The sequence below is a fragment of the Melanerpes formicivorus genome, unplaced genomic scaffold (assembly GCF_026170545.1).
Source record: "Melanerpes formicivorus ecotype bairdi unplaced genomic scaffold, bMelFor1.0.p_v2 SCAF_13, whole genome shotgun sequence".
NCBI lineage: Eukaryota > Metazoa > Chordata > Aves > Piciformes > Picidae > Melanerpes > Melanerpes formicivorus.
In genome coordinates this window covers 16722678-17011035 of record NW_027142365.1, presented here as the reverse complement: position 1 = coordinate 17011035, position 288358 = coordinate 16722678, and the positions used below count along the sequence as shown (strand labels likewise).

At 46.3% G+C, this 288358-nt stretch overlaps 3 protein-coding genes across 4 annotated transcripts in view; 2 read left to right on the top strand and 1 right to left on the bottom strand.

Annotated features, from left to right (window-relative positions):
- The window catches only part of SPAG6 (sperm associated antigen 6), a 32085-nt gene extending 24635 nt beyond the window's left edge, over positions 1-7450 (top strand). For both annotated transcript variants that reach the window (XM_068146444.1, XM_068146442.1), the window contains 3 exons: positions 641-757; positions 4308-4453; positions 6812-7450. In XM_068146444.1, the coding sequence (XP_068002545.1) occupies positions 641-757; positions 4308-4453; positions 6812-6884 (336 nt within the window). In that variant the 3' untranslated portion in view covers positions 6885-7450. The remainder of the gene's footprint in view (positions 1-640; positions 758-4307; positions 4454-6811) is intronic.
- A 73746-nt stretch (positions 7451-81196) lies between these two features.
- On the bottom strand, positions 81197-216406 carry PIP4K2A (phosphatidylinositol-5-phosphate 4-kinase type 2 alpha). The gene is made up of 10 exons (XM_068146331.1): positions 216093-216406; positions 138571-138668; positions 137394-137490; positions 121056-121208; positions 108170-108316; positions 104846-104884; positions 94104-94217; positions 90283-90526; positions 89227-89330; positions 81197-85422 (listed from the first exon to the last, which is right to left on the bottom strand). Exons 1-10 carry the CDS (start codon positions 216231-216233, stop codon positions 85342-85344), a joined length of 1218 nt encoding a protein of 405 aa, XP_068002432.1. The 5' UTR covers positions 216234-216406; the 3' UTR covers positions 81197-85341.
- Positions 216407-275388: 58982 nt separating this feature from the next.
- Positions 275389-288358, top strand: part of ARMC3 (armadillo repeat containing 3) — an 83669-nt gene continuing 70699 nt past the window's right edge. The window contains exons 1-3 of the mRNA XM_068146441.1: positions 275389-275453; positions 276585-276706; positions 285974-286022. Of these exons, the coding sequence (XP_068002542.1) occupies positions 285975-286022 (48 nt within the window). The 5' untranslated portion in view covers positions 275389-275453; positions 276585-276706; position 285974. The remainder of the gene's footprint in view (positions 275454-276584; positions 276707-285973; positions 286023-288358) is intronic.

The window sequence follows — 288358 nt, the reverse complement described above, 5'->3', positions numbered from 1 at the left end:
CAATTGTGTAACTTTCCCAATCTGTAAAGTAACTTTTGTGAAGTCATTTTGAGTGGTCACTAAAATGCCAAGGCTGAGTTAGCTGTACCCAAGAGGGTCATTACTGCTTGGAGCAGTGAACGTTGAGTCTGTTTGCTGATACTCAGCACTGATGTACAGCTCTCCCACTCCCTCTCTCCCTCCCTGCCTGGACAACAGTGCACTTTGCTATCCCAGAGCAGCAGACTGTCCTAGTAAAGCCAATTCTACAACACACAATCTTTTAAAATGTGTTTTGATTTAGTGTTCTTATTTTATTACAGTGCTTCAATTTACTTAAAGGATCCTCTCCTGCTCCCGTTGTAGTCACAGGAAAATTGCATGACTCTGAAGATAACATCATAAAAAAAATAATCTGATGCACTGTAGGTTTTGAGGTTTAATAAAGCTAAGTAGAAAATTGATTCTTCATTAAGTGACCAGATAGATACCATAGTTTTTTATTCAGAAAATGCTCTTTGAGAACTCTGATCAATTTGCCTTTTTCTTTTTGTCTTGTTTTGTTTTGTTTGGATCAGACTTCAGTGACACAGAACCCGAATTCCTCTTTTTTGTTTTCATTGATTTCTTACTGGGGACATTTTATTTTGCATTTCCATAGGCTAAAAAAGCCTTAAAGGACATCCTTAAGAAATGCACTGATCTCTCAGCACTGCAGCCCCTGCTGCATGATGCCCCTCCCAGGATTCTGAAGTACATTATTGAGCAGTTTAGTAAGGTAAGAAAAGGCTCTGCTTGACGAGTAATGTATTAATTGTTCTCCATTTAGCAATGGGAAATTTAGCTCTCATTCCAAAGATGAAGTCTCTCTGAAGGTCTTAGTTGTTTTCTAAGGATCCTCAAACATCCCCTGCAGCAGCAGTTTGGAGCATCCCATTCTTTTGTCTGATAAAGTTGGAGAATGTTTCATCTGGATCCTGCCATAATTCATCCTCAGACTGGAAAACCAGTTGCTTGTAGCAAGGTGTTTTGTAATTCCTTGTCTCCTGAGAATAAGTGGGATATTAACTCATGTGCAAATATTTTCACTGAGCCCATGTGTCACATCAGTCCCAGCCACATCTGGTTTAGATAAAGCCCAAGCTGTATGTACAGGAATGCCTTAAGTCAGGCATCTGGGTTGGGGCAATCCCAAGCACTGCTATAGGCTGGGCAGGGACTGGCTTGAGAGCAACCCTGAAGAAAGCCAATCAGATCCTGGGCTGCATCAGGAGAAGCATAGCCAGCAGGTCAAGGGAGGTGATTCTCCCCTTCTACTCTGCTCTGGAGAGACCCTACCTGGAACACTGTATCCAGTTCTGGAGCCCCTATTACAGGAAGGATCTGGAGGTGTTGGAAGGTGTCCAGAGAAGGGCCATGAGGATGAGCAGAGGGCTGGAGCTGCTCTGCTATGAGGACAGACTGAGGGAGTTGGGGTTGTTTAGTCTGGAGAGGAGAAGGCTCCAAGGAGACCTTATCATAGCCTTCCAGTATCTTAAGTGGGCTACAAGAAAGCTGGGGAGGGACTTTTTAAGGTGGCAGATAGTGATAGGACTGGGGGGAATGAAGCTAAACTAGAAGTAGGTAGATTCAGATTGGATGTTAGGAAAAGTTCTTCCCCATGAGGGTGGTGAGAGACTGGCACAGGTTGCCCAGAGAGGTGGTGGCAGCCTCATCCCTGGAGGTTTTGAAGGCCAGGCTGGATGTGGCTGTGGGCAACCTGATGTAGCGTGAAGTGTCCCTGGCAGGGGGGCTGGAACTGGCTGATCCTTGAGGTCCCTTCCAACCCTAACAATTCTATGTTGCAATCTAGAGTATGAAGGCTTCATCACTTTCATCCTCAGTAATTTTCCAAGTCTCAGTTAAGTCATTATAAAACTTTTCTCATCCCTCTCAAGATCTGAAGCTGTTTGTTGCTAATTGCATTGTTGGTTTGAGAGCAGCTTGTGGAGAGTCATACAATGTAATCAAAATATTTCAGATTGTTTAAGTAATTGCTAGCTAACCAGGAGATTCCCAGCATCTGCAACTGGAAATCCTGCTATCGACTCTCTCTGCAGTGCAGTCTGCTAGCAGGGGTTGCCAGGCTCTCTGGAAACAGCCACGTGAAACACCCTTGGCAATCAGCTGTGATTATCAGGGCTCTGGAAGCAGCGCTGGTTGCAGTGCAGGTTCCTGATTACATTGTCACACTTGGGTCTTTCCTGCCTTCTTGCTACGTCTGCACAAAGGCTGCAGATTTGCACAGCATCCCCTGCTTCTTCCTTCTCTGCGCTGACTGGAGCTATTGATGAGCTGAGTGCATTGTAATTGATTACCCAGCATATGGGTTGGAGCATTGTTTGCTGCTAAAGTGGTTTTGTACCTTTCGTGGCAGCTGATTTTTTGTTCGTTTGCTTTGGTTTTCTTCTCTTCTGTTGTGTAAAACTAACTACACTTTTCTGGTATTTGCTTCTCTGGAAGTATCCATTGAAAATTAAGTTCTCTGCAGTAAAAGCAATTTTCTCTCCGGGTCCATAGCTTGGGATTTTCCTGTTCTTGGAGCTGTGGCGTGGTCTTTCTGTGAGCTTATTTATAGTCCAGTAAAAGGCTTATTTCCCAGCTGTGCTCAGAGAGGGATGCTCTCTGTACTTGATGCTGGACTGTGTTGTGTTAGCATCATCATTTTTAGGGGTTGTGCAGTTCTGTGTTGTCTCAGTCTGGGCTGGGGGAAGGGACTGTGTCTCAGAGGTGCTGTCTATCTTTAGGGCTTCTTCCAAGAGAGTTTTCTGCCGTCTTACCAGGCTAGGAGGCACAGTGTGGAGGAGGAAGGCAGGGAAAAGGAGCCATATCCTGTCTCCTTGCTAGTTCCTCCTTGGAAGTTCTTGTGAGAGATACATGCAAACAGCCATCTTCTCAATTCCCTCAACCAAGCCATCACACTTGGTCCTGACATATCTGTGGAGCATGTAACAGGGAGAAATCTCTCTGCTCCCCTGTTTTTGCTTTACCTGTCTGTTCATTTTGTACAGCCTGAAGGGACCAGAGAAACAAAGGCTGTTTGCCTGTATGCATAGCAGAAATCTCATCCTTCTTTTCTTCCACCCTTTTAGGCAATCCCTTCCTCCTCTGAGGCTCTTGGTTTGCCCTGAGAGGCAGACAAATTTGTGGCTTGATATGTCTGGCCACTGTGACGCTTACAAAATGGTTTTGCTCCCACAGTATGTAGCTCTCAGGGCTGGGTTTAAACCTCTCTGATTTCGTTGTAGGTGCAGCTGACATCTTGCATTATCTGTCTTGGTTGTTTTGTTGTTTATCTTTTGGTTTGTGGTTTCTTTCCTTTTTTTTAAAAAGAATCTTTCTTTTTCCCTCCTTTTTGATTATTTTTCCTCTTTTAAAAAAAATTATTAAAAAAGAATAAATTATTGCAGCTCTGTGGGTCTGTGAACTACAGGCTGTCATTTTCCTTTGCCCAGCCCCCACTTCCCTCCCTTCCTCCCCCCCTCCCTCCCCTCCCTCCCTCCCTTCCTCCCCATCCTCTGGACAGAGCTGCATATTGGCATCACTCAGGGAGCACAGAATGCATTGTCTGATCATTTCTGCTTCTCATCCCCTTTGGCTGCAGAAACTTCACATTTTTTTTTTGCTTTCTGTGTGTGTGTGTGTTTGTGAAAGGCTTCCATGGCTACACAGTGTGCTGTAGGATTTTAATATCTAGGAATTTAATAGCAGCGCGCGATGCTTCCAGGCTGCATTGTTCACTTGCAACCATTCTCAGCATTGTTTTCCCCTGCACTAATCTATACTCTTGTCGTTATAATGATATAAAAGTCTGCTCCACAATTAAACTGTGGGAATTGACATAAAAGACCCCAATAACTTGGTGTAAGTGGAACAGATGCTGCTGTTATTCCACGCTAGCGTTCTGCTTTTATTATCCATTTAATCTCTGCGATCTTATTGTCTCCGCAGGAGCAGTGCGAGAAATATTATTTATGTAAATATAAATATTCAATTCATTACTTTTATCTGTGTCACCTATTAAAGTGCAGGTCCAATTATGTTGTTCTACCCATAAAGGGCTGGGTTGTGATCTCTTCCCCCCCCACCCCCCCTTTCCACCTGGTACAACTGGGTGTTAAAATACAGTAGTCATTACAGATGTTGTTGCTCTGCTCTTCCATTTTATCTGTCCTCTGAATTCAAGCCAGATAAGCAATATTTGAGCCTGGTAGTGTAGAGATTCCTTTAAAATAATATATATATCTATCTCTTTTTTTTTAATCTATGTTTTTTTTCCCTGTGTGTAGGTGTTACCACATGACAGAAAAGCACGCCGGCTCTTTGTGACCAGCGGCGCGCTTAAAAAGGTGCAAGAAATAAAAGCAGAGCCTGGGTCGCCTCTTCAGGAATATATCAATGCTGTTAACAATTGCTTCCCAGAGGACATAGTAAGGTAGGGGAAAAAAAAAACCCAAAACAAATCAAAATTTAGATATTAATTCTTCAGTGGTTTTACTTTTTTCCTCCCCACAGAAAGAAAAGGGGGAAAAGGCACAAGGCAAGGATTTAAAGCATTAATTTCACTTCTGCGTTAAAGCTGGCTTTAATCACACAGCCTAACGCTGGGCTAACTGCCCCACTGGTGACACAACTGCTAGACACTGACTTTTGAACACTTTCTCGATTGTTTTGGAATCAATTTTCTTTGTCTGTAAACAAAGAGCAAATCATCAGGCTCTGGTGGGAAGCTGGGATGAAGAGTCAGTCCTGCACTGCCCAGCCGGGCTCTGAGGCTTCAGCACAACCACTCGCACATGCATGGATGTCTGTGGGAAGCTTGGTTTATCTTGGTGACTTATTTATGGATTCCTCAGGCTCCAGAATACTGATGGTGGTGCATCTTTGGTTGCATCCTTGACTTCCCTAGAGCCTGTCTTCTGAACTAGCGTGTTCAGAGGCTCCTTTGAAACTTCCTCTGATGTACGGAGGGTCCAGAGTCTCTCCTACACAGTTGCTCTGCCCACAGCTGCCCTTCCTCCCCCAGCCTCATCATGAGGTTTAAGTGTTATATAAAAGGACCATACACCAGCTGTCTGCACTAAGTTGAACTTTGCCCTTAATGAATACAGAAACACTATTAAATAGCTTACAGTCAAAATGTCACCATCCTAAATTGTAATAATGAGAGAAATGCCCTCCTAGATTCTAGATACCCATTTACCAGTCCTTCACTCCATCAACACATCAAAAGGATGCTCTACTCATGCACTCCCTCTGCAGGCTCTGCAAATCTGCATCATCAATTTTAATTACAGCCACCAAGTTGCTGCTAATAGCAGCTAGGAACTAAGTCAGGCAAAATGAAGCCCTGTTTGCCCCCATAAGGAAAAGTGGTGGCTGTCACATGGCTAACAGCAAAATCATAAAGAAACTTCATTCTGCAGCTAATGCTTCAGAGGGAAAGAGGATATTTGCTTATGCTTTTCTGGAGACAATGTTGTTTTTGTTTAAGGCAATTTGTTTCCACCCCCCCTGTAAATGAAACTGGGTTACTGGTGTAGGCTGGGATGTAATAAAGAAAAGGGCCCCTTCGAGCATCTCCTGCTTGCCTCTTTGTGCTACTGCCCCATGTTGGTTGTGCTGCCTGAGGCACTGCTGTTATAATAGACTCCAGCTCTGGGTTTGTCCTGGAGACCTGTTATTTTAGGCTGTTTGCAGGCTGAATATAATAACGCAGGGAGAAATTAGCTTTACAATCAGAGAACTAATATGAGCTCTAAAAAGAATCACATTATGCAGAAAGCATCCAGAAAATGAAAGCCAACAAAGTAAAGGGATCTTCCTTGAGTGTGAAACGTTGGGGATTTCTACCTGAATACATTTTTAGGCACGCATTACATGGAAGTCTGTTCCTCTTTCTTTACAATCAAAGCTCCCAGGACTCAGAGATGCAAAGCCAGAGGTGTACTGAGGATGTGCCTTTTTGGAATGACACAGTAATAAACTTCAGATACTTGTAGCCTGGAAAAGAACCAAATGCAGCTCTGGTGATGCTTGCGTATTGGAAGCCTGTAGCTGGTCCATTGTGGAAACGCAACTGAATGACAGCAGGACAATAATGGCCACAGAGAGCCTCACTCTAATGAAAACCTATGGGATAATCTCTGTCCTTGAGTTGGCAGTAGGGAGAGGAGGTCATTGTGATATGTTTTTTGTTGGTTGTTTGTCCAGAATCAATGTCTCCTGCATTGATGTAGACTTCACATTAGCTTTGGGTGTGTGCTTGTGTTTGAACAGCGGTGGACTATTGTTGTCTGGCAGCCTATGGCTTTGTGTAAACTCATGCTATTTATTTATTTTTTTGGTATTAGAGGCCATGATTTCAAAAGAAGTTAATAGCTACACCTCCCAGGAAAGACCTGTGGCTGCTGGACCTTTCTCAAACCCAGCCACTTAGCTACACGGCTTCCAAGAAGCTAAAGATAGTTCTGAAAACCTGCCTCCCAAGTGTCAGCTGCAAACATCCTCAAACATTGTGGAGGAATGACTGTAGAATTCCTTGCCCAGTGCTTCACACCAGGCTTTGCCCCTGATCAATAGACATAGACTGTAGAATTCCTTGCCCAGTGCTTCACACCAGGCTTTGCCCCTGATCAATAGACATAGACTGTAGAATTCCTTGCCCAGTGCTTCACACCAGGCTTTGCCCCTGATCAATAGACATATGAATGGTGTTTCATTACTTAGCACAGAACACACCTTGTGGTCTAATGCACAACCAAAATGCTTCTTTTTTTCCTCCCCCCCCCAGGTATTATTCCCCTGGATATCCTGAGACAGTTCTGGAAAGAGTGGAAAATTACCAACCAGCTTCACAGACTTAGTTTTTTGCTGATTTGTTTTTATTTTTTTTTAATTTTAATTGTTTTTAATACCTTTTTTTTTTTGTTGTTGTTCTTTTTTTTTTGGCTGTTCTTCTAAACATTTGGTTAGAGCTGTATCTCACCTTTCTGTCTTTATGACTGCGACACAAATACAGCTGCCGACGCTCTTGAGTCTGAAGTCGCCTTCTACCATTCAAACCACGGACTGAGCTCAGCAATTCCAGCAAGCTGCACTTTTCCTCTTTATAAACTCGTTCATGGCAAGGCTTTTGCTCCTCTTGGGCTGTTGGTAGCATTGCTAGCAGCTATTGCAGCGTCTATGAATGGAATTTCATGCAGGAGGGGATGATTTATCGCAGAAGCTTTTTCAGAGGCAGTCATTTCCTTTTCCTTCCACAATAAAGGTTTGTTATGATCTCATTCAAATTTTAGCCTTCTCAGTTCTGTAACCGTTTTCCCCTTTTTGCCTTTGCATATTGTTCAGAGCTTCCCAAGCCTCATGAGGAGGGAAAAAATGGCCCCTCTGCTTTTTTCTAATTATGGAATCTATTCTGTACTGGGCTGTCTCCTACCGCTAGCTTTCAGAAATTAAAGTGATGTGATTTCACATCTCCCACTGCATTAATAGCCGCCATATAATGAAATAATCAGACCTGATGGTGATAAAAGGGCTGAATTTGGCATGATATGATAGTGTGGTGGTCCTGGCATGGTAGATAATCCATCTGCAAAAGGCCTCCTAATCGAGGCAGGATTCACTGTGGAGGGAGGGAGCTGTTTGCTATATGCATCGTTGCTCCTCTGGGAAAGGATGGAGAGAACTCAGAACTTCCATGAGCACAAGAAGGACCCTGGGAAGCTCAGTTTCTGCTGCTCAGGAGAGAGGAGAATTGCTTGGCTGCAGGGACACTTAGCAAAGTTCTGAGCACATTCAGAGGAAGCTGGAGGGTGCTTGAGTCCTGCTGATTTGAGTGGTGGGGCTCAGGCTGCTCACTGCTTAGTCTTCAGGAGCTAAAATTGCTGCAAAATTGAGCTGCTTAGTCTTGAAGTTGCAGATCACATCAGAGTAGAAGTTACTGGAGGTATGAGTTCTTGCTTGTCTGGAGAACATCCTGGCAATATTTTTGCCTTCTTATGTGGAATGAAAAGGCTTTTACATTCTGCTTACCCCTCTGCTGTACTGTAGCAGGAGGTAGAGGCATACAACCTTTTAGGGTTCCCTAATATCTAATAGTCATTTATCATTTTTTGTTCTCTTAACCATTTTTCTATCCCTCATATGCAGCAGGTATGGGAGGGGGGAGGGGCTGGAGGTGGGGAGGTGGTTGGTTATTTGGGGTTTTGTTGGTTTTATTTGTTTGTTTGTTGCTTTTTGTTATTCTCCCTCCCACCCCTCGAGTAATAAACAGTGTTTCTGGAACGGGTTGTTGAAATCCTGGCAGCCACCAGGAAAGACAATATTTGAAAACCTCTGCAGGAGACAAACTTGTCTGCATTCTTAAACATATTAGCTGAATGAGTTTATAAAACAGGGATGGTCTCTCCTATTACTTGTAAAACAGGAGCAAAGACTGAGTGCAGTTGGAAATGATTTGCAGTGGCTTTTCTCTGCCAAATGCCAAATCACTATTTTGTTTTATTCTTGTCAGCATATTTTTTTCAGCAGCTCACAGCAGCCCTGATCCGCTATCTCATGTTAAGGTCTCATTCTACAGAGGGCTGTGCTCCTGCTGGGAGGTCCTTGGCACTCTCAGATTCTTCAGGAGGAGCAGGGGGTGCTGTATGGAGCCTGACTGAGACAGGAATTGTTGGTGTCGTGAATGCTGGTATGGAAACCACACCAGCTGGGTTCTTTCTCTTTGCCCACATCAGAGTGAAAAGCCTTGGAACTGACTGGCTTCTACCAAGTGCCTTTTAGTTTTTTGATGTTTATATTCTGACATTATTAATGCTAGGACACAAAAATGTGAGCTCTGTGTAAAATATTGTTGCAATAATGATTTTTCTCCCATGCATTATGGATGTTTACAAACCAAACCTTGCACAGTCTCTAAAAGCAAATGGAATCAAAAGGCTCCCCGGCAGTCTTGAAGGATCCGAAGCCTTTCTCTTCCCTGCTGGAACAGAACTGGTGCAGAGGGCTGAATGCAGTTGCAGTGCAGATGGGAGGCAGGGTGTGCACGGCGCTGCGTACCCGGAGCTGCATCATGTGCTTGGGAGCACACCCACCCCACACAATGCTCCTGTCGATGTTTTGTGCCGCCAGAGCACAGAGGCTTCAGTCCCCTGACAAATGTGCTCCTGCTGTGTCGCACTGTGCTACACTGTAAGGATTCCACAGGGTTAAATTTCAATGCCTAAACAATTTGTTCACAGCCTTTTCACAGTCTTTTTCTGATTCCTGACAAAGGAAATGATTGCACGAGGCAAACCTTCAAAGCGATCTGATTGTGTGCAGCACAATCTAAATCAGACCTGCAGAAATACATCTTTACAGCAGCCAGGCACTTCTCTCCTAGCCCTCTGCCTGTGGCAGGGAGTGACAGAATGGCCTCTTGTAGCAGGGCTCTCCTGGATGATGCCACATCCTGTGAGACTGGCAGTGCAAAGTCCTCTCCTGCGTGCTTTGAGGCTCCTCAGCTCTCCTTTGCTGGCAGGCTGCTTCCCTGCACTGTCCATGCACCTTGTGGCTGGAGGTGCCCTGCCAGCAGGCATCTGCACAAGGCAGGTGTAGCCCTTCACAGCAGAATGATCCCTAAGTTGTAGCTGAGCCTTAATGTTATTAGGGCAAGAGTTGCTTTCCTCCTGGAGTGCTTCACAAGCTCTAATGTACAGCGTTTCTGTTCTTTCATTTGGCTCAAGTCCTCATCTAAAACCATATTAATGTTTGCAATTGCTGCTCTGCCAAGCTTCAAGTGCATGCCATTTGTCTAAATTTCATAGAACAAAACGTAGATTGGCTTTTTAATTCCTTGTGCAAGTGCTGTTTTGTGCTAGTTTGTGGCTGTGATGCTGGACAAGATGATGAACAAGGCTCATGTTGCAGCTTGAGCCTGACACCAGCTCTGGCTGTTTGTCTCAGCACTACCTACTTGTGAGCACAGGACATACAAGCATTTCAAGTCCCTCTCACAGAGGTGGCTTATTACGGCACACAAAGAAAACTAAGCCAGTGCTTTGGCAGAAATAACTGTAAGTGGAGACAGCCTTTAAATCATTTTGCCAGTTCCTTTGACTGCAGCATTGGGACTTTTCAACCCAAGTCTTTAAAGATCTTCTCTGGGGGCCCGAGCCATGATTTTTGTCTACGTCACTACAGCTTTTATTACATCTGCAGATGTAAACCAGGCCCTTGAAAGTCCATTTGGATGTGTAAAACTTGACCATATTTCGTTCAGTGGATGGATTAACTGGCCTACAAAAGCTCCATTCTTTATCTGAATGACTGGAAACCAAGAGGAGCTGAAAAGGGGAAATTCAAGGAGTTCAACCCTTGTGCATATAATACGTTCTGCATTTCCAGAGGGATTTACCAAGGGATTGCTTTGTCTCATCTGAAGTGATCAATCTGCTGGAGATCTGCATCTTAACAAACAAACGAGCAAAACGTAGAAGGAGCTGAATGGAAGCGATGAAGGAAGAAATTAATCTCATTTGGTGAAGTAAAGCATAAAGTTACTGTAATTAGGATGTGGCTGGAGTGTTCCTGGTTTGGTCCAGGGGCTTGTGAGTTTAGCTTGACCAAAAGGAAGTTTTAGGCATGGAGGCTGCTATGGGATAGCCTTCAGCTTCTGGTGTAAGTTTGAGTCCTCTGATTTAGAAGAACCCAGGCGGGGATGGCTTTCAGATGGAAGAGGGGAGATTTAGACTGGAGATTAGGAATAAATTCTTTCCAGTGAGGGTGGTGAGTCACTGGAACAGGTTGCCCAGGGAGGCTGTGGATGCCCCATCCCTGGAGGTGGTCAAGGCCAGGCTGGATGAATCCTTGAGCAATGTGATTTAATGGAAGGTGTCCCTGTCTATGGCAAAGGAGTTGGAACTGTATGATGTTTAAGGTTCCTTCCAACCCAATCCACTCTATAATTCTATGATTTCTGAGCATGTACAGGTAGCTGACTATTGTCCCTTCAGGTGAGGAATCTGTGAAAGCATGTGTGTCTCAATATTTTCCTCAATGGCTGCTTGGTGTCCTGTAGCTTGGTTGTTACAGGTTTAGACCTCGTTCTATGACCAGGGTAGAAAGGAAATATGGAGTAGCACTAGACTCTGTCATTCCACTTCTTGCCTTGAAGTCTGTTTACACTCCTTTGTTAACTTGCAGAGGTCCATGCAGCAGAACTTAAGTTCTTTACAACTGATTCACAAAGAAATGTTGGTCACAAACCTGTCAGCATTCAGCTGAGAGACCTCTGGGATGTGGGGTTTTGGAATTTAAGTTGAAGTAAAAAGCTGGACAAAAGGCTGCCCATGAGCCAGCAATGTGCCCTGCTAGCCAGGAAGGCCAATGGCATCCTGGGGTGCATTAAGAGTGTGGCCAGAAGGTTGAGGAGGGGTTCTCCTCCTCTGCTCTGCCCTGGTGAGGACACGTCTGGAAGCCTGTGTCCAGTGTTGGGCTCCTCAGTTCAAGTAGGACAGAGACTTGCTTGACAGGGTACAGAGAAGGGCTACAAAGATGATTAAGGAACTGGAACATCTCTCTTATGAGGAAAGACAGAGAATTGGGGCTGTTTAGTCTGGAGAGAAGACGTGTGTGTGTGTGTGTGTTGGAATCTCATCAATGCTGACCAATACTTAAAGGGTATACTTAAAGGTGTCAGGAGGATGGGACCAGTCCTGTTTTAGTGGTGCCCAGTGACAGGACAAGAGGTAAGAGGCACAAATTTGAACAGAAGAAGTTCCTTCTTAACATGAGGAGAAACTTAAGTGTGACAGAGCACTGGAGCACGGCTTCCCAGAGAGGTGAGGGAGTCTCCATCTCTGGAGTCATTCAAGATGCCTGGATGTGTTCCTGTGTGACCTTCTGTAGGTGAACCTGCCTTGGCCTCTGGTTGAACTCAGTGATCTCCAGAGGTCCCTTGCAACCCCTACCATCCTGTGATGCTGTGATTTGTGAGTTTCCTCCTCTGACAGAATTTGCAGGGATCTTAGAGAAGGAGGAAATTACCCTGTCTGCCATGACTATGCTAAAACTATTGATGTCACTTTTTGTATAACACTGAGCTGCTAATATTGATGCTGCTGTGCTGTATTCTGCAGTCAGCTCTATAATTTAGCTACTGAAAATGCTAATTACGTTATTACCACTGTGCTGTGTCTCGAGATCCTGCACAAAAGATTGAATTAGAAAATACAGATAAGCAATAGCAAAGCATATTGCCATGATGAGAATGCCTCTGACACCAGGAAATGCCAGTGTGCTGCCTTGAACAAGAAGTTCCTCTGACCTTGCTTACAGAATACAGAATTAACCACGTTGGAAAAGACCTTTGAGATCATTGAGTCCAACCTATCACCCAACACCATCTGATCAACTAAACCATGGCACCAAGTGCCTCATCCAGACTCTTCCTAAACACCTCCAGTGAGGGTGACTCCACCACCTCCCTAGGCAGCCCATTCCAATGGGCAATCTCTCTTTCTAAGAAGAACTTCTTCCTAACATGCAGCCTAAACCTCCCCTGGCACAGCCTGAGACTGTGTCCTCTTGTTCTGGTGCTGGTTGCCTGGCAGAAGAGACCAACCCCCAACTGGCTACAACCTCCCTTCAGGTAGTTGTAGATGGCCATGAGGTCTCCTCTGAGCCTCCACTTCTCCAGGCTAAGCAACCCCAGCTCCCTCAGCCTCTCCTCACAGGGCTGTGTTCCAAACCCCTCCCCAGCTTTGTTGCCCTTCTCTGGACACCTTCCATCAACTCAACATCTTTCCTAAACTGAGGAGCCCAGAACTGGACACAGGACTCAAGGTGTGGCCTAACCAGTGCTGAGTACAGGGCAGAATGACCTCCCTGCTCCTGCTGGCCACACTATTCCTGATGCAGGCCAGGATGCCATTGGCCTTCTTGGCCATCTGGGCACACTGCTGGCTTGTGTTCATCCTACCATCAACCACTACCCCCAGGTCCCTCTCTGCCTGGCTGCTCTCAGCCACTCTGACCCCAGCCTGTAGCTCTGCATGGGGTTGTTGTGGCCAATGTGTAGAACCTGGCACTCAGATGTGTTAAATCTCATGCCATTGGACTCTGCCCATTTGTCCAGCCTGTCTGGGTCCTAGCCTCTAACAGATCAACACCTGCTATGGATTAAACCCATTTCATAGCTGCTCTGTGTTCCCTCCAAGCCAAGAGGTCCAGTCAGGAGACTTGCTGAGCACTCAGTGAAGTGCTGAGGACCATGACTGAGTGTTTGCAGAGAAGCTGGTTGTGTTTGCTACCATGCATCAGCAAGCTATGGAGAGGAACAATGCTGAGCATGCTAATGGCATCTTCATTTCCACAGAGAATTTGAGGGCTTGCTTTTTCTTTGTCAAAAGCTGCTTGTTCCTACTTGTTATTACTTCCAAACCAACTTAAAGAAGAGGTAGCCAGATTAACTTTAGCTAGTCTATGTTTCATTCCTTTTATAACAAAAATTACATTTTGAGAGGGAGGAAAGCATGGCCAGCAGGTGGAGAGAGGTGATTCTGCCACTGTGTTCTGCTCTGGTGAGACCTCACCCGGAGTACTGTGCCCAGCTGTGGGGCTCCCAACAGAAGAGAGATGTGGACCTGGTGGAACAGGTCCAGAGAAGGGCCACACAGATGATCAGAGGAGTAGAGCATTTGTCCTACTTGGACAGGCTGAGAGAGTTGGGGCTGTTCAGCCTGGAGAGGAGAAGGCTCCAGGGAGACCTTAGAGCTACATTTCAGTTTCTGAAAGGGCCCTACAGGAAGGCTGGGAAAGGACTGTCCTGAAGGGCCTGTGTGGACAGAACAAGGGGCAATGGTTTGAAACTGGGGCAGGGGAGATTTAAGTCGGACATCAGGAGGAAGTTCTTCACATGAGGGTGGTGAGACACTGGCACAAGTTGCCCAGGGATGTGGCTGAGACCTTGCCCCTGCAGACATTCAAGATCAGACTCACTGTGGCCCTGACCAACCTGATCTAGTTGGAGGTGTCCCTGCTGACTGCAGGGGGGTTGGACAAGATGAGGATCCTTTCCAAACCAATGCAATCTGTGAATCAGTGGAAAGTGAGTGAGTGATTTTCCTGAAAACAAAGTTCTTGACTATTTTCTTTTTGTGTCAAAAATCACAAAACTCTTCATAATCTTATCACAAGTTCAGTGCCCTTTGCCCTCAAGGGAAGTTTTGTCTTTGCTGCTACAGAGGAGTATTGTGTTTCATCCCTCTTGTCCTATTTATAATGAGATCTGATGGCCTCTCCACAACTTCCCTCTTGAATATTAGGTCGGTGTTTAAAGCCATTATCCCCCAAGACTCAGCCTTTGTTGCCCCCACAGTGCCATAAATTATATTACCATCTATTGTTAAAAATTAATAATATGCAACATAGAGGTCTGGTGGAATCCTGTTAATGAGAACACTGAAGCTTCATTGACTTGCAATATCATTATTGCTCCCCGACAGGTTTATAGCCTTGTGCAAAGTCTATTGGTGGTGGTTCAGAGGCAGTATTTATTTGGTCACACCCAGCCAAATGTTTCCTTACTAAATTAAAATAAGTGCTGGTTAGTTCAACGAGCTACAAAGATATATGGAGCAATTTCAGGTGCTCAATCACAGCAAATAAGCCCCAGCAGTGGAAATGGGTAAGAGGGTCAGCAGTGATGCCTATACCAGAGTGAACAGGAGCAAAGAGGGAGGGGAGTTTTCTGAGCTAGGCAAAGTTAAATTTTATGACTCAAGCAATGTATGAAATTTGGAGAGAACAGCTCCTGCTTGTAGCCTGCTCTGGTCTGTATGGAACCCCTCCCTGTATACACATTCCCACACACTCGTGAGCATGGACAGCCACCAGGGAATGGTAATGGTTCCTGTCTTTGCTTGCTGTAAAGCATTTTTGGTGGCTGGAGTCCGCTGCAGGTCGTTGGCAGGTGTCCTTTGCTCTCTAACAGAGTTCATGGAACTGCCCTCTATTAAAGTGAGCAGCACCCACCTGAATCACAGAGCCACTGAATGCCAGGTTGGAAAGGACCCCAAGGATCATCTGCTCCAACCTTTCTAGGTAATAGCAGAGCTGAAACGAGCTGGCCCAGAACCCTGCCAAAGTGAGTCTTGCAGATTTCCAGTGTAAGGGACTCCACCACTTCCCTTGGGAGATGATTCCAATGTCTCTCTGTTCTCATGGAGAAACATTTTCTTCTGGAGTCCAATGGGAATCTCCCCAGCAGTAGCCTGCCTCCATCAGCCCTTATCTCTTCCATGGGACTCCCTGTAAAAAGGGAGGCTCATCTGCCCCTGTACACTGCACTGGTTAGGCCACACCTTGAGTCATGTGTCCAGTTCTGGGCCCTTCAGTTTAGGAAGGAGGTTGACTTGCTGGAAGGTGTCCAGAGAAGGGCAATGAAGTTGGTGAGGGGTTTGGAACACAAGCCCTATGAGGAGAGACTGAGGGAGCTGGGGTTGCTTAGCCTGGAGAGGAGGAGACTCAGAGGTGACCTTATTGCTCTCTACAACTACCTGAAGGGAGGCTGCAGACAGGCAGAGGTTGGTCTCTTCTCCCAGGCAGCCAGTACCAGAACAAGAGGACACAGTCTCAGGCTGCACCAGGGGAGGTTTAGGCTGGATGTTAGGAAGAAGTTCTATACAGAGAGAGTGATTGCCCATTGGAATGGGCTGCCTGGGGAGGTGGTGGAGTCACCATCACTGAAGGTGTTCAGGAGGAGACTTGATAAGGTGCTTGGTGCCATGGATTAGTTGTTTAGATGGGTTGGATTTATTTAGAATGAACTTTATTTAGAATAAAGCAAACCAGGTTGGAAGAGACCTTCAGGATCATCATGTCCAACCCATCAACCAATCCAACCAATCTAAAGTGATTTGTTGATGGGTTGGACACGATGATCTTGAAGGTCTCTTCCAACCTGGTCTATTCTATTCTATTCTATTCTATTCTATTCTATTCTATTCTATTCTATTCTATTCTATTCTATTCTATTCTATTCTATTCTATTCTATTCTATTCTATTCTATTCTACTCTACTCTACTCTACTCTACTCTACTCTACTCTACTCTACTCTACACTCCATTCTATTCTATTCTATTCTATTCTATTCTATTCTATTCTATTCTATTCTATTCTATTCTATTCTATCCTCCTGGCAGCCACCCTTTATGTACTGGTCATGGTAATAAGGTCTCCCCTAAGCCTTCTCTTCTCCAGGCTGAACAGCCCCAGCCCTCTCAGCCTTTCCTCACATGGCAGAGCTTCCAGTCCTCTGATCATTCTTGTGGCCCTTCTCTGGACACTTTCCAGCCTGTCTGCATCTCTTTTTTTTGTATAGTGGGGACCAAAACTGAAAGCAGTAAAGAATCTGGCACTGGACCAGGCACTGGATCTGTACTCCTGAGCCCTGGCTTGGGCCATCCCCCCATAGTTATGTCTTTTTATATCAGACATGACCTACTAGTAACAATACCTGGTACCATTTTTGCCACTGACTTGAATGATCACAAGGTTGTGAATCATCATTTTAGGTCCAGCCTTTCCCACTCCAAGCATTCTTTAAATCCTGACTTTGTGTTGATAGCAGTGCAATGGATTTGGTAGAATTGCTGTTTAATTTGCACTAGAAGCATGCTTTAGCAGCTGTTTTATAGCAGTTTGTTCTGACCTAAAAGACTGTTCTTAAGAGATCATGAAGTAGATGAAAAGGTGAAAAAGTCTGAGACTGTCCTCACTTTTTTTTTGGGGTGGGAGCATTTTGTGTGTTTCTTTTTAAAAAGAACTTTAAGAAAGCTCTATAAACAATTTGAGTTCCTCTGCAGACTGCAGATGAGATAGAATGCCACTTTCCTGAGACGTGTGCTCTGAGAAAAAAAAATGAGTTTTTCATCCTCTTGATTATCTGGAGTTCTAATAAATCGTGCTGTCAGCTGGATTCCTCCTGTGTGAAAGCAGATGGAGCTACATCGTCACACACCTAAAGGAAGAGCACACGACTATGTGTGGGCAGGGACTGGCTGGAAAGCAGCCCAGAGGAGAGAGACCTGGGGGTGCTGGTGGACAAGAAGCTCAACAGGAGCTCTCAGTGTGCACTTGCAGCTCGCAAAGCCAATCAGATCCTGGGCTGCAGCAGGAGAAGTGTGGCCAGCAGGGCAAGGGAGGTGATTCTCCCCCTCTGCTCAGCGCTGGTGAGACCCCACCTGGAGTACTGCCTCCAGTTCTGGAGCCCCTATTACAAGAGGAATCTGGAGGTGCTGGAAGGTGTCCAGAGAAGGGCCACGAGGATGATCAGAGGGCTGGAGCACCTCTCCTGTGAGGACAGACTGAAGGAGTTGGGGCTGTTCAGTCTGAAGAAAGCTCCCAGGTGACCTCATTGTGGCCTTCCAGTATCTGAAGGGGGCCTACAGGAAGGCTGGGGAGGGACTGCTCAGGATCTCAGGTAGTGATAGGACTAGGGGGAATGGAATGAAGCTGGAGGTGGGGAGATTCAGGCTGGAGGTGAGGAGGAAGTTCTTCACCATGAGAGTGGTGAAGCCCTGGAATGGGTTGTCCAGGGAGGTGGCTGGGGCCCTGTCCCTGGAGGTGTTTAAGCCCAGGGTGGATCTGGATGAGGCTGTGGCCAGGCTGATGTAGTGTGGGGTGTCCCTGCCCATGGCAGGGGGGTTGGAACTAGATGATCCTTGTGGTCCCTTCCAACCCTGACTGATACTATGATACTATGACACAATGACTACAAAAGCAATCTGAAATGTGGATTTTTCTCCTGCTCCTCAGAGACCACAAATAATTTTCTGTACTCTTAATGAAAGTTATCTGAGTCCTGTAGGAGGGCTCCACCTCAACCTGGGCAGTACAAAGGAGCAGAGCTCGAGACCCTTTTGTACAGAACTTAGCCACCTGTCCAGGCTGTGGTGTGAACCCCTCCCCTAGCAACAGATATTGGAGGAATGGGGGGAAAAAAATCCACAAAACTAAAAGGTAATTTGGGAAAACCCACTGGTGAGCTAATGAAGCTTCAGCTGGCTGTTCAATCTGCTGCAGATGAAATGAAATGTGGTGGTGGTAGCGTGCTGGAATCCTGGGGGGTGACAGGCACGTGAAGAGTACACAGAAGATGGATGGTCGCTAGCTGGAGCTGCAGCCAGGCCAGCCTGCTCGTCTGCAGAGCTGCTCCTGAAAACCCGCAGCCAGGCAAAAGCTTTTGCTGATCTGAGGGTGACTGTGTGCTGAAGGAAGCATCCCCGTGCATATGGCAGTCAGATGATGGTGGTGCAGCTCCCGGGCTGTACTCTGGGCTGGTGGAATGGTTGGATGACTACAGGAGGACTTCATAGGAGCGCTGCTGTAATTTGAAGCCGTTCTGCAAGCAGACTGTAGGCAGCAAGTACCACTGCTAAGCCTGATATAAATTCCATCTTGCTCCACTGCCACCAGTTCTGCTGCTGCAGATCAGCAAACCAAGGCAAAGAACAAAACAATGCAGAGATCTGATCTGCCTTCATAAGGCACCTGAAACGCTCCTCCTCAGAAAAGCATTTTCCAGAGCCCCAAAAGCACAGCTCTGAGGTCTCCACTGGCTTCTGTTGCCACTTGAGCAGGCAGCTGGTCTGTTTGTTCCCTTCCTTTTCTCCTGCTGAATGCAACACTGGTTTAGTCACTTTCTTCTGGGTTTGTGATCCCATTATTTGGTTAAAATCAGATTCACTGACGGATGTATCTCCTACATTGTCTGTGGGAGCGATGCAAGAATTTCTCTCCTTTAGCTCCTTCTGATGCTTTTCTAGACCTCAGCTTCTGCCTCTGTTCCTTGATTCCAGGTTGTGATGCACCTAAAAAACGAGCCCTGTGTTTTTGTTTGTTTGGCTCATTACTTCTCACATCTCCATCACAGTTCACACTTCCTTTGTGTGATTTTGTTTTTTCCAAGGCTGGTCACTGAATCTTGGCAGAGCAGTTCCAGCATCTCACAAGCAGCTGGTTTTTGCTGTGACAGTGGGCTGATATATGCCTCCAAAGCCAACACAGAGGCCTGCATGGTGAATGCTTACAGTGTTGTGACAAGCACAGCCCATTTTGAGAAATCCTTAAAAAAAAAAAAGGTGGAGAGGAAAAACAGGAAATAATGGGGGGGGGGGGGGGAGGGAAATGTGTTCCCAAACTGAGAAGCAGACATATTTGAGAGGAGCCACACAGCATCAGCTGTGAAGAAAAGCTGAAAGAACATCTCTGGCAGTGAAAGATTCAAAGAGGAGAGGAAAACACCATGCCCCCCACGATGTCCTGCACAGAGGCAGTGTAGTGTCTGGGTACCTGCACCACTTCTGCTGGGCTGCATCCCAGTGAAGGGATGGTGGAGCAGAGGGATGACAGAGCAGCTCTGCTTACCCAGCAAGACAGGCTGTTCTCATTCTAGAGAATTCATTTATGGTCTGGTTTATCAGACAGCTACAGCAGGATGGTTCTAAGCATGCCTTTTAATGACTGCTTTGTTTTAAAGCCATGTGGAGCGTGCTACTGCCTTCATCCCCCTGTCTTCTCCCTGCATCTTTCCTCCACCTTCCTGCAACATTTCCCCATGAAGGCTTGGTGCATGCTCTAAGGAATGTCTGTCGGTGGGTATTACTTTCACCAGCTTTCCTTTGCAGTAGTGTGTCTATAAATGGCAGAGAGCATCATTCCTAATTACATGTTGCCCCCAGATGCTCCATGGGTGATGCTGATGGATTGCTGTGTGGGTGGTGTTGAAGGGGCTGGGGGAGGGGGAGCTGGGATGCAGCTCCTCTAAGTGGTAGCAGAGGTCTCTCGTTGGGCTGGGCTCATCAGTCCTCCCTCATTAAAGTCAGCTCAGGAACCTCCAAGGTTGTGCGTCTGGGCATTGGAAAAGAGGATGTAATGCAGGAAAGGCTTTGGGCTACAACTCAAACAAATGGTGACACAGGAGGAGCTGGGGGAGACAGAGAATTTACCCTTTGCCTGTTAGTACAGAAGCCACCCAGCACGGAGGGCTGCCAGCCTACATAAGCTGCTACATCATGCTGGCTTGATTTCAGTTCCCCCCAGCCCTCAGCTTGAGCCAGGTGGTGTCAGCCTCCCGTCTCAGAGCCTTAAGGCAGTGGGAGGTGGCACTTGCAGGGCATCTGCCCAGCTGGCTGCAGTGGCAGTGGTACCACTGACAGCCACCTTCTGTGTGGATTAAGATAGCCCTGCTGTGGTTCAAGGCAGACCCTGCTGCGGGACTGACTCAGGCCAGATTTGGCTACCAAAAGCACGGCTGTGGAACTGGCAGACAGAAACACTGACTTCTACCAGACCCTGCTGGGTCTACAGGCCTGGAGAGGAAATGGGTAGAGGAAAGGCAGGAGAAGCAGCAGCAGACCCTGCCTTGAAAAGCAGCTCAGGGCTGGACATGCTTGCACAAGCAGGCTGAAGAGGAAGAACAGAAAGCTGAGTGATGCTGGACCTTGAAAGAATGCTCTGCAAACCCCAGAGAAATCCAGGGGAAGGTGAGGAGGTGAAAGCAGGGATTTTCCAGTCAAGTGTTTGTTGGTTTTGCACAGACCTTTACTCTTCAAGGGCTGCTAAGGGAGGAGGAAGTGAGAGAGTGCACGTGTGCGAGAGCACATCTGCAAAGGCTGTTTCCTCCTCTAGCTGTCCCGTGGTCCTTGAAAGGCTTTATATTTAGTGTGCCCAGCAGGTCAGCTGCTGGGAAGACATGGAGGCAGGCAGACAGGACTGGCTTTGGGGACTGTAGCAATGGGACTCCATGGAGCAATGGATCACAGGATGTTAGGGGTTGGAAGGGACCTCCAAAGATGATCATTGATTCCAACCCCCCTGCCAGAGCAGGACCATAGAATCCAGCACAGGTCACACAGGAACACATCCAGACAGGGCTGCAAAGTCTCCAGAGAAGGAGACTCCACAACCTCTCAGGACAGCCTGCTCCAGTGCTCTGTAACCCTCACAGTGAAGAAGTTCCTTCTCATGCTGAGGTGAAACCTCCTGTGCTGTAGTTTATACCCATTCCCCTTCTCCTATCCCAGGGTGCAGCTGAGCAGAGCCTGTCCCCTCCCTCTTGACCCCCAGCCCTCACATATTTCTAAACATTTATTAAATGCCCTCTCAGTCTTCTCTTCTGCAGACTCAACACCCCCAGGGCTCTCAGCCTCTCCTCTTAGGCCAGTGCTCCAGTCCCTTCATCATCCTGGTAGCTCTCTGTTGGACTCTCTCCAGGGATCAAAGGGACTCCATGGGTTTTACATCCCGAGCTTAGTGTTAGGCTAGGAATTTGCCCCATCAGAGCATGCACTGAAACCATGAAGTGGCTTGGAATGACGTGCAGAGGAACATTTAAGAACAAAAGACCTTAACAGCTGCATCAGACCAATGGTCCATACAGCCCTAAGTCTGTCTCCAAAAGTGGCAGCAGGCAGTGCTACCTACCAGGTGCAGGAAAGCCTGGTCATATCCTGTGGCCCGTCCTCTCTGCACTGCCCCAGCACCCCCAGCTGTTGGATTTGGCTGTTAGAGGTCCATCAGTGCCTAACCTTTCTAGCATCTGCTTATGGATCCACTGGCCACTTGCTGAATTTTATAAAGTCCTTCTAGAGTTACTTGACTGAAAGACCTTAGTGTCACATACAAACCTGAGGACTCCACTGTGTGCTCCCCTCTTCAGCTACCCACTGCAAATGGTGATTAAAAGCCATCCCACCATCAGTCCCACAGTGCTGATGCCTCTGCTCCACCCTGAGACGTAACTATTAAACTTCATCTTTTGCTTTGTGTCCTGCCTCCACTCTTTCCTGTGAACCTTTCCTCCCATCCCGTGCCAGGTTGGTTTCTCTGATACCCTCTGGTGTGGAGCTGGTACCCTCTGGTGTGGAGCTGATACCCTCTGGTGTGGAGCTGATACCCTCTGGTGTGGAGCTGACACCCTCTGGTGTGGAGGCTATCAGAAGCTTTTTCAAACCTGGACTGTTCTGTGCCTGCTGAACCCACTCTGTATTTCCTGCTGCACTCTGAGGGCTGCTGGGTTGGTCTGGCAGGATTTCTCCCTGCAGAAGCCACACTGCCTGGGTCCCAACAGACCACATTCACCCCTGTCTACAGGAACTTTAATTTTTAGCCCCATTTTTAGACTGCCATTAGCAAGGATGGGCAGCAACTTCCTGGTCAGCAATTCCCAGGAGCACTTCCAGGGCTTCTGGCTGGGGCTGGGAGTTGCAGTGGCAACTGGCCAGCTATCTGTCACCTGGGTGTGGCCCTCCTGGTCCCCAAGGCTGAGGGGTGAGGGTGACCAGTAGTCAGGAACAGATGGAGCTCCACTCAGGAGTGGAAACCCCCATCCTGAGGAATGGCAGTAACTCATTTTTTCAATGTCAAACCAGATTTGCTGAATTTCTGAAGTGAGTCCTTAGGTCACTCTTTCCCAGTCTTCCCTCCACAGGGTCAAGACATTTCACATGGCTTCTCCTACAGTGGTCTGCAGAACACAGAGCAAGATGCACAGACATTAGGTGATGATAAAATCTCTCTGGAGACATTCAAAACCCACCTGGATGTGTTCCTGTGTGACCTTCTTGAGGTTCCCCTGCTTTAGCAGGGGGGTTGACTCAATCTCCACCATTCTGTGATTCTGTCTGTCCTAGGTCTCATATCTGCTATTGATAGACAATTGGTAGTTAGTGGGGTGTCCCCTGTGGTGTGAAGGGAATACCAGCATTGGCAGTTACTGGAGTAAAGGGGGAGAGAGAGAGACCACAACTTCACATTGAGATCCTATAGACTGGGATTTAACAGAAGAGATGAGGACAGAACTGAAGAACAGAGCTAAATACTGACCCCTTGGGCTAGAAAAACACTACATGAAAAGGTTTTGACCCAACTATTCAATACAGATACTCCTTAAATGACATCTGAAGAGGGACAAATGCTGCTTAAAGAGACTCTGAATGGAAGCTGCTCAGGAAAGAGGCTGGAAGCCAGCAAAGCCTCTTCTTGTGTCCTCTCACCGGCAATGTGGTTTTGCAGGTAGTGCCCTTCCCTGATTATCACCAAGATAGGCAGAAATGAAGATACAAAAGCAGAAGAGAAACAGTGGGCAGTAAATAAAAACACAAGAGGCTGCAGTAAGAAATGTAAGGATATTTTTGGGCTCAAAGCAACGGCTGAGGAGCTTTGTTCTGGGAAGAGAAAGTGCCACAGCAGGATGGGAATGCTTGGCTTGGGCAGGCTGTCATATCTGTCATCATTATAAGCATGGACAGATGATGATGATGATCTCTCCATTCTGCTTCTGCTTTCTCTCAGTCTCCAGAGATGCTCTTCCAGCTGTTTTCACCACAGAATTTATTCAGCTAATTTGTCCACCTTCCCTTCTCATTTTCTTACAGCGCTTCTTAACTTCATCAAGCTGGTGGCATCTCCTCTATGCCCACTGCTACTTTAAGCTTTCCCCTGTTCCTGGAGATGCTGACCATTTTCCTGTGCCAGTGATGTGTTACTGCCTTCCTCCTGCACTGCTTTTCAGCTCATCTTCCCTGCACAACACAACATTCCAAGCCATGTGAAGCAAGGAGGGAAAAGCAGGCAGCAGCTGGGAGCTCTTGAGTGGGTCATTTCTCATAGCTGCAAGCTCCATCTTCTCCTTCTTGTGGCCAACCAGAATCTTAAGGGGGCCCACAAGAAAGCTGGTGAGAGACTTTTGAGGGTGTCAGGGAGTGATAGGACTGGGGGGAATGGAGCAAAACTAGAAATGAGTAGATTCAGATTGGATGTTAGGAAGAAGTTCTTCCCCATGAGGGTGGTGAGAGCCTGGCACAGGTTGCCCAGGGAGGTGGTGGAAGCCTCATCCCTGGAGGTTTTTAAGGCCAAGCTGGATGTGGCTGTGAGCAACCTGCTGTAGTGTGAGAGGTCCCTGCCCATGGCATGGGGTTGGAACTGGCTGATCCTTGAGGTCCCTTCCAGCCCTGACAATTCTCTCATGGCTACCTCTCTGCACCCATTCCTCGGGGACTGACCCCATGTTTATTTTCTAGTCTGCAGCAGCAGCATATCTAGAACCAGGCAGCTGACATCACAGCTCCTTCAACTGCTGCTGTAAGATTTTGAGGACAGGGGGTTTTCACAAGGTTGCAGCTGAAGGGAAGTTCTAGAAGCTGGTTCCTCTCCAGAGCTTTTGGAGATCTGTATGAACACTCCTGCTTTCTAGTCTTTTTTAGTGAGTAAGATGAAGAAAGTTACCCAAAGTCCCTGTTTTTCTTGTTTTCAATTGATAAAGAGGATATAGCAATTGCATTGGGTTATGTAGCTCCCTGCACCTCAGCCTGTGTCTGAGGAGAAACCATTTTGATGGTTGGACTCAGTCATCATAAAGGTCTTTTCCAACTGAAATGATTCTATGATTTGATGACTCTATGAGTGAGATTTATGTGTGGGCACTTGGTATAGTGTGAAACAGACTGAAGCTCTGTGTCAGAGCATTTCATGGCATGCAGAGCCTCAAGACTGTGATAGAACTTCATCTGTCTGCACTGACAGTGTACAGCCCTTCTTACCAGAGCTGGTCCTTGGACTCGACGATCTTTGAGGTCTCTTCCAACCTTGGTGATACTGTGATACCATGATACCTGCTCACCACGGCCTGCCAGGCAAACAGCCACCCATGCAATCACCACTGTGATGGATGATGTCCAGGTGTGACCCTTCACCTCTCACAGTAGCCAAAAATCTTTGTGGGAAGAGTGCATGATGGAAGGTTATGGGATAATAGGGAAAAGAAAAGAAAAGATGATCAATCAGGTGAAGGATTCTGTTGTTAAAGTATTAACTGCTTTAAACATACACAACCATCTGACAGGCCAGGCCACACCTCAGAGGGCTAATGATAAAGCCACAGCTGGTTGGAATGGCTCAGTCCAAAGGGCAGGCTGGCTTGGAGGTGGATGCAGGGCATACCTTCAGTGAGCTGCTGCAGTGGGTGCAAGAAGCTGAGCACACAGCCTGGTCCCAAAGACACGGTGGAAACTTGACACTTCAGATGCAATACACTTGTTTGTCCTCTGGCCTGAGACTAATCTACTCCTGTTCTGTGCTTGACGTTGTGTCACGCACATCAGAACAAAATGAGTGGGGAAGAAGATGATTTTGGTGTCTATTCTTGGCACTGCTAATTTTAGTGCCCCTAAGGAGAGAAATTTTTTTCCCTTTAAAAAAAGTAATAATCTAACAAAGCACAGAAGTCTGAGCAGAAAACTGTGAATCACTGAGTCACAGATTGTTAGGGGCTGGAGGGGACCTCTGAAGACTGCTTCCAACTCCCCTGCCAGGGCAGGATCACCTAAAGCAGATCACACAGGAACACATCCAGACAGACATTGAAAATATTCAGAGTCTCCACCTCTCTGGGCAGCCTGGTCCAGTGCTCTGCCACCTTCCAAGTAAAGCAGTTCCTTCTCTTGTTTAGGTGGAACTTCCTGTGTTGAAGTTTATGCACATTTGCTCTTGTTCTGTCACTGGGGACCACTGAGAAGATTGTGAAGGGCATCATTGCTGCTGTTTCTCTGATACTGGCACTTTGATGTACATCCCTTATGTTGCCTGGAATGAAAGCCATCCATCAAACCCTGACCCAGTGGAGTTACAAAATCTTTCCAGCTACTCTGAACCCCCAATGCAAACCAGGATTTGTGTAGCTGATATAAATAGAGCCTGACCAGGAATGAAAGCATCATCACAGGACAAGAGGAAATGGCCTCAAGTTGCACTGGTGGAAACTTAGGTTGGATATTAGGAAGAATTTCTTCACTGCAAGTGTCCTCAGGCATTAGAACAGGCTGCTCAGGGAGGTGGTGGAGTCCCCATCACTGGAGGTATTTAAAAGTTGTGTAGACTTGGTGCCTAGGGATGTGTTTTAGTCAAGGACTTGTAGGTGTTAGGCTAATGGTTGGACTCAAGGATCCTAAAGGTGATTTCCAGCCTAGGCAATTCTGTGATCCTGTGACTCATGCTTCATCCCCAGCAGCACAAGAGATTACTCCTATAGTCCAGTTGCTGTGTTGTGTGCAGGAGGTTTTGAATCCCAGTTTTGGAATCAGTTACCTGTTTTCCTTTGCTGACCTCCTCCTACTGCTGTGCTAACTCCTAACATATGGATCTCATGTAGGAGAAAAAGGGTAGAGAAAATGTTGTGCTTGTGATGGTTTTTTGCTTGCAGCTCTACCATCTCTGAAATGCATGCAGACATTTCTTTCCCCTCAGATACAGCTTCTATCATGTGCTTTGCACCTTTAAATGTGTGAAGCATCCTGCCTGCCTGGCAGGACTCTGAGATTCAAGATGGAAGGGACAAGGCTTTGTTTTCTCTCTCATGGAAATTTTGCATTCAGTCCTCCTTTGCATCGGCTTGCAGGGGGGGTCCTAAACAACCTCATCCTGTTTCCCAGTTCCTTTATGTTTTCCGTAGGCAAAGAGCAAAAGGCAGATTCTCCCCCTGCACGGGGAAATGCCAGGAGAGGAAAACCTGCAAACCCTCAGGGCGGGAAGCAGCCTCCTCTCTGCAGAGCCTTCTGGCAGCAGGCAGGCAGGCAGGCTGAACGCTCGCTCGCATCTGAAACTGCAAAACAAAGCAAATAAACTAGCAGGCACGCATTCCTGAGTGCATAAGGACTGCTTCTGCTCCTCACCAACCTGCTCCCAGCCTGCACAACAACCAAGGCATGCTGCTGCCTGGGCAGCCCATAGGTATGGCTGCACTTTGCAGATCAGGCATTTGCCATGGCATTCTCACAGCTTATCCACGTTCTAGAGTACAAAAAAGGAAGAATATTGAGAAGGTCATTCTTCACCTGGGGTAGGTTACTGGTTAAATTGGTGAAGCAATGATCTGATTTTGTAACTTGTTCTGCATGAGCAAGCAAAGGGATTGCAGCCAGCAGGGAGCAAGGCTTGGCTGTGTCTCATTGGGGGTGGCTTTCCTACAGGGTGACCAGTTTGGTGCCCTGAGTTTTCCAAGGATAAGTTTTCTTTTCCCCACTCTCACATGGGCTTCAGATGCTGTATGATAGCTGCTTTCTGAGAGGAGGCAAGTCTAAGGCCAGCCAGCCTGAATGAGGCCACACTAGTGCTCAGGTTTGTTTGTATGGTCAGAGGCTTACCCACACTGTTGGTCCTGATGAGTTCAAGAAGTTATGGCAATTTGTGGGGAGGCCTGCAGGCTTTCAAATGAGGTGTGGGCTGACTGTGGTTGGAGCTGTGTTCTTTTTTCCCTCACACGAGTGACCTCCTTGGGAAAAAACCCGAACCAGGACTCATGTCAGAGAGTACTCTGCATTCACTAAGCAGAGATGCAGCTGCTGCATGTGTAGATGTGTGTGTAGATGGAATAGCAGTGCTCATACAAACATCCTCCCTCAAGAATCCTGTTGCAGGAGGACAGTTATAAATAACTCTTTGACCACTATAATTGTTCTGCCAGTACAAGCTGACAGAGAAATACATTGACTCAGCACATGCCTGAACAAGATCCTTTCCCAGGCAGCACCTCCCACCACATAAACATCCCCACAAAGTCATGTAGGTGCCTGGTGGGACAGCAACTCCCATCTGGTTGCTCCTGCAAGCTGGCATAAGCCAGGGCTGAACCAAAATGAATGTTTCTAAGATCTACTGAAGATAAAAAAAGCACTGCTTAGGTACTAGGTAATATTTTTTTCCCCAGTACCCACAAATATAATTCACAGTCTCACAGAATCACCAAGGCTGGAAGAGACCTCAAAGATCATCAAGTCCAACCTGTCACCACAGACCTCATGACTGCTAAACCATGGCACCAAGTGCCACATCCAATCCCCTCTTGAACACCTCCAGGGATGGGGACTCCACCACCTCCCTGGGCAGCACATTCCAATGGCAAATTACTCTTTCTGGGAAGAACTTTCTCCTCACCTCCAGCCTAAACTTCCCCTGGTGCAGCTTGAGACTGTGTCCTCTTGTTCTGGTGCTGCTTGCCTGGGAGAAGAGACCAACCCCCACCTGGCTACAACCTCCTTTCAGGAAGTTGTAGACAGCAAGAAGGTCTCCCCTGAGCCTCCTCTTCTCCAGGCTAAGCAACCCCAGCTCCCTCAGCCTCTCCTCGTAGGGCTTGTGCTCAAGGCCTCTCATCAGCTTGAACCTTAAATCCCCCTGGGATTGATGGTGGTAGAGAGAAATTGTAATTTTGGAATCACAGAATGGTTTGTGTTGGAAGGGACCTTAAACATCCTCTAGTTCCAATGCCCCTGCCATGGGCAGGGACACCTTCCACTAGATCAGGTTGCTCAAGGCCTCATCCAACCTAATGCTGAACACCTCCAGGGAGGGGACATCCACAACCTCCCTGGGCAACCTGTTCCAGTGTCTCCAGTCTGAATCTCCCCTTTTCCAGCTTCAATCCATTCCCTCTTGTCCTATCACTACAAGCCCTTGTAAAAAGTCCCTCCCTAGCTCTCCTGTAGCCCCCTTCAGGTACTTGAATGCTGCTATAAGGTCTCCCTGGAACCGTCTCTTCTCCAGGCTGAACATCACCAACTCTCTCAGCCTGTCCCCATAAGTGAGGTTCTTCATGGCCTCCCCTGGACCCACTCCAACAGTTTGATGTCCTCCTTGTGTTGGGAGCACCAAATATTCTAGTATGTTTTCTACTCTTATTAAATCCTGCAAGTCATTGTAAAAATCTTTTATCTTCAGAACATCACTCCCTATCTTTCCAAGAACCTGAGCAAACATTCACAGCAGGTCATCTTAGCTGTGTGGCTTCATTTAAACCATTGAAAATGGCTTCATTTAAAATGCTGTGTTAGATATGCAGGGACATGAGTGTGCTGGCCTTGTGTTGCTGTCTCTCTTTCCTGCAATGGTGAGGAGAGAACACACACTGGTGCATCGTGCTTCTGTGTGAGTAAAATTGCACATGCAGGAAGTGTTTCACCTACATAACTACTCTATTAAAACAAAATGATACCCTGCCTAATTATAATGGAAGAAAATCAGGGAGTAGACCAAGAGTCACTGGCTCACTCTTTATTACACTCTGTTTCCAGCTGCCATGGAATTTCAATATCACATTTTCCCCTGTGAGTTATTCTCTCTCTCATTTTTTTCCCCTCCTCAGTTTTTTCCCCATAATGTCATAGATTTATTATTTCCAAATGCAATGATGACATCAGTTACAGTGGGGACAGTTTTGTCTTTGCCCTGTGTTCCATAGAGACACGGGGTTGTTTAGCCTGGAGAAGAGGAGGCTCAGGGGAGACCTTATTGCTGTCTACCACTACCTGAAGGGAGGTTGAGACAGGTGGGGGTTGGTCTCTTCTCCCAGGCAACCAGCACCAGAACAAGAGGACACAGTCTCAAGCTGTGCCAGGGGAGATTTAGGCTGGAGATGAGGAGAAAGTTTTTCCCAGAAAGAGTAATTTGCCATTGGGATGTGCTGCCCAGGGAGGTGGTGGAGTCACCGTCCCTGGAGGTGTTCAAAAAGGGATTGGATGTGGCACTTGGAGCCATGGTTTAGTTGTCAGGAGGTGTTAGGTATGAGGCAATAGGTTGGACCTGATGATCTCTGAGGTCTTTTCCAACCTCGTTGACTCTGTGATTCTCTGACAAGCCTCTAGAAGTCAAACACCAGGCTGACCTCTGAGGTTAAGCAAGGTGTGGCAACCATGATCTCAGCCTCCTGCGCTGAGAAACTGTCCTTTTGCCAGCCCCTAGCAGCGCTCCTTGTCCTGTAAAGGTTTTAGAGCTGTGTGTTTAGGTATTTTTAGTGCTGTCATACACTTTGTTTTCAATGGAGATGTTATATTTAGAAGGTTCTCAAAATGTGGAGCATGTGTTACATTTCTTTTGCGTAATCCATCAAGACTAATTTGATTTGAGACCAGTGCCTTTTTTTTTCCCCTTCCCCCCCATCTGTTTGGGAAAGTGCAGTTGTAGAGACATCAGTCATGTAACACTTTCTGTGAAACAGCTTTACTGACAGTTGGGAGTTGTCAGTAACCATGTGGATTTCAAGCTCTCAGTCTGGCTACAAAGAGAAAAACCCTCTGACACATAATTTCCACGGAGCCACAGAATTTTAAGGCTGGAAAGACCCAGCACAATCATCTAGCTGACCTCAGGCCTAACTAGCCCAGGAATAAGTCATGTTTCAAGCCGCATAGCAGCAAACCCCAGCAGCTTGTGGGACAACCATACACTCAGTTTAATACCATTCACTTGCCTTTCACCAGTAATTTGTTTAAGGACTATTGTTTAGTTCATATACATGTTGGATACAGAGCTGGGGCTTGTTTCCCCAGAGAACTCCCCAGCTCCCCAGAGAGCTTGTGGAGTTTCCTTCTCTAGAGACTTTCAAGACCCCCTCTGGATGCATTCCTGTGTGACCTGTGCTGGATTCTATGGTCCTGCTCTGGCAGGGGGGGTTGGACTCAATGATCTTCGGAGGTCTATTCCAACCCCTAACATCCTGTGATCTAGTCCAACACCCCAGCCAAAGCAGGGTCACCCAGAGTAAATCACACAGGAACACATCCAAGCTAACAAACCAAGCCCCTGTTGGGTGAAGAGAGAACAGGCAAATAACCCAGGCAGCAAACTGTTGGAAGCAGCAAAACAGATCTGATCAGGAAATATTATGTCCCTGCTATCCATGCCCACAGCCCCACTTCGAGTTTGCTCCCCCAGTGCTAGGGCAGATGCAAAGGCACAGGCATGCAAGGCTTGGCATGGGCTTCCAGGGCTTGGCACAGGCTTGCAAGGCTTGGTACGGGCTTGTAGGGCTTTGTATGGCTTGCAGGACTTGGTATTGGCTTGCATGGGTTGGTATGGGCTTGCAGAGCTTGGCACAGTCTTTCAAGGCTTGGTATTGGCTTGCAGGGCTTTGTAGGGCTTGCAGGACTTGGTATGGGCTTGCAGAGCTTGGCACAGGCTTTCAAGGCTTGGTATTGGCTTGCAGGGCTTTGTAGGGCTTGTAGAACTTGGTATTGGCTTGCAGGACTTGGTATTGGCTTGCAGGACTTGGTATGGGCTTAAGAGCCTGCTGTCTATGCCTGTGGGCAGGAGGTGAAGGAAAACACATAGTGTAGAAACTAAAATACTCACAAGAACACTCTTCAGCAAGGAAGCAGCAAAACTCAGCTTTGCCCCTGTGCTGCTGAGAAACCTGGCATGGTCTCTTTTCAAACCAGTGCAGATATTTCCATCACAGTCACCTCTGAAAAGCTCCCACACTGAAATGTTTCAGTCTCTCTCTGTAAGATGTTTTGCTCCTTCTAGGACTCTCTCTTCATTTGTATTCTGCTCAGGAGGTGGCCAGTGGAACAGCCCATGAAGGCCAGTGTCAGAGGTGATGTAACCTACTGTGCCATACTCGGTGTTTCCTCTTACCCATGCGGGTGCACACCGGACTCTTTCTGTGTTAACTCCTTGTGTGACAGCAATATGCTCTGCAAATCCAAATTCATTTACTGTGCTCTGCAAGTCTCTTTCCTAACCTCTGCTGATCAGCACTGCATCTCTTCTGATGTAAATATTTCAGCTTTATAAATGCCTGAGCTTGCTTTTTGCTGCCTCAGAAAGCTTCTGGTTTCATGGTGCCCATGCAGGGGATGAAGTTGACTCTTTGCATTATAATCCTTCCTCCTTGTTATTTACTGTTCCTTTGATCCCAGAGGTTTTCAAAATATTACTCAGGAATCACTGTAGAGTTCTTTTTTCCTAGTGCAGTGTAAAGGTGTGAAATGGTGAATATTCAGCTACCTTCTTGCAAACTGGAAACAAGTCCACTAAATCTTATTTATAATCACCTCTTCTTTCCATCATATTTGGCAATCACATTTGGCAATTGTTACTTCAGTTAGTTCATTGTAGAATCAAGGGACCTCCAGAGTTCATCTAGTCCAACAGCTCCTTAAAGATGGGCTCTCACCCATACTGGATGAGTTCCAGTTAAATCTCAAAACAGCTCAAGGAGAAGAAGTTCCACAACTTCTCTAGGCAATGTGCTTCAGGGTTACACTGGCCCCCTGGTGAACATGTCTTCTCATATCTAGACCTGAGCTTGTGCCTGCTGGCCCTTTTTACAGCCTCTAGCACTACAAAGATAAATTTGGCTCTTGGCTACGTAACTATCCTTCAAAGAGCTGTTCCAGCAGCCCTTGGCTTCCCCTAGATCAAACTAAACAAGCACAGCTCCCTCAGCCCCTCACCCATCACTTCAGGCCTCTGATCATCTCAGTGACCCTCCACTGGAACCTTTCCAGTTTCTTCTCACCCATCTTGGACTGCTGGACCCAAAAATCAGATGCAAAGTCAAACAGAGGGGAGATAATAACTTCTCTCAGCTTCCTGGCCACTGTCCTCCTAATGTAGCCCCAGATGTGACATACCCTGTTCAGATGACAGTGTGCTGGTGACTCACATTTGGCCTCATGCCCTCTGTAATCCCTAGCTCCATTTCAGCAGTATGACTTTTCAGCAAGGTGCTCCCTAGCCTACAACGAATCATGTTTCCTTGTTGAACCTCATGAGGTGTCTGTTGACCTAGTTCTCAAGTTTACAAAGGAGCCTCTGTGTTGAAGCTTTGCCATTTGCCAGTCTAGACATCCTAAGTCACCAACAAAGCTGAGTGTGTCACCATTGAGGTTGCTGACGAAGATACTGAACCCTTGGGTGCTCCTCTGGTTGCTTGTGACTTGCCAGATAGGACCTGCCAGTTTTCAGCCTGTCTTTCTAGCCCACACCCTTTGAGCTTCCAAATGATGGTGTTGTGTGAGGTGGTGTCAAATCCTTACTGATCTCAGGGTAGATTACATCCAGTGCTTTCATCTTCTTCAGTGATTTCATCTTAGAAATCAGATTAATTGGTCAACTTCCTCTTGCCATCAGTAAATTCTTACTGTGTCCTTTATGGCTTTGGAATTTGATCCCAAGAAGGACGCACTCCCTGATCTTCTAGTGACCGAGATGCTGCTGATCAGCAGATAGTTCCCCAGTTTCCTTTCTCACTTTTTAAAAGATAGATGAAGTGTTAAGACTTTTTCTGGCCATTGGGGACTTCCCAAGTCACCACACCTGTCACAGGCAGCAGACAGCAGTCTCACAATCACATTGGCTCTTTCAGGAAATGGGTGCTGTCTCTCACATCCATCTCTTATATGCTCCCTTTTTGCATCTGTCTTCACCAAGAAAGTGTTTCTGTAGCCAATCAGGTCTTCTGCTGAAGTTCCACTTCCCTGCACAGCAAGACTGAAGAAAAAGACTTGGGGGTGCTGGTGGATGAGAAGCTCAACATGAGCCAGCAGTGTGCACTTGCAGCCCAGAGAGCCAAGCAGAGCCTGGGCTGCATCAAGAGAAGCATAGCCAGCAGGTCGAGGGAGGTGATTCTCCCCCTCTACTCTGCTCTGGTGAGACCCCAACTGGAGTACTGAGTCCGGTTCTGGAGCCTCTGTTACAGGAAGGATCTGGAGGTGCTGGAAGGTGTCCAGAGAAGGACCACAAGGATGATCAGAAGGCTGAAGTACCTCTCCTGTGAGGACAGACTGAGAGAGTTGGGGCTGTTCAGTCTGGAGAAGAGAAACCTCTGAGGAGACCTTCTTGTGGCCTTCCAGTATCTGAAGTGGGCTACAAAAAAGCTGGGGAGGGACTTTTGAGGGTGTCAGGGAGTGATAGGACTAGGGGGAATGGGGCAAAATTAGAAGTGGGTAGATTCAGATTGGATGTTAGGAAGAAGTTCTTCACTACAAGGGTGGTGAGACACAGGAAGAGTTGCTCAGGGAGGTCGTGGCAGCCTCAACCCTGGAGGCTTTTAAGGCCAGGCTGGATGTGGCTGAGAGCAACCTGATGTACTGTGAGCCCATGGCAGTGTGGTGGGGGGGAGGAAGTTGAAACTGGCTGATCCTTGAGGTCTCTTCCAACCCTGACAATTCTATGATTCTGTGACTGTTCATTGCTGAGCTCTCAGTAAGATCTCTTCAAAAACCAGTCACATCTGGGTACGCTCTCACTTTATGTTTGCATCCCAGGGGATTTAGTTAGCAACTCCCTGAGTAAACTGAAGTTTCTTCTTCCAAAATCCAGAATCCTAAGTCTGTATCTTATCTTTTCAGCCTTCTTCTAAATCCTGAATTCAATTATGGTGATAGAAGATAAGTCCAGGCTGATGCTGTGACCATGTTCACCACAAACATCAAAGTCAAGTTGAGTGTAAACCTGTCTGGCCTCTCCAGCATTCTTATGATGAAATTATCAGTGTGTAAGAAGCTCCTGGATTGCCTGCTCAATGCTGCATTGCCCTTCCAGGAGATACCTGGATGCTTGAAATCTGTAAGAATCAGGGCTGATAAGAAGAACATTTCTGCCAGTTGTCTGTAGAAAGACCTCCTCATCAGGTATGCTGTGAGAAGCTGCCCTGCCTCCAGCAGGCCTGTCCCCTCCTCACCTAGGGCCATCCTGGTCTTGGCTTTCCTTATTGGAGCTTGTGGTAGTCATGGAACTCCTTAACACAGAGCACCGCTCATGCCAGTCATGTTTGATTTGCTCTGATTCACATAATCTCGATTCATTTTGATTCTCTTGATTCATATCATTCTTATTTCCTAATCAAGATTCCACCAAGCTCCAACTGCAGTCAAATGCAGTCCAAGATAAGAAATCTCATTCCTCCTCTTATTATCTGGGCTTGGCATAGAGCTGTAATCATCATCATAATAACAACATTTTTATGTTTTTAATCAGCAAGCTCTTTGAACCTGACCTGCAGACAGCTTAGTGTTCTCCAAGTCAAGACATTTGCACCACGATGACAGCAGAAGATGAAGCTCTATTCGCCACAGAGCGCTGCATGCTGTGGCTGTGAAGGTGGAAGGTGTTCGACGGGGGTGTGAGCAAACCTTTGCAGTAATGGAAGCCCCACACCAACATTAACATCAGGCTGAACAAGCAGAATTGGGGTGGTTTTTTTTCTTTATTGGTTAATCCTCCAAAGCCCCCCACATTCCTTCAAAGAACAGACTCTTCTGAATGAAAGTCACATATTAACTTTATGTTTATATTTTGCTTCCTCTACAGCTGAGTGGATTGCCCCCCCCACCCCCCATTCATTTGTTTGACCACAATTTTGTGTAAAAGAGGAACAGAAATGAGCATTTTATATTATACATATATATAATTTTTAATTCCACCCCCCCCCCCCCAGCAGAAATCTTGATGCAGAAGTTGTGCTGCTCCTGTTACGAGAAGGTGCAGCAGCCTGGCTGCACGGTGACTCATGGCCCTGCGCCACATTGCAAATAATGCTCTTATTAATCTCCCCAGGCTTTGTTCTGCCCCCCTCCCAGCGGTGTCTGATTTCATGGTGTGGTGTAGCCAAAGGTCAGATAAACTACATGATGGCCACAGTTGCTACTGAAGAAGGGAATCGGAAATGCCTCTCCCAGCAGCTTCAGCAACGAGAATGGAGGGGCGGGGGGGGGGGGAAAGGAGTTTCTCTGACTATTAACCTACTTGCTGCGTCACCTTGTGTTGCTGCTTCAGCAGAGGAAGGCTGTGGTACAGCAGTAAGCCAGGGAAGCAGCCAAGCCCAGATCTGCTGCAAACTCACTACATTTTTCAACAGAAGTGTTCTTTCTTTAGGTGCTTGATTGTTTGCAACAAATGATAGTCCCAAGATGGAAAAGATGCTGAGCTGTGTCTCTAACTGAGCTGGTGTCATTGACTGATTCATTAATTACCCACTTTAGCCCACATTTGATTCAACACACTGTTCACAAAGAGATAACCAGCCACAAATTAGTCAAGCTGAAGTTTGATGTGCTTGGCTACAGGGCCAGATTCTTGTTTCCAGTTTCAGATGAGTGATTACTCCTGTGAAACTAAGTGCCTCTTGCCAGTTGTTTCTTTTCCTCCATGGCTACCCAAAGTGTTTTTATTCAAATGAAATGGAGCCTGTTGGCTGGAGAGCTTTGTGAGCAGCTAGCATGGCCAGACCAAAAGTGTATGCTTACTGTAAACGCTGTGTGGTTTTCCTCCTGTCCTTTGAACCAAGCTCTCTGTGGTTTCTGGTGGCTGCTGCCATTATGCTACAGGCTCTGGGTAACGCTGACACATATAGGACTCATGTGGGAAAAGAGAGAGGAGCAGAAGACAACATCACTTCCTGCGCACATGACCCTGTCCATGTCTATCAAAGGTTGAGACCTAGTCAAAGCTCTTCTCAAGAGAAGCTCCCTGGGTTGTATTTGAATGATTTTGAGGGTGAGGGATCTTGCCTTTAGCCACACAGATGCAGTAAGAGAGAGCAGCAAGATCGTTCATCTAAAGCTTCATAATTTCTTGGACAGGCATTGCAATTCCAGTCTCATATTATGACCTTCAAGACATGGGCAAGTCTGCAGCATGTGGGGCTGCATTTTTATTCTACCACACAGAGACACACCAGCCCTGCTCTCCATCACTGTAAGAGGTCTTTCCCTTGCAGCAGGATTCTTCCTGTCCACATGGGCACTGAGTTGCTGTTGGCTGGATCCACTAGTGGTTTCTTTACACCTTGAGCAAGTGCCATTAATTGCACAAAGCACACAAGAGAGAAGAGGCTGATCCAAGTGGTCTACTCTACACCTGGCCTCTGCACAGATGGAGCAGATCTGGGGCTTGTCAGTCTGCTGACAGCTTTTGAGAAGAATGGTCCCCAGCTCAACACCACATTTTCCAGCTTGCCAGCAGCTGAGATCTTGTGGGACCCTCACCCTGAAGCTCACCCAGTTTCTGCACATCAGTTCACTTCCTACTCTTCCATGGGCCATGACAGGAACCAGGGAGCTGACAACCAGGGCCAGTCTCCAGTGTCTCTTCAGTCAGTACCTGTTCCTAGTTGGTTTCCTCCTGACCTGGTGGCTGGCTGGTGGTAAATTGTGCAGGAGCCCTGTGCTCTCTGGTGCAGTTACCCAGCAGGCCTGACTTTGCAGAGAGTGGTTACTGCTGGTCTGCTTTTGTTCTTTGCCTTTTTATGTGGATTAGCTGTTAATAATAACGTGGAGTGTTTAGCTTTGGCAAACCAGCTGAGCTCTGCACAAGCCCAAGGACAAGGTGGACATGCCAAGTGCTCAATTTGGTGGCTGGTATGGTCAGCTGCTTCCTACTGAGGCGAGAGGGGAGGTGGGGAGGGCACTCCACCATACAGAATCATAGAATTGTTAGGGTTGGAAGGGACCTCAAGGATCATCCAGTTCCAACCCCCCTGCCATAGGCAGGGACACCTCACACTACAGCAGGTTGCTCAGAGCCACATCCAGCCTGGCCTTAAAAACCTCCAGGGATGAGGCTTCTACCACTTCCCTGGGCAACCTGTGCCAGTGTCTCACCACCCTCAAGGGGAAGAACTTCCTAACATCCAATCTGAATCTACCCACTTCTAGTTTTCATAGAATCATAGAATCACCGAGGTTGGAAAAGACCTCAAAGATCATCAAGTCCAACCTGTCACCACAGACCTCATGACTACTAGACCATGGCACCTAGTGCCACGTCCAGTCCCCTCTTGAACACCTCCAGGGATGGTGACTCCACCACCTCCCTGGGCAGCACATTCCAACGGCTAACAACTCTCTCTGGGAAGAACTTTCTCCTCACCTCTAGCCTAAACTTCCCCTGGTGCAGCTTGAGACTGTGTCCTCTTGTTCTGGTGCTGCTTGCCTGGGAGAAGAGACCAACCTCCTCCTGGCTACAACCTCCCTTCAGGTAGTTGTAGAGAGCAATAAGGTCTCCCCTGAGCCTCCTCTTCTCCAGGCTAAACAACCCCAGCTCCTTCAGCCTCTCCTCATAAGGCTTGTGCTCGAGACCTCTCCCCAGCCTCACTGCCCTTCTCTGGACACATTTTTTCTTCCACCCCCCCTAGTCCTGTCACTATCTGACACCCTAAAAAAGTCCCTCCCCAGCTTTCTTGTAACCCTCTTCAGATACTGGAAGGCCACAGTAAGGTCTCCTCGGAGCCTTCTCTTCTCCAGACTGAACAGCCCCAACTCCCTCGGTCTGTCCTCATAGGAGAGGAGCTCCACCCCTCTAATCATCCTTGTGTGCCTGGCACAGGGGTCAGCACTGGCCCAGCTCCTCTTCAGACAGGGCTTCTTGCAGCACTGCCCTTCAAGGCTCCTTCCCACTCTACTCTGCTCCTCCTCATGCCTCAGGAAGGTGGCAGGAAGAGCAGAGGGATAAGAGCTGACTTTATTCATAGATGCTGCTGCTACTGGGGAGAGAGGCACTCGGATGGGAATGCAGACAGACAGGCAGAGGTGATTCATAGTGATACATCTTATTTTAATGGAGTCATGTTTGGCCTCTTGCTTTTCTCAGTCCTCAAACACTTCTTTTTCTAGTGTTATGGTTTGAATTTGGAGTTAATGTAAAGTATAATAAGAATCCCTTAGTTGGCAAACACAGGCAAGACTGCAAATTAAAATGCTATGTAAATCTCACAAGATTAGGGCATAAACTGCAGCAGGCAGTGGAATGGCTGAAGCTTGGAAATGCTGGAAAAGCCTCTCTGCACATGATTGCTGATAATACAAAATCAATTTGCATTGGATGCATCCCCCCCCCCCCAACCAACCATCCACCCACCACATGCTATTTGATATTGATAATGAATGAAGAAATTGGATGTTAATGCATTCCAGGAAAATATTCTGCAGAGGTTTTATTAGCTCTAAAAATACTTTGTGTCATCACAGTACTTCGCCATGAGTATGGCCAGGTTTTGTGAGGCAGGTATCATGGAACTGTAATTAAAATGCTGCGGCGCTGTCAGTGGCAACATTTGGGTTTTGAAACTCCAAGTCCTCTCCGGGGGGTTTTGAATCCCTGTTTATGAGATCCCACCACTGCCCCCCCAGCCTTCACCACTGCTGTAGCAGGCAGCAGCTCACTGCAGGGCAAGACGGTCATGGAGCAGAGCTGCAAGGGCTTGTGGACAGCAGTGACGGCAAGGCTCTTTCTCAGGGCTGTCTTGTCCTTCTCCGGTGCTCCTGAAGAAAAGGCAACCACGAGCACTAAAAGAGTTTCTCCCACCTGGGATGCAGACCAGATTCAGGGCTGTGGACACCACCGCGTCCCACACGTGGCAGAAGCCATTCAGCTCATGCTTTGGAAGGCTGCTGGGGCAGCAGGCGCTGTCGGGGCTGCTTCTCCCCGCGGTCGCAGCAAAGCCCTGCGGTCGCAGCAAAGCCCCGCGGCGTGAGGGCGTCTAGCATGTGGAGGGGGAGAATGCCCACAGGGTCTGGTGAGGAGAGACCACCCCAAGCACCGCAGCACAACCTCGGCTCACCGCCCCTCTGACAACCTGGATGGCTGCTGAGGGTAAAAGGTGCCAGCCCGGATTGCGATGAGGCTGGGGGAAACGCTACAGAGCCCTCTGCTTGTCGGTCACTGCCTGAAATCCGCCTCCGGTCGTGAGGCGGTGGAAGTCCCCGCGCTTTTGGCAGTTGCTTGGAGCTCCATCTGCAGCACTGCTGGGGAAAATATCGTTTCTCTGCGCCGACGCCGGCCCCGAGCCATTAACTCCTGGCTGCGGGAGAGCGATCGGCACGGTCAGGATCCCACCCGCCGCGCAGCGAGGGACTGCTGCCGGCTACGGGCGGCCAGGAGCCGCGGCCGGGGCTGGCAGCCAGGCCGGGCCTAGTCCTGCCCTGCCGAGCGCGGCTGCTGGGCGCTGCGGGCGAGAGGCAGCCTGGGCGCAGGGCTGCCCTGGAAGTAGGCCTCTCTGCGCTGTCCTGGGCAGCTGGGCTGGGCAGCCCCCTCCCCTCCCGTGACTCAGCTTCCTCATCTCGGGAATTAGGATAATAATATCTGCCCCTGGGAGCCGCAGCGGCTACAGCCAGCGGCTGCAATTGTCCAGCCACGGGGGAGAGGAGGGCTGTGCAGGCATTGGTGGCTTTCCTACCAGGATCTGTGGGGGGTTTTCTTTCTGCTGTCTTGTTATTATTTTATTTTATTTTATTTTATTTTATTTTATTTTATTTTATTTTATTTTATTTTATTTTATTTTATTTTACTTTACTTTATTTTATTTCATTTTATTTTACTTTATTTTATTTTATTTCATTTTAATTTACTTTTTATTTTATTTTATTTCATTTAATTTAATTTCATTTTACTTTATTTTATTTCATTTTATTTAATTTTACTTTTTATTTTATTTTATTTTTTTAATTTAATTTAATTTTATTTTAAATTATTTTGTTTAGTTTTATTTTATTATTTTTATTTTTAAATTAAATTGCATTTAATTTTATTTTTAAATTTAATTGAATTTTTCTTTTATTTTCAACTTTGATTTTATTTTCTTATTTGTTTGGTTTTGGTTGTTCATTTGTTTGCTTTTTTGTTTGTTTCTGTTTTGTGTTTTTGGGGTGGGGTTTTTTTTGTGTGTGTGTGTGTGTCTCTTTCCCCTTTCCCCCCCTAATTTCTATCAATAAAATCTAAGTGAACTAAAAATGAGACATCTGGATGAAGGCAAAAAAAACCCCAACCAACCAAACAACCTTCAGGAGCTGAATAAGACTTTGTGAAGCTTCCCCACTGTCTTTACCTGTTTTGTTGTGCAGGCAACCCCTCTCTGCCTCTGATAGCCTTCATTTTGTGGGGGGGGTCTTCACTTTCTTCTGGGCCAAAGTGAAGAGATGGGTTTAATATACAATTTTTTCCCCTCCCAGTCCTATTCAGCCGTGGTTACAGCTCCCATTTATTCTGCCACTGATTAATTTGATCAAACATTGTGAACAAATAATTTGTATTAAAAATCGTGCAAGTTCCTCCCTTCATGTAGTTGGCTCCAGGCAGGTATTTATTGGATAACATAGTCTCAGACTAGTGAATGTTGACATTTAATTAATATGGAAGCTTAGCATTGTGAATATGAAGAATAGAAAAAAGGCCCAAGAAAATCCTGTGATAATGAAAGGAGATGACAACTGGGTTCTGGTAGTCAGACATTTCTGGTGACATTGAAGGGTCAAATGTAGATATCTGGTGGAGGGCTGCAAATAACACACTGCAGGTCAGGGTTTGCATGTACAAATAGCTCTGCACCATGCCTGTCTTATACCTGCTTGAGCTGCTTGCACTTATATTGGCAGTGCTGCGGGGAGATATTTTTGTCCTGCCTATACTAGGAAGATGCTGCCAAAATAGGGAGAGTGGTATAACATACCAGTAAAGTGCTACAGCTGTGAATGCAAACCATACAGCTATGGAATTGCTTTCCACAGACTATACTGGCTGAAAACAAACAAACAAAACCCCAAAAAGCAAAATTAGGCTGGTAAAACTGCCTCTGTATTAGGAGATTAGCCACCATGACATACATACCTATGCCAGCAGAACCCTGTGGTAGCTCAAAAGCACTTGTGTCCTGTCTAACTTGTGATGGGTAACATCCACCCCCCTCGAAAAGCAAACAAACTGCTAAGAACAACTTGATTGTAATAGAAGAAAAGCATCTTATCATAGAAATCTGCTGGAACTGTTTCTCTTGTTGTGCATAAATCAGGAGCATGAGAGTGCCTGAATTTTCCATTCCATTAACTCTGTAGTTCTTGAGGTGAGATGAGAACAGTTCTGGAGGAAGGAAAGAGCTGCTCTGCGCTGTACCACCGAGGATATCACACAAGACATGCCAAATTGCCCAGTCACTTTGTTGGACATAAACCTACCACTAACTTCTGGTGATTCTGTGGTTTACCTTCCAGAAGTAATTGTCTTCAGAGTCTAGTTTATTGCAATTTGCAAGAAGGATACTAATTTTTCCCTGACGTTGTTGGGCTTTATAGCTAAATTCCTATGCTTTCATCTACTTCATGCTGAAATCTGACACATACAAAAAGAAAGAAGTGAGTTCCACGGTGAGATTCAACAGAGGAGTTTCTACTGAGTGGAAACAGATATTCCATTAAAAGTCCACTGCTGCTGTATAATTTAAATGCTTTTTCAACACCACAAACTACCTCAAGCCAAACAGCTGGTGTTGACTAAGAACAGTATTTCAGCCTGTTACATGCTGTGATTATTACTTCCCAAACAAGAGTCTATACTTCATTTTCAGTGAAGATTAAATTAATTAGGGTGGCAATGTGATATGGGGATAGGGAGGCAAGTGAAATGAACAGTTTTCACCTACTCTGAGGTTTCTTTAATTAACTATTTCCATTTGGAAGCATTCTTCTGGGACTGTATTTTAGTGGTAATGCTTCTCTTTTGGGGCAAATATTCTACTTTGTGGGTCCCTCACTAAAAAAAAACCAAGCTTAATGGAAGGAGTTTCTTCCATTTTGACCATGCAGGACATACTAAAGGGAAAGAAAAAATGAAATTGAATTGGACAGACTTAAACCCTGTCTTTTCATAGCACACATTGAAAACCAGCAATATCCTCCCAATAAGTAGGAAGAATTACAGTGGGGGAAGAAATTATATTCTGCTCCTTTAATATATTTGAAGAAATCCCTTCCTCATGTTGCAGGAAAATTGTCACACTAGAGCAATCTACTAAGTCCTCTTTTCTGCCTTAAAATGTGGTGAGCGTTTTCTCTCTCCACAGATCAGGGACTATTCCTCCATCAGCAATAATGAAGTTTAGTGTTTAAAAGCTTAGCTTTGCATCCATAATTCATAATTGATATGAAAAATCTTCACTATTGATACCAAAAAACCCCAACCCAAACCAAAGCAAACCCCCCAATCACTCTACTTACAGTTGTCTCAGTGTTTCATAAGTCATTTAAAAGAGAAATAAAAATGAAAAACATCTGCTTTAGAGACCAGCCCTTAAGCATCTGATTTGACAGAAACTGCTGGTTGCCCTCACATGCCCTTAATGACCGCTTATTGGCAGTAACATAACTTAGGGTTTTAATTGATGCTTTAGCCAGGCATTTGACTTCACAGTAGTGTTTGTAAAGGTCCTAATTATCATGATATAGTAGAAATTAGAAGGCAATTTGTAAATGTTTAGATCAGCCTGATTAGTACAGTAAAACTAGAGCAGGCTCAACGTGTATGTAGCTCTACTGATGGGAGCAGTCCACACTTGAACCAGCTGTCTAAAAATAACTGCAGATTTGGGTCTTGAGAGATAAAACCCCCCTCAGCCTGACCAGGTTTTCATTGCCACAGAGATGTGATATGTGGTACATCTTGTATCCCATCAATCCTGTAAGTATAATTGGCATTCCCTCAATTCTGTGAGTGAAGTGAATTTCTTTTCCTGTTTGAACATGAGCTGTGAATACACTTGGAGAGACCTGAACATGTTTGTTGTTGTTTTACAATAGAGAAGCAAGTAAATCTTAGCAGACAGTTTCTTCCCAAGACGTTTCTGATGAGCCTGGAGACGTCTGAGGTATTTTGACTGGACCCCAAGGAATGTTTCTTTCCCTGAAACATATCCCTGGAAACCTGAGTTTCCACCATGTACTGTGGGAAACCCCAGGTTCTCTTTATGTGAGTATTTTCTCACTTTTGGTTAAAAATGGCTGTAGCAGCAACGGTCTCACAAAAACTGGACAATATTTTGTCCCTCTGAAGCACATATGAAAACACTGGATACAAAAGGAATGCAAACAGAGCGAAAACAAATTAATTAAGCAGCAGAACCGTTTTGTAGTATCATTCTAAGGCATTCCCAGCCATCTGCCTTAACACTCAGCAATGAAAAAACCCCAGCGATTTAGAGGCTGCGTTTGGTATTCCAAACAACTTATAAAAGCTTTAATTGTGCATCTCTTCTAGCTGTGCAGTTCCTTAAAAACCAGTCACTTCACGTTTTCTGACCATAACATTTTTGCTCATCTGCCAAACCACGCTCTATGCAGGCAAAAAGCCAGCCATCGGTGATTAAACAGACCTTGGCCACACAATGGCTCTTAAAAATTAGTTTCCTTTCTTAATTTTGATACAACCTGAGGCACCTAAACTTTCACAGAGGCAAGGGAGGACAGAAGCATTTTGTTTCTGGGCGGCATGGAGTACCTGTTTTGAGTTAGCTTTTGCTTGTCTGACTCCCCTGAATGATTCTATTGATTTCAAGGGGTCCACTTGCATGAGAAAAGTGAGCAGCAGGGACTGGATGCTCGTTTTATTGTTTCATCCAACACGGATTCATTTTCTGGGATCGGTGACGAATGGGAAGTGCAGCTAAAAAAAATTGAGCCTAGAAACCTTAATGTTAGCAGAGAGCGTATGAAAGTCTGATTGTGAAATATGATCCAGAATGCTTTTACTAACAGACAAAACTGGGGACTCATTTCTCACACAGGCAAGACTGTTAAAGTCAGTAATACTTTGCTTTTCCATTACAGCCAACGGGATTGCTGCTGCACAAAGGCTGAGCCCAGCAAAGGCAGAAAGATCTGGTACATGGGGCAGCGATACTTCCATTTACTGAAGCCTTCTGCATGCAGAAGGTAGGATTAATTGAATTGCAAATAAATGTCAAGAAATAAATGAATGAAACAGCACTAAATTTTGCAACCAAAATATGTTGCGGGTAAGATATTCTTTTGTGTCAGTCTTCTTCAGGAGAGGCAGACAAAGGAAAATGGGCAGGGGGGAAAAAAAAAGGCTGCACTGAAAGCACATACAGAAATCAAACACAGGAAAACTGTTGGGGACTTAATAGTGCTAGAGGTAAATTGGCCACTATTCTTTCTACCAGAAAGAGACCAGAGTATTTGATTAAGTTAAACGGGAGCCATTTCTTTGTTCCTGAGAATAGAGAAAGCAGCGTTTCAACCAGACAACTGAGGGAGAGAACCCAGGGAAAAAAAAAATCTATTAAAGAGACAGCAAAAGAGAAAAGCACCGACACCGATTCTGTCCAAACTCACGAAGCATCCCAAGAGGTTTATAAAGGTGATATTCTTCCAAGGCTCATAGAGACCAGGCTATATTTGCGAGAGGTCCAAAGGACTGGTGATTTCTTGGCATTTTTACAAGTGAAAGGCCCAGTAATGCATGTGAAATAAGCTAAACAGCCAAATTTACAAGGGCCAATAAAACAGCACAGCTGGGTGGATTAAAAATTAAATGTGATAAAGACAGAAGCCCTCAAACCTCTGTCACACCGCAATGATTTCAGTTGGTGCTGTAGAAAGGCAGGTCCGTGGGTTTGATGAATGCTTTAGCTGTTTTAGCTAGAACAGGCAGCTCTCCCATGCTGGAGAAGGGGCTGGCACTAGCCCTGCTACAAATAAGAGGGCAAAAAGCTGAAATTGGTCACCTCAAATCTTAACCCTTTGATCTCCACCACAATTTAGAATATTTACCAGTCAGAGTCTAAGACCAAACAAAACCTTTGCCTGCACCTCTAGGCACTTAAATCACTGTTCACCTTCAAGCAAAAAAAGCAATTCTAACCATCTGCTGTGATTAATTCTTTAGGGTTTCAGGTATGAAGAAATAATCAGTTATCCTTAATAAAAGCTATCGTCTTCTATATCTGATAAATGCACACAGAATGAATTTTACAACCATTTGTTGTAGACTGATCACATTTGGTACAATTACCTTGGTCTTGCTGGGGCTAATTTAGAGTAGGTACTGATCTGAGAGCAGAATATGGCCCACCAGCTTCCATATTTAGGTTAATGCAAAGATTTATTAGTCCTCTAGGTAAACACTGACCTTGGCTTCACCTTGGTCAATATTTACTTCTCAAGTTAATAAATCTTTATATTAACTGTAATTGAAGCCACTCTCTGCTTAAGAGATAAAGACCAAACAGGACCTCATATGAAGACAGCATTCATGAGATAATCTCTGCAGCTTGATGTATCTTCTTGCCCACTTGTCTTAAAGAAATGGTCATCCATGAGAGGTGTTCCTCTCGGGAGGTGAAGGTTGGTAGGTGTTTTTTTTTTGGGGTTTTTTGTTTGGTTGGTTGGTTGTGGGTTGTTTTTTTTTTTGAACCTATAATTTTGTGCATTTCACTTGCATTTTAAAATACTGGCACAGCTTTTTGTCTCTTACACTTAGGAACAGTCAGAGTTTTCAGGATATTATTCTAAAGGACGTTGCGTCCTTACGTGGTCTATTTACTTACGGGCAAGCCTGGAGGCTCTTTTGCTCATTGAACAGCCCTCTTGGTCACAGAGTTGGCTGCTCTTTGGTTTGAGCAAGGGGATGGGTGTGAGCTTTTGGAATTCATAGTTATTCCAGAAAAAAAACCCAAACAAACCACAAAACAACCCAAAAGCTACTTGGGGGGATGATGAGAATGACACTGCCATCAAACACCAATAATATACAAATCAACTTAACGTGTGAGGACCTTGGAAAGCCAAGAAACACTGAACATATCCAAAGAGAAGAAACATGACAGACTTGACTTAACTACAAGGAATGAGAATCTCTGTTCCTGTAAAATAAATTAAACAGCATTTAGGGAAGTGGAAGGTGAAGTTACCAGTAGAGATGTCCCTGAAATTAATGTGAAAAAGGAAAACTGGACAAGAACAGATTTATGCACCTTCTCTCTCCATGGTTTCAAACACTATTCCACTGATTAAAATCTCTACATGCTGTTTTCTCCACATTTAACTTGTGCTTTTAGAAAGCAAACTAAACCACATATGTTTTGTCCATGGGTCTCTCCGAGTCCGGGCTGGATTGTGCCATATTTCACTTTGAAGAGGATTCTGAACAATATGGAGTCTTGAATGTGGTCCAAAAATTGAGGACTTGGTGAGAGATAACTCCTCAGATCACAGAGAAATTAAAAAGTGAACTTTCTGAGAGACAGAATCAAAGCAGCATTAACCTTAGAAACTAAATGGCAAATCTGTTTCATTTTTTTTAAACCGTGTTTGAAACCTCACTTAAATAAACATTGACCACTTCACTCGTGCAGGCATTCCCTCTGAAGTCAATGGGATTAGCCATGGATAAAATTAATCCTAAATTCTGTGTAGAAAGACAGGTACAGAGTCAGTGAATCATTTAAATCCCACAGATTCTCAGCCTTCGTCTTAAAAGCTGCAGAGGTCTCTTGTTAGTCCTTGGGACTGGAGGGCTTCATCACCTGGAAATCTGGCGTGGGGGCAGGATTTGTCCTCGCTGGAAGACTCTCCACCTACATCCTCCTCTTGCAGCTTCAGCATCCTATTGTTTTTCTCCAGGCAGCACTGCTGGCTTTACAATGATGCTGTGCTGCCTTTCTGCAGGCAGCGCAGGGAAATGTCAGGCAAACTCCATTAATAAATCATCTTGTTGGCATCAACTGTTTGGATGGCACAGCCAGCCCTGCTAGCAAGGCAATTTATTTGCGTGGGGGTTTGTGTGTCTGTGTGTACAGATATATATACATACATATATGTGTATATAAATACACTCATCTTTTACCCCCCTCCCCCCAACTGATCTGCATCTCTCTCTCGCCTTTTATTTCTTTTTTTCTTCTCCTCCCTCCCCCCCTTCCCCCCCCATTCTTCATTTATTTAGTAGATGCCAGAGCATGTAGAAGGGTACAAGCTGTAGTAAAGCCAGGGGTGACTGGTATAATACACCTCCGACTTGCATTGCAAATGATGTGACTCCTCATAGCTGTACTCCTCTCTTCACTGTCTTTCTTATTTCTAGATCATGAAAGTAAAACACGGGTAGGAAATCAGCAAGGATTTAAAGAGAATTTTTTTACAGGCTACACATGAATAGCTAAAGATGATTTGCTCAAATTTACTGACATTTACTGAACTAAGGGTTGAGGGTTTAACTGTTTGAAGGCTACGCTGTCGAGTAAGTGGAAGTCCTCCGAGAAGGAAAAGCAAACAAATTATAGCTGCTGACTCCCAGTATTTGACTTTCATGGGTAGGGGTTGTCTTAGAGAAAGATAGATAGCATCACAGAATCGTTTCTGTTGGAAAAGACCTTTAAGATCATCGAGCCCAATCATTCTCTAACTCTACCAAGGCTGGTGATGATGGTTTCGTGAATCTTTCTCCGTGGCACCACGATTATGACACAGGGAAATCCTGGGAAATGTAGGTGTGGAATTTTTACGTCGCCGCATCAAACGTTTGTGATGAGAGAAGGAGCCGGAGCCGGAGCCGGAGCGGAAGCAGAAGCAGAAGCAGGAGCAGGAGCAGGAGCAGGAGCAGGAGCAGGAGCAGGGCTGCCCACGCCGCGCATATTGAGTTGCTCTCCGCGGCTGTCGCGGCACGGACACGGGGGGAGACACGTTATCCCAGAGCTCACGGCGCAGGCTGCAGGACCACCCCGCGCCATCGCAGCTGTACCAGCACCCAGAGCCGCAATCCCGCCGGGGAAAGATTTCCTGGCACGGTCCCCATGGTTCCGCCGCTCCCAGCCGCTCCGAGCCCACCCGGCCGCTGCCTCCGCCCCGGGGCAGCTCGGCGGGGAGCCGGAGGTGGAGAGGTGGCGGCCGACGCGGCGGAGCTCGGCCTCCCGGTTGCCATGGGACCGGCGCGCCGCCGCCCCCGGGGCCGCCGCTCTGCCGCCGCCGCACAGCTCCGCGCCGGGCTGCGGCCGCTGGGCACCGGCTAGCCCGGGAGGGAGGGCGCTTCCCCGTGCTTCGCCTGCCCTCCCGGAGCCGCGGGCCTGCGGGAAGTGGGAAGGAGGTTTTCGGGAGGTGCGCGATGGATGTTAGAGCCTCTCTGCTCTTCTCTTCCCGAAACTGAGTGGCCCAAATCGCCGGAGCAGTGCCCCAGACCCCGGTGTTTTGCCTTTGTTGTACCGAGCGGAGGCATCGCTAATGGAGAGGAAATTGTCTTCGAAAAGGGCTGGCAGGTGATGCTCCATCCATGGTCAGATGACGGCAGGAGGTGACCGGCATTGGGACAGAAGGCGGAGCGCTGGGGAGGTTTTAAACTCGTTTCTTCTCCCGTGCAATCTATTTGCCACCCTAATGGGACTGATTCTCCGATACACTGCGTGCCCAGGGAGCCGGACACGCAGGCTAGTCGAGGGCGCATGTGTGTAATTAATAAAGTAAATTAAAGGGTTTTAAAAATTAATTCTCCTCATTTAGTCCCCAGTCTGTTAATGAGGCACAGAAAGCCTCCCGGGATCGATAGTCGGGGAGTGAAAAAACCGAAGTAGGTGAAGGAGGTGCCTGCTGAATGGTAAAAGGCTTATGGAGGAAGCATCCTTCTCTCAGGCGATGCAAATATATCCAAAGGGATGGGCAGGATCCTCTCCCTGCCTTCCCGGGGTCTGGATTCAATCACTTCTTATGGAGGCAGCCACGCTCTTCCTGCTTTATGGGGCTCCAAACTTTCCCTTCTTCAACCTTTGCACTGTCGCATCCTCTCTGCATCCACCCAGCACCCTCCCAACACCCTCCCAGTCCAAGAAGCCTCTGGCTCCTACCATAAATATTAATACTCTGCGCTGGTACGAGGCATAATTATCTTCCCTTAATTGCAAATTCAACCAAAAATTGAGCCTGCTGTCATTCAGGCACCTCTAAATTATTGTAATTAGGGCTTTTTTTTTCTTTTCTTTTTCCAATGTCAAGTGACTCCGTGCTGCAGAGGCTGGGGCGGGACCGGGAGGGGCGGAACGGCCCCTCCGGGGGGGCCGTTCCGCCCCTCCCGGTCCCGCCCCAGCCCACTGCCGCCTCCGGGGTTAGCCTTTGTTCTGGGCTGCCCCCCGAGTGATGAACTGGAGCCAGCTTCTAGCACCGGTGCAGCCCAAACTAGGGTCTGTTCCCATCACCGTTTAGGCGATCACAGAATTGGTTTGGTTGGAAAAGACGTCGAAGATCATCGAGTCAAACTAACAATGCCGTGGCTATTAAACCATGTCCCAAAGCACCAGGTGTACACATGTTTTGAACACTTCCATGGATGGTGAGTCCACCACCTCCCTGGGCAGCCTGTTCCAATGCCTGACCACTCTTTCAGTAAAGAATTCCACACACACACCTCCCTGCCTAATATCCAGCTTAAACCTCCCCTGGTGCAACTTAAGACCATTTCCTCTCATTCTATAACTTGATACTAGGGAGAAGAGATCTATTCCCACTTCCCTCCAATCTCTCTTCAGGTAGAGAATGAGAAGGTCTCCCCTTTAGCCTCCTCTTCTCCAGACAAAACAATTCCAATTTGCTCTTGTAAAATCATAGAATAATTTTTGGTTGGAAAAGACCTTTAAGAACACCAAGTCTCTAACTCTATCAAATCTGGTGCTGAGCCATGTCCCTCAGCACCAGATCCTACATAAATTCCCCTGAGTTGCCTGGCACTGTGTAGCTGGGCTATAGATGAGACCAGCAGAAAGATCAGCACAGCACCAGCATGCACAAAAGGAAGTGTTTCAGTCATGCCTCTTTCCTCAACATGTCATCTGAGAAGTGGGCAGAGTGTTACTCCCTCTGGCCTGGAGCCCTTGCCAGGGGACCAGCACCTGAGCTCTTGGTCCTTCTGCAGGCTCATTGGATAAGCACTGCCTTTCTCCCCAAGCTGGGGGCAGCTGAGGGCACTATTCCTGCTGAAGAATGTGTGTCCTCTTGGATGAAGCTGTTGTGCTGAGCAGAAGGGAATACCAGGCTTGTTGAACCAGCACAACAGCAAATCATAAAGGACCCCAAGGTCCATGCTGGGGACCTTCTTTTGGAACACAGGGAGTCTGAGACTGTCCCCTGTGAGATGTGCACCCTTCAGGCAGTGATTCTCGTGAAATTCATGAGCAGCCTTTGTGTCAGGTGCTGGAGCATGTCCAATTGCATATGGTCTGCTAGTGCTACTCTTTGTGAAGCCTTCAAACAACTGTGCTGCCCTCCAGCCCAAAAGGGTGAGAACTATCATTTTATGTGGAACAGCACTGAGCATTCAGAACCCTGCCTAAAGCACAGGTGAATAAAACAGTGCTCAGGAGTGATCTGGCACAGCATGAAGCACAAGAGCTGTGTGAGCATGTCTTGTCCTCCACAGAAAGGAGGTGTTGCTAGCTCTGGTTGTGCTCTCACATTTGGTGGGAGGGCTGGGTGAGGAGCTCTTCCCCTCTTATCTGCAGTTTATTCATTCCTGCCCTTGTGCTGCCTGCTGTGCTCTGCTTGCAGAGCTATCTGTGAGGCTGAGTGACACAGGCTGAAGAGCTGTTATGGCTGGTTTATACCCCCACCCCCCACACCTCCCCAAGTCCACTTACTCTGAATTCCACTGGGAAATTGTGCATGTCCCTTCCCTAGGCACACTTCTACACTCTAGTATCGTTAACTCAAGTCACACAGAACTCCTCTGCTGCTTCTGATGTCCCAAACCAGGCGATGGAGTGTGGGACAGACAGAATTATAATTGATTAAAAGCTTATTTTGTTCATGATGCTTAGTGTTCTCTGTGGGAAGTGTTTTCCTGAGTGGGAAATGCACACAAGAACATATCATCAAAAGATTGGGGGTATCAAATCAAATTGTTGCTCTGTGCTGGGAACTGTTTGCGAGATCCATCATTTCAGCTTTAAAATTTGCCTTTCGAGGTCTTGCATATACAGCTAAGAGAATAATGCCACCTTGCCTCGCAGTGATGTAGTGCAAATGGTGCAGTGTTACTAACAAAATGAGCTAGCGAGGTGGGAAGACCAGAGAGAGCCTCACATGGCAATTGCTGGCACAGTGAAGGGCTGGAGAGCACCCTCAGGAACATGGTAATAGCAGATCCCCTCTTAAAGCAACCATATGGGAGTGAGGAACTGGGGGAGCATCTTGCTGTTGCCTTGAGCAGCTAAAGTGCTTAAAAGGTCCTTCAAAAGTCACCAAGCATGGCAGTTATTCTTTAAAACTGAAAATGATGTTCCACTCTGTGATATTTCTCCGTGCAAAGCCTGTTACTCCCCTCTCAAAATTATATTTGCTGAAGGGGGATATGGAGGCAGAGGTGACCTTATTCTGGCCCTGTCGAAGCCACTGGGAATTTCCCCCTGACTCTATGAGAATCAGCATTTCACAGGGGGCAAATAAATTTGTACTCCTCTGCCTCCTTCAATTCAGCCAAGGTCAGTGTGGCTTTGGTGAGCCCTGAGTGTTACAGGAAGCTGTTTCCTTGCGCTTGCAGATACTGTCCCTGTTTTAGGTAAACTGAATCGTGTTTCAGATTCCAATTTCAGAAGCAAACACAGATGTGAGAATTGCCACCTATGAGCTGGAAACGAAGATTGTGTAAATGGGCCAACGTGCTGCCTGGGCTTGAGCCAGAGAAGTGTTTTGCTTTGTGTTACAGAAGCCACAGTTTGTGTGAAAGAGAGCTTTTAGATTAAACCTTAGGCTTGTAGGAGCAGCCAGCGGAGCTTCTGCTGTCACAAGCTCTCAGTTGTTCTGCAGAGGTCTCCTCTGTCCTGTGTTTTATTTGCTTTGTCCCTTATTTGCAATAGTGTTAATAACAGTGTTAATATTATGTGATTGCTACGAACTTAACTGTGGCTGTGAAAACGATTTGGGATGGTACCTACCCATCCAGGAATGTGCTAGCTGTGGGTTTGCATAACATGTTTTTTGTCAGGTTATGTTAGAAAGCTCTGCCAGGCAAGTAGAATTGCCCTTGTCCCCAATCTGAGCTGTGCCCTGGCAGCAGCATCCCACCCTGATCAGTGGGCAGCCCAGCAGGAGGGATCCTTGAGGAGCTCTGCTGGCTCTGCAGGATCTGGAGCTGGTCTGACAACATGGAAATGACAGAAGTATGGAATTGTTTTGATTGGAAAAGACCTCTAATATCATCAAGTACAAGCATCAAACTAACACCACCCTTGCCAGTAAACCATGTCTCAAAGTGCCATGTCTATGCATGTTTTGAACACCTCTAGGGATGGTGACTCCACTACCTCCTTAGGAAATCTGTTCCAATGCCTGACCACTATTTCAGGAAAGAAATATTTCCTCGTATCCAATCTAAACCTCCCATGGCACAAGGCCATTTGCTTTTGTTTGATCACTTGATACTAGGGAGAAGAGACCAACCCCCACCTCAGTTCAGCCTTCTTCCAGGGATTTTTAGAGAGCAATGAGGTCTCCCCTCAGCCTCCTCCAGACTAAACAACCTCATTTTCCTCAGCTGCTCCTCACTAGACCTGCTCTCCAGACCCTTCAGTTTTTTTTTGCCCTTCTCTGGACCCTTTCTAGCATGCAGGTGCTTGTGGCCTAATTAGTAGTGGGGGAAGGATTGAGAGGGAGCTTCCAGAAAGAAGATGACACTTCACCTGAAATTACATTTTGGCACTGACAGAGACTTTCTGCTGAGTGCCTTTAGAGCAGTGACCAGCAGGTAACGAGATGCTGAGCTCTTCTTTGCCCAGGCTTTCATATTGTGCTCCTTTCCAGAACCAGCCCCTGCTGGCTGTGCTTTCTTTGGGCTGAAAACCAGCGCTTTTGGTGAGCAAGCCTTATAACCGGTAGCTGAGGAGAGAAGGAGAGGACCGTATCCCCTGGAAACTGCAGGGGGCACAGTGTCATTGCTAGAGCACCACCACTGTTAGATGCTCTGAACTTGCCTTCCCTAACAGCAAACTAATGTGGGATGTTCAGTGGCAGGAAAAAAAAGCCCTGGCTTTGACTTTTTACCTGTATAAAGCTGCTGTGGTGTGACAATGGGTTGGTGCTCAGCTCAGTGCCAAGTAAGAAGTGATACCTGCTGGAGGCACTTTGGTAGCGGCACTGAGTGGCACAGGGAGCTTGGTGGCCCAGGTGATACTTTGGGCTCACAGTGTATAGCCCAATATGGGACAACTGCAGTGGGCCTTGAAGCACAGGACAGCCAGAGCAGACAACTGGCATGGCTCAGTCAGCACAGTGCCAAAGCTGGTGCTCAACTGAGAGGCATCTTTGCTGGCACTGACTCAAAGTGACAGCCAGGCCTGTCAAGGAGCCCCACGGCACACCAGGAACACAACCCCTGTCCTGTGACACAGCCCCTGTCCTGTTACACAGCATTTGCTTCTGTCCTGGTCAAAAGGGATGTGATGCAGAGGGGTTTGCCCAGCACCCAGCACTGGGGCTTCAAGGAGCATCTCTGCTACGAGGACAGGCTAAGGGACCTGGGGTTGTTCAGCCTAGAGAAGAGGAGGGTCCAGGGGAGTCTTAGAGCAGCCTTCCAGTACCTGAAGGGGCTACAACAAGGATGGAGAGACACTGTTTGCAAAGGCCTACAGGGACTGGATGTGGGGCAATGGCTTCATATTAGAGAAGGGCAGATTTAGATTGGATATTAGGAACAAGTTCTTTCCTATGAGGGTAGTGGAACACTGGAACAGGTTGCCCAGGGAGGTGGTTGAGGCCCCATCCCTGGAGATGTTCAAGGTGAGGCTTCACAGGGCTCTGGACAGCCTGATGTAGTTGGGGATGTCCCTGCTGACTGCAGGGAGGTTGGACTGGATGACTTTTGGAGGTCCCTTCCGGCCTGGACGATTCTATGGTTCGATGAATAAGTTTGCTTCACTTTTCCAGAATATTAAAACCCACTGAGTATAAAAGAACTATTGGTGACAGAATTCTTTCTGCTCTTCCACAGTATTTTGAAATACAGTAGTTTGCAAGCTGAATGTATTCAGTGTTACATTGGGTGCCTTTTCCCTAGCTGTAGAAGGCATTTACTTTCCATGTGAGGAGGTAGATTTGGCCACCTGAAAGGTGTCTTGTGGTTTGTCCTTGCAGGAATGCCTTGCACAGCTGACAGCACCACTGCAGCAGTCTACAGTGCTGAATAATCGTAAACATGCTTGTCCTACTTATTCCCCTGGATGATTTTTCCACTTAAAATATTTAAAGGAAGATGTACTTGCTGTGACATAGGTCTGCTTTAGAAATACTGCCAGATCATACTCATGCTACAGGTCAGAGACTGAGCTGTGATTTTCCCAAATCAAAGCCTTTTGCCTGTATAAAAAGAACCTTTACCAGCTGAAAATGTTAAAGTTATGAGTAGGACAGCGTCCTCTGACATGAAGTCCATACATGTCCAGCAGATTGAGGGAGGGAGTTTCTCCTCCCCCTCTACTCTGCCCTAGTGAGACCTCACCTGGAATATTGCATCCAGTTTTGGGATCCCCAGTTCAGGTGGGAGAGAGATCTACTTGAGAGAGTCCAATGGAGGGCTATGAAGATGATTAAGGGACTGGGAGCACTGAGAGCCTGTCAGACCTGGGAGTGTTTATTCTGGAGAAGAGAAGGATGAGAGGGGATTTAATAAATGTTTGTAAATATCTGAGGGCTGGGGGTCAAGAGGGAGGGGACAGGCTCTGCTCAGTTGCACCCTGGGATGGGAGAAGGGGCAATGGATATAAACTACAGCACAGGAGGTTCCACCTCAGCATGAGGAGGAACTTCTTGACTGTGAGGGTGACAGAGCACTGGAGCAGGCTGCCCAGAGAGGTTGTGGAGTCTCCTTCTCTGGAGACTTTCAAGACTTATCTGGATGCATTCCTGTGTTCCTGTGATGAATTCTATGGTCCTGCTCTGGCAGGGGAGTTGGACTCGATGATCTCTGGAGATCCCTTCCAACCCCTAACATCCTGTGATACATGTGAAGACACTGCTTTGTGGTCTTTAGTGGTCTTAAAATAAATTAACTCTAGAAACACTTGTTCCTCAGGTTTTTCATCTCTGTGAAGTACAGCTGGGAAAATAAAGAGTTTGCTACTGCTTGAGCATTTGCTTTTTCAGTATGAATCATAGAATAGAATAATAGAATCTATTCTATATGCTTGTAATAGAGTCTTGCACCTGGGAAAGAACAAACCCATGTAGCAGTATAGGCTGGGGACTGACCTGCTGGAAATCAGTGAAGGGGAAAAGGGCCTGGGGGATCCTAGTGGATGGAAGGTTGACCATGAGCCAGCAACCTGCTTTTGTGGCCAAGAAGGCCAATGACATTCTGAGGTGTATTAGGAGGTGTGTGGTTAGAAGGTTGAGAAAGGTTCTCTTCCCCCTCTACTCTACCCTGGTGAGGCTGCATCTGGAATATTGTGTCCAGTTCTGGGAGCCTCAGTTCAAGCAGGACTTTAGGGAACTGCTTGAAAGAGTCCAGCACAGAGCCACAAAAATGATGAAGGGAGTGGAACATCTTCCTCATAAAGAGAGCCTGAGGGAGCTGAGGGCTCTGTAGACTGGAGAGGAGGAGCCTGAGGGTGACCTCATTCATGTTGCTAAAGATGTGCAGGGTGAGTGCCAAGAGGATGGAGGGAGGCTCTGCTGAACTCAAGCAGCTATGCTCAGCAGGGCCCTGAGAGGCAGCTTGCTTCCCCTCCTTTCAGTTCTGGCCTGTCAGAACATTTCTGCAGCTTGGGCCAATCTTTCCTATTTCTGAGAAGAACCAAAACTGTTAATCTGCCTTCATCCCTTCCAGCATTTTCTACAGGTTTGGGTTTTGTGACTGATTCTGAGCTCTGAGTGAAGCTTCTCATGTGGTGTCTCATTTAGTGCCTGTTAATCTTGAGGGATCGTGCTAGCACTTTCCCTTGTGCAAGGTGCTTCTAGGTCCCCCTTTTCTACCCAAATTCCTGGTCCAATGGAAATGTGTAGAGACTTTGTAGCTCCAAACAGTCTGTACTCCTCTGTCAAGTTTGGTTAGAGCTGGATGGAGCATTTGGACAATAGCTGGGTACAGAGATGCATGGTGCCTGTGTGTCTCGGTGTCCTTAGGAAATGAAGTTAAAAATTACATTGGTGTCTTTTCCTAAGAGCAAGAAACCAAATGATTATGTTTGTGTGCACGGGGAAATCCTTCCTTCGTGACTTCTGTACTTAGTGGCAGAAAGCTTAAATGCAAAATTTAAGAAAAGAATAATAGCAGTCTTCATGGGATGCTTCAAATCTGATGGGCCTGGCCAGTGTCCAACTGGTTAAAACCCAGTTGCAGGGTGAGAAAGGATACTGGCTACCCAGACTAACCTAGCTGTGCAGCTTTTCCTTGGCTCACACTCATATGAGTTATCTTCCCAATTGTTAGCACTTTGAGCATAGAGTTGGGTCTGACAATTATCTAACACTACCTAGTCTGCAAGGAAGATGAGAGATCTGGAGAAGAGGGCATCAGGACTGCACATAGCCATGGTCTCAGGAGTGAATTATGCGGTAGCAAAATCAATTCTTTGCACTCAATACTTCCATTCGCACCTTGTGCCACAGACTTGTGTTGAGGTGCTTATTTGAATGGACTCTTCAGCTTCCCAATGAGAGATTGATTTTCAAAGTAGTCCTCTGTCCTTCCAGCATCACCTGCATTTCTGATTTCCATTTGAGCTTTCTGCAACATCCAGTAGGGCTGTCACCATTTAGCAGAGCTCATAACAATAACATTCCCTTCATTACTTTCTGTGGCCTTTGGTTTCAGTGCCATGTGCAAGCTCTACTGACCAAGGTCTTATGACATTGTGTAGACCATCAGTGAATAGATAAGAAGACTGGCAACCACTCCCAGAAGGTTCACCCAGGAGAGCATCCCATTCAGGTACTTGCTCATTAAACTACATCTGACCAGTGGGCAGCCCAGCAGGAGGGATCCTTGAGGAGCTCTGCTGGCTCTGCAGGATCTGGAGCTGGTCTGACAACATGGAAATCACAGAAGTATGGAATTGTTTTGATTGGAAAAGACCTCTAATATCATCAAGTACAAGCATCAAACTAACACCACCCCTGCCAGTAAACCATGTCTCAAAGTGCCATGTCTACGCATGTTTTGAACACCTCTAGGTGACTCCACTACCTCCTTAGGAAATCTGTTCCAATGCTTGACCACTCTCTCAGGACAGAAATATTTCTTAATACCCAATCTAAACATCAACTAGAAGCCATCTGCCTCTAGTTGAACATAGTCCCTTCATTACTTTCTGTGGCCTTTGATTTCAGTGCCATGTGCAAGCTCTACTGACCAAGGACTTATGACGTTGTGTAGACCATCAGTGAATAGATAAGAAGACTGGCAACCACTCCCAGAAGATTCACCCAGGAGAGCATCCCATTCAGGTATTTGCTCACTGAATTACATCTGACATTGTTGTTCTTCAGTAAGGTGGCTTTTAATCATATATCCCAAGGCCATGCTGGATGAGGCTTTGAGCAGCCTAATCTCATGGAAGGTGCCTCTGTCCTTTGCAGGGGATTGGAACCAGATACATAGAATACATAGAATACATAGAATAAACCAGGTTGGAAGAGACCTTCAAGATCATCGCGTCCAACCCATCACCCAATCCAACCCACCTAATCAACTAACCCATGGCACCAAGCACCCCATCAAGTCTTCTCCTGAGCACCTCCAATGATGGCGACTCCACCACCTCCCCAGGCAGTCCATTCCAATGGGCAATCACTCCCTCTGTGTAGAACTTCTTCCTAACATCCAGCCTAAACCTGCCCTGGCACAGCCTGAGACAGTGTCCTCTTGTTCTGGTACTGGCTGCCTGGGAGAAGAGACCAATGATCTTTCAGGTCTTTTCCAACCCGAACCATTCTATGATTATCTTGTGGCAGAACAACATGTAATCATGTAATCAGAGATCATACATGACAGTCTGATGAACAGGCATGCATCTGGAAGCAAATCAGAATCCAAAACCTCTTCACTTCTATCATTTTCCCAAATCCAGTATCAGCAATCCCCTAATGTTAAATATTTCATTCCAGGAAACTGCCTGAACAGTTATTTACCAGGAAAACACTAGGAAGAACACCAGGAGCTGTTGTGCATGGCCATCTCCTCATAGTCCCCCCCCTGCCTGTTGCCACATACGTGTCATAAATCCTCCACATTGTTGCTCTCTAAGGAGCTGTGCAACTGGTTCATTGTTCGTGTGGCAGTTTGCATATGCAAATGGCACGGCGCCACACATCTCAGCAGCAGCAAAAGCTGTTTCTATAATCAGGAAAACTAGCAATTAATGAGGTGGGAGTAAGAGCAGATACCACTGTAGGCAGGAACAGCAAGCTTTTGTGCTGCTTCTCCATGACTTTCTGTGTTTCCCCTTGGGTTTTAGAAGCGTTCCTTCTGTAGCTGTGATGGCCTCTGCTTGTTGTCTGTCTGCCTAACTCTGCCTTCTAGGGGCTCAGCACTGTGTGAACGTGCAACTGAAAACTTACTGACTCTGGAAATGAATTCCAAGGTGAGGAGGCTTGGTTTGAAAAAAACCCAACAAAACCAAAGAACCAAACAAAACCCAACCACAAAGTAACTGAATATCAAGCCTTTAGAAATCTTGTTTCCTCAGCAGATGTGCTGCTCTCCAGGCTGCCCTGCAGCTGAAGGTGGGAAAAGAGGAAATGACAACCGAGAAACTTTCACCAGGGGTGAGCCTGGGTAGGAGCTGGGAGATGTTGCCTGGAGGGGCTATGAGCAGGAGATACTGCCTGGGTGCACTGTGAAGAGGAGATGCTGTCTGGATGGACTGTGAACAGGAGGTGTTGCCTGGGTGGATTATGAATAAGAACTGCTGCCTTCTGGGCATTTGCTCTGCTGTACTCTCTGTATATACTTACACATGACCCCTGTATTTATCTACTAGCACTCCATCCTGGTATAAACTAACATCTTTTACAAATGCTTTTGGACCCTAGCATGGTGTTTAAAAGGAAACACAGATGTTCAAGAGCAATTCAGAGAGGAAATGAAAAGAGGAAGAGCATCTGGAGACTGGAGTCTGGGCTGGAGCTCTGGTTGTTGGTTGATTTAGTACTCCTGGGTCTTTGCAATCAGACCTGGCCTTTCTGCTTTTGAGTAGGTGCCCCAAAGTATTCCCCAGCATTCCTGGCTCTGCTCCTGGCATGGCACTACTTACCATGTGAGATGGAGGGTCTGGAGGAAGGACAGACAGCTGAATTGCTTTGGCACCAAATCCTATTGCAACATTCACAGCCAAGAGTTTTAGATTCCCTTCAGATCTTATCAGCCTCCAGGTAATGCTGGTGTCCAGAAACAGTTGTGAGGAAAAGTTTTGCAAAGGACAATCACCCAAAGAGAAGAGATGCTGGGGACTGTCTTTTGTGTTTCAGTCAGTGCTCTGAGTTCAGGTGAAGCTGGTGAACTTGCTCCTTTTGTAGATTTACTAGACAGGCTTGTGAGCATCTGCACAGCAAACTGTTGCACCACCTGTGGCAGTGATAAATCTCTCATGCTCTGCAGAACCAGTGTCTTAACAAAGCTCTTGCTTACAGCTAGGTGCCTGTTTCTGTTGAGCTTGTGCCTGCTGAGTTGGTGCAGACTGTATCCCTACAGCTGAACAGACCAGGCAGAAAATTCCTCTCTTATTGAGCTTCCCAGGCTGAGGAATACAGAGGTGGGGAGCAGCTTGATGTTGGGAGTGAAGCAGTGAACATTATCCTAATCCTGGATGTGGCTCTGAGCAACCTGATCCAGTGTGAGGTGTCCCTGCCCAAGGCAGGGGGGTGGGGTAGAACTGGATGATGCTTGAGATCCCTTCCAACCCCAACAATTCTGTGATTCTAATTCCCTGCTATTTGTTGGGAGGGGACTTTCCTTAACATCCTCGCAGCCCTGTGCCTGCTTTCCTTCTGTCCTCGGTGAAACATGAGCTCTGGTGAGTGCTGAGGCTTACAGGAATAGGCAGCCTCTCTTCTCAGTTACATTTTAGCATTTAAATGCACTTCAAAAATATTCTGCAGCCTTCCCTTGACTTTGCCAGCGCATAGCCCTGGGAATACTGAGTGAGTTTCTGCTATCAGGGATGTAGATTTTGTCTCCTAATAAAGTAATGCTGACGTTATCTGTGTTTAATGTAGCAGCTCCATCCTTTCCTTGAGCTTTGGTGCTGTATATTATACACTGTCTAGAGCTAGTCAAACTTAAAAGCAACAAGGGAAGACATTTGATGGAGAACAACCTTAAGGTCAGTTCTTTGTTATCTTTGGAGGTTGGAGGGAAAGGGGAGGAAAGTCAGGCAGGAAGGTGGAGGAATTTTTTCCCTTTTACTTCTTTTTACTTCAGATTTCCCTCCCCCCTCCCCCCCCAATTACATTTGGAGTGATCACAAAGCCTTGTTGATGTAGCTTGTGGAGACAGAAATTATACATGTGTAGATACATAAATATATCTATATATATATATAATATATGTGCATATACATATATGTGTATGCACATATATGTGTGTACATATATATGTGTGCATATATATGTGTATATATATGTATATATATGTGCATATATATGTATATATATGTGTATATGTATATATATACATACATACACATTTAATATACACACATCTAAACATATAAATACACATTATAAGTAAGGATAAATATGTATACTATAAATAATTAAATAAAATAGAAAAAGAAGAATAAATAAAAATTGAATAAATGAAATAAAATAAAGACATAAAAATAGATAATAAACTATATAATTATAATTGTATGATGATAGAAAATAGAATATAATAAAGCCATAGGATGAGAGAGAATATATTTTTCTCTCATTCTATAATCAAATATAGTAAAAATTAAAACAAATGGAAAAAGATAAAGATATAAAACATATTCATAGGAAAAGATATAAACCATATTTACATGAAAATGTACACAAGTATAGATATTATATAAATGTATATTTTAATATCTAAATAAATATATATCTTCCTCCTCAGTTCACAGAATCACCAAGGTTGGAAGAGACCTCAAAGATCACCTGGTTTATTCTATTCCATTCCATTCCATTCCATTCCATTCCATTCCATTCCATTCCATTCCATTCCATTCCATTCCATTCCATATTATTCTATTCTATATTCTATCTTAATATCTAAATAAAATCAAATAGAACATAAAATAGCATCTAAATGGATTGTAATGGATAAACAAAATCAAATAGAGCATCAAAGAAATAAAATAGTACCTAAATATATTTTAATACATAAATAAAATCAAGTATAGCATAAAATAAATAGTATACAAAGATATTTTAATCTATAAATAAACATAATCAAATAGACTGCAAAAGAATTACACCAAATAGTATACAAATATATTTTACTATGTAAATATAATGAGACATAAATATTTTTATATGAAACAAATGAGTATTTTAGATGTAAAAATACACATTTTATTCCTTCCTTCCCTTTATATCTTCTTTTTTTTTGTTAGAGAGACATTTTACCCTTCTCTGGGGTATTGACCACCCTAATCCTCCAAGCACACAATTCAAACCTCTTGGAGGGCTCCACCAATATAGCTCTTTCAGGCTCCTAGGACGGCAGTGAGAGGAAGGTATGAGAACAGGCAACACTTGTGGAGGCCAAAGGTATTCAAGGGTTCAGGAAGGGGTAGGTCCACTGAGGGCTATTAAAAGTAATGGTCCAGATGCAACTGTGGTGTTAGTGGAGATGTGGACTCCGAATGCAAACAGTTTGGTTCGATCAGGAGATTTGTCAGTATCCTGTACCTGAGTTTGGAGATGTTTTCATTTAGTGTGGGTCTGTTTGCTAGATAAGGAAATCATGGACGAGTGTTGCAAGGGTGTTGGGTTTTATGTTTCTCAGAGCCAGAAAAGAAAATGTACCCTTTGTGAAGCGTCCCTTAAATAACATAACACACAGGAGGGGATAACAGCCTCAGGTTGAGGCAAGCTAGACAATGCTGATTTTTGAGCTGCTTGTTCTGTTCTTTTGTTGGGTTTTTTATGGGAACCCAGTAGAATTTCACCAGCATGAACAGGATTGAGGCTGAAATGCCTGGAAATTAGCAGGGCTAAATAGATTCAGATTTGATAGCCTCAAAGTGCACACAGCAGCCCGGGTGAACTGAGGCTCATGAGCAGAACATTTCAAGGAGGGTACATATGGGTTATGAGGAGCTTCAGCACAGGCAGGGAAAAAATGAAGAAAAGCAAGAAGAAAAGCAAGCTGCTTATGGAAATAATTTCCCAGCTATCCTGGGTCATAAATAATTTGTGCCAAAACATGAAGCACTAAAAATATTTCCCCCTTGCAGGACTGGCTGCTCCAGTATCAGACAGGCAGCTGAGTCTGAACAACTGCTGTGTGCAGAAGTGGCACAAGCTTTTTAAATTGCTATTTTTTTTCCTTTCCAGGTGTAATGGAATATCTCTCAGCTGGGGAAGAGAGACAAGGTAGCAGCCTCGAACATTTTACAGAGAAAGAGAGAAACTGCATGTATAGAAGAAAAAAACACATTCTTAATTTCCTTGCAAACCCAAATGACACTGTTGGGGACTCCCAACATGGAGGGGTGTGTGTGTGTGTGTGTGTATTATTAGTCTCTGTTTTTAACCCCACATTGATTGCCTTTTAAAGATGATGCAAGTTTTGATGATGCCTTCATGTGCCATCGCCCCCTTCACAATGTGAAAAATGCTTTCATGTTTCTGATAGGGAAATGATAATTTGCAGTCTTGAAGAGACTGTCACATAAAGGAGATTGCATGCATCGAGCTGCATGTGCTGCACAGATGAGGTAATGTCTGTGGTGCACACTTGAGATTAACCTGCTTGAAGCCCAGAACATCATTCTAATGATGAATTAAAAAACAAAGGGGGTGGGGGTGGTGGGGAGGGGGTGGGGGTGTGAACATATTACCTTGGGCAAGAAAAAAAAAAAGGAGAAATCCTTCTTTAAGAAGGTTAAATGTGAGAGGAAAATGTTAAGCTGCAGAAATGAGCTGGGGAATTAATGCTTTGTCGGAGGGAGCTTGGAGAGAAAGAGTTTCTTCCCAACTTGACATATGACTTAATGAGGGGCTGAAGAAATGTAGCGGAGGTGTAGAGGGGAAATAGATAAAAATAATTCCAGTTTCCCTCTGCCATCAGACTTCCAGGTGTTACGTGTTTTCTTTGTCTCTTGAGCCTAATAAAAGGCTCGTGGGAGTCAATGGAAATATTTTTGTCTCTGCATTCTATTTCCCCCCAATAACAGAGCGAAAAAATGAAACACCGTGGTAGCCCAAAAGGTATTTCTTTGGAGGATGGAGGTTGCAAATGATTTCCTTTCAGGATAAGCAGTGTAGTCCCAGATCACAGCTCTGCTTTTAAACCAGTTTTGATCTATTTTCACAAAACAGAGGCTTGAAGAAGGGTAATTGCCAGAAGGTTTCACGAGCTGCTTGCTACTGCGTGTGCTAAGCTGTGCTGAAACACACTCTTTGGGAAACGAGTTAGATAGGGTCAGTTCCAGCACTACCTGAAATCAACTGCTTTCTCTACACAGGAGGAAGGGCTTGTTCCATAGGTGTCTGCACTGAAGCTTCAGAAATGTGGCACTGTCTTAAGTATCTACAGAATTTTTAGGGATTGCTGAGACTTTGTAGCCTAATGGTTGAGGTTTTCTACATTTTCCCAGGTGTTAGGAATTTCCTTCTCTGTTGTGTAAAGGAACTTTTTGCTTTAATTCTACCTATCTATCTATCTATCTATCTATCTATCTATCTATCTATCTATCTATCTATCTATCTATTTATCTACCTACCTACCTACCTACCTACCTACCTACCTACCTACCTACCTACCTACCTAATAACTTAGATTGGATGTAAGGAAGAGACTTTTCACAATGAGGGCGATGAAACACTGGCTCAGGTTGCCCAGAGAGGTGGTAAATGTGTCATCCCTGGACCCATTCCAGGACCACCTGCTCTAGTTGAAGATGTCCCTGCTTGCTGCAGGGGGGTGTGGGGGTTTGACTAGATACCTTTTGGATGTCCCTTCCAATCCAAACCATTCTATGACAAAAGGAGGCTGAGGGGAGGTCTTCTTGTGCTCTACAGCTCTCTGAAAGGAGTTTATAGTGAGGTGGGACTTGGTCTCTCCTCCCTAGGAACGAATGATGGGATAAGAAAAAATGACCTCAAGCTGTGCCAGGGAAGGTTTAGATTAGAGATTAGGAATAAATTCTTTGCTGCAGGAGTGGTCAGACATTGGAACAGGCTGCCCAGGGATGTGGTGGTGTCACCATCCCTGGAGGTGTTCAGGCAGTGTGTAAACATTCTGGGACATGGTTTAATGGCCACAGTGGTCTTAGGCTGGCATTTGAACTTGGTGATCTCAGGGGTCTTTTCCAACTGAAACAATTCTGTGATTCTATAGTCTCTTTTAAACTATAATCCTAAACAGCTTCATTTATTAAAACAGTCGTAAGAATGCACCTTCAGAACCAGGTTTTGTGTAGCTGCAGACAATGAAAGGAGAGCGGAGGTGGTTTTATTAATTGAAGGAGATTAATCATGTGTGGTGAACTTGTGCAGATGATCACGAACCTGAGCACCTCCTCAACTGCCTGCTGATGTTCCATTTCAAATGGTCACAGTGGAATACATTAGATTAACAGGATGAAGGATCATAGTAATAGAAAAGCTCTTAGATAAATGTTGGTGATGATAAATTAGAATTCATGATAAGCAAGAGGAAGAAGCAACTATAATTAAACAACTCTATGTAATGTCAACAGTTTTAGACCAGTCACTGAGAATCCTTTCATCTGGGGACACAGCTGGAGGACCAAGAGGAGCGTGACTGATGTCAGCGGCCTCTTACCTCAAGGACTGGTGCTTGAGGTCAAGCTGAACCCACCAGTGAAAAGTGATTTCAGTTAATGCATTTTCCTGCACAGAATCTGGAGAAGTCAGCAGAGGGAGGTATTACAGAATCAAAGAATCATTTAGGCTGGAAAAACCTTCACAGTTCCTGGGTTTGCTTCGTGTTACATTCCAGAATCACAGAACCACAGAACGCTGCGGGTTGGAAAGGACCTCTGGAGATCATTGAGTCCAAACCCCCTGGCAGAGCAGGATCTCCTAGGACAGGTTGCCCCTTCAGATCTAAAGATGTTCACTTTTCTGCACACGTGTATCTATGGTTTTAAACATTGCACCACCACTTACGTTCCTAGGAAATATTTGGATCCCATGCATACTCTTGATGCTCACACATTGATAGGAGGAGAGGAAATGGCCTCAGGTTGCATCAGAGGAGGTTTAGGTTGGAGATTAGAAAAAACTTCTTCCCTGAAAGTGTTCTCAGCCACTGGAACAGGCTGCTCAGAGAGGTAGTTGGAACCCCATCCCTGGGGGTGTTTCAAAGAGGCACAGATGTGGTGCTGAGGGACACGGCTTAGCTTTAGCCTTCGTGGAGTTAGAGAATGGTTGGGCTGGATGAGCTTCAAGGTCCTTTCCAACTGAAACAGTTCTATGATTCCCAGCATCTTATAGTACATATAGAAATACAGGTACTACATAAAGAGCATCTCAGAGAAGAAGCTAAGGGAAGCTGCCCAGCAGAGGACAGGAGAGGATTTGAGGATTGACTCCTCAGAAAACACCGAATCAGCAGTGCTCACAAGGCTAAAGCAAGAAGGCAGAAGGAATGTCACCACGTCAGGAAATATGCACTGACAGCCAATGCTGTTGCTGTGGATGGATGTTTTGGACACAATAGCTGGTGACTGTCCCAGGACCAGCACAATTGGTGTTTCTGCCCTGCAAACAGCTGATTGTGGGTGGTGAAATCGTTGCCTTAAAATCAAGTCAGGCCACTGCCATCCTTACTGTTGCTCTCTAGAGTGACTGTGACTTCCAGGGGCGTCTTTACTGGTGTCTCCTTGGCATATGCACCAAAGGTGTATCTAATTTTTTCACTTTGTTTCCAGAGCAGCTGCTTATTTCTTTCTGTTTCACCCTGAGGACATGGTAACAGGCTGTGAACTCCTGGAGTCCAGAATCTGCCTTAAAACGTACAAATCCCCATAATCAGTGTCTGAACTTTGGTGTATTGTTCTGATTGTTGTCAATGAGAGGAAAGGGACAGCTGACCTCTGTGACCTCTGCAGTTCCTTCCTGCACCTTCAGTGCAGTTCCTCTGACAGAATGGTAGGAATTGAAAGGGGCCTTGAAAAATCATCCAGTCCAACCCCGCTGCCAGAGCAGGATCACCTAGAGCAGGTCACACAGGAATGCATCCAGGTGAGTTTCGAATGCCTGCAGTGAAGGCAACTCCACATATTGTAGAGGTTTGATGTTTAATGTGTGTATCTATGATGAATAAGTGTTAGTCCTGTGCCAATCAAAAAAAATGAAGGTCTCATCAACTCTCAGGATCAGCACAGTTTCCAGGCTTTCCAGAAGGACCAACTTGGCCATAAGGACTGGGAGCACCCAGAGCACCACTGGGACCAAGGTTACCAGGAGCACCAGGCCCTCCCTGGGAACAGAAGAATGCAAATGATGAGAGAGTGTGCATGTGTGAATAAAGGGGTGTGCCATGGCTGCAGACAGGTTGTAGACAGGTGGGGGGTTGGTCTCTTCTCCCAGGCAACCAGTGCCAGAACAAGAGGACACAGTCTCAAGCTGTGCCAGGGGAGGTTTAGGCTGGAGGTTAGGAAGAAATTCTTCACAGAAGGAGAGATTGGCCATTGGAATGTGCTGCCCAGGGAGGTGTTGGAGTCACCATCACTGGAGGTGTTTAGGAGGAGACTGGATGGGGTGCCTGGTGCCATGGGTTAGTTGATTAGATGGTGCTGGGTGATAGGTTGGACTTGATGATCTCAAAGGTCTTTTCCAACCTGGTTGATTCTGTGTTTCTGTTTCAGAGCAATCCAAGCTGAGGTTCTTCATCTTACCACTTCACTTCAGTCAATTCAAAGTTGGAATGTTCATGCCTGTGTTTGAAGTTACATATTTAAGCCTTTTTCTTCGGGAGCTAAGAAGCAGATGTAACACAGACAACATGAGCTTGCTTTCTCTTCCCTTGGTTGGATGGAGGGTCATCCTGCTGCAGAGAGAAGCTGCACAGTACGAGTTGAGGTGTAGGAAAAGTAGCACATTGTGTGTGTGCAGGGCCTGGAGTTGTTCTGCTTTCATCTGTAGCAGTTTGTTTAGAATCATAAAATCACTGCAGATGGAAAAGACCTTTAAGATCCAGTCTGTCCATTACCTGACTCTGCCAAAGCTGGGGATAAACCATGGCCCTCAGCACCACACTTCTGCCTCTTTAAAATGCCTCCAGGGATGGGGATTCAACCACCTCCCTGGGCAGCCTGTGCCAGTGGTTGAGAATTGTTTCAGGGAATAGTTTTCTTCTAATCTCCAACCTAAATCTCCCCTGGTGCAATGTGAGGCCATTTTCTCCTGTCCTATCTTTTGTTACTAGGGAGAAAAGACCTGGCTCCAACCTCCTTTACCAGGTGAAGAGATGTTTAAGCTGGCTGTGAAGTACTATGGGAGCATTAGACAAATGGGGCTGAAGATACCCTCCAGGAGAAGGTCTGCCCAAACATCTGTCTTGCTAACTAATTATAGTTAACATAGTTATAGAATAGAATAAACCAGGTTGGAAGAGACCTTTGAGATCATCATGTCCAACCTATCATCCAACACCACCTAATCAACTAAACCATGGCACCAAGCACCCTATCAAGTCTCCTCCTGAACACCTCCAATGATGGTGACTCCACCACCTCCCCGGGCAGCCCATTCCAATGGGCAATCACTCTCTCTGGGAAGAATTTCTTCCTAACCTCCAGCCTAAACCTCCCCTGGCACAGCTTGAGACTGTGTCCTCTTGTTCTGGTGCTGGCTGCCTGGGAGAAGAGACCTACCCCCACCTGGCTACAACCTCCCTTCAGGCAGTTGTAGAGAGCAATAAGGTCTCCTTTGAGCTTCCTCTTCTCCAGGCTAAGCAGCCCCAGCTCCCTCAGCCTCCCCTCACAGGGCTGTGCTCCAGACCCCTCCCCAGCTTTGTTGCCCTTCTCTGGACACCTTCCATCAACTCAACCTCCTTCCTAAACTGAGGGGCCCAGAACTGGACACAGGACTCAAGGTGTGGCCTAACCAGTGCAGTGTACAGGGGCAGAATGACCTCCCTGCTCCTGCTGGCCACACTGTTCCTGATGCAGGCCAGGATGCCATTGGCCCTCTTGGCCACCTGGGCACACTGCAGGCTCATGTTCAGCCTACCAACAACCAGCACCCCCAGGTCTCTCTCCACCTTGCTGCTCTGCAGCTACTCTGACCCCAGCCTGTAGCTCTGCCTGGGGTTGTTGTGGCCAATGTGCAGAACCTGGCACTTGGATGTGTTCAATCTCCTGCTCTTGGACTCTGCCCATCTGTCCAGCCTGTCGAGGTCCCTCTGCAGAGCCTCTCTACCCTCCAGCAGATCAACTCCTGCCCACAGCTTGGTGTCATCTGCAGATTTACTGATGATGGACTCAATGCCCTCATCCAGATCATCAATAAAGATGTTAAAGAGCACAGGGCCCAGCACTGATCCCTGGGGCACACCACTGGTGCCTGGCTGCCAGCTGGATTAAACCTTTTAGTGAGAAGTTTGCCTCCCCTTTTACAGCCCCAGTTGTGCTGTAAAGCATTTAGTACAAGGTAGAGACTGACTTCTCACGTTGGTACAAAGCAGCCTGTACTTCCACAAGCATCCTAAATAAATATTGGGATGTGGGATAATGGCATAAGTGCTTCTATCCTGACATATCCAGATCCTTGGTAAGACATACAGGAAATACAAGTTCATGCTGGCACTGTTCAAACAGCAGCACCTTTCAGTTTCACAGGGATTAATTTGGGTGAGTCAGTGATGATGGAAAGGTTATGCTTGAAGAACCTGGTTCAATAACTGTTGTGGTTAGATGGAGTCTTTCCTGGGCTTTGGCTCAGGTTTGAATTCCTAACTCAAGGCATTTGTAAATGTGAAGATATTTCAAATGTCTCTGGATTTCTTTTGATGTGTGGAATGTGTTCCAAAGTGAGTAACAGCTCGGTGGAATGGTTAGTCCTTGGGTAAGTACAGCTTGCATTCACCACTGTAAATCTTTGCTGTAGGAAAGGCACAGTTAAAGCCACACCTGACTGTGACACTGGGGAGGGCAATGCAAGGGGAGTAGGTAAAACCATTTCCTGCTGCAGACATCAAAAAGCAGAGCTGGGCACTCTGGGCCCTGAGTTAGTTTGGAATAAACAAGGGGGGGAATGAAGTGCTTACTGTGAGCAGCTTGCTGAAGCACAAACATGAAGCTGCTCCAGAGGACTGGTTAAAATCACTTTGTTTAGCAAAAGAAAAGCAACAGTCAAGATTGGAAAGAGTCTGCCTGTTCACATCACAGCCTGATTCCCTGGCAGTGACTTCATGGCAGTATCTGTATCAGAAGAAAGACCTAAAATCAAATCCGGGGGGGGAAGAGGAAATCTAAGAAATATGGAATCATAAAATCATGGAATGCATTGGGTTGGAAGGGACCCTTGAAGGTCATCTTGTCCAATCCCCCTGCAGTCAGCAGGGACATTTGTAACTAGACCTGGTTGCTCAGGGCCACGTCAAGTTCAACTTTGAATGTCTCCAGGGACAGGGTCCCCACCACATCTCTGGGCAGCCTCTTCCACTCATGTTTCACTAACCTCATTGTGAGGAACTTCCTCCTGATGTCCAGCCTAAATCTACCCTGCTCCAGTTTCAAACCATTGCCCCCTGTCCTATCACTACAGACCCTTCCAAAACAGTCCTTCCTCACCCTTGCTGCAGGTCCCCTTCAAATATTGGACTGCCACTGCAAGGTCTCCCTGGAGCCTTCTCTTCTCCAGGCTGAACAACCCCAACTCTCCAGAAGTATTTTGTCTGTGATCCCTGGCTGGTTTCTTTGAACTGTGAACTTTTCCAGCTTTTCTTTTCAGGATAAGCTGTGAAATGTAGCCCTCCAGTTATGGCTGGCTGTGAAACTACATTTCCTAGCAGCTGGCAAGTCCTGCAGATGTGCAGACTCCCTCCTCTAGTTGCTCCATGTAATGAGAGAATGGATGTTTGGAAACATCACAACAGGGGAAGCACCTTGGCTTTCCTTCTGACCACTCCCTTCTTGAAGATGTCTTAGATCATGGAATCCTGAAAATCACAAAATGGGTTGAGTTGGAAGGGACTTTAAAGATCATTTAGTTCCAACCCCCCTGCCTTGGGCATGGACACCTCCCACTAGAGCAGGTTGCTCAAGGCCTCATCCAGCCTGGTCTGGCTGGTGTCCACAACTTCTCTGCACAACCTGTTGCAGTGTTTGCCACCCCCATGGGGAAGAAGTTCTTCCTAATGTCTAATCTAAATTTACACTGCTCTAGTTTAAAACCATTGTCCTTACAAAAAGCACCTTTTCAGCTCTCCTGTAGCCCCCTTCAAGCACTGGAAGGCTGGAGCCTTCTCCAGGCTGAACAGCCCAAGCTCTCTCAGACTGTCCTCACAGGAGAGGTGCTCCATCCCTCTGAGGTGGCCCTCTTTGGACCCTCTCTGGCAGATCCATGTCCTTGTGTTGAGGGCCCCAGAGCTGGACATAGTATTCCATAGGGGGCTCTCCCTAGAGCAGAGCAGAGGGGTAGAATTGCCTCCCTTGACCTGCTGGCCTCAGCTTCTTTTGATGCACCCAGGACACTGGTGCAAGATGCTGCTTGTCCTTAGGGTTTTGCTTTGCAGCACAGCCCCTGTCTCTGTTTGGGCTGTGGCTGCCTGGCAGGAGCTACATCTGCCCTGGTGCTCATGAGGCTCAGCAAGTGAGTGCTCTCTGAGCAGGATTGCAGCAGGGTTTCTGTTTTACTCACAGCTTGCTTAGAGTGCAGCAGCAGCTCATTTACTCCCTGACTTAAGTCATCATGATCCTATTATGTCTCAGCTGCATCCTTCACATTGGCTGCCTATAAAGCAGGGATTAATTTAAACTGGTAGTTTTGATTTTTAAAGCACTTAATAGCATGAAGCTTGGTTATGTTTGAAGATCACCTTCAGCCTTCACCTTCTGGGCATCTGTGGCTGGCTGTGGCTCACTGCAAAGTGTTCCCCACCCTCTTGGTCTGAGTGGGATGAGCACTCACCTTTACTGGGGGGCAACCTGCTTTGATTCTCAGCTTTCTGAAAAAGCCTCCTTTTAATGCTTTAAACAATATTTTTAGAGTGTAATGGAATTTGATTACTAACAGCAGCTCTGTACTTTCTTCCCTTCTTTCTCTGAAGGTGTGTTTGACAGGACTCCAGCAAATGCTCTCTTTGTATGCTGGTGAGTAAACGTTCAGCTGCTCAGTGGTAATGCAGGGCATGGTGTCAGGGGCTGGAGAATGAGCCCTGCTCACCAGCACAGGGATGTATGGGACAACAGCTCTTCTCTGGAGGTTCATAATACAGAAACCCATTTGGGGAGAGCATTTTCTCTTTAAAACATTTAGAGCTATAAAATGGAAGGGAATGGGTTGGAAGGGACCTCTGGAGATCATCAAGTCCAACTCCCCTGCTAAAGCAGAATCATGTAGGGCAGGTCACACAGGAATACATCCAGATGGGTCTCAATAGTCTCTCTGGAGACTCCACCACCTCTCTGGGCAGCCTGTTCCAGGGCTCTGTCACCCTCACAGTAAGAAAGTTTTTCCTCATGTTGAGCTGGAACCTCTTGTGTTCAGCTTGTGTCCACTGCCTCTTGCCCTACCACAGGACACCGCTGAAAAGAGCCTGGCACCTTCTTCTCGACACCCACCCTTCAGATATCTATAAACATTAATAAGATCCCCTCTCAAGTCTTCTCCAGACTGAACAGCCCTTCATCAGAGCCTTTCACATGTGCCAACCCCTTTATCATCTTTGTGGCCTCCACCTGGGCACTCTCTAATATATCCCTGTCCCTCTTGGAGAGCCCGGTGGAGTCACCATCACTGGAGGTGTTCAGGGGGAGACTTGACAGGGTGCTTGGTTGCATAGTTAAGTTGGTTGGGTGGTGTTGGATGATAGGTTGGACAGGATGATCTTGAAGGTCTCTTCCAACCTGGTCTATTCTATTCTATTCTATTCTATTCTATTCTATTCTATTCTATTCTATTCTATTCTATTCTATTCTATTCTATTCTATTCTATTCTATTCTATTCTATTCTACTCCAGATGTGGTCTCAGCAGAGCAGAGCAGAAGGAGAACAGAACCTCTCTTAAACTACTGGCCACACTCTTCTTAATGCAGATCAGATTTGCCTTCTTCCAGAACAAATCAGCCCATTTGAAAGAGACCTCCAAGATCATGTCCAACCAATCATCAAACCCTATCTAATCAAGCAGACCATGGCACTAAGTGCCTCACCCAGGCTTTTCTTAAACACCTCCAGGGATGTTGACCCCACCACCTCCCTGGGCAGCCCATTCCAATAGCAAATCTCTCTGTCTGTGAAGAACTTCTTATTAAGATCAAGCTTAGACTTCCCCCTGTGCAGCTTGAGTCTGTGTCCTCTTGTTCTGTTGCTGGGTAACTTCTAGGACATCAGCTGTGATGTGCTCTTCTATGCCATGGACTGGTCAGACAGCTAATGCAGCTTCCCCAGCAAGAGCAGTCAGAGCTCTATTTAACAACCTAAAGGCTGGACTGCAGGTCCTAACCTAAGCCCCCAGTGCTTGAGACTGAAGAGGCTGCTTCACAGTGGACTTTAAGAGGATGACAGTCTTCTCATCTTAGCTGAAAAACTTGGTTTGTTATGGATTAGCCCTCCCTTCCCCTTGCCCTGCTGTACCTGTGAAAACAACCCTCTGTTCTAGGCCAGACAGCTTAGTCCTGTGAAGGGAGCCAGGAGGTGGGACTGTGGGGAGTGTCTGGTGGAGAGGCTGGGCTAAGAGGCAGGGAGATGAGCAGGCTACCGAGGCCATGAGGAAATGTTTCTGGGTCTGACAAGAAGAAAACCCTGTCCAAACAAACAGTGTTTGCTCAGACTGGTCTGGCTCACAGACACTGCATATTTTGATGATGAAAATCTTCCTTGTGGGCATCCTCCTACTCAGAGTCTTTCCTGTGTTAACACATCAGCAGAGGATGTGAGCCCAGCAACTTAACCGGGCTTTGCATGGCTGTCTCCTGGAAGCTTTTCTCACATTGCTGTTAAAGAGGTTGTGGTTTCTTTAATGGGTGCTATCATTCTGCTCTCTGGGCTGATCAGTCCTCCTCTCTGCTTTGCTCTACTTCTGATCTCAGACCACAGCACCTTTCACCTTACTTCAGGTGAGAAGGGGACTATTATAAAATGCATTTATGGTTTGGCTTAAGCCTTTCCTTCAGCATTGTAATCTTTGTGGTCTGAGGTTTTTTTCTGCTTCTTAAGAGAAATCCACATGGGACTGTCCTCCCTAGAGCAGCTGCAGTTAATGCCAAACTCAGGGGCAAGCAGCAGACACCCCTTGCTCAGGGACCTTCCAGGGTGTGTTCCAAGTAGCTTCCCTGTATTTTGCTTCCCATTCTCGGCTGTGTGCCTCTTTTGGCCTCAGAAGTGTCTCTGCCTTGCTGCTTCAGAAAAGGTTCAGTGCTTGGTTTATGCCCTCCTCTTACCCTAAACCCTCTAACTGCAAATTGTGGTGTGGGTTTCTCCCTAGCTGTAAATCAATCCCTTCCCTCATCAGATGAATCCTGGCTGATTTTCCTTATCCAGGAAGATAGGTGCTCAGCTGCTTAGTATGTGTCTGTCAGATGCCATCATCTGTGGAGGGCTTGTGCAGTCACAGTGCTGGGCCAGTGTCCATGTGTGTCATGTGCCAGTGCTGCCTGCCTTGTGTTTTGTCCCTAGATGCCAAATTTTGGGCAGTGTCCATGTGCCCACTCCCACCCAAACTTCCATTGTGCCTTTTCCCCCCACCTCTTCTCTTTATGAATTGAGTCACTGGAGAACTAAACTGGGTGGCTTTGTCCACTCTGCCCTGCAATTTGGTGGCAAACAGGAGAGTTGTAAGTGCAGCTGTCAGCAAAGGGGGCAAGACCTTCAATGACAACAAGAAGCCAGGTGTGCAATTTCCTCAAGCATGGTTGTGGAGAAGGCATCTGCTGAGGAGACTGCTGTGGGAGATCAGCAGGATGCATAATACATGAGGAGCTGTTTAGAAAACATTAGAATAATGGGGGAGAGCATCTATTTCCCTCCACTCCCTCTGGGAGCTGCACTTGCTAGCAGCCCCAGGAGCCTTCTTGGCTTCTAACACACTTTGGATGCCCAGAGCAAAACAGTCAGGGGGTGAGCAAGAAGCTGTTTCAGTTTTGTCAGGCCACAGTGGCTGGCAAGGGAAGTGCCACAAGGAGCAGTGCAGGATTGTGTAAGGACCTCCGAAAACACTGTTGAAAAGCTACCTCCAGTTTGAAACTAGAGAAGAGCAGATTTAGTTTGGATGTTAGGAACAAGGTCTGCACCACGAGGCTGTGGAACACTGCAACAGGTTGCCCAGGGAGGTGGTTGGGACGCATCCTGGAGATATTCAAGGTCAGGCTTGACAAGGCTCTGAGCAACCTGACCTAGTGGAGGATGTTCCTGCTCACTGCAGGGGGGTTGGCCAAGATGAGCTGTGGGGGTCCCCTCCAACACAAGCCATTCTATGACTCTGTGATAACTGCCAGTACAATCTGACATAGTAACAGCCTCCCACCCCAAACACAAAGATTTGGTGCAGCTGATGTACAAATAAACTATCTAAGACTGACTACTGAACTAAGTGGAAACACTTCAGATTAAAAACCCCTCAAGGCAGAAAATATTTTGGTTTTGTGCAAAGGAAAATAGGTCCTGACCCAGAGTTCAATGTAGCATTGTGCACCTGGTTGAAGCAGGCACTGATTCATCAGATCTGCATGGAATCATAGACTCAGAGAGTTGTTTCAGTTGAGAAAGACCTTTAAGATCATCAAGTCCAATCACTATCTTACTCTACCAAACCTGGTGCTAAACCATGCCCCTCAGCACCACATCTCTGCCTCTTTGAAACACCTCCAGGGACATGGACTCAACTCCCTGGGCAGCCTGTGGCAGGGCTTGAGAAGAACTCTTTCAGTCAAGATGTTTCTTCCAATCTCCAACCTAAACCTCCCCTGGTGCAACCTGAGGCAAGAATTCTTACGCATCACTTGAACCCAAGCTGCTGGAATAAGCAGGCACATCTGGGGAGCTTGCTCTTAATCAGGATCACACATGACCCTGCTCTCCTCAGGAGGTGGGAGGCAAAGCAGAATTGTTGCCAGCCCAGTAACCCCAGCTGGCCCTTGTGTCTGCCTTGGTAAGCCAAGACATGCTGTCGACATCAGAGCCACCTGAGACATTCCTGTAGCAAAATATTTTGATGCATCCATTTAGGCTGGAAGAAGTTCTTCACAGAAAGAGAGATTGGCCATTGGAATGTGCTGCCCAGGGAGGTGGTGGAGTCACCATCCCTGGAGATGTTTAGGAAGAGACTTCATGGGGTGCTTGGTGCCATGGTTTAGTTGATGAGATGGTGTTGGGTGATAGGTTGGACTTGATGATCTCAAAGGTCTTTTCCAACCTGGTCTATTCTATTCTATTCTATTCTATTCTATTCTATTCTATTCTATTCTATTCTATTCTATTCTATTCTATTCTATTCTATTCTACCATCATTGGAGGTGTTCAGGAGGAGACTTGATGGGGTGCTTGGTGCCATGGGTTAGTTGTTTAGATGGGTTGGATTGGTTGATAGGTTGGACGTGATGATCTTGAAGGTCTCTTCCAACCTGGTCTGGTCTATTCTATTCTATTCTATTCTATTCTATTCTATTCTATTCTATTCTATTCTATTCTAAAAAAAGCATAAAAGGAGTAACAAAACAACCAAAACCCAAACCAAACAAAATCCAAACCAACCAAACCCAACAAAACCAACCAAAAACCCCACAAACAAACCAACCCCAAACAACAAAACAACAAAACAAACCCCCAACCCAACCCAAAAAAACCCCCAACCTCCCCCTCCCCCCCTAAAATAAGTAGAGTGCTGTGACCTTGGGTTTCCTAGGCAGGGGCAAGGTGAAATAGCAGCCATGGAGACAGGCAGTGAGCTAAATCACCTTCCAGGCTCACATGCAAGTGCCAAATCTCTTCCAAACACGAGGTGCTCAGGGAGGGCGTTTATTCCAACAGGATACACATCACTAAATCAGATGAGTCACTGGGAATGAATCAGGTGGAGTGGGAACAAAGCAGGAGCTCTTTATAAACCCAAAGCATGTTGGGCAAGAGCTGAAATGCCTGCAAAGATTCAAAGCACTAGGTAAGAATGAATTTATGCCAGCCCACAAAGAAGGCTCTCTTTTTTTTTGTAGTTGTGTCTTAACACTTACCACCAATAATTATTTTATGCCACAGGGCAGATGGAGATGAGACTAGAAGCTGTGAAAAAAAGAGAATATCATTAGGGAAGCCTAAGATCATTGTTTGCTCTGGGAGAAGAGAAAAGCAGTTAGCACTTCATTGCAGTTGCAGCAACAAGCACAGCGACGCAGCAGCTGAGTGTTCCTCCTGAAACTGCAACCTGCTCAAACAGCAATTGGTTATTTTCTGCTATCAGCAGGTAAATGGGTGGCCAGCAAATTCTCCAAGTAGCAATCTGTAAATCCATTTCTAGAATGTGGCTGACAATCAAGAAGCATCGTTTGAACAGAGGATTTCCATTGTTTTACACTAGGCATTACAGAATCACAGACACCTTCAAGCTGGAAAAGTCCAACCAATAATCCTAGTCTGCAAGGGTCACCCCTAAACCATATCTCCAAGCACCACATCCTAACCACCTTTAAACACATCCAGAGGTGGTGACTCCACCACCTCCCTGGGCAGCACATTCCAATGCCTGAAAAAATGTTTTCTAATGTCCAGCCTAAACCTACCCAGTTGTGGCTTGAGGCCATTCCCTCTTGTTCTGTCACTAATTACCTGAGAGAAGAGACCAGCACCAGCCCCTCCACAACCTCCTTTCAGGTAGACAGCAATGAGGTCTCCCCTCAGCCTCCTCTGTTTCAAACTAAGCAGCCCCAGCTCCTTCAGTTACTCTTCATCAGATTTATTCTCCAGGCCCTTCCCAGCTTCCTTGCCCTCCTCTGCACTGGCTCCAGCACCTCCATATCTCTCTTGCATTGAGGTGCCCAAAACTGAGCACAGCACTGGAGGTGTGGCCTCACCAGAGCTGAATACAAGGGGAAAATCACCTCCCTGCTCCTCCTGGACACAGCACTTCTAATCCGAGCCAGGATGCCATTGGCTTTCTTGCCACCTGGGCACACTGCTGGCTCATATTCAGCTGCCTGTCCATTAGATCCCCCAGGTCCCTTTCTCCCAGACAGCTTTCCAGACACATTACAAAACATGAAAGATGTTGTTCCTCCACACCATTTTGATTATGTTGTTAAACAGGGAAAGGGAATACTCAAACTGATATGTGCAAAAGCTAATATTGACATTGTGCAGTGCACAGAGGCAGAATCGCATGAAGAGAAACTGAAAAAGGCAGAAAGTAAACTATTCTCGGGGTCTGCTGTAGACAGAACAAATATTAATGGGCTTAATGAGTCCTCCCCTTCTGCATGGCAGCCCTCTCTGCACTGAGGATCTCCCCCCAAACTCCTTACCTGAGATGCTTCTGTCAGAAATAGCTTCCTATGAAACCATTGAACCTCTGAATCCTATAAAGCCAGTAGAGCAGATGTGGGCCTGAGTGTTGCTCAGGGAGGCTGAGACCTGGGGTTACCATCAAGGACTAACTCAGCTGAGTGGAACAGGTTGCCCAGGGAGGTGGTGGAAGCCTCATCCCTGGAGGTTTTTAAGGCCAGGCTGGATATGGCTGTGAGCAAACTGCTCTAGTGTGAGCTGTCCCTGCTCATGGCAGGGGGGTTGGAACTGGATGATCCTTGAGGTCCCTCCAACCCTGACAATTCTGTGATTCTGTGAGTGGCAGGGTGCTCTCTCTGTGTAAATTGTAGTCAGGTAAAGCAGGAAGGGACAGCACAGGGAAGTTATGGAACTCCCCTCCCTGGAAAAGATTAACCCAGTGCCAGTGTATAGCTACAGCTGAACTGCTCTGGGACAGGTTAGAACTCTCTCTTCAGGTCCTTTCCAATTCTGCTTTCTAACAGTTTTATATACAGATGTTGTTAGGGATTTGAATTTGCCACTTAGAATCACAGAATCAACCAGCTTGGAAAAGACCTCAGAGATCATCAAGTCCAACCTATTAATTAATACCTAACACCTCATGACAACTAAACCATGGATTCAAGTGCCACATCCAATCGTTTTTTGAACCCTTCCAGGGACAGTGACTCCACCACCTCCCTGGGCAGCACATTCCAATGGCCAACCTCTTTCTGGGAAGAACTTTCTCCTCACTTTGAGCCTAAACTTCCCCTGGCACAGCTTGAGACTGTGTCCTCTTGTTCTGGTGCTGCTTGCCTGGGAGAAGAGACCAACCCCCTCCTGGCTAGAACCTCCCTTCGGATAGTTGTAGAGAGCAAGAAGGTCTCCTCTGAGCCTCCTCTTCTCCAGGCTAAGCAACCCCAGCTCCCTCAGTCTCTCCTCATAGGGCTGTGCTCCAAACCCCTTTGTTGCCCTTCTCTGGACTCGTTCCAGCAAGTCAACATCCTTCCTAAACTGAGGGGCCCAGAACTGGACACAGGACTCAAGAATAGAATAGAAATACAAATAGAATAGAAGAGAATAGAAAAGAAATAGGAAGAGAATAGGAACAGAACAGGAATCAAATAGAACAGGTTTAAGTTGGAACAGACCTTGAAGATCACTGAGCCCAAACTCCAACTTAAAGCTGCCATGGCCATGAAACCATGTCCCGAACTGCCACATCCACAGGTTTCTTGAACACCTCCAGGGACGGTGACTCCACCACCTCCCCAGGCAGCCTTCTCCAATGCCTGACCACTCTTGCAGGAATTTTTCCATATCTCCAACCTAAACCTCCCCTAGCACAATTTCAGGCCATTTCCTCTCGTTCTCTCACCTGCTGCTAGGGAGAAGACCAATCCCCACCTCCCTCCAGCCTCCTTTCAGGGAGTTGTAGAGAGTGATGAGGTCTCCCTTCAGCCTCCTCCTCTCCAGACTGAATAACCCCAGTTCCCTAGGAGAGAAACCCCTCCCTCCTCCCTATGAATGATTTGGGCTTATTCCCAAGTGCTTTTAAAAGAACTGGTTTAGAGGATGACCTTACAGGTGTTAGCAAAGTTCTGCAGTGCTTCCATCAGTTAACTATTACAGAATCACAGCATGTTAGGGGTTGGAAGGGACCTCCAGACACCATCAGGTCCAACCCCCCTGCCAAAGCAGGGTCACCTAGGGCAGGCCACACAAGAACGCATCCAGGTTGGCTCTGAAAGACTCCAGAGAAGGAGACTTCACAACCTCTCTGGGCAGCCTGCTCCAGTGCCACCTTCAAAATAAAGAAGTTTCTCCTCATGTTGAGGTGGCACTTCCCGTGCTCCAGCTTATATCCATTATTCCTTGTCCTGTTAACTGGATGCCACTGAAAAGAGTCTGTCCCCATCCTCTTGATACCCACCCCTCACGTATTTATAGACATCGATCAGATCATGTCTCAGCCTTCTCTTCCCCAGACTAAACAGTCCCAGGTCTCTCAGTCTTTCTTCATAGGAGAGAGGTTCAAATCCCTTAACCATCCCTGTAGCTCTCTGTTGGACTCTCCAGCAGCTCCCTGTCTCTCTTGAACTGGGGAACCCCAAACTGTTCACAGTATTCCAGGTGTTGTCTCACCAGGACAGAGTAGGGGGGGAGAAGAACCTCCCTAGACCTGCTGGTCACACTCTTACTAATGCACCCCAGGATATCTGCCTTTTTTTGGTATCAATATTAGGATTTAGTCCATGGAATCATCAGTATTTTCTCTCAGAGCACAGCTTAAACCCCCAAACCTAAAGGTTCCAAGCCACTTCGCAGTACAGTACCACAGTACGTTAGAGGTTGGAAGGGACCTCCAGAGATCACTGAGTCCAACACCCCCCTGCCAAAGCAGCATCACATAGGGTAGTCTGCACAGGAATGCATCCAGGAGGGTTTTGAAAGTCTCCAGAGAAGGAGACTCCACAATCTCTCTGTGCAGCCTGCTCCAGTGCTCTGTCACCCTCACTAAAGAAGTTTCTCCTCATGTTGAGGTGAAACCTTCTATGTTGAAGCTTGATCCTGTTGTTTCTTGTCCTATTTGTGCACACCACTAAGTGTGGAAGAAGCAGGGTGAAATCTAATGGAAAAGTTTTAAATCTCTTCTTCTTTTTTCCCTTAGTGACATAGGTTACACACTCAGTGTAACATCCAAAACCATCCTGTAAGCCATCAGAACCCCAGCTGAAACACAAGCACAAAAGATGCACCTAGTGAGTCATCAAAGTGCTTTATTTTATAAAGCCTTGCTCATGTTTGGAGTGTAATCTAAGCACTAACACATACAACAATGTCTTCCTTGCCCTGTCCAAATAAACAGTTTATCAACAAGAATGAGTGACAGAACTGCTACACAGATGAAAAAGAAAGCTTGGCTGGAAAATGGCTAAACCGGCCTGAAAACGTACGCTCGTAGACCGCAATTCATACATACTCCAAGGATGTGTACCTCAGGTTTACTTCTGGGTCCCCCTATGGCCTCAGGCTTTGAGAAGCCACAGCACACTTCAGGAATTGGAACTCGGGTGAGAACGTAGACAGCTGGGGTGTACAGGGAGAGGACACACACACGCACACGAAAGGTATCAAGCCACAGTACCAACTTCTTTAAATACAGACAATACAAAAGTATACACAGACAGTACAGTGCTGCGGGCGCCACGAGGCACTCGTGACAAAACCACCCTGGGGGCAAGGGGGGCAGGAGAAAACCATCAGTACCCAGCAACAGGGACACGACTGCCTTTGGCCGCTGCAGAGAGGGTAATGGGCTGCTCTTGTACAGGCTCCTCGGATGTACACCATGGCATGTGTTACACCATAGTACAGGCTTCTCTGAAGTACACCATGGCATGTGTTACACCATAGTACAGGCTCCTCTGATGTACACCATGGCATGTGTTACACCATAGTACAGGCTTCTCTAAAGTACACCATGGCATGTGTTACACCATAGTACAGGCTCCTCGGATGTACACCATGGCATGTGTTACACCATAGTACAGGCTTCTCTAAAGTACACCATGGCATGTGTTACACCATAGTACAGGCTTCTCTAAAGTACACCATGGCATGTGTTACACCATAGTACAGGCTTCTCTGATGTACACCATGGCATGTGTTACACCATAGTACAGGCTTCTCTGATGTACACCATGGCATGTGTTACACCATAGTACAGGCTTCTCTAATGTACACCATGGCATGTGTTACACCATAGTACAGGCTTCTCTAAAGTACACCATGGCATGTGTTACACCATAGTACAGGCTTCTCTGATGTACACCATGGCATGTGTTACACCATAGTACAGGCTCCTCTGATGTACACCACGGCATGTGTTACACCATAGTACAGGCTTCTCTAAAGTACACCATGGCATGTGTTACACCATAGTACAGGCTCCTCTGATGTACACCATGGCATGTGTTACACCATAGTACAGGCTTCTCTAAGGTACACCATGGCATGTGTTACACCATAGTACAGGCTTCTCTAAGGTACACCATGGCATGTGTTACACCATAGTACAGGCTTCTCTAAGGTACACCATGGCATACCTTACACTATGGTATAGGCTCCTCTGATGTACACCATGGTGCAATTTACACGATGGCACAGGCTCCTCTGATGTACACCACGGTGTACCTTACACCATGGCACAGGTTCCTCTGATGTACAGCACAGTGTAACTCACACCATGGTATAGGCTCCTCTGATGTACACCACGGTAAAGGCTCCTCTGATGTGCACCATGGCTTATGTCACACCATGGCACAGGCTCCTCTGATGTACACCATGGCTTATGTTACACCATGGCACAGGCTCCTCTGATGTACACCATGGCTTATGTTACACCATGGCACAGGCTCCTCTGATGTACACCATGGCTTATGTTACACCACGGCACAGGCTCCTCTGATGTACACCACGGTGCACCTTACACCATGGCACAGGCTCCTCTGACGTAAAGCACTGCACAGGTTTACATGCAGGTGCAGGCTGACCATTGCTGACATTAGCTGTGGAGAAGGCATGCTGGCAACTCCTGGTTGGAGTTCCAAATGATGATGGGGAGGGTTTGACTTCTCTCAACTTTGCCTACAAAAAAATCTAAGAACTTGGATGAAGAAATGTGGAAGGCACAGCTTTAGCACAGTGTGTAAGTAGATAAACTTCGAAGCGCTGCGGAAATTCCTCTCTCTCTGGCACGGAGGCTTTCCAGGAGAAAATACACGAAGAGAAGAAACACAAAGTTGTGGTTTTTGTTGTTGTTGTTGTTGAAAAAGCAAGTTAAAGGCGATCAGCACAGTTTTAGGCAACGCACTACACAACCAGGCTTGAGTAAATGGGCAGGAGAGGTGATTTTGATGCTAAAACACAACCTTGGTGGGGGTGGGGAACCCAACAGGAAAAAAAGAAGTTCCTCTGCAATCTTCTTTCTCATTTTATTGTAAAAGAGTCTATGGTGGAGGTGAGCGAGACATTCACTGGAGTACACTACTTGCACGTTACACCTTGGAGGATGACCAACGTTAAACTTCATTTGTACTGCAAAAGAACTTTACATGTAAACTCCAAAAAAAAAAACAACCCCAAAACAAAACAAAACAAAAGGAGTCATGTATTGTACAACGGCTCTGAGGTTCAGAAAGATCCCTGCTTTCCTAAAGAATGTAAACAGTAAAATTCAGGGTTCCTTTGCCAAGGGATGATGACCCACAACCAAACACCGCTGGTTCGAAACGCTACTAAACGGTCGGCATCCAAACGTCAAATCCCCAGGGAGTGAAGCGAGCCCAAGGGAATGGGGTCCTGATCGGTGTGCACATCTTCCATGGTTGGTTGGGGGTGGGGGGGAAGGGGGAAAGATGGAGCTGCTACTACTGCTCCACACTGTGCCCTCCTTCAGATCAGCTTTGTTCCGCTTGTAACATTATTATGACGCTCCTATATTGCAAGAATATAAAAAACCCAACGGATGGGAAACCTCAGGTAACCAAGTGAAACAAGCAAAGCTTTCCCTTAACAAGAAGTAGCAAACAACCTACACCTAGCACGACTTAGCTTAGCTCTGTGTCAGAGAAGGGGTGCCGGCTCTCAGGCTGAACATCCTGATGCCATGGCTCTCAGGCTGAACTTCCTGATGCCATGGCTCTCAGGCTGAACATCCTGATGCCATGGCTCTCAGGCTGAACATCCTGATGCCATGGCTCTCAGGCTGAACTTCCTGATGCCATGGCTCTCAGGCTGAGCTTCCTGATGCCATGGCTCTCAGGCTGAGCTCCCTGATGCCATGGCTCTCAGGCTGAGCTTTCTGATGCCATGGCTCTCAGGCTGAGCTCCCTGATGCCATGGCTCTCAGGCTGAGCTCCCTGATGCCATGGCTCTCAGGCTGAGCTCCCTGATGCCATGGCTCTCAGGCTGAGCTTCCTGATGCCAGGGCTCTCAGGCTGAACTTCCTGGTGCCATGGCTCTCAGGCTGAGCTCCCTGATGCCATGGCTCTCAGGCTGAACTTCCTGATGCCATGTGCTGAAAGGAAGATGAAAATGGGAGAGGAAGGAAAGAAAAGAGAAAAAAAAAGAAGGAAAAAAAAAAAGAAAAAAGGAAAAAAAAGGAAAAAAAAAAGGAAAAAGACCCCAAACCCCAAAGAAAAAAAATAATCCCAACCCCTAGGAACCACCTGGGAAAAGCATCCAGCCCCAAGGGCTGTGGCAGCTGCTTCGTTAAGGAGTAACATTCGCAGTAAGGTTTCGTCATCACCACGGTGAAGAATACTGTCCCGTATCTGGTTTTGTTTTTGTTCTTTTCCTTTTTCTTTCTTTCTTTTAAAGTTCAAAATATAAACTGATCCACAGTTTACAATTTGATAGCAATATTGTAGGTTTTAACATGCATTTACTCTTCCCCCCAGCCCCCCCACCCCCACGCCTCTTTGCTCGGTCATTCCGTTTCAGCCGGTAGCGGTCAGAGTCTTACTGTCACAGTGCACTCTGAGTAAGCTGTCCTACTTATTTAATGTATTTTATGGTGTTGTTGGTTTGGGTTGGTTTTTTTTTCTGTTGTTCTTGGTGGGGTGTTTTGCCTTTTTTTTTTTTTTCTTCTTTTTTTTTTTTTCTTTTTCTTTTTTTTTTTGCACACACAAAGAGTCAGAAATAGCCTAGAACTATGCTGGGAATATCAGGCAGCTGTTAAAGCGAGTACTCCACCCCCACTTCAGTCATCTTTGCCAGCAGATGTAAACAAAAGGGGTTGCTTTCTGCAAGATGAGCGCTTCTCTGAGTTCCTTTTTGTTCCTACACTTGTAGCCAGTGCTGCTGTCCCCAGGTCTTGTGTCTCTCCTACGTGACACGGTGGGTTACGTCAAGATGTTGGCAATAAAGTCCAAGAAGCGCTTTGAATACTGTTCAGGATTAACAGTTGAAATTTCTGCACCAGCCTACACAGAGAATTGGGAGGGGAGAGGGAAGAAGGAAGAAGCAGTGTTTAGTTGATGCTTTGTTACCAAGAACGTCACCCAAGGAATTTTGTGTGGGGCCTCAGAACCAGACACTAGACTCACAAATCCTAATGGCCCTCATACACTACATACCTCTCTGTAGATACTCAAAACCCACCTGATGTGTTCCTGTGTGATCTGCTCCAAGTGACTCTGCTCTGGCAGAAGGGTTGGACTGGATGATCTTTCAAGGTCCCTTCCAATCCCTAACATTCTGTGATTGATTCAAGCAGATGCTCTTTCGAGGTCCCTTCCAACCCTAACATTCTGTGACTGACTCAAGCAGAATCCTACCGCTGCCTTTTCAGGCTCCAGAGGGGTACTGTGATATCTGGCACTCACCACTCTAATGGTAGCACACCCATCTGCCATGTTTGAAACATATTCTCTTTACTTTCCATGCTTCAACTTTCATTGTTTTTCAGTCTCCTACTGAATACTTAACCCTGCTACCCAGTGAGTCATCAAGAGAGTCATGTTTGTGGAGCAGCAGTGCCTTCGCATGGAGAAGACTGAATCACCAGGCTCAGATTCGGTGTGCCAACACTGGTGTAAGGCATACTGCTGACTGACTGCTAAATCACCTGCTCTGAAACACATGCTAACATTTCTTCCAACACAGATGCACTTAAATCAAGACTCACTCAGTAATCACACAGAATTGTTTCAGTTGGAAAATCCCTTGAAGATCGTCAAGTCCAACTGCTACATAGCCCTACCAAGGCTGGTGCTAAACCATTGTCTCTCAGCACCATGTCTCTGCCTCTTTGAAACAGCTCCAGCGGTAGGGATTTGACCATCTCCCTTGGGAGCTTGTTCCAGTCTTCAAGAACCCCTTCAAGGAAAAATTATTCAGTATCACTAAGGTTGGAAGAGACCTCAAAGATCATCGAGTCCAACCTGTCACCACAGACCTCATGACTAGAGTAGAGAGGACACTGCTGCCCACTCCAGGCTTGAACTCACGACCTTCCCATTAAGGGTCTTATGCGCTACCAACTGAGCCACAACTTAACCTTCTAGTCTCCATCCTAAACCTTCCCTGGGACAACTTGTGGCCATTTGCTCTTGTCCTATCACTTATTACTAGGAAGAAGAGACCAACCCTGAGCTGGCCCCCACCTCCTTTCAGGGAGCTGCAAAATGCCTGCTCTTCTCCAGAATAAACCACCCCAGTTCCCTCAGCTGCTCCTCACCAGCCCCGTTCTCCAGACCCTTCCCCAGCTTTGCTATCCTTCTCTGGACCTACTCCAGCATCTCAATGCCTTTCTTGGCATGAGGGCCCCAAACCTGATTTCAGTACTTGAGGTGTGGCCTCACTAGTGCTGAGTACTGGGGGACAATCACTTCCCTGGTCCTGCTGGTGACACCATTCCTGATCATAGTATCATTCAGGGTTGGAAGGGACCACAAGCATCATCTAGTTCCAACCCCCCTGCCATGGGCAGGGACACCCCACACTAGATCAGCCTGGCCAGAGCCTCATCCAGCCTGGCCTTAAACACCTCCAGGGACAGGGCCTCAACCACCTCCCTGGACAACCCATTCCAGGGTTTCACCACTCTCATGGTGAAGAACCTCCTCCTCACATCTAGCCTGAATCTCCCCACCTCCAGCTTCATTCCAGGCCTGTACAATTGCCTGAGCCATGTTTGAATTTTTTATCTTGTTTCACAGAAGTGGAGGGTTCCATACTTCCAATGAATGAAAAAAACCCTTCCACATCAGGTGGCTCAGAATGGAGACAGCACAATAAACACAATGGTTGTAGAAAAGTAATGTTCTGTATGAAGCCCTGGTCCACACCCAGCTTTAATAACTGTAGTTGTTATTCACAACACATTTCCAACCCTTGTTTAAGCCAGAAATCTGAGTTTCTAAAGTCCACTATGCTCAAAAGTCCATTAATAATTGCCAGGTAATGGCTGCATATGGTCTGCATCAACTTCTAGCTACTCTGAGAGCAGTGAGAGCAAGGAGAGTGTTGGTTTAGAGACAAAAAGATACCTTCTGCAGGCCTGGGCAGGGCTTAGGGCTGAGCCTTCCACATCACTCCTACTCTAAACTCAAAAACCCTGAGCCCTTTGCTCAAGTTGTGGCCCAGTTGGTAGCGCATAAGACCCTTAATGGGAAGGTCTTGAGTTCAAGCCTGCAGTGGGCAGCAGTGTCCTCCCTACTCTAGTCATGAGGTCTGTGGTGACAGTTTGGACTCATGATCTTTGAGGTCTCTTCCAACCTTAGTGATACTGAATACTGAAATCCTCCACAGTGCCCTGATCCTTTTGATACTTAGAGGAGGGACCCCAGGAGGGATTTTAGCCTCATACACGATTATGCTCCTTTAAAAAAGTTTATGAAACTTGAACCTTAAATCACCCTGGGATTGATGGTGGGAGAGAGAAATTGTAATTCTGGAATCATAGAATGGTTTATGTTGGAAGGGACCTTAAACATCATCTAGTTCCAACGCCCCTGTCATGGGCAGGGACACCTTCCACTAGGTCAGGTTGCTCAAGGCCTCATCCAGCCTGGCCTGGAACACCTCTATGGAGGGAGCATCCCCAACCTCCCTGGGCAACCTGTTCCAGTGTCTCCCCACTCTCACTGGAAAGAATTTCTTCCTAAACTCCAGTCTAAATCTACCCTCCTCAAGACTGGGCTTCTTCACCATGGTTCTTATAGGTTCGCTGTTCAGTCTGGAGAAGAGAAGGCTCCCAGGTGACCTAATTGTGGCCTTCCAGTATCTGAAGGGCGGCTACAAGGAGGCTGGGGAGGGACTTCTCAGGATATCAGGTAGTGATATGACTAGGGGGAATGGAATGAAGCTGGAGGTGGGGAGATTCAGGCTGGATGTTAGGAGGAGGTTCTTCACCATGAGAGTTGTGAAGCCCTGGAATGGGTTGTCCAGGGAGGTAGTTGAGTCCCCGACCCTGGAAGTGTTTAAGCCCAGGCTGGATGAGGCTGTGGCCAGCCTGATCTAGTGTGGGGTGTCCCTGCCCATGGCAGGGGGGTTGGAACTAGATGATGCTTGTGGTCCCTTCCAACCCTGACTGATACTATGATACTGTGATACTATGACTTGATGACCTCTGAGGTCTTTTCCAACCTTACTGATCCTATGATTCTTTGGTGTCTTTGCTAAGCAGCAATTTCAGTCAAAATAAAGAAGCTCATGTCAGTCAGACAAGAAGCCTTCCCTGAATGGTCTCTGAGTATTTAATATGTACACTTTATGCTTAATTTTTTTCATTAAGAAGCCACATTACATGCTGAAGAGCCAACAGGCTGTACCAAAAAATGAGACCATCTCTAGGGCCCTGCATCTGAAATAAGATTCAGAACAGCTTGTACAATGCCCTATACTTATGCAAGCATCTGGTGAACAGCTGTGTGTGCAAGAATAAGTGCATCTCACTAATTCAGAGCAAGGTCCTACAAAGAAATCTCACTGGAGTTCTTGTTGAGTAAGGAAGCTGAAAAGGGAGTGCTACTCTCAGTAAGTAATGTGTAGCAGTTACTCTGTACTTCCATATTACTTAGACTCACTGCAGAGTGGATCGGACTAGATGACCTTTGAGTATCCCTTTCAAGCCAGACCATTCTATGATTCTATATGAAACTAGAAATAAAACACACCCTGACCCCTTTCCCCAGATTTCCTGAGCTGTGCTGTATCAGTGCACCCAAACAAAAAATGCAGAAGCAGAAATGGAATCAGAGGACAACCCCACCCCAGATACTTACCCCATGCTTTACTGTTTTTGCAGCATGGGCAGCTTTCTTTTTTGCATCATAATGAGTAAGAATGTCAATAATGGCCATAAAGTATACTTCCTTCCTAGGTGCATCTGCAAATGGCAAACACATGGCAGTAAGAATGGCTTTTGAGACAGCTTAACTGACAAGAGAGACTTTCTAAGGCTCAGTCAGCAGCAGGTTAATGTCAGTCAATCACAAAGCTGTTAAGATCCCAGGCTCGAGCTGTCCTTAGCTGAACAGTTTAACTGCACTCATCTGTAATGCAAAAGCCCCTAAATGACTGCAAATGAACCACCAGCATACTGAAGCAGGAATTGCTGCTCACTGGAAGTGATGTGGATTTCATCTTCCTATGTGGAAAAACAATGAAGTTTTAGATGAAAGGTAATGCTTCCCTGTCAGCAAACAAGATGAGGGTTCCTTCCTAAATAAAAACATGTACCTACCTCTGCAAATGAAGAAGGTAATTTGCCTCTTTTGAACAGCCACAGCTAATTTGTTTGACTTAATTTACTTGGTTCTACTTAGTTTTACACACTAACAAACCCAGTTTCAAAGCTTCTTACACATTCTTTATGATGATTTTCTGAGCTGGGACACAGAAATGGGGTTTGAGTGCACAACATTTTCAAAAGCAACCAAAAAGCAAAATGTAACTTGGAATTCTGCTTGTCTCATTCTTTCTGGGCTGTTTTTCACAGTGCTATCTTATCTGCTAGGGAAAAAGAACAATTCTAGATACTAGCTTTCCTGAAAGGGAGAGCAAACCCCATGAATTAACTGAGAACTGCTGCACCTGAACAGCTAAGCCAGGATAAAATCTGACTGTGCAGCAGGTGAATTATTTGCCTGCATCCTCACACATAGCAGTGCTAAGTGTGTCTAGGTGTCTTCTGCTGCACCAAAGAGCAACTCATTTCCCCTTCTGCAGAGTGAATTCATACTTTGCAGTGCACTTTGCCTTCATGTGGTTGCAAAGCCTTTAGGGTTTTAGTGTAAGAATCAAAACATCTTAACATAGAAATACTGATTACTGCTTACTTTCATGGGATTTTATTCCGTAAACATCAATAGCTGGATCAAATTCCCCTGGAGCCAAAGGCAGTGAGCTGTTCAGTGTGTTTCCTGGGCTGTCTGGAGGGGTTCCAATAGGGTGGGTCCCATCACTTTCACCTTCTTCTTCTCCATCATTCTCTTCACACTCTACTTCTTCCAGTTCAGCTCTTTCAACGTCATGAATTCCAACCAGCAAGCTGTAGTCCATGAGTTTTAACTGAGCAAGGAACTAGAAAGCAATAATAAGCAATTGATCAATATCACAAAAAAAACCAGAAGCTCCACTTAGAAACAGAAGTAGTTACACAAAGATGTCTTCAGCTGAGAAAAACAGAATCACAGAATGGTAGGGGTTGGAAGGGTCCTCTGGAGATTACCTAGTCCAAAAAATACAGACACTTCAAAGAGAGAGCAAAAGAGAGGATTAAGTGATAAAGCTAGCAGAGAGATACTTGGATTTACTAAGATGCACTAACAGCACACCTGCCACTTGAGACTGAGGAAGAAAAAAGCTGTACTCCACATTCCCAAAATCCTCAGGGATTAAAAATGACTTTTGCTGGAGTGAAGACCAGTGCCTGTGTGAGCTGATGCTCACGTTCCAGTTAGAGCTACTGTGCCACCACTCAGCATCCAGAGCTGCCTCTGTGCCATCAGGTGTGTGGCATGCTACAATCTGGTAGTGCTAAAGCTGTCCCCTCAACCCCTTTTAATTCACTGAAGAATCCTGAAAAAGTGACTAAATGTTCTTGCAGTGGACAGGAGCAAGGCTTTACACCACAAAGACGTGAAAGGCTGCTGCATTCCCTTCACAGGGGCAAGCTCACAATCCAAGTTGTGTAAGCAAAAGGTGAATGTGAGTGGAAGGATGGTTTTGAGGAAAGGCTGAGGATGGGAGTTTCCTGTGCATGCTTTATGCACAAAATGTTATTTCAGTTGAAGGCATGAAAAAGTACAGACTTCTGGGGAAAAGAATGAAAAATCAGAAGAGAATGGCTCTAAGGGAAAAAAATTCACAGAACTGAATCAGAATTGTTGAGGTTAGAAGAGACCTTGAGATCACCACATCCAACTGCTTGCCTAGAGCTCACAATCCACCACTACTGCTAAGCTGCTACTACAGAATCACAGAATCAACCAGGTTGAAAGAGACCTCCAAGATCATCAAGTCCAACCAATCACCCTTTTTACAAGGGCTTGTAAAAAGGAGGAGGAATGGATTGAAACTGGAAGAAGGGAGATTTACACTGGATATTAGGAAGAAATTCATTCCAGTGAGTGGTGAGACAGTGGAACAGGTTGCACAGGGAGGTTGTGGATGTCCCCTCCCTGGAAGTGTCCAAGGTCAGGCTGGATGAGGCCTTGAGCAACCTGGACTAGTGGAAGGTGTCCCTGCCCTTTGGCAGGTTGCAACTAGATGATCTTTAAGGTCCCTTCCAACCCAAACCATTCTATGATTCTATGACATTGGGTAGCAAGTGTACACTACCAGGGGAGGTTTAGGCTGGATGTTAGGAAGAAGTTCTTCATAGAAAGAGAGATTGGCCATTGGAATGTGCTGCCCAGGGAGGTGATGGAGTCACCATCACTGGAGATGTTTAGGAAGAGACTTGATGGGGTGCTTGGTGCCATGGTCTAGTTGATTAGATGGTGTTGGGTGATAGGTTGGACTCAATGATCTCAATGGTATCTTCCAACCTGGTTAATTCTACTGGTTATCTAACAAGAGTGGAAGAACCAACAGAAGAAAAACAAGGTGCCAGATCACTTCACAGCAGCACTTTATGTGGATGTTTAACTATGCTCTGTGTAAGCTTCAAACACACAAAAATTAGCCTCTCCTCAAGATGTGATCTGGAATTTGACATTATGCTCACAATCCAGTTAATCATAGAATCAATAAGGTTGAAAAAGATCTCAAAGATCATCAAGTCCAATGATGCAGAAGATTGCACACAATCCTCTTTCTGGGGGAATAAAGGATCTTCCACATTCCTTACAAGTACTTAAGATACTGTCTGCAACATCCTTGCTGCAAAAGCATCAGCATCAGGAGAATAAACCTTATGAAGAGTGACTGAAGGAGCTGGGGATGGTTAGTTTGGAAAAGAGAAGGCTGAAGGGAGACCTCATGGCTCTCCACAACTAACTGAAAGGACACTGTGGAGAGGGTGGTGCTGGTCTCTTCTCACAGGTGGTTAGTGACAGAACAAGGGGGAATGGCCTCAAGCTATGACTGGGTAGGCTTAGACTGGACATTAGGAGACATTTTTTCATGGCAAGTGTGGTCAGGCATTGGAATGTGCTGCCCAGGGAGGTGGTGGAGTCACCAACCCTGGATGTGTTTAAAGGTCATCTGGATGTGGTGCTTGAGGATATGGTTTAGGGGTGAACCTTGTAGAGTAGGGGTCCAACTGAGGGTCTTTTCCAACCTCAATGTTTCTGTGATTCAGTCAGTGACAGCAGTCTGACTTAAAAGAGCACAAAAATTAAACCCAAGTAAACTTCTTTCTAGAGTTGTGACAGCAGCAGAGCAGTTTCCCAGCAGAGTATTTTCACTATAAAGTAAACACACACTGAAATTTCACAAGAGATTCCTGTTTTCCTCAGTGCCAGCTCTGTAAATTTCACTTCTTTTCTGTGGTGGGAAATTAGATTTCCTCAGCAGCAAGCAATGAGGGACATTCTAACGTTCCAGTGCTGTGTTTTGTGTAACTAATGTGATCCAGACCTGAAGAACTAGACAAGTCAACTCACAGACCCGCTTGGGCTGAAAGAGCTGAAAGTCTTCTCAAGTCACAAACACATTTGGTGATCTGGTCTCTTCCGAAAAGGAGAGCTCATCTTAAGCTTCGAGTAGAAGGGCTGCAAAATACTGTGTGTGGTGACAGTACTTTTAGTTGCAGAAGCTGAAGTCAAGCTGTGTGAACAAGCCAGCCTAGTATAATTTCCTTTCATTTGCTGAACTAACTCCAAATATTACACTAAATTCACATATTACCACACTTCTGTTAAGCATTGACTATATTGAGCTAATTGCAAATTCACATGAAAAAGGACATTAAGATGATGAGCCCAATTGCTGCACACAAGTCACTGAAGCACTCTTACTGTTGTGATACTAAGGAGGCTGGACTTGATGATCTTTGAGCTCTTTTCCAACCTTGTTGATTCTATGATTCTATTCCATGATTTAAAACTGGAGCACCTCTTCTATGAGAGCAGACTGAAGGAGTTGGGGCTGTTCAGTCTGGAGAAGAGAAGGCTCCCAGGTGACCTCATTGTGGCCTTCCAGTATCTGAAGGGGGCCACAGGAAGGCTGGGGAAGGACTTCTCAGGATCTCAGGCAGTGATAGGACTAGGGGGAATGGAATGAAGCTGGAGGTGGTGAGATTCAGGCTAGATGTGAGGAGGAGGTTCTTCCCCATGAGAGTGGTGAAGCCCTGGAATGGGTTGTCCAGGGAGGTGGTCGAGGCCCCGTCCCTGGGGGTGTTTAAGACCAGGCTGGATGTGGCTCTGGCCAGGCTGATCTAGTGTGGGGTGTCCCTGCCCATGGCAGGGGGGTTGGAACTAGATGATCCTTGTGGTCCCTTCCAACCCTGAATGATACTGTGATATTATGATCTCCATCCCATCCCATGGGTTGGGTTGTAAGGGATCTTAAAGATCATCTAGTTCCATTTCCACAAACTTAGCAGGCAGGCTCTTACCTCAGCATCCTTCTCGAGTTTCCCATGGGTTGGGCTGTATGGGAACTTAAAGATCATCTAGCTCCTCTTCCACAAACTTAGCAGGCAGGTTCTTACCTCCACATCCTTCTTGAGTTTCTCAAGGAACATCTTCTTGTCGTTCTCATCAATATGGATCTTTTGGCCATCGTTAATGAAATCGTTGTCTTTGAAGGTCGGCAGCTCTTTGGCCTACAAGAAAGCAAAACTCCTTTAAGAGCAGGATCACAAAGAGGAGTGTGGTGAAGCTGCTTGGCCCCAGACCTCTGGGGCTCCCCTGTGCTGAAGGAGGTATCACCAAGCCACCTCTCCAGGGGAGGCAGAGGCACCTCCATCACACCCAGCTCTCCAGAGCTGCACCCATGGAGCTGTTTTAGTTTATCCTCCTGTAAACAGCCTAGGTGTACATCTACTGGGTGTGCAGCACATGGGGCCAAGACAAAACCTCTGACTCAATCTGCATTGAGCCTTGGTTTGCATTGGAATCCTTCCAAGATGTGACTGTCAATAAATGAAATCAAAACACAATCTATAGCTTGTAACAAAGTGCTTGCAGCAGATCTTACAGATGAAGTCAGACTGAATTGCATCTTACAGAGCTGCTGTGAATGTTTCTGAGGGCCCAGTGCTAAATAATTATTTGAAAGCATTGAGTGAGCATCAATTATGAAATGTTGCTTAGAAGTGGCAACTGCAATGTATCATTAAATAGAGCTGATGTTGGAGCATTAGCTGATTATCTCCATCTTTAACTCTCCCATGATGTGATTTGCAACAGCTCTAAGGAAAGCCAGACAGAGTCACCACTGCATTCAGTACTAAGACGCCCTCAAACAGTGTCTGTTTTCAAAGGGCAGTGGCTGGAAGTTTACTTAAAACAAGCCAGCAAGCCAACAAACAAAAGGGCAGGTCCTTCAGGGTACTTGGTCGAGCAAACTAACAGTGGCTTCTTCAATCAGAGCCTTAACAAAACTGGCCCATCAAGAGCAATGACCAGGCTTTCTCCCTGCACCCCATCTCCAATCAGTAGTGAGGAAGAAGATGTTGCAGAATAACCAACTGCTGCAACCCTCAGTGTCCCTCAGTACTACTGGGTCCCTTGAAGAAAATAATCTTCCCTTAATCTGAAAGACTTTCCACTAGGAATAAAAGGCAGCCACACCATCAGCCTGCTGGAATGTCCTCCATAAGTTTAACTACTCAGACATTGCTTACAACCTTACTGGAGAGACTACTTTTCATCAAGTTCATTTTCTTCTTATGACACACTAAGGAGAAGAATTTCAGAGGATTTGAGAAGAATCTCTGCTCCAAAGTGTATACAGGGGAAAGCAGATCATTAAAATGTGAGCATCACAGCAGACCCTGACATCCCCTCAGACATCTTCCCAATGGCCAGAAGTTCTTTTTGCTGCTGAAGCTGTGCACAGAAGGGGCTGAAATATTCCTCACTGCCCAAATTTATTTGGTTTTGGACTTCTGTGAATTGCTCAAGATCCCAGAGTGCTGTTTGTGTTTGGAAAGGTGACCCTGCTCTTCTAGTAACTGCTCAACCCCCCTGAAGCAATCAGTAACATTTTAAGAGTTCTGACTCCATGTTAGATCCATTTTATCCTGGCACCTAGGAACTCTGAAAGAACCAGGGTGGTAGTCTGGCTGCTCTGAATTATTGAAGTGGTGCATCTAGAACATGCTGATGTATGAAAACATCATCTAACAGAGACCCTCAGTTTGACCTTACACTAAAATGAAAACACCTCAAGCAGCTGAGCTGGAGCTATGACCATTCACCTGTCCTAGACTCCTTCCAGGGAGGAGTCACCCTGCAGTGCTCTGCTGCTTTACTTCTTGAATCACAGCATTGCTTAAGCTCATAAGGACCTGTTTACTACAATCGGACAGCACAGTGTGCATCCATTTTCTTTCTGGACAAATCAGTAAGTTGTTTAGGATGAAAATGAGTAGGGGAAACATCAGAGAAGCACTCCAGACTAAGAGCTGTTGAGATGATTGTACACAACGGAGGAAACTGTCCATGGAGGAGGGTTAAATCTGCAGGGGTGGGACTGCAGACCCAGGGATGTTGCCAACACTGGAGGATGGAATCCAGTGCGTGGGATGCTCAAGAATGGAGAGAAGAATGGGATGAATCAAGTTAAGATGAAATAACAAAAAGAAGGCAGGAAAACAGGCTCCTTTCATTTCTAGCTCAAAGTTACTGAGAAAAAGATAATATAAAATCCTCAGATTATCTTTCCCCCTTGCACAGCCAAGTGATTTATTAGCCTAGGCATAAGTTAAAGTGAAATAAATTCATTAACGCTGAAAACCTTTTGCAACCTGTGGTGGGTTGAAATTTCCCCCCCCCCAACATTAACTTTGCCAGACCAGCTCAGTTGGAAGCAAATGAATGGGAGGGGCTGCTTAGAAGGCTGTGCAGCAGCAGGAGAAGGGGAAAAGGTTTGAAATTGGATCAGGGTAGATTTAGGTTGGGCATTAGGAAGAAGTTCTTTGCAGTGAGAGTGGTGAAATACTGGAACAGGTTGCTCAGAGATTTGGAGGCCCCATCCCTGAAGACATTCATGGCCTAAGCAACCTGATCTAGTTGGGAGATGTCCCTGCTCACTGCAGGGGACTTGGACAAGATGACCTTCAAGGGTCCCTTTCAACCTGATGCAATCTTTGATTCTGTGATTGTATGATAAAACCCCCCTCTATTAATGCTGTTTAAAACTGGGGGATTGGGGGAAAAAGGATGTGTCTGTGGTTAAGATGCTGAGATGCAGGTTCATCTGTGGGCTCTGCCTCAGACTTCCTGCCCAGCACAGCATCAGCCAGTCAGGCCTGGTTGGCAGTGGGAAGGGGAAGTTTCTCCACTGAAGAGTTTTATCTTCATTAAAAGTAAACTTACATTACAAGCAATGTCTTTTTTTGGAAGATGCCTGAGCTGGTAAGCCAGCTGAGCAGGTGCCACAGCACACTTTAACCTTGCCTCTAATCTATTTATAATGACATTTTTAGTATACAATTATTAATAAGTTAATATTTATAATGAAAACCAGCTAGCAAAGCTGACACTGCTGCATTTCTTGCAGCACAAGAGCCCAGGGGGTGCTCCCAAGGACATTCAGGGTGATGAATCAGCTCTCCCCCAAAAAGCTGGACTCTTTAGAGAATCACAGGGTGGTGCCATCTCTGGAGATGGAGTCCAACCCCCTTGCTAAAGCAGACTCACCTAGGGCAGGTTGCACAGGAATATGTCCAGGTGTGTTTTTAAAGTGTCCAGAGAAGAAGATTCTGTGACCTCTCTGGGCAGCCTGCCCCAGGTCCTCACAACTCTCAAAGAAGTACCTGCCCCACGTGCAGGCTTCTCCAATCCACAGAAATCCCTCCGAGGATTTTTACCTGAGGTCATTCTTCTTCCCCCAAATGCCCATAGCTGTGAAGACCTGGCAAGTGCAGAGCTGCAGAAACAAAAAGCCAGGAACTAGGCACAGGAACTAAAAGGGAGAAGCAAAAGCAGTGGGTCCCATATGAGAAACTGAAGCGAAAAAGCCACATGTGAGTGCTTGCCCTCACCACATCATCCGTATGATACCTCCCAGCCTGTTCTCCCTTTCTAGGTGTTCTTAGAGAAAGACGTTTTTTTTGGTGTGCTAGGCAGTATCATTCTCCTCATTTATCTGAAGCTGAATAACCTGAGGAGACTGCTGCAGTCTCAGATGACAGCTAATGACAACAGCAGCAGCAGGAGACTGTATCACAGTATCACCAAGGTTGGAAGAGACCTCACAGATCATCAAGTCCAACCTGTCCCAAGACCTCATGACTAGACCATGGCACCGAGGGCCACGTCCAATCCCTTCTTGAACACATCCAGGGAGGGTGACTCCACCACCTCTCTGGGCAGCACATTCCAGGCTAAACAACCCCAGCTCCCTCAGCCTCTCCCCGTACTTTAACCTAGATTTGTGTCTTTAAATTGATACTCTGCACTGGTTAGGCCACACCTCAAGTCCTGTGTCCAGTTCTGGGTCCCTCAGTTCAAGAAGGACATTGAGACACTTGAATGTGTCCAGAGAAGGGCAACGAGGCTGGGGAGAGGCCTTGAGCACAGCCCTATGAGGAGAGGCTGAGGGAGCTGGGGTTGCTTAGCCTGGAGAAGAGAAGGCTCAGGGGAGACCTTCTTGCTTTCTACAACTACCTGAAGGGAGGTTGTAGCCAGGAGGGTGTTGGTCTCTTCTCCCAAGCAACCAGCACCAGAACAAGAGGACACAGTCTCAAGCTGCACCAGGGGAGGTTTAGGCTCTAGGTGAGGAGAAAGTTCTTCCCAGAGAGAGTCATTCACCATTGGAATGTGCTGCCCAGGGAGGTGGTGGAGTCACTGTCACTGGAGGTGTTCAAGAGGGGATTGGATGTGGCACTTGGTGCCATGGTCTAGTCATGAGGTCTGTGGTGACAGGTTGGACTTGATGATCTTTGAGGTCTCTTCCAACCTTGGTGATTCTGTGATTTCGTGAATTCAGGAGTTAAAACCCTATGAGACATGTGACAAGGAGGGGCCTTCCAGGTATTTCAAATTCATAATATATGTGTTCATCTGGAAAAATTTCAAGCTTTGTATTTTCTTCTTCCACACTGAAACAAATAAATACCAAGAAAACCAGGTTGTGGCCCTATCTGAAAGGGAAAAAAAAAATCAGGACTTGGCTTTAATGAAATAATTGATATGGTTAATTTTTAACGAAGCCTCAAATATTTCCAATGAAGCAAAATCCTTGCTGCAAAAAGATTCTCCTAGAATGCAATTCATCATCATAAACATAGGACTATCATTAAAGAACTAAATATTTTAAGAGCTGCACAGGAGATGAACATCGAACTACTTCCACTAAACTAATAATAGATTTTCTTTCTGCATCATCTCCCCTGACTTTAATCCACTAATTAAAGATGCAAGGAAGGCCCAATGGATTTTACAAATGTGAGGTGTTTATTTAGTAAAGAAAACCCCAACAACCCACCTCTGTGTTATTTGCACTCTTGTGGTAGTTTTAGGGTTTCAACCCACCACAACGCTTCAGGTGAATAGAACAGAATAGAATTAACCAGGTTGGAAAAGACCTTTGAATAGAATAGAATAGTCCTCATAGGGCTGTGCTCCAAACTCCTCCCCAGCTTTGTTGCCTTTCTCTGGACACCTTCCAGCAACTGAACCTCCTTCCTAAACTGAGGGGCACAGAACTGGACACAGGACTCAAGGTGTGGCCTAACCAGTGCTGAGTACAGGGGCAGGATGACCTCCCTGCTCCTGCTGGCCACACTGTTCCTGATGCAGGCCAGGATGCCATTGGCCCTCTTGGCTGCCTGGGCACACTGCAGGCTCATGTTCAGCCTATCATTGACCAGTACCCCCAGGTCCCTCTCTACCTGGCTGCTCTCCAGTCACTCTGACCCCAGCCTGTAGCACTGCCTGGGGTTGCTGTGGCCAATGTGCAGAACCCAGCACTTGGATGTGTTCAATCTCATGCCCTTGGACTCTGCCCATCTGTCCAGCCTGTCGAGGTCCCTCTGCAAAGCCTGACATTGCTCATTTGGTGGGCTTCACTTCAGTTAGGTTTGAGTTTGATTCTTCAAATGTCCTTCTCAGCTGCTCACTCCAAAGCAGTGTGCTTCAAGTTCTTTAGAAGGGCAAGCAACTTGGCTCTAACTGCTAATTTGATGTCATATGGAAAGTACAGCATAATTGTGACCAGGCAGCCCACCAGGGGAGTTCTGCACTATCCTGGTTTCACTTAAGAGGGCAAAATTGTCCAAGGAATGAAGAGAGAATGGCCACCAGTGAAAGAATAAAAGTTAAAAACCCCTCTAAAGTCTGAAAAAAAAAAAAAGGAGCAGCTGTCAGAATTTGACAACTGTTGAAGCATACCATTCTCTTACAATTCAGGACATCTGTAAGAGCATGTTATGGTAACTTGTTGCCAAGAAATTGATGCCTTCATTATTAAAGATATCACTCACGACACAAATGAGAGGATTGGTGGTGCCAAGGTGAAATCTAAGGAATGGAGCTTGGGTCTCCGCACTGATGAGCACAAAGTACAGAGCTGACAGCTTCAGAGCTTCTGAGCAGTATGTGAGGATAACAAACAGGTGAAGACTGTCAAGCAGGAGATAAAGTGAACACAGGACAGAAAAGCAACATTCTCAAACTCATTCCTGCCAGCTTTGCTTCCTAAAAATGGATTTTAACAACATGTTTGAATACTGACATCTACTATTTTGGCTGCATCAGGAACAGTGTGGCCAGCAGGAGCAGGGAAGTCATCCTGCCCCTGTACTCAGCACTGGTTAGGCCACACCTTGAGTCCTGTGTCCAGTTCTGGGCCCCTCAGTTTAGGAAAGATGTTGACTTGCTGGAAAGTGTCCAGAGAAGGGCAACAAAGCTCCGGAGGGGTTTGGAGCACAGCCCTATAAGGAGGGGCTGAGGGAGCTGGGGTTGCTTAGCCTGGAGAAGAGGAGGCTCAGGGGAGACCTTCTTGCTGTCTACAACTACCTGAAAAGAGGTTGTAGCCAGGTGGGGGTTGGTCTCTTCTCCCAGGCAGCCAGCACCAGAACAAGAGGACACAGTCTCAAGCTGTGCCAGGGGAGGTTTAGGCTGCATGTTAGGAAGAAATTTTTCCCAGAAAGAGAGATTGGCCACTGGAATGTGCTGCCCAGGGAGGTGTTGGAGTCACCATCACTGGAGGTGTTTAAGAGGGGACTGGAAGAGGCACTTGATGCCATGGTTTAGTTAGTCATGAAGTGCTGGGTGACAGGTTGGACTTGATGATCTCAAAGGTCTTTTCCAACCTGCTTAATTCTATTCTATTTTTTGCTACAAAACTGAAGTGGGAAATGAATTTTTTCCTGATTTTTTTTTTGTTTAACAGTCCATTAAAAATCTTTCTGCCTAATTGCCTCTTCTTCATTAACTACATAACAAAAGGAGTAGTGCAATAGGAAAAAAAGATTGAAGAACATCATTGTAGCCAAATTTGCCATTTCAAAGTGATGCATCTAAAAATCTGCAGGATGCATTAGGGCACGACTGAGAGAGTTGCTCCTCTGTTTTCTGCAGCTGTGAAAGAAGCTAGCATATTAAGCTCCATATTCTGCAAACCATCTGATTACCTGAAAAATGAAATTAAACATGGAATTCCTTAAAAGCCCATTTAACAGTTAAGAGCCTTGCCAGACACTGTAGCTTGCACATTTTAGCACCAAAAGCCTCCTGTCTTTCATTACTTTTCTGCTTTCAGACGTGAGTAGCAGTGGGTACCTTTATAATAAGTAATTAAATAATGCTGCCATTAATTTAAATCCTATTATTATTAATGTCAGTTCAGGGTGATATTAATAAATTGATGTTTCAACTTGCCTCAGGCTAAAAATTAGCTAATGCTCCAGTATTTGAGACTGTCTGGTTTTGTTTAACCAGAGCCAAATGCCCCAAATCTCTGCAGAGCATTTGCTAAAATGCTTACAAAAAATTGCAATGGGGCTCTCACTTCCCAGTTATGAATGGCAGACCATTTAGATACTGGTGTCAGAGTCCTCAGGGTCCTGAAGTTAGTGCCACATGTGCAGAGAAGCAGCTCACAACAGCAGCTCCTTAGCACGTCTCAGAGTTTCAAAACCAAACTTGCTTTGTCTGTTCATGTAAACACACAACCCCCTTTTAACTGAAGCTTAAAAACTGCCCATCAGAAGCATTAGACTAGTTTAGAGGAGCAAATCCCTGATGTTCCAGTGCCTGTTGCAGGAGAGGCAGATCACAGTGATGATGAAGAACATCTACAACACAGACATGTGGTAGTGCATTCTTCTGACTCTTTCAGATCAAACAGCAAACTCCAAGACTGAAGATAAATAACATGTCATAAGCAAAACAGGGGTTTCCCTTTGCCTGAGCCCCTAAGAGTCCTTTTAAAATGACTGTAAAATGTAGTTCCCTCTGTGAAGACAGAGGTCTATCCAATTCACTCCCTCTCTTGGAAATGCTCTGAGTGCTAGCTTGTGCCTTCCCTGCTGCACTGCATCAGTGTTTGAGGGGAATGGTGAGTAAGAGAAGGCTGCTCTCTCACTGCCTGCAACATCAAGAAGCTCAGTGCAGTTCTGGCTCCAAGAAATCAAATTTCTTTGAGAAGAAAATAACTTGTGAGATTTGAAACAGCAGCAGAAGAATTTTGGGGGACCAAGTTTGGTTTTTTATTTCTTCCATAGTAGTATAGAATCATAGAATTGTCAGGGTTGGAAGGGACCTCAAGGATCATCTTGTTCCAACCCCTCTGCCATGGGCAGGGGCACCTCACACTAGATCGAGTTGTGCAGAGCCACATCCAGCTTGACCTTAAAACCTTCCAGGTGCTGGAACACTGCAACAGGTCGCTCAGGGAGGTAGCTGAGGCCCCATCCCTGGACATCTTCAAGGTTGAGCTGGACAAGGCTCTGAGCAACCTGCTCTAGTGGAGGATGTCCCTGATGATTGCTGGGGGGTTGGACTAGATGACTTTTGGGGGTCCCTTCCAACCCAATCCACTCTATGATTCTATGGGGCTTCTACCACCTCCCTGGGCAAAATAAAAGGGGAGGTACTATATAGACGACGGAGATTGGAGTCAACACAGCTGACCAATATGATCGAGTATTGTTCCTTTATAGTTCCAGTATTGCAGGCTGATGGTGCAGGCCTATGGTGCGAGTATTGCACAGTAAAGTAAAGCATAGAGGAAGAAGAGAAAGGAAAGGCAGAAGTGCATAGCAAGGGAACTTCTACAACTTATGTAAACTCAGAGTGCCCTGTTGGCATGGCTTCATTGGTTCCCTAGGAGTGACCACACATCACACTGTTATAGATTATTGGTCCAACTACTAACAACACAACGAGGTTGTTGATGCAGGTGCATGTCCTGTTGTCCCAAGATAACTGTCCATGTTTATAGCTACCAGTGCCCTGTTTTAGTTACATGCTGCAGGCACAGCACTGTTTTGCTACACTGCTAGCTGGCTCTGCATTTATGCTGAGCATGGCCTGCCATCATGTCAGGCTCTAGGCCTGCACTGCCAGATTGCTCACACTGCTCATGGCTGGCATTGCCACAGTACTACATGTGTTGAAGTTTATAGGAAATTGTGCTACTGGCTTTACTCAAGTAGTGATTTCACATTAGAGATTAACTGGTGTACAGAGTTACACAAAAGTGCAGAACTTTGTTTCAACTTAGCTATAATCAGGTTCAATAGACATTTTGCCATGAACTTAAACAGGAACAAAAGTAAGACATTGCTGCTTTGAGGGTCTTACTCCATGCATTAACTACAGCAGGTGTGGACTATTATTAATACTTATGTTACTATTAGACATATTCCCACAACTGCACCACTGCACTAGATGTCTGCAAGGTATCAGCTCCCGTACAGCTGAATGTACATTACTATTCCAAGCATTAATGTTGCTACCTGGAGTAGTGCCATCCAAATACTGTGCCCTCCTCATTTCTATCAGATGACTTTAGTACGATCAGCAGAGGCTTTCAATGACACCAGATATGGTCTGCATGACACTGAAGGGTTAATCCCTCTGCTTTGAAAACCACTAGAGCTCTGCTACTACACAAGAACAAATGTAGGCCACAGGAAAAGAAGGGAGACCATCCAAGACATCATCTTGAGGGTTTGGTAGAGCAAAGGGGAGGTCATGGTGACTATGGTAGCTGCAGTTGGCCTTTGGGATGTGGTAGTTGCTAATGCTGGGAGAAGAATTGTCAATGTTTGGTCATACCTTAGGACAAAGTGGAAAAACATGGCAGAGTTTTTCATGCAGTGAGAACTGTAGGACTGAAAGCTACTGCATGCCCCTTACTCCTTAGTGCAGCTGTGGGATCTGTAGAAGGCTCAGAAAGGCAGGAATGGTACAAGTAATGCTTGGGAGAGAAACAAACGTCCTGAATGGAATTTGCAAAGTGCATTACTTAAAGGGAACTGCTGAAATATGCTCATTCAGAAGGAATGTGCTTGGAAAAACAGAAACCAAGGGTCACCCAAATTTGGAAATCTAAGAAGTTTTAGGTGATGGAAGCTATGTTCCACCTTCAATTATCTGTAGAATCTCTAGACAAACCTCTCCTAAAGAGCCATCAGGCTACTGCATTGAGACTTTGGAGAAATTGATTTTGAGAACATTACATTTTCCAAATGAACTGAAGTTGGAGATGGAGGAAAAGTGATCCATTTCCTTTTAGAGCAAAGTTTCAGCCCAGAATTTGAAGGCAACTGTCTCTCATTACAGCTAAGTCTGTCAGTTGGTTGCTTGTCTGTGTGAGCTTTGCATACCCCCAAGTTCTCGCTATTCAAGGTTTAGATTCATCTTTGCAATCACTTTAGAAGTGGTGCCACGTCACTTCAACTGCTATAGAGCATCCATAAATCTCAATGTTAAAGAGCAAGAGAAAGAAGATGAAGAAGCAGGAGGGAAGAGAAGAAAGTCCTGATGTTTTCCTACCCCAGGGCAGGGCCTGAAGAAACTAAGAGAAGAGAAAAAAGGAAAAGGAGGAGGTAGAGGACTGGCTCACTTACCTCTGAAATCTCAACACCACTGCAAACCAATATTCAAAGGTCTGCAGAAAACAGAGGAAAGATAATGGAGGGAATAAGGCAGAACTCAAGATGGGAGAACATGACAGAACACAAAGAAAAGGGGCAGAACAGCACTGGTTATGGTTGTCCTGAGACTAGCTAGCAGGTTAGGTAACTGAAAAAGAAAGAGAAATGCACCATACCTTTTCTTTGTCACTGGCTTCTCGAGCCACAGTAGAGCCCTGAAACAGAAAAAATGGATCTAAAAATGTGCATATGCCAGCAACTAATTTGAAAATGTTACGACAACAGGTCAAAAAGTGGATGAGCTGCATCCTTTGGAACCTGAGAGCTGTTTCAAAGAAAGGTGACACAATAGGTAGAGTGCCCAGGGCTGCTGAAACTGCTGCAGTCACATGAAGAAGATATTTCATGAGAGAAGAAAGATGGATTAAATCCTCAAATGCTCTACATCTATTGTCCTCCTGACTGCTGGAGTTTCTTCCTCATGTCTCAGGTGCAACCTGCTCTGGGTGAACCTGTTCTGGCATGGGGAGTCTATGGGCCTGCTCTGCCAGGGGCGTTGGACTCAATCTCCAGAGGTCCCTTCCAACTGCTAACATCCTGTGATCTCCAGAGGTCCCTTCCAACCCCCCTCATTCTGTGGCTCTGTCTCATCCTCCTTTTGAGACTATATCACCCTGGAAGTTCAGTTTGTTTGGCAGACTTCTCATCTTTTTGTGCCAATTTAGCTGCATGATTATGGACTAGCCTATTCTATAGGGATATTTGGACATGTGTCATATACATTTGTAAAGGATGTCACACAATATAAACACAAACAAATACTGAAAAGATCACGAAGTACAAACAAGAATCAAGCACCCTCTGAGCAACATTATGTCAAAAGAAGAGCTGAGACCAGCTGTGGATACACAAGATTTACAGTGCTTGCCAAAGGCATTTGGGATATTTAATTATTACTACAACTTAAAATATACTTTGGGGCTTAAAAGGCAACAAGGTGCTTTCTGAATCAGCTGGATGTGGGCGGGAAAAAAAGGCTGAATATGTTTCCTTGCAAACTTCTTGGAGCAGGATCACACCTTTAATTATCCAGCCTTTGCTTATCACAATTACACTGCAAGACATAGTAACTACAAACATAAATGGACAGCGAAAGATGGGGAAAGGAGCTTTGCCATTTGTTGGAATGTCTGCAACACATAAGGAACTGCTGGAGTGAGTCATATTAGTTTAAAGAATGTGAGGATTTCCAACCACAGCTTTTTATGCCATGTTTGATTCTGTTTGCAGAGAGAAACTTGAAAAAAAACCAACTTAGAAAGGATGGAGAGCAAAAGTCTTAGCTGTTATGTATGGCCCAGCCAGCAGGGATTCCACTGCATTAATGTTAACTGATAATGACAGAGTCATAGAATGGTTTGGGTTGGAAGGGACCTTAAAGATCACCTAGTTCCAACCCCCCTGCCATGGGTAGGGATACCTTCCACTAGCCCAGGTTGCTCAAGGCCTCACTGAACTTGGCCTTGAACACCACAACCTCCCTGGGCAACCTGTTCCAGTGTCCCACCACCCTCACTGGAAAGAATTTTTCCCTAATATCCAGTCTAGATCTACCCTTCTCAAGCTTAAATCCATCCCATTCCATAACAAAGCCTGGTGAGAGTCTGACATTTTAGTCTGCTGTGATAAACCTTTCATGTTGTATTCTGTGCTCCAAAAGACTACGGGGCCTGAAAAAAGATCAGCTGAAGATCTAAGTGGAGGGAAAAAAGAAAGAAAAAAAAAAAGGGTTATTCACTATTGTAAATCTACTTATTAACTGTCAAATCTGACACTGAAGTAACTTTAGTATCATAGCATCAGTCAGGGTTGGAAGGGACCACAAGGATCATCTAGTTCCAACACCTCTGCCATGGGCAGGGACACCCCACACTAGATCAGCCTGGCCAGAGCCTCATCCAGCCTGGCCTTAAACACCTCCAGGGACGGGGCCTCAACCACCTCCCTGGACAACCCATTCCAGGGCTTCACCACTCTCATGGGGAAGAACTTCCTCCTCACCTCCAGCTTCATTCCATTCCCCCTAGTCCTATCACTACCTGAGATCCTGAGAAGTCCCTCCCCAGCCTTCTTGTAGCCCCCTTCAGATACTGGAAGGCCACAATGAGGTCACCTGGGAGCCTTCTCTTCTCCAGACTGAACAGCCCCAACTCCTTCAGTCTGTCCTCATAGGAGAGGTGTTCCAGCATTAGCAGAATGCCTCAAAGTGGGCAGGAAAATACCTTTGAAATCCTGTTCCAATCTGTGGTCTCAGTATCCACACAGGTAGAAACTTGGGCTACAAGTGAGCTCTAAGCAGGGGTCAAAACTATTCCTTGTGAAAAAGGACTCTGAACCTACTACTACAGATGCTGCTGCAGCAATGAAAATGAGGAAAAGGTCATTTATAATCTATGCAGTCAGACTATAGCCCTGCACAGTGGAGGAGTTGGTTTTGAAGAATGTGATGTTGATGTTAATTTCGAATGGCAAGAGAAGTTTATCTTTAAGGCAATTCTATCCAGCTGCACAAAGTGTGTACAGAGCATTCACAGAGCAAAACAACAGCAAGAGCTTTTGACACTGATGCTGAGAACATGCTGTATGTAATCTTGTTGTGCAGCTACTGGAGAGTAGGAGAGGATGGTGCAGTACAGAGCATTAGAACTGCTAAGCAAATGTCTTAAAAGAAGTGGTTCAACACATAGAAATTAAATGCATTAGGAAGAAATGGGCTTCTAAGGGCAGATTTGATGGAGGAAATTAAAACACAATCACTTAGGCAGAAAGACTAAGACTGTATTTTTTTGGCATTAAGCACTGTAAGCCTGAAAAAAAGATAATCTGAACACCAAAGTGAAGGGGGGAAAAAAAAAAGTAGATATATAATAGCAAAAAAAACCTTCAACTGTTGGCAAAATTGCAGTAAGAAGCTAAACCTTCTGGAATAAAAGCAAAGCATGTCTTTAGGATAAAAGCAACAAGTGTTGGCTTTTGAAGAGCCTTCTCCTTTTATCTCATTTTTAAAATGAGTTTGTAGTAGTGATGTACTTTGTCAGGAGGACTTTACTGGTTTAAGTGATGATAATATTTAGCTATTTTATGAAAGCCCTCTGCAGAACCAGCTGTGGCTTTCCAGAATGCTGAGAAAATCCTATAGGAAAGAGAATTATTCTTGGGCTTTTGTGAAGGGTTTTACCTTCAACCATTATTTACACTGAGCAACCACACTCTGTTTAAATGCTTTGCATAAGGAAAAATGGCACGATACAAATAAATTGCCACAACTTCTACACGGCCACCCTCCAGTTCCGCTGAAGCTTGGGGCAGAGATAACTCAGTTAACCACTTAAGACCACTCTTAGGATGCCACACATGGAACTGAATTAAAGTCCTGAGCAATGTTCAAGCATCAGCATAATCTAACGTGTACAGTTATTTCATCAGTGGTTATTTCTCACCTTTAAGTCATATTTTCTGTAAACAGATAAGCGATGGCTGAAGACATTCCTCGTGACTATCATATACACTTCAACTCCATCGACAGTCAGCCGGTACATGCCCAAAAACTGGGGCAGAAGTGTGTTCCCATGACATTCCACAATAAACTGCAAAGGCAAAAGAGAAAAAACACACCATAAAGCACACCAAAATGGGGGTGGAAACATACTAAATGCATACACAGTTAGACATTTCTTAAATTCAAACCACTCAGAAGCAAGGTATTTTATTTGCTGGATATAGATTTGTGTGGAGATGAACCTGCCAAAACATCATGCCAGATCAAGCATTGATTCACAGAATGGTTTGGGTTGGAAAAGACCTTGAAGATCACAGTCTCACAGTATCACCAAGGTTGGAAGAGACCTCAAAGATCATCAAGTCCATCCTGTCACCACAGACCTCATGACTACTAAACCATGGCACCAAGTGCCACGTCCAATCCTCTCTTGAACACCTCCAGGGATGGTGACTCCACCACCTCCCTGGGCAGCACAATCCAATGGCTAACAACTCTCTCAGTGAAGAACTTTCTCTTCTTCATCTCCAGCCTAAACTTCCCCTGGCACAGCTTGAGAATGTGTCCTCTTGTTCTGGTGCTGGTTGCCTGGGAGAAGAGACCAACTCCCTCCTGGCTACAACCTCCTTTCAGGTAGTTGTAGACAGCAATGAGGTCTCCCCTGAGCCTCCTCTTCTCCAGGCTAAGCAACCCCAGCTCCCTCAGCCTCTCCTCACAGGGCTGTGCTCAAGGCCTCTCCCCAGCCTTGTTGCCCTTCTCTGGACACCTTCAAGGGTCTCCATGTCCTTATTAAGCTGAGAGGCCCAGAATTGGACACAGGACTCAAGGTGTGGCCTAACCACTGCAGAGTACAGGGGCAGGATGACTTCCCTGCTCCTGCTGGCCACACTATTCCTGATGCTGTCCAGGATGCCATTGGCCTTCTTGGTCACCTGGGCACACTGCTGGCTCATGTTTAGGTGACTGTCAATCACCACCCCCAGGTCCTTCTCCATTTGGGAGCTCTCCAGCCACTCTGACCCCAGCCTGTAGCTCTGCATGGAGTTGTTGTGGCCAAAGTGCAGCCCCTGGCACTTGGACTTGTTGAATGCCAACCTGTTGGACTCTGCCCATCTGTCCAGTTGGTCGAGGTCCCTCTGCAGAGTCCTTCTGCCCTCTAACTGATCAACAGCTGCTCCCAACTTGGTGTAATCTGCACATTTGCTGATGACTGACTCAATCCCCTCATCCAGATCATCAATGAAAATATTAAAGAGAACAGGGCCCAGCACTGATGCCTGGGGGACACTGCTACATCTAGTTGCAACCCCACTGCTGTGGGCAGGGATGGTTTCCACTAGATCAGGTTGCTGAAGGCCTCATCCTGCCTGGCCTTGAGCACCTCCAGGGAGAAGGCATCTACAATCTCCCTGGGCAACCTGTTCTGGTGTCTCACCACCCTCACTGGAAAGAATTTCTTCCTAATCTCCAGTCTAAATCTGCCCTCCTCAAGTTTAAAGCAGGTCATCCTACTTTTAGGCCAGTGTATAACTCTTAATTTCTATAACAAAGAGGAGGCTCCACTTGACAGATCTTTCCACTTGTATGGTCTCAGAGAGGACACCTAACACAGATCATGTACTTTGTGCTGAAGTAGAACCCCAACTATTTTATTGAGCATCACACTGTTGTACTTTATACTCTCTTGTCCCAGGTAATTTTTATTTTCCATGTTTCTCCACTCTCAGTATTTGCTTGCCATGAAGAACATTTATAGTGCTGTTGCCAGCAAAGGGTATTATTTATTATCATCAACTTTCTGCTAGTTCCCCCATGATGGCTGCATTTCAGGGTCAATAGAGTTGAGCAGTGAAGTGCAAGATTCCTGTATTTTTTCTTGTTTATGAATCATTAGATTTCCTTAAGGTCACCATATTCCACTCCAAATGGGCTATTAACCTTGAAAAGATTGGCCACCTGCACCTAAAACCTGTCTGTCTTTTCTAAACTAATTGCTCGCCTCACAACGAATAGTTTGAATCTCTGTTGCAAAGACTACTTGAGGAAGCATGAAAGAGAAGAGAGAACTACTGAAGAGTGAGTATTGATTCCCAGAATAAAAAGGCTCACATTGTATTAATCCCCAACCCAACTCAAACATATCCACTTGTATTTTGTGGAACCAAGAAAAAGTTAAGGCACAAGGATGAGAACCTGAACCGGCCTCACCAGGTTCCCTTTTAGCCTTATTACCGAGTGGTAAACAGAAGATCATGGAGAAAATATATAAATTCAAGGCCCAAATAGAATCACAGAACCACTTCAGCTGAAAAAGACCTTGAGGATCATTGTCCAGCCATTCTCTAACAAGGCTGGTGCTGAACCATAGAATCAGTCAGGGTTGGAAGGGACCACAAGGATCATCTAGTTCCAACACCTCACACTAGATCAGGCTGGCCAGAGCCTCATCCAGATCCACCCTGGGCTTAAACACCTCCAGGGACAGGGCCTCAATCACCTCCCTGGACAACCCATTCCAGGGCTTCACCACTCTTATGGTGAAGAACTTCCTCCTCACATCCAGCCTGAATCTCCCCACCTCCAGCTTCATTCCATCCCCCCTAGTCCTATCACTACCCGATATCTTAAGCCATGTCTCTCCACACCACACCTCTTCATCTTTTCAACTTCTCCAGGGATAAGGATTCAACCACCTCTATGGGAGCCTGTTCCAGTGGCTGAGAACCCTTGCAGTGAAGTATTTGAGAGTCATGAAAATAATCCTGTCCAGCAAGAAACAAAGAGAAGCAACAAACTGGAATTTGTTGCCTGTGAATTGAACATAATTTTGACTCTCAGCTCTGACAGGTGAGCTCTGCTGAACCTTGCGGGCACAGTTGGTGCTGCAGTACTCCTTTTTGTCTGCCCCATAGCTGTGGTGGAGGTTACAACCATGAAAGCAGACAACATGACATAGTTGTGATGTAGTTGTGCCACCTTGCAGCAAGGCATTTTTAAGCTTAGATTGCCTGTGAATGGGCAAAACATCTTGAACCACTGCAGAGGATCAGCGAATACAAATCAGAGCCTTAGGAAGGGAATATGATTGTATGCCCCAGAATACTAAGGACTTTGACAGCACAAGGCCACAACAGCAATGTCAGCCCAGAGCAGTGCACAGAGATCAAACACTTTGTTCTGTGTTTGAAAGATGCAGAAGCTTTAAGCTGGAGTTCTTGAATTGGAGAAATTTCAACCACAGGGCTGTCATCAACCTCACAAAGCAGTTATGTGACAGGATAGATAGCTCATTGTGACCACCAATAGCTTCCCTTGGAGATCTGATTATAGAGTGAAATTGGAACCATTAATGCTGAGGTTACAGAAGACTTGTTTAAAATACTAATCCCTATTAGTACTACATTGATTACTTTGCTATAAACATCAAGTACTTACAATAACAGAATGGTTTTGGCTGAAAAAGAACTTTAAGATCATTGAGTCCAATCATTATCTAACTCTACCAAGTCTTGGCATACATCCTAAAGGTAAATACTTCTCGAATGCTTTACAGAAGTTGGGAAGGGGTGTTCTTATAAAAACATATACTAAGTAATTCCTTCTCTGAGATGATTAGGTTCTGTAGGGATGATTAAAATGAATCTAGCTTCCCAGAAGAGTTTGGTAGCACCGAATTCCAGGCCACAACTCCTTAATGGATCCAACCATTCTTCATCTTACAGCTGTTAAGTAGAGAATTTGAATGAAAAGAAAGACTATTATTCCAGTTTTCCATACAGGGATCTGAGAGGCAGAAATGTGATCCCACAAAGAGTTTGTGACACATGAAGGAACGGCAGCAAGGCATCCTGAGTACCAGACTAACACCCCCCTGCCCTTCCTCTCAGCTTCTAGGGTCACAGTCTTGCCACTCAAACCCTCTCTTCCACCCCACCTCTTGCTAACTCTGGTTATAACCTCTCTGGTACTGAGTGCCCCCATCTGCAAAACAGCAATGTCATTAACCCAGAACATGTGTGACACAACCACTGTAATCACTTAGAATAAATAAAATATCAGCAGTGTACAGCCCCCTACCAAATTCTCCTGTACTGGGTAACAAGGCAAAAAAGGCAATTAATGAGAGTCACTTAAGTCCTGTTGCTAAGCTAGGAGTAGCTGTTTGCCAGCACTGTTGCTTCACTTCAGTGTTTTGCAAACTGGCCTTCTACAAGGGCAATGTTACTAGCATGCAACACAGGACAGGAAAAGCTCTGCTAGTATCACCCTTCACTTAATAAAAAGGGACTTGGCTGTGTTCTTGCAGACTCCTGAGAGACCTTCTCAAAGCAGAGCATGTACCACAACGACTGTTTCCTGCTCACTGCTGACTGCAGTCACTTGTGCCATGGCAATTTAAAGAAAAGCCCCTAAAATGTCTTCACTGTTTCCCATGGCAGCATTTCTTATCTTGATAGGGAGACAAAGGAAAAGAGGTAGGAATGCCACTTGCTTTCAGCATCTACAAGGTTGGTCTAGAACTTCCTACCTTTGAAACTATCAATCCCCCAATATCTGCATCCCAGAGGAGGCAAAACGTGTCATCTGCTTGGGTGGGAGTCCAGCAGGACTTGCACTGGTGACTGTGGCTGGCAGACTTTTCAATTTGTCCATCTTGATATAAATGAAGTAGCAATTTAGTCACCACAAGGTGCTTTTTAGGAATGATTTCCTGAAGTTTCCCACTCACAGCTGGAATAAAAGTGAGCCTAGAAAATAAGCCAGTACATGCTTAACAGGACTGCTGAACTTCAGTGAAAGGAAAAAATAAAACCTTTCTCTCCTCTATGCTAACTCTCTCTAAAAAGAGCATTGCAACAATTCTGCCAAGCAGCCTTGCTAAATAAAAGTGCCATACTTAGCCAACACATTTACAAGTCCTTGCATGCAGTAACAAAATCCACCTTACTTAAAGAGTGTTTCTAATAAACACCCCCTCAGGTTTTGTCGATTCAGACAATTTTCATTTTGCTGCACAGCATGAGGGCAACATTACCATTAACAAAATAAACCATCACCAGCATCTTGACCTATTTTATCAGCTCTGCAGCACAGGCTTCAAAGACATCCTTTTCTGAGCTCTCTTGAACTCCACGCTTAAAGCCGAAAAGTAGCAAGAAATTCTTTCTGGCCCTAAATTCTCCTTTCAGTAAACACAGCTTCAAGATTCCTTCATGAGAAGAGAACTTTTCCTATCTCATTTTACACCAAAAATAAAGATTCTCAGCTTCTTGCTTCTCTGCAGTAATGCCAGTAAAGTATCAAGATGACTAAAAGGTAACACAGTGCACATAGTTTATGCCATTTTGGCCTCCTTTTGGAAAAACACAGGGTAGAATTGCCAGGTTTGCTTCTTCTCCTCCTCCTCCCCATGGAAATAAGCTGTGGAATGATTTGACATAAGTGAGGACTAAATCCTGAGTGACACCTATCTTAGTTCCATGGAAACTCAGCATTCCTATTCCTCACAGGCAGCACTATTTAGCGAACATTGATGCAGCAATACACAACATGCTTCTTCCTCCTCTCTTACCCCTTCCAACAGTTATCTACATCCTGATGAAGGTAACCACACTTGAATATCCATGTGCTTATGTGACAGGTCTACACATTCATCAGGATGCTTTCATTAAAGGAAGTGAATGGCAAGCAATATAATATTTTCAAATCACTTGGGACATTGTGAAGGACAAGACATTGATATTCCTTTTTTTTCCTGACTAATCTTTCTCTTTCAAATCCTCTGGCAAGCCATCAGAAACATCCTCCACAATCATATTATGTGCATTGACATGTGCAATCATGCCCCCCATGAAGGTTGAGAAGATCTCCAGTTATATCATGTTTCAGCGTATTCCAGTTATTGCTATTTTCTTGAACCTTAATAATTTAATGGAAAACTATCCACTGGGTATTTATGCAATCATAGAATCTTTTGTTTGGAAAAGACTTGAAGATATTCAAGTCTGGAGAAGAGGAGGCTCAGGGGAGACCTGATTGCTCTCTACAACTACCTTAAGGGAGGTTGTGGACAGGCAGAGGTTGGTCTCTTTTCCCAGGCAACCAGCACCAGAACAAGAGGACACAGTCTCAGGCTGCACCAGGGGAGGTTTAGGTTGGGTGTTAGGAAGAAATTCTACAGAGAGAGATTGATTGCCCATTGGAATGGGCTGCCTGAGGAGGTGGTGGAGTCACCATCATTGGAAGTGTTTAGGATGAGGCTTGATAGGGTGCTTGGTTGCATGGTTTAGTTGATTAGGTGGTGTTGGATGATAGGTTGGACGCGATGATCTTGAAGGTCCCTTCCAACCTGGTTTATTCTATTCTATTCTAAGTCCAACCATTCTATTCCCCTACCAAGTCTGGTGCTAAACCATGTCCCTCAGCACCACATCTCTGCCTATTTGAAACATCTCCAGGGATGGGGATTCAACCACCTCCCTGTGGAGCCTGTTCCAGAGTGGTGTGACACATTGGAAAGATGAATTAACTGAACTACAGCTCACAGCAGAAAGTTACAGATATTCAAATCATCTAAAGCTGTTTTCTCCTGGTAAGTCATGTAAGAAAGTGGTATCATTTAAAGGAGTGTTCAATAAATACAAGTTTTCTGGTACCAGCCTTGTGATTCACACCCTTGCATTTTATGCTGTTTCAGACTTGGGCCACTGTTAATTTTACCTTCAAAGTGCAATGACATCTAAATGTTACCACCACATGGCATTGCATAGGTTGCAGGTCTGCTATCAAGAACATTATTTATTATCCTTGGTCCTGCTGCAAATGAGTCATTGGCTGTGCTGATTTCTTCTGCATGCTGCACACAGGAGCAGAAGCTTATAGATATAAAACAAATACATAGAAAACATTGAGTACTGTGTCCAGTTCTGGGCACCCCACTGCAAGGAGGACACTGAGGTTGTGGAGCATGTCCAGAGAAGGGCAGCAAAGCTGAAGAAGGGCCTGGAGCACCTGGGCTACAAGGAGCATCTGAGGGAGCTGGGGGTGTTCAGTCTGGAGACAAGAAGGCTGAGAGGAGATGTCATTGCTCTCTGCAACTTCCTGAAGGGAGGCTGGAGTGAGGAGGGGGCAGCCTCTTCTCCTTGGTGTCAAGCCACAGGATGAGAAGAAATATTTTCAAGCTGCGCCAGGGGAGGTTCAGGCTGGATGTTAGGAAATATTTCTTCATTGAAAGGGTTCTCAAACATTGGAACAGGCTGCCCAGGGCACTGGAGGAGTCACCAACCCCTCAGATGTTTAAGCAACCTGTGGACCTGGTGCTTAGGGACATGGCTTCGGGTTGACTCTAAACTGGATTGCAGGTTGGACCTTTGAGGTCTCTTCCAACCCGATGTTTTCTGTGACTCTGTGCTGGTGAAACCCAGGCCCTACCAGAGCCAGTGCAGCCAAGTCTGTTCTGCCATGTTGTACAGTTAGATAATTACCTATGAAATTCCACATCTTTCAGTGAAGATCCTGCTCCTTTTGCTATTCCTTGATCCCTGTCCAGCTCTGTACCCTGCTCTTGGTACAGTTTTGCCCTGTTCTACCTCACTCCCTACCTTTATTCCCTTTCATTTGCTTTCCTGTTTCTTACATATTTTTTCCTCTCCAAAAGTTAAGATTTTTCCCCTGCTTTCATTTTCTCCTTTATGCTGCCATCTCCCCTTTTTACCTCATTCCCTTCTTCCCTTTCTTCCATTCACTTCCCCATCACTCTGCTGTTTGCTGCCTCCAGTAAATGGGCAGTCCCTTTCCTTTTCCACTATTCTCCATTTCTGCTGGTTGCCAGGGAGACAAACAGGCAGTGTAATAGGTTCTGCATATAATTACCAGTGCAGGGAAGAGAATGTGCAGTGAACAGGGACAGCCATCTATAGAAAACCTAAAGGGTACCTGCACTCATGAGTAGTTTAATACTGGAAGGCTTCCATGCTACCAGCTCCCTCTTGTTCACCCGCTTTGAGATGGCTTCTCACTTCCTTTACTGAATTCACCTTTTCTTTACCATCAGCACTGAGGAATAATAAAACTCTTTTGAAGTCCATTCTAATGAAAAAGAAACTAAACCATGTATGCTCAAGAGGTGTTGGTCTCTCTGAGACAGACAAGTTGCTTTCATTTACTTTCAAAAATGTCTATCCTGCCTGTCATCTCTTCCCAAAGAGCACAGGACTCCAACACCAGTTTAGACCAATCTAAGATTTAAAGCAAGCTGGTCTCACTGGGAAGGGCAGGATGTGTCCTGATTTAGACACTTGTCTATGGAATTTTAAGCAACTATCACAAACTTTATAGAATCATAGAATCACAGAATGGTTTGAGTTGGGAGGGACCTTAAAGATCATCCAGTTCCAACCTCTCCACCACAGGCAGGGACACCTTGCGCTAGCCCAGGTTGCTCAAGGCCTCATCCAACCTGGCCTCGAACACCTCCAGGGAGGGGGCATTCATAGCCTCCCTGGGCAACCTGTTTCAGTGTCTCACCACCCTCACTCTGAAGAATTTCTTCCTAACCTCCAGTCTAAATCTCCCCTCTTCCAGCTTCAAGCAATTCCCCCTCATCCTATCACTACAAGCCCTTCTGAAAAGTCCCTGCCCAGCTTTCTTGTAGGTGCCCTTCAGGTACTGAAGGCCACTATAAGGTCTGCCCAGAGCCTCCTCTTGTTGAAAATCATATTTGCAGTTTAGAAAATATTTACATTTATACCAACATCTGCAACAGGGTATTCTGAGGGAACTGGGGTTGGCTAGTTTGGAGAAGAGGAAACTAAGGGGAGATGGCATTGCTCTCTACAACTCCCTGAAAAGAGGTTGGAGCCAGGGGGGTGATGGCCTTTCCTCCCAAGTATCATGTGATAGAACAAGAGGAAACGGCCTCAAGTTGTCCCAGGAGAGGTTTAGGTTGGATATTTGCAAGAATTTCTTTCCTGCAAGCATGGTCAGGCATTGGAACAGGCTGCCCAAGGAAGTGGTGGAGTCACCATCCCTGAAGGTGTTCAAGAAACATGTGGCCGCAGCACTTTGGGACACGGTTTAGCAGCCATGATGGTGTGGGGTTGCTGGTTAGAATCAATATCTTAGAGGCCTTTTCCAACCAAAACATTTCTATGATTCTATCTTGTCATTAAATGCAGACATAAGGCTGCTCTGTCCATGGTGGACTTCACAGTCTAGTCAAAAAGAACAAGATGCTGTGCAACTTCAAGCATGAATTAAGACATTATTCCCCCAGCTGGCTTAGAACTGGTGGGCTTAAGGTTTTGTTGGGCTTTATAACAAAACTTTGCCAGAGAAAATAATGATCTTTAGCGTTCCTACTCAGCACTGAAAGTGTCAGACTCATCTGATGAGCTGACAGAAAGTGTCAGTGTTTAGACTGAAGCATTCACCATCTGTCTGAGGTTGTGGGCCTGACTGCCACTGAAAAAAAATCCACCACCAAAAAGGCATCACATGAGACAGGGTAAACAAATGAATGCAACTCAGAATCTTGGAGAGCAACCATAATTTACAATTGTCAGAGCTATTATTTACAATTCAACAGTTGGAATTTACAATTACCATATATATTTAGGCGCTGTTTCTATAGCAACTCCTCCTGACACTCCTCCAAGCTTGGCTCACTTCTAGTTATTTACACATTTCTATTACGTAGCCTTAGGCTTTGCATTTGGCCTGTCTGAATGATCTTTTATTCTTGATGAGTTTAAAGAGTGGTAATAGTACTGTAAAGTTGTGGTGCACCTAACTTGATGACTTTTAGAACAGAACAGAACAGAATAGAATAGAATTAACCAGGTTGGAAAAGACCTTTGTGGTCATTGAGTCCAACCTATCACCCGACACCATCTAATCAACTAAACCATGGCACCAAGCACCCCATCCAGTCTCCTAAACACCTCCAGTGATGGCGACTCCACCACCTCCCTGGGCAGCACATTCCAATGGCCAATCTCTCTTTCTGGGAAGAACTTCTTCCTAACACTGACCCCATCCTGTAGCACTGCATGGGGTTATTGTGGCCAATGTGTAGAAGCTGGCACTTAGACGGGTTCAATCTCATGCCCTTGGACTCTGCCCATCTGTCCAGCCTGGCAAGGTCCCTCTGCAGAGCTCTCCTACCCTCTATCAGATCAACTCCTGCCCCCAGCTTGGTGTCATCTGAAAATTTATTGATGATGGACTCAATGCCCTCATCCAGATAATCAATAAAGATATTGAACAGGATGGGGCCCAGCACTGATCCCTAGGGGACACCACTAGTGCCTGGCTGCCAGCTGGCTGTAGCATCATTCACCACCACTCTCTGGACTCGGCCCTCCAGCCAGTTCCTAACCCAGCACAGAGTGCTGCTGTTCAAGCCACGAGCTGACAGCTTGGCCAGGAGTTTGCTGTGGGGGATGGTGTCAAAGGTCTTGCTGAAGTCCAGGTAGTCTACATCCACAGCCTGCCCCACATCCACCAGGTGTGCTAAGCAATAGTATTGGGCTCTACCCAAAAAGGTTAGCTTAGTTCACACTTTTTTTTTCACTCCTAAGTTGCTGTTGTTTCCTGAGAGTAACTCATGTGCCCCTCCATTTAAGAAGGACATTGAGACACTTGAATGTGTTCAGAGAAGGGCAAGGAGGCTGGGGAGGGGTCTGGAGCACAGCCCTGTGAGGAGAGGCTGAGGGAGCTGGGATTGCTTAGCCTGGAGAAGAGGAGGCTCAGGGGAGACCTTCTTGCTCTCTACAACTACTTGAAGGGGGGGGGTTGTAGCCAGGTGGAGGTTGGTCTCTTCTCCCAGGCAACTAGCACCAGAACAAGGGGACACAGTCTCAAGCTGTGCCAGGGGAAGTTTGGGCTGGAGGTGAGGAGAAAGTTCTTCACAGAGAGAGTTGTTAGCCATTGGAATGTGCTGCCCAGGGAGGTGGTGAGGTCACGTTCCCTGGAGGTGTTCAAGAGGGGATTGGATGTGGCACTTGGTGCCATGGTTTAGTTAGTCATGAGGTGTTGGGTGATAGGTTGGACTTGATGATCTCTGAGGTCTTTTCCAACCTTCTTGATTCTATTCTATGATTTGCCTAAAATCCCAACTCAAGCAGGATGATAAGAAGGATATAAATCCCCTCCTATTAAGTATGGCATTTTTAGATGATTTTTAGAGGTTTTTCTGATTTCTGCAGCTTTCCACGTTATCCTAACAGATCTTGGGGCTAAGAAAATTAGTTCTTAAGGAATTCAGTAGGAATACTGAATACTGAAAATTAGTTCTGAAGGCTGTTGATTATTTCTGAGTCCTGCCCTCCTACCCCTCCATGCCCTCCACAGAAATGATACACTGGCACAGTATGACAGCCACCAAGGCTGATTGGAGGGAACTCCACTGCTCACTCTTGATGCTGCTGTTCATGGAAATCTGCATCAGCAAAACCTGTTTGAGTTTTTATGGGTTTGTTAATTAACAGGAATTTTACACTCATATCAAAACTTTCATTTCTCCTGTGACACAACTTTAATTGTTTGAAGTCTGTTGTTAGGAGAACGTTCAGTGATCAGATTAGGAGAAAAAATGAGGTCATCTGCACCACTCATTTACACAAACACAGATGTCTCCAAGACAACTCAGAATAAAATAGCTCCAAGCTTGGGAGTCCATTAGCTGGAAAAAAGACAATCTTCCTAGTAAGGAGGAGCTTATGACCTCCAACTTTGTACATCATTTTACTTACAGCTAGCTTAGATCATAGAATCAATAAGGTTGGAAAAGACCTCAAAGATCACCAAGTCCAACCTGTCACCACAGACCTCATGACTGCTGAACCATGGCACCAAGTGCCATGTCCAATCCCCTCTTGAACACCTCCAGGGATGGGGACTCCACCACCTCCCTGGGCAGCACATTCCAATGGTGAACAACTCTCTCAGTGGAGAACTTTCTCCTCGCCTCCAGCCTAAGCTTCCCCTGGCACAGCTTGAGACTGTGTCCTCTTGTTCTGGTGCTGCTTGCCTGGGAGAAGAGACCAACCCCCTCCTGGCTACAACCTCCCTTCAGGAGCAAGAAGGTATCCCCTGAGCCTCCTCTTCTCCAGGCTACACAACCCCAGCTCCCTCAGCCTCTCCTCACAGGGCTGTGCTCAAGGCCTCTCACCAGCCTTGTTGCCTTTCTCTGGACACATTCAAGAGTCTCAATGTCCTTATTAAACTGAGGGGCCCAGAAGTAGACACAGGACTCAAGGTGTGGCCTAACCAGTGCAGAGTACAGGGGCATGATGACTTCCCTGCTCCTGCTGGCCACACTATTCCTGATACTGGCCAGGGTGCCATTGGCCCTCTTGGCCACCTGGGCACACTGCTGGCTCATGTTCAGCCTACTGTCAACCAGCACCCCCAGGTCCCTTTCTGTGTGGCTGCTCTCAGCCACTCTGACCCCAGACTGTGGCACTGCATGGGGTTGTTGTGGCCAAAGTGCAGCACCCAGCACCTCGACTTGTTGAATACCATCATGTTGGACTCTGCCCATCTGTCCAGCCTGTCAAGGTCCCTCTGCAGAGTCCTTCTACCCTCTAACAGATCCACACCTGCTCCTTAACTTGGTGTCACCTGCAAATTTAGTGATGACTGACTCAACCCCCTCATCCAGATCATACTGTAGATCAGATATTTAGAAGAGTACAGCCTTCTGAATTGCAGACACACGATGAATCACTCATGCCAAAGGGGAAAAAGTCTGAAGTGACTCTTGATGACTGACATTCTAATCTTTAAGAAGGGATCCCACACCCTGATAACAATTAGGGTATTACCTGATGGTATTTCTTCAGTATGTTGTGCATTTCTGCTACATCTTCACTGGTTATAGTCTTGATGATATATCTTTTGTCGTAAGAGGTATGAAAGCGAGCACCACTGCGTGCTTGGGAATCATTAGCCAGGGGTGCACTTCTCGTCAATGAGTTCTGTCAATGGATTGAAAAACAAAACAAAAAGCAGCAGGTCAGACAAAAAGAGGCAACTTTTAATCAGAACTCCAGAACATTTGCATTCAGCTTTAAATCTCTTTCGATACATCAAGCGCTGAGCGGAACTCTGCAAAGCATGAAATCACAGCCTGCAGTATCTTGACAAATCACTTCCAGAAACACTCTTGAGGACAAAATGTTTAGGGGAAGGTGTTGCCCATCAGTGCTTCAAAAATCATTCTCCAAGTGGAATGAGAATTGATTGCAGTTTGTTACATAGACATTAGCAGTTTTGGGGATGAAGCCATAGCTTTCAGAAGCCAAAAGGAACGCTGGATTGTATCACAGCAACTACAGAGGATTCATTTGTAGCAGTGGTACCACTTTAAAGCTTGAGCAGGTTTTGCTCTTGGGCCAGTGTGATCTGGTCCACAAACAAGATCACAGCTGGATTTCTGAGTTCTAGTACCAGGGCTACCCTAATTTCTAGTGATAAGCAAGCAATATTATTGTACAGTAGCTCCTTTTATAAACCAGACCAAACTTCTTACAGACTCAAGAGGGGAAGATTAGTTATGTAGTAGTGCCCAGACAGACTGAAAATCTGCACTTATTTGAATTGTGCTGCTCTGTAGCTCAGGCTGCTCTCAGGCACACTGCATAGGTGTGCACTCTGAAGTGCATTTGACAGCAAGAGGCATGATGGAACCCTCCTGTGGTTCAAGTGACTTTCACCAGAACACACAGTTAAATTTCAGTGATGGTTAGTACAGTGTTTAGCAAAATAAGTTGTGCCAGAGGACTCTGTGTACAGAATGTCCTGGAAGAAAAGCTGATTGAACCTGCCTAAAGAGAGCAGCATAGAGCTTCTCCTCACCAACCCCAGCAACGTCTCCTCCTTAGGTGAGGTGCCTATAACAGACTAGGAAGGAAACAAAGAACAAAACTTAAGCATCTTCCTTTTCCAAAAGGAAAATATAAGCAAGGTTGAGGGAGAGGGAATGGAGAGACAGATAGAGATAGATCGTGGCAACTACCAGATTGAATTCCCTCTGGCTCTGCTGCTTAATTAGGGGAAGACTAAGTGGAATATGAACAGATGGGAAAAGAACCTCTCCTCACTTAGCACAAATCTATGAGCCACAGAGCCAGAACAGGGAGGATATGCCTCAGCTACAGATAAAATAATGCTCAACTCTTACCCACCAAGATGATCTGACAACCCTTTTACCATCGCTGCTATCACACAGCACTTCTGTACTGTATCAGGAACCAGCTCAGCATATCTCTAGCTGTACAACGTTGGAGTGTTAGTCCTAAGCTAATAAAAATCATCTGCTTGTTCTGCTTGAGCCCAGAACTCATTAAAAAAGGGGGAAAAAAAGAGAAGGTTCACACTGCCCTGTCCCCTTCAGATTTTCCCAGCTTCTCCAACTCTGCCATGGTGTGCCTTGGTCCTCTGGCACAATTGAAACATCTGTCAGCCACACATACCCTGTTCTACTTAACAGCTTCACTTAGCAACTCGCTGCAAGTCTCCTGCTCCAAGTGTGCATGTTCTGCCAATTCCCCATTCACTTCTCATCTGTGAAGTTTTAATCTTGTGCCTGCTGCTTTTTCAGTCTCAGGAGAAAGGAAAGGTTTTGTACTTTTAAAATGTGAATACTTTTATGAGGTCATTTAAAGACTACGCCAAATTACTTGTGTAATTACTTACACAACCGAAGACACATTTAATGTGTCAAGCTCAGAGACACCTCTGCTAGATAAATTTCTCTTTCACATACTTCCCTCCCTCCCTCTCTCAAATTGTTTCCCCCTGAGAAAGCACTGGATGGAAACCTCACAGCCATTACAGAAAACAATATGAAAAAATACCACCTGCACTGCACTGAGTAGCAGGCAACCAGAACTACTCCTCTGGATGATCTTTGAGGTCTCTTCCAACCTTAGTCATACTGTGATACAAATCACTAAGAATTTGCCCCATAGCATGGAATAAATTTGATAGAATAATAAAAGAGCAGCTTTAAATATAAATGGGTAAAATCTATACCACTTCCTGGTACTTCATTTCCCCAAGAGTTCTTGATACAAGGAGTTAATCAGCACACCTAAATTACATGTCATCATTTCACCCAAGAAGAGCATAGTATCATAGTATGACAGTATCAGTCAGGGTTGGAAGGGACCACAAGGATCATCTAGTTCCAACCCCCCTGCCATGGGCAGGGACACCCCGCACTAGATCAGGCCGGCCAGCATATCCTTTAGCAAGCCAACTGAAAGCTTATTTAGTTTTACTACAGACCCTCTCTCCCTCTAGCATCTCTTTCCCAAACTCCCAGCACTCCCCACAGAGTTTTACTGCCTACAGTATATCTCTATTAGGCAAGGAAAAAGGTTTTTGCTGAAGGTGCTCTGAAGACCTGATCCATGAGGATGATCGGGGGCTGGAGCAGCTCTCCTGTGAGGACAGGCAGTTGGGGTTGTTCAGCACAAGGAAGAGAAGGCTCTGAGAAGACTTTATTATGATCTTCCAATATCCAAAGGGGGCCTACAAGAAAGCTGGGGAGGGACTTTTTAGGGTGTCAGGTAGTGATAGGATTGGGGATAGTGTATCCAAGCTAGGGGAGTGGAGATTTAGATTGATGTTAGGAAGCTCTTCATGAAATTACTGAGAGACTGGCACAGGTGGCCCAGGGAGGTGATGGAAGCCTCATCCCTGGAGGTTTTTCCAGCCAGGCTGGATGTGGCTGTGAGCAACCTGCTGTATTGTGAGGTGTCCCTGCCCACGGCAGGGGGGTTGGAACTGGCTGAGCCTTGAGGTCCCTTCCAACCCTGACAGTTCTGAGATTCTGTGAAATTCACAGGAGCAATTTTGGAGCTGTCAACAGAATGCAACACAACTGCTGCCCACCAGAAGTCACTTCATTTCACCCAGCCATTCCCAAACCTATCTCCAGTCTCTGGTTATGGTCAAGGTACAGCTTCCAAAAAAAAAAAGAGATAAAAAAATAAATACATTGATTTTTCCAACTTCAAAAGACCATGATTTGCCCTTGCAGTGTTTTAGGGGGGTTGGGTTGGTTTTAGCAGTATTTAATCATCTGTGTTGCTGCAAAGGCTGCACCCAAAGAGTGGCTGTCAATGGCTCCATGTCCCAGTGGAGGCCAGGGACAAGCAGAGTCCCTCAGAGATCAGTCCTGGGACCAGGCTTGTTCAACATCTTTGTGGGTGCCATGGACAGTGGCATTGAGTGCACCCTCAGCAAGTTTGCTGATGACACCAAGCTGTGTGGTGCAGCAGACAGCTGGAGGGAAGGGATCCATCCAGAGGGACCTGGACAGGCTGGAGAGGTGGGCACAAGCCAACCTCAGGAGGTTCAACAAGACCAAGGGCAGGGTCCTGCAGCTGGGTCGAGGCAATCCCAGGCACAAATCCAGGCTGGGCAGGGACTGGCTGGAAAGCAGCCCTGAGGAGAGAGACTTGGGGGTGCTGGTGGACAAAAAGCTCACCAGGAGCTCTCAGTGTGCACTTGCAGCCTGCAAAGCCAATCAGATTCTGGGCTGCAGCAGGAGAAGTGTGGCCAGCAGGGCAAGGGAGGTGATTCTCCCCCTCTGCTCAGCCCTAGTGAGACCCCACCTGGAGTACTGTGTCCAGTTCTGGAGCCCCTATTACAAGAGGGATCTGGAGGTGCTGGAAGGTGTCCAGAGAAGGGCCACGAGGATGATCAGAGGGCTGGAGCACCTCTCCTGTGAGGACAGACTGAAGGAGTTGGGGCTGTTCAGTCTGGAGAAGAGAAGGCTCCAAGGTGACCTAATTGTGGCCTTCCAGTATCTGAAGGGGGCCTACAGGAAGGCTGGGGAGGGACTGCTCAGGATCTCAGGTAGTGATAGGACTAGGGGGAATGGAATGAAGCTGGAGGTGGGGAGATTCAGGCTGGAGGGGAGGAGGAAGTTCTTCCCCATGAGAGTGGTGAAGCCCTGGAATGGGTTGTCCAGGGAGGTGGTTGGGGCCCTGTCCCTGGAGGTGTTTAAGCCCAGGCTGGATGAGGCTCTGGCCAAACTGATCTAGTGTGGGGTGTCCCTGCCCATGGCAGGGGGGCTGGAACTAGATGATCCTTGTGGTCCCTTCCAACCCTGACTGATACTATGATACTATGAAAGGCGAGTCTAATTTTGAATGATTTCCTTTTCCAGCCATTCCTATTTAGTCTTTCCTGAAGTATCTAATATTGTTCTCTCTGTAGGGATAGTCACTGCTCAATGCTATGTTTTGTAACTGCAGCAGGTTAAACTCTGCCAGTCCCACCACAAGCCATTCTCTATGTCCTTAAACTCCTCTGATGCCATTTTCCCTCTATTTAATTTTATTATATCCAAATTTTCATGATCCTTTTTCACAACGGCACCAAAAACTATATATAGGATTAGCTTCAGGTGGAAAACAAAGAGATGTTAAAAAAACGTTAGGAGTTTTTTCTGGTCTTATATTGTGCCTTCCAATTTATCCACCTAAATGTGTAGTTAACTCCCAGTCAGGAGCTGACTTCTTGAACTCTTTGACCTCTTGTTCCTTTTCAGAGCTACTATGAACCTGAGCACGGCCTTCACACCTCAGTAGTTCTGGCTCTCCTTTCTAGCCATATTCATCTGACTGTATTAAAAGGCATTTGGACAGGCTCAGAAAGCCAGGTGATCCAAGGGGGTTTTGTATCAAATCCTTGTCTCTATGCCACTTCACCATTTGGACCGATTTTGCATCTTCTGCAAGTCTGCACTCCACGAAATGTCAGTGGCTCACTGACAATTAAATGTTGGTTGCTGTCACTTCAGCATTGTTGACAACTTCTTCATTTTTTACTGCAAAGCCACATGGGAAGTGGCATTTTAAAGATCAAACTCACAAAATATCAAGGCAAATACTTTGTGAGAGGCATCCTCAAGACTCCTGAGAAGCCACCTAACACACCACCTAGTGCTTTAGCCTTTGGGAGCACATTTTTATCTTGCCCATAGGTCAGTAAGAATAGCAGTAATTAAATAACAGTAATGGTACAACAGAATCATAGACTCACAGAATTGTCAGGGTCAGAAGGGACCTCAGAGATCAGCCAGTTCCAACCCCCCTGCCATGGGCAGGGACACCTCACACTAGATCAGCTTGCTCAGAGCCACATCCAGCCTGACCTTTAAAACTTCCAGGGATGGGGTTTCTACCACCTCCCTGGGCAACCTGTGCCAGTGTCTCACCACCCTCATGGGGAAGAACTTCTTCCTAAAATCCAATCTGAATCTGCCCACTTCTAGTTTTGCTCCATTCCTCCTAGTCCTATCAGTAACTGCCACCCTAAAAAGTCCCTTCCCAGCTTTGTAGCCCCCTTCAGATACTGGAAGGCCACAAGAAGATCTCCTGGGAGCCTTCTCTTCAGACTGAACAGCCCCAACTTTCAGTTTGTCTCCACAGTAGAGGAGTTCCAGCCCTCTGCTCATCCTCGTGGCCCTTCTCTGGACATCCATATCTTTCCTGTAATAGAGGCTCCAGAACTGTATACAGTACTCCAGGTGGTGTCTCACCAGTGGTGTAGAGGAGGAGAATCACCTCCCTCGACCTGCTGGCTATGCTTCTCTTGATGCAGCCCAGGCTCTGCTTGGCTTTCTGGGCTGCAAGTGCACACTGCTGGCTCATGTTGAGCTTTTCATCCACCAGTACCCCAAGTCCTTTTCTTCAGGACTGGCATTGCTAATGCCAGTCACATCACACTAGATATATTTTTTTTTTATATATATATTTATATAAATAAATCCAATAAACTCTTTTCCAGAGAGACTTTGGCTGCTTCTAAGAGCAACAAGTAAAGCAGTTTGGAGCTATTTTTTCCCCTAACTGAAACCATTTTCCTGAGGAAAACACATGAAGCAGAGCCACCAAAGGACAGAAAAAGCTCATCCCCCTGCTTCCTCCATAATTGCAAGTTGTATTTATAACTGGCAAAGTATTGCCTTCCCCTTCAAAGATGAACTGCTGGTGAGGCTCTTCCTCCTCTGCCCACTTTGCTTAAAACCTTCCCAGCACGGATATTTATCTCCGCAGCGGGAGGCCAGGGATTAGCCACAGCCTCCAAGAGGGTGGAGAGATTTAAAGGTCAATTTAATTAGCTCATTCTAATCTCTTACACATCGAAACGTAAATGTCATTGTTTTCTAACTGCTACTTGAGGAGACAAGAGCATATTTTAGAAACTTTGGAGACAGGAACTCTGGTTTGGACGCAGTACAAGTCCTTCGTGGAGCTCATCTGAAAAGGGAGGCAAATAAATTGTGATCGAGTCAGAGCTTTTGCTCAAAAAGCAAGAAAAGAAAAGAAAGAAAGGGGGGGGGGAAAAAGGGCAGTAGGAAAAATCTGGTGATAAAGCATGGAAAGCTTTGGAAGCACAGTGGGATTTCCAACTGATGGGCTTAACAGCTTCTCATGGGTTTAAATCTTGCCCTTTTCATGATGTCTGGACAAAGGCAAACAAGGGCTCCTGGTACTGTGATCTCATCCCAAAGTTGTGGAAGGCTAGAATGAGCTTCACAAGCCTGAAGTACCCCAGAGAGAAATCAGATCACATCCCAGGCTATTTGAGACTGCCTCTGGGCAAGCTTTGCATGAGCAAGCAGGCAAAAAACAAGCACACAGATGATGCTCTGTGATGGCTGAAATCATAGGTCAGTGGGAACGCCTGGCAGCGGTTCATGGCTGCTGCAGAATTACAGCACACTGGCTGCCTGTTCTGTTGGGACAACAAGGACAGTGCTGCTGCCTGGCCCACGCACAGCTCCTCAGGAAGCTTCTGGCTTCATTGTGCTGGGCTGACCCTGGCTGGACACCAGGTGCTCACCTTCCTATCACTTCCTTCCCAACCCGGACAGGAGAGAGAAAAGGTAACCAAAGGCTTGTGAGTTGAGACAAGGTCAGGCAGAGGTCACTCACCAGTTATGGTCATGGGCAAAAGAAAGTCAACTTTGAGAAGTTATAACAATCAAATCAGAGTAGGGCAATGAGACATAAAAACTACATCTTCATCCCATCCTTCTTCCCAGGCTTAACTTCATCCCTGATTTCCCTACACAGTGATAGAGAATGGGGGTTGTGGTCATCTCATAGAATTATTTTGGTTGCAAAAGCCTTCTAAGATCATTGAGTCCAAACATCAACTTAAGACCACCATGGCCATTAAACCATGTCCCCATATGCCATGTCCACATGCTTCTTGAACATATCCAGGGATGGTGACTACACCACCCCCCTGAGCAGCCTGTTCTACCACATGTTGTTCCTGCAGATCCTTCCTCCTCAGGGTGAGAGCTCCTCACACTCTTCCCCTCCTACAGCATGGGGTTCCATCCACAAGACAGCCTTCCACAAACTTCTCCAAGGCAAGTCCTTCACACAGGCTGCAGTTCATCACAAACTGCTCCAGAATGAGTCCCTTCCACAGAGCATGGCCCTTCAGGAACAGACTCCTCCAGCGTGGGTCACAAGTCCTGTCAGCAAATCTGCTCCAGCATGGCTTCCTCACTCCACAGGGCCCTGGGTCCTGGCAAAAGTCTGCTCCACCACAGGCTTCCCACAGATTCACAACCTCCTTTGGGCATCCACCTGCTCTGGTGTGGGGTCCTCCATGGCTGCAGGAGGGTATCTGCTTCACCACTAACCTCCATGGGTGGCCAAGGAACAGACTGCCTCACCACGGGCTGCAGAGGAGTCTCTGCTCCAGCACCTAAGGCACCTCCTCCCCCAATTTTGGTGTCTGCAGAGGTTTTTTTTCACTCACATTTTCTAACTTCTCTCTCCAGCTGCAGACACACAGTAACTTTTTCCCCTTCTTAAATCCATTACCACAGAGGTGCTACCACTGACACTGACGGGCTCAGTCTTGGCTGAGAACTGGAGAACTAAGAGAAACTGCAGATTACAATTTCTGTTGCAGCACATGCCCAGGGTTAAGTCCCACTGCCACTAAATTCACATTTGGGTTGACACTTAAGACACCAAATCCTAGAACATAACACTTGCCCACTTAATTTTTAACATGCTGCCACAGGTTTTGTTGCACAGCTGGCTCAACATCTTACTACCACTACTGCCTGTGCCAGCACTTAGAATCATAGAATCAATAAGGTTGGAAAAGCCCTCAGAGATCATCAAGTCCAATCTATCACTCATGACTAACTAAACCATGGCTCCAAGTGCCACGTCCAGTTCTCTTTTGAACGCCTCCAGGGATGGTGACTCCACCACCTCCCTGGGCAGCACATTCCAATGGTCAATTACTCTTTCTGGGAAGAACTTTCTGCTCACCTCCAGCCTAAACTTCGCCTGGTACAGCTTAAGACTGTGTCCTCTTGTTCTGGTGCTGGTTGCCTGGGAGAAGAGACCAACCCCCAACTGGCTACAACCTCCCTTCAGGGAGTTGTGGACAGCAATAAGCTCTCCCCTGAGCCTCCTCTTCTCCAGGCTAAACAACCCCAGCTCCCTCAGCCTCTCCTCACAGGGCTGTGCTCCAGACCCCTCCCCAGCCTGGTTGCCCTTCTCTGGACACCTTCAAGTGTCTCAATGTCCTTCTTAAATGGAGGGGCCCAGAACTGGACACAGGACCCAAGGTGTGGCCTAACCAGTGCTGAGTACAGGGCAGAATGACCTCCCTGCTCCTGCTGGCCACACTGTTCCTGATGCAGGCCAGGATGCCATTGGCCTTCTTGGCCACCTGGGCACACTGCTGGCTCATGTTCAGCTGCTGTCAACCAGTACCCCCAGGTCCCTTTCTTCCTGGCTGCTCTCCAGCCACTCTGACCCCATCCTGTAGCACTGCATGAGGTTGTTGTGGCCAATCTGTAGAACCTGGCACCTAGATGTATTAAATCTCATCCCCTTGGACTCTGCCCATCTGTCTGAGAAGGAGACTCCACAACCTCTTGGGGCAGCCTGCTCCACTGCTCCAGCACCCTCACAACAAAGAATTTTCTCCTCATGTTGAGGTGGAACCTCCTGTGTTCCAGCTTTTACCTGTGGTTCCTTGTCCTATCACTGGGCACCACTGAAAAGAGCCTGGCACCTTCTTCTTGACACCCACCCCTCAGATATTTATAGATAATTCTTAAGATCCCCTCTCAGTCTTCTCTTCTCCAGACTGAACAGGCCCAGGTCTCTCAGTCTCTCCTCATAGGAGAGAAGTGCAAGTCTCTTAGTCACCCCTCTAGCTCTCTGCTGGACTCTCTCACTTAGATCCCTGTCACTCTTGAACTGGGGAGTCCAAAACTGGATAATCTGTAATCACTGAGAAGGAAGATTGGGATCTAATAAATGATTTTTTTTTTTACTCTCCCACACTGCTGTCCATAATAATTAATTAACTGCAAAAAATGCACTCATTTTAGTTAGCAACCATACAGGTATCTCCATGACATTTTAATCCTAGTTCAGTACTCCAAATGTCTCTTAGATGCCCAGCTAAGTACGAAGGACAGATAGATGTAGGACAGATTACCAAAGATACCTTAAAAACCAGGAGTGGGTGTTCATCACATGAAGGAAGGAAGTCCTTATAGGAATGGAATTGCCATTACTAGGAATGGCTGTCTGTAAGGCATGAAACAAGGGAGAGCTGATCAGCCTGAGGGTAGGAAGGCTTTGCAAAGAGATCTGGCCAGGCTGGAACAATGGCCTGAGGTCAGCTGCATGAGGTTTAACAAAGCCAGGTGTTGGGACCTGCACTTGGGTCACAACCACCCCATGAATGCTCCAAGCTTGAGGAGAGTAGCTGGAAAGTTTCCTGGTAGAAAAGGACCTGGGGGTGCTGGCTGACAGCCTTATGAACATGAGACAAATGTGCTCAGGTGGCCAAGAAGGCCAACAGCATCCTGGTCTGTATCAGGAAGAGTGTGGCCAGCAGGACCAGGAAAGGGATCATGCCCCTGTACTCAGCAGTGGTGAGGCCACATCTCAAATACTGGCTTCAGTTTTGGATCCCTCACTGCATGAAGGAAATTGAGGGGCTGGAGTGTGCCCAGAGAAGGGCAACAAAGCTAGTAAAGAGTCTGGAGCACAGGTCTGGTAAGGAGTGGATGAAGGAACTTTGCCTTATAGAAGAGGAGAGTGAGGGGAGACCTCATTGCTCTCTACAGCTCCCTGAAAGGAGGTTGGAGTGAGGTGGTGGTTAGTCTCTCCTTGCTACTATCAGGTGATAGAATGAGAGGAAATGGGCTGACATTGTGCCAGGGGAGGGGTTTAGGTCGAGTATTAGGAACAACTGCTTTACTGAAAGCGTGGTCAGGCATTAGCACAAGCTGCCCAGGGAGGTGGTGAGTCACCATCCCTGGAGGTGTTCAAGAAGCTTACGGACATGGCACTTCGGAACATGGTTTAATGGCCACGGTAGTGTTAGGTTACAGTTGGACTCAATGATCTTAAAAGTCTTTTCCAACCAAAACAATTCTATGGTTTTATGGTTTTATATACAAGTTAAGGACTTCCCCTGACTCTGAAGTCATCCAGACTACTTCAAGGAAAAAAAACTCTGCCTCTTATGAAACTGAAATCTCTCTTCAGGGATAAAAGGAGATCTCTAAGAGAGGATTCCCTATATCACAGTATCACAGTATCACTTAGGTTGGAAAGGACCTCGAGGATCATCGAGTCCAACCTGACACCACAGACCCCATGACTAGACCATGGCACCAAGTGCCACGTCCAATCTCCCCTTGAACGCCTCCAGGGTCGATGACTCAACCACCTCCCTGGGCAACCCATTCCAATGCCGAATGACTCGCTCGGTGAAGAACTTCCTCCTCACCTCGAGTCTGAACCTCCCCTGGCGCAGCTTGAGACTGTGTCCCCTTGTTCTGGTGCTGGTTGCCTGGGAGAAGAGGCCAACTCCCTCCTGGCTACAACCTCCCTTCAGGTAGTTGTAGAGGGCAATAAGGTCACCCCTGAGCCTCCTCTTCTCCAGGCTAAACAATCCCAGCTCCCTCAGCCTCTCCTCACAGGGCTGTGCTCAAGGCCTCTCACCAGCCTTGTTGCCCTTCTCTGGACACGCTCAAGTGTTTCAATGTCCTTCTTAAACTGAGGAGCCCAGAACTGGACACAGGACTCAAGGTGCGGCCTAACCAGAGCAGAGTACAGGGGCACTATGACCTCCCTGCTCCTGCTGGCCACACTATTCCTAATGCAGGCCAGAATGCTATTGGCCCTCCTGGCCACCTGAGCACACTGCTGGCTCATATTCAGGTGGCTGTCGATCAGCACCCCCAGGTCCCTCTCTGTCTGGGAGCTCTCCAGCCACTCCGACCCCAGCCTATAGCTCTGCATGGGATTGCCGTAGCCAAAGTGCAGCACTCGGCACTTGGACTTGTTGAAAGCCATCCCATTGGACTCTGCCCATCTGTCCAGTCGGTCGAGGTCCCTCTGCAGAGCCTTTCTACCCTCTAATTGACTAACATCTGCCCCTAACTTTGTGTCATCTGCAAACTTGCTGATGACTGACTCTACCCCTTCATCCAGATCATCAACGAATATGTTGAAGAGGACAGGGCCCAGCACTGATCCCTGGGGGACACCACTGGTGACTGGCCTCCAGCTGGATGCGGCACCGTTCACGACCACTCTCTGGGCCCGGCCCTCCAGCCAGTTCCTAACCCAGCACAGAGTATAGTGGTCCATATAAACTGCCCATGTGTGAACTAAGCCTGTGTGTTAAGCAGCCCACAGAATTGCTGTACAAAGTGAATAACACAATGTCAATAATTAAAATGAGCATAGCCCAGTAATTGGAGTGTACACCACCAAATTCTTTCCATGAGGTTCCCCCCCTCCCCCAAGCCTTTCCTTATGAGTGAGCACCATTTGCCCTCTGGAACAACTCATCAAGGATATCTGCAGTACATTCTGAAAACAAAGCCTTTTAAAATGAATGTTCTCCCTGATTTAAGCTGATGTCTCTGACTAATGAACAAGGTAATTGGGTTTATTTATCTAAACCAATCCTATCTTGCTCAATAATGGGAACGACATTGCTCACAATTGATTAGGACACCCTTCCTGAAAATCATTCTATAAGAAGAACTAAGCCAGGGAAAGTTATTTGCTATCTCTTCCATAAGCTTTCCCCTGGTTCAATACTGCACAGGCTTCTTCCTGTTGATGAGAACAGACTGAAGGAGTTTGGGCTGTTCAGTCTGCAGAAGAGAAGGCTCCCAGGTGACCTCATTGTGGCCTTCCAGTATCTGAAGGGGGCTACAAGAAGGCTGGGGAGGGACTGCTCAGGATCTCAGGTAGTGACAGGGCTAGGGGGAATGGAATGAAGCTGGAGGTGGGGAGATTCAGGCTGGAGGTGAGGAGGAGGTTCTTCACCATGAGAGTGGTGAAGCCCTGGAATGTGTTGTCCAGGGAGGTGGTCGAGGCCCCGTCCCTGGGGGTGTTTAAGAGCAGGCTGTGGATGAGGCTCTGGCCAGCCTGATCTAGTGTGGGGTGTCCCTGCCCATGGCAGGGGGGTTGGAACTGGATGATCCTTGTGGTCCCTTCCAACCCTGACTGATACTATGGCACTATGTTTGGCTCTAAGGCAGTTATTTCAACCAACATTCACTGGAATAAATTCTTCAAAGATTATCTGGAAAAAAAATAATTAATAATAATTAGGTACAGTGAGTTTCCCTCTGCCAAATTAGAGTCCTTTTTCAAGAGGAGATTGGATGTGGCACTTGGTGCCATGGTCTAGTCATGGGGTCTGTGTTGATAGGTTGGACTCGATGATCCTTGAGGTCCTTTCCAACCTGAGTTATACTGTGATACTATACTGTAGAATCAGAGAATGTAACAGAAAAATTGAAGTAATTCCCACTTTTATTAGGATAATTGAATGAATTCCTCCTTTTAATAGGATATTTGAATGAATTCCTCCTTTTAATAGGATATTTGAATGAATTCCTCCTTTTAATAGGATAATTGAATGAATTCCCACTCTTAATAGGATATTTGAATGGATTCCTCCTTTTAATAGGATAATTGAATGAATTCCTGCTTTTAATAGGATAATTTCTATCTGACATACAGGGTGGCTTGAATCTGTCTGTGAGGAGTTCTGTAAAAATGGTTTAATTTTGGAAGTGTGTTGAAAATATTTATCATATAGTGTAAATATACACTGATATATTAATATTAAATAATATATATTAACTATATATTAATTTGAATTAATACATATTGCTATATATATTAAATAATGACAAATAATCAAAGCAGTCCAATGGAGCAAGAATTCAGAGTAATAAATTGCTTGGCTTGAGAGAAAAACAACCAACAAATGACCAAGTAGTGAATGCAGACATTGCCTCCCCTCAGGACAACATGAATATTAACTACCTCCTGGGTTTAATTGCTTTGCTAAATACACTTGAAGTTCTAAATAGAGCTGAAGATTTTATCCTGACTAATAACTAATTTTGCTGAATCAGACCCCAGGACGTGGTTGGCATTTTCTTCTTTTGGATTGTGGTTTGGTTCTGTTGTCAGAAAACACCCAAAGCACACGGCTACAGAAACGTTTTTGGTGTGAATCTGAAAGCAGGGACATCATTGCATCACTGTTATCCTCAGCAAATCTAAACAGCAGTAAAACACACTTACAACAGGAATTTCTGTTGTAGAGCAGCACTGCAGATGGAAACATTCCACGGGGCTCTGGAATGTAGTGGGCTTGAGGGTGCTAAGTTTGCCAGCTTAAGCTAATTACAGCATCTGCAGTCTTCTAATATATATCTACTGAAAGATTACTTTGACTCTCCAGCCATGCCATCAGCCCATCTTCTAAAAGACAGCAAGCATGAGCTGACAGGAATAGTGTGGCCAGCAGGAGCCGGGAAGTCATTCTGCCCCTGTTCTCAGCACTGGTTAGACCACACCTTGAGTCCTGTGTCCAGTTCTGGGCCTCTCCATTTAAAAAAGATGTTGACTTGCTGGAAGGTGTCCAGAGAAGGGCAACAAAGCTGGGGAGGGGTTTGGAGCACAGCCCTGTGAGGAGAGGCTGAGGGAGCTGGGGTTGCTTAGCCTGGAGAAGAGGAGGCTCAGGGGAGACCTTCTTGCCCTCTACAACTACCTGAAGGGAGGTTGTGGACAGGCAGAGGTTGGTCTCTTCTCCCAGGCAACCAGCACCAGAACAAGAGGACACAGTCTCAAGCTGTGCCAGGGGAGGTTTAGGCTGGATGTTAGGAAGAAGTTCTACACAGAAAGAGAGACTGGCCATTGGAAGGGGCTGCCTGGGGAGGTGGTGGAATCACCATCACTGGAAGTGTTTAAAAAGAGACTGGACATGGCACTTAGTGGAATAGGGTCTGCAGGGTGGTGGTTGAATCCCCATCCCTGGAGGTGTTACAAAGAGGCAGAGTTTTGGTGCTGAGGGACATGCTTCAGCACCAGACTTGGCAAAGTTAGAGAATGGATCTTCAAGGTCTTTCCCAATTTAGTTCTGTAATCCTATGATTCTCATTCTCCATCTGCATTCCTGCAAGCACATTTTAACCCACTGACGCATTTCTAACAGACTGCTTGGTATTGAAGAGGGGAAGACTGGTGAAGGGGACAGTTGAAGGACTTCAATGTAGATTTTGGCTGCTGTATTCAGTCTGCTCTGTAGAGCAGAACGGCAGTGCTATTGTGCCAATGCACTCTGTACAATTTGTTTAGCCTCCTGAAACCATATTAACAGAAGATCTTTAATAAATATCTTAGGGACAGGCTGCAGATAGAATTGCAGCCCACATCAAAATAGTTTAAAAGAGCAAAAAGAGCTTCAAAAGTAGTGGTGCTGGGTTACACTGGAAGTGCTCTTCGGGACAAGACATCTCACAGTGTGACTGCTGAAGGAATTATCCCAGCAACTGAAACAGCATTAGGAACAATTAATGGAGAAGGGAATTGTCAGTGACTATTGGCAAACCAGACTGAAGCCGAGTTCAAGAACTTTCTTTTGCAAGAAGGAAGCTTTGACTGCAAGGAACAACTCTGCCAAGTTCAGCGCAATTTCTTGTTTTGCTGTATCTGCGCTACACAAGTCATTTGTTTCCAGATCCCTTTAACAACAGGAAAAGGAGACACGATGAAGCACTATGAAGCTGGCAGGTGACAGGTCACCCTTTTAAAAGTAAAAACAATGTAAAACCCCCCATTCCAGGCTGTGGTCACTTCAGAAACCACATCTCACACAGACACACCACTGAAGTGACTGTTATCTATGTGACCCAGCTGAATACAGCAGCTCTCGTCAGTAGTGTCCAGAGATTACCCTTCCTTCCCATGCAAGAGGTTCCACCCTCAGTTTCAGTAACACAGCTCATGGCTACACCTCAAATACTGGTTCAATTTTGGACTCCTCAGTCCAGAAAAGAAATTGAAGTGCTGGAGTATGTCCAGGGAAGGGCAGCAAAGCTAGTGAAGGGTCTGGTGAACAGGTCTGGTGAAAAGTAGCTGAGGGAACTGGGGGTGTTTAGCCTGGAGAAGAGGAAGCTGAGAGACCTCACTGTCCTCTGCAACTCCCTGAAAGGAGGTTGGAGTATGGTGGGAGTTGGTCTAGTCTTCCTACTATCAGGTGACAGAAAGCAAACAGGATGAAATTGTGCCAGGGAAGATTTAGGCTGGATATTAGGAACAACTGTTTTAACTGAAAGATTGATCAGGCACTGGAGCAGGCTGCCCAAGGAGGTGGTGGGGTCACCATCCCTGAAGGTATTCAAGACGTGTGTACATGGCACTTCGGGACATAGTTTAATGGCCACGGTGGCATTGGGTTGATGGTTGGACTTGATAACCTTAGAGGTCTTTTCCAACCAAAACAATTCCATGATTCTAGGATTCTATGACTGGAAGCACTCTAAAGGGAAACAGGGAGAACTAAATACAGCAGAAGGATAGCAGAAGACAGCTAGGGCAAGCAAAGCAGTAAACCAGAAATCCTCTGCTTGCAGGTGGGGGGAGGAGTAGAAAGAATTTCTCCTTTTTCTCTTACTTTTCCTCCAACTTACACAGAAAAAACCCCAAAGAAGTTTATTTCAGCACAACGGGTTGCTTGTTCACAGCTGCATCATTGCTAACCTTTACAATCTCTACAGCTCACCAGTTCAGGCATTTGGAAAGCAAACTTACCTGAAAGTCTTGATCATCAATTCCAAACCTCTCTCTTAGATTTCGGAAAACCATTGGACAATATTCCTTAAATTTGAAATGACTTGGCATGTTTTCTCTGAAAGAACATAAAACCAAAGCAACTTATTCACCTGCACATGCAAGAAGCCACTCTAGAGTATTCATTCTGTCTCATTTTCATTCATAGGAAGCAGTGGATAAGGAGATTTACAGTCTCTCTTTCAATGGTTTTGTTTTCTTAATGAGATTTGGTCTCACTGTGCTCCTTTGCTTTACAAGGTTTAATACATGTATACATATTTGTCTCTTAATGTGCTACAACTTAACTGGATGAACACAAACTGTATTTTGATAGCTTTGTAAACTTCACTCAAAAGTACAGAACACTTGCCCATTGCTCCAAAATAACATCAAAGGTGAAATCTTAGGCTGGATTATGCAAGAGTTACTACATCATCTGTGACATCACAAAGTACTCAGAGTGCCAAAGCTTGAAGAAAACTTGGCTCAATTGAGTACAGAGCCCATTTTAATAGTGGCAATTTCAGACTTACACATAATAAAATTTACTTTGACCTTTGCCATGGAAGAAAAGACCCAAAGAAGCAGAATTCTAACTTGCTTCAAATATAGGCTTGAATAAATTCATGATTTAAACAGTACAGCATGAGCAATTTTGTATGTCTGCACATACTGCTCACAGAGCATTGAGTGTTTAAGAGATGGAGGCAAAAGAAATGATCTTAATTTGGGAGTTTCTGTATGATTGGTAAGATTTGGTATTATGGATTATAAAAAGCTGTTACTCAGCTTTGATACATGCTTTAAATTCTCATCCCTGTTCAAGTAGTTCATTTAACAAAGAACATGCAGGTGAATTGATGTTAAAAGTACCCACCTAAATGCTTATGGAGCACCCAAAGATAATCAAGAAAGGATCACCTTCAGCAAGTAAGATCCTCATAAGGCAGTAATAAAGCATACAGAGGAAAACTACTACCCAGCAGCCCTTGCTGCTGCTTTTCAGCACAGCACAGATGGTTATGTTTATCACAGGATTAACTTAATCACCAAAAGTTTTAGTCCCATGGGCTGAAAAATAACAGAGTTCATAGTAGTTCAAAACAACAGTCACTGCCTCTACCCACTTCTACAAAGAACTGTTCCTTGCACTTACTTGTTGAAAAGGTGATTGTCCACCTTTATCTTTGAGTAGGCTTTGAAATCATCTGGCATCAGCATAACAGGGATTTGAACATGGCTTAGTTCATTGATCTAGAGAAAACAGAATAGGTTTAGTTGCTTAGGTCTTTGCAAAGATGCTGCATGTGTCTTAATTCCAGAAACATTCTTCAGTCAACAATTTCTTGTTTCTGGCCTGGAAGCAAATGCAAGTCAAAGAAGAACGCAAGAGCGGTTTTATTCTTTCCAGATTAACTGTGATCATGAGACTTACACATTGGGGCAGAAACAACACTACATATTTATACTAATTTTAGGGGGAAAAAAAGTACTTCAAAGGAGATCTGGAGTGTACTTTTTATGGCAGGTCATGAGGATGCCAGCGAAGTGGTCTTTCATCCCAACACACTGTTCTGGTTCTGTCAAGTGAGTTATGCTTCCCAAAGCTAACACAAATGCTAGGATTTCAAATGACCATTTCCCTTTGCAGCACGTGAAGCAGTCTTACTTGTCTGTGTCTTGAACTATTCACAGAACATGAAGTGACGTTTTGCTTACATGTGAACACACACACACACACAAAGACTTTAGGCTCAATAAGCAGAGGTTTGTCTCTTACAGGAGCTCAGCATGCAGGAGAGTTTGTGCAACTCACAGCATTCAGGCATTTTTGTGATTGTTCAAGTCAGAGAAACTATTTAAATAGATTTCATAGAATCATAGAACTGTTAGGGTTGGAAGGGACCTCAAGGAGCATCTAGTTCCAACTCCCCTGCCATGGGTAGGGATACCTCACTCCAGATCAGGTTACTCACAGCCACATCCAGCCTGGCCTTAAAAGCCTCCAGGCATGAGGCTTCTACCACCTTCCTGGGTAACCTATTCCAGTGTCTCACCACCCTCATGGGGAAGAACTTCCTAACATCCAATCTGAAGCTGCCCATTTATATTTTTTTTCCATTCCCCCCAGTCCTATCACTCCCTGACACCATAAAAAGTCCCTCCCCAGCTTTCTTGTAGCCCCCCTCAGATACTGAAAGGCCACAATTAGGTCTCCTCAGAGCCTGCTTTTCTCCAGACTGAACAGCCCCAACTCTTTCAGTCTGTCCTCATAGGAGAGGAGCTCCAGCCCTCTGCTCATCCTCATGGCCCTTCTCTGGACACGGTTCAGCACATCCAGATCCTTCCTGTAATAGAGGCTCCAGAACTGGATGCAGTATTTTATTTCTTTTTTTATTTCTTACTTATTAATATTTCTACTTCTTTTTTCTTTTCTTCTTAGAAATACATGGAGAGGTGAGTTCTAAGACTTTCCTTCTAAAGCTGTATTGATGGGGACCGTCTGTTCTAGTCTGTTCTAGCTTCTGAGAAAAAATTATATGCCAGGAATAGGAGAAAATATGAATTAGAATTTATTGATATCAACAGTTTTTTCCCCAAGCCAATTCCATCAGGATTGTCTGCCCAGCCGATGGCAGGTTGATTAAACACGGTAGGATGTTAATAAACAGTAGAATAACAGCCTACAAAGGATCAGAAACTTGGAATTGAGAGGACCAAACTGCAAATGACCATCTTAAAGGTCTCTTCCCACCAGAACAATTCTATGATTTTACCTTTGAAACAAATACTGACACTCTTCTCAAGATGAGGAGTTCTCATTTATATTTGAAACCCACTTCTGACCACATCTTTGTGCTGAACTGTAGACAGCTTTACCACTCCCTGCTTTGTAGACAGGTTTTTATTACTGCATGGATTAAATAACACTTACTTCAGTAAATTGTAACTAAACCATGCTGAACATAAGACAAAGAGCTGATAGCCGTAGTGATGCTTTCAGATCATGAACAAGAGTCACCAAACACTCATGACATACATTTTACCTTAGGGTGCTCTACACCCTGCCCTCTGCATCTCAATTTACCCAGTCAAACCTTTCTGCTCATGCACAGCACAGCTTATAGAAAACTGCAGAAGCAAAGTTTAGAGGCAAACCCCACTCTGTATGAAATAAAGCACAGCAGAGGTGGATAGAGCAACATGAGGGTGATCCTCTGCTCTTAGCACTGCCTATCCAACACTGTTTTCCAACTTAGGAAGCTGTTAGTTACCCTTAAATGCTATCCTACTGAAGGAAGAATCAAGAATCACTAAGTGGTAGGGGTTGGAGGGGACCTCCAGAGATCGAGTCCAACCTCCTTGCTAAAGCAGGCTCACCTAGAGCAGGTTGCAAAGAAACATGCCCAGGTGGGTTTTGAAAGTCTCCAGGGAAGGGGACTCCACAGCCTCTCTGAGCAGTCTGGTCCAGGGCTCTAGCACCCTCACAGTAAAGAAGCTTCTTGTTAATTTCAAAGGAAACTTTCTGTGTTCTAGTTCATACCTCTTACCCCTTGTCCACTGAGAAGAGCCCAGCCCCATTCTCTTGACCCCTGTCCTTCAGATATTGATAAGCATTGACAGGATCTCCTCTCAGTCTGGTCTTTTCCATACTGAACAGTCTCAGGTCTCTCAGCCTCTACTTTTAACAGAGATGTTCCGCTCAGCACCCTCATGACTCTCTGATGGACTCTCTGCAGTAGGTCTCTCTCCTGAACTTGGGACCTCAGAACTGGACACAATACTCCAGGTGTGGGCTCACCAGGATGGAGTAGAGACAGGGAGAACCTCCCTTGACCTGATGGCCACACTTAATGCACCCCAGAAGACCACTGGCCCCCTTGGGCACATAGCTGCCTCATGGTGAACTTGTTTTCAAGAAACCTTCACTGAAGCAGTGACAGCTTATAAATATTGGAGGGGGGAAAAAAAGGACTCACTTGCAAGTATGACCTTTTGCAGAACTGAAGTTAAACAAAACAAGAAACCAGCGAGAAGCCTTTTAGCTCTCAGAGAAAAGAATCCAGTGCAAGCCGTGCGGCACGTCAGGCAGCCCCAGCACTTCAGTACCATCAAGCCCTCGTAATGTTCCCTGCAGTGTCTCATTTTATTACTCAGATCCCTGCAGCCCACATGAAAACTGATAAAATCTGTGAAATTTACTTTACTGAATGTTTCCTGGGGAAGCCCTGAGAAGCTTCAGACAGAGGCATGGCAGTTACACAGTAGAGAGGAGAAAGGAAACAGAAGGATGTTTGGGATGGGCTCAATACTCTCTGTTCCTTGGTGTTGTAGGGTGAATGCCTTTCCAAAGGGAGAGAAAAAGAAACTCCAGGGAGTTTTTGAAAGCACAGCTGTACAAACCCAATGAACCATGCAGACACCTCATTAAATATGACAGAACATAACAGAGCATTGGTCCAAAAATCACTATGTCTAACATACACCCTTTACTACAGTTGGTATTGCAGTCCATCAATCTCACCCTGAAGCTACAGGGCAAGTTCTTGAGCCTAGTCTAGCTGCAAGACAAATGAAACTAGGACAAGTACATTCACAGATTCACAGAATGGTTTGGCTTGGAAAGAACCTTAAACATCGTCTACTTCCAACCCCACCACCATGAGCAGGGACACCTCTCACTAGACCAGGCCCCATCCAACCTGGCTTTGAACACCTTCAGGGAGGGGGCATCCACAACCTGTTCTAGTGTCTCACCACCATCACTGTAAAGAATGTCTTCCTAATCTCCAGTCTAAATCTGCCCTCTTCCAGCTTCAATTCATTGCCCCTCATCCTATTGCTACAAGCCCTTGTAAAAAGTCCCTTCCCAGCTTACTTGTAGGCCCCTTTCAGGTACTGGAAGGCCACTCTAAGGTCTCCCTGCAGCCTTCTTTTCTCCAGACTGAACAGCTATAGTGATGCAGAAACATAAAACTTCAGATTTGCTTATACAGAAAGACCTACTCTTTTAGACTGCCTGAGTGTAGAAATGCCACACTTGACAGTGGGGTCACAGATCTATCTGCATGTACATTCCAGCCAAAAGCCATCCCCAAGAACATTTCCCAATGAATATTATCACTAAAACCAAGTTCAGTTACCTCCACTAACAGCACTTTCTCTTGCAAAGTTGCATTCTGAATTGCCAAACAATGCATTGAACCAATTTTCACATGCATTTGGCTTTCTTAATCTGCTGATGTAAAAGTTCTCTGGATACATCCCCAGATTTGCTTTCCCGCTGTGAATATTTAAATTCATGCTATAATGGCAGAGCTTTAATTGTACCTGAGGGCCTTACAAATGTCATCTACATAGCGAAATAACAGATAAATGTGCTTGCATTTGCATACTTGAGAGATTTTTAATCTAAGCAGAAAGTCCAAAATACTTCTCCTAGGAATTTCCCCTTGAAGATCTGAATGTATAATCCTCCCCCCTCCAAATCAAGGGCGGGGGGTGGGTGGTGGTGGTGTGGAAATAAAGGCAAACTAACAGAAAAGGTTTGGGGTTTTTGTTTGTTAGTATTTTGGTTTTGCTTTGTTTTGTTTGAGGTGGTTTCTGGGCTTGGCTTTTTTGTTTGTTTGTGGGGGTTTATTTTGGGTCTCTTTTTTGCTCTTTGTTTGTTTTGGGAGATAGGTTGTGGGGTTTTTCTGTGAATAGTTTAATTTTAATTATGATATTTGTTGAGATTCATCCAAGCCTGAGCTATGTCAAAGCAATTTCTCTAATATTTTTAGGGAATTCCTCTCTAGCAGAAGAGGAAAATTAAAAAAGCAGGTGATGAGCACGCAGGAGAAATGACCTTTGGTTTAGCACACCAGCTGAGTAATGGCATGTCCCAGTGGCACAGAGCATTAATTAATTTAAACCTTTCCAGTATAAAGCCGAGGTCCTTGTGCAGTAGCACAGTTTGTTTTGGGGGGGACATGACAGATTTGATGAGGCCAGATTGGAAAGTGCACACATGACAGAAAGGAATACCCGTGTCATTAGATCTTAGTGGAAACTGGAACCATGCTGGGAAGGGAATGGAGGGAGAGAAAGAAGAAACAATATCCACAACTCCCCTCAACAAACAGCTCCTGAAAAGCTGAAAAAATAGGGAAAGGCCAGAGGATTCAGTTCCCCACTTTGCCATCACCGCGTAAAGAAACGGTCACAGCCGAAAGACGCTAAAAGTGAAATGCAAAGGTGACGCCTTGAGCCTTCCAACTCATCTCTGATGAAAATTTTCCTTCTTCTCCTCCACCTTTGAAAGTCAGGCATGACAGAAAATGTTAACTAAGATGCATCTGATACCTGCGCCAAGCATTCTGTGCATCTCTTCACGTTCCCCCGATAAACGTGGCCAGCTCCCTCAACAGCAGCAAATGAAATGCGACTGGGAGGGGGATAAAAGTTCAGCATACCCCAATTACAACAGGAACTGTGTTATAATAGCTGGAATAATTACAGCAGAAAGAAGAAATACCCCTTTGCCTCTGAGGAGCGCTTCTGAACGCAACGGAATCATAAGCAAGAAATAATTTCCCACAAGAGGTAATGACGACGCATAAATGAAGCGGGAAGAGCTCGGTGGGCTGACTGACTTGTTGCTCAGGACTCAGGATCAAGCTTTCATTTAATTACTGCTAAGAGAATCCACATTTAGAGCATCTCCACGCTAAACACACGTGCACCAAACCCAGAAAGAAAAGTTCTTTTAGTCCTGCCACCTCCAGCATTTAACGGCCCTCGTTTGTGGCTGCCAGCGGGGGAATTTTGCTGCGGTTTGCCTGGCTGTTTGAAACAGACAATGCTCAGTATAATCTTTGAGGAATTTAAATCCTATGTAATAGCCTTAGAGAATGGATTATTTTAGATATAAGTGACTAAGATTCTAGTTGCACAGTAACCATGCATATTATGTGTAAATACCTCGCCTATTAATAGCATGCGTAAATTCGTGCACACAAGATATTACTAACTGACCCAGAAACCTGCCTTTGAGTGATTTATTCAAGTATCTCCTGGGATATTGATACAGAATCAGGTGGAGGCATCCCCCACACAACTCGGGAGCTTTGAGGGAACAACCAGTTTTAAAAGCCTCAGAGCAGCACTGCCCCTTTAACCACACAGCCACAAAAAAATTAATGCATTAGGGATGTGCTCAGAGCTGTGACTGGTGGCAGGTGGGTGGGGGCTGAAGCCAAAGGAGGCTTTTCAGGCAAAAACCGACTGATTGCAACTCATTTTGCTCCTGCAGGTTCGGGATTGAATTCACACTGTCAGGAAAACAGAGGTTGTAATTAAACTGCAAATAAGAGAATAATAAAAGCCTACTGGACATTGAATAAATAGTAAGACTCAGCTGGTAATGATTCTGAAATTAGCACACAGAGAGGTGTTCCCACAAAGCCATCTTATATTGGTGACATTTCAAATAAGCTTCTCTAATTTATATGATTTGAAATCAAGCAATGAATATATCATAAATTGTTAGCCGTTATTAATGGCCCTTATTTAATTCAGAAACATTCACTCTAAACACCACATTACCAGGGCAATGCATAATTAAACATTAGTTTTCATTCTGTCAGAACATAAGCAGCAATAAATTGCTTGTATGCAAAGCAGACAATGAGATATTTAAGCAGCATATAATAAAGGCAATTTACAGCATATATTGCATGTTTAGCTGGAGGAGCCAGGACAACCATCACCAGATACAAGCTGATGCCTGTCACTGTGATGCTGCAGCAGGTAACTTGTGTAAGACATTACAGAATGGAATGGAATGGAATGGAATGGAATGGAATGGAATGGAATGGAATGGAATGGAATGGAATGGAATGGAATGGACCAGGCTGGAAGAGACCTTCAAGATCATTGCGTCCAACTTATCATCCAACACCACCTAATCAACTAAACCATGCAACAGAGCACCCCATCAAGTGTCCTTCTAAACACCTCCAATGATGGTGACTCCACCACTCTCCAGGCAGCCCATTCCAATGGGCAATCACTCTCTCTGTGTAGAACTTCTTCCTAACATCCAGCCTAAACCCCCCCTGGCGCAGCTTGAGACTCTGTCCTCTTGTTCTGTTGCTGCTTGCCTGGGAGAAGAGACCAACCTCTGCCTGTCCACAACCTCTCTTCAGGTAGCTGTAGAGAGTAATAAGGTCTCCCCTGAGCCTCCTCTTCTCCAGGCTAAGCAACCTCAGCTCCCTCAGCCTCTCTTCCTAGGGCTTGTGTTCCAAGTCCCTCACCAACTTTGTTACCCTTCTCTGGACTCGTTCCAGCAAGTCAACATCCTTCCTAAACTGAGGGGCACAGAACTGGACACAGGACCCAGGGTCTAAGCAGTGCAGTGTACAGGGACAGAATGACCTCCCTGCTCCTGCTGGCCACACTGCTCCTGATGCAGGCCAGGATGCCACTGGCCCTCTTGGCTGCCTGGGCACACTGCAGGCTCATGTTCAGCCTACCATCGACCAGCACTCCCAGGTCCCCTTCTGCCTGGCTGCTCTCCAGCCACTCTGACCCCAGCCTGTAGCACTGCATGGGGCTGCTGTGGCCTATGTGCAGAACCCGGCACTTGGATGTGTTAAATGCTCTTACTGATTAAAACCCAGCAACTACAACACAAAATATCCCAAAAAACATCCCACAAAAGTAAAAAGCCATGTCCAGATTTTCATCACAAGCAGACTACTTAGCAATGCCTAATGCTTCACTTATAGTATCATAGTATCAGTCAGGGTTGGAAGGGACCACAAGGATCTTCTAGGTCCAACCCCCCTGCCATGGGCAGGGACACCCCACACTAGATCAGGCTGGCCAGAGCCTCGTCCAGCCTGGGCTTAAACACCTCCAGGGACTTGGAAGTTTTCTTCCTTTCTATAGCCTTCTGCATGTGGATTCTGGAATTTAATCTCTCAGCCTGAATATGTAACATAGATATTGTTTCCTTTTAATTCAGTGGCTCAGCCATCCAGGCTGGCTGAACCTGCAGAGAGCTGAGGTGTTTTCACACTGAACAGCTTGCTGCAACATCTCAATTGCAGCTAAAGCTCCCGGCGCTTTCACACACAGGAAAATCCCTGCTCCTGCTGGTGCTGGATGGGGCTGGAGTTGTGGAAGTGCTACTTTCTTTTTAGCTCTGTTTGTCTCCCACCTCCCCTCCTGAACTGAGAGCCAATTCACAGCAGGCTGATCTGCAGAGACAAACAAGCTACAACTGGTTTGTTACTCTGAGAGCAAGTCAAGTGCATTTTTCACCAACTTGTGTATTTTTAAAGGCAGATTTTGGAAGAAGCAGGGGTGGATTTGGAAGAAAGAAACTATTGAGGCCTAAAAATAGAATTGAACTTTTAACACCACCAGCAGTTCTGAGATTTTTATGTTGGTGGTTTACTTGCTGCATCTCAGTTTCTTCTTTGGCAAGGAAAGTTGCTGAGAGCTCTGAAGAAAACATCAGTACTTTTTGTTCAGACATGGAGTCACCACTTTGATAGGGCCAGAGGCTTCTTCAAAGGCACAGCTAATTCATTCACAGGCAGGTTAATGCTTACCAAAGCAAGCCCTACCAGCTTCTAATGGATTGCTCTTCCCAAACAAGACTGCAGAACGAGGATGCAACAGAAGAAAACTCTTGGGGGTTATACAATTTCACTTTTAGGAGACTATAACTCTTCCTTCTGGCACCTTCTTGACAAGCCAATGTCCTGCAGGTCTCAACAAACAGAACATTGCCCTCACTGCTACAGCACAGTCATCTATGTCTTCAAGAGCAGACAGATACTCTTTAACCAGGGTCACACAGGATCACAGGAGGGTGAAGGACTTTTTAGGCTGTCAGGTAATGACAGGACTAGGGGGAATGGAATGAAAATAGAAATGGGTGGATTCAGATTGGATGTTAGGAAGTTCCTCCCCATGAGGGTGATGAGACACTGGTACAGGTTACCCAGGGAGGTGGTAGAAGCCTCATCCCTGGAGGCTTTTAAGATCAGGCTGGATGTGGGTCTGAGCAACCTGGAGTGAGGTGCCCCTGCCCATGGCAGGGGGGTTGGAACTAGATGATTCTTGAGGTCCCTTCCAACCCTAAAAGTTCCATGATTCCATGATGTTAGGGGTTGGAAAGGACCTGGAGATCAAGTCCAATCCCCCTGGCAGAGCAGAACTGTTCTCAAAGGAGTTAAAGAAAAACACTCCAAACAGGATTGGAAACAAGTTTAAATGGAAGTATTATTCATAACTAATAAAATAGTACAAAAACATGCAAAAAACCCCCAACAATTCATACTCAGCCCAGCTCTCCAGTCTACACCTCACTAGACCATCACCTTCCCAAAACCTTCTCCCCACTCCCATACCTCCCTACCCAGACCTGAACATCACAGTACAAATTAGCTCAGCCAAGGCTGGAGCTGGGCTGCAAACCTCCTCTGCACAACCAGAGATAAGGCTCTGCATCTACAGGGGAGCAGAGAGGGAGGAAAAAGGGCAGAAACTACAATTATGCCCATTTCTTTATGGGAGTAGATGCAGAATTCTGGGAATGGAAATAACAAAAGATGATGTTTTTTCTCTGGTGTCCACCTCCTCCCACCTCTCCAGTCCTTGGAGGTCTGTACTCTACGGTTAGGTCTCAAAGACATCCTGCCTAAACCCATAACAATCTAGAAGATAAAGTTTCTTAATCTTATTTATTCTCTTCTATAAAAAGCCATTTCCAAAGCTGTTCCTATTGTGCCAGGAGCAGAGGTTTAGGTTAAAGCCCAAGGGGCTGGGTGGTGACAGGCAGAACTATAGGCAGCATTTACATCCTTCTCCTTCCCAGATGTGGAACACGCTGCAGTATTGCTACCAGGACAGTAAACGCCTTGTGTTGAAGTATAAACTGAAAGTGAAGTGATTATTTTACAACTCTTTGAAATCCACCTTGAAGGGTCTGAAAAGGGTGAATGAGGTCAGCAGCTAATCAATTTTGTGGAAGACATTTGCCTGTTACGGGGCAAAACCATCATTTGATAAATGTCATTTGACAGTTTAAATTACACTCAAAGCCATTCTTGCAAGAGAAATAAAAGGTTAAGCTAAGTTCTGCTGTAGAGGAATAAATCAGTTCAGCAAAATACTCCTTAATATGTTTTAAATGAGGTTTTCATCATTTCAATCACACAAAAATTCATCTCCTCTTTTTTTCCCCACCCCCTCCTCCCTCCCTAAAAGCACAAGGTAAAAAGTATCCACCCAGACTTTTTTTATTAACTATACAATGTGCCAGGAGTTTAAACTGCATAGGAAACCTCTCTTACAGAAGTAATTTCTGGGTACCTATTCAGAAACAAGTCCTGAAACTGAAGTAATTATGTGACTAGGAAAAACTCAGGATAAATGTAACTTCCTTTGAGTTTCAGGATCAATTTTGAAGATATGTAAATATATATATAGAGAGAGAAAAAACCCAAACAACCAAGCCAACACAAAAACCCACCTCGCTGTCAGAATGAGCCATTGAAGTTTTACTTCTCTCAAGACATCCACTAGCAATTCCTGGAGCAGCTTCACATTTTCACAGCTCAGGAAATAGCTGTCATTAGATTATTGGCTTTCAATGAAATTCAATAATCTAATGCCAGAAAAGTGAGCCCCCTTGAATCAAATGTTTTTCAAATGGCTTTTCCCAGAGTACTAAACACAGGATAACTGAAATGCTTCACACACACACACACAAAGATTAAGTATACCTCATGGATTTAGTCAGAGAAACAAACACATCAATTCCAGCTGATTTATTTCTTTATCCCAAAAGGAGCAAAACTTTTCTGAAGTCTTAGGTCCTTTGAATTGGGGAAAAAAACAAACCCCAAAATGTGACAAAACCAGAACCCAACCAAGCCAAAAACTGTCACAGCAACCCCCAGGTGTTTTCAGGAGACTTTTCAGGTGTGGTTTTCAACAGCACAATGGTATCATTGGGAAGGGAAGGTCTGTAGTAGATGCATCCCTGTGGGAAAAAGGATGTAGTGACACACTGAAATCAGTCCCAACACAGAGAGGGGAAAAACTGGTTGTGACGAGCATTTGTTTCTTGGTGTTTATCTTGAAATTTGGTCATATCAGCGGGCCCAAATGCAAAGGAAGGATTTTATAGCTTGGTTATCACTCCCGTTCAGAGAGTTTGGTGGGACGATCTTTAAAGCACCTACCACTAAAGCACCAAACCCCACAATCTCTTTGCAAAGGTTTTGGGGAAAGGTTTTAAGTCTTTCAAGCCTCTTGGACATTTGCACAGTCTCAAAACCCCAGAACATCTGCTGTAGGCTGCCAGACAAGCAGAAAGCCTTATTCCTACAGATTTGGTCAAACTTCCTATGAATCTGCTTACACCTTTCAGTGAGTGCTAAAATTAACACTTCATAATGTGCCAAATAATCAAAGACAAATAGAAACGAAGCAGCTCAGATACAATGCCTGCCATGATAATCCCCTGCTCTCCTAGAAAGCCAGGACAAAGGCAATAGTATGTACAAAGACAGTAGTGCACATTCATGAAATGCAAACCAGAGAAACAGAAATGTGGCTTATTTACAGGGCAGATTTTGGACGTTGAAAACAGCTCTGAGTAGCAAATGGCATACAAAACAAGTGTGGTTTCAGTCTAAAAGGAGATTGTAAGGCAAGGGAAGTGCTTCAGATTTGGATGGGTTGTGATGCACACAATACAGATGAGCTCATCCTTGTTTGCTAATGCAATGGTTAAGGCAAAAAAAAACCCCAAGACAAGGCAAAAGCTCAGACAGCTTAATTTGCAAGCTATTAGCTAGTAGGCTTGCCACAAAATGGATAAAAGAGCATTTCAGTTTTGCAGTAGAAATATGTCAAGTCATCTTTTTTTAAAGTTCAGTTTGCATGCTGGGGAGGTGCTGCATTTTAATCCCATCTTTCACAGCAATAAATGTCTTCAGTTATTGTTTGAAATACTGATTTAAAATACACATTTGTCACGAGGCCTGACAGCAAGCTGCTCTCTGTTTCTCTAATCACAGAACAAAACACTTATCTGGCAACAGATGAGCTCTTAAGTTCACTTGGTTTTGTCCTGAAAGCTTCACAAGACAACACCTGAAAAGAGGAAGATGCCAGGACGGACCAAGTGTTTATTTACAACATAACAAAAGGTTTAGCAAAAGTAAGTTCACAGATTCACAGATTGCACTGGGTTGGAGTGCACCCTCCAAGGCCATCTTGTTCAACCCCCCTGCAGTCAGCAGGGACACCTCCAACAAGTTTAGGTTGTCCTGGGCCACATCAAGCCTGATCTTGAGTGTCTTCAGGGATGGGGCCTCAACCACATCCCCGGAAAACCTGTACCACTACTTCACCACTCACTGTGAAGAACTTTCTCCTGATGTCCAACTTAGATCTCCAGTTTCAAACAATTGCTCCTTGCCCGATCACCACAGGCCCTTCTAAACGGTCCCTCCCCAGCCTTCCTGTAGGTCCCCTTCAGATATTGAAATGTAGCACCAAGATCTCCCCTGAAGCCTTCTCTTCTCTAGGCTGAATGACCCAAACTCTTTCAGCCTGTCTTCATAGAATAGGTGCCCCAGCCCTCTGATCATCTTTGTGGCACTCCTCTGGACCTACTCCACAAGGTCCATGTCTCTCATGTTGAGGGCCCCAGAGCTGGACACAGTACTCCAGGTGAGGTCTCACCAGAGCAGAGGGGCAGAATTCCCTCTCTGGACCTGGTGGCCACGCTTCTTTTGATGCAGCCCAAGCTGCCATTTGCCTTCTGGGCTGCAAGTGCCCATTGCTGGCTCACGTCCAGCTTCTCATCTACCAGCATGCCCAAGACCTTGTCTGCAGGGCTGCTCTCAATCTCATCAGCCCCCAGCCTGCATTGATACTGGCTGTTACCTTGACCTATGTGCGGGACCTTGCACTTTGCCTTATTGAACCTCATGAGACTCCCCTCAGCCCACCTCTCCATGTTGTCCAGGTCTGGTCTGCATCCTGTCCTTCAGTCTTACCACCCCCACCACGTCAGTTACATACACACACAGCTCACAGATACATGTTTTGCTGATTTTTTCTACATAACCTAGTGTGGATTCTGGAAGATAAGCTCAATAAGCAAAAAGAAAAGAAAATAAAGTTACACTTAGCTAATTTATTCCGTGAATGATGTTACTCAGGTTTGGAAACCAACCACACAAACAGAAAACAGCCTTAAAAGGAGGTTATGGAACAATCCTCACCTCTTGTAGCAAAGATCACGTTGTTAAGAGAGGATTTGTTTTTAAGATCAGATGGTTAAAAGTGTAACTTTTCTGGAACTGAAAAATTGAGTCTGTGCAGCTAAACACAAAATTCCAGTAAGCAGTGGAATGAATACAGAGGTGCTGTGACCTTATCTGAATGCTGTCACTGGCAAAATGAAATCCCAGAGAAAAAAAATTCTCTTCCACAAAAAAACCCCAAACCAAATAAACAACAAAGTACAATGGGAAAAGACACACATAACACATGGAACTCGGCTGCTTAGTAAAGCAGAAGGCTTTAAGAGTGAGAACGGCAAACTGGGATGGCCGTAAAGCAATAGCTGAAGGTATCAGATGGGCTTAGTCATTGAAGAAGTAGTATTGAAGAAGAAATAAAAGGTAGAAGAGTGTTGGTTAATTTTTTCACACTGGCACAATGAATCACAGAATGTTAGGGGCTGGAAGGGACCTCGAAAGATCATACAGTCTAACACTCCTGCCAGAGCAGGAGCACCTAGAGCAGATCACACAGGAACACATCCAGGTGAATATCTCCAGAGAGGGAGACTCCACAACACCCCCTCCCCACCCAACCTCTTCCAGTGTCCTGTCACCCTCACAGTGAACATTTTTTTCCTCCTGTTTCCATGGAACATCTTATGCCTCACCTTCCACCACTGCCCCTTGTGCTGTCATTGGCATCACCCAGCAGAGCCTGGCTCCATCCTCTTGGCATTCACCCTTTACATCTCTATAAACATGAATGAGGTCATCCCTTAGTCTCCTTTTCTCCAAGCTAAAGAGCCTCAGCTCCCTCAGTCTCTCCTAGTATGAGAGATCTTCCACTTCCCTAATAATTTTTGTGGTTCTGTGCTGGACTTTTTCAAGTGGTTCCCTGAGATCCTTGAACTGAGGGGCCCAGAACTGGATATCATACCAGATGTGTCCTCACCAGGGCAGAGTGGAGGAGGAGAATCTCTCTTGACCTACTGACCACAGCCCTTCCAACCCACCCCAGAATGGCATTGCCATTCTTGGCCACGAGAGCACATTGCTGGCTCATGGTCAGCCTCCAGGTCCTTTTCCCCTTCACTGCTCTCCAACAGAAGCTGAAGTATAGCACATTATTATTACTGTTAATTATTAAGGAGATGGAAGACCAACTTGGTAGAACACTCTAATGAGCTGTCATCCATTCCAACCACACAAATATTATTTATGCAGCTGTTGACTTGTGAAATGATGACATTGAAACATGTCTCCTTCTGGCTACTTCTGACTATGGATTAGGTGAAGGCTGAAGCCATGAGGCAAGTTTTCTGAAACCAGCAGCAATACTACTTGCATTGTGTAAATCTAACTTATGGAGCTAATTAACTGAACACAAGTGACACCAGAAGCAAGGAGAGGAAGGTCATGCTACAAGTATTTAACTGTTCTGTAAAGCAGCATGGCAGTTGCTTGCGGCAGCATGGGCCTTATAGAGTCATCAGAGAGCTCAGCATACAGAACTTGGCTCTGCCAGCATCTATTTGCCTTCAGGTTGAAGATCTTTTTAAGCTCTCAACTCTTATCTTCCAGGAAAGGCAATAATTTTCTGTGCAGCACCATGCAAAATACTGCACTAGAAGTCCAAATGAGCAAACACTGCACCTCCCTGCTTTAAAGAGATCTTTCCATTCAGCTCCCTGATGCATCTGGGTTGACTGTACTCTTCTGGTATTTACCATTGCAGGATAGGACAGGACAGAATAGGACAGGACAGGACAGGATAGAATAGGACAGGATAGAATAAACCAGGTTGGAAAAGACCTTTGAGATCATCAAGTTCAACCTATCACCCAACACCAACTAAACCCTGGCACCAAGTGCCCCATCCAGGCTCTTCCTAAACACCTCCAGGCATGGTGACTCCACCACCTCCCTGGGCAGCACATTCCAATGGCCAATCTCTCTTGCTGGGAAGAACTGCATCCTAACATCCAGCCTAAACTTCCCCTGGTGCAGCTTGAGACTGTGTCTTCTTGTTCTATCAGACTGAGGTCAGCCTAACAGGTCTGGAGTCACTGGGGAGAGTTACCAATCTTCCAGATTTTATCAAGATGCCCTTTTTTTGCTTCATGAAGCCACTGTTCAGGCTCTGCTTATGGAAATGCTGTCAGAGCAAAAGCAGTTGGAGCTGTCAGTCAGGACAGCATGACAGCTCCTGGGAGAAGACAGGGAAGGTCTTAAATCTCAAGGAAACCAAAAGAGCCTCAGCCTGGTAGCAGTCTCAGAACAGGTATTTGGGATTGTTTAAGCACTGTTCCTGCCCACCTCTTCTGTGGTCCTTGAGGCAGGAAGCCTTCTCTGTTCTCCCCTATCTAGTTCCTAAATGTGCGTTACTCTCCCTGTCTCACAGACATCAGCACACACCTTCATTCATATATATTCCTGCAGCTTCTGGCTACTGAAGCAATGAGTTTGTGTGCCAGCTGTCAGGTGTTTGGGAAAGAACAGGGTCCTGGTGTGCTTGCAGCGAGCTGGGATTTGCTTCTGCTCCGGATCTCCTTTTCCTACACTGAATCCCCATTTATTTTGGCCGTAATGCTATATACAAAATTCCATGGATTTATTGTCATTACTTCTCAGATGTTAACCGCCCAGATACAACAACTGCCCTCTTCACTTTGCTGCAGGCTGAATGTTTAAATCACTGCCTGCTATTTCATAACCCCTAAAAGCCTCCCCAGCCTTGCAGAGGAGGGAGGGGTATGAGGGGAGGGCACTGTGGAGCTGCTGGGCGGTCATCAGCTCTCCAGTCCCATCACTCTCCCAGTCCAATCCTGCTGGGAGTTAAAAGGATTGTACAACTCAAGGTAAACACCCCCCCTCCCCTTATTTTTCTTTACCCCTTGATGCAAAATGAAATACAATTTGTTAAAAGCAACCTAATATAATTGCCTGACCTTTTCCCTCAGTTTACAGGTCCGACTTTTGTTACTGGAGGATTTCACGAGCTTAGAGGGACAATAGGACACATTCAATAGGCAAGAGGACAGAAATCCGCTTTCTATTTATATTTGTCATAGCCCATAAATAAAAGGCAACTCTGGTGGTTTTAGTGCCCCTAATCTGAGCATGCATCAGTGTCACCGTGCCTCTGAGGGGAGATCAAACAGTAATGAATAAATCTCTCTCATTTTTTTTTTACTGTAAGGATGGCAACAACAAACTTGGTTTGGATTGTAAAGGCAAACCGGGAAGATAAGCAACTTTCTGCAGTAGTTTCTACTATGATATCCATGGTAACATTGTCCTGAATCCAGCCAAAAAGCATTTCCCATCATTAGGTGGCTGATGCCAGTATTTGATCAGCTGCCCCTCATTTCCTCTCCTGGAGTCCAGAATCCCATTTGCAAGGCTCGGGGAGCGGCCCCAGCCCACAGAAACTCTCTGTCGTCACCGACATTTGACTCAGGTTAAGTATTGCTCATGTATGAGAAAGGAAATCTAAGGTTGGGGTTTTGTTTTGGGTTTCTTTTTAATTATTTCCATACTTGAAAAGCCAAATTAAAAACACTTAGCAGATTGAATTTATCCCTTGAGCAAGACTTTTGTACCCATCTACACAGATCTTACACCCCCCCCCACCCCCCCAAACATCTACATTTTAAAACTCCTGAGCTACCGTTAACGCCGATCTTAAGAGAGAAAACTTTCCAACACACAACCTACAATGAAATTTAAAGAGTTGTATAATACACCCATGGCAAGAACTATGTTGTTTTTTATTTAATAAGCATTTTTTTTGAGAGGAAAAAGAAACAATAAATCAAAACCTCTCAATAACCTGCAGCAGCGTCGCACCGATCAGACTGGGTACAGCACTGCCACATCCCTCCCCTCCCACGTCTTCTCCCCAGCCTCCCAAAATATTTAATATACAGCATTTTTGCCTTTTTTTTTCCTCCCTTTTTTGAAGAACTGAAGCCACAGAGTTTCAAAGCAGCAGCATTTTGGGGGCCAGAGGCGTGCACTGCACAAGCACAAGGGCCAGTGAACTCGGCTCACAGCTGCTTTGCATCACCGCACCAGCACAGGCGAGCTGGAATGTGCACCCTCCTGCCCTCCGCATTCCTCTCTGCACACAAACTCATTTTTTTCCATTTTCAGCCTTACCAAGAATTTTTTTTTTCCTCCCCCCTCCCCCTGAAGAACAATGCTAAAAAGGAAATGCTGCCCTCACTCAGTTTGGATATAAACCTAAAGAACTGGGGGGGTGGTGGGGGTGGTGAGGGCAAGACCAAACCCTCGATTATTTTTGAACCTCTCATTATTGCCTCTTTTTTTTTCTCCTCTTCCCCTCAAGGTGATCAAGAACCAAAGTTGCCAAACTTTCTAAAATGCATCATAAAATGAGAAATAGCAGTACCCTGCACTCATGACTGGGCTCCCACCACAGGACAGCCATTCATTTCTACTGGAAAGGAACTTCTACAGGAACAGAGAGGTGGAGTGGCTGAAGGGTCTGGTGGTGGCCCTCCAAGCCACAAGGAGTGGAAGGAAACTGCACATGCAGCAAGTTAAGGAACATACTCATCAGGAAAGATACTAAAACCAGGGTGGGTTTTAAGGGTCTACAAGAAGCTTAGAAGCTCAGGGATTTTTCCTGAATTTGATCTTCTCCCCCTCCCCGCCCCCCCCATTACTTATGGAAGCATTTAGGATCTTAAAGGTCTTTTACCACCAAAATCATCCTATGATCATGGAGTATTGTGTCCAGCTCAGGACTCCTCAGTTCAAGTGGGACAGAGATATACTAGAGAAAGTCCAACAGAGGCTATGAGGATGATGAAAGGAAGGGAACATCTGTTTGATGAGGAAAGGCTGAGAGACCTGGGGGTGTTTAGCCTGGAGAACAGAGGTCTTAGAGGAGATCTTGGTGCCATGGTTTAGTCATGAGGTCTGTGGTGACAAGTTGGACTAGATGATCTTTGAGGTCTCTTCCAACCTTGGTGATTCTGTGTGGGCTTATTAATTTTTATAAATATTTGAAGGGTGGGTGCTGGAGAGGGTCCAGAGGAGACCATGAAGTCAATCAGAGGCTGGAGCTTCTCCCCTCTGGGGATATACTGTGTGACATAATGCTCAGCCCAGAGAAGACTCTGACTTTGTATAACCTTAGAGCAGCATTCCAGTAACTGAGGGGGGCTACAGGAATGCTGGGGAGGGACTTTTTGCAAGGGCTTGTAGTGACAGGACAAGAGGAAATGGATTGAAGCTGGAAGAGGTGAGATTTGGACTGGAGATTAGGAAGAAATTCTTTCCAGTGAGGGTGGTGAAACACTGGAACAGGTTGCCCAGGGAGGTTACGGATGTTCCCTCCCTAGAGGTTGGATGAGGCCTTGAGCAACCTGGGCTAGTGGAAGGTGTCTCTACCAATGACAGGGGGTTGGAGCTAGATGATCTTTAAGGTCCCTTCCAGCCTAAACCATTCCATCACTCTACGGAGTTGGAAGTCTTGCCTTCAGCCTTTGATGTGATTATTCCAAGACAAGCAAAAATTCATCCAAACAATGTAGGTTGGAAATACAAATCATAGTATCACAGTATCATTCAGGGTTGGAAGGGACCACAAGGATCATCTAGTTCCAACCCCCCTGCCATGGGCAGGGACACCCCACACTACATCAGCCTGGCCAGAGCCTCATCCAGCCTGGGCTTAAACATCTCCAGGGACAGGGCCTCAACCACCTCCCTGGACAACCCATTCCAGGGCTTCACCACTCTCATGGGGAAGAACTTCCTCCTCACCTCCAGCCTGAATCTCCCCACCTCCAGCTTCATTCCATTCCCCCTAGTCCTATCACTATCAGACATTCTGAGAAGTCCTTCCCCAGCTTTCTTGTAGCCCCCTTCAGATACTGGAAGGCCACAATGAGGTCACCTGGGAGCCTTCTTTTCTCCAGACTGAACAGCCCCAACTCTTTCAGTCTGTCCTCATAGGAGAGGTGCTCCAGCCCTCTGATCATCCTTGTCTTAGCTTCAATATCTTGTCAAATACATCCTAAAATGAGAAATAGGAGTAACCTGCACTGAGAACAGAACTTCCTGCACACAGAACCATTGTGACAGTCGTTTCTGCTGGGTAACAAACTCATTTTTTCAGGTGCAGGCAGGGTAATTTCTTCCTTTCTGCCAATAACAGAGTTGAACAGATTGGGTCATTCGGAGTGGAGAAACCAATTGGGAGTAAAAAATAAATAAATAAAGGCCTTGTTTTCCTTTTCTGGTTCCCCCAATTAAAAAATGTTATGGAAGATGAGCTCTAGTTTTGAAATCTTAAGGCCTGTTTGTGAATTGATTACAGCCTTCAGATAATACTTCCTTTGTTTGAAAAAGAGAACAGTACCATGATGTCAAGTACAAAACTTGATTTGATTAACTTATTTTCCACTTTGGGGATCCAGCATACTTAAGGGCTTTTTACTTATTTAACTTAGGAAAAAGAATGCTGTTTAGTGCATTGCTTTGCAATTTAGCAGCTACAGCTTGACAAAAAGGGGATTTCAAAGCAGGACTTCTCTGTTCAAAAGCAAAGCTCTTGTTTGCCACCCCCCTGAATTTTCAGAGGAGATTGGCCTACAGGGAATCTTCCTGCTCAGCAAGGCAGTCCTCACTTCATTAAATTCACCATCAAAATTGGTTATACAAAGTCAGCTGCTCATCAATTTCAGCTTTGTGTAAATTTCATAGAATCACAGAACAGTTTGGGTTGGAAGAGAGCTTAAAAGAGGCTTCCAACCCCCTGCCATGGTTAGGGACATAACTAAATTAAGTTGCTCAAGGTCCCATCCAACCCAGCTTTCAATATTTCCAGGCTTGGAGCCTCTGTAAGTTCCCTGGGCAACCTGTGGCGGTGCCTCAGCACCCTCATGGGGAAGAACTTCTTCCTGATGTCTAATCTAAATGCAACTGCTTCCAGTCTGAAGCCATTACCCCTCACCCTGTCACTCCATGCCTTTGTAAAGTGTCCCTCTCCAGCTGCTTTCCAGTCCCCTTCAAATACTGAAAGATGCTCTAAGATCTCCTAGAGCCTTGTCTTCTCCAGGCTGAACAACCTCAACTCTCTCATCCTGTCTTCAAAGGAGAGTAGCTCCAGTCTCCTGATCATCTTCATGACTTCTGGACCCACTCTAACAGATGCAGATCCTTCTCCTTCTTGTGTTTGGGGCTCCAGAGCGGAATGCGTTACTCCAGGTGAGGCCTCAGAGTGGAGTAGAGGGAGAATATTCTCCCTCAGCCTGCTTGCCACAGTTCTTTTGATGAAGCCCAGAATTCAGATGGCTTTCTGAGCTGCAAACACTCATTACTGGCCTGTGCTAAGCTTCTCATCAACCAGTACCCCCACATCCCTCTCCTCATGACTGTTCTCTATCCATTCTCTGCCCAGCCTGGATTTGTGCTTGGGATTGCCCCAACCCTGGTGCAGACCTGTGCATTTAGCCATAGTGGAACACTGCAACAGGTTTTCACAGGGATGTGGTGGAGGCCCCATCCCTGGAGACATTCAAGGTCAGGCTTGATGGGGCTCTGAACAACCTGATCTAGTTGGAGATGTCCCCACTCACAGCATAGGGGTTGGACAAGATGGCTTTTGAGGGTCCCTTCAAGTCCAATGCATTCCATGATTCTGTGGAAGGGAGGGTCCTTGGATTGTTAGGTCCAGTGTGTTGCAGTGCAGGACAGCAGCCTGATCTAGTAGAGATGCCCCTGCTTACTTCAGGGAGATGGGACTAGATGACCTCTAGAGGTCCCTTCCAACCCTACCCATTCTGTGACTGTGTTGATCTTCATGAGGTTTGCCCAACACTTAAGACTGTCAGAGTCCCTCTGGATGACATCCCTTCCATTCAGCACACCAACCCACACCACCCAGCTTGGTGTCATCAGCAAACCTGCTGAGAGTGCCTCAATCCTACTGTCCACATCACCAACAAAGATGTTAAACAGCACTGGCCCAAGTGCTGTCCCTTGAGGAACACCACATTTAAACTTCTGCTTTCAAATTCACTGCAGTCTTCTGCCTCAGCTCTACAGGTTCACCTGAGGAGAGCCTTGTTTGATGTGGCTTTGTCTCCTGCTACCTTTTGGAATCTCAATGGATGAGATTTCCTTAATTCTCAAGGAAACAGAATTTTATGTGCTCACAGCAAGAATATGTGCAGCATCTAAGAGGCTGAGAAGCAAGTGGAATGCTTGGCTAAGTCCTGCCATGTCTAAGCATCAACAAGACTCAAGAAGTACACCTCCCTGAGAAGAAAAGCAATTAGGGTGCTTTTTAAGTCTGAAAATATTGTCACACTCTCCTTCAAGTCTGTAGGACAAGATTTCAATATTTAGACATTTTTCCCCCAGGTAAATTTACTGTCTCAGAATAAAAAGAAAACTCAGAGCAAGGTTTGAATTATTTATCAAATGCAAGACAGTTAGCCTGTCCTGGACACCCAGATATGAGGGGAAGGAAAAGGTATTTGCTCCAGTGGCTCTGAGTATCGAAAGAAAAACTTAAGACTAGGTTTGTGGAACTTCAAAGCAGTGCCTTCTGTCCCTACCTAGGCTTAGAGCATGAACCAGCAGTGTGCCCAGGTGGCCAAGAAGGCCAATGGCATCCTGGACAGCATCAGGAATAGTGTGGCCAGCAGGAGCAGGGAGGTCACTCTGCCCCTGTACACAGCACTGGTTAGGCCATACCTTGAGTACTGTGTCCACTTCTGGGCCCCTCAGTTTAGGAAGGATGCTGAGTTACTGGAAGGTGTCCAGAGAAGGGCAACAAAGCTGGGGAAGGGTTTGGAGCACAGCCCTGTGAGGAGAGGCTGAGGGAGCTGGGGTTGCTTAGCCTGGAGAAGAGAAGGCTCAGGGGAAACTTCATTACCATCTACAGCTCACTGAAGGGAGGTTGCAGCCAGGTGGGGGTTGGTCTCTTCTCCCAGACAACCACCATCAGAACAAGAGGACACAGTCTCAATCTGCACCAGGGGAGGTTTAGGCTGGATGGTAGGAAGAAATTCTGCCCAGAAAGAGTAAATGGCCATCGGAATGCGCTGCCCAGGGAGGTCATGGAGTCACCACCACTGGAATTGTTTAAAAAGAGAGTGGATGAGGCAGTCAGTGCCATGGTTTAGTTGATTGGATGGTGTTGGGTGATAGGTTAGACTTGATGACAACCTGTTTAATTCTGTATTCTGTAGAGCTAATGTATGACCTCCAGATCATCAGTAAATGCTTTCTCAACCAGCAAACTCTGCATCACAACCTCCCAAATCTGAGTTCATTCAGCAGTGAGACTAAAAGCTCTGCTGAACTTTCCCTTAGAAAGATTATCTTTCCAATGCTCATCTCTGCTTTTCTTCCTAAGGCTGAAGACTTCTTTGCAGGCTTCCAACAGAACAAATGCTGCCAGCAATGTAATAATGTCTTCTTGTCTTCAGGCTTTCTGCATTGTCTCCTTCCCACTTCTACTGTCTAGCAGTAGATAAGCCAAGAAGGCAAGATAGAGCAGCTAAAGCTGATTTTCAGGAGAGCTGCACTTGGCACAACATGAGGAATATGTTGTTTTCCTTGAGTTGTACTCCAGGAAACAACCAAAAACAAAAAAAAGGGGGGGGGGGGGGGGGGGAGAAAAAAAGTTAGGGGGAATAAAAGGAAGGGGAAAAAAAAAGAAGGAAGAAAAAAAATAGTTTAGACCACAATGTATAAACTCAATGGGATAAAGATGACTCATACTGCCCTGGCTGGTTCCAGTGACCTCAAATACTAACAGAGATACCATCAAAGAAAAATACTGAACAAATACAGGATCTAAAATAACCCAGCAGCTATCAGCCAGGGCTAAAAATAGCCTCACATTAATCTGTGCTGAAACACTGACCGATGGGTAACCAGATGCTGCTGCCCTGGGATCACTGCCACCACAGCAGCCAACATGCCTGCCAGAGCCAGGACTGACAGACCTGTGAGCAAGAACCAATCTTCTCTTGCACGCTTCTGCACCAGCCCTGAGAGAAAAGGCCCTGCATTTAGAGGTTGGTCTCTTCTCCCAGGCAACCAGTACCAGAACAAGAGGACACAGTCTCAGGCTGCACCAGGGGAGGTTTAGGCTGGAGGTTAGGAAGAAGTTTTACACAGAGAGAGTGATTGCCCATTGGAATGTGCTGCCTGGGGAGGTGGTGGAGTCACCATCACTGGAGGTGTTCAGGAGGAGACTTGATAGGGTGCTTGGTTGCATGGTTTAGTTGATTAGGTGGTGTTGGATGATAGGTTGGAAATTATGATCTTGAAGGTCTCTTCCAACCTGGTTTATTCTATTCTATTCTTCCAGCACAAGGATCCTGAGTGGTTGGACTGCATGATCTCAAAGGTTTCTTCCAGCCTCAACAGTTCTCTGATACCTGCAGTGCAAATGGACCATCAGAGGGATCAGTCCATACATATTCACAAAGGACTGAGATAACTCATCCCCCTCTGCAGAAGCTGAGCTTTGGTTTCTCAGGGCCTCTTTAACAAAATAAAAGATGTCCAGGAGAGCTGGGTGTGATGAGTTGATGATAAACTGGGAAGAATGGCTGAGATCCTGTTAAGCTGTGCTGCCGTTCAGTGAGACCTCAACCCCAGGGGAGCTGGGCAGAGGGGAACCTCATGAAGTTCAACAAGGGCAAAGGTAGTCTTGCACCTGGAGGGAAGTAAGCCCCTGCACAAGTACAGATTAGAGGTTGACCTGCTGAAAAGCAGTTCTGTGGAGAAGGACCTGGGAGTGCTCGTCCAGGGAGGTGGTCGAGGCCCCATCCCTGGAGGTGTTTAAGCCCAGGCTGGCTGAGGCTGTGGCCAGGCTGATGTAGTGTGGGGTGTCCCTGCCCATGGCAGGGGGGTTGGAACTAGATGATCCTTGTGGTCCCTTCCAACCCTGAATGATACTATGATACAAGTTCCCCATGAGCCAGCAGCGTGCCTTTATGGCCAAGAAGGCCATTGGGCTCCTGGGTACATTAAGAAGAGTATTGCCAGCATGTCAAGGGAGGTTCTCATCCTCTGTACTGCTGAGACCACAGCTGGAGTATTGTGTCCAGTTTGGGGCTCCCCAGTTCAAGAGAGACAGGGAGCTAATGGAGAGTCTCCAATGGAGACTACAAAGATGCTGAGGGAACTGAAGCCATCTCTCTTACAAAGAGAGGCTGAGACCTGAGGCTCCTCAGCCTGGAAAGGGAAAGACTGTGAGGAGATCTTCTCAATGCTGATCAACACCTGAAGGGTGGAGGTCATGAGGATGGGGCTGGGCTCCTTTCAGTGGTGTCCAGTGATAGTACAAGGAGCAGTGGGCACAAACTAGAACCCAGAAGGTTTCACTGCAATGTAAGGAGAAACTTTACTGCGAGGGTGCTGGAGCCCTGCAGCAGGCTGTCCAGAGAGGTTGTGGAGTCTCCTTCTCTGGAGACTTTCAAAACCCACCTGGACATTGGGATCTTGGGCAACCTGCTCTAGGTAAACCTGCTTTAGCAGGAGGGTTGGAGTAGATCTCCAGAGGTGCCTTCCAAATGTCACCATGCTGTGATTCTGTCTGGCTAGCTGGGATGAATCCCACAAGGAAGATGCCAAGTTTCCTCAACAGCAAGGTGGAATTAAGGACTAGTACCACCCAGCAAGACATTTAAGTTGCTCCTTTTAAGGTTTTAGTACACATGCAAATGGAAGGCTCTATTCCCCATATTATTTCACTTTGGTTTGCCATCTGGAAAAAATTAGTTTTACCCAGGTTACAATGAAGTTAGAGCCAGCTCTGAACTATAAAGGCCACAATATAGGTTGAATTTATGCCAACTCCCTCTACCATGGGCAGGGACACCTTCCATCAGCCCAGGTTGCTCAAGGCCTCATCCAACCTGACCTTGAACACCTCCAGGGAGAGGCCATCCACAGCTTCCCTGAGCTACCTGTTTCAGTGTCTCACCACCCTCACTGCAAAGAATTTCTTCCTGATCTCCAGCCTAAACCTGCCCTCTTCCTGCTCAAAGCCACTGCCTCTCATCCTATCACTGCAAGCCCTTATTAAAAAGTTCCTTCCCAGCTTTCTTGTAGGCCCTTCAGGTACTTTGAGTCACCGTCATTGAAGGAGACTTGATGGGGTGCTTGGTGCCATGGTTTAGTTGATTAGATGGTGTTGGATGATGGGTTGGACACAATGATCTTGGAAGTCTCTTCCAACCTGGTTTATTCTATTCTACTTGAAGGCTGCTCTGAGGTCTCCCCAGAGACTTCTTTTCCCCAGGCTGAACAGCCCCAACTCCCATAGCCTGTCCCCATAGGGGAGGTTATCCAGCCCCCTGATCATCCTCATGGCCTCCTCTGGACCCACTCCAGCAGTTTGATGTCCTTATGCTGGGAGCACCATGCTCCAGGAGGGGTCTCAGCAAAGCAGAGGGGCAGAATCCCCTCTCTGTGCTGCTGCTCTCCCTGCTTTGGATGCAGCCCAGCACACAGCTGCCTGCTGGGCTGCCAGTGACCATTGCTGGCTCCTGGGGAAGTTTTTCCATCAACTGTCACTCTCAAATCCTCCTCAAGACTGCTCTCAAGCCACTCCTTGCCCAGCCTATATTTGTGTTTGGGCTTGCCCTGACCCACAGACAAATCCAAGCACACAGGTCTTACAGCCTAAGCAAAACACTGACAAGCTGGGCAGAGAAAAGAGGAACAATTTGAACTTGAAAAAATAGGAATTTTGATATTTAAATAATCAATCTCCTGACAGAGCAAATGCTGGGAAAAGCCTTTTAATTATATAATAACCACTGCTGTCCAATTTAGCTTTGAGATTGACCCAGAAACTGTCACCAGCTGCAACTTCATTTTGTTTGCTAGTTTGGGTGTGAGGTGGTATTTTTGTTTGTTTGGGTTTTTTTTTGTTTATTTGGTTGGGTTTTTTTTTAAGAAAGGGAGTAATTTGCTAAATCTAACTGCACTAATCCCTTTCAGCTCCTGAGACCATCTCAGCACACGAGACGTTTGAACTCTGCTTCGAATGAATGCTCTGGAGGAAATGAAATGCCCAGACCCTGAGAAGGATTTAGTGCTCCTCTCAGAGAAGAAATACATTTGCAGCAAAGCTACTGAAATGCAAATGGGAGGTCTTTAACAGCATCTTTATACAAGTGGTCATTTCATTACCTTTGGTAGTAGATTCTTTGAGGGTGCTTACAGGGAAAACAAAATATTTCCCAGCTTACTGTGTTTGTTGTTTTATAGAAGCTAGGGGAAAATTACAAGTGCAATTTATCCTGAAAACACTTTAAAAGTATACAAAAAGCATTTAATGCAATAAAGAGGGGGAAAAAACAAGCCTGAAACATTAAGTAAATTGTTTCAATGACAAACATATAGATGCCTTCTTTCCTTCCCCTCTAATGTATCTGAGCAGCAGACTGAATTTGGGCACAAAGTGCTTTTTAACAGCATGCTTTGGGATCCTGCTTACATTAAAGTCTCCTGGCAAGCACTCAGGCAGTTGGGTTGATGGTTGGACTTGATGATCTTAGAGGTCTTTTCCAACTGAAACAATTCTGTTTCTATGAACCCACAAGCAGAGCTGGCATGCACTAGCTGAGGTGGGGGCACTTCCAAAGCAGCTTACTCATGCAGTTTTACTACGAAGGAAACACCCTCCAGACCCAAACCAACCAGGAGACACTGCACTAGCAGCTACTGACCTTTCAGAGCCCTTGCTGCTTCAGTTGCTATAAGCACTTCCCACCCAGAAGGGGAAATAAAATCCAAAGCTGCTGGAAATTGCTATTGACCCCTAGCTAGACCTCGACCAAGAATCAGTGTGTTAGGAGTTGGAAAGGACCTCTAGAGATTGAGTCCAACACCCCTGCCACAGGGGGATCACCCAGGGCAGGTCACACAGCAATGCATCCAGATGGGTCTTGAAAGCCTCCAGAGCAGGAGACTCCACAGCCTCTCTGGGCAGCCTGCTCCACTGCTCAACCACTCTCACAATAAAAAAAGCTTCTCCTCACCTTGAGGTGGAACCTCCTGTGCTCCAGCTTGTACCTGTCTTTCCTTGTCCTACTACTGGGCACCACTGAAATGAACCTGGCACCTTCATTTGGGCACCTACCCCTCAGATCAATATTGATCAGATGCTCTCTCAGCCTTCTCTTCTCTAGACTGAACAGCCCCAGCTCCCTCAGTCTTCCTTCACAGGAGAGATGTTCCAGTACCTTCATCATCCTCATAGCTCTCTGCTGGACTCTTTCCAGTGGATTCCTGTCTCTCTTGAACTGGGGTGCCCAAAACTGGATACAGTCCATAAAATAGAGCCCCATCAGATAAAGCCTTTAAAGCATCTCCTTCTCTGCTTTAATTCCAAGCAGACTGAGTTCCTTCCTAGACATCTGCTACTGTAGAAGTAGGGTGGATTTCACTCCTGATTCCATTGCTGTTCCACTAATCAAATATTTGCAAAGCACCTGCTGACTGGGAACTGTTAAGTAGCATGAACCATTTTTGGAGACTAAGGATAACAACTGACTCTTCTACAAAACACATTCTGATTCACAGAGAATATAAACACAGAGGGTCACATGAGCAAAGAGCACATGAAGAGGTGCTAGGAGAAAAAACCCAAACCATCCACGCTGGAAAAACACACAAGCAGGAGGCTTGGGAGCAGCTGATGTTTTGGGGAGAGCTAAACCTGTGCAAGTGACTTGAATGAGTAACATTGCTTGCACCAGGATGAAGAGAGGGAAGGGGGGGAAAAGGAAGAGATAGAAAGCCTCAGTTTTGGTTTCTTAAACTGAATTTGATGCAACTTCTGTACACAAGCATGTGTCTGGCCAATGTGCTTCACCCTGAAACAAGTAGTGTCTGGGCTTGCTCAGCCTGCAGAAGAGGAGGCTGAGGGGAGACCTCATTGCTCTCTACAATTCCCTGAAGGGAGGTTGGAATGAGGAGGAGGCAGCCTCTTCTCCTTGGTGGCAAGCAACAGGACCAGAGGAAATGGTTTCAAGCTGTGCTATGGGAGGTTCAGGCTGGATGCTAGGAGATATTTCTCCACAGAGAGGGTTTTCAAACACTGGAATGGTCTGCCCAGGGCAGTGGAAGAGTCATGGTCCCTGGAGGAGTTTAAGCAGCCTGTAGATCTGGTGCTTAGGGACAGAGTTTAGTGTTGACCCTGCAGTGCTGGGTCAAAGGTTGGACTGGATGAGCTCTAAGGTCTCTTCCAACCAGATGTTTTCTGTGATTCTGTTATTGACAGGAGGTAGTTCCTGGCCCTAAGTTTACATCAGAATGATCAGTCATTTACACTGTAACTAGCCTGAGATTTGTTCTCTATTTCAACCAGTGAATTATGTTTCCTGAACATTTTACCTGATCATAGAATCACAGAACTGCTTTGGATGGAAAAGGCCTTTAAGATCACCAAGTCTGACCATCCTCTGCAAAGGCTACAGCTAAACCATGTCCCTCAGCACCACCTCTCTGCCTTTTTGAAACACCCCCAGAGACAGGGATTCAACCACCTCCCTGGGCAGCCTATGCCAATAGTGGAGAAGCCTTTCAGGGAACAAGTTTCTTCTAATGTCCAATCTAAACCTCCCTTGGTGCAACTTGAGACCATTTAACCTTGTCCTATCACTTGTTATTAGGGAGAATAGACCAACCCCCTCCTTTCAGGGAGGTGCAGAGTGTGAAGTCTCTGCATGATGCTTTCAATTTGCCTGGAGAAAAGGAGGCTCAGGGGAGACCTTACTGCTCTCTACAACTACCTGAAGGTTGTAGCCAGGAGGGGGTTGGTGTCTTCTCCCAGGCAACCAGCACCAGAACAAGAGGACACAGTCTCAAGCTGTGCCAGGGGAAGTTTAGGCTGGAGGTGAGGAGAAAGTTCTTCCCAGAGAAAGTTGTTAGCCGTTGGAATGTGCTGCCCAGGGAGGTGGTGGAGTCACCATCCCTGGAGGTGTTCAAGAGGGGATTGGATGTGGCACTTGGTGCCATTGTTTAGTAGTCATGAGGTCTTGGGTGACAGGTTGGACTTGATGATCCTTGAGGTCTTTTCCAACCTTATTGATTCTATGAATTTGTATTTCTTTGTTTGTAAAAGAACCCCCAACAAACCAACCAACCAACCTGAAACAAGCCACCACCACCACCAAAAAAACCCTAAAAGCCCAAACAAAACACCAACCCAAAAGCCAACTACAAATGGTTACCTGGTTTTTAATAAAAGGACCATTAGCACACAGGAAAAGACATGTAATTAGCCAAAACAATCCTAGAGTGAAAAGAACAACCTGCTAACCATTTTTTATACCACCAGAAAGTAGTTATTCATTTCTGAAGTCTTAGCCATCCCACAGACTTTCCACCTTGTGTAGAATGAGTCTAATTCTTTGATTAGTATAATTAGTACCATAATTACCATGTGAAATATTTTCCTGTTTCATGGACTAATCTACTTCTATTTTCACTGCCATTTTATAAAGGCTCCCAAATATTTGAAGTATGAAAACCTAGGTGCATTATTTAACCTATAATCACAGCAGCTTTGGTTCAGGGAGGGCTTCATGCAGGTTTGTGCTAAAAGTAACTACTGGGAAAAAAAAAAATCAAAACACAGCCTCTAGAAGCAGAAATCTGTATTAACACAAAAGGAAATATACAGCAAAGAGACTCTCTTTAGGAGTTTATCAATGTGCAATCTGTTTATCAATGGGCAGCCCGTTCCCTTGGCTAATAACAACTCTCTCTGGGAAGAACTTTCTCCTCATCTCCAGCCTAAACTTCCCCTGGTGCAGCTTGAGACTGTGTCCTCTTGTTCTGGTGCTGGTTACCTGGGAGAAGAGACCAACCTCCTCCTGGCTACAATCTCCCTTCAGGTAGTTGTAGACAGCAACGGGGTCTCTCCTGAGCTGCTTCTACTCCAGGGTAAACATCCCCAGCTCCCTCAGTCTCTCCTCATAGGGCTGTGCTCCAGACTTCTCACTATTCTCATTGCCCTTCTCTGGACATCACTAACCAACCACTAACCAACCCATAACCCATAATCTATACCAATCCAGAATCCATCCACTTCTATATTGGAAATCACTGATGGAGCAAGGAGTAGACTTTGGGCTGGATGTTATCTTCCACTGATGAGATCATCTCCAAGCCAAAAGAATTCAGACAAAAAGAAATAGTAGAGCCTGCCTTCAGCTCTTGGTATTTCATTATGTCAGCACATTAAAAGCAACCACAACTAAAAGCTCCCACAACTCAACCACCTGAAATTACACAGTGGTTTTGCTCTCAAATCTTTCATTGGCTCTGTTTGCAGCAATAACTTAAGAGTGGACTTTCCTAATTGGTCAGGTTGGAAAAGACCTCTGAGATCATTGAGTCCAACCTATCACCCAACACCACCTAATCAACTAACCCATGGCACCAAGCGCCCCATCCAGTGCAGCCAAGGTCAAGCAGAAGCAAGCTAGTACCTCCCAGCCTGAGGAAATGAGAAGAGCTCCAGTTCAGTTTGGTTTTGTCTTGTCAGTAGGAGTTTCTACTGTAAACAAATTGAGATTTGACATTTTGAGGGAATCAGGGAAAAGAACCCCAACCACCCCAAACTAACAGGAATCCAAGACCAATGGTTTGTTTCAGAGTTGCTAGAGAAGATAGCAAGCTCTATTGTGTAAGCCTACCTGAGAACATTGGCTCATGTTCTGCCACCTAGTATCACAGAATCAATAGGGTTGGAAAAGACCTCAAGGATCATCAAGTCCAACCTGTTACCCAAGAGCTCAAGACTACTAGACCATGGCTTCAAGTACCATGAAAATGCATGAATTATGATTTACTGGTGCTAAACATGGGATATCAATTTGCTACAGTACAATAGAAGAACAGAATTTTACATGGAATTCTGATGATGGGGGCAGTTGAGGACCTCAGGGTGCTGGTGGACAAGAAGTTCACCATAAGCCAGCAATGTGCCCTTGTGGCCGGGAAGGCCAACAGTATTCCAGGGTACATTAAGAAGAGCCCAGTGAGCATTGCTCTCTACAACTACCTGAAGAGAGGTGGTAGCCAGGTGGGGGGTAGTCTCTTCTCCAAGACAACCAGCACCAGAACAAGAGGACACAGTCTCAAGCTGTGCCAGGGGAGGTTTAGGTTGGATGTTAAGAAGAAATTCTTCACAGAAAGAGAGACTGACCATTGGAAAGTGCTGCCCAGAGAAGTGGTGGAGTCACCATCCCTGGAGGTGTTTAGGAGGAGACTGGATGAGGTGTTTGGTGCCATGGTTTAGTTGATTAGATGGTGTGGGGTGATAGGTTGGACTCAATGATCTCAGAGGTCTTTTCCAACCTGACCAATTCTGTGATTCCATGGCTGTTGCCCATCCCTAGTGTGGCTTTGGAGAACTATACATGCTGCTCCCAAACAACTGCAGTTAAAGGTCTGAAGACTTCTTCAAAAGAATACCAAGCTTTACTAACCAGCCCAAAGACTTCAAACTAACAAAGATGTATCTAAAAACATGAATAGTAAAATACTTTGCACAGAAAATACTTTGCCTGTGGAAGGGGATTGGAATGAAGTCACCCTCTGCAGTCCCACACAGCATTTCACTCCACACACTTTTCCAAGCCAGTGCCTGATGACCAGCAAACAGAAGGTCCCAGAAAACCTGCATGTCACAGCTTTTCACACACACACACTGGAGCTCAGCTTCTGAAATGCTTAGCATGCAACAACTCTCAGTGCAGAGGGCAAGAAAGCTGGGGAAGGGCCTGGAGAATAAATCTGATGAAGAGTGACTGAAGGAGCTGAGGCTGTTTAGTTTGGAAAAGAGGAGGCTGACAGGAGACCTCATGGCTCTCTACAACTACCTGAAAGGACACTGTAGAGAGGTTGGTGCTGGTCTCTTCTTACAGGTAATCAGTGATAAAGCAAGAGGGAATGGCCTCAAGCTGCCACTGGATAGGTTTAGACTGGACATTAGGAAACATTTTTTTTCCCCAGCAAGAGTGGTCAGGCTTTGGAATGTGCTGCCCAGGGAGGTGGTTGAGTCACCAACCCTGGATGTGTTTAAAGGTGGTTTGGACGTGGTGCTTGGGGATATGGTTTAGTAGTGAACTTTGTAGAGTAGGTTATAGGTTGGACTTGGTGATCCTGAGGGTCTTTTCAAACTTGAAAGTTCCTGCAATGACACAACAGTGCAGACATGGGTTTTGTCCTGTCTTAGCAAGTACCTCTGAAATAAGATTAATCTAGCTCCTGAAACTCCTTCACACAATTTTTAGTTGATAAGAAGAAAGAGGCACACCCAGCATAGAATCACTCTGTTTGGAAAAGCTCTTTAAGGTTATCCAGTCCAACTGTTCTATAACTCTACCAAGGCTGGTGCCACACCACGTCCCTCAGCACCACATCTCTGCCTCTTTGAAACACCCCCAGAGATGGGGATTCAATTACCTTCCTGGGCAGATGTGGTCTCACCAGGGCAGAGCAGAGGGGGAGGAGAACCTCCCTTGACCTGCTGGCCACACTCTCACCCCAGGATACCATTGGCTTTCTTGGCCACAAGGGCACCTTGCTGTCCCGTGGATAACTTATTGTCCAGCAGGACATCAAGGTCCTTCTCCATGGAACTGTTTTTCAGCAGGTCAACCCCCACTGAGCACTGTGAGCTACCGGAATGTTTTTGGAACAGGCAGGAGCACTGCCACTTGCTTTTGTACTCTTTGCAGCCAGCCCTGGTACAGCAAGGACAAAAACCATGATGAGGACAATGAAAACATTCAGAAGTTACTTTAAGAAAGATGCAGAGACTTTTCCTTTTTATAAGCAATGGAGGCTAAAGGAAGCAGACTCTGCCCTTGTGAGCAGCTAGTGCACGATGCCAGAATGATAAGGAGCACTTTCCTTCCCCTCCGAACCATCCTGAGCTGTAGAGATCACACAGTACCACAAGAATCCCTGTTCTGTTTCATGCCACCTCTCGCTAGCTGACAGCATGGTAGAAATCAAAGGATCTCCTTCATTGCTAAGCAGTTGTCAGAGCAGCTGTAGATACTTCTTTGACATGGATGCACATAATGGAAGAGAGGAAGACACTGCAACAGGAGGGTCTTGGTACTTGTTAGGAAGATTTTTGTCATCATGGAGGATTTTTTCCACTGACTCCACTGAATTTGCCATTTTTGTTACATCCTTCAACTTATGCTATTACCTAGAAAGGTTGGACCAGATGATCCTTGAGGCCCCTTCCAACCTGGCATTCTATGACTCAACTCCTGCTGCAGGAAACCTGTTCTTTACCACAAAACCAACTTGAAGGACAGCATCCACTCTCTGAGCAAGCAGTGACTGATGAATGACTTTTTACAAGAGATTGTAGTGATAGATCAAGGGGCAAGGACTTTAAGCTTGAGGAGGGGAGATTGAGACTGGGTATCCTTTACAGTGAGGGTGGTGAGACACTGAAACAGGTTTGCCCAGGGAGGTTGTGGATACCTGCTCCCTGGAGATGTTCAAGGCTAAATTGGACATGGTTTGGATTACATATTAGGAAGAAATACTTAGCCATGATGATGATGAGACACTGAAACAGGTTGCCCAGATAAATGGAGCCTCCAAACTTGGAACTGTTCAAAGCCAGACTGGAAGGGGCCTTGAGCAACCTCCTCTAGTGGAAGGTGTCCCTACCCATGGCAGGGGGGTTGGAACTAGACCATCTTTAAGGTCCCTTCCAACCCAATGATGTTCCATTCCACTTCCATTAGACTTCAAGCCTTTACAACATATTTAACTCTGGAATGTCACATTCCCTATGTTGTTTTTTTTTCCACAGGAACTTGTGAACAACTCATTATGTTCCCACAAAACAATTAACTGATTGAGTGAAGGGTTATGCTACAGCTGCCTCACTATTGTTTCCTCTGTGGCCTCAAGATTGGGGTTTAAAAACAAAATAAATGAATAAAACCCAGGCTTCAATGGAAATTATTGTCAGTTGGAATTCTTTCATGAGCTCTTCAATTGCCTCCTTACACAAGGAGGCTGTTTTTTTCACTGTGGCTGGATCTGTACTAGCCATTCCCATCTCAGGAGGAACACAGTGTCATTAGCTGTCACACACAGTGCTCAGAGGCTGCACAAACACAGCCAGCCAGGCTCAGCCAGCTTCTGCTCTTTCCTCCCCCCCCCACCTCCATCATTACAGAAGCAACTGTGGGATCCAGGCTAATTCACTTGTTAAAATATTTAAGTGCTGCTCTGTGAGCTAGATTTCTCCCCACTTGTCACAGACAAATGTTTCTCTAAACATTCATCACTTGCAAAAAGCACTTTAAAAAAAAAAAGGAGGCACAATCAAGTGGTTGCAGCTGCTATTTATGATCCCTTTAAAACTCCTGCAGGATGATTTTAAACCAAAGTGCAAGAAAATGGTGAAGATCAACTTCCTTTTAATGGCTGGAGACCACGGGCTACAAACAGGAACCAAAGGAGGTTAGCATACTTTAAAGGCAGCCATACAGAAGTGTAATCCTCCAGTCCTAAATGGCAAATTCCAGTGTGAAGTGATTACAATCCTAGATGGGACCACAGGACAGTCTGACCCTTTTCTACTGACAGTAAAAGCCCTCAGACAATCCAAACTTGGAGCCAGATGTTGTCCTAAGAGCTGCTCTGCAAGAAAAAGAATACTGCAATCAACCACACCTGAGAAAATAGAACAGAGTATGATGCTGGCATTAGGATGTAAAATTTCTATTCATAAAATTATAGAGCCATTAAGGATGTGACAGACCTCTAAGATCATCAAGTCTAACCATCAACCCACCAGCACCATGGCCACTAAACCATATCCCACAGTGCCATGGCCACATGTTTCTTGAGCACCTCCAGGAATGGTGACTCCACCACCTCTCATGGCAGCCTGTTCAATGCTTGACCATTCTTTCAGCTGGGAAATCTCTCCTAACATCTAATAGGGGTCAGAGTGGCTGAGAGCTGCCAAACAGAAAGGGACCAGGGGGTGCTGATTGACAGCTGCCTAAACATGAGCCAGCAGTGCGCCCAGATGGCCAAGAAAGCCAATAGCACCCTGGCCTGTATCAGGAACAGAGTGGCCAGCAGGAGCAGAGAAGGCATTGTGCCCCTGTACTCTGCACTAGTTAGGCCACACCTTGAGTCCTGTGTCCAGTTCTGGGCCCCTCAGTTTAAGAAGCACATCAAGACTCTTGAACGTGTCCAGAGAAGGGCAACAAGGCTGGGGAGAGGCCTTGAGCACAGCCCTGTGAGGAGAGGCTGAGGGAGCTGGGGTTGCTTAGCCTGGAGAAGAGGTGGCTCAGGGGAGACCTCATTGCTGTCTACAACTACCTGAAGGGAGGTTGTAGCCAGGAGGGAGTTGGTCTCCTCTCCCAGGCAACCAGCATCAGAACAAGAGGACACAGTCTCAAGCTGTGCCAGGGGAGGTTTAGGCTGGAGGTGAGGAGAAAGTTCTTCACTGAGAGAGTCATTCACCATTGGAATGTGCTGCCCAGGGAGGTGGTGAAGTCACCATCATTGGAGGTGTTCAAGAGGGGATTGGATGTGGCACTTGGAGCCATGGTCTAGTCATGAGGTCTGTGGTGACAGGTTGGACTTGATGATCTTTGAGGTCTCTTCCAACCTTGGTGATACTGTGATACTGTAATCCAAGCCTCTCCAAGCACAATTTGAGGCCATTTCCATTTTTTGTTGTTCAGAAGCAGCTGGTCAATGATCACTGCCAGAACAACTTAAACCTTTGCTTTTTAGGTTCCAATGCAGACGGATTAAAGTATTCACCTTATGGGAATTTAAGATATTAAGTCCCACCACCACTGACCAGTCTGCACCAGTTCCTTCTCCCTAGATAAAAATGGCTGAGCTTGGACTTGTGTGGCAGCTCCCTGTGCTGACCTGCAGTGGTTAGAAGTTCAGCTTCACCTCTAGACCAAACACCTGTACTGAATAACCGTTGCAGGAGCATGAGTTCTTCCGGAGGTAGCAAGGCTTGAGGTAGATTGATAAAGTAGCTCTGTGGTCTTACAGATTTTTTGATTAAAAGGCTTTATTAATGGATTTTCAAGAATTTAGCACCTTCTGAAGTCTGAACTTTAGCTGCTGGTTCAACTTTGAAACCAGACACCTATCCTTAAAGTGGTGTTTACTTTCTTGTCCTTTTCCCACCCATAACTGCAAGAGATTGGAAGAGGCAAATGGAGAACAAAATAATGCTAAGTGGATTTATTAGAGACCTTTGGGTTATTTTTTATTGCCCTTCTCCTTTCTCAGTCATGCTGATGGCAAACAAGGAGGAATTAGTTAGTTCAATAGTATTTTTGAGTAACTGCAAAAGCATAATGCTAGAAGATCCAAGTGCCCTCAAGACACTTTGTTGCAAGTCACTCTTAGAGTTCACAAAGCATCTTTACATACTGTACCCAGCACTGGTTAGGCCACACCTCGAGTCCTGTGTCCAGTTCTGGGCCCCTCAGTTTAGGAAAGATGTTGAGCTGCTGGAAGGTGTCCAGAGAAGGGCAACAAAGCTGGGGAGGGGTTTGGAGCACAGCCCTGTGAGGAGAGGCTGAGGGAGCTGGGGTTGCTTAGCCTGGAGAAGAGAAGGCTCAGGGGAGACCTCACTTCTCTCTACAACTCCCTGAAGGGAGGTTGTAGCCAGGAGGGGGTTGGTCTCTTCTCCCAGGCAATCAGCACCAGAACAAGAGGACACAGTCTCAAGCTGCACCAGGGGAGGTTTAGGCTGCATGTTAGGACGAAGTTCTACACAGAAAGACACTGGCCATTGGAATGTGCTGCCCAGGGAGGTGGTGGAGTCACCATCACTGGAGGTGTTTAGGAAGAGACTGGATGGGATGCTTGGTGCCATGGTTTAGTTGATTAGATGGTGTTGAGTGATAGGTTAGACTTGATCTCAAAGGTCTTTTCCAACCTTCTATTCTAATCTACTTTAAATCCTGCTCCAGTAAAACAAGCAGTTTTGATTCTACAGAAGTACTAAATATTGATCAGTGCTTTATTAGACTTAAATCTCTGCTTTTAGGAAGGGAAAACAAAACCCCAACAATAAACCACATTTTAGTTCATAGATCATAAAAGGTCATGTAGTCCAACCCCTATGTCCTAGGAAGAGATGCAGCTTTCCCTCCTCCCTGTCCTTATAGAATCACTGAAGTTGGAAAATACCTCAAAGATCATCAAGCTCAATCTTCTACCCAGTACCACCATGATCACTAGACCATGTGGTACTCAGCCATATATTGTCTTGAAAATGCAGGTGCCCAGTCAGTGTTAGCTCAGGGGCCCATCAAGAACCAGCCCTCCTCTTCTCCCCGCCATGCACATTAGAGCAGAGCTTTTTTTGCAGGCTGAATGTTTTGAGAGCTCCTGCACCAGCTTTAATTATTTGAGAGCTGAATGTGGCAGCCTCACACACCACTACCCCTGACAAGTCTTTATTATGCCCCTCGATCTTCATCATTGCTTTTAGTAGGCCTGGGTGATGCTGCAACCACAAGGGCAGAAGTAGACCACTTAGAGCAAACATAAGAGCCCTCAAATGCTTTACTGCAAGGTTGTTCTTCAGAGATCTTTCAGCACTAACATATTCAAGCAACAACTTTGCTGCTCTTAACCCGTATCTTATCCTCAGCTCATCATACTAAGTGCTACTAGAACAAATTTGGATAGTTCAACAGGAGCATTAGAACAGCCCATCCCTGGATGAGGATGGCAAAGATTCAACATGAAGGATGAAGGTTATGAATACTTACAATGTGTTACCAGTGGAAATATCTCAAGGCTCAGTCCCAGGCAGAGAGAGTTGGGGCTGTTCAGCCTGGAGGGGACCTCAGAGCAGCCTTCCAGTACCTGAATGGGGCTACAAGAAAGTTGGAGAGGGACTTTTCACAAGGGCTTGGAATGATAGGATGAGGGGGAATGGATTGAAGCTTGAGGAGGGCAGATTTAGACTGGAGATTAGGAAGAATTCTCTAAAGTGAGGGTAGTGGGAGACTGAAATAGATTGTCCAGGGAGGTCATGGATGTCCTCTCCCTGGGGTTGTTCAAGAGGCCTCACACTAAGACAGACAGAGGTGCTGGAAGGTGTCCAGAGAAGGGCAATGAAACTGATGAAGGGTCTGGAGAACAGGTCTGGTGAGGAGCAGCTGAGGGAACTGATGCTGGTTAGTGTGGAGAAAAGGAGGCTGAGGGGAGAGCTCATTGCTCTCTACAGCTCCCTGAAAGAAGGTTGGAGCCAGTTGTGGCTAGGTCTTTTCTCCCCAGTAACAAGAAGACAGGAAATGGCCTGAGATTGTGCCAGGGAAGGCTTAGGTTGGGTATCAGGCAAAAATTCTTTTCTGCAAGAGCAGTCAGGCATTGGAACAGGCTGCCCAGGGAGGTGGAGGAGCCACCATCCCAGGAGGTGCTGAAGAAATTTGCGGACATGGCATTTTGGAACATGGTTTAATGGTCATGGTGGAGCTAAGCTGATGGTTGGGCTCTATCTTCGAGGTCTTTTCCAAACAAAACAGTTCTAGGATTCTAAAGAGACATCTGTCTTCTCCAAGAATTAGTTTTAGAAGTCCAGGCAAAATGATGCTGTTTTTATTCTTCATTCTTCACCTCCTGAAGCACCAAGAGAAACCCCCATGCCTAGGTGGGGAGTTCTGCTGAATGCTATGTCTGAAGAGGCTGGAGCAGAGAGCTGCCTTTCTCAAGACAGGTGGCAGCCAAGGGGGATCCACAGCAGGGACATACCTTTACATCTCTACTTTAAATAAAGCAAACAGGCATCCGAGGCACACTTGGCTTTTCAAGTCCAAAGTCTGGGTCCAGACAAGGCTGCTAAATGTCTGCCTGGCAGTACAGTCAGATCTGGGATGAGAAGTTACTGCTGGAAATCATTTTTACATCCAGACAGAAGGAAAACTAAGTCCCTTGTGTTCCCCAACCCATCAGCAAATGGAGAGAGAGAGAATCAAAACTCCATTAGGATCAGTTAGTCATATTGATTTAACTGGAAGCTGGATAAAGCCTTAGATATCTGATTCTACAACAGTGCTTTCTGCTATGCTTGAATCAAACCATGGATTGTTCTTTATGAAGCATGTCACACTTCCTGACAGGAACCACTCTTTTGCTGTCCTTTCAGTTCTCACTATATTTATATCCAGTAGTGGTGAGCTCATGACAAATAAGAATCACAGAATTTCAGGGGCTGGAAGGGACCTCAAAAGCTCATCCAGCCCAACCCCCCTGCCAGAGCAGGATCACCTACACCACATTACACAGGAACACATCCAGGCAAGTTCTGAATATCTCCAGAGAGGGAGACTCCACAACCCCCCTGGTCAGCCTCTTCCAGTGTTCTGTCACCCTCTCAGGGGAAAAAAATTCTTCCTCATATTCACATGAAACTTCCTATGCCTCAGCTTCCACCACTGCCCCTTGTGCTGTCACTGGGCACCACCCAGCAGAGCCTGGCTCCATCCTCTTGGCACTCACCCTTTACATCTTTATAAACATGAATGAGGTCACCCCTTAGTCTCCTCCTCTCCAAGCTAAAAAGCCCTCAGCTCCCTCAGTCTCTCCTCCTAAGGAAGATGTTCCACTCCCTTAATCATCCTTGTGGCTCTGTGCTGGACTCTCTCAAGCAGCTCTCTGTCTTTCCTGACCTGAGGGGCCAAGAACTGGACACAATATTCCAGATGTCACATCCTCTTCTAATCCAGCCCAGACTGGCATTGGCCTTCTTGGCCACAAGGGCACATTGCTGGCTCAATGTGTGGCAATTTAGTACAGAGAAGCAGCTATACTTATGCTTTTACTGTGTTCTTAATTCTACTACTCCAAAATAAAGTTAGGTGACCATTTGCACACTCAAGCATGTTTCTTTGGCGTTAGAAGCTTGGAGTCCACTGCTGCACTTCTAAGCAGCTCTGGCCATCAGGGAATGCACACCTTCTGCCAAAACAAATCCTAGGCTGAACCATGGCAAAGTAACAACCACTGCTTGCTGCATTTTATTTCCCTGCTCCACCATGAGCACTCATTTACTCCTCACCATCTGTTTTGTGCAATCTTCTGGATAGGTATCTAAAATGCTATGGCTGAAGAGGTTATGAGTCACTATCTTAGGAACAAGTTCTTTACTATGAAGATGGTGAAACACTGTAACAGGTTGTCCAGAGAGGTGGTTGAGGCCCCATCCCTGGAGACATTCAAGGGTGAGGCAACCTGATCTAGTTGGGGATGTCCCTGCTGACTGCAGGGAGGTTGGACTGGATGACCTTTGGAGGTCCCTTCTGGCCTGGACTACTCTATGATCTTCAAAAAGAATACCTTTTCTCCCCCTCTTTTCTTTCAGGTAACATTGTTTGCACTACTACAAACCTATAAAGAAAGATCCAACAATTCATGTCCCACATAAAATCCTTACTTGCTCCAACCATACATAAAACTGCATTACTCATTACTACTCTCACCACTCAGTGAAGGTATTCACAGAATGGCTTGAGTTGGAAGTGACATTTAATAAGATCATCTAGGATCCAACCACCCACTACTGTTCATGAAATAAGACTTGGTTCCTTCTAGAGAAGCCATGAGGTAAAATGGAACATACAAGTTCTTCCCTTTCACCTTTTCTTGGAAGGAAGAGCATTATTTATCATAGCCAATTACCAGAAGGCAGAAGTTCTGCACAGGGTTTTCTGGGCTGACAGCTACCGAAGGACTGGACTGGCATTGCCCAGATGGGATTCTCTAACCAGAGAAACACAGCTGGTGTTCCTTCTACCACATCAGGGCACAACCAGGCTTTATTTTGTGCTCCATTTCACAGAATCAGAGGATAATTGAGGTTGGAAGAGACCTTAAAGATCATTGAGGCCAACCACTAACCTTACCCTACCAACTTCACCACTAAGCCATACTCCCAAGCACTGCACCTACACAGCTTTTAAACACATCCAGGGATGGGGACTCAACCACCTCCCTGGGCAGCCTGTTCCAGTGCTTGACAACCCTTTCAGTGAAAAAAAATTCTTCCTAACGTCCAGCTCAAACCTCCCCTGTGCAGCCTGAGCCCGTTCTTGTTCTCTCACTAGCTCCTTGGGAGAAAAGGGAAGAGCGCCTCTTCCAGTCTCTGCATTTGTGCATGGATAAAAAGAACAGGAAAGGTGACTTTAAAGATAGGTGCCTGCTTTCAAAACTCAGCAGCAGTTAAAGTTCAGGCTTCAGAAGGTGCTAAATTCCTGAAAACCCATAAGGATTCTAAGAGTACGACTCACTGCAATTTATGGAGCCTACATACCAGCTCAAGCAGTGCCAGGAAGGGAAGTTCCTGATGCTTCCTCCCACCTGCTTCTAGCCACAGCCTCCCGTGCCTTCTGCCTACCCCTCACCAGCTGCTGAGCTCTGCAGATGGGGAGGAGGAACAGGAGACTTTTCTGCTATTCTAAGGAGTTAAAACAGCTTATGGGAACCTCTCTCTTAAACACGATCAGGCTGGTTCTCACTGTGGCTTGATGCCACTCATGTGCTCTCATGCAGCAAATTATAGAAGTGTTTTCTGCACAACTACTGTGCAGATTACTTCCATGACACACATCAAATCTGGAGTATTGTGTCCAGCTCTGGGCTCCCCAGTTCAAGAAGGATAGGGAACTGTTTGAGAGGTCACAGCAAAGATGATGAGGGGACTGGAAGAAGAAAGGCTGAAGGACTTGGGGATTTTCAGCCTGGAAAAGAGAAGAGTGAGGGAGGGATATGCTTACAAATACTTAAAGGATGGGGTTTTTTTCCTGTGGTGCCCAGCAACAGGAAAAGAGATAAGGGGCACAAACTTAAATGTAGGAAATTCCATCTGAACATAAGGAGGAAATTCTTTATGTTGAGGGTGCTGGAGCACTGGAACAGGCTGCCCACAGAGGTGGCGCAGTCTGTCTCTGCATTCAAAGCTCTCCTGGATGCTGTCCTTTGCAGCCTGGGTGCCCTGGCTTTAGCCAGGGTGGGGTCAGGCTAGATGATCTCCAGAGGTCCCTTCCAAGCCCTGTCATTCTGTGATTTGTCTGTCTGGAAAGTGCAGACAGATTCCTCTCAGCTCTGTAAAATATGAATCTTAAGAGAGGCCTAAGAAAAACCCCAAGACATTTTATTCAAATCCCTTTAATGCCTGGAGTCACTTGCAATTTGTAGAACTCTGAGTACCAAATTCAGGATTAACAAAACCCAAAGCTGCATTGCATTCCTATTTAGTGGGATCACTAGAGGAATGGATGAGGAATGAACAGGCACAAACACTTCCAGCAAGTAAAAGGGTAAGAGTAGTGCATACTAGTCTACAAGACAAATGTGGGTAGGAGGGAAGGTTGAGGAATTAGGGCTTAGCAGTTTCAGTCTCCCCTCCCACAAGTGCTGGCACTTGGGGGTGAAGCAAATCTAGCTTCCTTTCCTGCTGCTACTGTACAGCTACCTCCAAGACAGCCATTTATTTCACAGTGCATACTTAAGAGACATGATTAAGCAGCCCATCTCCTGGGAAAGATTTTTTCCTCCTACAGACACAGTGTTATTTATTTCTTTTTTGAAACAGCCAGTCTGAATTCTGGAGTAAAGGAATTCATTTGTGCAACAAAAAGCTATCGAAGGGTCCCTTACAAAAAGAAAGGTTACAGATCTTGAACAGCCTCTTAAAATGGAGCAAGGCTACTTAGCACTCATTTCCCTGATTGCAAGTCAATACTGCAAGGTCTTCTGACCTTCTTTCCATGACCCTGGTCAACCAATACTGCTCTTATTGATCCTGCTAAGCCACTTTTTATTTGTAAAAAGCCAAACTTAGTGTGGATAGCTAAATGATTAGAATTGCTTCTCTTTCTGGATCCAACAAGATACTTCAGCGTATGAGTGAGTAAGCCACACCTGTCAGAACTGCAGCCCTGGTGCTTTTACTGAGGGCATTGAGTCCATCATCAGTAAATTTGCGGATTACACCCAGCTAGGGGCAGGAGTTGATCTGCTGGAGGGTAGAGAGGCTCTGCAGAGAGACCTCGACAGGCTGGACAGATGGGCAGAGTCCAAGGGCAGGAGATTGAACACATCCAAGTGCCGGGTTCTGCACATTGGCCACAACAACCCCATGCAGAGCTACAGGCTGGGGTCAGAGTGGCTGGAGAGCAGCCAGGCAGAGAGGGACCTGGGGGTGCTGGTCAATGGCAGGCTGAACATGAGCCTGCAGTGTGCCCAGGCAGCCAAGAGGGCCAATGACATCCTGGCCTGCATCAGGAACAGTGTGGCCAGCAGGAGCAGGGAGGTCATTCTGCCCTTGTACACTGCACTGGTTAGGCTGCACCTTGAGTCCTGTGTCCAGTTCTGGGCCCCTCAGTTTAGGAAGGAGGTTGACTTGCTGGAACGAGTCCAGAGAAGGGCAACGAAGCTGGGGAAGGGTTTGGAACACAGCCCTGTGAGGAGAGGCTGAGGGAGCTGGGGTTGCTTAGCCTGGAGAGGAGGAGACTCAGGGGTGACCTTCTTGCTCTCTACAACTACCTGAAGGGGGGTTATAGACAGGCAGAGGTTGGTCTCTTCTCCCTGGCAACCAGCATCAGAACAAGAGGACACAGTCTCAGGCTGCACCAGGGGAGGTTTAGGCTGGAGGTTAGGAGGAAGTTTTACACAGAGAGAGTGATTGCCCATTGGAATGGGCTGCCTGGGGAGGTGGTGGAGTCACCATCACTAGAGGTGTTCAGGAGGAGACTTGATAGGGTGCTTGGTGCCATGGTTTAGTCGATTAGGTGGTGTTGGATGATAGGTTGGAAATTATGATCTTGAAGGTCTCTTCCAACCTGGTCTATTCTATTCTATACACTTTGAATCCTTAAAAGTGATTTACAACCCAAGGCAGATACATGATCAGCTATCTGACAACACAGCGAGCAGCTCTCTGCAAGGCAAAGGTGTTGTACAACCACAAATTAACTGCTTGGGAGTAGGAAGCATGCATTATAGGCAAGAGAAAGGGATGAGCCTCTTCAGAGCCTAAAAATATACCTTAAACATCCTGAACTAAAATTACAGATTAGAAGTCTGCTTATGCAGACAGCATTTTTTTCCAGGACCACTACACAGAGTAGGTTTTCACATTTCAATAAGATGCTGCAACATCAATTCATCAAGGAACAGAACCAATGATGTCTACAGCAGAGAAGCCTGATGCTGAAGAGCTCACAGAAGCAGCTTCTGTGCCAGGAACTGCTAATTCCCTTACAGGCAGTCAAGAAAGATACCAAGTCAAATTTTCCATATGTAGGTTTAGGTGACTCAAAATCACTGAAGAAAACAAAAGCACTGTGCCTCTACTTCAATTTGTGTATCTATCAGTACAACTTTTGACATAGAATTGCTTATAGAAACAGACCCTAAAAGACTGTATTACAGAATCACAAAATCATTCTGGTTGGAAAAGACACTTCCAGATCAAATCCAACCATTCTCCAACTCCACCAAAGCTGGTGCTAATCCATGTCCCTCAGCACATCTCTGGCTCTTTGAAATACCTCCAGGGATGGGGATTAAACCACCTCCCTGGGCAGCCTGTGCCAGTGGTTGAGAACCCTTTCAAGGGAAGTTGCTTCTAATCTCCAATCTAAACCTCCCCTGGGGCAACTGTAGGCCATTTCTCTTGTCCAATCAATTTTTACTAGGGAGAAGAGACCAATCCCCACTTCATTCTAACCTACTTTCAGGGAGTTATAGAGGCAGAAGTTCTCCCCTCAGCCTCCTCTTCTCCAGACTAAACAACCCCAGTTCCCTCAGCTGCTCCTCACCCGCCCTGTTCTATACCCTTCACCAGCTTTGTTGCCCTTCTCTGGTTACACTTCAGCACCTCAAAGTCTTCTTGGAGTGAGGGCCCCAAAACTGCACCCAGTACTCAAGGTGTGGTCTCACCAGTGTACAGAAGTACAATCACTTCCCTGGTCCTGCTGGCCACACTACTGCTGATCCAGGCCAGGATGCTGGTGGTCGTCTTGGCCACCCGGACACACGCTGGCTCATCTTCAGCTGGCTGTCAACCAACACCCCCAGATCTTTCTTTTTATAGGACAAACCAAAGATGCCTGAATATCAGATTACAGTGCCTCAGTGTGTAGGCCATGTTAGAATTTTAAAATAAAATAGTAACTAAGAAACCCAGAGAAAGGGCAAAGTTACCACACAGAGGAAAATTAAGCACATCTTCTCTCAGGCGTAGCAATCAGAATGACAGACTGCAGAGAATACCTGGAGGTTTATTTATAACTGAGACTGTGTATGGTAATGTTGTCAACATAAAACCTCTTAAGCCTTGCTAAGTATGCCTTTAGCCTCCAGCAATATCAATTACAGGTTTTTCAAGTCATCTTTTCCTATTCCTGAGCAACTTCAGTGATAGTCTTACCATAAAGCACATCATCGGCGCTCTAAGAGGGCAACAGAATCTGATCATAAACTACCCAGAAACTTAAAGCCTGCTATGAGCATAACAAATGTGAGCCATGTGAATTCAAGGCTTACAAACCTTTCTTTTATTAAAATGTTCATATAAACAATAAAGAGCCTTTCAGACAAACAACAAGAGGAATACAGTGGACAGAAAGCCTTTAACCTCACATCACAGATCGTGGAGAAGTAGGTAGGTAATCGTTACTTGCCTTTAATGTTTTATGTCATCATGTTTTATATCATAAGAGTCAAGTCAGTAGCTGTCCTCAGGTCCTGCTGGAGTTGAAGTCAAAACATCAAAACAGTTTGACTGGTTTGTTAGGGACTGTAAAGGAATTACACGGTGTTCACCTCTGACCACACTGCCATTCCTTTAACTTCAGCCTCACAATTTTTCATTAAGACTCAAAATGGACCTAGTGGCAGTCTGGCACTTGGATAAAAGGTCACTTCTCAGTTTTGTACCTTTTACTCATCTCTTTGGCTAAAAGCTGTAGGAAGACACTGAAAATTCCCAACTCATCCTTACACATCTCGTAACACACAAAGTGATGATGATATTCATAGAATCAACCAGGCTAGAAGAGACCTCAGAGATCATCAAGTCCAACCTATTACCTAATACCAAACACCTCCTGACAACTAAACCATGGCTCCAAGTGCCACATCCAAGCCTTTTTTGAACACCTCCAGGGATGGGGACTCCACCACCTCCCTGGGCAGCACATTCCAATGGCCAATCTCTCCTTCTGGGAAGAACTTTCTCCTCACCTCCAGCCTAAACTTCCCCTGGTGCAGCTTGAGACTGTGTCCTCTTGTTCTGGTGCTGCTTGCCTGGGAGAAGAGAGCAACCCCCACCTGGCTACAACCTCCCTTCAGGTAGTCGTAGAGAGCAATGAGGTCTTCTCAGGCTGCACCAGGGGAGGTTTAGGTTGGATGTTAGGAAGAAGTTCTATACAGAGAGAGTGATTGCCCATTGGAATGGGCTGCCCAAGGAGGTGGTGGAGTTGCCGTCATTGGAGGTTTTCAGAAAGAGACTTGATGGGGTGCTTGGTGCCATGGGTTAGTTGTTTAGGTGGGTTGGATTGGTTGATGGGTTGGACACAATGACCTTGAAGGTCTCTTCCAACCTGGTTTGGTTTATTTTATTCCCTGAGCCACCTATTCTCCAGGCTAAACAACCCCAGCTCCCTCAGCATCTCCTCACAGGGCTGTGCTCCAGATCTCTCCCCAGCCTTGTTGCTTTTGTCTGGACACAATCAAGAGTCTCAATGTCCTTCTTAAATTGAGGAGCCCTGACCTAGACATGACAGATTTCAGTTACATTTTCAATGCAGCAGGAAAATAAATAAATAAATCAAGATGCACACACAGAAGGAAGCCAGTGGTCCATGCAAACAACCACCACCATTGCTTGATGATGCCGCACATGAGGTAAAGTTTTTCACCCCATCAACTGTAACTGCACTTAAAAAAAGGGAAAATAAAAAGCTATCCACCTGGCTGCTGATTACATTACCTGAATCAAGCAAACCATCTTTAATTTTAGCTGAGGTGGTGTATCAAGAACAAGGACAAAATTGACCTCTTCCAACAAACTCTTCAGCAGAGCTTTCCCTCTGTCTGCTCTTGCACAAAGGAAAGGAAGGCTCATCATTTCTATTAACCAGGTGGACAACTGAAAGCACCAAGATTAGATGGTCAAGCAAAGACTAAACACAGATCCTGATTATCAGTTGCCCTCCTCTTAGTGCTGGACCTTTTGTAGAGTGTTTGACATAAAATTGATTGAAGTCTCACAGGTTAAATCTGATGAGGGGGACATTCACCTCTGTCAGAGTAGCAACCCCTCTGTGAACTCATACCAGTAACTACACATTGCAACAGTTCTCAATGAGTCTTACTTTTATTTAGACCATTTTAATAATAAGTATGAAATAACCAAACTGCAAATAATTCACTAGGAAAGCCTTTAAGGCAACCAAAGGAAAAAGCCAATAACAAAGCTAGAGCTGTTTGGATTGGTTTCAAATTCAACACAGCGAGATCATTAGAATTCAATTAGGTTTCTACTGTGCTGCAAGATGTTTAAGAAATAACACCAAAAAAAATACACAGTCCTTTTGAACTGGAGGAGCAATACCTTGTCATTGACACAGCAGATGTCTAGTACCTTGAGAGTTTACATTTCAGTGCTCTTGCACTGCAGACAGCAAGTCTAGAGTACGTCACAACGATCTGTGATCAGAGAGTCAAAGATTGTTAGCTTGTAGCCTCTAAAAACCTCAAGATGTGCTGCATGAAGAACCACTTGGTTGATTTGAATCTGGCTTCTACATCTTTCATGGCAAAAGGCAAAACTCACTTCCTATCCAGCCCTCAGTCTAACTCCTGACTTTTGAGACTTTGCATCTCCCTCAGTCAGCCTTTTTTTCCAGCCTGAGAAGTCTTGACTCTTAGTCAAGTCTTTACATCAAAACTGGCCTGTATCCTTGACCATCTTTGTTGCCCCTAGGCTCTACTATACCTCTTATCAGGACCATACATAACATTCAAAATGAGAATGAATGCTGGATTAACCAGGGTTGAGCTTTTCTGGTTTATTCTTTACTCCTCTTCTAGTAACCCACAACAACTGCTTGTTTGACTCCTAATAAATGAGGAGCTGAAGCAGAGGCTTTGCTCCTGAATGGTTATGGCCAGCTTAGAATCCATCAATGACATGCAAAGCCTGGGCTGGCCTGGTTTATTTGGGGGTTTTTGATTTTGTACACAAAGTGGCAGCTGAACTTCATTTGTTCACCTACTCCTCCCACTGTGAGATACCAACACTGCAATAAATTCAGTTTCCACAAGTAATTTATGTGTGAGTTTAAAGGACCATCCAGATCAAGACTCCACAATGGTATCACCCAGACTGTGGAGCAATTCACTGGCAGTCAATATAGAATAGAATAAACCAGGTTGGAAGAGACCTTCAAGATCATCGTGTCCAACCTATCATCCAACACCACCCAACCAACTAAACCATGCAACCAAGCCCCCTATCAAGTCTCCTCCTGAACACCTCCAGGGATGGTGACTCCACCACCTCCCCAGGCAGCCCATTCCAATGGCCAATCACTCTCTCTGTGTAAAACTTCTTCCTAACCTCCAGCCTAAACATCCCCTGGTGCAGCCTGAGACTGTGTCCTCTTGTTCTGGTACCGGTTGCCTGGGAGAAGAGACCAACCTCTGTCTACAACCCCCTTTCAGGTAGTTGTAGAGAGCAAGAGGGTCACCCCTGAGTCTCCTCTTCTCCAGGCTAAGCAACCCCAGCTCCCTCAGCCTCTCCTCACAGGGCTGTGTTTCAAGCCCCTCACCAACTTTGTTGCCCTTCTCTGGACTCGTTTCTGCAAGTCAACAACCTTCCTAAACTGAGGGGCCCAGAACTGGACACAGTACTTGAGGTATATTCACATGTGAATTACTGACAAACTCCACAAAACCATCTACAAGCAAGACAACTTTGTTTTGCTTACAGACCCTGCCTGTGACAGGAAACAACTGCATGGCAGGAGTCTGTTCCTTGGGATGACAGGGATCATACAGGGCACTCATGCTGAAATCCAGGGTAGGGTTAAAAGGCTTCAAAATAAGATTTAATGCCCTTGTTTTGAGCCACCAGCTGCCCAGGACAAAAGGACAGAATGAATTTTACACCAAAGGGAGTAAAACCAAACACACCTGCATGGAATGAGAGGTTAAACATGCACAGTATTTACAAATATACACACAAATACAACAGCTATTCAGAGCCTATCAGGCCAAAGCCTTCCAAGAATCTTCCCCCTACTCAGCCTCAGCAAGCCCAGGAGCAGAGACAAGGGAGAAGAGAAAGGATTGGCTATGAACTCCATTTATATAGGGAGATGCAGGAATGGGATGGAATAACAAAGATTATACTTTCCTGTGCCCACCCCCTAGGCTGTCCAGCCCTTGGAGGACTTTTTATCTCTATGGTCTTAAACCTGTACCACTTGAGAACTCACTGGTAACTCTGGTAACAGCAGAGCTCACTGCTGTAAGCAGAGTAAAACATACCTTGGTTATTTACAGGCACTTATCTATTGCATTTATGCTTAAGCAGATCCAGTTTGGAGTAGCCACATCCATGAGAGCACACTGCATACATTAAGCCACTTGCTGCAGAGTATCATCTTCCTTCCATGCATTTTCCATGCTTTCCTTTTGCATCAGTGAGGGCAGAGTTGCACTAAGTGTCCTCTAAAACATGAATGCTCCCACCAGACATAAGTCAGCTTAAGCCTTTTGACATTATAAAGCACATTATAGAGCGAAAGCTGGAACCACCCAGACAGCATTTTCTATCAAGCCTGCATCCTCCAGCCACCACTGTAAATAAGCTGGTGTCCCTCCCCTCCCCAGTGATTTACATAGTAAGGAAAAGCAGAAAGTAGATTAGGAGCTGGGCATGATCTTGTTCTTTTTGCTGTGTTTTGAGAGAGGAAGGAGTGGAAGCAGCCAGATGTCCTGCTTCAGGCAAGCCAAAGGCTTTCCAAGAGGTAGTGGACTACAGGTATTGGACAGTATCCCTTCATAGGTGTTCTGAAGGCAGAACACAGGGGAACAGAGTGTGATCCACAAGGAGAAAAAAACACCTCTTTTTTAGGTTAGTATTCTAAGGAGGGGAAGGGGAAGACTCCCCAGGTTATGTTTGACAGGGGCTAAAGCCAGGAATTAAAAAGAAAGTGTCAAGACACCAAATGTCTTAGACAATTACCAGAGTCACATTAAGAAACTGTACTTAGTTGAAGCACTAAATGACCTTAAATACACAATTGGTGCTCCTTCACCATGCCAGCCTGACACAGGAGTGCTTTGTGTTTACCTACTCAGGGACCTGCTAGATTTACCTGACACATCATGACAGCTTAAAAGAGCCAGCTCTGATTTGTCAGGCAGGTTAAAGTCTCCTCACAAAAATTAATGCAGCAACTGCACACAGGAACAACTGTTCTCCCGTTCTGTTTCAACTGTTTGTTCTCATGGATCATGCACACACATAGCAACAAATAACTATCATTACATGCATAGAAGACTGTCACATACCCAACCCCCCCCCTCCACCCAAGCTATAAAGTTGCCTTCACATTATAAACCCAAACACTTGTGCTGAACAACAGTAGAAGTCTATGAGAACTTGAAAGACCTGAACAGTGCCAAGCAGTCTTAACTTTGTTCATTTTTACACCCACAGGCTGTGCATCACTTACACAAAAAGAGATATCAGTATCTATAGTTCAGACCACAACAGTAAATTTGCATTAGCTATAGAATTAGTTCTCTCATCAGCTTCCAGAACAACAGTGCTCAGAATCAGGCCAATGCACTTGAAAACAGCAGTTCCAGAGCCAGAAGGTAGGGCCTGGATCTATCCACATGGCACTACAGAGGTTCAGAAATACTAAAGATAACTTTCATTTTTATGTCTTTGGTCTGCCCCCCAAACCTCAAGGTTTTAAAATAACATTTCAGTAGTTAGCATATTTAACATCCCACTGACATTCACGCTTGACTTCCGAGTATTCAATGTTTCTTCAGACTAGAAGCAGAATATTGGCTTGAAAGCACACTGAAACGTATCTGGAATGCTCACCACCTCATAACTAACAAGTCATAGAATGGTTTCCTTTGGGAAAGGCTTCAAAAGTTGAGTCCAGTCATCAACTCAACACCACCATGATCATTAACCCATGTTCCAAAGTGACATGTCCACACGTTTCTTGAACACCTCCAGGGATGGTGACTTCACTACCTCCCTGGGCAGCCTGCTCCAATCCCTGGCTACTCTTGCAGCAAAGAAATCTTTCCTCATCTCCAACCTAAACCTCCTCTGGCACAATTTCAGACCATTTCCTCTCCTATCACCTGCCACTAGGGAGAAAGACCAACCCCCACCTGGCTACAACCACCTTTCAGGTAGTTGTAGAGAGCAATGAGGTCTCCCCTGAGCCTCCTCTTCTCCAGGCTAAACAATCCCAGCTCCCTCAGCCTCTCTTCACAGGGCTGTGCTCAAGGCCTCTCCCCAGCCTTGTTGCCCTTCTCTGGACACGCTCAAGTGTTTCGATGTCCTTCTTAAACTGAGGGGCCCAGAACTGGACACAGGACTCAAGGTGTGGCCTAACCAGTGCAGAGTACAGGGCACAATGACTTCCCTGCTCCTGCTGGCCACACTATTCCTAATGCAGGCCAGGATGCCATTGGCCCTCTTGGCCACCTGGGTACACTGCTGGCTCATGTTTAGGCAGCTGTCAATCAGCACCCCCAGGTCCCTCTCTGTTTGGCAGCTCTCCAACCACTCTGACCCCAGCCTTTAGCTCTGCATGGGATTGCCATAGCCAAAGTGCAGCACTCGGCACTTGGACTTGTTGAATGCCATCCTGTTGGCCTCTGCCCATCTGTCCAGTCGGTCGAGGTCCCTCTGCAGAGCCTTTCTACCCTCTAACTGACTAACATCTGCCCCTAACTTGGTGTCATCTGTAAACTTGCTGATGATTGACTCGACCCCCTCATCCAGATCATCAATGAAGATGTTGAAGAGGATGGGGCCCAGCACTGCTCCCTGGGGCACACCACTGGTACCTGGCTGCCAGCTGGCTGTGGCACCATTCACCACCACTCTCTGGGCTCGGCCCTCCAGCCAGTTCCTAACCCAGCTCAGAGTGCTGCTGTCCAAGCCACGAGCTGACAGCTTGGCCAGGAGTTTGCTGTGGGGGACGGTGTCAAAGGCCTTGCTGAAGTCCAGGTAGACCACATCCACAGGCCTCCCCACGTCCACCAGACGGGTCACCTGATCATAGAAGGAGATCAGATTGGAGAAGCAGGATCTGCCCTTCCTAAATCCATGCTGTCTGGACCTGAGCCCTTGGCCATTCTTCAGGTGCGCAGTTATTGCCGCCAGGATAATCTGCTCCATCACTTTCCCTGGCACTGAGGTCACACAGATGCCACAGTAATCTACTTTCCCCTTCTCCCAGACTGGTTGTGGTATAAAAGCAAAAAGCATTTTTGACTACTTTAAGAGGAATCCAACAATCTTTACGGCAGCCTAGCAATTCTTGTGAATTTATCCTTTGGGGTGTCAAGTTGCACAATTTGCCCATTTCTTCCAAGTTGAACTGAAAGACTGACAAGGGCAACAAAGCTGGCAAAGGGTCCAGAGAACAGCTCTTATAGGAATGGCTGAGGGACGTGGGGTTATTTAGCCTGGAGAAGAGGAGGGGAGACCTCATTGCTCTGTACAACTCCCTGAACTGAAGCTGGAGTGGGGAGGGGGTGTTTGGTCTTTTCTTCCTGGTATCAGGCAATAGAAGGAGAGGAAATGAACTGATATTGTGCCGGGGAAGTTTAGGTTGGAGATTAGGAAAAATTTCTTTCCTGACAGAGTGGTCAGGCAGGGGAATACGCTGGCCAGAGAGATGGAGTCACTGTGGAGGTGTTCAAGAAACATGTGGACATGGTTTAACGGCCATGGTGGTCTTAGGTCAAGGGTTGGACTCAATCTTGAAGAGCTTTTTCAACCAAAACAATTCTATGATTCCATGTAAAAATAAACTCATCCTACCACCTTGCTTTAAAATGCTCTTCCCTCCACAGACATCTCCTGAATCACCCTCTCCTTCCACTCTTTTGTAAGCATTTCAGCTGTAGGCAAATGGGTGAGCAGACAACTGTTCCAACAGCCTAGTGGCTGAACTCAAAGCCTGAAGTCTTGTCCAAAGCCCCATCCACCAACCACTGTTTTGTTATATCAGATTTTAATCTTTTTAACCAGCTATATGAAGCTTCTTCTATTGTTGCCACAACTAATTCATGCAGCAGTATTTCTTGGAAGGACTGGAGGCTGCCAACACAAACACTTTAAAGCTTTCAGAGCAGCTAGATTTTGCAGCAGAACCCTATTGAATGCAATGAGTGGACCACATCTGCTCACTCTCATCACACTGGTGTTTCAGCCTTTACTGTGCTTAACACATAGGAGAGATCTCTGTTGTGAGGAAACAGTAGATACCTTAAAAGAAGGTTTTTCAAATGAAATACCAAGTCAGAAAAAGGCACATTTTAACATATACAGAGACAGGCAGACCAAGACTCAGTGGCCACAGTTAAATTTAATCAGAATCCACACTCCATTAGCGACTGGAAGAGTTCCAGGAGCTGCCTGTGCTCTTGGCCATCTGCCAAGCCCATGGATTGGGTTTTAAGTCTCCTGAAATTGCAAGGGCATATTGGAATAGGCCACTCTCCACTTTTGGTGCCGTATTTACAGCTCGCTTGTGGGGCACACAGCAAAAGTAACTGTCCGCCTCACCACCGAGACAGCTGCATTGTACAGACACAGTCAGACCCTCTTGGTGTCACCTGCACAGCAAATACATTTCACAGAATCATAGAAACAATAAGGTTGGAAAAAGACCTCAAAGATCATCAAGTCCAACCTGTCATCCAACACCTCGTGACTAAACCATGGCACCAAGTGCCACATCCAGTCCCCTCTTGAACACCTCCAGGGATGGGGACTCCACCACCTCCCTGGGCAGCACATTCCAATGGTGAACGACTCTCTGTGAAAAACTTTCTCCTCACCTCCAGCCTAAACTTCCCCTGGCACAGCTTGAGACTGTGTCTTCTTGTTCTGGTGCTGGTTGCCTGAGAGAAGAGACCAACCCCCACCTGGCTACAACCTCCCTTCAGGTAGTTGTAGAGAGCAATGAGGTCTCCCCTGAGCCTCCTCTTCCCCCGGCTAAACAATCCCAGCTCACTCAGCCTCTCCTCACAGGGCTGTGCTCAAGGCCTCTCCCCAGCCTTGTTGCCCTTCTCTGGACACCTTCAAGTGTCTCAATGTCCTTCTTAAACTGAGGGGCTCAGAACTGGACACAGGACTCAAGATGTGGCCTATCCAGTGCTGAGTACAGGGCAGAATGCCTTGCCTGCTCCTGCTGGCCACACTATTCCTGATGCAGGCCAGGATGCCATTGGTCTTCTTGGCCACCTGGGCAGACTGCTGGCTCATGTTCATTTGGTACCTTCTGCAAAGATGCCCCTAACCCTTATAATGCCACCCTTCTCCAGCCATAGGAAACCAAGGCACTAGTGACACCTAACAAACTACAGCTAGAATCCAAGACTTGAATTTGGGTGTGAAGTTTAATCTATGGAGAAAAAAAAAATAGTTCTAAGCATTTACCAGTGCTATCTACAAGTATGCTAGAGGCAAGCATCAAAGTTATCTAAGTATAGCTTGAGAGGGACTTTTTATAAGGGCATATGGTGACAGGACAAGGGGAAATGGTTTTAAACCAGAGCAGGGTAGATTCAGATTGGACATTAGGAAGAAGTTCTTAACTCTAAGGGTGGTGAGACACTGCAACAGGTTGCCCAGAGTCACAGAATTTTTGGAAGGGACATCAAGGATCATCTAGTTGCAACCCCCATGCAATGGGCAGGGACACCTCACACTAGATCAGGTTGCTCAGAGCCACATCCAGCCTGGCCTTGAAAACCCCGAGGCATGGGGCTTCTACTACTTCCCTGGGCAACCTGTTCCAGAAGCTGCTGATGCTTCATCCCTGGAAACTGTTTAAGACTAGCCTGGATGAGGCTTTGAGCAACCTGGTTTAGCAGGAGGTGCCCCTGCCCATGGCAGGAACCTTGGAATAGATGATCCCTAGATGGTCCCTTCTAACTCAAGCCATTCTATGATTCTATAAAAACTCCTGTCCAAAAATCTCATCCAATTCCACTGCTCATCACAGTCATGGCATGCCCCAATGCATAGCTCTTACAACAGCACCGTGCTGGAAGGAAGAAGTGTTAAAACCAATCACAGTAACAAAGTCTCTATGATATGGCATCAAAAAGAGATAAGCTCATTCAGCCACATGCCAGGAAAGCTGGGGAGTGTAACACCTCCTAAGCACATTTGCACAGGCAGGCATGCACAAACCATCATAGGATAATATTTTATTGATTCAGTGTATCAGAGAGCACACAGGCTATGAAAAACAAAGTCAAGTTAAATAGCCATGACTGGAACAACTCTTGCAGAAACAACAGTACAAAGGGAAGGAGGGGAAAAAAAGAAGCAACAAACCCCACCACTCTGGTTCAGTAGCAGGTCCAGAACACTCATAAGCATTTGATGCACACAGGTCTGTTGTGGAGTCAGCTGAACTCTGGAGGCTCCTCAAGCCCACACTGAGATCTGCTGTCATTGAAGAACAGGAAGAACCACAGTATTTGCACAAAGTGGATGCATGTGACTCAAGACCAGGCTCTAGCCTATGCATGAAAGCACATTAGAGGATATTACCAGGTACCTGATTTGATGCATGGAAGCCTAATAGCCTAAGAAAGGGATAATACTCATTGCCAGAAAAACTACTGCAAGCTCAAAAGACCACAGTATACCACAGTGCAGCACTACAGCGTTAATGCTGCTCATCATCCAACCCTCATCCTGTCATCAGGTCCCTTCCAACCCCCACCATTCTAAGGTCACTGTGTCTGCCTGTAGCTCCAAGGCCATCTAAACCAGCTTGTCAGCTAGAGCCAGCCTCCTAGCCCACTGTCAGATAAGCCTTTTGTTGAGCTCAGCTGGTGAAGACTAACCCCACCAGTAGCCAGCAGTCAGATCAGCTCAGGCTGCAGGTTTCCAGCCTTTGGCTTCACAGCTGAGTTAAATTACAGTTTGTCACTTGGCAAGTGGGAACAGTCTCATCCTCTCTTCCTCCACTCCTACCCACCCCAGTCAGAAAGTGAGTCAGTTTAGCCTACAAACTCAGCAAAAATGAGCCCAAAGTAAAAGCCCAAAACACAGATTAGATTTTTATGTTTTTTGAGCCAGATTAGTCTCTGGTCTTTTAGCACGCTGAATTAATTTCTTGGATGATGAGACAAGTACTAGATCCAGCATAATAAACTGAGCAGAAGGAACTCAACCTCTCTTTATTAAGGCCACAGACACAGCTGAGAGGAGCTTGCTCAGAGTTCTTTATGGTAAGGGTGATGAAACATTGGAAGAGGTTGCCCAAGGAGGCTGTGGATGCCCCATCCCTGGAGGCTGTGGTGGTTTGGCCCCTGGCCTGGAGGCCAGATGCCCACCAAAGCCACTCTATTATTCCCCCTCTTAAGTGGACAGGGGAAAAAAAATATATAACAGAAGCCAGGAATGGGATAGGATCAATTTTAATAACCCTAATAAGCAAACAGCAATAGACTGTGCAGAAGCAAAAAAGCAGGGAGAGCTGTTAGTCTCTACTGCCCAGCAGCAGGACGATGGCCAGTCTCAGGCAGCAAGGCTCTCTAAGCTTGGTGGTTCCTTGGGAGGATAGCTACCATGGACAAATCTCCCTACTTCATTCTTATATCTGAGCTGACCTCATCTGGTATGGAATACCTCTTTGGCCAGTCTGAGTCAGCTGGCTTGGCCATGACTCCTCCCAGGATCTTGCCCACCCCTCAATGTACTCTTGGGGCAGGGAAGGGACACAGCCTGGATACTTATTCAACAGTAGCCAAAACACTACTGCTGCAAAAACCCCACAGCACTAGAAAGATGCTGTGAGGAGAATTAACTCTAGCTCAGTCCAACCCAATACCACCTTAGGGGTGGCATGTGGCAGTTTGGGCTGGGTGCCTCCTGTGGCTGCCACATGGTGTGCACCTCTGGTGCCCCGGGTACCAGCCCAGTGGGTGGACACAGGAAGCTGCATATTTCACACCCATCATGTCCTGCTCCCTGTAAATCTATCTGCAAGGTCTCACACTTCCTCTTCCTTCCCTCACTGCTCCCATGGGAGATGCTCCCTATCTGGTAATGGAAAGGGAGTTATCTCAAGGCCTCTTGGGCCTGGCTAGGCCTAATGCCAAGAGAAGGGCGAAAGGCAATCTCAGATCTGGCCAGCTGAGATTACCCTTACAGTGGAGAGGGGGGGAAGAAAGAGCCCTGGGGGTTTTGGGTATACCCTCAGGTAGGGAGAAGGGAACAGTGGGAGGCTTCTGGGTATGCTATAAGGGACTCTGTATGCTTTGGGATCCTTTTGGTTGCTGCACTTGTAGTTCTCTGTACAACACTCACTGCTTTTCCATTTAAACTTTCCATCACTTTGCCAATCCATTTGTGAGAGTCTCATTTTCTTCCTGCCCCAGTAGGAAGCAAGAGAGGATCTGCCTCAACCTGGGACAGAGATGTTCAAGGCCAAGATGGATGAGCAACCTGGGCTGGTGGGAGGTGTCCCTGCCCATGGAACTAGATAATCTTTGTGATCCCTTAACTTATGCCACAGGTAGCACTGCTGATCTGCTGCAGTTTGTACTGATGGGACACAGTCCAGTGGGAAGATCATGCAAGAGAAGACCAATAGGTCACTCGGGGTGACACCACTTGAAGCATGTCTTTCATTGGAGTGGTAGGGAGAGGAGGCTTCTGCCAGTCTCTGAACACACACAAATTCAAACAGTATGTTGGACATCACAGACACAGAAAAGTTGTTTTGTTTGTTTTGTTTTTAAGCCAGCTAACTGCTTGATCTAAACCACAGGGCGGTGCACTGGGGCTGCACAGCAAAGTGTTCATCAGTTCAAGTCATCTTACGTTTTCTGCCCATGTGAATACTCCACCTGCTTGCTCCAGACAGCTCCAGAGTAGCACTGCTGTGAGAGTTTTCAGATGCACCCAATGCAAGTCAAGTTAAAATTGAAAAGAATGGGGCTGAAGGGATGCAAGATGTGCAACCCAACTGCTTGCTCCCATTGTGAGGGGGACACTCAGTGCCCATGCACCCCTTGCACCCTGCCAGGCAGTCCTCCCCATCTCTCTTGCACCAGTGCTGGTACTTGTTGGATCCCACCAGAAGCTAGTTTCCTAAAGGCAACTCCTCCTCCTTAATGTATTTTGCCTACTGAATTGGTAAGGTAAACAGCTTGGCCAAGGGTAGAATACTGAGAGTGGTGAAGAAAAGAAAGGAAATGACCTGGACTAACAGCTCCTACTGCTGAAAGGAGATGAAAGTGAAGAACACCTAAAACTGAACCACAGGTTAAAGCTATTCCTTCCAAACCTCCTCTTGGGTAGACATAGTCAGACACCCTAGATACAGGTAGATGCAAACAAGCTGATATAACACTACCTAGAGCTGGCACAGAATAAGCATAAATTGTCCCTCAGGGGCAAGATTTTGCAAGACAACTCTAGACTGTGAAAGGACACTGCCACAGAGGTGTAAGTGATGCACATTCAAAAATAGAAAGGAAGAGACTCTAAGCATGGAAAAAAAGGATACCATTTCTCTTCTGTAAGATGACCTTCCCCATAGCCTTCCACAATGCCAGGAAGAAGTCTTATCAGGACTAACAAAAAGGTACAGTAATTTTCCAGTTTCCTGACAAAGATGCAGGGAACAGTTTGCTGAGGTTCCTTCCCCACTTACTGTAAACCCCACACCATTCAAGACAGAATACTAGGATGGATTAAGCAGAACAACCTTCAGACTCTCTGCAACTCCCTAAAAGGAGGCTGGAGCCAGGTGGGGGCGAGTCTGTTCTTCCAATGAATATGTAATAGGACAAGAGGAAACAGCCTCAAGTTGCACCACAGGAGCTTTAGATTGGACCTGAGGAACAATTTCTTCCCCAAAAGGATTGCCAAGCCCTAGCAAAAGGTGCCCAGGTCAGCAGTTGAGTTCCTGTCCCTGGAGGGGTGTCAAAGCCATGTATGTGTGGTGCTGAGGGCCATGGGTTAGTGGTGTCCTGACAGCGCTGGGTTAATGGCTGAACCTGATGATCTGGAAGGTCTCTTCCAACCAGAACAAATCTGTGACACTAACACATTCATTTTTAAGCTTAGCAACGGCCTTGGTGTCTCCCACTTGGCCAAACAGGAGCATTTCAAAGACCTCTGAAAGGTCTTGGATTATCTGTATTTCAGTTGTGTTTCACAAAGCCCTATCCAGAGACTACATCTTCATTGCACTTGCACTGTAGCTGCTGAGCATTTGCCACCAAGAAGTCTGGAAAATATTCCCACTAAAAGATTGTTATTTAAACTGGCAATAGCAGTCATCCCATTTTACTGCTTCTTTTCATGACACAAAGTGCAATATTGACTAAGTGTTAAGAAGGGTGAAGCTAATTTGAAGAGACCTGACCAGGCAGAACTTGGTTCCTGTTGCTTGAAGGCAACAAGTTCAAGAACAAACCAACTTAATAGGCTAAATCCAGCAGAAGCTTCAAGCAGCAGAGGACTTCAAGAGATTTTACTTTTTCTTATATTGCTCCTCACCAAGATTAACACTTTGCAAGCCTGGAAGTCATCACTAGCTCCTGTGCATGGAGAGAAAACACCGCAGCCCAGGAGGAGATCTGCTTCACAGCTGGCTCATTCTGAGGCTCAGCCCTTCCCCTGCAGCAAGACATCACAGACCAGCTCCCAGTGTGCTCTCTTGCTCACTTACTGCTCCTACCCGGGCACAGAAAGACCACAAGGAGAACCAAGCCACTTTGCCCCTTAAAGTAAAAGCAACTCATATTCTGTCCTTGTCCTCTCTGCCTCCAGCAGGGTTAATTTGCAGTAGGACAGACTAAAGGAGTTGAGGCTGTTCAGTCTGGAGAAGAGAAGGCGCCAAGGAGACCTAATTGTGGCCTCCCAGTATCTGAAGGGGGCTACAAGAAAGCTGGGGAGGGACTTTTGAGGGTGTAGGTAGTGATAGGACTGGAGGTAATGGAGCAAAACTAGAAGTGGGGAGATTGAGATTGGATATTAGGAAAAAGTTCTTCCCCATGAGGGTGGTGAGAAACTGGCACAGGTTGCCCAGGGAGGTGGTGGAAGCCTCATCCCTGGAGGTCTTCAAGGCCAGGCTGGATGTGGCTCTGAACAACCTGATTTAGTGTTAGAGGTCCCTGCCCATGGCAGGGGGGGTTGGAACTGGCTGATCACTGAGGTCCCTTCCAACTCTGACAATTCTGTGATTCTGAGACACACATATGACCTGGCTGACCACAGATCCACACTTGCACTGCTGGTGGAGTGGCTCTCCTGTGCCCACAGAAAGGCAGTTTTAGGCAGGACTACCACTCTGCACTGCTGTTCCATCACACTTGCTCACTCTGATGAGTGTCAGGAGAGCACCTCTTTACAAGGGCTTGGAGTGATAGGATGAGAGGGAATGGACTGAAGCCGAAAGAGGGCAGATTTAGACTGGAGATTAGGAAGAGAATCTTCACAGTGAGGATGGTGAGACACTGGAACAGGTTGCCTGGGGAAGCTGTGGATGCCCTCTTGCTGGAAGTGTTGAAGGACAAGTTTGAAAAGGCCTTGGGCAACCTGGGCTAGTGTGAGGTGTCCCTGCCCCTGGGCTGGAACTGGATGATCTTTAAGACCCTTTCCAACCCAATCCATTCTATGAATCCATGCCTTTAACAAATCAGCCAAAAACCAGAAAACAACATAGCTCTGGCCCCAAAACATGTAAACCTCCAAGGAACATTCCCCTCTGACCTAGGATATTCCCTTGTACCCTTCCAGATGGGGAAAAGAAAGGTCCTTTAGATCTCTGGAAATCTTTAGGAGCAGAGTCACTACACTGCAGCTTTACTGCCTTCAGGTTAGTTATTTCATGCTTCCTGACCTTAAGTACCCCTTGGAAGGGGAAAAAAAAAAAGAGCTAATAAATAATTGAAATAGTTCATTAGCAAATCACCATGGAAAATGACCAAGATTAATTAAATGCCTTCAGTTTCACAGTGCTGGAGTTAAGTGACAAGGGGAGAAAAAAAAAATACCACTTATGTAAAGGTTGTTTGTATTCACACAGGAAATATTTCATATTTCCAGTCAAGCAACACAACTACTCCACAGCCATAGCCTGGATAGCTGAAAAAGAGGATTAACAGCATTGTGGAGAGCTTCCATTGGTTTCACTCAGCTGTGAAGCAAACAACTGCGAGCGCTGGAACGAGTCCAGAGAAGGGCAACAAAGTTGGTGAGGGGTTTGGAACACAAGCCCTAGGAGGACAGGCTGAGGGAGCTGGGGTTGCTCAGCCTGGAGAAGACTCAGGGGTGACCTTATTGCTCTCTACAACTACCTGAAGGGAGGTAGTAGACAGGCAAGAGGTTGGTCTCTTCTCCCAGGCAGCCAGCACCAGAACAAGAGGACACAGTCTCAAGCTGCACCAGGGGAAGTCTAGGCTGGAGGGGAGGAAGAAGTTCTATACAGAGAGAGTGACTGCCCATTGGAATGTGTTGTCCAGGGAGGTGGTGGAGTCACCATCATTGGAGGTGTTCAGGAGAAGACTTGATGGGGTGCTTGGTGCCATGGTTTAGTTTAGGTGGGTTGGACGTGATGATCTTGAAGGTCTCTTCCAACCTGGTTTATTCTATTCTATCTATCTCACCACTTTTTGTTTCTCTCAAATTTTTGGTGGCAATTCTTGCAGGCACCAGACACTACAAGCACCTCTATCTGATCAGCAGTCACCTCCTATGCCCTTAGGAGTGGATTTCACTGCCTGTAGCCTGGGCCTGCATGAGCAGCCAAGGAGACCACCTCTAGGCTGGGTTTCTTTGCATTTCTATCACCATTTCCTTGAAGATGTCTGCCCAAGGGGGCTGCAAAGCTGCCTGCTCACGTGGAACAGGTAGCCAGGGCTACAGCAAATCCTGGCAACTCCACCAGAAACCCCAGTCAGATGCTCCACTGCATTTTCCTCCTTGCATCCCTTATGCAAATAGATGTAAATGCACAGGATCTGCAGGCTTTAGAAAACACCTCATAAAGCAAGAGGTTAATTAGGCAGGAAATCAGCTGCTCTGTCCTGGAAGATACAGCAAAATTCAACCTTACCAGACTTCAGTAGTCTGTTTAGGAAAAGAAAGAAGATAGTTAAAACATTGCAAACTCACAAGCTACCCTCAGCTGTGCAGTGGTAGTGCTGTGACTCACTACACACTGTTTATTTTATGTTCAAGGAATCTAAAAACTGAGTATTTTCATTCCCAGTTTATCAGACTTGTTGAAAGAAATAGTCTGAGGCCTCTGGAAGGGCTGTTAAGGCAAAACCATCCCAAACACCATCAAATGCAGAAGGTGGGACTGGACCTTTTTCACAGAATGGTAGGGATTGGAAAGAACTTCCAGAGATCAAGTCCAACCCCCCTGCCAGAGTAGGATCACCTTGGGTAGGTCACACAAACACATACAGATGGGTCTTGAAAGTCTCCAGAGCAGGAGACTCCACAGCCTCTCTAGTCTCCTGGTCCACAGCTCCAACAACCTCACAGTAAAGAAGTTTTAACTCATCTTGAGGTGGAACTTCCTGGGCTCCAGTTTGTGTCCACTGCCCCTTGTCCTATCACAGGACACCAGAGCCTGGCCCCTTCTTCTTGACACCCACCCTTTGGATATTTGTAAGCATTAATAAGATCTCCTCTCAGTCTTCTCTTCTCCAGGCTAAACAGCCCCAGCTCTCTCATCCTTTCCTCAGCAGACAGATGTTCTATTCCCTTCATCCTCCTCACAGCCTCCATTGGACACTCTAGTATATCCCTGACCCTCTTGAACTGGGGGCACAGAACTAGACAACACTCCAGATGTGGTATCAGTAGGGCAGAGTAAAGAGGGAGAGATGAACCTCCTTTGAACTGCTGGCCACACTTTTCTTACTGCACCCTAACTTACTTCTTAATGCACTCCAATTTACTTCAAGTTCTAAGATACTAGAAAAACTTCAGCTAAAACTAAGTGGAAATGAGTTTTGTAAGGAACATGCATGGCTTTCAAGGTTGGGGTAAATTGCAGAGAGATTACTGTATGGCACAAGTGCATCAACAAGCACAACACAGAAAGGTTTAGCTTTCCTGGATTGAATGAGCCAGCACTGTGCCCAGATGGCCAAGAAGGCCAATGGCATCCTGGCCTGCATCAAGAATAGTGTGGCCAGCAGGAGCAGGGAACTCATTGTGCCCCTGGACTCTGCATTGGTTAGGCCACACCTTGAGTACTGTGTCCAGTTCTGGGCCCCTCAGTTTAAGAAGGACATTGAGACACTTAGGGCAACGAGTGGTGAGACACTGGAACAGGTTGCCCAGGGAGGTTGTGGATGTCCCCTTCCTGGCCAGGTGGGATGGAGCCCTGAGCCACCTGGTGTAGTGGAAGGTGTCCCTACCCATGGCAGGGAGGTTAGAACTGGATGATCTATCCCAACCCATTCTGTGATCTATCAGGTGATCATGATGCAGGAGGAATCACTGCTTTCAGGCTCTCCCAGTGAATTCTTATCTGCTTAGCCTTTCATTGTGAAGCAAGTCATGCTCAACCAGGAAACCTTAGCAAGTCATTCACAAGAAAATGAAGAAATTGACTTATATATGAAAGCCTGGGAGACTGCATCAACAAGATAGGAATATTAAGAAATATCCCACCAAATTACACCTTCCAGGGAGAAACTTGCAATATATCTTCTCTAAAAGATTCAACAGGTACAAAAATAATGTTTGAAGAGTGACCAGCTTGGAAAATGAACTAAACCCACTACTACCAACCACAGACTGCTGCTGGATGTAGGGGGGGAGGGGGGAGGTGTGGAAAAACCAAACCAACCCTGACAATTGGTATTGGGAGATGTGGGAGAAGAGGCATTAAAAAACAAATCCACCCCACTCCCACCAAGAAAAACACAGAGCCCTAGCAAGAGTCAAGGTGCTCAAGATTTCAGTACTGCTTTGATGTACTGCAAGAGCATGAGCTGAGCAGGGACTAGAAGCGCAGGATTCTCTGAGCTCAGAGATATCTGATCCTTATTAACATCCCTGAGCCAACATAGCCTAAGGGACATTGCTCACTCAAATGAAATAACCAGCTTCAACCACCTGCAGCTGTAGGTAGGGTAGAGAAAGCATCATTGTTGAATCAGCTGAAGCCCAAAATAACAGCTGGAGAAACTGCTATATCAGGAACTCCCTGCATCCACAGAAATGGGCAAGAGGTTCTGAAACCAGTGCTTGCAGTGCCATTTACCTGCAAGCAGGTCCGTGTGTTTGTTACCAAGCACTAAAATTGTGGCTCTGTAACTTAGTTTTACCACTTCTTCTGTAGACCTGGGGAATACCCAGAGAGCTTTTCTTGTTTGGTTGGTCCTGTTGGTTTACATATCACAGGCTGCAAGTGAATCGTGAGTCAGGCTGAAAACACTCACTGATATGACAATTCTGCTGATGAACTAAAAGAAGAATTGTATCAGAAAAATTCTCTTCAATGCTCCTCTGCTAACCTGAGCATCACCAGAAGAAAAAACCCCACCCATCAACCAAAAACCAGGCTGAAAGCAGCAGGGAAATCCTTGTTTGCATCAGCCCTGAGCTGCTGCACAAGAGGGTGGTGCTGAGCTGCAGCACCTTGCCCGGCATCTGACACTGCATTTCAGCTCCAGTGAGTCATTTCTCAGTCCTCCAGCTGCAAGCTTGTGGTGACTGGGGAGGAGGAGGTTGGGTATGGGCTTTCCAGTGAAGTCAGCTTGTTAGAGTTTGTTTCTTTCCCAGAAAGGCAAGGAGCTCTTTTGAATAGGCAGCTGAGACAGAGTGTGTTGATAAGCACTGCTTCTTCAAGGACTTACTGGAAAAACAATTTTACTTCAAGCATGAGACTTTAAATGTTAGCACCACTTGGGCCAAGTAGTTTCAAATCTGTGCTTTGTGAATGAAGAACTGACCTGCAAACTCTCTCTGAAACCAGAGTTGTGTATCTTTATATAGGCTTCCTGAGCAAGTCTGGCAGAGATCGAGTTGTTTTTCTTTCAGGACTGGAAAAAGTACAGGAAACCCCCAAACCAGAACAGTACATAAGTGCAAACTCCACAGAAGAGAGATCTACCCAAACAGCATTTTTAGTGAGTGGCTTGAGTACTTGCAAGAGGCATCCTAAATTAGAGGCACACGTTTTAGAGCCACTACTACAAGTGTTTGTGCCATGTCAACATTACACAGGAGCCAAAAGTAACCTTTGTCTACTTCAAAATCTAAACCAAAACCAGATCTCCCCATTCCTCTCCCTCAGCTGCTTCCTCATTTTTTTTGATATTTTGCAGTTTGGTTACCCAAAGCTTAGCTCTAGATTCAGATCAAAAGGCAAGAAAGACTGAAGCAGGAAGCTCAGAGATTAGCAATCTTGCTCTCCTTCTATCAGCTTCTGGTTTTTGCTCAGCTCTAGGCAGCCTTAACACACCAGATTTGCACACTGTGAGGACCCTTACAGTTACACACTCTAAAAATGTTTCTCTCTGAGCTCTTCTACAAAGTTTTCTCTTATAAACACCCAGAATCCAGCTCACAAGGAGGGCCACACCATAACACAAACAAATACTCCTCCTTAAGTACATGGCTGAGAGATAACAAGCACCCTGAACAAATAGAAACAAACCAGCAACACCATGACACCAGAACCTGCTGGAGCAAAAATGGTTTTGGTACCTAAATGAGCTAGCCAAGGGTCTGCAAGACACCAAAGCAATGTAGTCAAAGCAGAACTCATGTCTGCAACAGGACTGCCACAGATGAAAGGCATCATATCAGAATTATTAGTTCAATAACACAATTACTGAGGTTTGGCTCCACAAGCTAAGCAGGGATTGCTCACCTTCAGTCCAGTATAATGAAATTGTTACTAAGCTGATTTCTTTTGACTGGTCTTAGGCTAACCAAGTTGGTGGAGTCACCATCCCTGGAGGTGTTCAAGAGGGGATTGGATGTGGCACTTGGTGCCATGGTTTAGTCATGAGGTCTGTGGTGACAGGTTGGACTTGATGATCTTTGAGGTCTCTTCCAACCTTGGTGATGTTGTGTATTTTACTAAAACAAGTAAACAACAAAACTAAACCCCCACAACAAAAAACAACAAACCACACAATCACAGAATTGTCAGGGTTGGAAGGGGCCTCAAGGATCAGCCAGTTCCGACCCTATGCCATGGGCAGGGACACCTCACGCTGGAGCAGGCTGCTCAGAGCCTCATCCAGCCTGGCCTTAAACACCTCCAGGGATGAGGCTTCCACCACCCCCCTGGGCAACTTGTGCCAGTGTCTCATCACCTTAATGGTAAAGAATTTCTTCCTAACATCTAATCTACATCTCCCCTCCTCTAGCTTTGATCCATTCCCCCTGGTTCTATTACTACCCAACACCCTAGAAAGTCCTTCACCAAACAAATGAACAAAAAACCCCAAGAAAAACCAGTGACTGCCACATGTTTGATACCTCACAAGAGGTTACTTCAGGTAGGACTCTTAAGAATTACTTTTGCTTGGAAGTTCTCCAAATGTTGGTGCTCACTCTGAAAGTGTCAGTGCCCAGGAAGCCATTGTAACTTTTCTGAAGACCTAGCTACCAGGTTAGTCAAATTTTGAGGTTAGATGGTTCAGAATGTTCCAAAGACCAAGACTTGAAGAGATGACCAGAACCCATCAGGTACAACATAGAGAGTCCTGTCTCTTACAAAATAAGTGGCTAGTTCAAAGGATTCAAATGGTTGAGAAAGGCTTTGTCTCCATGGTGAAACTGCAGAATCCACAATGGGAGCTCTCTACCAGAGTTTTTGAATCACTGTGGGCAACTCCATGTCACCAAACATGAAGATGACCTGTAGGCAGACCACTGATCCGTGAAAGAGTATACACCAGAGCTATCCAAGTTGCTCCAACTGTCCTCAGCAGCTACAAAAACCTCACCTTGAAGTACACAACACATCAATCTCTTCCCTCCACTCTCCATGCAGTGTCTCTGCAGCTGGGACAGATGCTTGTGGATGTGGTCTTTTTGGTGCAGCAATACTAACCCCCTATTCACTCTTCTGCATCAGTTTTCCCACTGGCTTATCTCCCCAAATGAACTTAGCACAGGATCAGATCAGTGCTAGAGAGTGAGTGGAAACAAGTCTGGCAGCCCCAGCTTCAGCACAACGGAGGCTGTGGTTTGACTAACCTTATGCTGGATGAAACTGGCACAGCCTTAGAAAAGTTCTTTTGCCCCATCTTTTCTGCTTCTGCATCAAGTCCACATTCCCTGTGGAGGCACAGCTTCTTGCATGGCTGGACCATCTAAATCATGGTCCATCTAAAATGCCCTCAAAATGTATATTTTTTGCTGGATTATTACTTTGGAGCTGGGCAATTAACTGATAAGCAAAACAGATACAGCTGAACTTGTTAACCAGGCAGACTGGAATGGCAGAGACTTGATAGGTAAAATGCAGACACAGGACTAGCAAAGTAGAGAGACAGAATCAACCAGGTTGGAAAAGACCTCAGAGATCAAGTCCAACCTATTAATTAATATCTAACACCTCCTGACAACTAAACCATGGCTCCAAGTGCCACATCCAATCCTTTTCTGAACACCTCCAGGGATGGGGACTCCACCACCTCCCTGGGTAGCACATTCCAATGGCCAATTACCCTTTCTGTGAAGAAGTTTCTCCTCACATTAGAACAGCACAGGACTGAGACATCAAGAGCAGACTGGGGAAAAGTGAGAGATGAAACCAGTTAGCTCCAGCAGCTGCAAGGTGGCTCTGGAAGCCTCAGCCTCACCCAGGAGCTCCACAGAGTTTCCAATAATGCCACACAAGGCAATGTGATTTCCCCCCCTGGTTTTGTCTTACAGTCTAAAAGGATCATGTATATACTCACAGCTGTGTTAAGAATATTAAGGTTGCCTTGGGAACTTACAATGCACACAAAAGAGCTGGATTAGACTAATTACCTTGCCTCGGTACACAAGGTAGTTGTTCACCTAGCCCGATGAAAAATAACTCCTCTAAAAGGTGTATGGCCATTAAGTATTTCTACTGCAAACTATTCAGCCCTGCTCTTTGAAGACAAAGCTAATGTTTTCTTTTCAGTTTGTGACATCCATCACTACAGCATTCAGCTACTTCAAGCAGTTTTTCACAACACCCTTATTAAGCCATCTCTCGACACAAAACTAATTAACTTATTCTAGAACGGCCCAGGCTCTATAGGAAGGTCTTAAAGACAGATGTTCACATAGCAAAGCAGGTGCAAGAAGTTACCATCTCAACCATTCAAAGCTGACCCACTTCACCACATACCAGGATGCAGGGCAGGAGAGCTAACAAGGTCTGTCATTACCATCCCATAGCCAAGGCAGCAATTTCTCTGGCTGTTTTGCTAAGTGCAAACGTGTGCTTTGCCAATGCTGAAAATGAGGAGGAGAAATCAGGACTTTTGTTATACATCCAAGGAGTAAGCATCAAGCACAAGAAGAGGAAGCCACAGAATGTAAGAGGTTGGAAGGGACCTCCAGAAGATCGAGTCCAACCCCCCTGCCAAAGCTGGATCACACAGGGTAGTCTGCACTGGAAAGCATCCAGGAAGGTTTTGAGTATCTCCAGCAAAGGAGACTCCACGACCTCTCTGGGCAGCCTGTTCCAGTGCTCTGTCACCCTCACTGTAAAGTTTCTCTTCATGTTGAGGTGAAACCTTCTCTGGTCAAGTTTGTATCCATTGTTCCTTGGCTTATTCCTGTGCACCACCAAAAAGAGCCTGGCCCCCTCCACTTGACACTCACCCCTCATATTTATAGACATTGATCAGATGCCCTCTCAGTCTTCTCTTCTCCAGAGTAAACAGCCCCAGGGCTCTCAGTCTTGCTTCGGAGGGGAGATGCTCAAGTTCCCTAATCGTCCTTGTGGCTCTCCATTGGACTCTCTCCAGCAGGTCTGTCTCTCTTGTACTGGGGAGCCCAAAACTGGACACAATACTCCAGGTGAAGTCTCACCAGGGCAGAGCAGAGAGGGAGCAGAACCTCCCTGGACCTGCTGGCCACACTTTTCTTGAATGCACCCTAGGATACCATTGGCCCTCTTGGCCACAAGGGCACATTGCTGTCCCATGCAGAACTTGCTGTCCACTAGGAGTCCAAGGTCTTTCTCCATGGAGCTGCTCTAAAGCAGGGCAACTCCTAACCTGTACTGGTGCCTGCTGTTACTCCTCCCCAGGTGCAGGACCCTGCACTTGTCCTTGCTGGAACTCCCTGAGGTTTGCCTGTACCCAGCTCTCCAGCCTGTCCAGATCTCGTTGGATGGCAGCACAGCCTGACAGGGAAATAAGAAACATGGAAATAGGCCTTGAAAGTAAAAATAACAAATTTATAGTGGAGTCTGTTACCCACAGCAACAGTCATCATCACTTAAAAGTCAGGAGAAGACAAAGATGAATGTGTACTGCTTTCAGCTCTGTAAAAACATGGTAGTTCAACACTAAAGATGACTAACCTTTCAGCAAATCACGCTATCCATGAGCCAACGTGACTGCAGCTCTGGGAGTGCTTAGCTCTGGCAAGGTTACACTGAAGATCTGCAAATAATCAGGAGTTTCACCTAACTCAAAAGCTGTCATGAAGTTGCATAATACACAGGTAAGCTGTGGAACCCTACAGCACAAGATGCTTTAAAAGGAAGAGCAGAAGACAGGAGTGCACAGCAGGAACTGCAGAATGGGGGTGAGTCACTTAACGCTACACAAAGTTTGTCACCTTGAAACTAAAAAGAGGAGAATAAACATCTGCCAGGTTCTGGCCAATGGGCATCAAGCAAGTGTCTGCTTTAATGAGCAAAGAATTCAAAACTAATCCCCTGGAGACTCTTCCTTAAGGCATCTGGTGCAGGATACTCAAATAAGATGACTAAGTTGAGTCAGCAGAACAAATTTGTGCCGCCTGTTTGCTTCGCTGAATGTTATCTGGCCCTCCCTGCTGGGGTTCATGAAATTCAGTTTCAAAAAACCCATAGGCAAAAAGAAAACCAAAACTCAATCAAAACAAAGTAAAAAACCAACCCCACACCCCCCCAGCCTTTGCAGCAGAAGGAACTACAGAAAGCGGCTCTGAAACTGGCTGTCAGAGCTCTTCCCAGCCCTAACAGAAGCTAGTGTGTGTGTCCCTCTCAATAGTTCAGAGGAGGTGAAATATCCTGCATGAAAAACAAACAGGAGTAAATGTTTACTACCTTTAACATCACCAGAATAAACATTTACAGTGTGTATTTTCCCCAGTCCAGCCAGCAAGTTGCTAAAGCAGCATCAAATTAATTTCTGCAGCACGCTTGAGCTTCACACCCAATGAAAGAACATAAGGTTTCATAAATAGCTCTTCCTGTTCTACTTCCTTCTATATACAAACATCTGGGCCCAGTGCCCAGCTGACTTTATGTTAGAATAGTTTTAATTGCTTTATTATCTGCTTTGCTGTAATCAATGCTTTTTAATACATTGTTTCTTCCTGCTTCTTAGAAAGAGCCTTCTCTCACGTACTCCACCACCACCCCCATTAAACAACCAGTATGGTTGGTTGCTTCTTTCCAAGCTCACTGCCACCAATCTCTTTAACTCCAAGATCAGTAATTTAGAATCAGAGAATCACAGAATTGTCAGGGTTGGAAGGGACCTCAAGGATCAGCCAGTTCCAACCTGCCTGCCATGGCCAGGGACACCTCACACTACAGCAGGTTGCTCAGAGCCCCGTCCAGCCTGGCCTTAAAAACCTCCAGGGATGAGGCTTCCACCACCTCCCTGGGCAGTCTCTTCCAGTGTCTCACTATTAAACATCTTGAACAGAAGTCTTACAAGGAACAGCTGAGGGAGCTAGCAGTGCTCAGGCTGGGGGAAGACCTCATTGCGCTCTACAAGTCCCTGATGGGAGGCTGGAGCCAGATGGGGACCAGCCTGTTCTCTCAGGTTACAATGGACAGGCGGAGAGGAAGTGGCCTCAAGTTGCACCAGGGCAGGCTTAGGGAAAAATGTCTTCACTGAAAGGGTCATCAGGCATTGGAAGAGGCTGCCCAGGAAAGTGGCAGAGACACCAGCCCTGGAGGTGTTCAAAAGACATTTGGATGAGTTGCTCAGGACCATGGTCTAACAGCTGTGTACAGGAAGATGTTAGGTTGTGGTTGGATTTGACTGTATGTTTTTTTTCCAACCAGGCAATTCTATGATTCAGTTTAACTTTGTCTCAGTCATTTTGGAAAGCCACTTGGGGCACAACTGCAGTCATGACCTTCTGCATTACAAACAAACACTAGCACCAATGCTGACAACACCAACAAGTAGCCCTCCTTGTCCCAACAGTTTCCAACCAACCTGTTGTGCTGACAGCCAATGCCCTGCTTCAACATGACAGTTCCATACCCTCAGGGTTTCACCAGTCCCCTCAGCATTTAAGATGTTTAAAACACAGACCCAGAAGTTATCAACTGATCAACTTAAAGATACATTGCCAGTAACAAGTGCTGTGGGTTTGTCTTTTGGGGGGCTCCCCCCTTCTCTGTAGACAAATGGATCAAAACATAAGTCAGCAGTTTTTATACCAGAGGGCATAAGCTACACTCTAATTATTTCAGGCTTCATCTTTGTGATGCTTTCCACAAGGAACTCTTTTGAGTGGCACAATGCTTCAGGAAAGGAAGTTCTTAGGGGGAAGGCTGGGTAAGTCAGTACTAAGGAACTTGATGTCACAGACTGAGAGGGTACACATCTACCTAACAAGCTCTCCAGCACCATGTTAAGACATGAAGACAGACAATGAATAAGAGCTATTTGTGTAGTTGTCTGGATAGAAGTTTGTAGCAGCAAAGAGAAGTGTGCTAGCTAAGGAAAAGACTCCCCAAACTGGAAACTGCCAAGAACACAGGCATCTTAGAGCTTTCTGTTAAGATGCTGAGGCATTCCTAACAGGGAGGTGGTTCAAGGCCAGGTTGGATGGGGGCCACAAGCAACCTCATCTAGGGGAAGGTGTCCTTGCCCATGGCAAGGGGGTTGGAACTAGATTATCCTTAAGGTCCCTTTCAATCCAAACCATTCTATGACTCTATGATCAAGTAGGTGGACTAGACGATCTTTCAAGGTCCCTTTCAACCCAAACCACTCTATGATCAAATAGATGGACTAGATGATCCTCCAAGGTCCCTTTCAACCCAAACCACTCTATGATCAAATAGATGGACTAGATGATCTTTCAAGGTCCCTTCCAACCCAAACCATTCTATGACTCTATGATCAAGTAGGTGGACTAGGTCTTTCAAGGTCCCTTCCAACCCCTAACATTCTGTGATACCCTAGTACACATAAGGATCAAAGATACATTTACATGTCTCACTGGTTCTTTACTCCCCACTTCTAACTGTGATGGTAAACAAACCCAGGAGATGCACTGGCAGATAGTGGAGTCCCATGGTTCCTGCTTCTTTTACTCTTCTGCCTTGGTGTTGCTCCACTTTTGTTAAAAAGATCAAGCCAGATTACAGCCAGGAGTGCAACGGCAGCATCGGGCTCACAGTGCCTCATGCAAGCAGCTGAAGGAGGTCATGGAGTTTATCATCTGCTGAATTCCTCACCCACAGAAAGTATACTCTTTCTAATGTACTCTGCACTAGCTGGGGGTGGGGGGGTGGAAAACTGTTATTTGATCCATGTCTCGTTATTGTTCCACTTGCTTATTAAGCAGCAAGTGCCATTGAGAAGTCAGGCGTTGCTGAATTTTTAGATCAGCTTGTAATCATCCAAGAAACAGATGGTGATTACAGATTCCAGGGGCTGGGGGGGGAGGGGGAGGGTGAAAGGGGTGGTGCGTGCTTAGGTTTGGTTGTATTCTGTTGGGGCTTTTTGTTTGTTTTTTCAACTGGTAGAGTAATGCTCAGTAACTTCACCAGGCGTTCATTCTCCTCTCCTAAATCTCTTTAACTGAATGATTGACACAGGAGGTGATGGCTCCAGCAGGCCGTTCCTTACCTCAAAAATCAGTTACAAGAAAATCCAACTGCTATTAATGCTCTTCCATCTTTGGAGGCGATCTGCTTTGAAGGACCTAAGCCTAGCTCTTTACCAATTCCAGCTTTCCTAGGAAGTTTCCACAAGAAGCAGGCAACCAGCCCAAGCAAGAGCAGAGAGTCGCCACTACGGTGCCTAGACTGCAGAAAACACAGAACCCCTGGCCACAGAAAACAAGGAAGGAAGAGTTATTTCTAAAAGCATTAGGCAAAAAAGTTACATGATACCTTCCTTCTCTCTCCTCCTTCCTCCAGTTCTTGGAAATGCAGCAGCAGTGACAATATGGAAGTAAGGATAAGGATGTTACTTACCACAGCAGTTGTAAATGAAATATTACAAGCATGCTAACCAGCTAAAAATATAGCTCTAAGTCACACTAACTGCTAAATGTAAGCATTTGTTTCAATAGCACAGCCAGATTATCTCTGACACAGGGTAAAAGATCAAGATAAGATCGACTCTTAATGATGCAGATGCCTGCAAGATCCAAGCACACTGACAATTAGTCTTTGCTGCTTCAAATCATCAGGATTATAATCTCAGCTAGAAAATGGGACACAGTTGCTTTCCCTTTTGCTTAGCAGAAAGTTTCATTCATTCTGCAGCCTATTTCAGCACACCAAGACGTGAATTCAACAGCCCTGAATGTCAGCAGGTTACTTTTTTGCTTCTTAAGATGTACAGATAACGTTAACAAGTTTCCACCACCACCCCCCTCCCCCCCTCTTGCCCTTCTATGTTGTTACTGAATTTAACTGCATTACCGAGCAAGGTTTTGCATTAAGTACCTCTTTACTTCTACCTAAACAACTGAGGCCACCCAATCAATTTGCTTGCAAGTGTCTGGGATGGGGGGTGGGAAGATGTGTAATTCATACAAACACAGGGTAACAGACACCTCCCTGCAGACTTCTTTTTTCCTCCCATTAAGATTTCACACCTTTGCTGTAAGCCCTCTGCTCTGTGACACCGATTCTCAAGATCTCATGTTTCCTCCCAGGACAAGAGAGTTAAGAGAACAGTTCTGGGAACTTTTTCCCCTACGATGGAGCTCCTTCACACATTCAATTTAAAATCTGAAGAGCCTCCAACACTCAGCTACCAAGTAGGGTGGTATTGTGGCCCCAGGATCAAAAAATGTAACAGCCTGTAGAAAAGCTGCTTTTCCCATTTTAGCTTCACCAAGTGCTTGCTTCCAATATATGCTGCATCCTGTCAGAAGTGTGGGAGCTGCATCTCAGCTTCACTGTTTCAACACATGCTTATCTCCCAAGACATTTAGTAAGACTCAGAGACTGCTATTGTCTCACTAATTGATATGCACTGCACTGGAAGCACTCTTAAATACGATTTTTCAGACGACTATTATGTTCTAATTTGATTTAATTACTATCATCATGAGCTATGATATATGCTTGCTTCCTAGCCTAACTTTTGCTTACAGATTTCTATTTATTCTGCTAAGAAATCTAAGGATCCTTAATTCTTGTTCTTAATGAATCCATTCTTATTTGTGATAACCACACTGACCACTTACTCCCATTTGCTGGACAGTGACACATCTCACGTTGCACCAGGGGAGGTTTATGTTGGAGATTAGAAGAAACTTCTTCCTTGAAAAGGTTTTCACCCACTGGAACTGGTAGTTGAATGCCTATCCCTGGAGGTATTTCAAAGAGGCAGAGATGTGGTGCTGAGAGACACGGTTTAGGACCAGCCATTGATAGGGCTCCAGAATGGCTGGACTCAAAGGTCTTAAAGGGCTTTTCCAACCAAAACGATTCTGTGACAGAACATTACAAAGGGACAGGGCAAACACTTAACAGAGGAGCCTGTAGTACTTCAGTGCTGTGATGTTTAGATTTGGACACATCAAATTTACCTTATTTTATTCCCTCTCATTCAGAGGGGTTTTGCTTCCATGAGGCCTAAGGCAATTATTCACAATTACACCTCAGAGGAATGCTATCTGCCAGAACACATAGTGGATATTCACACCTACAACCATCACCTTCACATAGACATGAAGCAGCATTTCTCTGAGCATACTCTATTGCTGAGCTTGCTCCTTGAGCCCTTCAAGTGAAAATGAGCTATTGCAAACTAAAATCCTTTGTGTGCATGAGCCTTCTGCACACAAAGATATAACTCTTCTGCGTTTTATCTTCTAATGGGACCAGCACGTGACTGCAGGAGTCATGCACAGCGTTGTGTTTGTCACTATTTACTTAGTTGTTATTTGCACTGGAGAGGTTTTTCCTCTGGAAGTAGTGGTATTTCCAGTATGAACACATGGAGCAATGAGCTGTTGCAACAGGAAGATCCCTGTTCTGGTCAGAGAGATCTTCTCCCCCTCTCCCCGGGGAGACTGCCAGTAGCTAGCACACTGCTATTCCATACAAGTCTCTCACTCTGTAATGATCAGCTTGCTTTCTTTCATTAAAAAGGGCCTGTTTGGGAATTTCGCTCTCAATAACAGTAGACACTAAAGAAGGAGCAAAAGAAACTCGAATTCTTTAAATCCAAACCTGGCAAACAGCATATTCTGCACTTCCACAATTAAGAGATTTTTGCTTTGGAGATAAATAACTGGTTCCTTATCAGAGCACGGCATAAGATGTCACAACTTACAAGTGATCCACAGAACACTTGAAACCCTTTGTCACCATTGCCCATCGGCTCCCAGGACTCTGCCTTCAGCAGAATATTTAACCTCAGCAGACCTTCTCCTACCATGTAGGTACAGTTAAAGGATTTCCTGCTAGCTCATCACTTCAGCCACTGTGCTGCTGAAGACAGATCTAACAGTGCTTCCCCTTGATGCTCAGCTTTCAGGCTTTGGTCAAAAAACTACCAAAACAGACACAAAGGAAAAAATCCTCACAGGAAACAAAAGAAATAGTGTGTTAATACTGTGGGCTGCCTCCCCTCTTTCATGAAGCTGTTACAACATTTGTAGTCTAATGTGAAATTGAACAGACATAAAAGCTGTTAAGTATCAACAAAAAGTAACCCATCTAAAGCCAACATTTGGGCTCTGCACTAGAAAGCCAAGAGAAGTTTTTTTTGGCCAAACTGTCTTGCTAGCTGTTTTGGGGTTTGGGTTTTTTGGGTGATCTTTGGGCTCTCTACACTTTTAACCCGCCAGAGGGGCTATTTAAAGATGTAAAGCTGCGACTTGAGCCTCATAATGCCCAAACCATGTGACATCTTTACCAGGCTCCTAATTTTAACGCTGAACAGCAGCGGTTCAGCGTTACCGCGGCGGGTCCCGGAGCTCCCCAGCAGCCCATCATGCAGCCGCAGGGTGATGGAGCAACCCGCAAACATCGCAATTCCGCTGTTTTACCACGCCAAAATCCGGCCCTCCTCCCCTCCCCCAGACGCAGAACCCCCTCCGCAGACACTTCGCTCCAGCAAACCGCCCGGAGGACGGGACAAACTTGGCGGCCGAACGCCGATGTCCGGGCTGCCGGGCTGTTGTTTTAACCGCAGCTCATTTATGCAACGCCCGATGGCGGGTGGTGGCCCCGGCTCCACTCCCAGCGCCGGCCACGCACAGCTACCACCCGCTCACTGTCTGAGGGGCGAACTCCCCGATGGGTAGCACACGGGATCACCGCAGCCGCCCAGCCCCGCGCCTCCCGGGCGGCGGGGCGCGCATCCCCCATACCGCTGGGACACCGCAGCTTCCCCGGCGCCCCCCGCCCGCGCTCGGTAACGCGCTCCCAGCCCCCTTCCCACTCCCCCCGCCCCCTCCCCACGCCTCCCTTTCTCCTCCGCCAAGAAGGAGGGCGACAGCCGGCGGGTGACTCCCCGGTCCCGCTACTGTCTCCGCAGCCGCCTGGCATCATGCATCGTCCTCCCTTCCCTTTTCCCCGCATCCCCGGAGGGGCGATGCCCCGGTGGGGCGTGGGGCGGGCGGAGCCGCGGCGCTTACCGAGTGGTTGACCCCCCACATGAGGACGCTGAGCAGCGGGTCGCTAGCCCGGAACAACTTCACTTTTTGCGCCACGAAGTGTTTTTTCTTGGTCTTGGTTTTACTCGCCATGACGGGCACGATGCTGCTGGGGGCCGCCATGGCGCTGCCGGAGGCGGGAGCGAGGGAAGGCAGGAGTGAAGAGAACCGCAGGAACGAGTCAGCGCCCCGGCCCCGCGGGCAGGCGAATAGGCAGACAGCCGGCGGCAGGCTGGCAACCACGGGATGCGGCGTACATCCCGGCCTGGCCGCCGGTGCCGCACGCTGAAATGGCCCCGCTCGCACGGCGCGGCCCCGCCTCCCCCGACCGCCCCCGCGGGGGAGCCACCGCCCGCCACGCACCGCGCCCCGCCCCCGCAGCCGGCGCGGGAACGCCGGAGGAGTTTCGGTTCCTGCAGCGGCGATGCGCATGCGCCGCGCACACCCCGGCCGCCGACCGTCCCCCGTGCGACACAGGGAGACACGCAGCACACACCCCCCGTGCACCACACGCCCCCTCCCCGCGCACCACCCCGAGTGCACGCGCACACCCCCGCAGCCCGGGACGGCGTCTGCGCGGCCGCGGAGGCGAAAGCGGTGCCCTTAGGGCGACCTCGGGGGAGCCGAGTGGCGGGGAGGGCAGAAATTGACAGAATCACAACAACGTTGAAATTGACAGAAGCGTTTCGGTTGGGAAAGCCCTTTAAGATCCTCGAGTCCAAGCATTCTCTAACTCTTCTGGTGCTAAGCCATGGCCCTCTGCACCACATCTCTGCCTCTTTGAAACACCTCCCTGGGGAGCCTGTTCCAGTGCTTGGGAACCCTTTCTGTGAAGGTCTCCAACCTAAACCTCCTCTAGTGCAATTCGATTCCATTTTCTCTCTATCACTCCTTACTAAGGAGAAAAGACCAACACCCACTCCACTCCAACCTCCTTTCAGGGACTTGTAGAGAGCCAGAAGGTCTTGCCTCAGCCACCTTCTCTCCAGGCTGAATAATCCCAGTTCCTTCTGCTGCTCCTCACCAGCCCTGCTCTCCAGACCCTTCACCAGCTTTGTTACCTTTCTCTGGACCCGCTCCAGCATCTCAATGTCTTTCATGTAGTGACCAGCTTGAAACTGAACCTAGCAGTCAAAGTGTGGCCACCCCACTGCTGAGTACAGGGGGACATCCTTTCCCCGGTCCTGCTGGTCACACCATTCCTGATCCCAGCCAGGATGCTGTTTGCCTTCTTGGCCACCTGGGCACACACTGGCTTTTCTTCAGTCAGTTTGGTCTCTTCCCCCAAGTACAAATGAAAGGACAAGAGGAATCAGCCTCAAGTTATGTCAGGAGAGGTTTAGGTTGAGCATTAGGAAAAAATTTCTTCACCAGAAGGGTTGTCAAGCCCTGACCCAGACTGCCCAGGGCAGTGGTGGAGTCCCCATCCCTGGAGGGGTTTAAAAGGTAATTAGATGTGGTGCTGAGGGCACAGTTTATTGGTAAGCTGGCAGTGCTTGGTTAATGGTTGTTGGACTTGATGATTTTAAAGGTCTTTTCCAAACTAAAGGATTTTATGTTTCAGAACAAGACTAAGAGGAAAGGTGGGAGGCTGGATGAGGAGTAAGGCTAGGACAGGGGGCTGCAATGGAGGACTGGAAGAGGAGGATCACTGAAGGGTGAGGGGACTTTGTAAACCAACCCCAGCTCAGCGTCTGCCCAGTGAAGAAGGTGGTTCTCATTCCCTGCCCACCACCCTGCTTCCCACCCTCACGCTCATCTCCAGGTCCCCATGGAAACAAAACCTACCATCATCCTAATTTTTATCTTAGTACTTATACACATCATTACTTTGGGCAGTTTTTGTAATATTTACTCAAGTTTCCACTTGCCTTCCCCCATAGTGAGACCTCTAGGAGTAAGAAGGACCTTTGAGGTAGGACTTTGCTAATTGTTCCTGACCTAGCCCTCAACTGTGAGCCCAGTGATGTGTTTTGGTCAGCACACAACAAACACTGAGTACTCAGGAGTACTGCACCCTCACAAAGTATACCTGCTGGCTGCAGATACTGTATTGTTCACCAGCTGATCCTTCAACAAGGTGACCAGATCCTTAGAGAGGAACAAGAGTAGGGCTGTTTCAGGAAGGTGGACAAACCAGCAGCCAAGGGTCATTCCAGTCCAAGCAGTGCCCTCAGCAATGCAGCCCAGTCCCACAGGGTCCACACACAGTGGGCAGAGCCAGGTTCTGGCAACGACACACATCAGCAGTCCCAGAGAAGCTGAGGTGATGGATCAGGTCCATCCAAGAAGTCACAACACAGGCACAGAGTCTATCCAGAAGACAGGGCCAAAACCAGGACTGCAGACAAATTGCCTACGATATAAACCAAGGTATAACCAGACTACAGTGCTGGAGACAGGTCTACCTACAACATAGCTCAAGCAAAGACTTAAATGAGACCTCCCTAAAATTAAATTGAGATCCTGGGCAAGAAGGTGTTCCCAGCTGAGGCTGCTGAGTGCAGTTGAGGTCAATAGGTGAGCTCAGGGCCCTGACACAGTATTGCAGGGCTGCTCATAAGTTTAAAAGCTTGATGCACCAAACAGTTTTTCAGGGATCTCATCCTCTCCATTTCTCTTTTACCCTCACAAGCCCAGCAGCATTTCATCTCCCTCCTGCACAGAAGCAGTTAATGCCATTTATTATGTGGTCCCTTTTCTGCATCTACTGGAGAGCAGGGGAGAACAGAGAGGCTATGTTTCATTTCCTCTCACCTTTTCTTTTGTTTGAGTGAGGAGTTACTTAGGAGTTACAGGCAGACTCCACTGTAATTTTTGTTCTTGAAAATAGATTCACAACAGCACCAAAAATTTCTGCTGCAGTCAATGGGAGCAGCTGAACAGTCAGCGCCTTTGAATGAAAGCAGGTCACTCAGGTGCCTAAATATAGATTTTGAAGTCAGACTTTCAGAAGAGTTCAGTGCCCATTTTATTCCTTACGTTATGCTTAGGCCATGACATCTGAGCATTGCACAGTGCTGCACACACCGGTGTGGTAGCACCTGTCACATGCACGTCTTTCATCTTCCTTCCAGACAAAATCCATACAGTGAAGCATTTTGGTTTCTAAATGTGTAATAAACAAGCAGCATCTTGGTAGATTTGTCACAGGGAAGGCAAAGCTGAGGAAGTTGCTCTTTTTTTCCTTCCCCCCAACCCCCCCCACCCCAAGACTTTGTTGTCATCTTGGCCTAGATTCCTCTAGAGAGCTCTTCCCTGCAAATAGGCATCCTTGTTGTATCAGGAAAGTTGTTGCATGAGAGGAACAAAAGATATTGACCTTAAGCTTTACAGCAGAATTAAAATCAGCTAAGGGCCTGGGCTGTCTTCACAGCAGGGACTGGGACAGAGATTCATCCTCTCCAGTTTTAAGCACCAAGAACAGGCTGACTAGCTCCCCTCCATAGCTCCCCTCCAACTCATTCTCTAGGGTTCTCCTTCTAACACTAACCTGAGAGCAAAAAATCTTATGCTAAGCCACGGACTAGGATCCCCAGCCAGTGTCTACACCAAAGCATTCTTTATGGCTGTGTTCTCTTCACAGTCCACCTTTTCTTTTGGCACCATCCCTTTTAAGCTCTCCTCCAGCTGCAGCTCTAGGCTGTCTATGTCTGAATGCCCACCTTAAAACAAATACAGATCCTTAGACCAGGACTCCCAGCCAGTGCCCTCAAAAAAACCCAAACACTCTCTCTGCCATGTTTTCTCTACCCTGTGCTCTTTCTTTTCAAAGCTCCTTTCTAGCTCCACCCCAGCTGCAGCTCCAGGCACTCTTTCAGCCATAACCTTAACCCTGACACAAACCAGATGCTGGGCTTTGGACATGGTCTGCAGCCAGCACCCACACCAGGAAGTTCTTGCAGCCAAGCTCTTCATGCAGCCTGCGCTTCCCCAGGACAGTCATTTTCTATGCCCAAGCTAGCTGCAGCTCTTGTCAATTTTTTTATGTCCACCACAACCTCAAACCTCACACTAAACCTGACAGTTATGTTCAGCCTTAGGCCTGGTTCCTCAGCCAGTACCCCCACCTAAAAGTTGTTGCAGCCAAGTTCTTTGTGGCCCAGTTGTTTCACTAGCAGCTGCTTTCAATACTTCCTCCAACTGGAGCTCTAGGCTCTCTTTTCTTCCCAACACTAATCCTAACCCTCATACTAGCTGTACACCAAGCCTCTGACCAGTGCTGCTATGCGGCATCCACTGAAAAGAGTTCTTGCAACCCAGTTCTTCCTCTACCTCATAATTTCTATACCAATTATAACTGCAGCTCACCCACCACATTCTTGAAGCCAGTCTGTTTCTGCACTCTTCCCTGTAACAGCCCTCTTCTAGCCCTCCCCAGCTGCAGCTCTAGCACTTCTCTTGTCTTTTTATCTCAGACCTAATCATGGCCATAGGATGAGTCTTAGGGCAGTGCCCACACCAAAACATTTCCCCTTCCAAGTTCTCTCTGCATCCCACCGTTTTTCTCCAGAGTCCCTGTGTAACCCCATTCCAGTTGCAGCAGCAGGCTGTCCTTCTCTCAAGCCTTCCTCCTCATGCTTACTGGAGGCTGATCCTCAGACACAGGCTTTCTCTAGAGTGCTTACGGCCCAGCTCTTCTCTCTGCTCCCTTATTCCTTATGGACCATCTTTTTGTGCACTCATGAGGGGGTTTTTTATTCATACAAGATGAAAGTTGTATTTCAGTCCATGAACAATCTTCTGTGGCATGACACAGTATATGCTGCAGCCAGCATTCCTGGTGCATATACAGAGATGCAAGATCTTCTGGGACAGTATTAAAATGCTTCAGAGCCAAGCCCAGATCTGGTATACCATTGCCTGCAGTGGCTACAGGGAAGCAGCTCTTGAGCAGTGTACCTCTACAGCTGCTTTCATGCTGCAGTGTAGGTGAAACTGCTTGTTTCACTTCACAGATAACCTGTGAATAAACCAACTTAGACACTGTGACGATGGTCTTGGCACTGACAGGAGGCTGAAGGACCAAACTGTGATAGTACAAGCCCTTCTGAGGCTGCAGCAGGTCCTTAGCTAGCTCTTGGAAGTCTCTGCATCTGTGAGAACACTTGTAGAAATACAAGAGGAGATTCATCCTCTGACTTACTGCACATTTCAACTCCTGACTGGCACTTCCTACTTGACTTTAATGTCCATCCCCTACAAGTGTCTGAGATGATTTCAGTGAGTCCAGAGCTGTTTGATAACTGAATGTAAAGCTTTTGCAGTCTATGAAGGCTGAAGAAGGGAGCACAGTCAAGGTTAATTCACAGAGCTGGGAAACTGCATTGAATAAACAGGTGTGATATCACCAGTGGACTAAGCTAATCTTTCTGCAAGCACAGAATGTGCTCTGCTGCTGATGAAGTAGCTTGCTATCCTGAATAGGATAGCAGAATGGATTTGGAAGCTTCAGCAGAGACCAAAAGGAAGACCTTCTTGGCTTGCTCCAAGCTGCAAGACAGGCTTGGGGAAAACATTTTTTACCCTGTCTGCTTCATTTTTCCCCCTCTGTTGGCACTACTTTTTCTGCTTCGTCCCACTCCTGCAGTAAGATGCTGTCTGCTGGAAGCTGATGGACAGGAGGGAGAGAAGAAGAGAGAACAATCTAGCAAAACTGTGCAAATCAATGTCTGCCCTTGACTGAGTTCATCAATAGCTAAAATAAATTAAAACAAGGATGTGAGCTCTCACCTTGAGCAGTAAGAAAAGCTAGGAATAGCCACACCCAGCAAGACCACTCCTAAAAGCTGTTTGCTGGTTTTGATGCTTGCTGCAAAATTTTGTTCAGTATCCTTGTATAGACACAACACTGATTTGTTGCTTTATTGCAGTATGAAAAACAAAAGGGCATAAATCCCTTGCTCTTTCTTTCACTGGTCATGCAGAACAATTCTGCTGGGGAGTCTGAGTCTCTAATTCTGAGGAAAGGGCTCTCAGCTAGTTTTGAAGGCAGGCTTTACCTAGCTACTGGAAGGTAGCATTTCCCTCTACAATTATTTTCTGCAGCTGCAAAGAACAGAAGGCCCACAGACTTTCCCTGGGCCAACTGCCACAGAAACTAATTTCAGCTAAGGCAGGCTTCTAAATTGTTCCATTACTCTGTAAATTGGTCTGGGCACATGTCACTTCAAGCCAAGCAGGGTTACTTCAAACCTAGCCTGTAGTGCTAAAATACTGCCACTCTTTTAAAGACCATGTCCTGCAGACATGATGAAAATAAATAATATCTGAAGTGAGTTGATCTTCTACATGAGCATGAAACCTACGAGGATGTCAAACCATTTTGATTGGAGAATCCTCCGAGACCAGACCAGATCTTTTGAAGACAAAGCCTTTCCTTCACTTGTAAAGCAGAAAAGGAGAAACAGAAAACCAGTCCCTACAAACTATTTTAAATACAGGCTTCTTAATTACTCTGTATTCAGAAGGACAAACACAGTCTGTATGGGGGGATGACTACTGCCTGTGCAAGGTCACAGGCAGAAAGCACCACCTGCCAGTTTTCCAACCCACCATCGGGAGCTACAGGAGCCACAGAATTTCACATTATTATTACAGAGCATTCCAAACCTACAGAACAACATGGAAAATGCAAACCCAAAGCTGTTATAGACTCACAGAATCATTTCAGCTGGAAACAGCCTTGAAGCTCATCCAGTCCAACCACTCTCTAACTCTTCAAAGTCGGGTGCTAACTCACCAGCACCCTCAGCACCACATCTCTGCCTCTCTGAAACACCTCCAGCAAAGGGGATTCAACCACCTCCCTGGGGAGACTGGTCCAGTGGTTGAGGACTCTTGCAGGGAAGAAGTTTTTTCTGACAGCCAACCTAAATCTCCCCTGGTGCAACTTGACAACATTTCCTCTCATTCTGTCATTTTTTACCAGGGTGAAGACACCAACATCTGTCTGTCTCCCACCTCCTTTCAGGGAGTTGCAGGGAGTCAGGAGGTCTCCCCTCAAACTCCTCCAAACTAAACAGCCCCAGGTCCCTCAGCTGCTCCTCACCAGCTTCAGTACCCTTCTCTGGATCTGCTCCAGCACTTCAATATCTTTTTTAGAGTGAGGGCCCAAAATTGAACCCAGTACTCAGTGTGGCCTCACCAGCATTGAGTACAGAGGGAACAATGAAAATTAATTCACAAAGATCAAAGTAATAATTTCTTCAGCAGAAAGGATTCTGACATTTTATTTTATGCACTACCAGTTTCCTTTTGTTTCTCTACAGGAAGCACAGAACATAACCAAAGGCCTGCAAAGAGCCTATCAGCTCCAAATAGAGATGCAGCATGTAACCTCAGTGATGCTTTGGGTTTTTTCTTGGGTTGGTTTATTTAAAGGTGAACAAAGTAGACAGCCCACTCCAGTCTAGGCTAGGAAACAAGCAGAGCCAGGCACAACTCCTTTAGTCACAGCCCTAAAAAGCAGTAGAAGCCAAGAGAGCTCCTTCTCACCTTGTTCAACTCTCCATAAACAAGTCACCTAAAAGTTTTGCTGCCATCAGCACCCACCAGCAGCATCCATCCAAGGTCAAACAAAGTCAGCTCTCCCCAAGCAGAGAAAGACTGAAGCCCAACCATCCCACTCCCTCTGGGCCCCTTTGCTTCCCTTTTATGACTTCCCCACTCAGGCAGCACAGCTGTCAGTTCCACCTCCTCACTTTAACAAGCCACAACTGCCAGGTTTTGCAGCCTATATGGTCTTTAAGGGCAAACCTCTTCCTTCTTCTTCAGTAAAGGCTTTTAACCCTTTCTTAGCTTCGTGGAGACTATGCCTCAAACTTCTGTATTGCTTGTGTGCTGCTTTCTGGAGGAACTAGAATTTTCTAGCATGTCTCCACTGGTCCTAAAACCACCACAAAACTCCTGTTTTATCAGGTCTAGTCACCTAAGGAATGGCAGAACTCTTCTGGCATGCTGTTTCTCCAACTGGGAGGTCAGAGGGCAGGATATAAAACAAGATATAAATTTTGTGGGTTTGTTGGTTGGTTTTTTCTTTCCCCTCCAGCAAATAGATCAAATGAATCAACAAATGGTCAGCAAATAGATCAGGATGAGATGCGCCGTCCCTGGAGGTGTTCAAGGCCAGGATGGATGAGGCCTTGAGCAACCTGGTCTAGTGGAAGGTGTCCCTGCCCATGGCAGGGGAGGGGTTAGAACTAGCTGATCTTCAAAGTCCCTTTCAACCCAAAGCATTCTATGACTCTATGAATTAAAATTGTGGGAACTTACAGCATCACAGAATCACAGTATCACCAAGGTTGGAAGAGACCTCAAAGATCATTGAGTCCAACCTGTCACCACAGACCTCATGACTAAACCATGGCACCAAGTGCCACATCCAATCTCCTCTTGAACACCTCCAGGGATGGTGACTCCACCACCTCCCTGGGCAGCACATTCCAATGACAAATGACTCTCTCAGTGAAGAACTTTCTCCTCACCTCGAGCCTAAACCTCCCCTGGCACAGCTTGAGACTGTGTCCTCTTGTTCTGGTGCTGGTTGCTAGAGAGAAGAGACCAACCCCTTCCTGGCTACAACCACCTTTCAGGTAGCTGTAGAGAGCAATGAGGTCACCCCTGAGCCTCCTCTTCTCCAGGCTAAGCAACCCCAGCTCCCTCAGCCTCTCCTCATAGGGCTGTGCTCAAGGCCTCTCACCAACCTCATTGCCCTTCTCTGGACATATTCAAGTGTCTCAATGTCCTTCCTAAACCGAGGGGCCCAGAACTGGACACAGTACTCAAGGTGTGGCCTAACCAATGCAGAGCACAGGGCACAATGACTTCCCTGCTCCTGCTGGCCACACCATTCCTGATACTGGCCTGGATGCCATTGGCCTTCTTGGCCACCTGGGCACACTTCTGGCTCATGTTCAGCCTACTATCAACCAGTACCCCCAGGTCCTTTTCTGCCTGGCTGCTCTCCAGCCACTCCGACCCCAGCCTGTAGCTCTGCATGGGGTTGTTGTGGCCAAAGTGCAGCTCCCAGCACTTGGATTTGTTGAATGCCATCAAGTTGCTCTCTGCCCATCTGTCCAGCCTGGCAAGGTCCCTCTGCAGAGCTCTCCTACCCTCTAACAGATCAATCCCTGCCCCCAGCTTGGTGTCATCTGCAAATTTACTGATGATGGACTCAAACCCCTCATCCAGATCATCAACAAAGATATTAAAGAGCATGGGGCCCAGTACTGATCCCTGGGGGCCAGGCTGGATGTGGCTCTAAGCAACCTGATTTGGAGTGTGAGATGTCCCTGCCCATGGCAGGGGGGTTAGTACTGGATGATCCTTGAGGTCCCTTCCAACCTTAACAATTCTATGATTAAAGGAAACATGTTTTAATAATTGATGAAAAAATGAAACCTAATCTTTAATTTCCCTACACATCCTTTAATAAAAACCACTTGGTGCACAGCTTATCATGGAACCATAGAATGGCTTCAGTTGGAAAAGCCCTCTGAGATCATGAGTCCAACCATCAACCTAACACCACCGTGGCCACTAAGCCAAGTCCCAAAGTGCCATATCCTGAAGTTTCTTGAACACCTCCAGGGATGGGGACTCCATCACCTCCCTGGGCAGCCTGTGCCAATCCCTGACCACTCTTTCAGTGAAGAAATTTTCTCCTAGTCTCCAACCTACACCTCCCCTGGTGCAACCTGAGGCCATTTCCTCTCGTTCTCTCATCTGACACTGGGCAGAAGAGACCAGCCCCCACCTTACTGCAACCTCCTTTCAGGGAGTTGTAGAGAGCCAGCAGGTCTCCCCTCAACTTCCTCATCTCCAGACTAAACAAGCCCAGTTCCCTCAGCTGCTTCTCACAGGACATTTCTTACTTGGTAAAAACACTGTAAGGAGGCCTTTTCCTCTATTTTTATAATGCTTTCTCAAGTTTCAGAAGGGTTTTCCTTCCTGCTGCAGCACTTCAGCAGCCTTTTCAACTTGCAGGTTGAACCCCAGCCCAGAAACAGCCTCCTTAGCATGCCCCATCTGAGTGCTTCTTGCTTACTGTGGTTAGTCACAGGAACTGCAATAGCTGAGGAGCTGTCAGAGAGCTGCAGTCGTTCCCCCACGCTCTGGTTTCAACGACTGCCACCGAGGCTGCTGAGCCTTTTGTTTCAAAAGAAGGTTGTGGTTTTGTTCTCCTGCAGGGCTGCTGTAGGAGTTTCTAACATTTTAGTTCTGCAGACATTGCAAAACTACTATTAGGTCAGGCCTGGAAAAGCCTTGTGAAAGTCATGGAAAAGGAAGAGGCAGAGTTTTCCAAGCTGGGTTCACAAAAACATCCTTTCCATTTGAACGCCTCCGTTCCGAGCAGGAAACATCAAACACCAAGACCCTGAGCACTGACAGCAGCAACTGAATCTTGAAGCTCTAGCAGACCTCATGGAAACCAGGTCTCACATGTATCCATATGGTATCTCAACAAAGCAATGTTCAGAGCAGCTGGCTCTAGGCACATTGAAAGACTTCACATGGACAGCATTTCACCACTCCCCAGTTCCTCCCAGGCTTCAGCCATTCCAGTCCTGAAATCTCCATAGGAGGACAATCCTGCAATCTTCCCCTTTTTGGGCTTGGTCAGCCTGGAGAAGAGAAGACTCTGGGGAGACTTCAGTGCAGCCTTTCAGGACTTAAAGAGGATGATAAGGAAGATTGGGACAGATGTTTTAGCAGGGCCTGTAGCAATGGGACAAAGGGGTAATGGTTTCGAACTAAAAGAGGGAGATTGGGACTGAATATAAGGAAAAAATTGTTTATAGTCAGGGTGGTGACACACTGGAACAGGTTGCCAAGGGAAGTTGTGGTAGATGTCACCTTGAGTCCTGTGTCCAGTTCTGGGCCCCTCAGTTTAAGAAGGACATCGAGACACTTGAACGTGTCCAGAGAAGGGCAACGAGGCTGGGGAGAGGCCTTGAACACAAGCCCTATGAGGAGAGGATGAGGGAGCTGGGATTGTTTAGCCTGGAGAAGAGGAAGCTCAGGGGAGACCTTATTGCTGTCTACAGCTACCTGAAGGGAGGTTGTAGCCAGGAGGGGTTCAGTCTCTTCTCCCAGGCAACCAACACCCGAACAGGAGGACACAGTCTCAAGCTGCACCAAGGGAAGTTTAGGCTGCAGGTGAGGAGAAAGTTCTTCACAGAGAGAGTTGTTAGCTATTGGAATATGCTTCCCAGGGAGGTGGTGGAGTCACCATCCCTGGAGGTGTTCAAGAGGGGATTGGATGTGGCACTTGGTGCCATGGTTTAGTAGTCATGAGGTCTGTGGTGACAGGTTGGACTTGGTGATCTTTGAGGTCTTTTCCAACCTTGTTGATTCTGTGATTCTATGTCCCTGGAGCAATTCATGGTCAGGCTGGACCAGACTCTGAGCAATCTAATCTAGTAGAAGAGGTCCTAGACATTTAATCAGATGACCTTTAACAGTCCCTTCCAACTCAAAACATTTCATGATTCTCTGACTCCAGTATGTGGCCACCTGCACAGGGGAAACTTTTCTCCATTATCTAGTAAAAATTCCCCATGCTCCAAGTGGTGTCTGTTGCTGCTTGTCCTGCCACTGGGCACCTCTGAGAAGAGGCTGGTTCTGTCTCTAAGCTCCTCTCCTGGTATTTGGAGGCAGCAGTAAGCCCTTCCCCTTGCCTTTATTTCTCACTGCTGAGCAAACCCAGACCTCAGCCTGTTCTCACATAGCAGCCCTCAGCTGGGCTCACTCCTGTCTGTCAATGCCTTTCTTCTCCTGGGTGCCCCCAGACTGGACACAACACTCTACACATGTCCTCACCACTTTCCCCAAACAGCTGGCTACACTTCTGCTACACAACCCTTTTATTCTGTCCCAGGTGCAAGATCCCAGGTCTCACTGGCCCCTGCTGAACTTCATGAGTTTCTGTCAGATCTTTCTCCAGTGCATCCAGTTCCCTTTGAACAGCAGCCCTGTCTTCCCAGCACAACAACTGCTCCTCCAATGCCATGCTGCCTACAAACTTGCTGAGAGTGCACTCCATCTCACCACCCCAGTCATGGATAAAGATGTTTAACAATATTATCCCCTCTCTGAATCCTTGAGGGATGCCACCTGCAAGACCAGTCACCAGTTCTGCTTCATAATGTTGATTACAACTCTGGGAGCAGAGTGGTCCAGCTGATTTTCCACCCATGTTATCTGACAGAGTCCATGCCTCACTAATGTGGCTGCAAGGAGATAACGGAGACCGTATCAAAGGCCTTGCTAGAATCAAAGTAAACAACATTCAGTGCTCCTCCCTCCAGCCCAGAGCAAGTCCTCTCATCACAGAAGGCAATCAGGTTCTTCAGGCATAATTTGCCCTTGATAATTCTGTGCTGGCTGCTCCAAATCACCTTCTTATCTTTCCTGTGCTAACACTCCCAGGCAGTGCAGTTTGGCTGAGTGGCCTCTGCTGCCTCAGATTCTCCTTCATGTACTGCTCCAAGATGGATTTGAGTTTGTGTTCTTCTTTCTGGCTTGTTTGTAACATGCTATTATTTCAATCAATAGAATAGATCACAATGAGATTCTAACATTATAGAATCAGAGAATGGTTTAGGTTGAAAGGGACCTTAAAAGCTACCTAGTTCCCAACCCCCTGCCATGGACACCTTCCACTAGCCCAGGTTGCTCAAGGCCCTGTCCAACCTGGCTTTGAACGCCTTCAGGGAGAGAGCATCCACAACCTCCTTGGGCAACCTGTTCCAGTGTCTCACCACCCTCACTCTAAAGGATTTCTTCCTAACCTCCAGTTTAAATCTCCCCTCCTCCAGCTCAAACCCATTGTCTCTCATCCTATCACTGCAAGCCCTTGTAAAATGTCCCTTTCTAGCTTTCCTGTAGGTACTGGAAGGTCTCCCCAGAGCCTTCTCCAGGCTGAACAGCCTCAACTCTCTCAGCCCGTCCCCAGAGGGCAGATGCTCCAGCCCTCTGATCGTCTTTATGGCCTCCTCTGGACCCACTCCTACATTTCCATGTCCTTCTCATACTGTGGTCCCCAGAAGTGGACTCAGTACTCCAGGTGGGGAGGCCAGAGTAGAGGTGTGGAATCACCTCCCTTGTCCTGCTGGTTACACTGCTTTTGATGCACCCCATATGTTATCAGAAGGTTTGAATCTGTCAGGTCTCTCCTTTTAAGGATCTTTTTTTGCCTTCTAATATAAAAAAATTGCAGTATTTAGGTTGCAGTGATTTGTGCTGTGGCTCTGCTAGAGAAAATTGTTACCCTGGGTAACAATCTTGTCTCAGCCTTTGGATCTGCATAACAAATATACATTTCCCACTTAAGCATTCTGTAAGAAAATGGAAATTGGCTGAAGTCTCTTCCTTAAATCTCTGCTAGTTACTAAAAAGCTTTCCTGATGCTCCTAGACATTTAAAATATTAGTTCATATAAAATAAATGTGAATAATCAGTTTGATAAAAACCAGAATATGAAAGGGGGAAAAAAAAACCCTAAATGAGATGGAGAAAAACTGCTCTGAGATGAACAAAAACTGATCCATCTTAACTACTGTATAATCACTGCCTAAAACTCAAAGGCCTTATAGAATCACAGAATCATTGTGGTTGGATAAGCTCTTTAAGAACATCCAGAGCAACCATTCTGTAACTCTACCAAGGCTGGTGCTAAACCATGTCCCTCAGCACCACTTCTCTGCCTCTTCAAAACACCTCCAGGCCTGGGCAGCCTGTTCCAGTAGTTGAGAACCCTTCTGGGGAAGAAGCTTCTTCCAAGAGCCAACCTAAACCTCTGCCAGGGCAACTTGAGGCAATATCCTCTCATTTTCTCACCTGACCAACCCCCACCTGACTCCAACCTCCTTTCAGGGAGTTGCAGAGTGCAATGAGGGTCTCCCCTCAGCCTCCTCTTCCCCAGACTAAACAGCCCCAGTTCTCTCAGCTGCTCCTCACCAGCCCTGTTCTCCAGACCCTTCCCTAGCTTTGGTGCCCTTCTCTGGACACACTGCACCATCTCAATGTCTTTCTTGTAAGTCATTTCAGGGAAAAGAATCTTATTTCTTGTGAGAACAGAAGGAAGAGTGGAAGGGAGTAAGAAGCACAAGACTGAAAGGGATTCTAGTGATATCTCCAAGAAACTGCATAAATGTCTCTAGACCTGAATAAAGAGAAAGGTTTCTGAGTGTATGGTAATGTGTTGGAAACCTGTGGTTAGACTCATCTTGGATATGATGAAGCAGCTAGCTGCAAGCCACAAGACCACCACTCTTTTATATGAGGCAGTGGTAAAGGTTGAGTTCAGTTTGCTGCAACTCCTCTTTTTTGCATGCTTGAAAATAGATCTGTAAGAGGCCTGATCTATACACTCATGTTTTGTTAATGTTTGCTAATTAAATGGGCAGTGTAACTTTTAATGTAAAGAGTTATACAGATGCTGCAGGTCACTGCAGTTGCTTATACAAGAGCAGAGCTCACTGCAGCTGCTTGTGCTAAACAATTCTACTAGCAAAGGTAGGTTAGCTCCTGTCCTTTGGAGATGCTACACCACAAGAACATCTTTTTACATGTATGACACCCTCTGCACTAAGAGGTGGTAGTGCTTTGTCTGTTCTGGTTTTAAAAAGTAGGTTAAACAAGATGCTTGCAGTCACTCTAGAGCTGAGGAGGTGCCTCTTTGCCCAAGGCCTCTTTCTTGGTGAGCTTTAGTAGCGTAGGTGGCACTTCCTGGTGATCATGGGGATGATAAGGTGCTGCTCAGTCTGCACATGTGGCTTGGTGTCAGTAGCCAGAGTCCTGGCATGAGATTAATTAGCAGGGATTATTAGTGTTGTTCAGACAGTCTGACCTGTGTGCAGACAGAGCTTTGATGATGCCATAGAAAACTTCAGAGCAGACTTCAGCAGCACATCTCCCAGCTCTGTTATCAGAGCTAACAGGCTTCAGTTCACTAGGGAAACAGGATCAGTTCCACAAGTTCAGCTTTGGGGGAAGCCAGCAGTCCCACAGTGAAAACAAACAAACAAACAAAAGCCATTCTAGGCAGGAGCTTGATCAGTTTGTTTACTCCAAAACAATTGTGTTGCATCACTACCAGAAATTGCTCACCATGTAGTGGAGGACCTGGGAAGGCAGAGATGGCCAGGGCCTGGACCAGGACATTGCAGAGATGGCCAAGGCCAGGACACTGCAGATTCTGTTTTGACAAGTAGAGGAAGGGGTAAAGTTTCTCCATTTTTTGGTGTGGTAAAACTATGGTCAAATAATATGAACCATATTTCAAACTTCAAGGGCCAGAATAGAATAGAATAGAACAGAATAGAATAGAATTAACCAGGTTGGAAAAGACCTTCGAGATCATCAAGTCCAACCTATCACCCAACACCATCTGATCATCCAGTCTCTTCCCAAACACTTCCAGCCATGGTGACTCCACCACCTCCCTGGGCAGCACATTCCAATGGCAATCTCTCTTTCTGTGAAGAACTTCTTCCTAACATCCAGCCTAAACCTCCCCTACCACAGCTTGAGACTGTGTCCTCTTGTTCTGGGGTGCTGGCTGCCTGGGAGGAGAGACCAACCCCCACCTGGCTATGACCTCCCTTCAGGTAGTTGTAGAGAGCAATAAGGTCTCCTCTGAGCCTCCTCTTTTCCAGGCTAAGCAACCCCAGCTCCCTCAGCCTCTCCTCATAGGGCTTGCACTCCAAACCCCTCCCCAGCTTTGTTGCCCTTCTCTGGACACCTTCCAGCAAGTCAACATCTTTCCTAAACTGAGGGGTCCAGAACTGGACACAGGACTCAAGTTGTGGCCTAACCAGTGCTGAGCACAGGGCACAATGACCTCCCTGCTCCTGCTGGCCACATTGCTCCTGATACAGACCAGGATGCCACTGGATGTAGGTATGTGACTCATAATAGCTTATGATTGTTACTGGTGTAGTCTGCATTAGCTTGAAATACTTTTCTTACCTGTTTTCTTTTTCAGGTGTTCAAGAGTGCAGTTTGCATTTTTCTAGCTTGAAAGCAAAATCCAGCAGAGAGTAGATGTGCAACTGAGACAACACAGAGGAAGGCAGGGCATAGAATCATCACATCATAGAATGGTTTCAACTGGAAAAGACCTCTAAGATCATCAAGTCCAACCACCAACCCAACACCACTATGGCCATTAAACCATGTCCCAAAGTGCCTTGTCCACACATTTCTTGAACACCTCCAGGCTGACAATGAAAAGCCTTTTCTAAGCACAGAACAGGTCTGAAGCCCAGCTAGTTCCTTTTCCTACATAAAAGAATATAGCAATTCTAAAATTAAGGAAGCTACAATGATTAATAACAGGAGAGCAGGAGAGCATCTTGTGGTGAGACACTGGGACAGGTTGGCCCAGGGAGGCTGTGGATGCCCCCTTCCTGGAAGTGTTCAAAGCCAACTTGAGCAACCTGGTCTAGTAGAAGGTGTCCTGGCCCATGGCAGGGGGTTTTGGAACTGGATGATCTTTAAGGTCCCTTCCAACTCAAAGCATTCTATGCTTCTGGGATTGCCTGTGATTAAGGGAGGCTTGGTGGTCAATTCATTGATGGGAAGGGGCAAGGACTGAAATTGCAGGTGAAGGACAGACAGATGTCCAAAGCTCTCTTTAAAGCGAATGGTTTCAGGTGTACAAGGTGGGTAGGCAGCAAATAGAAGCAGAAGATGACATACCACAAACCACAGCTAATTTGGCCCTGGACTTTCTTATGCTGTCACTGTTTCTACATTTGGAGCTGAAGCTGCAGCCACATTTCCTCTGCTGCACAGGCAGAAGGGGCAGCTGAGAAGCTTGCAAACTGCAGAGCAAGTGCAGCGCTGCAGGAGCTTTCACAGTGATGTGAACAGCAGCTCTTTGATGTTAGGTACTGCAGGTACTCTCCTGCAGAAATTCAGGCAGATTTCTCCTCCTGATCTGAAGCACACAAGGATGAAACCAAGAGGTTTTGTTCTGCTTTGAAGCAAAAATAAACAGAGGCTGTCTGTGAATGAAATATTCATGTGTTCCAGGGTGTTTTTTTCAGTTCCTTCAACAACTATCTTTTGGGTTGAGCTCAAGCTAGCTTAAAACTACTACCCCAAACGACAGGAAAGGGCTCCAAGGTTTAAAGGCTGTGCTGAAAACAGGGCCAGAGTATTAGTGACACTAGCCCAACACCACACTTATGGTTGCAGACCCTGCTTTTCAGCTCAGAGCTAATATTTACTCACATAACCTTATCAAAACAAACCCAAAACTCAGACATGCTTAAATATTTGTGATGGGGAAGGAAACCACTTCCATCCTGCTGACAGTATGCAGACCACATGGGTTCTGGTCAGGTTCCTTGCAGGGAAAGCAGGTGCAGAAAGAGAACCTGTGACAGATTGTGACTCTAGCAGCGAGAAGCATCTATTCTGATGGTTCTGTGTCCTTTTCTCTGTTGTTTTGGCTGCAGGATATTGAAAAGGAGAGGCTGTAGCCATTCTTATCCATGGCTAACAGGTTAGCCCTTTTCACTAACTGGCAGGCAGAAGATATGTTTCAGGATTGTTATCTGACTACCAAAGGGTAGTGTGAAGACACCATTTAAAAAGGAAGAAATTCCAATACAATATAATTCCTTGTCATTTCTGGCTTCCTCTACTAGGTAGATACACATAGAATCATAGAATAGAATCATAGAATGGTCTGGGTTGGAAGGGACCTCCAAAGGGCATGCAGTCCAACCCCCTCTGCGGTCAGCAGGGACATCCTCAACTAGATCAGGCTGCCCAGAGCCCTGTCAAGCTTCACTTTGAATATCTCCAGGGATGGGAGTCCCAACCACTTCCCTGGGCAAGCTGTTCCAGTGTTCCACCACCCTCATAGTAAAGAACTTGTTCCTAATATCCAATCCATATCCATACACCAGCCAGAAAGAAGGACTACTGCAAGAAAGAGCTGACAAAAAGGGAAATGGAGGAGAGATGAGTAAATAATGTAATGAAGAGGGAGAGAGGGAGGAAGCAGTGGGTGTTTTCTTTCCTCATCTGCATGCTCTTCGTGAGAAGACAATTACTTTGGAGGCTCAGGCATTAGATTCAATAGTTGAAAAAGAAGAGCAGAGAAAGCATGAAGGAGATGGATCTTTGGCAGCCAGCATTTACCTGATAAATGCAATCAAACTGCTTCTGCTGGGAGAGCAGGTCTCGTGAGGTATGCCATCAGAGTGACCTACTCTGTCACACAGCAAGTCGTGTTTCCCCTTTGCTCAGAGCAAAGAAGCTATTTGTATGACTTATCACAGCAGTATTGTATTAATTTGCTTTCTCATCCATTACTGGGATATTTTCCATCAGTTACCAGGTTCCTCTTGGCTCTGCCCTTCGTCATGTTCAGCGGCAGAAAGTAGCATTAGCTTGCAAGAAACCTCTTAAGGAGAAAGATGTATTTCTCTAGGCATTTCAGTAGGTCTGGAATATGATTGCTTCCATCAGTCTCCAAGGAAAAGTAGGGGGGAAAAAGTACCAATTCTGGGTATCTTTTGCATGAGGAACTATTTAAAAATACCAAGTAATCTTTCATATATTCATTTGGTTTCTATAAAGAAAACAGCGTTTATACAGCAGCTCAGGAAGGACAATGAACTGCTGGAGAGAGCCCAGCACAGGGTCACTGAGATCCTGAGGGGACTGGAACATCTCTCATCTGAAGAAAGGCTGAGATAGCTGGGGCTGGTTATCTGGAGGAGAGGAGGCTGAGAGGGGATCTTATTAATGCTTACAAATATCTAAGGGGTGGGTGTCAGGAAGATGGGGACAGACTCTTCTCAGTGGTTCCCAGTGGCAGGACAAGAGCTAATGGGCATTGACTGGAATATAGCAAGTTCCATCTAAACATGAGGAGGACCTTCTGTACTTTGAGGGTGGCAGAACACTGGAACAGACTGCCCAGAGAGGTTGTGAAGTCTCTGTCTCTGATGATTTTTAAAACCCACCTGGACATGTTCCTACGTGACCTGCTTTAGGTGTTCCTGTTCTGCCAGGGCTGTTGGACTCAATGATCTTCAGAGATCCCTTCCAACCCCTACCATTCTGTGACTCTGCGATCAGGGAGCATGGTAAAGGTCTGTGCTGTGGGCAGCCCTAACAAATTGGAGAGGGAAACACAATCCCTTCTATTCCATGCATGGAAAACTGCACCAGGCAGTTCTTCATTACATTTCAGGAGTATCATGGACACCATCTCCAAGGCACTGTTTCCTGGCAGTACCTGCTGCCTAGCTTCAACTATCCCAGCTGCTACACAATGACTTTAGATACTAAATTCTTAATGTTCTTCCAACCACCACACCACTTGTTAGGTAATGATAGGACCAATACTTAAATACTAATTACCAATATAGTAATATAACAAATTGGAAAGAGAACGGGGGGGGGGGGGGGGGGGGGGGGGAATCATTACAAAAGCAGTTAGCAGTTTATGAGAGAAAGTAAATAATTTCCCTGTGCTGCAGCTCTGAGCTTATTCCCACACTGAAGTGCTTTACAAGCTATGCTTTTGACAGTCTAACAAAGTGGATAGATACATGAAATGGAAGGTGAATAGAGATAAAGGAGAAAACTTACAGCTGTGCAAATACCATCAACATAAGGGATTAAGGTAGAGACCTGAGAGTGCTGGTGGACAAGAGTTTCAATGTGAGTGAATAGTGAGCTGAAGTGGCAAAGCAAGCCAGCAAGATGCTTGCTCTGCTCAACAATTGTCAGGCCACCTGGAGCAGTTTTAGTCCCTGCTGCACACACAAAAAAAGATGCAGAGAGGCTGGAAAGTATCCAGAGAAGGGCCACAAGAGTGATCAGAGGGCCCTGCCATGTGAGGAAAGGCTGATAGAGCTGGGGTTGTTCATCCTGGAGAAGAGAAGGCTGAAGAGAAACCTCCTTACCATGGACCAGCATGGTGGCTGCCGGGAGAGGGGTGACAAGTGATGTCCCTCAGGGGTCCATACTGGAACAGGCTGATTCCCCATCCTGAAGGTTTTAGAAGACGTATATGTGGTGCTGAGGGTCATTGTTTAGTGGTGGACTTGGTAGTGTTGGGTTAATGGTTGGACTTGGTGATCTTAAAAGTCTTTTCCAGGGTCTTCTCCATTGCATCCTGTGGTAGGACAGGGGGCAACAGATATAAACTACAGCACAGGAGGTTCCACCTCAACCTGAGGAGGAATTTCTTCACTGTGAGGGTCACAGAGCACTGGAATAGGCTGCCTGGGGAGGTTGTGGAGTCTCCTTCTCTAGAGACTTTCAAGACCCATCTGGATGTGTTCCTGTGTGACCTGTGCTGGATTCTATGGTCCTGCTTTGGCAGGGGGGTTGGACTCAATGATCTCCGGAGGTCCCTTCCAACTCCTAACGTCCTGTGAGCCTGTGTAAATAATTCTATTATTCTATATAAAAGGAAAAGACACCCAAAGCCTTCAACAAACACACTGGTACCAAATTAATCAAAATCACAGAATCATGGAATCACAGAATGGTTTGGGCTGGAAGGGACCTTAAAGATCATCTAGTCGACACCTTCCAATAGATCAGGTTGCTGAAATCCCCCTTAGATATGACAAAACAAAGTAGCTTTTTTGTGTCTTACCTTAAGGAAATGGCCAAGAGAACCCCAAAGAGCCCTTCCCTGATGTTATGGTTTGCCCTTTCTGAAGGTGCTAACAGGAGGGAGTGATTCAGTGCTGCCTGTATATATCGGTGCTGAAACAGCAGCTTGTGGAGCGGTTATTCAGACTCACAGTGGCACTACTAATGAGTTACTCACACGCTAGCTGTGGGGTTTGCTTCGTGTTATCCTCTACACCAGTCTCTAGCACTTAAATCAGACTTCATCATTTTGCTCTGTTCAGGTCTGACCCCAGTTTTTAAACGGAAAAACAGATTAAGAGAGTCGCAGTCACAGCACTCCCTCTGGTCCGTTAGCTTTGGAAGAACTGCACTTCAGACATCAGCTGTGACCAAATTAAAAGGCCCCAAGATTTGGGTTGTTTTTTTTTGTGTGTGTGTGTATGTGTGTGATTCCTGGTTCCCAGAGGCTGGGTGTAATTATTTCTTCTAGGGTGTTGCATTATACTGTCATTTGTGCAATGGCCTTCCCTTGTGCCAGCGGAGTCAAAAACTCCACCACTTTACAGCCAAGTGCAATGCCTCAGCTCTGCTTGTGTCAGAGTGGCTAGACAATTAGGTAATTAGGGTGGAATTAACCTCCTCCTCCCCAAATTAGGGGGTTGTACTAAGGTATCAAAAGAAACAGAGAGTTTGGAAGGTAAACACACTGAGCTCATTTCATCACAAGTCCTGATCAGAATATTAAGTTACATACAGAGTAATTATTTTCAAGTGGGCAACAGGAAACGTTGAAAAGGTTCTACCTAAGGTCTTTCGTACTGGGATTGAGAAAACTGTTTCGTCTGCAGCCTCTGAAAGCAGAAGCTATCCTTCCTGTTCTGTATGCATAAAACAAGGTGCCTTCAAGTACCTTCAAGTCACAGCCACTTCAGTGGACAGAAACAAATTTTATTGTGGCAAAAAGTACCCTTGCATGAAGCATTTTCTTAGTGTCACCATTTCAGCTGTCAGCTGACATTCAGCTTGACATTTACAAGGTGACTTCAGTGGCATTTCTGTAATTAGACTAACTGATGAACCTGAATAATCAAGTGATGAAAGCCGAGATCAAACTCAAACATCTCAAGCACATCTTCAGCTTAACGAATTGCTACATAAATGTGAAGATTCCAAATGGGTTTGTGGCCCTGTTTAAATCTTGGCTGGGTAACTGGTAGCACAAAAGCAAGTAATCAGTGATAGAACAAGAGGGAATGGCCTCAAGCTGCCACTGGGTAAGTTCAGACTGGACATTAGCAGGGCCTTTGACACCATCCCCCACAGCAAACTGCTGACCAAGCTGTCAGCTCGTGGCTTGGACAGCAGCGCTCTGAGCCGGGTTAGGAACTGGCTGGAGGCTGAGCCCAGAGAATGGTGGTGAATGGTGCCACAGCCAGCTGGCAGCCAGGCACCAGTGGTGTCCCCCAGGGATCAGTGCTGGGCCCCATCCACTTTAATATCTTCATTGATGATCTGGATGAGGGGATTGAGTCAGTCATCAGCAAATTTGAAGATGACACCAAGCTGGGAGCAGATGCTGATCTGTTAGAGGGTAGAAGGGCTCTGCAGAAGGACCTCGACTGACTGGACAGATGGGCAGAATCCAACAGGATGGCATTCAACAAATCCAAGTGCCAGGTGCTGCACTTTGGCCACAACAACCCCATGCAGAGCTACAGGCTGGGGTTGGAGTGGCTGGAGAGCTGGCAAACAGAGAGGGACATGGGGGTGCTGATTGACAGCCACCTAAACATGAGCCAGCAGTGTGCCCAGGTAGCCAAGAAGGCCAATGGCATCCTGGCCTGTATCAAGAATAGTGTGACCAGCAGGAGCAGGGAAGTCATTGTGCCCTGTACTCTGTACTGGTTAGGCCACACCTTGAGTCCAGTTCTGGGCCCCTCAGTTTAAGAAGGATGTTGAGAATCTTGAACATGTCCAGAGAAGGGCAATGAGGCTGGGGAGAGCCCTTGAGCACAGCCCTGTAAGGAGAGGCTGAGGGAGCTGGGATTGCTTAGCCTGGAGAAGAGGAGGCTCAGGGGAAACCTCATTGCTGTCTACAACTACCTGAAGGGAGGTTGTAGCCAGGAGGGAGTTGGTCTCTTCTCTCAAGCAACCAGCACCAGAATGAGAGGACACAGTCTCAAGCTGTGCCAGGGGAAGTTTAGGCTGGGAGTGAGGAGAAAGTTCTTCACTGAGAAAGTTGTTAGCCATTGAAATGTGCTGCCCAGGGAGGTGGTGGAGTCCCCATCCCTGGAGGTGTTCAAGAGGGGATTGGATGTGGCACTTGGTGCCATGGTCTAGTCATGAGGTCTGTGGTGACAGGTTGGACTTGATGATCTTTGAGGTGTCTTCCAAGCTTGGTGATACTGTGATTAGGAAACATTTTTTCAGGGAAAGAGTGGTCAGGCATTGGAATGTGCTGCCCAGGGAGGTGGTGGAGTCACCAACCTTGGATGCGTTTAGAGGTGGTTTGGATGTGGTGCTTGGGGATATGGTTTAGGGCTGACCCTTGTAGAGTAGGGTTCTGGGTTGGACTTGGTGACCCTGAGGGTCTTTTCCAACCTGAATGCTTCTGTGAAAAGTTAGAAAGGAGAACTCCCATCCTTTATCAGTTCACAGGGCATGCATCCATATTCTAGCTACCATTTAAAAATTGATAGCACTTCTAAAGAAAAATTCATGGTGGGATTTGTGCACCCAGGCTCACAATTCACTCCTCACAGAACGGGGAGTGTCTGGGTCTGCACAGCACAGGCAGGTTTTAACAGCTTAGAGCAAAGCTCAGCGGTTTCTCTGCTCTCAGATTCAATTGTGCTTTCCTCAGATTGGGTGGATTCAGTGAATTGCTCTTTTCAAGAGGTTGGTTGAAGTGGAAAAGATTTTGACAGATAACTATGATGAAATAATAACACCACCCCCCCAAAAAAAAGGAGTTCCCTTCCCCTCCCCCAAAGGAACAAAAATAAAAAGGAAAGATTAACTTCTTGCTCTGAATTGCCAACCCAAGTACTTAAGCTCTCATTTCAGGAATTTTGGATGCAATGCCAGAGTTTCCCATTGTAGTAGAAAGTGGTCCCAATTTTTCTGCAGTATGAGCCTTTGCTGGACATGAGGAATGCATGCTCAGGCAGGCTTCAAGTTTCATATACTGAAATATATCATTGTATTGCTATTTTCTAGTAATGCTAGAGTTAATCTATTCTGGAGAAAAGGAGGCTGAGGGGAGACCTCATTGCTCTCTACAGCTCTCTGAAATGAGGTTGGAGCCAGATGGGGGTTGGTCTCCTCTCCCTTGTATCAGCTGATAGAGAGGAAATGGCCTGAAATTGTGACAGAGGAGGTTTAGGTTGGATATCAAGAAAAATTTCTTTGCTGCAAGAGTGGTCAGGCAGTGGAACAGGCTGCCCAGGGAGGTGCTAGATCCATGGAGGTACTCAAGAAATGTGTGGACGTGCCACTGTGGGGCATGGTTTAACGGCCGTGGTGATGTCAGGTTGAAGGCTGGGCTTGAGGACCTTAAAGGTTTCTTCCAACCAGGACATTTCTTTGATTCATGTAAAATGTACTCTGTAAGTACCATTTGAAGGATGTCCTGACTTTCAAAACCAACCCTTGCTCTCACCCCTTTCTCTGGTTAGAGCATGGCCAACACCAGCATTACCCAGCATTGCATCGCTACTCTTGAATGTGTTTATTCAGATATAGCTATTTTCATTTTTCCCTTTGGAAGTGTTGGAAGCTAAATATATCACTGACCATTATGATCTTCTCAAGAAATGCAGTTGCTTTTAATAATGCAGAGAAACTTGATATCTCTCCAGCACTGGCTTCAAGCTTCCCTTCCTTCTCTTCCTCTTCCAGAGACTGCAGTTCTCCAAAGCCTTCCCTTCAGTGCTTAGAAGCACACTGTTCCTAAACTCTGCAGAACACCAAAGGACAGGGATGGAGGACATCTCAGAAGATGTTTGGGTTTTTTTTTCAGCTTAAAAAAGCTGTCTTCTTCATCCAAACTAGTCATCTGCACTCCTTTCTAAGCACTCATCACATCCCAAAGCAGGACAGGTGGACCATCCTCTCCAAGTGTCCATTTCCTACCAGCTGAATATGAAAGAACGACTGAAGTCTGACAGAGACCTCTTGCTACAGGGGCAATCCCAGGCACTGGCACAGGCTGGGCAGGGACTGGCTTGAGGGTGGCCCTGAAGAAAAGGACTTAGGGGTGCTGGTGGAGGAGAAGCTCAACAGGAGCCAGCAGTGAACACTTGCAGCCCAGAAAGCCAACCAGAGTCTGGGCTAAAGCAAGAGAAGTGTGGCCAGCAGGGCCAGGAAGGGGATTCTCCCCCTCTGCTCCACGCTGCTGAGACCACACCTGGAGCACTGTGTCCAATTCTGGAGCCTCTTTTATAGGAATGGTCTGGAGGTGCTGGAAGGTGTCCAGAGAAGGGCCATGAGGATGATCAGAGGGCTGGAGCTGCTCTGCTATGGAGACAGACTGAGACAGTTGGGCTTGTTCAGTCTGGAGAAGAGAAGGCTCCAAGGAGACCTTATTGTGGCCTTGCAGTATCTGAAGGGTGCTGTGTGAAAGCTGGGGAGGGACTTTTTAGGGTGTCAGGGAGTGACAGGGAACTGGGGGGAAAGAAGCAAAACTAGAAGTGGGTAGATTCAGATTGGATGTTAGGAAGAAGTTCTACCCCATGAGGGTGGTGAGACACTGGCCCAGGTTGCCCAGGGAGGTGGTAGAAGCCTCATCCATGGAGGTTTTGAAAGCCAGGCTGAATGTGGATCTGAGCAACCTGATCTAGAGTGAGGTGTCCCTGCCAATGGCAGTGGGGGTATAACTGGATGATCCTTGAAGTCCCTTCCAACCCTAACAATTCTATGATTCTATTGCCATCCAAACATAGGGGATATGAAGCCCTCCAAAGCCTCTGTATGAGTTATAATAGAGACACTGGAAACTGCCAGCTCAGGCTGTGAAGAAAGATCAGCTTGCCAAAACAAAAGCAACAAAACAACAGCAACAACAACCAACCAAAAAAAGCACAAAAGAAACAAACAAACCCCCACAAAACAAAACAAAAAAAAAAAACAACCAACCAAGCAAAACCATGGGGAGAGATTTGTTTCTGATGAGGCAGCCTAGAAACAGGAATGTTATCAGGCATCTGGTGTTTGGTTTCCATTACAGGGAACAGTAAGGACAGTTCAATGCCACAACCAAGAGAACTTAATTTCCTTACAGGAAGTCCACTGGCTGCCTTTTAAAATGCCTTCTGTTTCAAATGCCCTCATTTTTTATGAGTTTAAAAATGTGCCCTTAAGTGGGTGATCATCTGCCTATCTAGACTGGCAACCAGAGTGTTATCTAGAGTGGATTTTACAAGTAGGAGGGGGGGAAGCCCAAACTTCACAGTGTTTTGGCAAACTTAAAGTTTAGTTGGGAGAAAAGAAGGCTCCGAGGTGACCTTATTGTGGCCTTCCAGTATCTGAAGGGGGCTACAAGAAGGCTGGGGAGGGACTGCTCAGGATCTCAGGTAGTGATAGGACTAGGGGGAGTGGAATGAAGCTGGAGGTGGGGAGATTCATGGGCATGAGGAGGAAGTTCTTCCCCATGAGAGTGGTGAAGCCCTGGAATGGGTTGTCCAGGGAGGTGGTTGAGGCCCTGTCCCTGGAGGTGTTTAAGGCCAGGCTGGATGAGGCTCTGGCCAGGCTGATCTAGTGTGGGGTGTCCCTGCCCATGGCAGGGGGGTTGGAACTAGATGATCCTTGTGGTCCCTTCCAACCCTGACTGATTCTATGATTCTATGATTCAGTTGCCATTGTACAGAATAGTCTGTATCAGGACAGACTTTTGAGAGAATCCCCCTCAAAACAATTTCCGTGATCACACTGCAGTGCAACTGCTTTTTCACAACCACCATCATTACAGGCAGGTCAAGGAATGGCTTGAGAGTCTGGAGCAGAAGGACTAGGGGCTGTCAGTTGATAAAAACTCAGCATGAGACAGCAATGGTCACTGGCAACCCAAATTGTAAGCTATGTGCTGGGCTGCATCAAAAGCAGTGAGAACATCAGGACAGGGAGGGAATTCTGCCCCTTTGCTCTGGTGGGACCTCACCTGGACTACTGTGTCCAGCTCCAGTGGCCCCAGCATGAGGGTCATGGATCTGCTGGAGCAGACCCAGAGGAGGCCATGGAGATGATCAGAGGGCTGGAGGCAGACAAAAAGAGCTGGGGCTTTTCAAAGTGGAGAAGAGAAGGCTCTAGGGCAACCTTCCAGTACCTGATGGGGAGTACAGGAGAGCTGAGGAGGGACTTTTGACAAGGACTTCTAATGACAGGATGAGGGCCAATGGCTTTGAGCTGGAAGAGGGGAGATTAAGACTGGATATGAGAAAGAAATTCTTTAGACTGAGGATAGTGAGACACTGGAACAGGTTGCCCATGGAGGTCATGGATACCCCCTCCTTGGAGGTGCTCAAGGCAGAATAGAATAGAATAGAATAGAATAGAATAGAATAGAATAGAATAGAATAGAATAGAATAGAATAGAATAGAATAGAATAGAATAGAATAGAATAGAATTAACCAGGTTGGAAAAGACCTTTGAGATCATCAAGTCCAACCTATCATCCAACACCATCTAATCAACTAAACCATGGCACCAACCACCCCATCCAGTATCTTCTTAAACACTTCCAGTCATGGTGACTCCAGCACCTCCCCAGGCAGCACATTCCAAGGGCCAATCTCTCTTTCTATGAAGAACTTCTTCCTAACATCCAGCCTAAACCTCCCCTGGTGCAGCTTCAGACTGTGTCCTCTTGTTCTGGTGCTGGTTGCCTGGGAGAAGAGACCAACCTCCGCCTGGCTACAACCTCCCTTCAGGTAGCTGTAGAGAGCAAGAAGGTCTCCCCTGAGCCTCCTCTTCTCCAGGCTAAGCAATCCCAGCTCCCTCAGCCTCTCCTCACAGGGCTGTGCTCTAAACCCCTCCCCAGCTTTGTTGCCCTTCTCTGGACACCTTCCAGCAACTCAACATCTTTCCTAAACTGAGGAGCCCAGAACTGGACACAGGACTCAAGGTGTGGCTTAACCAGTGCTGAGTGGGCTTGTGGAAGGTGTCCCTGCCCGTGGCAGGTGGGTTGGAAACAGATGATCTTTAAGGTCCCTTCCAACCCCTACCATTCTATGATTCTGTTTTCCTTGTACCTAAGTTTGTGCCAGAGGTTTGGCAGCTACCTCAACCTACCCAATATATACAGAGAGAAAGAAGTCCTTGAGTAGAGAAGAGACTCAGAAATCTTCATGACTGGGAACATTATTGATAGGGCTGAATGGGGGTTTTCTGAATCTACTCTTTTGCCATTAAATATTTATTAGTCAGAAAAAAAGAAGAAAACTTGTGCAGGAATATTTGGACTTAGGACAAGAATGAAATGTCTGACCAAACCTACCTGGCCTCCTCCCAAGAAGCCAAAAGCCTGGCAGACACAGATCTCTGGTCTGATGTAGGCAACTAAAGTCCCAATCTTCACTCCTGTGTTGGAGTCACACCTCACTTTTCACTGCCCCATCACCTGGTCGAATGGTTATTGAGGAAAGGCTCTCTCCTTCTCTCCTGTTGTCCTCATTTCATTTTGCATGTATAGCTAATTAGTCATTGAAACAGAGCCTTCAGCCTTGACTCCCACATCTCAGGTGAACACTGTAGCTACAGAGCTGCTCTGACCTAGGAATATTTCGCTTACAAAAGGTGGAACTGCTCCAGCAGAGGAAGGGAACAAAAGAACATGACAGAGACTGAATGGCTGCTCATTACTTCAATGCATCCTGAAAACAGAAAAATAGTCTTCTTTTTTTTTTCTTTAGTGCAAAATATAATATGTAATAATGCCATATAAGACTGACTGCAAGGTATACAGAGAGGGCAGGAGGAGGACAGCAAAATTCATAGAATCATAGAACTGTTAGGGTTGGAAGGGACCTCAAGGATCAGCCAGTTCCAACCCCCCCTGCCATGGCCAGGGACACCTCATACTAGAGCAGGTTGCTCACAGCCACATCCAGCCTGGCCTTAAAAACCTCCAGGGATGAGGCTTCCACCACCTCCCTGGGCAACCTGTGCCAGTGTCTCACCACCCTCATGGTGAAGAATTTGTTCCTAACATCCAATCTGAATCTCCCCATTTCTAGTTTTGTTCCATTGCCCCCAGTCCTATCACTCCCTGACATCCTAAAAAGTCTCTCCCCAGCTTTCTTGTAGCCCCCTTCAGATCCTGGAGGGCCACAGTAAGGTCTCCTTGGAGTCTTCTATTTTCAGGCTGAACAGCCCCAACTCCCTCAGTCTGTCTTCTGTTTCATCTGGCTTTGGATAACAGAGAAATTCAACTGCAAATTTCTAATGACTTGAGTTTAGAAAAGTCATCTGACAAGACAGAAAACTCACCAGTTTCTTCCCAAGACTCACAACAGGCCAGAAGAAGGTGATTGAAATTAAGTCACAGAATGGCTTAGGTTAGAAGGGACCTTAGAGATCATCTACTCCAAGCTACCTGGTTTTGAAAGTCTCCAGAGCAGGAGGATTCTGTGATAAACAATCTCTCTGGGCTGTCTGCTCCAGTGTTCTGGCACCCTCCAAGTAAAGAAGTTTCTCTTTGTGTTGAAGTGAAACCTCCTCTGTTCTACTTTGTGCCCACTGCCCCATCACTGGGCACCACTGAGGAGAACCCAGCCCCATCTTCTTGACCTGCACCCTTTAGATATTGATTGGGTTGTCCAGGGAGGTGGTTGGGGCCTCATCCCTGGAGGTGTTTAAGCCCAGGCTGGATGAGGCTCTGGCCAGCCTGATCTAGTGTGGGGTTCCCTGCCCATGGCAGGGGGGTTGGAACTAGATGATCCTTGTGGTCCCTTCCAACCCTGACTGATACTATGATACTATGATTTCCATCTGACAGGGTATCCCTCACCTCAATACAAATATGTGGGGTAAAAAGAAAGAGCAATGCTGATGGAAGTAAGTTAGCAGAAGTTAGGAGAAATCTGAAGCAGAGCATTTGTTCCTCAGATTTGGACAGTGATGGCTTACCACATTTATGAATAATTCCTTACAGTTTTTTTATCACTTTCTGCCCCAGAAGCTAAATTAGTTTTACAACTATTAATTGAATTGTCTAACTTCACTACAGACTGGAAGATAGAAAGGATTATTAACTCCACTTTACAGATAAGGAAACTGAGACAGGGAGAGGAAACGATTAGCTGGAGGTCAGGCAGGGAATCAGAGGCAGATAAATCCCAGATCTCTCCATCCAGTGCATTAAGTGCTGAACATTGCTCCTTCTGCACACAAACAGCCAGCAGAAAGGAGATATGTTTCAAAGGGAAACAATTAGAGCAACATTTCATCAAAGATAAAAAGGCTGCTGAACTTCATCCTACCCTAGTGATCCCAAGCCTTCTTCTCTTTTGTCTCTGCCACATTGTTTTAAGTGGAGATTAGCCTTCCTTGCTTGCTTCCTGCACCATCAGGCCAGCAGCTGCAGCACATGCACTCGCAGCACTCTTGCAGCCCTCCTGCAAAGATCTGCCTGACCTACCTACTGTCCACTGCTCTGTATACATGGCCCACTGTTTCCATCGTAGTAAGAACCAAAGCTGATCAGCCCTTAGCCCCTATAGTATGTGGAGCATGTGTCTGCCTCTGCAGACAGACCAGCCTGGACATTCACAAAGGCCTGTGGTGACAGGATGAGGGGCAATGGCTTTCAAACTAGGGAAGGGGAGATTTAGATTGGATGTTAGGAACAAGTTCTGTACCATGAGGGTAGTGGAACACTGGAACAGGTAGCTGAGGCCCCATCCCTGGAAATATTCAAGGTGAGGCTCAACAGGGCTTTGGGCAGCTTGATCTAGTTGAGGGTGCCCCTGCTGAATGCAGAGGAGGTTGGGGTGGATGGCCTTTGGAGGTCCCTTCCAACCCAGACCATTCCATAGTAATACAGATGTGGGATGGTTTTGTTTTCTTTTAAGAAGTTGTGAGAGACTAAGTTTGTCTCTCTTGGTGTGACTCAACAAAGATAAAATCACTTGCTGCTTGCCCAGACAATTGCTGATATGTGTTGGGCAGAGCCACTGGAAGGAAGGTGCAAAGACCAATCCTGGATGCAAACCAGCTTGTGATTGCATCGTGATAACACTGGACTACAACACTGGACCTAAGGACCCAGCCATCACGCCTTTAGGGCAAGATAATCTCCACCCATCAAGTACCCTGGGAAGGGTGACACAATGGATTCACCACCTGTTTCCTGATGTGCAAGGAGTGTGGGGACTTGTCCGGATGGAGATGGAGGAGGCGGAGGCCCCCCCCCCCATCCAGAACCTTGCCCAAACACACAGGAATACACAGAAAGATTTCCGGGGGAATGATACCTGGACATTTACCTAAGGATGATTTCCTGGTCCCTGGAATTCCTGAGGGACAATACTTGGATACATACCTAAGGACTAAAAACTGTATAAAAGACTTGAGCAACTACTGGCTTGCGGGGAGAAAAACAGAGATGAAGGAAAACACAGGAGACGGAGCATGCCGCTGAGAAGGGAAAGCCGGGACAATGCTGCTCTGGAGAAAAGAGGCTGCCCAGAGGACCACATCTCTTCTCCAGCCAAAGCCTCAGCACCCTTTCTCTACAGACCCAGGCTGCCCAGAGGACCACAGCTCTTCTCCAGCCAGAGCCTCAGCACCGTTCCTGTACCAACGCAACATCTCCTGCAGCACCTTTCCTCCGCAGACTCAAACTGTCTTGGGGGGGTGAGGGGTGTGGTAATATAATTCCTTTCCTCTTCTCTCTCACTTCTCTCTCTCCCTCTCCATTTTCTCCCTCTCCCCTTCTTATTTCCACTTTGTTTCTGTAATAAATAGTCTAGCTGTTGATATTTTGGCCTTGTTTGTGCCTCTAATTTCACAACGCGGGAATGTTCATAAGAACTGACTCTCTTTCCCTCTCCGGACCGAGACATTAATCAATGTTAACTTCATTAAGTTAAAGAAGTTAGGAGTTCATAACTAAATTGTGCAAGGTTTAACTCTCAGAGAGGATGGAGGGTTAATGATAAAAGTAATACTTCATAGGATCAGAGAATGCTTTAGTTTGGAAGGAACCTCTAAAGGTCCAACACCCCTGCAACAAGCAGGGACATCTGCAACTAGAGCAGATAGCTCAGAGTCCTGTCCAAACTGACCTGAAATGTTCCCAAGTAGGGGACATCTACTACTTCTCTGGGCAATCTGGGCCATGATCTTACCACTCTCATTAAGAAGATTATTTCTTCCTTCTAGTCTAAATCTCCCTATTTTAGTTCAAACCCACCACACCTTGTCTTGTCATAATAGGCTCTGCTAAAAAGTCTACCCCCATTTTTCTTATAAGCTCCTATACCTACTGGAAGGACACAAGAAGGTCTCCTTGTGCCTTCCCTTTTGAGGCTGACCAACCCCAACTCTCTCAGCCTGTCCTTGTAGGAGAGGTGCTCCAGCCCTCCAATCCTTTGTGGCCTCCTCTGGATCCTCCTCTCCATCAGGTCCACATCCTTCTTGTGCTAAGGTTCCAGAGCTTGCCACAGTACTCCAGAGTAGAGCAGTGGGGCAGAGGGCACCTCCCTCCATCTGCTGCCCATGGTTCATTTGATGCAGCCCAGGATGCCATTGGACTTCTGGGCTGCATGTTCCCATTGCTGGCTCGTGCCTAGCTTCTCATCCACCAGTACCCCCAAGCCCTTTTCTGTGGGGCTGTTCCCTATCACATCATCCTCTAGCCTGCATTGATAATAAAGAGTGTCCCAAACTAGGTGTAGAACCTTCTGCTTGGCTTTGTTGAACCTCACAAGGTTTACAGGGCCCCACTTCACCAGCTCATCCAGGGCCCTGGGGATGAAATCCCATCCCTCTGGTCTGTCAGCTGCACCACTCAGCTTGGTGTCATCTGCAGACTTGCTGAGGGTACACACCTGGTCCTGCTCTCTCTGTCACTGATGAAGATATTAAACATCATTGGTTCCAGTATGGATCCCTGAGGGACATCACTTGTCACCCTTCTGCATCTGGACATGGAGTCATTAATCACTGCCCTCTGGATGCAACTGTCCAACCAATTCATTATCTGCTGAACTGGGGTGGGGATGCAACCACCTCCCTGGGGAGCCTGTTCCAGTGGCTGAGAACCCTTTCAGGGAAGAAGCTGCATCTGACCTTCAACCTAAACCTCCCCTGGCACAACTTGAGGCCATTTCCTCTTATCCTAAAAGGTATAATGGGTTAAACATTCATATTTGGTCTAGAGTCAGAAAAAATACTGGTTTTGCTTGTGAGGTGAATGCTCTCCTTATTTACTTACAAGTGTTCTTGGGGCCGTTTATATTTTGCTGGAAGAAACTCTAATGTGTAAGGAATGATAGATGAACATTTGAAAAGTAGCCAAAGTGAGCTTAGTTTACAATAAGACTTTTTAAGGGTATCTAAGAAACAGAATTTGTAATGAAAGGCTTTTTGTCTTCGCCACGACAGCTCTAATAGCCTTTCATAAACTCAAAGCCTCATGTGTAGGCTCCAGGTGTATGCCATTAAACACCTGTGACCTTCTTCCATGTGCTCCTGAAGATCTTTGAAAATGACTCACACAGAATGGCAACTGTGTAGTAGAGAAAAAAAACCTAACAAAATCCAAAACCCACCACTACCAATCCCAGCCAAAGAAACCAACCAACCCACCCACCCCCAAACCCAATCCCATCATAGAACGGTTTGGCTTGGAAGGGACCTTAAAGATCATCTAGTTCCAACCCCCTGTCATGGGCAGGGACACCTCCCACCAGCCCAGGCTGCTCAAGGCCTCATCCAACCTGGCCTTGAACACCTCCAGGGAGGGAGCATCCACAGTCTCCCTGGGCAACCTGTTCCAGTGTCTCCCCACCTTCACTGGGAAGAATTTCTTCCTAATCTCCAGTCTAAATCTGCCCTCTTCCAGCTTCAATCCATATTCCTGTGTCCTTTCACAACAAGCCCTTGTCAAAAGTCCCTCTCCAGCTCTCCTGTAGCCCACTTCAGGTACTAGAAGGCTGCTCTAAGGTCTCCCCAAGTCCTTCCCTTCTCCAGGCTGAAGAGCCCCAACTCTCTCAGCCTGTCCACAGCCCTCTGATCATCATTGTGGCCTCCTCTGGACCCACTCTAATAGTTTGATGACTTGCTTGTGTTGGGGTCCCCAGGACTGGGTGCAGTACTCCAGGTGGGAGTATGGAGGGGCAGAAGCACACCCCTCCTTCCAGGGGGCATTCCTCCTGATGTTCCAAGGGTGGAAGGGGAAACACTGGCTCAGGAGCCCAGGGAAGTTCTTCCAAGAGTGGTATTCCACAGAGGGCAAATATGCTTGGAGTAATTAATTGCCTCGGACTCTCTAAGGGTACTGGATTGTCACATCTGCACAGAGCCACTTTCAAACCCACCTCCAGAAATTCTTCTAATTCACATCTACACTTCCTGAGACCCAGCACAGAGGCTTGGTCTGCTTCAGCTCCATTTGAGATGCCAGGAAGAACTGAATGTTCTGCCACAAAAGCAAAGCTCCAGCTACATCTATATTAGCGTTGTGTTTTGAGGCAATGCAAATCCCAACAGCCATCATTTACTGCACACTGATGCAGTCTGCACAGCAGTGGTTACTGGCTAGGCTTCCTTTCAGAGAAATCTAACCTGATGCCTGTGCTCCACACAACCACCAGCTGCACTCCTGTCCCCAGCAGGGACACGTGAGTTTGAAGCAGTGCTTACTGCTTCAGGGTATCTCTGAATTACTAATGGTCAATTTGGATCACAAACTTGCCCTTGAAGCAGACCTCCTGGATGTCCTACTTACTTTTTGATTCATACTGCAGAGGGGTCTCAGAGAGCCTAAACTGGATGCCTTGTGAGTGAAACTAAAGTGCAAAATGAACTCCAAGAATTTCTCCTGCTGTGCTGCAGCTGCTATTGGACATTTAGTATATAAGGGCAGAGGATCACAGAATGGTTTGGGTTGGAAGGGACCTTAAACATCATCTACTTCCAACCCCACTAGACCAGGTTGCTCAAGGCCACATCTAGCCTGTCTTTGAACAGCCCCCAGGAGGGGTCATCCACAACCTCATGAGCAGCCTGTTCCAACATCCAGTTTAAATCTCCCCTTTCCCAGCTCCAAGCCATTGTCCCTCCTTCTATCGCCACAAGCCCTTGTAAAAGTCCCTCCCCAGATTTGTTGTAGGCTCCATTCAGGTACTGGAAGGCCATTCTAAAGTCTCCCCAGAGCCCCAGCTCTCTCAGCTCCCTATAGGGAAGGTGCTCCAGCCCTCTGATCATCCTCCAGACCCACTCCAACAGTTCCATGTCCTTCTTGTGCTGGTGGCCCCAGAATTGGAAGCAATACTCTGGGCAGGGTCTCACAAGAGCAGAGCAGACCAGATGAGATCTGATTTAGAGTAACCCCTCTGTAATGCATACAGTGTGGTCCTCACCACCATATACTCCACCCTTCAGGCCTGCCTTTCTTGCAGCACACTGCTTGCTAACTTAGACATCCTCAGATGCCTTCAGACCATGCGTGTGGTGGTGATGATTGTGATGGTTCAGGGAACCAAATGAAAGCTGCTCTGAAGCAAAACCCCTGACCTAAACATAATGTGACTGCACAGTCCTTGGTGTTGCTTACTTCATTAACTGCTCCTTTTAGTGCACCAAATTACATGCTAATGTGAAGCTAGCAGAGTGCTCTTTGCCATTAGACAGTGGCCTCTGATGCTCAGCCATGCCAAGCAGAGGACTGATATTTTAGCCCTTTGAGAAAAATACCTGTAAGTTTATCACATTTTTTTACACCTGAGCACTTCTGTTCATCTCTCTGTTGCTTTAACTCTGTGGCATTACCAATGGTGAGGCTGCAAGTAGGGAGAGATATGAGCCAGCAGTGCGCCCAGTATTAGAAATGTTGTGTCCAGCAGGAGCAGGGAGGTGATCTTCCCCTTGTATTCAGCTCTGGTGAGGCCACAGCTCCAGTGCTGTGCTCAGTTTTGGGCACCTCAATGCAAGAGAGATGTGGAGGTGCTGGAGCCAGTGCAGAGGAGGGCAAAGAAGCTGGGAAGGGCCTGGAGAATAAATCTGATGAAGAGTGACTGAAGGAGCTGAGGATGGTTAGTTTGAAACAGAGGGAGACTGAGGGGAGACCTCATGGCTCTCTACAGCTACTTGAAAGGAGGTTGTGGAGAGGCTGGTGCTGGTATCACAGTATCACAGAATCACAGTACCACCAAGAGACCTCAAAGATCATCAAGTGCAACCTGTCACCACAGACCTCATGACTAGACCATGGCACCAAGTGCCACATCCAATCCCCTCTTGAACACCTCCAGGGATGGGGACTCCACCACCTCCCTGGGCAGCACATTCCAAAGGTGAATGACTCTCTTAGTGAAGAACTTTCTCCTCACCTCCAGCCTAAACTTCCCCTGATGCAGCTTGAGACTGTGTCCTCTTGTTCTGGTGCTGGTTGCCTGAGAGGAGAGACCAAGTCCCTCCTGGCTACAACCTCCCTTCAGGTAGTTGTAGAGAGCAATGAGGTCACCCCTGAGCCTCCTCTTCTCCAGGCTAAGCAGCCCCAGCTCCCTCAGCCTCTCCTCATAGGGCTTGTGTTCCAAGCCCCTCACCAGCCTCTCCTCACAGGTAATTAGTGATAGAGCAAGAGGGAATGGCCTCAAGCTGTGACTGGGTAGGTTTAGACTGGACATTAGGAAACATTTTTTCAGGGAAAGAGTGGTCAGACATTGGAATGTGCTGCCCAGGGAGGTGGTGGAGTCACCAACCCTGGATGTGTTTAAAGGTGGTTTGGATGTGGTGCTTGGGGATATGGTTGAGGGGTGAACCTTGTACAGTAGGGCTCTGGGTTGGGCTTGGTGATCCTGAGGGTCTTTTCCAACCTGCATGTCTCTGTGATTCTGAGAGGTTGGAGACCTGTCACCATGGAGACCCTGAAAGGGACTGAGAAGGGCTACTGGGTTTTGCAGCTGTGCTTGGTTAAGACTTAAATTCCCTCCCCAGGCTTTTACCCATGGTTTATTTAAATCCTGCAAATGCAGTTTGATTTTATTAATGTGCTCTATATCCGATTACATTCTGTGGTTTGGGTGTTGTGGGGCTTTTCTTTCCCCCCCTATATGTATCACCTAGTATTAAAAGTAGAGTGACTGGAATATAAATAAATACATCAGTGAACTCAAATTCCCCATAATTCTGCTGGTCTGACTCTGATTTCATGCTAGCATGAATTGGAACTAAAACAACCAAAAAGGAAAGCCAGAGCTGTGGACTTGAAGAGTTTGTACACTTGATAGATGGTATCAGAAGGTCATCCTCAAACAGCACAACAACTTCTGCTGCTGCAGACTGTAAATACTAAAGTAAAGAGGAGATCATGATAGAGCCTAAAATTAATCTGCTGCAAAGCTCAAGGCATACCCAAGAATCACAGAAATGTGTCTGCTGGAAAAGACCTTTAGAATCCTTCAATCCAACCACTCTCTAACTCCACCAAGGCTTTTGCTAAGCCATGTCCCTCAGCACCGCATCTCTGCCTCCTTTCAACACCTCCAGGCATGGGGATTCAACCACTTCCCTGAGCAGCCTGTTCCAGTGGTTGAAAACCCTTTCAGGGATGAAATTTCTTCTAACTTCCAACCTAAACCTCCTCTGGTGCTGCTTGAGGTCATTTCCCCTTCTTCTATCACTTGCTAATATCCTCCATGGTCCCTGTCAAGAAAGAACATGAAAGATTTGACCGAGTGTTACCAGTCAGAATTTTCAATGTGGAGACAGAGGTTTTCACATGTCTCTGATTTCTGCCTTGTGATTTCATACTGCAATAGAATTAACCAGCTAAGGACAATAGGATGTGGCAGGACTACAGACACAGATCAAGGCTGCTTTAGATTAAGTTCTCTGTACACAGTGTGGATTGGTACCATCTGGTTTGGATTGAAAAAGAGTAATATTTTAAGGTACACTTATCACACTGTATTAAGAAGCTTGAGAGCTCACACACTCCTTAGAGAAATTAAAAAGCAAGCCTGAGGGTCCTCAACATCTTCCAAGGGACAATGATTTCATGATAGCAGTGTGAATGAAGCCCAAGCCTACTAAATGTGACTCTTGCTTCATCCTGTGTAAGAACTCACTGTTACTATACTGTCTTGCTCACCTGGTTTACAAGAATGTCCTAAGTCACAGAGTGTAAACTTCAGTCCCAATCCTATTCATTCATAGAATCATAGAATCAATAAGGTTGGAAGAGACCTCAAAGATCATCAAGTCCAACCTGTCACCCAACACCTCATGACTACTAAACCATAGCACCAAGTGCCACGTCCAATCCCCTCTTGAACACCTCCAGGGATGGTGACTCCACCACTTCGTGGGCAGCACATTCCAGTGGCTAACAACTCTCTCAGTGAAGAACTTTCTCCTCACCTCCAGCCTAAACTTCCCCTGGCACAGCCTGAGACTATGTCCTCTTGTTCTGGTGCTGGTTGCCTGTGAGAAGAGACCAAGCCCCTCCTGCCTACAACCTCATTTCAGGTAGTTGTAGAGAGCAATGAGGTCTCCCCTGAGCCTCCTCTTCTCCAGGCTAAACAACCCCAGCTCCCTCAGCCTCTCCTCATAGGGCTAGACAACTATACTGAGGACTTTATAAAATCAAAGTATTTCTTTCCAGTCATGGATGGACCTACTGAATTTTCAAAGGCTACACTTGAGGTGAGCTGGATTGAAAATCCACACACTTAAAACACATTTCAAATAGACACAGCTTTTAATTTATGCACTGGATGTGAAATTCATAGCGTCGCAGAACTGATGATCTCCAGGGTCGTTTCCAACCAAGACAATTCTATGATTCTCTGACCACTTCCCTGCAGACCCCTTCTGCCTGGCTCTGAATGACAGTGCCACAGCAGTGCTAATGCCATGCTAGACTGCACTAGCAGCAGCACAGCTGGCTGGCATAAGTGAGTGGTTCCTCTCTTCAACATTTGTGTCCAGTTGTGGCAACCCCAGTGCAAGAAAGATATGGGCATAGTGGACCAAGTCCTGCAGACAGTCACCAGGATGTTTAAGGGACCAGAAGCATCAGCTACAGGGAGAATCATAGAATGGTTTAGGCTGGAAGAGACTCTTAAACAGCATCTCCATCCCCCTATTATTAGCAGGGATATATCCCACTAGCTCAGGTTGCTCAAGGCCATGTCCAACCTGGCCTTGAACACCTCCAGGGAGGGGACCTCCACAACCTCCCTGCACAACCTGTCCCAGTATCTTACCACCCTCACTGTAAAGAATTTCTTCCTAATTTCCAGTTTAAATCTCCCCTCTTCTAGCTTCAATCCACTGTCCCTCATCCTATCACTACAAGCCCCCCTTCACGTGCTGGAAGGCTGCTTTAAAGTCTCCCCAGAGCCTTCTCTTCTCCAGGATGAACAACCCCAACTCTCACAGCCTCTCCCCATAGGGGAGATTCTCCAGTGCTCCTCTGGATCTGCTCCAGCACTTCAATGTCCTTCCTATGCTGGGGTCTCCAGAACTGGACTCAGTACTGCAGATGGGAATTTACCCAAGCCAAGTAGAGTGGCAGCACCACTTCCTTCATCCTGCTGGTCACCCTGCTTTAAATGCAGCCCAGAGTACAGTTGGTCTTCTGGGCAGCAAGTGCATGTTGCCAGCTCATGTTGGGAAGCTGAAGTATCTGGATTTGCTCAGCCTGGAGAAAAGATGTCTAGGTGAGAATCCAGTTCTGCTTTGAACTGCCTAACTGGGCTTACAGAAAGGATGAAGCCAGACTTCTCAGTGCTGTTGAGGGAAAGGATAAAAGACAAGTCAGGTTGCAACAGAAGAAATTCTCTGCAGACACAGAAGAAAAATCCTCTATGAGGATACCTAAGGACAGGAACAGGTTGCCCAGGAAGTGTAGGAATCTATCCCTGAACATACTCAGAGATCAGCTGGACTGCCCACTGAAAGCTGTTCTTCTGTGAGCAAGGGGCTGGATTTGATGACATCCAGAAGTCCTTTCCAACCAAATTCTAAGCCTATGTGCAGGGGCTGCTATTCCAAACGCTGTAATACTTCTCATATCTCTCTTTTCTCCATCTACACACTAAATCTGTCATCTCCATCCTCATTATCTTGCATCCTGATTAATTCAGTACTGCTGTTCTCAGGCCATCTGTTATACATATCCCTCTCTCCACTGAGTATAGACAACATCCAGTGGCTGCCTTCCCTGACCACACTTCTGCCATCACTGCCTTTTTGGGTCTCACCACGGCGCTGCTTATCTCCCCCCACAGCACGGCGGATTTGCTTGTCCATTTGTCGGATCCCGCCACCAGGACCTGCCTGTGCTGGCAGAGCTGCATGGCAAATCACAGGCCATGACCAGCCCCTCTGAACTGCTGCACAAATGCCTCCCAGCCTCCCACATTCTCCCCCCCACACAGCTCAGTTATTGTGCTTTTTGAAGAAGCTGCCAGATGCTCCATAACTGGAAGGGCTGTGGTGTTTGTCAGCCCTTCCTTGAAAATAATTCCACAGATTCACTGATATTTCTTGCTGCTATGCCTGAGCTCTGCTCAGAAATGTCTTATCTTCAATTAAATGATTAGAGGAGCTTTTCAAAGTAGATGGGTTCCCACAGATACCATGGACATGCTCTTTTCTAAGTGCCTAAAAAGGGCAAATGTCTCATTTCCAGAAATACCAAGGAGAGTGAGTTTTGCCTTCTTGCAGCAGATTTACCCTGGCCAGGCACTTCCCAAAGTCCAGGCAGAAATCTGCACATTTAGCTAAGCAAGCCTTGCAAATTCAGTTGTTAATGTGACACGAGAAGAATAGCAACAACAAAAATACTACAAAGGAGGATAATTACATTTGGCTCTCAGTCCAATATTCTTTAGAGGTTTGGCTGACTCTGTTTTTGGAGAGGACTGCACGTGGGTCACAACACCATGCAACACTTCAGGCTAGGGGAAGAAGTGGCTGGAAAGCTGCCCAACAGACAAAGACCTGGGGGTGTTGATCAACAGCAGTTGAAGAAGAGCCAGCATGTGCCCAGGTGGCCAAGAAGGCCAACAGAATCCTGGCCACAGCAATAGTGTGACTAGCAGGACCAGGGAAGTGATTGTACACTACTGTCCTCAGCATAGGGGAGGCCACACCCTGAGTCCTGGGTTCAGTTTTGGGGCCCTCACTCCAAGAAAGGCATTGAGGTGCTGGAGTGGGTCCAGAGAAGGGTAATGATGCTGGTGAAGGGTCCGGAGAACAGGGCTGGTGAAGAACAGTGACCTGATGTTGTTTAGTCTGAAGGAGGCAGAGGGGAGACCTTCTGGCTCTCTACAACTCCCTGAAAGGAGGCTGAAGCCACGTGGGGGTTGGTCTCTTCTCCCTAGTAACAAGTGATAGGACTAGCAGAAATGGCCTCAAACTGCACCAGGGAAGATATAGGTTGGAGATTAGACGAAAACTTCTTCCAGCTGTAAGTCAGGGGATACTATTTGTCTACATATTTGTTAGAGAGAGCAGAAGCACTTACATGGGAACAGCTCTGTGTTTTCCATGTCTTCAGAATAAAAAGGACAAGTAGCATCTCCTCTTGCACTGCCTCTGTCCCTTTTGGACTGACAATCCGCTGTCTAAAACCTGGCATTTAGTTTATCTTATCCCAAATAAAAAGAGAATTAAATTCAAGATGGATACACCAACACAGACAAAAATAATCCTCCTTTTCAAGGTGGTCTGGCAAGCAATAGCTCCAGTAAAGGAATATTAGAATATAGAATATATAGAATATATAGAATATGTAGAATATATAGAATATATAGAATATATAGAATATATAGAATATAGAATAAACCAGGTTGGAAGAGACCCCCAAGATCATCGTGTCCAACCTATCATCCAACACCACCTAACCAACTAACCCATGGCACCAAGCACCCTGTCAAGTCTCCTCCTGAACACCTCCAGTGATGGTGACTCCACCACCTCCCCAGGCAGCCCATTCCAATGGGCAATCACTCTCTCTGTGTAAAACTTCCTCCTAACCTCCAGCCTGAACCTCCCCTGGCTCAGCTTGAGACTGTGTCCTCTTGTTCTGGTGCTGGTTGCCTGGGAGAAGAGACCAACCTCTGCCTGTCTATAACCCCCCTTCAGGTAGTTGTAAAGAGCAATAAGGTCACCCCTGAGCCTCCTCTTCTCCAGGCTAAGCAACCCCAGCTCCCTCAGCCTCTCCTCATAGGGCTGTGCTCCAAGCCCCCCACCAACTTTGTTGCCCTTCTCTGGACACACTCCAGCAAGTCAACCTCCTTCCTAAACTGAGGGGCCCACAACTGGACACAGGACTCGAGGTCCTAACCAGTGGCCTAACCAGTGCAGTGTACAGGAGCAGAATGACCTCCCTGTTCCTGCTGGCCACACTGTTCCTGATGCAGGCCAGGGTGCCATTAGCCCTCCTGGCTGCCTGGGCACACTGCAGGCTCATGTTCAGCCTACCATCGACCAGCATCCCCAGGTCCCTCTCTGCCTGGCCGCTCTCCAGCCACTCTGACCCCAGCCTGTAGCACTGCCTGGGGTTGCAGAACCTGGCACTTGGTAGCATAATTGATCTATTAGCTTTGCACTGGACTCTGCATAATGGGAAGTTAAAAACATTTGTGGCTGGACCTCAGACTACATGGTCAACAGAAGCCAATTCTGCTGACTGGAGCTGAGATTCTCATCTCAGAGGAAGTAAGCATAGGTCACTTCCTATATCTCTGGTCATTTTTGGCTTGAATTTCTTTACTGGAAAGTTCAAAACAAGGTAGAGGAGGAATATGAATACAGACTCAGTGGCTGGAAAAAAAATGAGGGGAGAGTTCATCAAAATTACAGAAAGCTTTGCCCAGCAGACAACTACAAGGTGGTAGACCATAAATAACAGCTTAACTCCCTGTGAATATCACCACTGGCAAAACCTGAAATAATGCTGTCTCTTTCAGTCAAAACACTGACACACTGAACTCACCAGAACACCCCCAAATGCATCCAGATAATCATTATGCAGCACAATGTATTAATTACAGATTGAACCTGACAGCTATGACCAGCTTCAGAAAGGCACTCTGACATAAAGCTTAACTCCTGGTTGTACTTCTGTGAAAGGATTCTTTGCTGGGTTTGGATCACTTGGTGTGACAGCCTCTCAATTATTTTTTGTCAGTTTGCTTGGGCTTTTTGCTCTTTTAATATGATTCCTATATTCTTCCCTTCCTTAGCAGAGAATATCATAGTATCATAGTATCATTCAGGGTTGGAAGGGACAGCAAGGATCATCTAGTTCCAACCCCCCTGCCATGGGCAGGGACACCCCACACTAGATCAGGCTGGCCAGAGCCTCATCCAGCCTGGGCTTAAACACCTCCAGGGACAGGGCCTCAACCACCTCCCTGGACAACCCATTCCAGGGCTTCACCACTCTCATGGGGAAGAACCTCCTCCTCACCTCCAGCCTGAATCTCCCCACCTCCAGCTTCATTCCATTCCCCCTAGTCCTATCACTACCTGAGATCCTGAGAAGTCCTTCCCCAGCCTTCCTGTAGGCCCCCCTCAGATACTGGAAGGCCACAATGAGGTCACCTCGGAGCCTTCTCTTCTCCAGACTGAACAGCCCCAACTCCTTCAGTCTGTCCTCACAGGAGAGGTGCTCCAGCCCTCTGCTCATCCTTGTGGTCCTTCTCTGGACACCTTCCAGCACCTCCACATCCCTCTTGTAATAGGGGCTCCAGAACTGGACACAGTACTCCAGGTGGGGTCTCACCAGGGCTGAGTAGAGGGGGAGGATCACCTCCCTCGACCTGCTGGCCACACTTCTCCTGATACAGCCCAGGATGAAAATATCCACAGGTGTTCAGCTCATCTTCCTGCTGCATGCTGCTTCTGGCACAGCAAGCCCAATGTGGTCACAGCCTTCTATCTTTTTCATCCTTATCTAGTACCTGAAGGGGGCTGCTGGAGAGCTGGGGAGGGACTTTTGACATGGGCTTGTAGTGGTAGGATGAGGGAGGATGGATTGAAGATGGAAGAAGGGAGATTTAGACTGGAGATTAAGAAGAAATTCTTTCCAGTGAGGGTGGTGAGGCACTGGAACAGGTTGCCCAGGGAAGTTGTGGATGCTCCCTCCCTGGAGGTGTTCAAGGCCAGGTTGGATGAGGCCTTGAGCAATGTGGTGTAGCGGAAGGTGTCCCTGCCCATGGCAGGGGTATTGGAAAGGACCTTAAAGATCCAGGCCCAAAGCATTCTATGACTCTATGAATCCAAAAGATGTGAGTGATTGCACAGGATGCTAGTCTGTGGCAATCAGATCCACTGTGCCACTGAATTCAGACTTCAGACCTGTCAAGTGTTGCACACTGCTTGCAGGGTTCACGCAGTTGGCTCCCTCCTGGCATTCTCTCACAGCTGGGGATCCAACACATACATTTATGAAGCATTCACATGTCTTTCAATTTGGTGCATGAGATCATGGAGCAGGAATGAAGCTGTTGCCAGTCCACACCACCCTAAGGAAGCCTCCCTCTCACAGAGGGAGGGGATGTATTTTCTGGGTGCAGCCCAGTTCCCCAGCTCTACGTTAGCCATCACTCAATGCTCCTTCTGTCCTCTGTCCTAGGACAGCATTCTCACAGGTACTGAAATAAATGAGCCCTGAAGCAGTGCTACCTGACACCATGCAATGCACAGCACTTGCTGTTTATGATAAAGCAGACAGTGCAATAAATCCCTCTGCATTATATTTAGTAATGGCATCATTTGTGTCATTCAGGAAAGTGATCTTGCTAGTTTTGTAAAACCCCACGGCCTGGAATTAATCATTCCCACAGTGAAGCATTTGACTGATGAGGCACTAACTGTCCTACAGCGAGAAAATTATTCAGGCTGGGAAGATGACAGGTTCAGAGCACAAAAAACAATAAGCCATAGAGAAGCTGGAAAGAACAACATGTACAAAAGACCAAAGGGCAATTGTCACTATCCCTGAGTAATGACCATAACAACAGGTGCTAAAACATACAATACAGCTGTATAGTCCTAGCCAATTTCTGAGCTGGCAGAAAGCTCAATGGCCAAGTGAAAGCCTTTATAAGCAAGAGAGTCTCATTAGCACAATGAAAGGGACAAATAAAAATGGCTAGGTTTTGTTTGTGATACCCATTGCAGTCGCCTGCCATGTGAAAGAGCTTCCTGTTTTCTACCTCCATTGAATCTCCCTATGCTATAGCAAATATTTTTCCACCTGGCAACTGTTAGAAGTAGAACCTTTAGGTCAGATTCTCTGTGGCCTTGAAATGGTTGTCATTTCTTTGCTCGTCTTGCTCTTCAACAACATCCCTGTCTCACCAAGTGTAATATATAATTACTCCAATTTTTCCTCAGGAAGATATTTATCCCTTCTTATCTGGCTTGCCTGTCACATCTTGTTATAATGTACAGAAATCTGAAATATGCTGTTCTGATAAACCTGTCAGAATAAGAACAGAAATACATTTGTTTAATCCTTGTGATTGGGCTTTAGTATTCTTCCGAGAAAGACAGAACTGAGTATTATGAATAACACCCTAAATGTCATTTATATGGCTCTATAAACCCCTGCCAGTGGCTTCCACTTTCTAATAGCCTTGAGACCTCCTCAGATGTTAATTGTTAATAAGTAGGATTCACTGTGACTTACTGTGCCTGGATTGACCGTTTGTGACAGTCGCGCAAGCAAAAGGACAGCAGCGTGGAGTGCTCCTGAAAACGAAAAGAAGGGAGAAGTTTTAGTTATCTCTAGGGCCTGTCAAATATGAAATAATACTTGTTCTAGCCTGTGTTGCCCTTCAGTACCTGTGTTACTCTGAGCCTATGTTATAGTATATATTTGGCAACACTTTACAGAAGAAAAGAGAGAAACTCCTATTGTAACACTAAGCAGCGGAGCTGAGCTAGCTAGAGATAAGAAGTGGTATCAAGTTTTCATTTGGGGGAAGGTTGCATCCACATTCTTTATGTCCAGACCAGGAGACCTGAAGGGAGATTTTCTTTTCCTGTGTATCTGCTACTGACTTCAATACTGAATACAAGAGTCCCGAGGACAGAAAACATAAACCCCAGAGAAGGATTTTTTTGTTTGAAAGGCGCATTGGCTTTAATCCTAAGCATATGCCCCTGCCTCCTGCACAAATCCAGGCAAAGCCAACAGAATAAGCAACACCACCTTTGATTTATTTCTCTGACCACTCATGCTTCAGCTTTGCCATCAAGCGATGCCTGTCAGCCTGCCCTGCTCCCCTCACGCCTCTTTTCTTTTCGCCGTTTCTCACTGCAGCTCTTCTTGCTGCTGCCGCTGCCGCTGCCTCCTGAGTCACACACAAAGAGATTTAAGCAGCAGCGTTTAGTGGCAGAGGCCCTTTGAAAGTCATAGAACTCATTGTTTTTAAATTGTTTTTGTCTTGTTGGTAGCTCGCAGCACCAAACCAAACAGAATCGTTAAATGGTTCAGCAGACTAAGATCAAAGGCAGGCACCTATGAGCAAGATCCTCTATTATCCCTTCACTGTCAAAGGTAATTGCTGCTAATTGAACAAGTTTGTTTAATTCTAATATAGCTCAAGAGACCATATCCTGAGCTTCTGGAAATAGATCTGCTTCTGCTGAAGTCAGCTCTGCTAATCTATAGCAACTGAGGAACTGTCACAGGGAGAGAACACTTAACCCTTTGACTACACGGGCTGCCTGAGCAGCAACCAAAACACAGCTCTCAAACCCGGGGCTGAGCAAGGGGAAGAACGACCACAGTCGTCTTTGCCTGTTAAAGACACACTTTGATATCAGCAGACCAGAAGACACGCAATACAATCTGCTGGAGCTGAAGATTAAAAATGTGCTGGAAGGTCTGCAATCAGACACCAGCCATCATTTTCTAAATGCTCGTAAAATTTGCTTTCCCTTTGCAACCAAGCGAGCTTGTCTCCTTCCTACTCACGCTGAACACACAGCCACAATCAGCCAGCAAGCAAGAAACAGCAGGTTTAGTGCATGGATTTAAAATGTTTAGAGAGGAAATCATCACAAATTCAGCACATCTTCGAATCAGGTGTCTTGATGACAAGAGCGTGGAACAAAGTGTGGATCTCTCTGCCACTCTTAATTCCTGGCACAGTGGATGGAAAAAACAACCCGACCCACGAAGAAACAACCAACACAGCCAACCCAAGCAATCACCAAAATGACTTCCTGTAAGAGCGTATTAGATGGAGCTGGAAGATATAGGTCTGTTAGACACATCACACCAGCCTGATTATCAACAGCAAAATTACCTACAAGCAAAGCTTTCTGAGGGAGCAGTGCACATTAAAAATGAAAGAATGTCATTTAGGGAGAGATTAAAAAGAATTGCCATCATAAATACAGTTATTGTTTCTTTCAGAATGGATTGAAGTTGGAAGAGGAGAGATGGAGACTGGAGATTAGGGAGAAATTCTTTCCAGTGAAGGTGGTGAGACACTGGAACAGGTTGCCCAGGGAGGTTGTGGGTGCCCCCTCCCTGGAGGTGTTCAAGGTCATGTTGGAGGGGGCTTTGAGCAACCTGGGCTAGTGGGATGTGTCCCTGTTCATGGTGGGGAGGTCGAAACTGGATGATCTTTAAGGTCCCTTCCAACCCTAAGAATTCTATGATTCTATGATTTTGATTAAAGCAGAAGGAACCTGAATATTAAGCAATTTCATGTGTGGGAAGGCAGTATGGAAAAGGAAAAGGAAAAGGAAAAGGAAAAGGAAAAGGAAAAGGAAAAGGAAAAGGAAAAGGAAAAGGAAAAGGAAAAGGAAAAGGAAAAGGAAAAGGAAAAGGAAAAAGGAAAAAGGAAAAAGGAAAAAGGAAAAAGGAAAAAGGAAAAAGGAAAAAGGAAAAAGGAAAAAGGAAAAAGGAAAAAGGAAAAAGGAAAAAGAAAAAGAAGAAAAGAATAGGTGTAGACCAGGTTGGAAGAGACCTTCAAGATCATCGCGTCCAACCTATCATCCAACACCACCTAATCAACTAACCCATGGCACCAAGCACCCTATCAAGGCTCCTCCTAAGACTCCACCATCTCCATGGGCAGCACATTCCAACGGGCAATCACTCTCTCTGTGTAGAATTTCCTCCTTACATCCAGTCTGAACCTCCTGTGGCACAGCTTCAGACTGTGTCCTCTTGTTCTGGTGCTGCTTGCCTGGGAGAAGAGAACAACCCCCACCTGTCTACAACCTCCCTTCAGGTAGTTGTAGAGAGCAATAAGGCCTCCCCTGAGCCTCCTCTTCTCCAGGCTAAGCAACCCCAGCTCCCTCAGCCTCTCCTCACAGGGCTGTGCTCCAAACCCCTCACCAACTCACCAACAAGCAATGTACAAACCAGCAGCATCTAAACACTGGCAAGTAGTTCTACACTGGCTTTGATGGCATCTCTTACTCCAGGGCTGCCACAAGGGAAAAAGAAATAAGGACACCTAAAAATAGGTTTTTGGTAGAGTTGTGCATTTGCTGGTGGTCCCCTTGATTGGTTAATGAAGACATGAGCTGCAGAATCCAGAAATATCTTCAACTGCTGTGTTTGCCTTTTGAGGTCATCTCAGGTGACCTGCAAACCCTTGCAGATGGAGATGCAGTGCTGCCATGCTGTGTTGTGTGCCACAACACGGGTTGTTTTTGTTAAACTTGATGTATTAAGAATAAAAGTCATGGAAAGAAATTACTTAAAGACCCCCAAAGCACAGAGATATGAAGTTAGTAAGCAACTTTTCAGATCATCCTCTATGGTACAGTGAAACAATGCTGTGCAACACCAAGCTCCCAAGAATAAAAGTCCTGGGAATTAGTACAGCATCAACTTCCTTAGCTTCAACCAGGGGCACAGGAGTGCTTCTGAGCTCCCTGCTTTGAGTGTATTTAGTTGTATGTGTCCCATGACACAGGCTAAACCCCACCTTGCTTCCTTATTTTAAGCCTTGCCTGTCCAGGTCCCTCTGTAGAGCCTTATGTATCTGACTTAAAATCAGTTCACTAGTAACAGGCTGTTTACATAGACTCACAAATGAACACCAGAAAGCACAGCGAAGAGACTGATCCCAGCTAAGGCAAAGAAATGTGGTAAATATTATCTGGAAGCAACATACAGACTAATATTTTAAACAACTTTTAAATACAGTGTCTCATCCCTGAACTCATTTTCTAGATGTAAAAGGCATTTTTAGTTTAAAAACTTCATCAACGTCACAGCACTAAATGGACTTTCATCCAAACTAGTGTCTTCCTCAGGAAAATTTAGTTGTATAGCCTGTGCCCCTAACTTCACAGAATCACACAGAATCAGTCAGGGTTGGAAGGAAGCACAAGGATCATCTAGTTCCAACCCCCCTGCCATGGGCACTTCACACTAGGTCAGGCTGGCCAGAGCCTCATCCAGCCTGCTCTTAAACACCTCCAGGGATGGGGCCTCAACCACCTCCCTGGACAACCCATTCCAGGGCTTCACCACTCTCATGTGGAAGAATTTCTTCCTCACATCCAGCCTGAATCTCTCCACCTCCAGCTTCATTCCATTCCCCCTAGTCCTATCACCACCTGAGATCCTGAGAAGTCCCTCCCCAGCCTTCCTGTAGGCCCCTTCAGATACTGGAAGGCCACAATAAGGTCACCTCGGAGCTTTCTTTTCTACAGACTGAACAACCCCAACTCTTTCAGTCTGCCCTCACAGGAGAGGTGCTGCAGCCCTCTGATCAAACTTAACAAAGTTTGTTTCTTTTCTGGTTTTCAAGACTGATAAAAAAACCCAACCCAACAAACAAGAACTAAACCAAACCAAACCAAACTAAACCAATCAACCAACCAAAACCCAACCCAAGCAACCAAAACCAAAGCAAAATAAAACAAACAAAACAAACCCTCAAACCCCCAAAATTCTACATTTCTTCTTTCTCAACTGCAGATTTATTCTGCCTGAAGTTTAAGAAGGTTACATGGAAAGCAAAAGGAAAACGAAACTGTAACTCTGTGCTCTCTTTCCTGCCTTGAGAGTTGTGTGCCTTACAGAGGAGATTAATGAAGAGGAACTGAAGAAAAGTGAAAGAATTGCTTAATTTCCCCTCTGAACCAAATAGAAAGATAGCAAGGAAAAGAAATGGGCCAAACCCTCAAATTCTGAGAATTCTAAGTCTAGAATTAAAATAGCAAATCTCTTGACCAAGAAGCTCTTTCATTTTGAATACTACAGTATTGAACCACCTTAAACATAGTTGAAAAAACTGCCTTTTATAGTTTGTGACTGTAGCCTTCAAACCCAAGTCCTTTTCTGCCTGGCAAATTTGCAGGCATTCTGCCCAAGCCTGCAACATTCACAGAAGCACAGAATCTTAGGGGTTGGAAGGGAACTCTAAAGATCAGCTAGTCCAAACTCCTTGCTAGAGCAGGATCACCTAGAGGAGATCACACGGGAATGTATACAGGTGGGTTTAGAATGTCTCCAAGGAAGACTCCACAACCTCCCTGGGCAGCCAGCCCAGGGCTCTGTCATCCTTATGGTGAAAAATGTTTTTCCTTATGTTCACATGGAACCTCCTATGCTCCAGCTTGAACCTGTTGCCCCTTGTTGTGACCCAAGTACAGTACCCAGCACTTGGCCTTGTTAAACCTCATATACTTGACCTCAGCCCATCAGTCCAGCCTTCAGAAGTCTCCGTTTCATAGGCAGAAACTCAAGTATTGCAACACTGAAGTATTTGGTCATTCCAGTTAAACAACAAAACTGGTTTCATTTTATGCAGCTTATTCAGGATTATAGAGGAAATCTAGGCTCTCAGCTTTCACTGCTGAACTACCTGTCCTCTCCTGAGTGTATCTGAAGATACAAAGTCCATAAGCACACATGCCTGGATGTCATACACCACCAGCAGCAGAGATCAAGGCTGTTGTCCTGCCTACAAACTGTGGCTGCAGGTCATCAGTTGTTAAACACTCGTGCTGTGCAATCTGCCACTTACAAACTATGTTTAATGCATTTGCTGAAAATAATCACCCATGAATTTAGTTTTAAAGTTGTATAGTGTCCTGGTTTGAGCTTCCAGCTCTGGACAGAACACAGATTTACCCAAAGGAATAAATAAAAACACTTGCACAGAATTGGGAGTTAATAACAGTGATATTTACAAAAGTAAACAAAGTACAAAAGGTATTGAGGTAAAAGGAATGTATACAAAACCAGAATTGGTAACAGAGCAGCCCACAGCTCCCAGCCAGCAAGAAGCCTCCCTTCCAACCAGCAAAAGCAAAAACAAGAGCCAAGAACCTGAACCCCAGAAATACTGCCTCTTAAATAGAAAAGGGAAGAGAATAACACATTACAGTATCAGGTGCCTCCCCCTTGGGATGGACTGTCACAGAATCACAGAATTATGGAGGCTGGAAAAGACCTCTGAGATCATCAAGTCCAGCCTATGATCTAACACCACCACATCAGCTAAACCATGCCACCAAGTGCCATGTCCAGTCTTTTCTTAAAGACCTCCAGGGATGGTGACTCCACCACCTCCCTGGGCAGCACATCCCACTGCCCAATCAGCCTTTCTGTGAGGAAGTGCTCCCTAACATCCAACCTGAGGTTTTGGCTGCCCCTGGCACAGCTTCATGCCATGGCCTCTTGTCCTGTCACTGGTTGCCTGGGAGAAGAGCCTGACCCCCACCTGACTACAACTTCCTTCAGGTAGTTGTAGAGAATGATAAGGTTCCCTCTAAGTCTCCTCTTCTCCAGGCTGGACACCCCCAGCTTCCTCAGCCTTTCCTCATAGGACTTTCCTTCCAGCTCCCTCACCAGTACCTGGTTGCTCTCCTCTGGACTTGCTCCAGCATCTCAAGATCCTTCCTGAAGTGAGGGGCCCAGAGCTGCACACAGTGCTCAATGTGACGCCTCACCATTTCTGAGCACAGGGGCAGAATTCCATCCCTGGTTCTGCTGGCCACAGCATTCCTGAGGCAGGCCAGGATGCCACTGGCCTTCCGTGCCAGCTGGGCACGCTGCTGGCTCAAGTTCAGCTGCTGTCAACCAGCATTGCCAGGTCCCCCTCAGCCGGGCTGCTCTCCAGCCACTCATCCCCCAGTCTGTAGTGCTGCATGAAGTTTCCACCCCTCTGGGAGGGGTTCCACTCTATGGTATAACAATTAACCCTTCACCTACAACATACAGAGATAAAACTGACTGGAGAATACAGCTCTACATGGGGAGGGCATTTTTCAGTCCTTCCACAGCATGCACTTGGTAGAGGCAGGGCGAAAAAAGATGAGGCAAATCTCACTTGTAAAGCCAAGAGAGAGGCTTGCTCTGTGTTTGGATTTTCCAGTTCTCTTCCTAGAGAAAGAGGTCCATTTGCATTGAATGTGAGAAGTAATACAGCAAACTGAAATGCCAAGATGATGTCTTGAAAATTCATCCCTCCCTAAGCCAGCTGCTTCTTGTCAGAGAAGTTCCTTTTCAGTAAGTATCTTTTGAGGCCGACATGAAACAAGTTGTATGACCAGACTGTTTGTACTGGATGCCATCAGGTATTTCTTAAAGCACAACTTATGACTGGGTTTTATTTAAGTATTTTTATCTTTTTTAATGGAGAAAAAACAACAACAAAACCCCAGAATCATTTCAGACAAGCAACCCAACAAATAATAATTCCCCTTCTGATGTTTCAGGAAATGAGAAATGAGTCCCACAGCAGTGCTTTCACTAACACTAGAAAGATAATTTCAAACACCTCAACGTGCACATTTCCAGCACTTAAAATCAACAAACACTTTGATTTAGTGGCAGCTTGGGCATTTAACTCCCTTTTGAAATTAAATATTCAAAATGTTGTTCCACAGCATTCATTCAAACATGGGTTTATTCCAGACTTCCTTTTTTTTTTCTTTTTGCAGAAACCTTAGTTTAATCAAATTGATAGAAGATTTCATAGAGTCATAGAACCCATAAGGTTGGAAAAGACCTCAAAGATCAGGTCCAACCTGTCACCCAGCACCTCATGACTAAACCAAGTGCCACACCCAATCCCCTCTGGAACACCTCCAGGGATGGTGACTCCATCACCTCCCTGGGCAGCACATTCCAATGGCTAACAACTCTCTCTGGGAAGAACTTTCTCCTCACCTCCAGCCTAAACTTCCCCTGGTGCAGCTTGAGACTGTGTCCTCTTGTTCTGGTGCTGCTTGCCTGGGAGAAGAGACCAACCCCCTCCTGGCTACAAACTCCCTTCAGGTAGTTGTAGAGAGCAATGAGGTCTCCCCTGAGCCTCCTCTTCCCCAGGCTAAACAACTCCAGCTCCCTCAGCCTCTCCTCACAGGGCTTGTGCTTAAGGCCTCTCCCCAGCCTTGTTGCCCAGGTGTCTCAATGTCCTTCTTAAACTGAGGGGCCCAGAACTGGACACAGGACTCAAGGTGTGGCCTAACCAGTGCAGTGTACAGGGGCACAATGACTTCCCTGCTCCTGCTGGCCACACTATTCCTAATGCAGGCCAGGATGCCATTGGCCTTCTTGGCCACCTGGGCACACTGCTGGCTCATGTTCAGATGGCTGTCAACCAGTGCCCCCAGGTCCCTCTCTGCCTGGCCACTCTCCAGCCACTCTGACCCCAGCCTGTAGCTCTGCATGGGGTTGTTGTGGCCACAGTGCAGCACCTGGCACTTGGACTTGTTGAATGTCATCATGTTGGATTCTGCCCATCTGTCTAGCCTGTCAAGGTCCCTCTGCAAGAGCCCTTCTGCCCTCTAACAGATCAACTCCTGCCCCCAGCTTGGTGTCATCTGCAAATTTACTGATGACTGTCTCAGTCCCCTCATCCAGATCATCAATAAAGATGTTAAAGAGGATGGGGCCCAGTACTGATCCCTGGGGGACACCACTGGTGCCTGGTTGCCAGCTGGCTGTGGCACCATTCACCACCACTCTCTGGGCCCGGCCCTCCAGCCAGTTTCTAACCCAGCACAGAGTGTTGTGGTCCAAGCCACGAGCTGACAGTTTAGCCAGCAGTTTGCTGTGGGGGACGGTGTCAAAGGCCTTGCTGAAGTCCAGGTAGACCACATCCACAGGCCTCCCCACGTCCACCAGATGGGTCACCTGATCATAGAAGGAGATCAGGTTGGAGAGGCAGGACCTGCCCTTCCTAAATGCGTGCTGGCTGGATGCCATATTTGGCCCTCTTGCTCCATAGGAAAGCACAACAATTCTAGAGTGGCTCTGTCAAAAGCAAAGTTATGAAATGTCATTAAATCAGGTGGTTAATAAAATCCTTATGCAGTTTGTTAGGTATTTAGTCTCCAGAAAGATCTTTAGTTACATAATCTCCCTGCCTTAATACAATTTGTGTTATTCAGATTTATGACTTTTAAAAATTATTTTTATAGTGTTAGAACAAATTATATTCCATTAAACCCTATATTTGTGACTATTTCTCAGTTGTGAACTATTGTGACATTTTCACAGGGTCACAGGATGTTAGGGTTTGGAAGGGACCTCCGGAGGTCATTGAGTCCAATCCCCCTGCTAAAGCAGGACCAGAGAATCCAGCACAGGTCACACAGGAACACATCCAGAGGGGTCTTGATTGTCTCCAGAGAAGGAGACTCCACAACCTCTCTGGGCAGCCTGTTCCAGTGCTCTGTGACCCTCACAGTGAAGAAGTTCTTCCTCAGGTTGAGGCGGAACCTCCTGTGCTGGCATTTATATCCACTGCCCCTTGTCCTATCACAAGATGCAACTGAGCAGAGCCTGTGCCCTCCCTCTTGACCCCCAGCCCTCAGCTATTTACAAACATTTACTAAATCCCCTCTCAGTCTTCTCTTCTCCAGAATAAACAGCCCAGGGCTCTCAGCCTCTCCTCATCAGGCAGTGCTCCAGTCCCTTCATCATCCTCATAGCCTTCCATTGGACTCTCTCAAGCAGATCCCTGTCCCTCTTGAACTGGGGAGCCCAGAACTGGATGCAATATTCCAGGTGAGGTCTCACCAGGGCAGAGTAGAGGGGGAGGAGAACCTCCCTGGATCTGCTGGACACACTCCTCAATGCACTCCAGGATATCATTGGCCTTCCTGGCCACAAGGGCACATTGCTGACCCATGGGTAACTTTATCCACCAGGACTCCCAGGTCCTTCCCCACAGGGCTGCTCTCTTTTGCAACTGCTCTCTTCATTACCCCTCCTCCTTTGTTTCCTTATTAGTATGTTGTTGTTTAATCACACCCTCAGAATGTTTTCACAAAATTAAATTCAAGAAAATTAAATTCTTGATATATTTGCATGATTGTGCCAAAACAGAATAAAAATGCTGCAATTAGAGAGCTGTCACACAGTGCAAACACAGATAAAAATAAAGATGGAAAGGATAATCTCTGCAGAATATTTTTCCCCCCCCAACAGAATCATAAGACCATTTTTACTCAGAGTATGGAGTAGAGAGGTGCCCACAACATCCTACTGATCCTTATCTCCCTGGCACACAACTGAATAGAAAAGAACACTGGACTAAGGAACACAGCAGGAAATGTGCTCACATCTCACTCGTCTTGTAGTCAGGGCACCACAAAAGGACCTGCCCAAAGGTGCTTCTGGGTCCTGAAGGTTAGTAGGTAAGTGCCCACCATGTGCTCATGGCCCTAAGCTCCCAGGCACCCAGCTGAACAGAAAAGAACACTGGTCTGAGGACACACAGCAGGAGTGTGCTCAAAACTCACTTGTCTTGTAGTCAGAATGCCATGAAAGCACAGACCTGAAGGTTAGATATGAAAGTGGTACAAATAACAGAGCTGGGGAGGGAAGAGCACGCTTGCCTTTCTGCTGGTCTTGTGAAGAGCAGCTGAGGGAACTGCAGCTGTTTAGTCTGGAGTAAAGGAGGCTGAGGGGAGACCTCATTGCTCACTACAACTCTCTGAAAGGAGGTTGGAGTTAGGTGGGTGCTGGTCTCTTCTTCCTAGCAGTAGGTGACAGAATGAGATGAAATGGCCTAAAATTGTACCAGGTTGGAGATTAGGAAAGATTTCTTTGCTGCAAGTGTGCTCAGGCATTGGAACAGGCTGTTCAGGGAGGTAGTACAGTTTCCATCCCGGGAGGTGTTCAAGAAATGCATGGACATGGCACTTTGGGACATGGTTTAATGGCCATGGTGGGTTTGGGACAATGGTTGGACTGAATGATCTCAGAGGCCTTTTCCAACCAAAGCAATTCTATGATTCTTCCTGTCTGTCTGCTTCACAATACAGACACTCTTCACAAAAATTGTAAGGAGATGCTCACATCCTAAAACTAAGCACTCACCTGCCTCACTTCCTCATTACAACCCCACAGCCACAGAATGGTGGTGGTTGGAAGGGACCTCTGAAGATCATCATGTCTAATCTCCATGCCAGGGCAGGATGACCTAAAGCAGATCACATGTCCAGGTGAGCCTTGAAAGCCTCCAGGGATGCAGACTCCACCACCTCTCTGGGCAGCCTGTTCCAGTGTTCTGCCCCCCTCAAAGTAAAGAATTTCCTCCTCATGTTTAGATGGAACTTGCTCTGTTCAAGTTTATGCACGTTACCTCTTGTCCTGTCACTGGGGAGCACTGAGGAGGGGAAGAATTACAAAAGCCAAAGTGGTAAAAACCAAGTGGGCCAAGATAAAGATTGTTTAATATATGAAAGAAGAAAAAGTTTAAAACCCTGTGAAGCAAAGACAGTCACTCCACCACCTCACACCAGCCAGCCAATACCTAGCCAGTCCCCAGGCAACAGCTACCTTGACACACCAACCCCAGGTTTATTGTTGACCCTGATGCTATATGGCATAAAATAGCCCTTTGGTCAGTGGGGGCTCTCCCAGCTGGGTCCCCTCCCAGCCTCCTGCCCACCCTGAGCCCAGTGAGGCAGCATGAGAAACAGAGAAGGCCTTGACACTGTGCAAGCACTGCTTAGCGACAGTGGAAACAGTGCTGTGTTATCAGCGCTGTTGTGGTGACAAATCTACAACACAGCAGCACACAAGCTGCTATGAAGAAAACTAACTCCAGCCCAGCCAGATCCAGCACCAAGAAAAAGCCAACTTTTTGCCTTCACTGTTAATGTTCATCTCTCACATGTCTATCACCCCCCTGCCACTGCAATGCCACTGTCCTCCGTGGGCTGCAGGTGGATGTCTGCTCCACCATTAGCCTCCATGCATGGATATCTGCTCTGTTGTTAACCTATGTGGGCTATAGGCAGATATCTGCTCCACCACCAACCTTCACAGGCTTCAGGTGGATATCTGTTCCACCGTTACACCACTATGGCCTGCAGGTGGATCTGCTCCATCAGTGACCTTCACGGGCTGCAGGGGGACAGCCTGCCTCACCATGCTTTTCACCACAGGCTGCAAGGGAATCTTTGTGCCAGTGCACTTCCATCCCCTCCTTCTTCAGTGCCCTCACTGTCCAAGTGGTTGTTTCTCTCACAACACCCTCCTCTCAGGTTTTGCATCAGACTCTTCTCTTTCCCCCTTCTTAAACAGAACAACAGAGGTGTTTCCACCGATGCTGATTGACTCAGCCTTGCCCAGCAGCAGGTCCAGCTTGGAGCTGAAGAAGCTTTCAGCAGCTTCTCATACAAGCCACCCTTGTAGCTCACCACCACCACAGAAAGTCAGCACACACCTTCACACACGTGGCTTGTTTGCAGCTAAAGCTGACTCACCAACTCCTCTGCTGTGATGCTAGTCACATTTATCACAGGATAAACCATCAAGGCCAGGACCTCTTTGGGCTATGATCTCAACAGACTGATATGGCTTATAAAAATAGAACTACATTTATACTTGCAGTACAACTTTGTAAGAAATCTGGGGAGAAAGCAATGAGATTTGTGATAAAAGAGAATCATGGGGGAGAGCTGATAGCAGCTGTAATGTCTTTACCTATTATTACCTACCTTTGAGGCCCTAAAATGATTATATCTTCTTGTTTCCTGTTGCTTCTGCACTTACTGATAGCAATGAAGCTTCATTGCATGCTAGAAAATGTTATTTGATTTCAGAATTTGGCTGAGGATTCCTCCAAAAATAGCCCTGGCTGGCAATAGAGAATACTACACTCAATTCCTGTCCTGAGACTAGCACAATTATCCACAGAACGTGGCTTTCTCCATCATCAACCTGAGCTGAGAATCATAGAATCATTAAGGTTGGAAAAGACTTCTGAGATCATCAAGGCTATGTGCAATTCCTGGGGGACATTTATACAGTGAAATGTAGAATCACAGAATGTTAGGGGTTGGAAGGGATCTCCAGAGGTCATCAAATCCAACCCCCCTGCCAAAGCAGGATTATCCAGGGCAGGTCACACAGGAATGCATCCAGGTGGGTTTTGAGAGTCTCCAGAGAAGGAAGCTCCACAACCTCGCTGGGCAGCCTGCTCAAGATCACCCTCACTATAAAGAAATGTGCCCTCATGTTGAAGGAGAACCTCCTGTCTGCCAGCTTGTACCCATTGGTCCTGCTGCTGGGCACCACTGAAAAGACCCTGGCACCTTCATCTTGATACCCAGCCCTCAGATATTTATAGACATTAATAAGATCTCCTTTTATCCTTCTCTTCTCCAGACTAAACAGTCCCAGGTCTCACCTTCTTTATAGAAGAGGTGTTCCAGCCCCTTCATCATCCTTGTAACTCTCCATTGGACTTCTTCCAGCAGATGCCTATCTCTCTTTGAATTGGGGAGCCCAAAACTGGACACAGAAGTTACAGCTCATGTCAACACCTAATAATCATCTCTTGGTCAATTTCATACTCACTTTGCATTAAGGGTTTAGCTTCCCTTAAACTCACTGTGCATGCTCAGAGGGTGAGGGCTTTGTTCTGGGCAGGGCTCTTCCACCTAGGAGGTGTGGTCTCCAGGGTCTCTGATGGTCTTTCAAACTTGAACTTTGTTTGAACTTTTGAATTCCTTGTCCTTATGTGGTTGCAAGTTAGATCATCACCTAGTTTGCCAGGTCCTGGACTATAGTAATGGGTTTTCTCTGGTTATGAAGGACAGTTCCTTAGTCAAGGAACTAAGGACTTCAGTGTGGGGGCTTCAGTGACAAGGATGCAAAGACTCTTCGTTAGGTGCAGGCAATCAGGGTGTGGTTAAACTGCTGAGAGGGCACAAACTGCCCAAGCGAATTAAATGCGTAAACATTTCCCAACACTACCAGCGCTTTGAGGTTGGGATACGCTGTGAAGAGTTGGATTAATGCCTGTGTCACAGTGGAGCCGCTCCCTGAGGACTGCGGGCATTCGCACGACAGGGACATGATGGAAACCGCTGTCTAGGGACAGGGAAAGGGGGAAAGAAGGGGAAGGGAAGAGGCCGGAGGTGCTCCCCTCGGGCCGGCCGTGCCCTGCTTGTGGCCGGTGCCACCTTCCCGGCCGCCGGGCAGCGCATGCGCCGCGGCCGTCTCCTGGCAACTGCCGACTCGAGGCTGCTGGCCGCTGCTGCCTGGTGGCCTTCGGGTCCTGCGTTGTGCCCGGCCGCGGCGGGTGAGTGAGCTCTCGGCTCGGTTCTCCAGGGCGGTCCGAGGCAGACCTGGAGCAGGCCAGGGGAAAGGGCAATGTCTCCGCAGCAAGGCGGTGGCGGAGAGCAGCGGCGGCGCTGAGGCAGGCGGGGCAAGGGGGCTCGGACGCTGTCGGTTCCCAGGGAGCTCGTACGTCTGGCCGGGCACCGGTCAGAGCCCCGGCGCTGCCCGCGCCGCGCGGGGTGGCGGTGCTGCGGGCGCGAGGGGGCCGCTAGAGTCCGTTCCGGCCGGTCCGCTCCGCGGTGGGAGCCTCATCCCCTGCTGGGTTTGCTTCCTGAGCTCTCTTGCTGCCCGGTTAGTTTGGTTCCTTGGCTCCGTTGGTGCCTCACCTCCCGATGGGTTTGGTTCCGCAGCTCTGTTGGTGCCTCACCCCCCGGTGGGTTTGGTTCCACAGCTCCCACCGGTACCTCGCCTCCTGATGGGTTTGGTTCCTTAACTGTGTCAGCAAACTGAGGTCCATGCATCTGTAGACTCTCAACAGTCATGTGTTGGTATTTCCTCCAACCATAACAACAGCAAAATCTAAATTACAGCGTCTGCACCTTGCAGAAAAGCAGTGACAATTGCAAGATGTATGATAAAATTGCATGGTTTCATAACAGCTGAAGGGTATCAGAATGAGCACAAAATTTAACACCAGTAAGAGTAAACCCTGCACTTTGGGGGTCCCGACACTCTTTCCTCCTAGAACTTGGGAGCTTAGGAATTTGTGCTAAGGTAGGGAAGCACTTGGATGGACTAGTTCAGCAGAAGGCAAATGTGGCAGTACATGAAGGTGTAAACTGGGAAGCAAGAAACTGCAGAGACCCACCCTAAGGAAACTCATATGGTAGAGAAAAAACCTTTTCTTTCTGAAGTGTCATAATACCAAGAAAGAAAGAACAGTGTGCTGCAGATAAGATGTGCAGAATTTATGTGTGACAGTAAGATGAAAGGTAAGAGACCTAAAATTGTATGGATAACAGATGAGACAGGGGAGGTGAAAAAAGGAATCGAATGCTGCACACAGGAGTTTCATCCTAAAGAACAAAAGAACACTAACAAGTGATTAGATTATTAGGGAGGAAATCTCACCTAATTTATTGATGTTTCAAAGGCTTTGGGGCAGCTGCACACCAGAATTTCCAACGGAAGTATGGGTTTGCTGGCAGAGGAGCATCATCTGTAGAACAACTCTTTTATAGTTTATTGTTAACCTGAAATTATCATCTCCACAAGGTAGGCTGATATTATCTTACCCTATGCAAGATGAATGCATCTATTTTCTGCTCTTCACTGACTTTGCAAGCTCACTTTCTCCCCTTTGTTGATGATAGCAACATTTCTGTTTGTTGGTTGCTTTCTTTTTTTGTAATGTTCTGCTAGCTTGAAGAGTGTTAAAGGTACTGCAGCTGCTCCTTCTGTTTGCTAACCTGCTGCCTGTATTTTTTTGCCCCCAAATAAGAAATGTTTGGGGTTTCTTTGCTTGTTTGTTTGTTAATATATTAAAGCCTGGTCAATCAGAAGAATTGTAGAACTGTTTTGGTTGATAAAAATCTTTAAGATCAAGTCCAACCATTCTCAACTCTACCAAGGCTGGAGCTAAACCATGTCTCTCAGCACCACATCTCTGTGTCTTTGAAAGACCTCCAGGTTTGGGGATTCAACCAGCTCCCTGGGCAGCCTGTGCCAGTCCTTAAGAACCCTTTTGGGGGAGAGGTTTCTGATCTCCAACATAAACCTCCCCAGGAGCAACTTGAGGCTTTTTCATCTCATTCTATCAGTTGATACTAGGGAGAACAGACCAACCCCCACCTGACTCCAACCTCCTTTCAGGGAGTTGTAGGGAGCCAGAAGGTTTCCCTTTACTCTCCTTTTCTCCACACTAAACAATTCCAGTTCCCTCAAGCTGCTCCTCACCAAACCTGTTCTCCAGACTCTTCACCATCTTCAGTGCCCTTTTCTGAATCCACTCCAGCACCTCAGTGTCTTTCATGTAGTGAGGGCCCCAGAACTGTGCCCAGTACTCAAGGTGGGACCTCCCTAGTGCTGAGTACAAGGAGACAATCACTTCCCTGATCCTGCTGGTCATGCTGTTTCTGTTCCAGGCCAGGATTCTGTTAACCTTCTTGGCCACCTGAGCATGCTGCTGGCTCTTCTTCAGTCATGTAATAAATGTAGGCTCAAAATTAAAGAAGGTTCCTGGCTGTCTGATTGGGTGGCTTGTGGAACAGCTCTTTAATGAGAGAGCTGGCTCTTAGGATACAACAGGATAGCTATCTGGTGGGATCAGTGTGAGAAGGGGAACCAATCTGATCATTCAGGATGTCCCTTTCACCTGATTTCCCTGTGAACCTGGCAGAAGGAGGCATTCAGTTTGTGACTTGTCAGCTGGCACAGCTGGCTAAAAACTTCAGTGCCTTTAAAATGTCTTTCTTCCTCAGGCAGACCATCTTTGACTCCTGTGGGAAAAGCGTCCTGCTGTTACTGCTCAGACAGTGGTTGCATAACTTCTCTCTCTCATTTGTTTTAGATTAGTCAGTTCTCCTTTAGCCTCTTTCTCCTGCAATGAGGAATTTCACTGTGTGTCTCAGTGAGAGATTTAAGAAACAGCACATGCAATTCCTCAGCATCTCCTTCATTCAGCTTGTCACAACTTGGATTCTCCAAGGGTTTAGCCTGTGCCTGATGTGTTTTTTTTTGACATGTTCATTATCATTTGGAAATGAGCAACAACATAGAGAAATAAAACATTTTCTGGTGAGAGACAATAATTGATGTTAAGGCTAAAGGAGACTGCTGGAAACCTCTGAGTTAGGGGAAGGGGTAACACCGTGGCAGAGAAGTTTCTTAGTTGATGAAAGCAATGTGATTTACATTGTCAGGAATATTTGGAACAATGTACTCTTCAATAGTGAGCTTCTGTTAATTGTGATCAGCTGGGAAAATCTTCACTGAGGAAATTGGGTGAAAATTAATACACACACACACACACACACCCCCCCCAAAGCTGTGATGCCACTGTAGTGTTCTAGAATTGATTGTGATATTTCAGGTTGGGTTCATCGTACCTGAGATAGATTTAACAGTCATGGAGGGACTCTGAGACAAGAAACATACATCTGGAAAAGCTATATGGAAAAAATAATTAGGGCAGCTTAGAAAGGTGATCAGAATGTACAGGGAATTATAAAGGAAAGTAGAAAAGAGACAGTGAGACTATCTCTGATGGAAGCAGAGAATCACAGAGTGGCAGGGGTTGGAAGGGGTCTCTGAAGATCATCCAGTTCAACCCCACTGCCAGAGCTGGGAACTCATCCAGGTGGGGTTTGAAAGTCTCCAGAGACAGAGATTCCACCACCTATGAGGGTAGCCTGCTTCAGTGCTCTGCCACCTCCAAAGTAAAGAAGTTCCTCCTCATGTTTAAATGGAGCTTCCTATGTTCAAGTAAATGCCTGTTACCTCTTGTCCTGTTAGTGGGAACCGCTGAGAATAGTCTGTCCCCATCTTCCTGACACCCACTCCTTAGACATTTGTAAGCAATAATAAGATGCCCTCTCAGCCTCCTCTTCTCCAGGTTAACCAGTCCCAGCTCTCTCAGCCTTTCCTCAGATGAGAGATGTTCCAGTCCCCTCAGCATCTTAGTGCAAAAGGAACAGAATCTTGTTTCTGTGTTTGGATTGTGATTGTAAATACACTAAACAGTCCTCTCAGCATCTTATTGTCCCTTTGCCAGACTCTCTTCTATGCTTCTTTGCCATTCACAAGCTGGGGAACGCAGAACTGGACACAGTACTCCAAGTGAGACCTCACCAGTGAGGCAGTGTGGAGGGGGAAGGGAGCCTCTCTCGTCCTGATGGCCATGCTCCTCTTGACGCATCCCAGGAAAGAAGAAAAGAAGAAGCAAGAGCATCTTTAACATAAGTTGCAAGACAAGACCCAGGAGATTTTGTGTTGAATTGAGTAACACTTTCAAGTTGTTTACATACTTTCAAAATCTAAGTAGCTCCTTGTACAGTACACTTGACAACTGGACCTGTGCCACAGCACTGTCAGACCAGGAACGAAGAGTAAAAGGACTGAGTGTTTATGTGGACAGTAAAACCAGCTGCTATTGTTAGGAAGAACATAAAAACTTCAGGAGATCTAAACTTTCATACTTTAGGGAAATAAAACCCCTGTAACAGATGGAAGAAATCTGACTTGTGGGATTGGTTTCAACACATTTATCAGAAGCATTTGGCTCTTAACGCTCTGGAGGTTGGATGCTGATCTACCGTTGAAGACTGTTCTCAGTCACTGAGAAGGTTTTTCTGTGCTGAGACCTCTCTTAGTTACTGTGTGATTTAGGAAGAGTGCTCTTGTGTTCATGAATTCTTTTTATTAATGTTCATACAGCATCTCATACACTGCACAAACTGCAGAATGCATTCTACCTTCTACAGCTTAGCATCTGAAACACTCCTGACTTAGTACGCCTCATCCTAGGTGTACCAAGCTGTTCAGCTTCAGAAAACAGCCCAGGAATTAATTAAGGAATTAATGACACTTAATTACTAGCAAACTAATTACACTTACTTACTATTGAATAGAGTTTTAGGCTTTTAAAACTACTTTTTCAGGTAACATTGACCCAGAATTTAATCACATTTGAAAACCTAAATCATCCTGCAAACTTTTTCTGACCTCTAAGTATTTAGCACAGTAAACTGAGGCTCAGGGATATGCATGCTATAAACCCACTGAGGAAAAGACAACAGGCAGTCATCACAGAGAGAAAGGCATTTGGATAAAAGCTTCTTTTCTGGGTCAGTAGCCTTTCAATACCTGTAAACCACCCATTGACTGTCTGTGGTAATTAACAGTCAATGCCAAAGACACATTTTTAATTATCAGTAAGGCAAAGAATTCTGTGTGCATCACTGCCTTCAGTCAGGGAGTGCCCCCTGAATACAGAGAGCATTCTAGGAGCAGAGCTAACACCAGTGTTTGATGGCATGATGCATCGAAATCCAGAATGATAACTGCAGCTGAGAAACAAACTGAAGGGCTATGAGGATGCTGAAGGGACGGGAGCACCTCTGTTATGAGGGAAGGCTGAGAGACCTGGGGCTGGTTAGTCTGGAAAAGAAAAGACTGAGAGGGGATCTCATTAGTGTTTATAAATATCTGAAGGGTGAGTGTCAAGAAGAAGGGGACAGTCTGGTTTTGATGAGGTCCTGTGATAGGACAAGGGACAATGAATACAAACTGGAACACAGGGGCTTCCACCTCAACACGAGGAAGACATCTTTGCTGTGAGGGTGACAGAGCACTGGAGCAGGCTACCCAGAGAGGTTACAGTATCACCAAGGTTGGAAGAGACCTCAAAGATCATCAAGTCCAACCTGTCACCACAGACCTTATGACTAGACCATGGCACCAAGTGCCACGTCCAGTCCCTTCTTGAACACCTCCAGGGACGGTGACTCCACCACCTCCCTGGGCAGCACATTCCAATGGCAAATGACTCTCTTGGTGAAGAACTTTCTCCTCACCTGCAGCCTAAACTTCCCCCGGTGTAGCTTTAGACTTTGTCCTCCCATTCTGGTGCTGGTTGCCTGGGAGAAGAGACCAACCCCCTCCTGGCTACAACCCTCCTTCAGGTAGTTGTAGACAGCAATAAGGCCTCCCCTGAGCCTCCTCTTCTCCAGGCTAAACAACCCCAGCTCCCTCAGCCTCTCCTGACAGGGCTGTGCTCAAGGCCTCTCCCCAGCCTCCTTGCCCTTCTCTGGATATGTTCAAGAGTCAAAATGTCCTTCTTAAACTGAGGGGCCCAGAACTGGACACAGTACTCAAGGTGTGGCCTAACCAGTGCAGAGTACAGGGGCACAATGACTTCCCTGCTCCTGCTGGCCACACTATTCTTGATGCAGGCCAGGATGCCATTGGCCGCCTTGGCCACCTGGGCACACTGCTGGCTCAGGTTGCAGTGTCTCTGAAGATTTTCAAGACCCATCTGAATGCATTTCTGTGTGACCTGCCCTAGGTGATCCTACTCTGGCAGGGTGGTTGGACTGGATGACCTCTGGAGACCCTTTCCAGCCCCTACCATTCTACAAGATGCCAAGAAGACCAATGGCATCCTGGCCTGTATCAGGAACAGTGTGGCCAGCAGGAGCAGGGAGGTCATTCTCCCCCTGTACACTGCACTGCTTAGGCCACACCTTGAGTCCTGTGTCCAGTTCTGGGCCCCTCAATTTAGGAAACATGTTGAGTTGCTGGAAGGTGTCCAGAGAAGGGCAACAAAGCTGGGGAGGGGTTTGGAACACAAGCCCTGTGAGGAGAGGCTGAGGGAGCTGGGGTTGCTTAGCCTGGAGAAGAGGAGGCTCAGGGGTGACCTCATTGCTCTCTACAACTACCTGAAGGGAGGTTGTAGCCAGGCAGGGGCTGGTCTCTTCTCCCAGGCAAGCAGCACCAGAACAAGACACAGTCTCAAGCTGCACCAGGGGAGGGATAGGCTGGATGTTAGGAAGAAATTCTTCATAGAGAGAGAGGTTGCCCATTGGAATGTGCTGCCCAGGGAGGTGGTGGAGTCACCATCACTGGACATGTTTAGGAGGAGAGTGGATGGGGTTCTTGGTGCCATGGTTTAGTTGATTAGATAGTTTTCAGTGATAAGTTGGACTTGATGATCTCAAAGGTCTCTTCTAACCTGGTTTGTCTATTCTATTCTATTCTATTCTATTCTATTCTATTCTATTCTATTCTATTCTATTCTATTCTATTCTATTCTATTCTATTCTATTCTATTCTATTCTATTCTATTCATGTGGTGGTTTTCACCAAGTTGAAAATGAGATGTTGGGGAAGAAATGAAGATGATTCTGTGAAGGGCATAATCCACAACTCTTCCTTGCTTGTTGCTACTGATTGTGTTGCTTTTTGAAATATCACCAAGGAACCAAAAATATTTCTGAACATGTAGTAAAATATCTTAGTTTCTGGAAAATATCCTCAGAAGTTGGATGCATTTATACAGCATAAAGAAATATTTGCAGTCAGAGGTTTCAGCTGTTCATGGTCTTGGATTATGTATAATTATGTGAGTCTGTGATCATTAATTATACAATATTATAAACACTTTTACATGGGTTAACTTTTACTATGGCTGGGCTTCAACTTAATTAAACTCATTGTAAATGAAATTGCCTTTTGTATGACTTTAGCTGAAATTTATATCTGAAAGGAATTGAGCTGAAGTGAATCACTTTAAAGAAGTGCCCATATCTCCATACTGGGATTTAACACAATTTCAATAACCCAGATTTCCTGAATGTCCTTGTGAATCCAATTCATGTGTGTATGAGTGATGCTTACTTCCTACAGTGACTGTATAAATCAGAGGGTACTATCTCCATCATTTTTGTTGTCTATACTGTCAGTAATTTGTCCCCATGCTTCCTCTTATGTAAGTTGCCTCTAGCCAAAGCTGCACTTTCTGCAACCCTGCATCTGTCTCAGTGTGTGTTCATATGTGTGTATATATTCAGAAGGATAAAGCAGTTTGGAGCTGAAGAATCTTTGATTGTATTACTCTCCCCTCAAGACTATAATTAGTGACCTGCCTATGAAGTTGTAAATCTCAGATCCATTTTTTGTAAAAGATGTGCTTCTAGCTGGGTGTTCACTACTGCTGTGAAGCTACAGATTGTTGTTGAACACAGCAAATAGCCTTCACTTCTGTAACCAGGGAGGCTGCAGCTCATATTACACTAAAATATAATACTTTATAGCACAGGGAGGTTGTCAGGGTAGCCCTCATAGATGAATTTGTGGATTCCCTTTGAGAGCTAATTAAGGGGTACTAACAGTGCCCATTTCATTTCTATACAATGCTAAAACAAACCTAAGGAAAGGCTGAGAGAGCTGGGGTTGTTCAGCTGTGAGAAGAGAAGGCTGAGGGGACACCTTGATACCATTGACTAGTACATAAAGGATGGCTGCGAGGAGGATGGAGACTCCCAAGACTTCCATGGGACAAGGAGTCCCTTGGAAAAGACAAGGGCGGATGGGGACAAGTTACTGCTGGGGAGATTCCCATTGGACTCCAGAAGAAAATGTTTCTCCATGAGAACAGTGAGACATAGGAATCATCTTCCAAGGGAAGTGGTGGATTCCCCTACCCTAGACAGTTTTAAGACTCAGCTTTACAGGGTGCTGGGCCAGCTCATTTCAACTCTACTATGGTCTAGAAAGGTTGGACCAGAGGATTCTTGGGATCCCTTCCAACCTGGCATTCTGTGCTTCTAAGTTTGGCACAGCTTGGGTTATGTTCTGTGCATAGCTACTGTTGTCTGTAGGCTATCTGGAGGGCTGTGCTGAAGTTTTGCAAGCCACGTGAAATGAGGTGCATGGGAGGTATTACATCCATGTGCTTCAGGAGCTACTCTTAGATACAGCTGAGAAAGTCTTCCTGGTTCACGTGCACATGGATACCATTTGTGCCCTGTGGGGGCCACGGAGATTGGAATCAATACGGCTGACCAATATGATCAAGTATTGTTCCTTTATTGTTCCAGTGTTGCAGGCCGATGGTGCAGGCCTGTAGTGCAAGTATTATACAGTAAAGTAAAGCATAGAAGAAGAAAAGGAAAGGCAGAAGTGCGTAGCAAGGGAACTTCTACAACTTATATAAACTCAGAGTGCCTTGTTGGCATGGCTTCATTGGTTCCCTAGGAGTGACCACACATCACAATATAATAGATCATTGGTCCAACTACTAATGACATGTGAGGTTGTTGATGCAGGTGCATGTTCTGTTGTCCTAAGATAACTTTCTATGTTTATAGCTACCAGTGCCCTGTTTTAGTTACATGCTGCAGACACAGCACTGTTTTGCTGCACTGCTAGCTGGCTCTGCATTTATGCTGAGCATGGCCTGCCACCATGTCAGGCTCTAGCCCTGCACTGCCAGATTGCTCACACTGCTCGTCGCTGGCATTGCCACAGTGCCCCAAAAGCAGAAGGCAGGAGCTGGATTGGGTCACATTTTAAAACCGGTGAAATTGGTACTGTGCAGAACAGTTTCTCAGTTCCTGCAGGCCTGATTTTGGTCTTCTGTGACAATGTGGATAGAGAATTCAAACTTGATCCCAACCACATTCTCAGGGTATCACAGTATCACAGTATTACCAAAGTTGGAAGAGACCTCAAAGATCATCAAGTCCAACCTGTCACCACAGACCTCATGACTAGACCATGGCACCAAGTGCCACATCCAATCCCCTCTTGAACACCTCCAGGGATGGTGACTCCACCACCTCCCTGGGCAGCACATTCCAATGGCGAACGACTCTCTCAGTGAAGAACTTTCTCCTCACCTTGAGCCTAAACTTCCCCTGGCACAGCTTGAGACTGTGTCCTCTTGTTCTGGTGCTGGTTGCTAGAGAGAAGAGACCAACCCCCTCCTGGCTACAACCTCCCTTCAGGTAGTTGTAGACAGCAATGAGGTCTCCCCTGAGCCTCCTCCAGGCTAACCAACCCCAGCTCCCTCAGCCTCTCCTCACAGGGCTGTGCTCAAGGCCTCTCCCCAGCCTCGTTGCCCTTCTCTGGACACATTCAAGTGTCTCAATGTCCTTCTTAAACTGAGGGGCCCCAAACTGGACACAGTACTCAAGGTGTGACCTAACCAGTGCTGAGTACAGGGGCATAAATACTTCCCTGCTCCTGCTGGTCACACTATTTCTGGTGCAGGCCAGGATGCCATTGGCCTTCTTGGCCACCTGGGCACACTGCTGGCTCGTGTTTAGGTGGCTGTCAATCAGCACCCTCAGGTCCCTTTCTGTTTAGCAGCTCTCCAGCCACTCTGACCCCAGTCTGTAGCTCTGCATGGGCTTGTTGTGGCCAAAGTGCAGCACCTGGCACTTGGATTTGGTGAATGCCATCCTGTTGGACTGTGCTCATCTGTCCAGTCAGTTGAGGTCCCTCTGCAGAGCCCTTCTGCCCTCTAACAGATCAACATGTGCTCCCAACTTGGTGTCGTCTGCTAATTTGCTGATGACTGAGGTAGAACTCATTTGTCCATTCTGCAATTGGGTAGAATGTTTGCCAACACAGACTGTGTAGACAAACATGGGGAAACCCCCTGATAGGACCTTCAGGTTCATCTATGACTGCTGGATCCAGATAAAACTCACTTAGAGAACCCCTGTGTGTTTGTACCACATTACAACTCAAGTCTGTGATGACTCAGAGCTTTCTTTCTGGTTCTGCCTTTTGTTGGCAGAGGTATTTTACCAAAGATGTGCCAGTGTTAGAAAGTGTGGTTGGTTTGTAAGGGATAACTTTCTACATAGATATTACTCTGTCAAAGAAAGCCTCAAACTGATTAGCTGGGCGAGATGAATGAGGAAGCCTGGCTTACGAGCTTTCCCAAACCACTGGGAAGATGATTCTTACAAAGCACAGAGGGGGTTTGTTTGTCTGCTTTTATTTGTTGTTATTGTTGTTGTTCTTGCTTTTCAGAATGGGTAAAAATGAAAAGAAGGAAGTGCAGCCTCCACCCAAGGATGTGGTAAGTTTGTAAACTGCTGCGTGCTGTAAAATAAGCCTTACACAATTATAGGCCCAGCTCTACCATCTTGACATGGTTCATTACTCTCCTGACTTACCCACATCATTCTAAAACTGTCTTTCAAAGATGATTCTGTTTCTGCTTTTCTGGGACAGCACACAAACCAGAGTGTCTGGGCATGTGGCAGGCGCTGCAAATAGTGATGTATGAAACAATCCAGGCTTCTTTTGGTTTGAAGGAGAGTATTAGCTTTCCATTTGTAAAAACCCAAAGAGAAGGGAGAAGAGAGGCCTGAAATCTGCCTGTCTTTCCAACTGAGGAGACATCTCCTTTCTTTAAGGATGGAAGAGTTAAGAGCCTAGATGGATACTGAATTAAAAATTTTACAGATACTGTGAATGACACTGCTATGTGCTCTGGATCTTTTGCAAAGATCTGCTTTGCACTGGTGAGGCCTCACCTAGAGTACTGTGTCCAGCTCTGGGCACCCTGGCTCAAGAAAGGGTTCTCAAGAAAGAGAATTACTGGTGAGAGTCCAGCAGATGCTCACTAAGGTGCTGAGGGGACTGGAACATCTCTCACATGAGGAAAGGCTGAGAGAGCTGGGGCTGGTTAGCCTGGAGAACAGGAGGCTCAGGGGGGATCTTATTAATGCTAACAAATATCTAAGGGGTGGGTGCCAGGAAGATGGGGCCAGACTCTTCTCAGGGGTTCCCAGTGTCAGGACAAGAAGTAATGGGCATCAGCTTGAACACAGGAAGCTCTGTCTAAACATGAGGAGGAACTTGTTTACTTTAAGGGTGGCAGAGCACTGAAACAGGCTGCCCTGAGAGATGGTGAAGACTCTGTCTCTGGAGACTTTCAAGGCTCACCTGGCCATGTTCCTGTGTGACCTGCTTTAGGTGACCCTGCTCTGGTGTGGGGTTGGACTTGATGTTCAGAGATCCCTTCCAACCCCTACCATTCTGTGATTCTGTGATATACAGTCTTTAGCAGAAGATCAGGTTTTTCAGGAATCAGTGGAAGGGCCACAGTATGAAATACAAGAACTGAAGCCAAACATGAAATAATGGAATATGAGGTTTTTTGCAAGGTTAAGTACACTGCTCAAACCCCCCAATGGATCTGTCTGTAAAGAGTGATGGTACTGCAGGAGCTGTTTTAAGGGTCACAGAAAAGTTGATTAGCAAAAACTACATCACAACTTCAATGTTAAATAAGCATAAATAGTTTTGACTAAGAGAGTAATGTCCAGTAGCCATGGTGTCACTGAGGCATAGCAATTGATAGTAGGTTTTGCCTGACTGTTCTGTGCAGAGTATTACAAACACTCCAATCAACAATAAATCCTTAGGAAAGGAGACTTGATAGAGAACTTCAACATGAGAGGATAAATTGATCTAAAGACATTTCTGTAAGGAGTAACCTAGAAAAGCAGGAGGAATAGAATAGAGTAGAGTAGAGTAGAGTAGAGTAGAGTAGAGTAGAGTAGAGTAGAATAGAATAGAATAGAATAGAATAGAATAGAATAGAATAGAATAGAATAGAATAGAACAGAACAGGTAGGAAGAGACCTTTGAGATCATCAAGTCCAACCTATCACCCAATACCATCTAATCAACTAAACCATGGCACCAAGCACCCCATCAAGTCTCTTACTAAACACCTCCAGTGATGGTGACTCCAGCACCTCCCCAGGCAGCCCATTCCAATGGCCAATCACTCTCTCTGTGAAGGATTTCTTCCTAACATCCAGTCTAAACTTCCCCTGGCACAGCTTGAGACTGTGTCCTCTTGTTCTGGTGCTGGCTGCCTGGGAGAAGAGACCAACCCCCACCTGGATACAACCTCCCTTCAGGTAGTTGTAGAGAGCAATAAGGTCTCCCCTGAGTCACCACTTCTCCAGGCTAAACAACCCCAGCTCCCTCAGCCTCTCCTCACAGGGCTGTGCTCCAAACCCCTCCCCAGCTTTGTTGCCCTTCTCTGGACACCTTCCAGCAACTCAACATTTCCTAAACTGAGGGGCCCAGAACTGGACACAGGACTCCAGGTGTGGCCTAACCAGTGCTGAGTACAGGGGGAGAATGGAGACACAAAGAAGGACTAATTAAAATTGTGTATTTCTGCAGGAATTTGCAGTATTTGTAGGAAAGAAAACTGCAAGGTGTGACAGTAGATTTAAGGCATACAGAGGAGAAAACCCTGTCTGAGTAGTAGAAGTTTACTTGTTCAGTAAATATCTAGAAAACCAGGAGAAGCAGCACCACACTCTCTAGATCCAAAAGAGCTGATTAGAGTTTGTGGAGAAAAGTCTGCTACAGCCTACTGACTACTAC

Bases quoted from the DNA above. Each gene is read 5' to 3' on its own strand.
- PIP4K2A (XM_068146331.1), bottom strand. From the start codon at position 216,233: ATGGCGGCCCCCAGCAGCATCGTGCCCGTCATGGCGAGTAAAACCAAG. The intron at 137,491-138,570 runs GTAAGTGCAAGG...ATGTTCTTTCAG, and splicing joins GACAATCACCTTTTCAACAA to AGAAAACATGCCAAGTCATT. The intron at 90,527-94,103 runs GTAAGAACCTGC...ATTGCTTTCTAG, and splicing joins AACTCAAGAAGGATGTGGAG to TTCCTTGCTCAGTTAAAACT.